This window comes from Poecilia mexicana, unplaced genomic scaffold (genome assembly GCF_051168715.1).
Source record: "Poecilia mexicana isolate PSO_F unplaced genomic scaffold, ASM5116871v1 scaffold_7, whole genome shotgun sequence".
In the NCBI taxonomy this organism is placed as follows: domain Eukaryota; kingdom Metazoa; phylum Chordata; class Actinopteri; order Cyprinodontiformes; family Poeciliidae; genus Poecilia; species Poecilia mexicana.
In genome coordinates this window covers 19,457,539-19,745,896 of record NW_028263376.1, presented here as the reverse complement: position 1 = coordinate 19,745,896, position 288,358 = coordinate 19,457,539, and the positions used below count along the sequence as shown (strand labels likewise).

General features: G+C 37.3%; 6 protein-coding genes across 7 annotated transcripts; 5 read left to right on the top strand and 1 right to left on the bottom strand.

Moving 5' to 3' along the window:
* Positions 1-61,891: 61,891 nt before the first annotated feature.
* On the top strand, positions 61,892-117,936 carry LOC148158417 (metabotropic glutamate receptor 4-like). The gene is made up of 2 exons (XM_088007525.1): positions 61,892-62,425; positions 117,477-117,936. The coding sequence occupies exons 1-2, from the start codon at positions 61,892-61,894 to the stop codon at positions 117,711-117,713; spliced, it is 771 nt and encodes a 256-aa protein (XP_087863651.1). The 3' UTR covers positions 117,714-117,936.
* Positions 117,937-124,279: 6,343 nt separating this feature from the next.
* Positions 124,280-197,769, top strand: LOC106904389 (metabotropic glutamate receptor 4-like). Its single transcript, XM_014968717.2, has 9 exons — positions 124,280-124,301; positions 143,223-143,358; positions 146,124-146,278; positions 146,697-146,837; positions 156,685-156,885; positions 162,758-162,894; positions 163,428-164,363; positions 168,302-168,548; positions 197,654-197,769. The coding sequence occupies exons 1-9, from the start codon at positions 124,280-124,282 to the stop codon at positions 197,767-197,769; spliced, it is 2,091 nt and encodes a 696-aa protein (XP_014824203.2).
* Positions 197,770-210,030: 12,261 nt separating this feature from the next.
* On the top strand, positions 210,031-220,659 carry LOC106904391 (immunoglobulin-like and fibronectin type III domain-containing protein 1; the record flags this gene model as incomplete). The annotated part of the gene is made up of 24 exons (XM_014968719.2): positions 210,031-210,184; positions 210,323-210,462; positions 210,590-210,689; positions 211,399-211,441; positions 211,527-211,698; positions 212,495-212,693; positions 212,850-213,122; positions 213,229-213,585; positions 213,761-213,880; positions 214,262-214,351; positions 214,494-214,619; positions 214,836-214,955; positions 215,204-215,320; positions 215,630-215,754; positions 215,889-216,030; positions 216,114-216,407; positions 217,039-217,335; positions 217,491-217,670; positions 217,769-217,897; positions 217,991-218,299; positions 218,406-218,491; positions 219,422-219,614; positions 219,688-219,984; positions 220,073-220,659. Coding segments are annotated over 24 exons (4,650 nt in total), but the record flags the coding sequence as incomplete, so codon positions are not given.
* Positions 220,660-225,808: 5,149 nt separating this feature from the next.
* LOC106918285 (uncharacterized) lies at positions 225,809-233,870 on the top strand. The gene is made up of 5 exons (XM_014987896.2): positions 225,809-226,649; positions 228,213-228,688; positions 229,031-229,088; positions 230,073-231,211; positions 232,059-233,870. The coding sequence occupies exons 1-4, from the start codon at positions 226,371-226,373 to the stop codon at positions 231,204-231,206; spliced, it is 1,947 nt and encodes a 648-aa protein (XP_014843382.2). The 5' UTR covers positions 225,809-226,370; the 3' UTR covers positions 231,207-231,211; positions 232,059-233,870.
* Positions 233,871-234,017: 147 nt separating this feature from the next.
* Positions 234,018-253,998, top strand: ppp1r12b (protein phosphatase 1, regulatory subunit 12B). 2 transcript variants are annotated; one of them, XM_014987905.2, is made up of 11 exons: positions 234,018-234,875; positions 236,186-236,276; positions 236,363-236,563; positions 236,670-236,778; positions 239,009-239,124; positions 247,294-247,310; positions 247,401-247,530; positions 248,467-248,571; positions 248,929-248,979; positions 249,100-249,150; positions 252,434-253,998. In XM_014987905.2, the coding sequence occupies exons 1-11, from the start codon at positions 234,856-234,858 to the stop codon at positions 252,566-252,568; spliced, it is 1,026 nt and encodes a 341-aa protein (XP_014843391.2). In that variant the 5' UTR covers positions 234,018-234,855; the 3' UTR covers positions 252,569-253,998. The 2 variants fall into 2 exon arrangements, with proteins under 2 accessions (XP_014843391.2, XP_014843395.1); XM_014987909.2 differs by lacking the exons at positions 234,018-234,875; positions 236,186-236,276; positions 236,363-236,563; positions 236,670-236,778; positions 239,009-239,124 and adding an exon at positions 242,900-243,579.
* A 3,448-nt stretch (positions 253,999-257,446) lies between these two features.
* LOC106918287 (synaptotagmin-2-like) lies at positions 257,447-274,436 on the bottom strand. Its single transcript, XM_014987903.2, has 8 exons — positions 274,231-274,436; positions 273,743-273,900; positions 268,164-268,301; positions 267,651-267,818; positions 266,768-266,935; positions 265,083-265,200; positions 264,618-264,751; positions 257,447-264,227 (listed from the first exon to the last, which is right to left on the bottom strand). The coding sequence occupies exons 1-8, from the start codon at positions 274,421-274,423 to the stop codon at positions 264,012-264,014; spliced, it is 1,293 nt and encodes a 430-aa protein (XP_014843389.1). The 5' UTR covers positions 274,424-274,436; the 3' UTR covers positions 257,447-264,011.
* Positions 274,437-288,358: the final 13,922 nt, after the last annotated feature.

The window sequence follows — 288,358 nt, the reverse complement described above, 5'->3', positions numbered from 1 at the left end:
TTGGATTTGGAGTTGTTTAATTTTTAATTGCATTATTTTTACTCAGTTTGTTGCTGGCTGATAATATTGGCTCTAAGCCTGATAGCTAATACTTTAGAGAGAAGACAGCAATAGTATTGTGACTTTAGTGATGCTTAAGCATTATTTTGAGAAATGATGCTTATATTTTTAAATAAAATTTAATAAATTAAAATAATAAGTTAAAAACATTTTACTTAATAAATACAAATGACTCAAATAGATGCATATTCTTGTTGACTCTCTCTCTCTCTTTTCTTTTTTTCCTGGAAAGAAATCAAAACGTAAAAGTGCATATTAAACATTAGAGTAATAGTTTCCCACTTTTTTAAATTGCATCCCTACATAAAAAATGGTAAACAGTACAGTTAATCTGGAAACAAGGAGAATGTTTTTGACACCACGCCCAATGTTTCCATTAGATAGGACTCATGTATTTTCATCATGATGAAAATACTCTGAGAAAAACAATTTTTAAAGGTTTTGTCCGGCTCATAGTCACCTTTATTTGCAGCATGCCCGACAGAAAAATGGGTAGAAACAGAAGGAATGAAGACATGGAGCAAAAATTTCAGAGTTGGAAATCGAATCTTGGATGGCTGCATCAAGAACTAATAGCCTCTGTGTATAAAAATAGATGCAAACTAATCTAAAATAAACAAAATAATTCAATACACAGTTGCTATACCATGGTCTTTAATAGACGTAACATGTAACAGAAGACTTACATTTCTCCAACTCCCTATAGGAAAAGTATTGATGTTGAAAAACTATTAACCTTATGCAGGGGAGGAGACTTAGCGGGACTATTTAATCACTTAATTGACCAGAGGTTGCAATGCACTAATAAAAACATAGCAGGCACTAAACTTAATCAGCTTTATTCGGGTAATCTGGGTAGATTTGTGAAGGTATAATTGCGTATACGTTCTTCATCGTACTTATGCAAAGTGAGGGTTGCCTAAAGTTTGAATATATTTATGCACCCTCCAAGGCAATTATTAACTGTTGCTAAAATTATCGCTCAGCTACCTGCTTAGGTCTGTGCATCAGCTGAAACTTCAGAAGGATGCTGGTGAAACTGTGATGAGCAGAAAACCCTCAGAGTATTTTTCATATTAAGGAGAGAGACAGAAAGAGAGAGAGAGAGAGAGAGAGAGAGAGAGAGAGAGAGAGAGAGACTACTGAAAGAGAAAGGCCAAAAATAAAACATGCAAAACAAGTATTAGTGACTTGAAATATATTTTAAAACATCACTTAATGTTGAAACCAGATTTTTCACGAAAAATAAAAAAAAACAACACATAATTCTACTCTGAGCTGAATTGCTGTCTGTGCAGATGGACTGTTTCCATTCCCACCTTTATTCGTTGCTACGGTTTATCTTGTATGAAAGTGGTGCCTTCCATACATTATGTGAATGTAATCCAATTCAGAGGAATGTTTGCCGTGGCAGCCGAGAGTCACGATTGAGTCATGCAGTGAGATGCTATCTGGGAAAAGCCACCAAACCTCCTTTTACAGTCACAGGCAGGCGGAATAAGTCATGTTTGGTTTTAATCTTCACAAACAGCCAGTCGGAGTTACGGTGTTTATACCGCTCCACACATGAACAGTCTGTGTGTCAAAGAGAACTGCTGAAGCTCAACACCAGAGGAAGCGAAAAGGAACCCTTAAAGTAATATTAGGAGATGTAAAAAAAATACTTTTGTATAAAGTAACTAATTTAACGTCCAAAATACATAACATTCCAGATTGATATAACAGTTTTTGCTGGTGTCTTAACAACTAACAAAAAATTTAGATAATCTTTACTGTTGCATATTTTGTTCACATCATGTTTTAATATCGATAAATTGACTTTCCAGAAAGTTTCAATGTATTCCTACATATAGATAAGTCTTCACAATCAAAATGACTGTTCAAAGGTGAAACTGTTGCTTTCACCTTTGAAGGTGAAACTTTTTTCTCCTTTTGTCATTTTGTAGATAATGACTCTCACTGTGGTTTGCTGGAGTCCCAAGCCAATTTATTGCTTTAAGACATGTCATTATATGCATGATCAGTCTTAATACATAAATAAATATGTTTTAAATGTTGCTGATCACAGTTAATTCAAATTTTAACAAGAGGCACAAACACCTTCTCCCAATGGGTCGGGTTGGTTTGGATGGCTTTATTTTCATTATTTGGATTGAAATACTTTGTAGGAAAATACTTACATTGTCTGTTTTGTTTACAAATATAGAATAAATGCCGGTTATTAGTGAGTCAGTTTGTAAAATGCTCTCAGATCAACATATGTTATTACATTTGGAAGACTGTTGTACATGTAATGTGATTTTGGCATGTGTTTATGTGATCGACCTCCCGTTAGCGCATCTGTTCTTTTGTGTCATACAAAAAGAAATGTTTTTATAGTCATTCGCTGAATTAAATTGCTGCTTTCTCAGGCTCGTGTTCATCACTGAGCACAAACGACAAAAATAAATTCAATGTCATCTGGACGTATTTATTCATGCCCCCCTCCCCATCATTTTAACAGTAATCTGTGGTAAAATGACTGCTTTTCGAGATAAGGCACAACATATAACATTAAGACTGGACTATTCAAGGTAAAGGTTTTGTCTTTTACTCATGCCAGTTATAAACATCTGCCTCCTGGGGCTGTATTCAGTCATTGCACGTTACATTTGTAATGATTTTGTAATGTTTTATTAAACTGTAGTCACATACTCTGAAAATATGAAACAGGATAGTCAACAGCAGTGGCACTTCATCCAAAATGAAAGGATATTACCTTAAAAGAAAAGGAAATAGCATCATAACTACTTACTTTTCTCTCTGCTGCATTGGTTTTGTTTACTGATAGATTTCAAGGACAATATCTTGTCCTTTGGTGACCTAATGCTTACCTGTGTTTATCAAATAGAGTTTTCGTAATCATTTGCATTTGTTGCAGCTGCAAGTCTTTTGAGACACCTTTCTATTAGCTATGTAGCACATTAATTGTTTGGTCATTGCTTAACTCAATTAAATTCAAAGGGAAAGTAATTGGTGTTGCAACTCTAACAATCACATTTTTTTCCAATATATTATAAAGTCATATTCAGTAAATTAGAATATGGGTCCCAGTGAAACTCATTTATTAAAGGTATGTTTTGAAAACAACAACCTCTAGCAAATATTAAACATATTTTTCATTAGACCCACATTTCTACGCTAAGAATGCATCCATATTGGTCTGGTGTTATGTTCTAATCTTAATATATCATGTTTTCATTAGCTATAAGCAAGAAATCATCACCATTAACAGAAATAAAAGCTTTAAAACATCAGTATGTGTGCAATAATCTATATAATCGGTTTTACTTGTGAGGTGAGTCCCTGAAATCCATGCACTTTCTGTTAATATTGTATTACATTCTGTACATGGGGATGATTTTATGCTGGACGGATCTCCTGTAAAGACCTAAAAAAAAGCCTCTGGTTGGAGATGCAGTTGTTAAATTAGATTCTCATTATGAAGATGAGCAGAAGTTTCAATTATGTATATTTTATGAAGTATCTTGGTTTGTAAAAGTGTTTTGCCAAAATGACCATTGTGGCATTTAGAAGAAAAGTAGAACCATCCAAATGTAAAGTTATCCTGAACGTACAGGCAAATAAGCTACAAATTGGCTTAATGTCAGTTAAGCCAATTTTCATGCTTACAACCTACTGTGATCACTTACAGCAAACTATTACAAGAAGATAAAATAAAAATACTACAGACATTTGCCGTAAGTCATGCCATTCAAAAGGCAATTTGGAAAAATACCAAGTAATTGTTTGTAATCTTCTGAATTTTAAAATAGTTGAAAAAATATCAGACATTCCTCTCATTGTTCTGGAATGTAGCAAGTATAACTCATTTTTGCTAAACCCTGACTGACCTAAAACAGAAAATTGTTCACCTGATTTAAGCTCATGTGCCTCTGTGTAAGGTGCACATAAACATCTGGTTTCAACCGTTAGCATTCGCCATCCTTTTAAACATGCAAATATTTGAAGATCATTTAAAAAAGTCTAAATGACTTCATATTTTCCACAACCTCACACGTTCTTTGAAGAAAGCATAATTATGCTCTGCTGAATTGTAGCTCGTTGTGTTTTCAGGAGAAGCCCTTTAAACACATTCGCAGAGGAAGAATGCTGACGTTTTTGCACAGAGCAGCAGGGTTACTACCCACTGTGAGCAACATTAACCCTCCCAGTAATTATCTGTTTTATACCGAGCACACCCAGTTTGTTTGATTTTTTTAAATTTTATTTTATTTTAAGCTGCAGCGCTTCTTTTCTTTGCAGAGACTTAACTCTCTCGTTTCCACTCTGTCACCACAGACAGTGGGAGAGCTAATCCAATCCTGCTGCCCACCCAATTGAGATGGATCACGGTTAGAAATGAGCAGAATAATTCATGGACCCCTGAGCTCATGAGACTGGCCAAGGTGAAAATAGAGAAGACTTTTATTACAACAGAGATTATTTATTAATCCTGACGTGGCCCTCATCAGTTCAATAATTAAGACTTTGGAGCGTTATGCCAGGTTTACATTTCGGAATATATAAAACCTCTTGTAATCACTGGTCTGTCCTGCAGGTCATGTGTCTCACTCTCACATTTGTGATTTCTCAAAGACAAACTGCTTCCAGAGAAATATGCCTTTAGTTTATACTTGTTTTGGTAACAATATGAAAAAAATATACATAACCAGAACAAACATAAACAGCCTACAAAAGCTAATTGAAGTTTTCCTTTGGCATTCTGTAAGCAGTGAGTTTATGCTTGCACCTCTGAAATTATACCAGTGGATCATTGAACATCTGATGACACTGTGCAACACTGAAAAATTGCAACAGTAAAATCTTATAGCACCAACACTCTCCGCTCTCTTGTTCCACTTTTATGGTCTGCTTATATTTTTATGATTTTGCTTACAAGTGGAGACAAAACAAACAGAAAGATGTGGAGTTGCACATAACGAAACTGTTTTGCTAAAAAATATTTTACACTCAGTACGACTTCTAGCAAAGACGCAGTCAACCAATCACATCTCAAAGAAATTCATTTGTCAATCTGTCTTAGTTTTAGGGTCAGTTTGTATGCCTGTGTTAAAGTCAAAGGATATTACTTTGAAGAAATCAACACAAAAAAAACAAACAAAACAACTCCAAACACTAACAACACCAACCAATGTCTAGATTGATGTAATTTAGACGGTATCTCATATCAAACAAAGATAACCAGATTAAGCAGAAGATTTAGTCTTCAAGTCATGACTTCATGTCTAGACAGCCCTGGTTAAAAAATAATGGGCCTCTAGACATGATACGTTTCCAACAACTGCCAGTGTTTGTTTTGTCAAGACTTTATACAACCGGTAAGAAATATTGACCAGCTCTTCTTTGCAGAAACGTTCTAACACACACACTGGACACTCATTGGAGGGTTTTTATGTGTGGCGCAGCACCTGTATTGGATTTAAGTACATAGCTCATCTAAGCCACAAAGGCTTTCATTTTTCTTGAGCCATTCAGATGTAAACTTGCTGGTATGCTTTGAACCACTGTTGTGGAAGACAGCCCATCTGAGCTCCACTTTAGGGTCAAATAATCCTGGTTCTACATTTCAACCCAGGATATTTTTTTTGTACAGAACAGAATTTCTGGTTCCACCAATTACTGCAAGCAATCCAGGTCCTGAAGAAGAAGAAGAAGAAGAAAAAAGCATCACCATAATACCAACGTCATGTTTGAATGTTGCTTTGATGTTTCTTTTTAATAGCTGTGGTTTAGCCAAATATAACAGGAAGCCAACAATCCAAAATGTTTCATTTCTCCCCATGGAATACTTTCACAAAAGGGCTAGAGGATCATATGTTTGTTTTGTAGCAAATGTTCATCAGTCTGAGTGCCAGAAATGTCTTTAAACAACTGACGTTTTCAGAGAGTTGGCTCCTGAGCTGAATGCTGCCTCAACTGTGTAGTTCTGAGATCATTGAGTAAACAAGTGTCTAAGCACCTGAGGGGCCCATATGGCTCATACTTGACAAGCAACTCTGAAATGTATTTTGGCTAAAGATCATTTTGTGTTTTATAGACCAATGGCATAATGTTTAACATCTGTATTTTGTGAGTATGCGTGTATGTGCGCGCGCGTGTGTGTGTGTGTGTGTGTTTAACGGGTATGCTTTTTAAAATTCTCTTGGAGTGTTTTTTTTTTTTTTTAAAGGGAGATAGTTGCAGTAATACACCCGCCTCGAATTAATCCACATATGTCATTTGTCCCGTTTTGACAGGAAACGCTTTAATCAGGCAACATTTTAAAGATGAAGAGTACAAGTCTTACTGGTTTGTCAGATGCACCAGTCTCTGTATAAGGCTCTAATGGTTCTGGGGCAGTGGGACGCAGACACACTACCACACAAGGGCCCTGAAGGATCCCTCAGATACTCTTCAGCATGGCATCAACAGTCTTTTTGTCTTCCAGCAATATTGAAACTACCACATCTATTGTTCTTTTGTTGTTGTTCTCTGAGCCTTTTCAAAATCTGTTAAGATGGTAAAATAATTCAGTTTGACTTCTTTGTTTTAGAACTAGAAGTGTAATATTACTTTATACATATCTGGATAGAAATTGCATCCATTTGGCTTGCAAAGCACAGGCTTTGAGATTTGTGAATCTGCACTACAAAAATAAATCTTGAACAGAAAATGCAATTATTTAAATATCCTCCCAAAATTCCCCAAGAGGATGTGGAGTCACGCTCACAAGCTAAATTCAAACATAAATAAAAGTTAAACAAAAAGCCCAACATTGCTCATTTTTAAAGCAAAAACATCCATTGGCAAAACCCCCACAATATTCTCCTGTGACACACATTTCAGCTTAGGGGGAACTTTGTGGTGCTTTGCTTGTTGTCGAGGATGTCCTGGGGGCCACATCGGAGAGCTCATTTTAAAGTGCAGCTTGAAATGAAACCAGCTGGTTCGGCTCGGTTCATTACTGGGAGAGCCACCGGTGCAACTGATTAGACTGGCGAATCAATAAGTGCAATCAGCGCAGTAATGATAAACATATAAAGAAAAGCGATTCCAGTGGAACAAGTGGGAATGACTCTCGGGAGGATCCTGGATAATCACTAATCGCCGAGCGCTACATGAAAGGGAGCGAAGCGTCTGTGCAGCACCTTGATGCGGTTTCAGAACTGGGAAAAAAAAGGAAGAAGAAAACTAAATTATCCATCCATCAATGAAATCCATTTTCTTTACACCCTTGTCCCTTAGTGAGGTCGGGAGGTGCTGGTGCCGATCTCCAGCTAACGTTCCGGGCGAGAGGCGGGGTGCACCCTGGACAGGTCGCCAGTCTGCCGCAGGGCAACACAGAGATTCAGATGTAAAGCATCGTGGAGGGGCGGCACTGGAGCTCAAGATGCGCTAGTCGGCGCCTTAAGAGTAAATTTCAGTACTTGTGTGTTGTAGTGTGCACTGAAGCCAAAACTCCTCGAACTTGAGGAGGAGCCCATCTCTGTAGGATCTATCGAGCCCATCGAGTCTCTACATCTCTGGTAATAGAACTGAAATGACGAAAGAGCGAGTTATAAGATACAACTACCGATAAGCTCGGAAGGCGAAGATGCGTTACTGATTTGTTTTCTTTGAGCAGCGCCTCTGTGTGTAAAATCCAAATGCGCACCGCACACGCAACAGCAGCTGAAATCCAGCTAAGACGGTGCGGGGCAGATTTACGAGATCGCGTGATCTGTTTTACACCTAAACCCCACCAACTTCTCTGATCTGTGCAAGATCTCACGGGAGGTGTGCATTCTGTAAGACCTGTGTGCGTCTTTATCCCCTTGGCTTTATGACCAAGCTTGGAATGACTTTTCATTTGCGTAAAACCAGTTTTATAGCCAGGCAACCCCTCCTCCCTCGCCCCATTTCTTTTTGTTTAAGCCCACTCAAATATTCATTAGACGAGCACTTATTGATCCGGCTTTAAAACCCAACTGATTTCAACGTAACTCATTCAGTCAGTTTTACATTTTGGTATTTTTTATTTATTTATTTACTGTACATCTGCATTAGTGTCAGCGTCCTGCAAAGTCTGTTGTTCGTAAGGAAGTAGAGCCACTGTTGCGCGGAGGGAGGGAAGGTCTGTGCAGTCAAACAGAAGAAGCTGGAGAGGAAGAAAAGTAGGAAACCACCGCAGTCAAGCCCCGGAGTCTCATTCAGCACCACTCGCTGGTGGACAGCGTCTGAGCGGCAGAGTTGACGGAGAATCAGAAGATCTTCTCAAACATCTAATCCGGAGAGATACTTGCAGGCATCAGATTGTGTGTGTGTGTGTAGAGAGAGAGAAAATAGCATTTCTCTTTCCACTTCCCACCTCTCTTTCTGTTGTTTTCCCTATCGTAATCTGTGGGGGTTCACGATGCAACATTCAAACAGCGGGGGAGTCCAGAGCTGCTGACTGGAACTGGCTGGCAAAGACTCGGGAGGAAGAGGGGGAACCAAGCGGGAAAGGAGCACAGATCGCAGAACTTCTTTCTTCTCTACTTTCAGCTCACTTCAACCAAGAGGGCTGAAAGGTAAGAGACTTCTCTTCTTTCTTCATCAGGAGGGTTCGGCAGTGGTATTGCAGTCAAACATTACTGAGCTACACAATTGTGTGGTGGCTCCTTGTCTGGGGAGAGTGCTGCCCTGGTTAGCTTTTATAAGCAGGATCACCTTAAACGAGTGAAACCTGCGAGTGAAGACATGCACACGGTCTTGTATGGGCTTCTTGTGACTAATCCAAGAATAAATGTTGGGACTTTAAAAAAAAGAGAGAAAAAAAAGCGCCTTTCAGTGTGAATAAATATTCAAGTGTGTGTGTTGCCTCTCTGATCACACTCAACAGATGAATCACCTTTGCTGAAAGGCTTATGAGGAATGACGTTTCTTGGGGGACCGATGGGGCTGTTGACTGCACAATGAACCCCTTCTTAAGCTTGAGCCCCCCCTGAGATCCCCCTCCCCTCCACTTTTTTTTTTTTTTTTTTTTTTTTTTTTAATTCCCGCTTCTTTTGGCTTTCTCCTGCTCCTCAGATGAGTGATTAAGGAGTCTGTGGATCTAATTCAGGTTCTTTCTTTTGCTGTCAAATATGTGTTTGTGTGTTTTCCAATTTTCGCATTGCTTTTACTTGCAAATATGGCAAGATGCCTGATGATGCCTCAGCTCACTATCTTTCTGAGAATGCATTAATTGCTGTTCACATTTTTGCAGCTCTTAGACTGTGAAACATGATGCCTTAAAGAAAACATCCCTCTCTGCAGGCATGTCCAGATGATGTGAGAACATGTTCTTGTTAACTCTGGATTTGCATAGGAATCTATAATCAAACACCTTTAATTCTAGGTGCATCTAAATGAAATAAGACGAGGTAATCTAATCTAAGTCAATGATTAAAACCACTACCACAGATACCCAATTGGCTTTCTGTCTGGAGTTTTACTGGACCATCTTAATACCTGAAAATGATTTGGTCTAAGCATTCCATTTTAGCTCAGGCTTTTCTTTTATAGGGTTGTCAGTCTTTTGTAGTTTTGAGCAGATCTATTTTTTTTTCATGATTGCTTTCTTTTTTAGCCTCATCTATCTTCCAATGGACTCTGCCGACCTTCTCTCCCTCTGCTCTTTGAAAACATCCCTATGGCATAATGCTGCCAAAATCAAGTTTCATTGTGGTGCTGGTGTGTTCACATAGTACTTTGTATGTAGATCAAAGATTTTCAGATTTGGACTCGTTTGACCACACCACCCGCCTACACTCCTGTGACAAACATCAAACTTGGGTTCTTACAGCACTTTTCCATAATGCCTTGATTTGTGGAGTTTGTCCTTTCAGCAGATTCTTCCTTAGGATATTGATTATAACTTGACCCTGTTTTAAATACCTGCACAACTTTATGCCTGACATGGTGTGTTGATTGATGGGGCTAAGTAAAAATGAATATAAATACCTTTTGACTTCAGACATACTTCTTTTTATTGGTCTATTGCATTAAATCTTGTTGATGGTTGTGGTACAACAAAATGTGTTGAACTGCAAATGGCATAAATAGTTTTGCAAGTCATTATAAGTTCATGACTTCCATCTAGTACTGAATAACTTGGCAGATGAACTCTCTTTAAAGATTACATCCAGATTTTGTAAGTGCCCTGTCTACACGGACTTCTGACCCCGTATTTGAAAAGGAGAACTTACAGCCATCAAAAGCCTTTTCTAATTTCCCAACAGGCATGATTTGCTTATTTGCAGACATGACCTTTTGTTGGCCTGTCTTTCGCTGCACTCCCTGTCTAAAGCTGTGCACCAAACACAAAGAAACAGCTCAGAATCAAAAGTCCATGTAGTGTTTCAGTTGGCAGAGTGTGGGCTGAGGTCATGAATAAAGTTGGTCTGTACGGATCTGCTGCGATCTGAGATCCAATTTGCAAAAGAACAATCAGTGATTCACAGACTGTTCTGAACCGAAGCTCGCCGAAGATCCAGCAGAGTTCAAAATGCAACTTGCTTTTGAAGACAGGAAGACAGACTTTTACCAGGTCTGTATTCTGTTCCAGACCTGATTATGCCCCCTTTACACCCAGAAAAATCATCCAGGATATATTTACTGTCACTTCCTCCATCTTTTATGATTTATTTTCCATGCCGCTGTGAGTTAGTGTGACATTATAGGAACGGGGCACGATAAATTATTCTCCTCGTCGGCATCTCTTCCCCTTCCCTTTCACGCCGCGCAGAAAGCCAGCACATACGTCAGTGTCGAAATTCACAGGCATCCAGCAGTGGAAATGAGAGCGACAGACGACCAGGGAGAGGCAGACAGCCGCTTTCTCAGTTTGTTGGAGGAGTTTTAGAAATCCATTCATCTGCTGTTCTTTATCACTGACTCACCATCATGGTGTGTGCACATTCTGGATCACCTCCTCTGCATTCCTCTCCTGCTGCCCATCTGTTCGTCAGTGGGATGCCTGTGTGGCTTTGCTGTGCTGACCGCGGCGCGATGATGTCCAAAAAGCCACAGCAGAGCCAATCCTCACCAATTCAACACATCATTTTCTAAAATTGCCAAATAATTCTCTCTGGGATACTTTTAAGCGGCTTTTTGTTGTTGTTGTTGTTGTTTAATACGTGATTCATTTCTAGCTTTTGAATGACTTATGTAAGCATTTGCACACAGAAACCCACCATTCTCATGTTTTATTTTTAATCAAGTCTAAATTCTCCTGAGTGAAACATCCATGCTGTTTGTAACCTCATCAAAGAGTCAGAGCTTCAACACGCCTACAGGTTGAGCGTCTTCATTAGAGGGCCAATTGACACTAATCAGAGATGACATCCATTGGCACTCTGGTTAATTTACAAGATTTATTGCACAATGAAAGAAACAAATAATTCATCCTACCCAGCGGGGCTTTTTTCATAAAGAAGACACACATGACAAGTTGTCAAATCAATCTGCGTTTGATCAACTGTTTTGCTTACGCATGCTCTCCTCGGCAAAACTGGATTCGATTCACATTTTAAGTGCAAGCTTATGTTTTCAGTTTTAACGTGGAGAATTTATTCCAGTGGGCCAAGAGCGTAGCGCATCCGTATCAAAAATAGATTTTTAAATAACCCTGCAAGCTTGCAAAGATAAAATATTCTCATTTTATGTTTCTAGAATCCAGAGATGCAAATAACCCAGCACAGTTTAAATGTCAGTTTATCATTGGCTGTCGGGGAAATGGATTCAATAGCTGATGTTGTCTTGGACAAAGATTTGTGTCTTTTGTGAAAAATGTAAGAATAAAGATGAGCCGGTGTTCACTAAATAAAGGCTGTTACTGATGTCCAGTCCAAACTATCTTTTTAAAATTATATATATATATGTATATTTTTTTTTTACCCAGTGAAAACCTTTCAGGTCTAAAGGGTAACATGTTAGTATCTGAACACCTGCGTACTAACAAACGCCTTGCAGAAGAATGGCATAAAAGTCATATATTATCACATTCAACTACTAACCTTGAAGCATTTTTATGTGATTCCACGTCATAAACCAATACAAAGTAGAACACCATTTTGAATTGTTAGGAAAATGATAATTTGTATACCATTTTTCTATTTTTTTATTTTATTTTAAAAATCAAAATTGTAAAAGAATGGTGTGGTTTGCAGAAATATCAAATAGTTTTTGTGGTATGAATACTCAAATCTTACTGACTTCTGTCATCAAAACAATTTCCACATCAACATAGATACCATTTTTCTACAGTTGGTTATTTGGTTATCAGCATGTTTTCCACCTGGAAATTAAAGCTACCCAAAGTGTCACATTCGCATAAAGTTCTGATTTCACTTTATTGTTTCTTACCCTTTTATATCAGTTCAGTGTTTATTTAACACAGAGTGTGAAACTCATTTTCATTTTGGGCCAAATCAGCAGCATGAATTTCCTCAAAGGGTCGGTTGTGGCAGAACGTTTTGCAAGAACTACCCATTAGCAAACTGTTAAAATTTGGATAAGTGGCTTTCTCTGCATTTGATTAGAACTTCTTTCCACATTGATTATTTAAAAAAACTGCTTTAATCTGAATGATTAACATACTATTTGTTTTAAGCTTTAATCGTTGCTCTGGCTGTAGAAAAGGCCCGGGTTGGTTACTAAGTATTTAAAAAGCTACAGTTTTACACAACTGTTGTCTTGAAAGCTCTATTTATGCGTCTCTCTAGAGTTTAGAGGTCCACGTAAATAGTCAGAGCGGGCCCCATGTGGTCCCCAGACCTTGAGAGTGACGCATGTGATGCAACACATTAGCCGACTGCTGTTGGATGTATAGCTGAATTGTGGAAGCCTGTGTTTTTCAACAGATTTTTCGAACAGCTATTTCAAAATGGCAGCAATGAAGGCCATCTGTATGTGTCTTGGATGTCAGCCAATGCAAACCAAACTGTGGTAAAAAGCATTTGCTTCAGAACGCAGTGATTATGCCTGAACGGATATTACTGATAGTGTATGCTAATAATAAAGTAATTAGGCATCTTGACTGTTAATAATTACAAAAATAAGTGCTTGGTCATGGCTTAAGGAGCTTAAATAAAGAATTTGGTAAATGCAAACCTCGTTTTCCATATGCAAACATTTAATGTCTGGTTCTCTAATCGATCCTGCCATTTTTAATAACGAAATTTATGTCCGACTTTGTCTTAGATAAAAGCCATGGCATCACTCTGGTGGAAGGACAGTTGCAGTCTTGGTTTGGCGTCAGCAGCATAGATAAATTCAATAGTTTTTTTTCCAGCCTGGATTCAACAGTCAGCATGAGTAAACTGTTAATTTAGTAACCCATTGTGCTGGGATGTGATGAAGCTACCCTGCTATTTTTCAATTCCAGCTTGTTAAAACTCCCCTGGTTTGAACATATTTGATGGTTATTTGATTTAGAATGTCTTTCAGTTATTTTCACACCTGGACCTCAGGGGTGATCAGTCATTATAAAAGCTAAAATCATGTGGCTCTTCCATGTGTGGCGTCTTTTTGTTGCCCTACATGAAGTAGTTTTGGCCCCCTTTGTTACACCATGAATCAACTGTGATTAACCACACTTATTTTTTTTGTTTCAATTTCATTTTTAGTCCCCACATGTAAACCTAATAATTATCATTACTATTAGAGTAAAGAAAGCATTTAAATATGAGGGCTATGTGAAACAAACACTGCTGTCCAAAAACACGTTTGCTAGAAAATACTGAAGAGACAGAATTAGAAGCTTTTGGAGAAAAACTTACACGTGCTACTGCTTTGACGTGTAATAATGTGAACTTAAACAGGCAAGTAAAGTTAAAACAAATATTAAATATAGCGGACATACAATTCTGCAAAAACGACCAGCTCTTTCAAATAAGCTTTTTCCTCTCAATGAAGGAACTCGTACTGTGAAAACTGCAGGTTTGTCTGATTTTCTATGTCAAATGGTAAATTTGTTTGATTTGAAAAACATAAACAAGTGGGGTTAAATTAAACGAAAACAGAAAAAGAAATCTGTACTGAATAACTGCTATGTTGAGACGTGCCAAAGGGGAAAACAATGAAGTTTCTAAAACGCTGGGAGAAATGACCTTTGTATGTGAGGAACTCGCTTTTTCCCATTCCTGCAGTTTGTGTTCTAAAAAAGGAACACAAGTCTTGTGTTTCATGAGGGAAGCCTCTCTTCTGCATTTTTCATTGATATTCCAAATGCATGAGTTGAGGCATTTTCCCACTTTCTTTGTCAATGTTAAGACCTGCCTGCTGCTCATTAAAATGGATGAGCCTATCTTTAGATTTAAAGGCATATAGCCCATAAACCTTCCACAACTGCCACAAAAAGACAGTATTTTTGTAATCAAGCGGATATTATCGCGTGTGACTGTAAATTTTTGACTTTATCATTTACAGTTATGGCTGCACGGAACAGTAGAGGTGATTAAAATGAAGCGCAAATGCTCTCTGTATTGTGGGCCCGTTGCAGAAAATTGCAGGAATGAGAGGGGGAGTAATCCAGACTTCCCACTGTAACGCATGACTTCAGGGCCAGTTCTTTTTAGCTGCAACAGACCACTCCAGATTAGTTCTTGTTCTGCACAGCCGCGCCTGGCAAAAATCTCTCACCAGCAGCAGTGGGAAGGCTCATTTAAGTTCCTAAATCCCGCAGTCAACAGCCACCCATCTCACTGTGCACTATTCCTGGCATTGATTACAATTTCAGATGAGCTCCAAAGGAAAAGCTACCAAAAAAAAAAAAGTATTAAATGTTTATCAGGATAAGGAAGAGGACTCCATTTTTTTTTTTTTCATTTTTAGTTGATATTTTTAGCATCTTTGGCAAGAAATCTTATACAAGTCTCCTTTACTTCATTCAAACTCTTGCAGGAATAATTGACAGCTAACTCTGCACATGATTAATTAGAACTGAATCCTCAGCTCACCAATTAAATAAAGTGAGACAGGAAGTATAAGAAAATGCGGCGACCTTATTCCAATGCAAAACAGACTGCTGTTGATTCTCTTGTGCAAATTAGCTCAAGTAGAACATCGGCGCTACGAAAGCAGCCCAGTGATTTATTCAGCATCTTGCACAGTGGCTGTCAATAGTTCAATCCAGCAGTCATATTACGCGTCTCAACAACATCCACAGAGCTGCGTTTAACAACATTAAATTGTAAAGGGAGCCTGCCATTAGAGGCTGTACTTGTCTAGCTTGCCAGTGTTTTGCTCCATAATGGGCCTGAAGGGCTACTATGTGCTTCACAGGTCCACTTAATGGTGTGCTGATCTTTTAGAGCCCATTACTCTGAGAATCCTTGTCATTGCCCCTGCCCTTCCTCAATACCACACTTTTCACTCACTCGTAATGAGATGTCTCTATTTACATCAGGTCCTGATTACTAATGCGCAGCCAACAATGAGGGATGACATGTCCAGCCCCTCTAGCTTTCTTGTCTGACACCTGTAAGTGGCAAATTATTCACAAGCAGACGTCTAACCAAACGGGATGCAGACAGCCGAGTGCGTTTGCGTATATACATATAAGAATAAAAGACCTGCAGAGCTCCCCAAAGGATCACTGTCAAAATAAAAAACTCGATTTCCCTCGTAGCTCACAGAGTGGTGTAAATGGTGTCTACACAAGCTGTTATGACCAAACACAATTGTTGCAGTGGTTGATTTCCACAAACTCTTTCTGCTTACTAATGTGGCAGGAAGGACAAGACATGGTAAAATTGCCAGATTAACTCTAGAAAGGGTGGGAGCAGCTCTTAATTTCATTAGACTTAACACAAACAAAACAAATTTACTCTTTGCAGAGGCCGACATGCAGGATTAAAGGGACAAACGTCTGATTCAACCAAAATGGGCGTGACTGTCAGCATTACTCATCACTGAGATGATCCAAAATACTGAGAAGAAGTTTATTGTATGCAGGACAACCAGTTTGTCGAATATGTTTGTCAGAGCAACGGCACCTTCATGCAGCTGTCAGAAATATGAGCCAATGAAAGACAAAAAGGCAACTTAAATTACAATAGATAACAAAAGAGCTTGTTTAATAGAAATCTTACTGCATAAAACGTCCCACAAACAATATGGAGAGCAGAATATATACAGTTGAAACTCGCACACTGAATAAAACAACACTTATCTGTCTGATGTTTAATCAGACCAAACTTCTCTTGTTTTAGGTTAGTTAGAATCACCAAAAATTATTGCTATTTGCTAAATGCCGAAATAATGAGAAATAGAAAATGTCAGTGATGTCTTCTAAGTCAGAAGTTTACGTTTCATCAGTTGTTGGTAGCGCTGCCCATGAACTGTATATTTTGGGTCAAATTCTTTGGGTTTTCTTTCACCAGCTTCTCACAATAGTCTGCTGGAGTTCTGAGCCATTCCTCCTGACACAACTGGTGTTTCTGAGTTAGGTTTGTAGACTCCTTTGTGCATCTTTATATCTGCCCACAAATTCTCTGTAGGCCTGAGGTCGTGGATTTATAATGGCCGCACCAAAACATCGACTTTGTTGCAGTTAGCCTATTTGTAACCACTGCTTTGGCTGTATGCTGAGGGTTATCGTCCATTTGGATGATCCATGTGGATGTCATGTATTTCATGAAGTGTATCAGTTCCTCCTGCAGTGAAACAGTCCCACAACATGATGCTGCCATCTCCATCGTTAGCAGTTGGAACTATGGAGCGTCCAAAGTTCCAACAGGAACGTCCAATTATGTCTATACTTGCATAATAGTTTGAACAGATGGACTAGAGGATGGACAGCAATTCTCTTCCTGATATCGTGGCTGATTTTATTATTTTTCTGAAACAGGAGAGGTTGGGTCTGATTCACACAACATATAGAGGGGGGTTGGGGGGGGACATGTCTTATTATTCCGCATATATATGATTCTGGTTTCAGCTATATGTGTAATCTTTTTTTGTTTTTTCATCCAAAGCCCCTTTGCTTTTAAATAATAGGCACACTAACTTCCTAATACCTCCTTTAGAATATAGGATCTGCTTTGCAGAGATACTCGGCTTTATGGAAGTTCCAGCATCATTTTAATCCGCCTCTGAAACACAGGATGTGGTCGCCAGCGAAGCCAGGCTACCGAGACATTATGGACTTGAAGTAAAGCTTCACGGCATGACTGTTCCAATGCAAGGACTTCACATAAACTACACATATCTGCTATTGCTATGGAATTTACACCGATATTAGGCAAACGTCACAGTAATCTCATTCTCCGGCGGCATGGAGCGACTTGGTCCTGTCCCCATAGAAATAGTCGGGGTGGGGAAACTAAAACGCCAGCGATCGTTGTTACTCCACAATCTGTCCCAGAGGTACGGTGCGTACCTCCAGCTCACTTATGCATGTGCTAAAAGGAATGCTACCAGGAGGGTATTTTTTATTCCTTTGTTCTTTTTGTATTTTATTGTAACTTTAAAACAGATTATGATTTAAAGATAACAAATGCAGGTAAAAACATTTCAGTAGCATTCTTCTAGATGGATTTGAATACTATTTTCTGAGAAACAATATAGCAAATTTATGTGCCTGCCTGTGTACATTAAATGAGAGGAAAGATGGAGTTAAGCATTTGTGCTTCCCATCAACATGTAGGATCTTGTACAGTTTGAAATGTTTATTATGAAAACAAACTTCTCCATGATGGGTCGACCGCAGGGCGCATTGACAGTGTAAATACTTTTAGATCGTGACAGATCTTGTGTGACAATAGATCCAACTAAGTTAAAACTGTTTTAAAACTACAGCAGGCAGGCCACACATGGCATGTCTCTGAAAAGGCTTACTACAGGTTCTGCCTGAGCAGATGGCCTAACTAATCAGGCATAGACATTTCCAAAAAAAAAAAAAAAAAAAAAATGCTAGCTAAAATTAGCTGTATCAAAACCAAAACAACAAATGAACGTAACGAACAATATTAATAAAAATGTAATAATCAAAATATTATTTTAGCAGCAGAATCATGACTTGTTGATTTTCTGTTTTAAGTAAAATTCGCTTATTCATTTTATACACTTTGGGTTAAAACTGCGAACTTTAATTAAACTGAGAATTTCATCCTGGCCTTGGATAACTGGCACATGCAAGTAATTATTACTGCGGCTCATTATTAAAATATTTCCCTTTTTAGATAGTGTTGGTTATCTACAAATTCTGGTTTTTGTTTTTCTACAGTGAAGAAAAACAATCTTGCTTAATTTACAGAGCGTCGTCCATAGTCATAAAAAACACATTGTTCTAAAGCCAGACTTCTATTGCCTACAGATTTGCTGTGGGAAGAAGAGGAGAAGCGGTCAGAATATGCAATCTGCTGCTGTGGACCGTATTTGTTGTTACCTCGCTTACAGACCATGTTCTTTCTTTGTTTACAACCTGGCTGTAATAGGGTCACTGTAGACTCTCCTCAGTCAATACAAACACTGTTCCAGACCCCAGCTGCTTCATAACTTGGCAGGATGACGCTGAGGCATGCACACAGCAAAACGCACACAGATGCAAACACACAGGCACACTCAGCGGTACTGTTACAAAGCCTGGAGCTGTTGCTGTGGATGTCATACTCGTGTAGAGAAATATTAATACATGGCACAGAGTGCATTTGATATATTAGGGCATTCCGCAAGATTAAGCTTTGCTGCTTCAGTTAACATATAAAGATATTTGCCTGTTTAAAGATGAAAACACACTTTTTTTTTTTTTTTTACAAAATTTATATCAAGATAACTGGTGCAGAGTGTTCTTATTTTAAATTGAAAGCGTTTCAGTTTGTATTGTGTGCGTTCTGTGTGCATGGTTTTTCAAATAACACTCTGAAGACCTATATGTATTTCTACGAAACCCTTCTGCATTTAGTAGGACGTCGTGAAACGGTCCCTGCCTCCCTCCCCCTCCTGCATATGGATATTTGCTCATTTGCATTTGTCCACCAGAAAGTGAAGTGAAGTGAAGGTGCACATAAGCCACAAATATTAGGGCACTAACTGAAACCTTATCCTATGCGGCGCAGACTCCAAAAACTTGTAATTAATGACTCTGCGTGAACAAAAGGCCATCTTCCAGGTGTACTGCGAGGGAACTCTTTACTGCCAGCCTTTCATCACTGAGCACTGCGCCAGCAACCACCCATTTAGACTCGATTCAGACCTTCTAATGAAATGCTCCATCTCTGTCATCAGACTGCTCTTTTCACGATCTATTACACTTTATACATTCATTCCTCGGTTGCATTATGTGCCGGTGACTTCTGCCATTGCCCCGCGCTCTTTCAATTACGAGGAGGAGGGAAGCCATTGCCGGAGTTCCATCAGGAAGTCATATAATAATTTTTGGTAATATTTTCTATTCAGCTCAAGATTACTTTTTGCGTAATTTCTCCATCTTGGGCTGTGGCCTTTCAGTCTGTACAAACGGAAGCAGTAATGATAATCAGTATGAAATGTTAATGCAAATGTATTGCTCTTTGAAGCCAGTGTGCTTCCAGGGTTTAAGCAAACATGCAGCCCGGGTTGGATTCCTCGTAAACGACCCCAGGGTTTAATTTTGGGATGATCTTCACCGGTTGAACTCTGGACAGCATGAGATGGCATTGCTTAGATGTTTGCTGGAAATTTTGGCATCTGCTTTTGCCCTTAAGGTGCAAAATAAATTACAGCTTTTCCAGCCACTAAACTGATCCAGTGTGACATATGAAAAAAAAAAAAAAACCCCAGAAAGTTTCTGTTTTCAGATACAACTTGGAAAAGTCTGGAGTTTTATTTTTAAAACTTAAACTTCAGCTGTACTACTATATTCTCTTTGTATACTTTCTGTACTATTTGTTTAAAATCTTATGCCCATAGTGAAGTGATCAGAAATTTAATGACAAATATTTTTTTTTAGCAGAAAAACAGCACAGAGGACTTTTAATACTGCTTTTAGTTGTTGTGGCAGGTGGAGGTAGAGATTTACCTTGAAACATCTTAGTCTAGCAGTTCCTTGGGGATCCAGTGGAGTTCAATGAGTTGAAAAGGTTTCTGAGCTGGATGAGGAGCTCAGTAAGAAGTACAAAGAAAGGGAAAGATTTCGACCACCAAAAGTTAAATAAATCCATTTTTACAGATGTTTAAAAGGGAAAGGTGACTTTGTGGAGCTCCTCCGAGTTTACAGGTGCCTTACAGAAATGTGACAGGAAGAAGCAGAACGACACAAAACTGTTTTTCAAAAAGGCACTGCAAACTAAAAAAAAAAATTTGGCCAAGGATCCATGTAATGTTTTTGTTTGAAAATCCTAAACATTAAAAGGTTATCATAGCAGTGGCATAGACACCTGTTTACCTTCTGCAGTGCAGATTTGTGTTAAAAAGTTCAAGGAATCATAATAGGAATAAAGTCATGTTATTACTTTTAAATTTTAATGGGTTTTATGAACTGGACAAAATTATCATACTAAAAACAATTTAAGTGATTTAAAAATATCATAAAATTATAAATATCTGTTGGAAAAAAAAACAAAAAACTTGATAAATATTTCAGTAATACGATAGCCTGGGGATTGGAAGTTTTACATTTACATGCAATGGATGAACTCACAGGGTCCTATATTCTGATATATAATACAATACATGGTAGGTTCTTCTGGAGTTTATATAGCTGTAAAGCTGAAAAAAGTGTTCATGTTTTCTGATATTCCTAGACAATAAGACTGGCGTGCGCGAAGCTAAACAAATGAGTGTTTCAATCAATGTCTAAATGAAGTTAAACACTCTCAATATCCGACTCCATAGTGATGGATCATTGGGCAATTTATTTAAGAGGGCTAAAGCCTCTTCTGTTAACTATTGGCTCAGTGTACTGTTACACACTCAGACAGCAATCAGGAGAGTTAAAGCCAAAGGTGGCTGAACTCTTTCTTAAGAGTTAAGTATTGATGTTCTTAGACGAGAGTCAGACAGCTACAGCTGCTGCTCATGTCCTTACTAAAACTAAAGCACATCACCTAAAGTCCTTACAGTGGCTCCCTCAGAGAATAGACTTTAAAATACTTCTGTTTGTTTTAAAACTAGAAGTATGCAAGTATACACTATTATACATTACAGATCTGTTGTTGTACCAACCATCCAGGTCACTCAAGTCTTTGCAAAGATGCTCAAATGATGAGTTCCTTTAAAGCAAAGCTAAAACCCCATTCTAGTCTTCTTTTCAATACTTCGATGATTTTATGATGACATTTGAATACTTGCTTGTTGTTGAAATTTGCTGCACAACTGAACTTGCCTTGCCTTTACGTTTTTATTGCATGGATGGAACATCCTGAACTGAATGGTTGATCAAGTGTTTAATACAGCAGAGGGAAGTTGCTCAAGAGGGAAATCGTTTGGATTTAAATGTCACTTTCCGACATTGTGCAGTGGATATTTTCTAGGTTCAATTTTTTTAAAGTGGAGATTTTCACCAAAGTCTGCACATCACCTAGTACAATATGCTCCAGTTTCTAAAAAATCCAGCACTCTATTCACACGCACACACACATAATAGCTTGGTATAGAGGCTGTGGTGAATTATTAATGATAATATTAGTTAACAAATCTCATTAATCAAACTCGCTGCTACTTGTTCCCTGGAGCCTACTGTGTGGGACACACAGGATTATTGGAGACTAATGGAAGCTGAAGGAGGTCAGATGCACAAAAATATACAATCTCCAGAGACAAGATGCCAAAATCACAGGAGATTCATATCAGATTTTACCTCCCTGTTAGTAGATGAAAAAAATATCAGACAGCTTCACAATTCAATACAATAAACCTCTCTGGTTGTTGATTTTAAGACATAGTAATGCTGGTTGGCCTGATGAGCTTCTTTTGCAATTAACCTCCTTATTTGACATACTTATGTCTCATACATTCAGTGAAGGCAACAACTGACTAGTTAATCGCTATAAAGGGCATGCACTGAAAGAAAACCTAAATTATATAAGAAAGGATGCAGGGAGGGATTTCTCTTTTAAAGTAAAGCATACCAGCTCAAGGACAGAACAAATACTTCACAATTTATATTAATTATGGCGGAAGAGGCAGGGCCACCCACAATAAGCAAATACACAGAGATTTTGGAGAAACTGGTCACCTGAGGGCATACGCAAAAAAATGACGACCGTTGGAGCGACGACCAGAGCTGCTGCATGCTCACGGCCCGCTAACGTCTCCACAGTTCAGAATAAGTAATTACTTGTTGCACAAACATAAAGCGTGAATGAAAAAGCTTGTGAAAAAGCAAGCGCACATTAATGATAGATTGTATTTAAAGTTGGATGAAAAATAATCCGATCTCCCACCATCAGCTCAGTCAGTATTCAAGACTAGCTTACAGTCAGTTCATCCTGTGCTGATGGTCTTCTCATATTTTTATTGACTATAGACAAATGACCTAGTTACAATGTAATGTTGTTTAAAAAAACTCTGTTTTGAAACTATTTTGACACCCTTTTCTGTCCTCTCCACACTTGTTGTGCAGAGGATGTCTAATCCCTTTAAGAGAAGTTGATGGGCTGGTAATATAAATGAGAGCGCTCTCCCATCTGAGGATCCGTCTTCATTAGGAGCAGATCTACAGAGAGTTTCTATTAGCTCACTATCAAGATGGGGCACTGCGAGGAGGAAATTACGCATGTCACAAGACAAAGAGCAGGCGTCCCAAAGCTAAGCCCAACGGAGGATGAAAAGCCCTAATCAACGATAAGGACTACCGGTGACAGGGCACAGTGATCGCCCCCATGCGTCACGTTGTAGAAGATTATATCCAGGGTTTGACAGATTGACACTTCCTCTCCGAGTTCCTGAGGAGAGGATATGATGGCACTCCTCTGCTTTGTTTTTCTACTTTTCTGTCATTGTTCGTAAGTATCTGCGGTCTGTCCCAGATGTGAATCATTATTGTTTTTCTCCCATCTACAAGGGCAATGACACATAGGGTTCTTTTAGAGATAACAGCAGCGCAGTCAGCCTCCAGAGGACCACGTGGAAACTCAGCCGGCTTTGTAAGACAATAAATTACAGCTGAAGACTTAAAAAAAAAAGAGATTTTTTTTTTAATGCAAATTAATAAAGTTAATTAAAATTCCAACTGTGAGGTTGTTCTGCCTTTTATACTCACCAACAATACTTAAAAGAAACTCATCTATGTATTCATTTGACTTTTGCTCAAACCCTTCATCAAAACCTTTTGATTGATTTGATGAAAAAACCTCTCAGCCAACAGACGTCTTCCTTAAAAACCATAAAATCATGCTATAATTACCTTTCTTTACATGCCAATGAATACATTTAGTAATTTTTTTAAGTGATATATATTTAATCACTTCTTAAGTTATATGTATTTTATTGCAGTCATATAATTTTAATGTATAAATGTAGGTGATCACTTATTCAGAATGGACTTTTTCTATCGTTTTATAGATATTGAACTCTTGTCGCATCGGGTCTTTCAGGTCAGAGAGTTAAGATTTAGTGACTCTTCCGGAGGCCAAGGCTCTCCTTTGGCAGTACTCTTGTCTCTGGAATCAGCTTTCACTAGGTGTTCGATCTATAAATGAACTTTTTAAATCAAAGCTCAAGACCTTTTAACACAAGCTTGTAATACTTAAAAATGTGGTGGCACTTTTGGATTTATATACCTTCTTTAATATGTTTTATCTCGATACTGTGAAGCATTTCGATCACCAATATTGTGGATGTGTAAAGTGTAAAGACAGATGTCAGCACTTCAGCCTTGCAGGATTGCCACCATGAAGGGATTTGTTTAATAAATAGAAGAAAACCAAATAATCTTCTTGTTACCATTCGCTTACATAAAACTTACTTTATAACAAGATTTCAGTGCTGTGAAAAAACACCAAATATAAGAAAAAAGGATAATGAAGTGAAATGTCTTGCAAGACTAACTGCAAGATATCTGTCTTTATTTGCCAAACTGCAAGGGTGAGAGAACAAAACTATGACCACATTGTAATTTTTAATAACTTGGCGTTGTAGACATTGATTGTGATTTAAAGGCACACAAGCTCCAGCGGTGTCATTACTCTCCTCTCAAGTGCTGAGACTGCAGAGAGCAAAGTTGTTCTTTAAAAAGAAAAGCAAATATATATTTTGACAGTTTTAAATTTGTCACTGCCAGAAGCTTAGAATCTAAAAAATATGCTGCTGTAAAACATAAGATTTCACATATATTTCCAAAAAATCTGAATGTTTTAAGTAAAAGAGGGAATAAGGGGATGAATGGGGTGGGAATGAACATGAGGACATGTTTTATAAGATCCATCTAACATGTACCCATGATTGCAGGAAATATATTTTCATCATTCAAAAAAAAAAAAAAAAAAAAATATATATATATATATATATATATGAATGAACTAATGTACCAATAGTGATAATTTACACTGCAGGTTAAACATTAGCAAGTGAGAGAGTATGAATGGAGTGCAACAGATTTCACATTTGTAGAACTGTAAGTTGTTTTAAACCAAATTTCTTTGAATATTTTACCTTCTTAAAACGTTTGTTCTTCCAATTGTGCAATTTTTAATTTTCATGTGTTTGCTGCTGCTACATTCTTAGAGTAACTCAATGTTTCTCTAAAAAGAAGCAAAGAATGAACATTTATTACAAAGGGTTTGTACTATATTGTGTCGTTGGGCATGAAGACAGCCTTTCCTACAAAAGGAAGGGTTGCCATAGCTGTTTAAATGATATTTGAACAGAACTATAGGGGCTGCTGCACACTGCACCACCGGTTTAAGAGGTGATATGGAGAGTCTTCATAATGTGTTCACTGCAGACATATCTGGGCTTCAGAATATCCCTACTGGGGGTCAGACTGTGGTTTCTGAGAGACACAACATGGCACAGTGAAACTTGTCATGTTGAAAGGCTGGCAGGAAACATGAACCCAGACCAGCGTGCTTGATCGTGATTGAAAATGACAAGACATTTAAACCCTAAACTGCAAGCGTTTGAGTCCTGTTGACGTTTAAGCAAATGCCTCATGTTGCATGAAAAAAACAAAGATAAAAGCAGTGCTGCTTCCTTTTTTTTTCTTCAATTAGTTTGTTTTGGAAATTAAAAGTGAGCGGTAGGACATTAATAAAGTGATCATGGCCATCCAGGGTATTTAGGTTCCTCTTCAGTGAGATTCTTTGTTGCTTTCACGGTTTTTACAGCCCTGCTAAATTAGTGCAGTGATCTCCTGCTTGAACTGCTCGTGCGCCTTGTATTACTTGTATCTGGGACATCTAGCGTCTTCAGCTTGAAGCCTTAAGTCTTGCAGAATTTGCAGCAGCTCCCCACTTTTGGCATCGGATCAGAGCCTAGAGGGAGCATCAGAATATATTCTTGCTTTGAAGCTTTAAGGGCTGCACCAATCTGCCAGTTTAACGGATTGAATCGAGTTTTTCAGAGGTGCCACAAACAGAACTTTTTGCTGTGCTTGTTAAAAGGCAAAAGATTTTTGCTTTTCTATCTCTTTCTCTCACTCTACTATAAGCTCCATTTTTTTCAGTTAGACGGAGACATTTTGCTGAGACGCAAACAGCAGTTTGGAAACGCCACGTCTGTCTCTGGGTTCTACATTTGGAAGTCGCGTTGGTGTGAAGTCAGAGCCGCATAGCTTAACACATACCATGTTAAAATTAGAATCAACTCTCAAAGTTATGGATATATTTTAATAAAAAACAAAAAAACACACTTTTAGTGCCATCAGCTTGAACTCAAGAGATCCACAATGATAAAAAGAAGAAATTTGTTACAAGAACAAACTTTAATCCATCTTCCTGGGATTTTATGTGATAGACAAGCACAAAGAAGTAAGCTATTTTGAAGGGGATTGAAAGTGATCATTTAAATAAAAACCTAAAACATTTGGCATCTACATTGGTATTCGACCCTATTGAGATAATCCTTTGTTAATCTACCTTGGAATGCTGTCTGCTATTCTTATGGTTCTGACTCGACCGGTTTCAAAAATCTAGAGCTCTCATCTCCTCTCCTTAGTTTGCACCTCCTACTTGTTTACTATATCCACTTTATGGCCTTTGGCAAACATTAAAAAATACCTCTTATACTGTTCTTTCAAACATTACTTCCATTTTTCTTGTATTTTTACAAGAGTTGTAGATTTTAAAACTACGAGCTATCCTTTCCACATTTTTTCCTCACTTGAGCAGCAGTTCTTCCAGAGTTGGCCCCATTAGCTGCTTCTGTTTTATACTCGCCTTGTCCAGTGTGTTGATTTAAATTTGCAGCTATGCCATCAATCTAACACCTTGGAGAAATAGCGATAATGGATATATTTGTAGTAAGATTAAGTTAAGCACAGATGGCTGTTACTTATTTATGAAGGAAAATTGATGCCTTGATTTTATTTAGCAAAAAAAAAAAAAAAACTGAATACAAAAGCACACCGCACTGTTTAGGTTTTTATCAGTGTAACTTTTGAAAAGTCAAAATTCCATTTCTGAAATACACCCTACCTTGATCATCAAAGTAAAATCACAATAGAATAATTTGAATCAGGGGTACATGAAAAAAAGTGTCAACACCATAATGAAGCACCAATAAAGTCACAGTTTTCATTTTAATGTAAATTGATCATAGCGCCATCAACCTGACTCTTTCCAAATGTCAGAAGAGAACAAATGGTTATGATAGCACACTGTGTACCAAACGATTTGAACTGGGCTTAAAGTCCCAGGTGCTTTACCGGTTCTGATCCAAACTATACAATATTTATGCTGACACCACAATTGTGTCTATTTGATTTATCTTCACAGAGAAATCTGAGACAGCAGCATTATCTCATGCATTCACCTGTCCATGGTCTGCCCCGCCTCCCTTCCAGTTATAGATGAGAAATGCTCTAGAGTAATCCCGGAGACAGTTTATTTTATCTTTTATTGTTTTTTTTAAACGCTTGAACTAGAGATATACTGTGATGTGGCGAAGAGAGTGTGGATAAAAGCAAAAAGTTTCCTCCAGACAAACACATGAAGGCTCTGCTGCAGACTCAACCGCCAGAACAATTGCTGACCCAAGGGAAAGCAGCACCAATTGATACTGAAGAGCGATCACAAAGCAAACAGATGCAAGTGTGTTTGCCTCATTTGGTCATCAACAGCTACGTTTTATGGGCTTTCTCCTGTTTCTCCAGATTTAACTGTGTGATGGCCATTCATAGGAACTCTTCAACACACGTTGCACTAAATGATGTGAATCAAAATTAAATTAAAATGACAATTAAAAAGCAAATAAGTAATTCTCTTCAACAATTTGCAGAATGCAGAAATATGCTACAAAGACTGCAAAGGCATTAAAGTCAAAGTATTATAAAGCATTTTTACAACAGCAAGAGGAGTAATGCTGGGAACATTCCCCTCCCCTAATGCCCCAATAATTTAAGATAATGCCCTGGAATGCACCGGAAAGCGAACTTCGCTGCGGTCTCATAAACACCAAAAAATATCCTCTGAACTCTGCACACATGCAAACACATGAAACCTTTATGAGATGTTCCTGAGAGCCGAATCCTGCCTACTTCATCCTGCAAACAGCTGGAGGCTTTCCTTCTGAAGGGAAGGTCAAACATTCCTCGCTGCACAGGGTACAAACAGTCCTGCAGCTGTAAAGCAACATTCAAAAAACTGAGGATGATCTTCCAAAAAAAATATAAAAATTCCAATGATTTCTTACTGGATACTCATTCTCTTTGAGTTTTCCATGTAATAAAAAAAGAATTTGATAAAAACTAACGATCAGTACGAACTAAAGAGGATCTAAGTAAATACACTACTGATCGAACAAAATAATAAATGTTCACTGCTTTGTAGTCCTCTTCAAACAGAAAAGTATTGGTAATCTAATTATTTTGTTCTTGGTTATGTATGCAGTTTTTTTCGCTCTTGTCTTACTGATTACTTGTTTTCTTGTTTTTTTTTTTTTTTTTAAAAACAGTCTGAAATAAATAAATACGGTAATGGACAATTTATGAAATAGGAATAAAATTAAGAAATCACCTCACAGCAAACTTATTTCAACTCCAGCACAAATGCAACAAATTACATCTAAAATAACCCCTCAAAACCCTTTTATATAAAATGCAAATAGTTTAAATGCATGCCTTAAAATCTCAGCAGAAGGCTGTCTGATTATGAGGACATCAAGTCCAAATTCTGCAGCCGCTTTGCGAGCTTAATCCATGTCATTACACCTACTTTCTTGTCTCACTCTGGTGACAGGATAAAAAACAGAGTAGGTGTAGTAACAAGTTCTACTTGATTCTCGCTAAAGTTTTACCATCCTTAATTACATTTAATCACATCTCGTTGGGATCCATATGTTGTTGGATCCATATGTTATTTATTTGCAGTCACAGACCTGCAGAGCAAAAAAAAAAACAAAAAAACGTTTTACAGCAAGCATAAAAGCAAAGAGAAACTATTTGCACGGTGAAGCATCTATTCTGTCCTCTATAAATTATGAAGCACTTTACAAAATCTATCCTGAATTTCTAGCAAACATCCCTAATACTTTCAATGGTAGCTTTAACACAGTATTTTAAAAGATAGTTTTCTTCTTCTGACCCCCACGAAGCAGCATTAGAGGAATTTTTATGGTCTGCATGGTGGGGCAATGATTAGCACTGTTGCTTTTCAGCAAGAAGAACCTGGTTTTGAATCTCACCCTGGGGTCTTTCTGCATAGCATTTGCATGGGTTCTCACCATGCATGAGCGGGTTCCTCCCCTCGTCCAAAGATATGACTGTTGGGTCAAAAATTACCCTCAGGAACGGCTGTGTGTGCATAAGTTGTAGTTTGTTGTGTGTCTCTGTGATGCCCTGTGATGAACTGGCAGCCTGTTCAGTGAGAATCCTGATTCCCCCCTATGTTTACTGGAGATAGGCACCAGGCACTCCTTCACCGTGTAAAGAAAAGTAGGTATATATAACAGATTATTATAACATTGATACGTTAACGTGAAAATATTGTACACTTGTGAAGTGGAAAAAAAAGGACACACCACTTTCAAAAGATTCTACAAAAAAAAACTGGTGAAAAGTGTGATGTGCATCCATAGTGCAACTCCCTATTTACTCTGATACACCAAAATAAAATTTTGCCCAACCAATTTCCCCAGATGTCGTCTAAAGAGTAAAACAATCCGTCTGTGCATAATTTCAATTAGATTATATCCAAATATTTTAACATCTCACAGCTTACTGTTCAGTCTGTCATCTGTAAAACGATAAAGTCTGGCACAGCTGCAAACTTACCAAGGCACCAACACCCACCAGCACTGAGAGGCTGGAAAATGACAGGATTAATCATAGAAGCAGCCAGCAGGCCCATGGCAACCCTGGAGGAGCTGCAAAGGCCCGAGATAAAATCTAATAACGAAGTTATTGCTCTTCTTTGAAAGTGCTTCTTGCATGATGTGTCACAGAAAAATCTGTAACATATTATTGTAGATCTAAACAATTTTGTAGGTAAAAAAAAAAAAATGTAATTTTAAACCTTTTCTCAGATGACACCTTGTCTAGGAACCGCTTTCAATAAAAACGCAGAAATAAACCGTCCATGTCAAAGATGTCTTGGTTATGGATGGTCTGCTGATTTTATTTGTCCTATTCAGTTATGGTGTAACCTTTATGCAGAATATATTGTTGAATTTATTTGTTAAAATAAAAGTGCCCTGGCCATGTTTCACACAAAGAAAGTATCACTAACCCTCAATGAAGTTCTGTCTTTGTACTTTTTGCTTTTTAGGGCATGAATGGAAGCCACACTCTGTCCCCATTATTGTGAATGGCATGCGGCTCAGTGAAGATAATTTGCTGTAGGTACGTTGACGAAGAAAGCGCAAAATAACCTTAATGTGACCATCAGAACACAGTGAACCTCCAATGCCGATAAACAATTAAATATCCAACGCTTATGGTTCACTTGGCTGAATTTTTTTCATCCTTTAGTGCTTTTTTTTTTCATGCTTGCTCTGCGATATAAACCCATTTGTTGAAGTGCTGCACTGCTGAATGAACATAATCGCTAATAACCTTGCAAACACTGGACATCCATGGACATCTTTTTAAGGCTTTTTGGGGTTCACGCTCCTTGCCTTCATCAAGCTCATAAAAATTTAGCGTTTTATTCCATAACTTATTTCCAATTTTAGCCTGAACAGTGATTATGAAAGTGCCACCTGATGAATCTGCCAACCTTTTAACCACATGTAGACATCAGTCGATGTCTTTTCACCTTGAACTTTTTAACCACAAGTTTACATTGCTTAAATAAAAAGGAGCATAGGTTTGTCTATTCAATCTAAATTAAGCTGTTGGTATTTTTAAGTTTTTACCAGCTGATATCAAGAAGAATTGGTTTTAAATCTTTTTTTTTATTATTATTTTTAGTTTGTCTTTAGTTCAGATGCTGGAGCCACAAAGGCAACGTTCACACAACAAATGAGACCCAAATCCGACTTTTTATTTTTCTGGAATAAAAACATTGTATCCGATTGTTTTCAAAGTGTCTTCAACCAGAAAAGTCATGTTGCATTTAATCTGTCTTTTACGACACTGTTGTGAGACATGCATCATAATTCTGCATCAGAAGAAACCAGGCTGAATGGCAATGTTAGACACTGTGCAGCAGTTCTTACCTGGGAACTGCATGGGATAATGATGCAACACACATAACACATAGAAGCCCAAAAATACAAGGCCGGTTACATAATTTAATGCTGAACAGGAATCACTAAGGGTAACAAATAAATAATGAACTCACAGAATAATTAAAATAGTGAAGTACAACCAATTTTAAATAAAGAAAAACAGTTTCACCTACCGTATTGACAATGTGAAACAGATTTGTGAAGTGTGTGTTGTTTGAAGCCATCATGCTCCGACATGCTGCAGGAATCAGAAATGATTAATAAAGGACTAACAGCTTTAATTAGCTGTCAGCGTGGAGTCTGAGGTTGTGCATCCCCCTCCCACTAATAGGACACCTCTCCTTTTTCTCCTGATCCTGCCCCTCCTCTCTTATGGCTCTAATGCCGTCTGTTTTTGCCGTGATCTCTTTTTTGCCCTCGTATTTTAGTCTCCTTTCTGTCTGTGATACCGTCAACGTGCAAAACTGAGGGAGGCATTTCAAGGTTGTTGCAAACTTTGATCATCACACTGTGCCCCCTCATAGGAAACATGAAATATTAAACCAACAGAGCTCGTTTGCAGTGCACACTTTGAGACCTCGTGTGTCGTGAGAATGCATGGCGTGATGAGGAAATGCAAAGCTGCAATGATACAAACTTCAACACGGCTCCCAGGAGATCCTCTTTCCATTCTTTGAACGATTTGGATGTTTGAGCTAGAGAACATTGCCTGACACTGGAGTCTAATCCAGTCAGAGAGAAAAAGGGAGTTTTCAGATTGGAGATTTCACCAAGAGGGTAAGAGGAGGAGCAAGTAATTAGTCGAGTCACTTCAGGTGGTATTCGAAGGCATTCAGCTTTTCAAGATAAAGAAAAAATTTTAAAAAAAAAGAAATTAAGGCCTGGGTTAATAGGTTGCTTTGAATCACTATGGCAATTCTGATTGATGAAACATGATTACATTAAACCAAAAATAAACATTTAAACTGAAGAATATTGTAATTATAACCAGGCTACACAGAATAAAAGAAAAAAACCCCACATTATTTTCAGTTTTCTTTTCAGTTTCCCTCAGATTTGTTCAAAATTAACCTGATTCTAATACTTTAAAAGAACTGATATCCAAATTCAAATCTGAGACAAAGCCAATTAAATAGACAAGTCCTTGGAACCATTCCTAACTAATTGCTTACTTTGTCCAGACAGTACAGATGATGTTTTTTTGACATCTGTCAGAGGGCTAATAGGCTAAAATTACCTATCAATCTTCCTGTCTTATTACAACATAAGGAAAGCAAATTGCATTTGCATTGCAAATCAACTTTTGACCACACAGAGAGCACCTGAGTCACTTGTGATGTTTGTCTAATCCGTAATTAGAAACGGAGTGTGGCTTATGTGTGTAGAAACACTTATTGTCTTATCAGAATTACCTGACATTTCAAGTCGTAAAGGAGGTTAGAGTTAGCCAACCTTGTAAAGCTATTAATTTTGAGCTTCATCAGGAACTTTTCCTAATTCGGGTTTGTCAAATAGAAGGCCAGAGCTACGCTTTGATGGTGTCAGATACATTTAGCATTTGACAATTCAGCTTAAAAAACTTACAACTTGCCCAAGTCTACAAAAAATGTGCTCCATTTGGAGGTGTGTATGATTCTCCCTATAGTATCCCACTGATAGTAATGCATGTGCTAACCTCTACGTTTAAATATGTGGCAAAGTGAAATTATGTCATATACATAGAAACTATGGTACAAAATCAATATGACCTGTTGGTTGAAAAAAAAAAGTAAATTTTGTAATTCACTTGATATTTGTCCAATTTGGAGATGTCCACACTTTTAATTAGCTGCAGGACGATTGGTTTGAAGTTTGAGGAAGCATGGTGAGTTTTTTGGATTCTTTGATAACCAAGTCATAAGGTTTTACACAGTACATGGGCCATACATCATGGATACCCTACCTCTGTGGGTTACAGGCTGTTTACATTGCACCTCAGACTGAGATATAATCCCACCACAATCTCAGAATGTAGGTTTTGTTCATATTAGGGGAACTCCTGTATCCCATCAAGTGTTCTGGAGCAAAGTATTCTTGATACACTTCAGAAGACGTCTCTATAATTCTGCAGAGACTATCCACGTTCTGGTTGATTTTTGCGGCTTTGGTGTAAAAGGGTTATGAGTCCTCAGCGTCGTTGGGAGAGTGGATTGGTAGAGTGGATCCCAGCATGTCTTTATGATTTTTCCTCAGTGTCTCACTGGGTGAAGCAGGGCACAAGAAAAAAGTTAAAAAAAAAAAAAAAAAAATGAAAACAAAAATATTAACTGGGAGTGACATTGGGAAATAAAAGTTCAAAGTCACTCATGGTAATGGGATGTGGCAACACTGTTGGGGGCAGTGGAGGTTGAAATACAGTCATTGCACATTTAACCTCTCAGAGGGTCGTCACCCCTGTAAAACTGTGATATCACCCGAAGACAGACACGTTGCGTATCATGGGGTTGTACACGTTTCGTCTTCTGGGTCAAGAGTTTGAGCCTCAATGACTCTTAGCAAAGCTCAAACATTTATTCAGCACTTTCAGCAATAGAAGAGATTTTTAGGTGGCACCTCACAGCTCACGAACAGACAGAGCTACCTCTTTCTCCATCTTATGTGACAAGCTCTTTGAAAGCTTTGCCCTAAAAGACTTGAAAAAGCACGAAGCTCAGTTCCAAACATTTTTGTCCTGCACGCTCTGAGAAAGGTGAGGAGAGATGTGACATGAACGCCTCTCAAAGAACACTTTCAGAGGTGAGAAAAGCTCGAGATGTAGTGCTACTTCATCCTCGCAGATCCACAGGGAAATGTAATCGTGGGCACATTAGCTCCCTGCTCATCTCGCTATTACTGCTGCCATATGTTAGCATGCTAATGACCAGAGATCCAGGTCAATAATGTTGTCCAACAGAAGCCTAGAAGAAGTGGGATTCTGTTACACTCGCAGCATTTTAAGCAAGCAGTAGTCCTATTCCTGTGAGGATATGGTTTCCCCGAGTAAATGCTAAAGCAGACATAGTAGGATGAAACATCGAAGTTTTTAAAAAGGTTTTTGGTCTCTGTGGACACGAGAGCAGATGCTGAATGCTTGTTCCATGATTTATATCAAGGAAGGGATCCCTCTGAGGATTAACAAAGTTCGTAATTTAAAACAGAAGCACAGGCAAGGTGCCGTTTCTCCAGAGATACCTCCAGCTTATGACAAACATCCCTTTTTCAAACATTTATTCACAACCATGTGTTTACTATGGATCCTTTTTTATTAAAACATTGTCCTTAAAACGATTTATTTCCACTCCATTTACAAATGTACTACGGTGTGCTTTAAATATGTTCTTTCTTTCTTTCTGGATATCTTTGATTCGACATGGTCTAATGAGTGACTATGTTACACGATGCCCTTTGTTTATTGAGGAAAAATGTTTTCACTGTTCAAAATATAAAATAAAAACACAACTCGAGTTGAAATAACTTTAATATGAACAAAAGTTTATTAGCAAATCTTTCTGTTTATCACAAATCTGACTTTCCCTTTGATTACCTATTCAAATAAAAATTTCTTATCAAACATTTTAAAATGAAAAGGATAAAAAGATGTCCTTACCATTATTAATTAATTTTCTTAACCGGAGTTTGCGTAGTAGCACCAATCATCAATCACTGCCAACAAGCAATCACTTCTGTGATTCATTTAAATATCCGCAATTTGTGAGCAGTTGGACCCTTTCTGAATGTCGAACTTATTTTTCGTAGTTCAGAATCTATTAAACAAGTTTTTCTTTCACTTCCTGCTAATTCTTTCTTGAAAGACTCATAAGCACGTTTGAAGATTTTCTTTCATTTTGCACTGAGGCTCATTCTGCTTTTGTTGTAATACAGTCATGCCGTATTCTTCACAAAAGAGTAACAGCCTTAATGTTTGGTATTTTATATTATGTTGCATTCACTCCTAAACAAAAAAGTACCAACAACAAAAATACAAATAAAATGCAACAGCAAAACATATAATCACAAAAAAAATTGGGCTTTTAAATTCAGGCCCAGATAATTCTAACAAAGGAAATTTTAGATTTTTGTTGTTGATTAAAGAGACTAAAAGCAGCGACCAAATAATGTGGTTGGTTTCAGCTACAATGTTGTGGTACATCAAAGTATAATTGCTTGTTTTCACCAGTGCCTGCCTGAAATTGTTCCGTGACAGAAGGTTAATTCAGAAATGGACCGGCTGTCACAGCCCTGCTAAACCTTAGGGATCCAATGGTAGTATAATTCACTGGCGGTTCTTTTCACATATTCTATTTGTTTTGTTAAAATATGTGGAAAACATACAGCATTTGGGGAGAGTTATTCACAAAAGTGCTTTGCATATTTTTCTTTCCATGTTGCTGTCAATTCAGCTTATGGAATCAATCCGAGTTCCAGATAGTCTATTTTATGCTGGTTGCTTTTACGGCGTCACGTCACAAATAAAATAACATTCAGAGCTGTGGTTTCAAAGTGAGGATTAGTCTTACCCACAAAAAAAAAGCACTTTTCTTTGCTTTAAGATCAATTCTGGACAGTCAGCAGCTCCATGTCAGTAGTTTTCTGACAGTGCAATCCTGTTGTGTTTCTCTTTCCTCTTCCATTCTGTTCATCAATCCTCTGCCAAGCTTTTCACAAGTGAACTTTCCTTCATGTAGACTTGAAAACTGGCTCAGAGGTTATCTGCTTAGCTGTGTTCCTCTCCAAAGAAGAGATGAAATGAAACACTGGTAGCAATAGCCATTTAGGGTTCTTTTCTCCAACATAAAAATACTCCTGTATCTGTTTCTTTTTTTTTTTTTTTTTTTTCTGATGTGTGTTGTGTCTTTTCAAAAGCCCAGTAGTTCTCTATTCACGCTGAGAGAAATTTTGCTGGATGTTTCTTCCTGTTATTAAAGGGTATTTTTCCTTTCTACTGTCGCTACATGCATGCTTAACATCTCATCATGTATGTTAGGACCAAACTATGAACGCACATAAAAAAATAATTGCCCCCAATTCAAATACTTACCCATAGAATCACCATGTGATCAAAGTACACACATAAAAAGAATTCACTTAAAACGCTTATCGACACATGCTAATCATAGGCAATGAACAGAACACATCAGATTTTACCTTTCAGATTCAAGAACTGCTTTCCTCCTAAAAGTCTTAGTGGACGGTATCATTAAACACAGCCATTCAGCAAATGAGAATATTAATGGGAAGGGAATCTTCTAGTTTGTTTAAATTTCCAATGAAGTTTGTTGAAAGGGAACGTAAAGAATCTGTCAAATTAGGTTGACAGAAGAGGAAACAGATTCTTTTTGATAGATTGATGAGGTAGACTGTAAGACTGGGAACGAAAAAAAATGTCCGACATTTCAACTTTTTATATTGTATTTTAAAACATGTTTATTGTTACATGATGAGAAAATCTAATTTTCAAAAATCACTTAAAAGCTACCCAATAACTCTAACCCCTCTACTTCTTTTATTTTAAAAGCAAGGTTTTCTCTTAAAGATTTTTTTCCATCAAAATCGCTGGTAATACTCAACTAAATGTTTCCATAGACGTAGGTGGCTGAAAAGCTTAAACCTGAATCTGTGCTAGCAACCATTTACTATCCATCGCTGCTTTAAGTGTAATTGATTTTTAACAATTAAAAATCAATGCAATTTCTTTTAGCATTCAGCAATTGACAGTAAACAAGAAAAAAAAAAACCTTTGGTTTCTTTTACTTTATGTTCTGGAGTAAAAATGTCTAATCCTTTGCTTGTCTATGTTAAATTGAAGCTGTGCTGAATCACAAAATATTGATTCAACAATCAAATCATTTTTATTTCAGCTTATGTAGTTTATCGATTGTCTGAGAGGGAAGGATGCAACCCGGACAAATGCCTGACACGTATAAAAAAAAGCATCGCTTTCCAAAGTGTTAGCTCCATGAGGCATCCTGCTTGACTGAGCAAATTTTTTATTTTTTTTTTTGTCTGCCACGAAACGGTTGATCAATGCAGTCGCTGAGATCCTAGACTTCAGTAAAAAGTGAGAAGTAAGGAACAAATAACAGCAGGCTGGATGCTTAAGGACAAAAAAAAGCCATTAGGAGTTCAGAATTACAAAGCGATCTTTCTTGAAAGAGACGAAGAACAATGCTTGCAGCATTTTCGCTTTTGTCACTGTGCCTGCCTCCACTCAAACGCTCTGCATTTCAGTAGGCCATTAATTAAGCTCCAAAGAACAACAAAGGACAAGTTCGGCGATGAAATTCAACACATTTGCAGCAGATCGCTGCTAAATTTGGATTTTCACCCATCTGATTATTCTGTATTTAATAACACACGGTTGCTTGACACAGGCAGGTGTCCTTTTTCTCCCCCTGCTGTGTTTTTTCAAAAACCAAACATCTCTGATTATGCCTATTATGTGAGGAAACCTACTATGATCACCGTGGTGTGGAAACCTTTCCAACCCTCGCAACAGCAACAGCGTGGTCCTTTATTGGGAACGCCACAGATGGAAAAGGTTTTTTTTCCCCCTTCTGTAGTAATTAGAGCTTTTCAGAAATGTAGCCCAGTCTTTAAAGAGAATGTTTCTTAATTGCTACCTTTTGTTGCGACATTGCTGCTGTTTGAAAGGATAATAACAGCTGGTCAAAGTAATTGTTGCTTTATGAATTCATTTGCACTGAAACGCTCCCTCTAGAAACTGGTTATTGTTGTGCACTCAAAAGATGTTGCATCTCATTACACAGATGCTGCAGAATTAGGTTGAATGACAAACAAATATGTTAATATCCTGTAGGAAGAACATCTGCAGGAATCATTTGCAAAAAAATAAATAAAAAAAATCGTATCTTAAATAATCCTGGTTATGTTGAAATTAATGCAGTGATCACCACAGCCTTGTTATAAGATTTCCCTTGTCTAAAATCAAGGGAAATACCTATTTCTTGCTTTCTCATTGTGATCACAGACATTGAATACATTAAACATTTTTTTAAATTTCTCCTGCCACTCCTGTCAGAGCCACAGAGATAATGAGTCTGAACGCCTTTGCTGGTCATGTTCTTCTCACCCAAAAGAGGGAAACATGACCTGAGTGTTTCATTTGATTTGCACCTTTAAAACTATAATGAACACAATGGTTTGCTATAGCCTTGGAATATGTAACTCCAGCGACATCTTCATAGGAAGACTTACTGACAGCAGGCACAAGAAGTCTTTCTGGTCCTACAGAAGATGAAGCTGCTGCTGCAGAAACAAGAAGCTCACATTAGCTTTTGGTTTCTGCGCATTTGTCGCAAATTTGTTTTTGAAAGGATTTATTTAACATTTAAAATAAATGTCATTCACGCTGCAGATCCTCATATAATTTTACTTTTTTCATGTAACATGTGCAATGTCCGTGTACAGCAGTTCAAGCTGTATGGAAAACACAAACCTTAGCGCTTTCTTTGAATATTAGGAAGCTCAAAATTAATGATTAGCTTTTCAGTGGTACTCAGTACAGATAGACAGAAAACTGCAGCATTCAATGCAATCTCTTAAGAAGGTATTGGAGGATGGTTTTAGTCAGAGACTCAAATAGCATCATTTAAAGACACAAGAGCCTTGATTTAACAGTGATTCTCCATTGCCCCATTTCTTTTTTTCTGATAAATGAAGACATCATAAAACCTCCCCATTTTAAGTCCATCATAACTATAGGACTCGATGGAACATGTCTGAGTTGTACTTGAGATCATCTTTTCGCTTAAGTTCTTGGTCTGAATGTGTCTAGAAATGATCATCTCCTGCTTTGTGCAAGACAAAGGTTCGTCTATTTTAGTCAGAGCGTCGCCGTGTGTTGCTGATTCTGATCGTTCCCAGTGAAAACCCTTCTCACTCCCCAATCCACCTCACACATACGCAGGCATAACGTCACACAAACATTTCTTTAAATGTAGATACATTCAGGGGGTGAGCTTTTACACTGACTCAGTGCCTAATCAACATCTAGGGAGAGAGTTCTGGCTCATTAAACAGGCTCTTTGTGCCGGCATTAATAATGCAGAGGCAATGTGAGAGTCATGATGTGCTCAAAGACCTGCCATCTTGTTAATTCACCGTTAATCATGCAGGGTAACACAACATCCTCGAGGGATGTTGACCTCGTCTGTTTAGGGTCACGGGTCAGAAAAACCACCACTGCTCGGCTCGGTCCCTCTTTTAATCCACCGATTTATAATATAGTGGGACCTCATGCCCTCTGGTAATGGAAGCACTCGCATGTAACATTTTATTTTTTGTGCAGTTAAGATTTTGCTAATGAAACCAGTCATGAATTCAATCACAATTCTAAATATAACAGTTTCATTATTTATATTTAACTTGTTTTTTTTTTGTTTCAAACAACTGCTGCCTACTCTGTAGTTACAAATGTGTGACTTAAAAAATAAACACAATTACAAAAGCTTTCTCTAATTTCCAAATGCATCGTGTGCAGACGAAAGAAAGGAAAGAAGAAATCGTGAGTGTTGAGAAAGCGACCTGAATTGAGCTTGCCTCAGTTTTCTCCTGCACCTACACAAGCATTAACACATTTTATCTGAGCACATTTCTCTCACTTGGGGATAGACAGCAAATTTGAAGGATTTTTGGACTTGCTTCAGTTCCTCTTTTCCTCCCACCTGCTTCTTAAACTGAAATCAATGTTCCAGTCTTTTCAGCCTCTCTGTAGATTACCTCAACCAGAGGAGAGTTTACTATATCAGGAGTCACCAGACTCGCATTTTGGTCTTGCAGCAGCAGCTACGGGATACTCCATTACTAACTCGACCTCCCTCAGGATGGATAATCCCGAGTAAACCCCCTAGATTCTGCGATTAATGATAAGGTATAGTGGTTGTGACCCTTGTTCCCTCACTGTGATGCCTTGTGTTGATTCCAGGGAGCTTTGAAAGGCTTTTCGTGGTGGGAACCTGTACAATTATACAAAAAAAACCCCACTGGCAAACAGACAGGGTGTGTGTTAGCACGGGGATTAGTGGGGAAAACATAGAGCAAGCAGGAGCAACAGTCTGACAGATTTCTGTTGCCTTTCAAATTCATTGAGTCGTTGTGTTAAAATTCAAAACTCTGGTTGAAATAATACACGTACCATTAAACAATTGGCATTCCATTTAACATCAGTTTAGTTCGTCATGATTCAGCACCAGGTTTCAGTTTTTAACAGTGCATTGTCTTTGCACTCAGAGGCCAGATTTTCTGAGTTCCCATTGGGGATAAAAATATCAAGAGGAGCATTTGAATGGGAATTTCTACTAGGAATGTTGAAGCTCCTTCGGTAGAGCAGAGCTTTGTATCCAATGTGGCTGCCACACTCATAGCATAAAGTAAAAGTTACAAGTATTAGCCATTCATTAGCATTCCCGATGGTTTGTATGTAAAATGATGGCCTTATTTGAGGACATATTGAACACACAAAAACATATTAGCTTGTTCTGCTCCCATGTGCTGTAAAAGAAGTAAAAGTAAATCTCACAGTTTTCTGATCTTCAATGAAAACATTTTTTGCTGTGATGCCATCTTTGCTCCGACTTCTGAGAGAAATCAAAAAACGAATCCGACCTGGAATTGTCAAAGTGTGGAACCTCTTAGGGATGACTCTCTTTTGTTGGTGTTCTTTATCCTTTTATGTTTTGACAGTGGAATAGTTTAATGCAAAAACTAACATTTAGTTTCAAGTCTTTTGTGTATCACACAATTGGAAACTTTTGTTTTGTTTCATGCAGCTATAGGTCCAGCTACCATGGGCGACTTTGCCCAAATCATGTTAAAGCTTCCTCAAAGATGACTGAACATATTACATGCAACACCATTTTACATTTCTATTGACACTAGAAAAAAAAGAAAGAAGAAGAAAATCGTAGAAATTAGGTACATTTGAAAGAACTTTTTGGGCCCCGGCTTTTTTAAATACCCTTTAATTTGACTCAAATTAAACTTTGTGTATCATTTTCTCTTGGTGAAAGAGTGAACTGAAATAAAAAAACACAAACAAACATTTGGTGTCAAAAGTTTGAGAACCACTAGCTGAGAGTAAGGTCCGACATTGATGGTTGCTTGCTATAAGTACCACTCCACAGTCAAAATCAAACATGTTGTGCTACTGTAAACAAGTAAGCAGACATTAATCATGTGGATCATGTTGTGGTTGAAAACTTCAAACTGATTTTTGTCTGTAATGTTTATTCCTTGTCAATACGGACATTTTTTTTAAATAAACTTGATTTGCTGTTTTTAGCCTCTCCATCTGCAAACTGCGTGTTTAAGTGAGAAAATATTAGCAAAATAAAAATATTTCAATGTTGACAAAGAATTCAAGAATGATGACTAAGAAATTACATCAACTTGACTACAAAGCAAATTAAAACCTAATCCATTTTTTTTTTACCAGGTTTTCTCAAGAGTAGATTGTTTGGCAGAAATAAATCTAACCCAGTTACAAATGCCGCAAGCACATTCCTTTTTTCAAGGTTTTACTGTCAGACTTGGTGAAAGCAGTGAGTCAAAGGCCAGTGGTCCGGTAAGGCTCCTCAGTGGATAAAGCACAAGGTCACGGTAGCCTCCAGCTGTTCTGGTGCGCAGCTCTGGGAATATGTGGCAAGACGTAGCTGAGAACCCACGTATTCAAAAAGTAGAAACAATTTATCTTTCGACATAAAATTAAGCTGTAACTGTAAAAAGAGAATAAGCACTATTAGACTTGACAATATTTTACTCTTTAAGTACATTTCTAATTGAGGATGCAGATCTAAAATTTATGCCAGATGCTAGTTACAAGTAATCCAAATGTTGCTTTATGAGATGTTTATACTTGGTAGCAAACCACTTTTCACTTTAGGGTCATTGTTTTGCTTATTCTTACAATATCCCTGCACATTTTTCCTTTCATCCTTCCATTATTGCATATCAAATTTGCCAGAACCAAATTTACAGCCCAGGACTAAAACAGTCTGAGCTCCAGACTTGACAGTGAGTATAGGGTTGATGTGCAAACTTTAAACGAGGCTCAGTGTGTTTTCAGCTCGGAGCCTTGTGCAGTGAGAAAATGTTGAGACCATGGAGGTTTGGTGCATTACTTACTAAGATCTATACTTGCTAATTCCAAGTCTTTCTAAAACTCTCTTTGACTTGTTCCTCAATCTGAGAAAGCTCTTCTGCTAATTCCTGGACTATTCGGTCAGACATCTTAAGAAGAACTCCTGGTCATAGATGAAATACTGCTTAGACTACTCTCTTTAGTGAATAAAATCCTTTTGTCATGTTTTTACTTTACATTATTACACGTAGCTTAATTGTCAACTTACTTGTTTTGATTTTTTTATTGGTGTGGTTTAACTTTCATAATATTGGCATATGGTGTGGATTTTATACCAATAATTCTGTCACTGAGAAAAAGAGGAACAGGTTTAATGCTTATTTTCCCTACTGTATCATGTCTTTCAGTGATTAGCAATCAAGCAAGTGATATCTGAATCAGATAAATGATGCATGTTGACGGTTTGACGTCACCTATTTAAAAGTTAGATTTTTAAATATTTAATTTGGAAAGACCCAAATGCCCTGAGGCGTTAAAATGTTCACCCAAGTCTCTTTAGTTTACACCAAAGTCTGGCATATTCTAAAAAAGCCTCTGTCATTTCAATGCCTCTTTGCTCTGAAATGGAGAAACGTTAACATGCTACTTGTTTCAAGTGTCATCATTTCACTCTTGAGCAGCTAATCTGCTAAATGTGTTGAGTTTGCTGCAGAGTTGGACCAGAAAGCGGTGGCGCACTGAATCTGTTTCAAACACACTGGGGATTAACACACAGACAGCACCTGATGGGCTTAGCAATCAGCTCCTGTCCTCGCATCCAGAACCACATGATAAGTTCATCACAAGAAGACAAAAGCACTGCAGGGCTGATCTTTAGCTCCGAACCAGTCAGTATACAGCTGTCTTACACTTTACAAAGTTAGACAAATCTTTTACATGCTTCTTTACACTCTGTCTTAAAATCCTCTCGGATAAATCCCAGCAGTCCAATCAGACACCTATTCCCACAGAGGAGCAGCAAGTTAATGACCCTGTTTCTCATCTGGACTCATTCCTGGTTTTTTTTCTCCGGTGTTGAGTGTGAATGCTTAATCTCCAGGGGAAGCTGTCAGCGGCATGATGAATGGTGCCGGTAGTCTGGCTCTCAAAACCTGCATTAATTTTTAAGCACAATTACTTGAACAAATTTTTTTTTAATTCAGCAATGGAAGATGACTGTTGTGGTGCACATAAATCCTGGCGACTCATGCAGGGGATAGCAGAAAAGGAATTGTTGAAATGTGGAAATTAAATTGGAATGAGAGCGGTGGACATAAGTTTTTTTTTTTTGTCAGATGTTTTGCCCGAAATTCCAAGCTACAGACAGAGCTGCGGCAGCGCTGCAATCCTGCACAACTGTGAGCTGTGGTTTGCAGTTAGTGTACTATTTATGGACTGTCTCATGTCCTTTGATCAGAGAATTAACAAGGCTCTTGAAAGGAACAATTATCGGGTCCCGCAGTTCACTTAAATGACTGCCTTCCGCAAAGTTTGCTTGGTTCTGTGCTAAACAGTGAGGTTGTAAGTATTTCACTGTCTGCTGTGGAGAATCCACTGAAAGAGACTGAGGGGAGAGATAAAGAAAGCCAAGGAGGCTATGATAGAGCAGCAATGGGTGAATAATTAATTAGGTTGTGTAATTGTACAAAGCCGAGATGCACATAACAAGCCTGTAAATATAGATCCTCCAAGCAGGGAGAGAGAAAGAGAGAGAAGAGAAAATCATTTCAACATTCAAGGCTGTCAAATGGCCTTGATTTTGAGGAGACCTTCCTTTTATCCCCGAGAAAATAATGTTGGGCAGCCAAAGACCTAGAAGTTTTGACACCATGTTTTAAGAGCACAGAGGCTCTTCCGGAAGAGCCCTGGAATCAAACATGCTTCCTGCTGAACGTCACAAAGGAGCCACAAGGCTAAGCCCAGGGAATCTTCTGGGGGAGCAGATCAACGGAGAAGACGTACTTTTTATCTTGCTGCAGTCGGAGTCGGAGAACAATGAGTCATCTCTGAGCTTTAGCGTTGTTTGCTCTCTTTGATTTCATTTATCAAGCTGACAATGTACAAAAAGACCCATTAAGAACATCTAGCTCTGCTTAATATATTCCATGTTGTTATAAAAAACGAGTTTTACAAACATTTGCAAAAATGGGGAGTTTCCCTTCTGGGACAAAACAAACAAAATATAAAATTTCACAAAACTGATATAACAGTAATTACACAATGTGTGCAATTTTTTTTACTCCAAACACTAAACGAATTAAACTTGAATTAAACTTTTCTCTGTCAATTCCACATTCCTAAGTTTGCATACACTTATTCAAATTTAAATTCAGAAATACTTTACTGATGCCAGAGGAAAATTAAATAATAATTATTGGCATGATCAACATTAACAATAGCTAACTGGACACATTGGGTGACCAAATATTGTTCAGCTTAAAATCCACAGCAAACCTAAACTTTTTGTTACTGTTTTCTTTTAATTAAAGAAACAGTTGTTGTATCATTATCCCATTATGGAAAAAACAGCTTCCATTTAAAAATTCGAATTTATCAATGTCCATGTATATAAAAAAAAGTCTGACTGGAGCTCTGGATTGCTGTCTACATTATTTGTACAAGAAATGTATAAGATTTTCCTGATGCATAGCCATTCGTGCTACTTCTAGTCTCTTGTGTGCTTGTGCAAAAGCAAGTTTTCTTTATGATCCTCGCCTCAGTAATATTTTTTGGCCAAGAAGCCTTGCAGTAGCAAGAGGAATAAGATCAGAGTCCATTCTGGCCTGACTTTCCTCAGTGGCTCAGGAGTCCTGCACAGGGTTTTGTTTGGGCTCTGATGGTTCCACACGATGCTTTTCAAAAGTTGTTCACGACATCTTTAAACAAATATGAAAAATTCAACAAAGGAATTATTTTCATTCATATGCTTTTGTGTCTTACTGGGAGTGGTGGTGAAAACAACGCTGGACCTTTTTTGAGTTTATCAAATTATGGCATAATAGCACCAGAATTTCATCATATAAATTTGTCAACTAAATATATATTTATTGCCCACACAGTTTTAATTATACCAATATTTCTATATATATATTTTTTTAGTTCTAATTGAGCACAATAATATGTCACTCTGGTATTGTGATTTTTTAAAAATAACCCTGCTATAATGAGCTAATGTTCAGCTGAGTGACTGAGCGTTCTCTGCCAGCGTAGTGCCTGCAGCTGCACAGCCACAAAACAGACATGTGTCAATTCAAAACAGTCAGGGGTGATGTTTTTACTTCCCAAAACACCACTGTGTTTTTTGTGACTAAAATCATAAATTGCCTGTACTTGTATAACACTTTATCAAGTCCCGAGGACTCCAAAGTGCTGTACTCTATATTCAGACATTTGTCCATTCATGCACAAATTCGGATTCTGATGGTGGTTAGCTACACTGAAATGTAAGAAATCGTATTAAAGCTTATTGGCTAACTGATTGCCCATCATTACATATCATTTGAAACTTTCAATATCTTTGGATCATTGCCATTGGTTCAAATCTGAACAGTCAGAGTGCTGATGCTTCTCTTTCTTCAAACGGCCTCTGCACCAGAGCAGAAACCTCCGAGGGACATCAGCAAAAAGGACCTGATGCGAAGGTTTCAACACATTCACTATCGACTTTAAACATTTGATGAACTGGTAACTTGTTCTTACTTGTTTTGGTCCGTTTGAACTCAATTTTATGATATAGTTACCAAGCCAGTGAAACAAAAACTTTAAAACAGAACAGCAGAATTGACCTGGAGGGGGGATCAAATCTACCTCTCTAATGGTTTATTGGAAGCGTTTGCCAAGAATCACAGAATACCACTTGGAGCAGGAAAAAAAAACAAAAAAAAACTGATTTAATAAATTGTGCTGGCAGTTCAATAGGCAATGATGCAAAGCTTACAATCCAATACCCTTTGATTCACAGCTTTTGTTCCAGTGTTTAACTCTCAGTTTGTCTCCTCTTGGCAGAAACATAATGTGTTTTTTCAGCCACATTGCAGCTGCCCGGCATGCACATTTTACAAGAAGGGTAAAAATATATATATTTAAAAAAAAAAAAATCTTTAGTCTAGGGATTAAATCCATGTCATCAGACCGAGGGCTGAGCAGATACCCTTTTGAAGCTGGATATAGCCCACTAAGAGGAGATGAATGGTAAAAAGAGGAGATTTCACTCTTGGCAGATAGCAGAAAGCTGGTGTCACCTCTCAAGTTCTTTAGAAATGATCTGGCTATGACACAGAAATGGTGGTGTAAGAGGGGCAATGTCCTTAAAAAGAAACCGGTTTTATGCCTAAGACTCTTTATGGAGGCACAGGAGTGACAACAAGGCTTTCAGACACATTTGTACTCCGCTCTGCCCTGCAGGAACTCTTTCAACTGCATTGTTAGAGGGCAGCAATTGTACTCAACACTGCATTACAAAATAATTCAATCCATGAGAAAATCAAGGCCAACAAAGCCTTAGCATAAGAAAAGTACTGTAGAAAGCAACCCAGCTCAAGTAAAGCTATAAAAATACACTTTAAGATTATTTCCATTAATTTTTAACTTGGTTTATCTTAGAGCGCCTTATAGTTAAGTTTAGGGTGGGAAACTGGCTTAGCTTAACAAATACTTTAACATTTTAAAAATACAGCTAAGACTCAGTTTTGTTTAATATGGTTGTTTCATTCAAATAGGGAGGAGAAAATCATTCTTCCAACAAAACAAAATCCTGCCTCCTACAGTTTGACTAGGTACCCATGTTCTACAGAGATCAATCCATCAATCCATTACAGATACTCCTGACATCAGCTGTTTATGTGGAGAATGCAAATATATCCAATTGTCGGTGCAGTTATGTTTTACAATTACAGTCGACTGATTTACTGATGGACTTTTTACGGATGTCAAATTTTTGGTGTAAGTTCATAGCAAGTAGTGGGTTTCTTGCATGCCACACTAATGTCTAGATTTGCAAAATATACATATTTTGGTTTAAATTCACCTGTAACAATAAGCCAACAAGTTAAATTTATGAAAAGGGGGCAGTTTTATGACAAAGAGTCAAACAATTTTTGCATTGTAGATGAACAAAGACACAGACGAGTCCAAATGTATTCATTGCCCTTAACTTGTTTTTTGACTGGATGTAATCTATAGATTTATATGCAATTTATTTCAGTAATGTCAAGAAAAGCTTTGCACTGATTCTTAAGAATGTGAATAATATCCAATATTAACTTTTTGTTAAATTACAAAAAAATAAAAAAATAAAATAGAAATTAAACACCGTCTCGTTTCCGCCTTACATTTGTAATCCATATGTCTTAGTTCAATACAACTTAAAATTTAAATCCACCAGAGGTATAAATAATTTGAGTTTCACTCCAGCTGCTTTATATTCATAACCAACGCTGATTAACATGCTAGCAGCACAAACACTCACTCGATATTTGAACCACATGTTTGAGGCTCTTATTGTGAAGGTTTGAAGTAGATCCTTGTGTCATTTGGTGAGGCATACTTTGCCTCTTTGACTGTCTTAATGGGGCATTAGTCTCGCCTCTCCAGGCGCAACCCACAGTTTCAGCTCATTTGTTGCATTGATCCAGCTGATAAAACGCAAACACTTCTCAGTCTGTTTCAGGCAAAGAACATTTTTATACTTATTTTAGTTTTGCCGAATGTAAGCAGACCATTGATTAAATGCCACTAGTCAAGTTACTCTGGCAAGCTGGTAAACACAGAAAGCAGGTAAATCTGCGAAGAGCAAATGTCTGGGTAAAAGTCAACTGATTTTGCATTGACTGCAGGAAGAGAGAGAGAGTAGAGGTGACCAGTAGAGGCTATAAATCATTGTTAGTGGTGTTTGAATGCCTCAAGGAGTTCTACGTTTCTCTTGAGCAAGCGAAGTTTGCTGAAGTTTGAGTTTTGACTGGTCTCGAAAAAAATCTAGACCGGTTTATCACATGTTGTACAAGACAGAGTAAAAATACGGACTCAAGACCAATACCCATCTCAAGAAAAACGACGCTGCTGAGAAACGACTACCAATAAGTGAAGTGCTGAAGAGTAAGGGTATTACAGTGGGGTGCAGGATGGATGATGGTTTCTCATGTGGTTTACACCAGATTGTGATCCCAAGATTTGACTGTTAGAAGTAAAATTGAAACTCATCAAAGCAGGCAATGGTTTCCAGTTTATTATCTAATTGCGGTGAGCCATGTGGAAAATGGAGTTTCAATTTGTTGTTTTTGCTGACAGGAGAGGCACTGAGTATGGTCTTCTTCTGCTGTGGCTCTTCTACTTCAAGGTTCAATGTGTGTTTACAAATAGGTTTTAATTTTAACTCCTAATGCATTTCCATAATCTCGAGCCAATCTTATTAGTCTCAAGGAGTATTTCCTTTTTTTTGGACTATTTAAACTAAATTATCTTCATCTTCTCTAGCTGCCTACATGCTTGAAAGGCCATGGGCTAAACACAATTTGAGGGAAATTCTCTTCCAATGTAATTACTTATTTTATCAAGGGGAATACTTGTATTTTCCGGACATCTCCCAGCATAGGTCCATTGTTTCACACACATGAAATAAATCACTCTGCAGAAGCCATTGTTTCAGGCCATAACATACACTTTGTGCCATTTTCTGAGCCAAATGTAATTGGTGTGGAAATGACACCCACTTGGTACAAGCTGCACTGTATCAGTAGCGTTTGGTGGCCATTCTATGCTCCCTGAATGAATCACCTATCAGGAAATGATGAATTGCTTTTCCTGTCCAAAATAACACCATGGGAAAAAAAGAACTTCCAGTGTTGAAGAGGAAAATTCGGATAGATGTTTAAATCCCTGCATCACATACACTTTATTAGGAAAGAAGTCATGTACATCATTCTGTCATCTAACACCATAGATCTGATTTCCAGCTCCTTTCAAACTGCTGCAACATGATTTTTTTGATATAAAGTAAATGTTTATTTTAAATCAGCACATTAGCAGCGAAAGCAATTATACATCACTTTATTACGCACTGATTCTCCAGGAAGGATTTTAGAGCACGTCACCCTTATTCTCCTTTTTTCCTCTACAAAAGTACACTTCACTTACGTTTCTACATCCATATGTATAGCAATGCACAGCAGAAGCGACTGGTGTTGTTCTTATGTTAAAAATTCCACTTTATCCATTCAAGCGTGCCTCAACACTGAAACCCTCTTTTGACAGGGTGGCAGCAACCAGAAGGATGCAGTATTCATAGCTTCTGTCTCCAAGAGAGCAGATAAGCTAGAGCTATACTTAGAAGCTCAATTTGTGATGTGAAATATGCGATTCCAACAGATTTGTCTTTGCCCCCATCCCTATTGTTACCACAGAGGGAGGTGCACTTGGCGAATTTGCTTTTTGTGACAAAACCATCTCCTCTGTTCAAGCTGAAATGTGCTCCGCTCTCATTCAGCCATTACTTGACTATTAGGGTGTCATTCTTGGAGAGTGATTTATTGGATTCAGAGAGGGCTTTCCATGGCAGCTGCCACACAGTCCTCCTTCATTTGTTAACTGTTGAGTGGATATATTTTCATTTGTGTCATTAGGTTAAATACGTATCCTATTTAATTTTGCTGGAATGTGAAGTGAATGACGCACGTAGCTCTTACAGTGGGAATAAATGTTTTGAAACTCCCATTCAGAATACTAGAGTACTACAGGGTAATAGTAATTGCTTTATATATCTATATGTTCACTCAGCTGGTTTTGAGACTCGGACCAATCAAGAGTAAAATAGCCAAAATACATACTGTTTTTAAAAATGAGTTTAAGCTTCTAAGCGGTTTTGCTCTATGTATGAACAAAATAAGTAATTTTAATGTGTTTCTTTCTAAAGTTGTGTTCAAACTTGACTCAAAGTTTGGTGGAGGGTGTGTGTGCCTCCGGATTAGATATCCTAGCACTCGTCCATTCACTTCACCTGGCTGAAAGAGCTTAGGGTGGGGTGAGCTTGGTAATGCACGTTTCTGTTGAATGTGTGAAATGGAATCACACAAACATGGGGAATTCAAATGGATCTGTAGTATCTATTATCAAACTCACATTTTCAGCCTTCAGCATCACTGTAATTAAAGATAGTCAAATATTGTCACAATGTAACTGATTATATATTTTTTTTGCTCAATACTCAGCTTTCCAAAAAGCTTGCTGCAGCTTTGAGAATGATGTCATTTTATCGATGCCCATATTCCAGCAGCTCAAGCACAAGTAAGTCACATAATAAAGCATAAATCAAAAGGCTTTAATCAGTTGCCTGTTTTTCATTTCGTCCAAATGCAGATTAGTGGAACCTGGAGGCTAAAGCTAAAGGTTTGAGAGGAGATTGGATCAACTTGGACTTCTGCTGTCTTAAAACTACTTAAATCCCAAGTTTCTGTCAACATTTTCTTTTTCTTTTCTTTTCTTTCTTTCTTTTTTTTTTGCTTATTACAATGATTTACTTTTATACCAGATTTGTACTTTCTCTGACTGGAAATGCTGTACCTCTTCTGAGTACCTATTTCCCTCAGGAAGCTCAGTCTACTTTTTTGTGTGAAAATAAATCTATGACTGAAGAATTCACAAAGTAGCATTCACATAAATTACAAAGCCTATTTGTTTTTTAGAGTATTTTTATTTTTTTATTTTTTAAGATTGTAGACACTGTCTTTGGCCTTGGTCCTCTCTGAGCTTTAGCTTCAGCCTATTTATCCAAACACTGGATTTATAGTAAAGGAAAACCTCCAAACATCTATCTATGGCAGGTAAGATATCACCTGTTTGAAGGTTTTAATAAAATCTCTGTTTAAGAATCCCAAACTATCCCTTTAAGTTATTTTATCAACTCCATTTTATCTTTTGAGGTTGATAACAGCATCCCTCTGAAAGCCGTTTTTTTGATAAGGCAGGACACAAACTTACACTGATGCATATTTACATCAGCTTATGTACTTTTAGCAATATTTGCACTTAACCTTCCATGCAGGTTACTTTGTGTTCGGTTTAAATTCTCCTTTACCAGTGTATATTTTTACATTAGCCAGTACAGAAGATTAGCTATTACATATAATTATTGTCAGATTTGTGATCTTCTGATTTCATGATAAAATTAAATACCAAGAAAACCTCCACAATAGTCTAGAGGGAATTCTTGTTTAATTTTATACTTTCACCTTCTTCCTCGCAGGACATATTTACGGACTGCACCAGTCCTGACATATAAGACAAAGTAATATTGTTATTTGGGACACAATTGACAATATTATATCTGTGTACAATATTGTATTGTACACAAATACAACATAATAGAGAACATGTTATTTGCAAAAGTCTACAGCCTAGTTTTCAGTAATAAAAAAAAAAGAAAAAAAAATGCTGCAGCCGAACCTGCATTCTGTCCACTTCCTGTGTCTGTCTCATTTGGCACATTTAGGACAGTCTGATTACAGCGTTTGCTGTGCTTGGCTGTCTACCAGCAAAGCTCAAATGGTTCTTTTTGTGTGCTGATGTTGTAAACTGTAGTGCAACATGAAAAATTAGTAGAGGCAAAGTGGGACACACACAAAGGCTCAGCTAGCATATTTTCTTGTTTAATGCTTTGGTGCTTCTTGTGCACACGTCTCTTTATCTCTCTGTTAAAAAAAAAACAAAAACAAAAAAAAAAAACGGGCTTGAATTAGAACAAAAGGAAGCACAAAGACAAACGTCACATCATTATTCTGTTTTTACGAGCCTTCCACCAATAATTGCACATGTGCTCGTTGAATGTCGAAGGCGTTGGCCATGAATAATTCACATTTTTGCATACATGCAGGAATTAAAACTGCATGCATTTTGCATTTTGTAACCAACAATCTGCTCCAATGATATTAAACTTTGCATCTGGCTAACTCTTTAGAAGTGGGGAATAACCTTTGAGGTTTGCTTGTTGCAACACATTTTATAGAATTTGCATCCATTCATTTGGACCTCAAAATGTATAATAATGTTTGGGATGCTGCTTCATAACATCAGTAGGATTAGAGATGTACAGTGCTCATACCCCTTTGAAATTTTATCATTTTTCCACTTTTCAAACACAAACCTTTGTGTATTTCAGGAGGATATCATGTGATTGACAAACAAAAAGTATAACTTAATTGTAAAATGTAAGGAAAAGCATATCTTTTCTAATAAAAAAGTAAATAAACATTTTTCTTATTTCCAAATAGAAGTTAGAATAGTGTTGGATTTGTGGTGAGTCCCCTGAGTCAACACTTTATATAACCACATCTTGCATTTACAGCTGAAAGTCTCTAAACCTCTGCGAGCTTTGACTGACAATTTACTCCAGTCCTCCTCTCTTGTAAAATGGCTCAAGCTGAGGTAAATATGAATGGAGAGCATCATCCACTTTCAAGTTTTGCTTCTGATTCACAGAATATAGAGTCAAACTTTCCCTTGGCCATTCAAACCCTAAAATATGCTTTGATCTAAACTCTCCCACTGTGCCTTTAATTGTGTCTTTAGGATTTAACTTTTTGTGGAAAGTCAACTTTTGCCACTGGTTCAAGTCTTTAGCAGCAGGTTTCCTTTTTAGATTTATTCTGCACTTGGCTCCGTACAATCTATTTTCAAGTCTGACAAGTTTTCCCACAGTATGTTGTTTCCACCACCATGTTTCACAGTGAGAGAACCAAAAAAGTTCAGTACTGATCTCATACCACCAACACACAAAAACAGAACTTCTAAAGGCAATCGTTTTTGAGGGACATAAGAATATGAGAAAATCACACAAAGCATTTTGACATACATTGTGCATAATAAAGATAATGTTGATGCGCTTGTCTATCTATAATCTTGAGACTAAGCAGATATGAGATGCTTAAATAGCTGGTATGTCCCATTTTGCAGTTTCAACCTCAGTGGTTTGGTTGTACCTCCCGTGTCAAAGCCGAGCTGTGACAGACTGTTAATGGAATCTGCTTTTTGCATGAAGAAACTGTTAATTAGTGAATAAGAATCTGATCCAATATGCACAGCTGGTGGAGCTGGCTAATAGACAGTGTCCTGGAGAGGCAGTGAACGGTAACATAGAAAAGGGGAGGTGGGTGCCTGATCTTTGTTACAGAGTTTGGACGAATACAGATTGCCTGGTTTATAGCTCTGCTATGCATATAATGAAACTTCCAGCACTCTCCGTTTCGTTCAAGCACACCATGTACCCGTGCATTTTTATTGTAACTCTGTTTTGCTTTTTCACTTCATCATAAATAGGAAGATTTCATGCAGAATTAGTAATACAGTGACTCGGATTATGATCACAACTGCTTTAATTTCCAGTTTCCTCAAAAGTGCATCGCAGAGGCTGGTTAGCTTCACGGTGAGGTAGAGTTACAGAGGCGGCACAGACGCCGCGTGAAATGAAAGTGCAATAAAGTACAAAACCGATGACAAACATACACTTCAAAACATTTTAAAACATTTGAGAAAAATGAGAGTTTGTTGTAAGGCGGAGTTGTCAGTAAAACAATAAAATGTTGATCTAGTTTTACACAGCCCTCCGTCTTACACCTCTGTGAAGTTGCTTTGTCTGTAATATGAAGCTTCGTTTTTATAAGTCTTCATGAGAGCCGTAAATCCACGATAGAGACGCGAGGATACTTAAGTGTACGTAAACTGTTTTCTTTCCAAATACAGTATGTGGTGAGTCAATGCTTTCAGCAGATCTGTCATTCCTTGGCATTGAGGAGAGTCTTTTTCAACAGGTCTTCATTGTGCAGAAACAATAGTCACACTCATCAGTTTGACGTCAGTAATAATTAAGCTCTTGCTCTTTTTGTATTGCAGCGGAGACTCACTCACAAAATATTAGTCACATAAAATAATGACACAGAGGAAAATGATCTTTTTTATTTATCTCTCTGAATTAAACCCTGAGACCCTTAAAGTAATACAAAAACACCATTAAACACCAGCACATTGTGTATTTCTCGCTACTCTTTTTTTCTGTCTTGAGCTATCCCCCCCCCCCCACCACCACTAATCTTTTGCAGAAATTGTGCTTATTTATAACTAATCTGCAAAAGCGAATGTGTTAAAGGAAACATAATGGTGGCTGGATTACATTTTCTGTCGGTATGAAGAGGAAATACACATACTGAAAATGGGAACTGGCACACATTCACCTAATGCAAAATATATCAGAAAATAATTCTTTGTTGCTTCAGAGAATTACTCATGATAGTGTGTCCTATCACCGATGGGCATTAATTAGGATGTGGGAGAGATAATCACCAAAAAACATCTGGACCAGCTGCAAAACGTTCACAAGGGCTGGTTTGAGATTCTTACGTGATAACTCAGTAAATATAGCTAGTATTATGGTGTTTAGATGTTAGCTAGATATGATTTATTTTTAATTAAATCTAAAAAGCCACAGATATACCGAGAGCTGCTAATCAACAAATTATATCATAAGAAATTATTTTCCATCCATTATCTATACTCGCTGATCCTTGCCAGGCAGAGGGTGCTGGTGCTTGTCTCCAGCGGTCACTAGTCCATCTCAGGGCGACAGACACACACAGGACAAGCAACCATGCACACACACGCACACGCACACACACACCCACACACGCACACACACACACACACACACACACCCCCACACACACACACACACACACACAAACTCATACCTACAGACAGTAGACAATGTAGAGAGACCAAACAGTCATGTTTTTGGACTATGACAGAGTCCATGCATGCAGAATGACCACAGGGTGGGATCTGAACCTACGCTTCCTTGCTGCAAACAGCTGCTCCACTGTGCAGATTAAAGATTATTATAATACTAATAATTTTGATTTGATACATAAATAACAAACATCCTCCAACATTTAGCAGTGGTTTTCATGTGCAAATTTGTCAAAAATATATGTTTTAGTTGTGTTTTGCATTGATCGGTCAGGCATTACATTATGACCGCTGACATATGCAATCACTGTTATTTCTTCATCATCTCTGCACCTTTTGGTGAGCAGGATGTGGTAGACTGCAGGTGCACCGTTTTACTTATAGACTAATGCTTTAGAAGAAAGAAAGCAAGAAATTTGAGTGAGTTGAGATGAGCAAAATGTTAATGACCAGACAAGTGAGTCAGAAAATCTTCAATACATCAGCTACATATGGATAGTTGTAAATCCCTTATACTCTTCAACAGAAAGATGTTTTCCAGTTTTCCATGTTTTGACAAGTCATGGGTGTTTCGCCAGCAAAAAGGAGACCAGTACATCATTAGACCTTATCAGTGGCTAAGCTGAAGGTGAGGTGATCTGTTGAGGTAGTCAGCCAAAAGTTGGCTGCTGAGCAGACGTGCTGTGGAGGAGGCGTCAATAAGCCTCTTTCTGCCACCTGGCAGGCAGTGTGCAGCAGCAGATGAATTACTCTGTGCTCCATAAAGCAACTGAAAACTACATTCTGACATCGGTAACAGGTCCATGACTGTTCGGCACACTTAATTGAAACTACATATTTACTTCGATCATAAGCTGTGTATCTTAGCCAGGGGCGTCATTGTTTATTTATTAGTAAACCTTTCCCTAAGGCACTGTTCTTTAAAGGCTTACATGGACTTGAAACAAGATGTATTGCACTGAAGGTATTTTTTTTTAGCTGTTCAACATCAGAGACTAGTACATTAAGTGAACATATTTGTTGCTGGTGAGGTGTGTAAGAAGCAGCTCCAGGAGACAGGATTGTTTTTCTCAGAATCTCCACAGCTTAAAAAAATCGCTTCCTTGCCATAAACATCATGCAGAAAAGAACTAAACGCCAAAGCTCTGGCTGGAAAAAAACACAAAAGCCTGCTTACATCCGACCAGAGCACAGGCATGTGGGCATTGAAATGCTCCATCAACCGAGGACTTTATCTCATTCTCTTCTGTGATCATATTGGCCTTTAGGGCCTAAGTATCTCCTCTGCTGAAGCATAGCGGCCAAAACAGCAGCTTCCCAACGGATTAGGACGTCACTGTCAGACAAAAGCCCTGCTCCGCTCTGATGGGCTTATTAGTGGAATGCATGTCATTGCAGGGCTTTGCAGTGATGGCACGAACTGAAGCTGACTTTGTGTGTCTCGCTGCATTTCTTTGCAGATTGAATAATACATGCCATCATCACATAATGAGGCTCAGGAACAAATTCAGCATATTTACGACAAAGTTATTTATTATTAACTTTGCTCAAGTGTAAGAGGATAATCTAGCAATCATGTGACGATTGCTAGATTTTCAGCTAATATCAAATTTATGGGGACAAAGTAAACTCAGAAATTTGAGGCATTTTCATTTCTTTGGTTACACTTCAAATAACATGATTCAGGAAGTGCAAGAACGGGATTTTATGCTTGCTTCATAGTCTATGATGTCGTTTCTTGTTTTTCAAACTGAGTGACGTGCAGCCCGTGCAATGGTAAAGCAGGACTTGGTTTGAAATTTAAAACAAACAAAATTCTTTTTATAGAAAGGCAGCTCTTGATTCTTGGCTGTGTTTTCACAGAAACAGTCTGGCATTGTGGGAGTTTGGTTGTCACTTTGGCTCAGTGGTTGTTGGCCGACTTGAAGCTGTCAAATGATTCAGAATAAACACTTCCTTCTTGGTGATCTTTGAATATTTGGCAGGAAATGTAACAGTGCGCAATTTTCTTTAGATCGCTAACATTTATTTTACCATGAGAAGCTTCTTCTTTTTGTTGGGGCTTCATTCAAATGAGAAACTCTTAAAAAATAACGAGAAAAAAAAATGTTTCAATCGATGATTTTAGAAAAAAAGAGGCTTTGGAAGAGAGGTCTCAGCACTCACTGACATTAAGTATGAGAGGAGTTTTTATCAGCATCCACTTAAAAAAATATTTATATGAATAAGAATCATTAATACCTTGCTTCCCCTACAGTTTACTTCAAACAAGTTATTTAAATTATATAGACACAAAGTCAGGGAACTCTAACGCTGTCATCCGTCTGTGTGGTAGTGCTCACAGCAGCAGGGGACTGAGTGAAGAGGAAACTGGAGCACCTCCTCACAGTAAGGGGAGCCAGTACAGTATCTGTGCTGATTTTGCTATTCCCCCACCTCCCCTTTTCTCCCCCCGTCCCTCCAACTCTCCACTCTCTGCAGACAGCTGATGTTTATCTGCTCTGCCCATCTGGGCCTTGTGACTGAACATCTGGTAAAGCTGCCACTCTGTATGCAGTGTTCTGCGACTAATGACAGTAAAGGGGCAACTCTGTCCACCCCTTCAAAATAGTCAGAGAGGCCGAAAGGACCTCATCCTAAGATGTCAATGCTTGTTATGTGGGACTACTTCCACACTTCCAGAATACAGTTCCTTCAGATGCAATGTCTATGGCTATTGATTAGGTTCCTTGCATGCATTTTGCAAACACTCATATCCCTGTATAAAATACTGCACAAAAACAAGGATATGCTCAAGTATCTCCTTTCTAATACTGTAGTTTTTGTAATATTATCTTCAGCCCAGCCATGTTTCCATGGATTTTTTGAGCAAGACAAAAAAACAATTGATAAGGTCATCACGACTCAGAGACGCCATATACAGTGGACAAAGGCACTATTGGGAAATTGGACAAAATAATGTGTCCAGTTTCTGTAAATGTTACAGCAATTGCCTAATAACAAAGTTGTGTGATCTTATGCTATATGTAAAGGCACTGTCTTCACTATTGAAGATTTATTCACCTTAGAGTACCAAATGCTTAAAGTTGCTCCCATTGATGGTAGGCCGACCCACTTTCAGATTAATTCAGCGTATAATTCATTACACCACTTAGACTTTGTATAGAAAATTGAACTTTGAGCCCGATTACCCACCAAGAACACTCTCTTTAAATATATTTTAGAAAAGACACATTCTCTCACTGCATGTTAAACCGCTGCCGCGAGACACCACGACTATTTTTTTCACTTCTTTAGTATCAATTAATAAAAAGCTTTATATAACCACCAATATCATGCAATTGAACCGTCTTGGAATGCTGAGGCTCCACCGTTACTTGTCGACATACACTCAACACACCAGTACACCTATTGCTTGTTAGCACAAATAGCGAATCAGTCAACAACACTGCAGCATTTCAAAAGCATTTCGTGAATGCAGAAGACTTGAAGTTCAAACAAAGCATCAGAACGGAGAAGAAAAAGGGATTTCAGTCATTTTGAATGTGGCAAGGTTGTTGGTGCCAGATGGGCTGGTTTGATTGCTTCAGAGAATGTTGACACTTGGATTTTCACACTATCTCTTAGGTTTACAAGAGAATATAATGTAATTGACATTATTGTGTGAATTTAAAAAAATGCCTTGTTGATGCAGAAAGTTAGATGAGAATGAGCAGAGTGATTTAACAGCAACAGTATCTCTGATAATAACAAAAGTAATTGGAATACCATCTATGTGTCAAGCCTAGAACAGGTTGAGCTGGAGTAGTAGAAAAATACTCCATGAATTACTAGTGTTACTAAGAATAGAAAAACAAAAGAGGATAATTTTTCACAAGATTACCAAAACTGGTTCAATGCGTCCTGATGTGAGATGCAATGTGTAGATGGTAGAATCTGCTGTAAACAGCATGAACAGATGAATGTTCAGACCGGAGGTTTCTAGGTTTATTTTATGCCCCTTGTTATCAGTCGAGCATCGTTTTAATACCTCACCCTATCTGCGTATTGTTGCTGCTCCACCTTCTTATAGATTACACTTGCAGGAAAATAGATGATGTCACACACCTCAAATCGTCCAAGACGGTTTTTGTCAACATGACAATGAGTTTACCATACTTCAGCGTCATCCACACCCACCAGATCTAAAATCAGCACAGCACTGATCTATCATCTCAATATGGACGAAACATCTCTGAGGAATGTCTCAGACACTGTTAGATTCATGGAATGAAGACTTGAGATGGTTCGCCCTTGTATTTACAGGGTGCAACTAATAAACTAGCAAGTGGGTGTAGTTCAAGATATGTAATGAACGAGGCCATTTTCATTCTTACTGCACCTGTCAAATGCATGCTTCTTTAAATTTTGATTAAAAACCCGAAGTTGCTCCATGATCATTATACTCAGTTTCTCTCATATTTCTCAGTTTACTTTTAGTCTTTTAATTTCCAACATGTGCGCGAATCTCTAGGTGATATGAATATCCTGTCCTTGTCTTCAATGCTTCTGATGGAATGAGATGCTTCGCAGGGACTGCTAGGCTTTCATCCATTATGAATGCTTTGTTTTAGGAGAGTGATTTCTGCAGGAGTGATATAAATATCTCCTTTTGGTTGTGAGCAGCAGCTCACGAAAGGATACTTTGTTGAGGAAAAGTCTGTGCCTTTTTTTCTTGAATTCAGTGTCCAAAGTTGAAGAAAGCAAAGACACATGTTCCATGAGTCGCCGCAAATAAAAAACAAACAAACTTGCAATTAGGAAGTCCTTACAGCCAGTCAGAGTCTTTCTATCTTTATTAAAATAATTGCAAAATATCACAACTCCAAAGTGATGCGTTTGACAGCTGGTGCAATCTAGTGCAACATCCTGAACGAAATTCTGCCCCTTGTGTCCTCTAGTACCGGTCACACCGCAGCAGGGGGATTGCATGTTAGCACACAGAGGTGAAGCCTGGTAGATGTGTGTTTGTGTCAATTAGGAAAGAAATGGATAGACACAGACTTTTCCTGTTATATCCAGATCTGTCATTGCCTTAGTGCTTTAGATACATGCATATTTAAGGTACTGTTTGCATATTTGAATGTGTATACGCCTTGCAAAAGTATTCTCACACTTCTTACAAACCACAGACATTAATGTATCATTGCAATTTTATATAATACATGAACTGAAGCAGCAGATTGCAAGAGCATTTAGTTGTAAACTATGGGGAGGGACTCCACAAGAAACATGTGACCTCCATTTGTTACAGAAATACAAGGATTGTTGTCTCAATCGTTACTATTTGAGAGCTCTGATTTCCAGACTGCTTTTAGTGTCACAGCTTTATACAACTGAAATGTTATTTACACTTAAATTATGTATATTATACTCATATAACATGGATAATGAAAGAAACAAAAATATCTGAGTCTGCTATTTAGACTCATATTTTGCAAGTTTCTGATCAGTTACAAACACAAAACAATGTTTTTTAAATAACTTTTTGCTTGCTTTTTCTGTTTCAACAACATTTTTGGATCTACGGGTGTCCAACAATGTTAATTTCTGAAAGAAACAAAAGATGTACTACAAACACACATTTAGGTTGCTGTAAACGTGTTTCTGGGTCACATGACAAGTTTGGATGACATTCTTCCTGTGGATATTCTGCCTGTGCTTTGCACCGAGGCCCCTTTCCATAAATGTGAAGTGTAAATAAAGCCATACATGGTTTTTCAATTAAAAAGAGTCAAGTAAACCTGGGACTTGTACTTAGACCCTGAAGTGAATGTTTTTTGAAACCAACATTTGCTGCTGTAACTTGAACAAGTCTTTCAGGACTCTATCGGTTTGCACATATAGAGACTTAATTTTTACCCATTTTTACTGGCAAAATAGCTCGAGCTCTCTCAGACAGTAGTGAGAGCATCTTTGAAGAATTTTCCTGATTAAATTTAAGCCTATATTTAGGCAGGATTTTCTTAAACAGAAGAAAATATTTTCATCTAAATGGATTGAAGTTTGGGGTTGTGATACAGCAACGTGTAAGGGGTTTGAAAATGCTTGCAAAATATTGTAATTATGAAGAACTTGGGACTCATCACCACAAGTCGTCACAAGTAGAAAATGTACTTGTGTCTAACAGAAGATTATGTACACAGAGGAATGAATGTTTTCTAAATTATCAGTGTTATGTGCTGTTAATTTTATGCTGTACTTCATAATCTTTCCGTAAAAGACTCTGGAGACAAACCAGTGTGCAGTTATGACGCTTGTGGATGTGTGCCAAGCAACAAATCATTTACGCTCAAGGAACACAGAAATAATTCAGTGTACTGCATTGAAAGGAGCCAAGGCATGGGTACAATATAGAGCAGATTTCCTGTGCAGCGCTCTGGGTATTATTTCTGCTTTAAATTAAAGATTCAGAAAAAAAAAAAGACTCAGGCATTTGCTGCCTCATGCCAGTGCACTGTGTAGTTCTGAATATGATGGCAATTGAAAAAGAGAGCATGACAGAGCAGCTTGTCTCACATCCACTTTGCAAGCAAACACATCTTAACAGAAACAATGTGGATGAGATTCCAGTTTCTCTCTCTCTCTTCTACCTATTCCCATAATTTTACTGTGTTTGCCGTTTTCTTCATCGTGTCCCCCCCTCTGTCTTTGCAGGAGCCCAAAGTGGACGCCACTGTGACGTTCTATCAGCTTGGCACACCAAGAGGAAAGCCAAACATAATTGTGTGCTCCGGGGAAAAAACCAGAGAAGAGAAGCAAGCTTCCCATCTTTGTTCTTGCCTTATGAGAGCAGTCTCTGCGGACTCCGCTTCAGCACACTCTGCACTGTTTAGTTGCTTGCGTGTATCCTCCACTCTCAGGTGCAAGCACAGACTAAAACACAAAGAGGGAAGAAAAGGAAGTAGATAAACAGAGCGAAGCGACATAATTAGAGCTACTGACTTTGTGTCAGAGCAAGAAACCATGAGGCGAGACTTTTGAAGACAACTGCACCCTGAAAAGCATTGCAGCTAACCTACAGGACATTTTTATGTGTGTGTGGGGTGTATGTATGAACGCCTCTGTCATTTTCAAAGGAATTGAATTTGTATTTGAATGCAGATTTAGCCTTTCATTATGACTCTACAAGGAGGCTTTGAGACACTGCGGAACGGTTGCCACAGAAAGGTTCTCCGCTGGCTCTTGCTTCTGTGTTGTTGCCGTTTGATCACCTCAGCAGCGAAGCCCAAAATGCCAGGCCACACACACCTCAACTCAATACGCATCGACGGAGACATATCTCTGGGTGGACTTTTCCCTGTCCATGCAAGAGGGAATGACGGCAAAGCCTGCGGAGAGCTAAAGAAGGAGAAAGGGATCCATAGGCTGGAGGCCATGTTGTTTGCCCTGGATCGTATTAATAACGACAACGAGCTGCTGCCTAATATCACTCTGGGGGCCCGCATCCTAGACACGTGCTCTCGGGACACCCATGCTCTGGAACAGTCGCTGACATTTGTCCAGGCATTGATTGAGAAGGACTCGACTGATGTCAAGTGTCTCAGCGGAGGGCCACCCATCATCACTAAGCCCGAGAGAGTGGTTGGAGTGATTGGTGCCTCCGCCAGCTCCGTGTCAATCATGGTAGCCAACATTTTGCGGCTGTTTAAGGTCAGTTTTCTGTCGTTTAAGCCTTTTGCTTTTCCTGCATTTTCTTGTGGTATTTTCAGTGCTGAATTGTTTCACAAATCTACATACGTAATTTACAGTGTGTTTTCACAACTTTATGAAAGCCTGGCTTTCATATAGGAATTAGCTGGTAGCTGGAATTAGGCGTTTTTTTTTATCTGATTGGTGACCACCCAGTTAGAAACTAAAAACATAAATAAGTGTGTCTATAAAGATCAGCAAGATCTTTTTTTTTTTTTTATGAAATCTGAGGAAGTATATTTAAAATTAATCCATAACATGTTTTTGAACAATACTCTTTCAATATATTGATACATTAAAATTATAACGGTATAATTTTTAAAGGTACATCTTTAGTTTAAGAAAAAAAACAATATGTTTTAATACTTTTAATGTCAATATGTAGGTTTGAAATTGAATTTTCTGACAAAAAAAACAATCTTTCAAGTCACACTCTAAGCAGATATGCTTCACCCTGTATCTCAGATGTAGCATGTGTTACTACATTATTTGGGAGCTTGTCATTGTCACAGACAGGAGGTGTTTTCATGGCAAAAATACATTTTTATTAGAAACGGGTGAATTCAATGGATGTCTGAGTGACACATTGTGAAGTAAGAACAATACAGTGAGTACTTTTACTACTAAAATAATTTTAGCAGGAAATATTGGTGAGGAAAAGAAATACCCTGAATCTTTTCATTAAGACAGATCAAAAGGGTGTCAAAGGTCAACACCAACACAAGTTTATCAGGTAAGAAAATGGGTCCTTTTACACTTTGATGTGTTTTATGTCAATGCAAAATGTCTGCTGATGTCTATAGATGTTTTATTCAACCCTACCACGGTCTTGGTGTGACATGCAGGGGGAGCATGTCACAATGAAGGAGTGAGGTGGGAGTCCTGTTTCCCAAAATCATGTGAGAAAAAATCACACTTGTAAAAGCTTCTTGGTATGTTTACTTCTTCTGGGTTTTTAGTTTTGGTTATTTGTTGTCTGTGTTTTTGCCTGATCTAAGGTTTGATTAAATCAGCCTTGTTTCTATTTTAGTTTAGTTAGACTTGTCCTAGTTATTTTGTTCAGATCACCACTATTATTTATTTCTTGTTTATTTATTCTTGCGGTTAGATTTATTTTTGTCTAGCCCCCTTGTTAGTGTTTTCTCCTCCTGCTCCCCTGTGGCATCTCTCTGTCCCTCAGCTTGCCTTCTGCTCTTCCCTCACACCTGAGTTCAGTTTGTAATTAGTCTGTCCATTGTTCCACCAACCATGCCACCTAGTATTTAACCTCCTCTCTTTTACTCATTTCATGCTGGTTCCTTCCACTTGCCTCATGTTTCCCATACTGTTTATTCCCTGGCGTCTGGTGTCGTCGTCCCCAGTTTTGGAAGTTGAGCTTTGAATTCCTTATTAAAACGTATTTCATCATTTACTTCTGGATTCCAGCTTGCATTTTGGTCCAACTTCTTACCCACAAATCATCACACTTCTGTTTAAATGTGCATCAGGATTTGTATTGCTCTTACATCACCACAGATTCAGCATTAACATGAAGTGACGTTTTAGAGTCAGCCACATGTAAGAAAACTGTGGACAGACTGAGTTTGAGAGTTGTGCAAATACTGGGTGTGCCTGTATTTGTTCTTGAAACAGTGCTTTGACAGTTAGTGTACTGCAGTTTAACCCTCATTAGAAAAACTTGGATTGATTATATGCAGGAAACTGTGACCCATTGCACTATAATATATGCTATTCTGATGGTACAGTTGGTGAAAAGCCATGCAGATGTGGGTAACAATGCTGGTTAGAATCAAAGCAGAAATTACAGATTTCTTGCACTTTAAATTACAGTTCTTGTCACAATAATCATCATTATAGTGAAATACAGGTAGAATGGGAAAGCTTTTACATTTGTGCATTGGATAGTAATTTGAATTTGAGGTAAAGGGCAATTTTCTGTCTGAGGTCTACCAAATGTGATATTGTTACTGTTTGGCTAATTTTTGATGTGTTTTTTGTGCTTGTTGTTTGACTCCCATGCTCCCCCCCTACCCCCCCACATTTATCCATTTTGGTCAATTAATCTAATGCAACTGTATATAAGCAAACTTAGCAAATGAAATAGTCAACTTTTTTGATTCATTTTCATCCGAAACTTAAAAAAACAACCCCCCCCAAAAAAACAAACAAACAAACAAACTGGTGAACATTGTTTATCCACAATGAATGTCTTTGAGTGCTCAAGATCAGTAAAAAGGATCACTTTTTGGTTGAGAATCTAGTGAAAAAGCCCAAACAAGAGAGAATACTCAAAGCTTCTACTGGTGAGCAACAACAAACAGCACAATGTGTAACCATTTGCTCTATTCATGCAAGCTTCTACTTCCCAAAGGGCCCTATAGAGGAAAGACTTGAATCACCTGCTGTGACATTGATTCAATTCTGTTGCCATTCAAGGGCCAACTTACAGCTCAAGAGAGAGCAGGGAGGTGAATTGCTACAGGTGCATTGCAGAAAAGCCCGACTGATATGTCACATGTAGGTGAGAATGAGTTCTGCGCCCTCACATCCTTATTGCTTATTCCGAAATCACAGGATGAACTATTTATGCTTGTCTTTTTTCTAGCAGCATGCTCAAACTCGTCACGCAATCCCTGCCATCATGGGAATGCACAGTCTAATTATCTTCAACAAGAAGCAAAAAAGAAGTTGGCGGTATATCACACATGGGAACTGTCACTTAGTGCAGAGCTGTGCGAGGAAAAATATCTGGCTGAAAACACGAGTTTGATAGTTCAGTCTGTGATACATGTCAAGTCTTCTCTTACATATACTCATACCCCACTGAAAGTTTCTTTTTACTCAGGCATCTAAAAATCTGCCTATAAGACTCTTTATACAAAAACACTGAAAAGCAACAACGCAGTTGCATCACCAGTGTTCTTTTTAAGGTGGTGACAAGGGGCAAGACTGACCACAAAAATAGCCCCGACACAGATTTCAGAAACTCTAAAACCCTGTGACAAGGTAGACACACAATCTCAGAATACACCTCAGGCCTTTAGAGTTAAATATTCTACATAATGGACAGCATATGGTGGCAAGGCTTTTTAAGCAGGAGGGTTGAGCTAACTCCTCTCCTCCAAAAAATAATCCCCAAATGAAAAACGAAACATATAAACTGCACAAAAATCCAATTCAAACAGCAATATATTATACTATTAAAATGGAAAGGCCAAGTTTTATTTAGTGAAGTTTAAAAATGTTAAATCCCTGTATTGCATTTGACAATGGACAAGAGTAACACGTCAAAGTACCATTTAATTCTTGCTGTAAGTTAGCTGAAAGGCTTGATCGGATGTGACAAATAAATCTGAAAATAAGCTGCTAATTCAGACACAGTCTGACAAAAGATTTGACAGAAGTGTCATAAATGTCCATCATCAGAGCTTTAGAGAACACAATTCACTTTACCCACCACCACAGACAAAAAAAGAAGAACTTTTGGTTATAAAAATGATGATGCTTTGGTTTTATGATACTTACATCATGTTTCTGGTATATTAAATACACACTACAGAGACCATGTAACCCTTAAAAGCCTCTACTCCTCATCTTATATGCTGCACTCGACAGGCAGAACAATTTCCTCTGAATCACACTGATAGGAAAACAAGAAGCCATGGAAATGTGATTTGTATGGACCCCAGAAAGTAGCCCCAAGTGAAAGGAATAACTCAGGGCTTATATTTTAAATAATCTCAACACTTGACTCCACCAACACAAGATGATGTTGGATATTCATGAAAATCTACTTTAAAAGAAATGTTAGAGCCTATTGTTGAATAAAATTCATTCAGTATTCACAGCATGGCTAATGTTGCTATCCATCATCCTGTTTTCCCTGCATTAAATTTGCATTTACTTGACTGCGTTATGTGAAATCTTATTTGGTATAATTACACTAATATTTTGTCAGATCAGGTAAATCTTGCTAAAAGCAAGGATCTAAGACCAATAGATAATTTGCTGATCTTTTTTTTCTTCCTTGAAACCCAAACAGTACTGCAAGTGTGTGGCAACGCTTCAGGGCAAAGCATCCATTTGCAAGACTAAATAATTACAAAAATAAGAAACGCCAAGATATTTTGCTATTGTACCATTGTTAAAATGCAAATTAGACAGATCTTATCATGATTTGGTCATTAAGTTGGCCAGGTTTTCATTTTCCCTGCTGATGGAAATACAGAAACTCCAGGGAGGAAAATTATACTCATTTTCTGGCACTTTTCCAGAGGCATAGGGAGAAATGGAGGTAATCACTGAAAAGGTTGACAAACAGATTATATACAGTCTTGTTTTAAAAAAAAAAAAAAAATTCACCCTGTAGAACAGTAGAGTGTTTAAGCCAGTAGGAAGGATAATAAACGCATTTGGGGGGTAGTGTGGGGGGCTGGGTGGGGGGTTCTGTGAAAACTCTGATCTTGTAAGTCAAAATGTTGTCTATAAACCACATAAACAACATTTTGTTGACTAAAGTGCTGAAAAAGTCCAAACAGAAACTTAATGGGATATATTTCTGTCAATCCCTAATTATAGGCTAAAGATGCTATGTATTTTTATGGCAGCATCGAAACAGAGGTACATCCCAATTCAGAAAGTTAGAAGATTACTTAAATAATTTTTAATGCAGAAATGTCTATCTATTGCTACCTATGTCCACGGAGAGAACATTATATGCTCTCAATCCTTTGTTGTGGCTCTTAATTACCTCACCACTGCAGCGTGGTTTCTAACACTGCCGAGGTGTTAAGGAAACCCAGGTTGCTAATAGCAGCTTCCAGGCTTAACTCCATTGTTGGGTCTGGTGTCTCTCATTGCCTTTTGACAATACTGAATTGATTTATTAATGTGATTTGGTAAGTTTAGCTCAGTGATAATATAGTAATTAACATCTGGTACTTCATATAGCGCGAGAAGGCGAAAAGTCCTGTATGAAAATGAAATCAGATAAAAAAATTCTCTGCTATTCCCTAATAGAAAGCTGCAGGGATGTAGGGCTTTAAAAAAAAAAAAGAACCAATAGAAGCAGATAACATGACTTTCCAAATCATTGGAAACTTCACAGAGGATCGCAAGCAATTTGGATCCCGATCCCTTTTCTAGTTAGCTGAAGAAAATATGCTACTAATATCATAACTGGTTCAGAATTGGCTTAACAAAAGGATTACAACCGTTGTAGGTCATGTCTTTCCAATCAAACTTTCTATTACTGAGCAGAGTACAGCACCCCGTTAACAGCCAGCTTCTTTAAAATGCTGACCTTTTGTGACATATCCTCCTGCCAACGACTCCACTAAACAACTCTTTTGGATTTCCTAGGCCAAGACATAAAATTATATTTCTATATTCAAAATCCCCTTTAATTGGTCTTATGTAATGTTTTAATCTTCCGAGCAACTGAATTTTGAGTTTCCATTGAATTTTGAGTTTCCATTAGCTGTAAGCCATAATTGTAAAAATGATTGGAAACGGTGGCTCCAAACATATCACTGTATGTAGTGAATCAATAATATCAACTTATGAATTGAATAACCTTGTTTTGTTATTCTGATCAATTAAGATGCGTCTCTGTGAGCTGGTTAGAAGCTGCTGCTGAATTTATATATATTTCAGCATATGTGTTGTTTCTGTTCTGTTCACTTACCTTATGTATTTTTTTCCATCATGTTTTTATATTTACCTGATTTACCATAACATATCGCCTGCATAATTTTGCCATCTTAACATTTGTAAAAGGTTTTCAGCTCCTTCCTCCTGGGTTTTACCTTATCTTCCACACTGCGTTTGTGTGGCTCAGGGAGAAATGTTTGCTCAGCAGTTCAGAGCAGCCAGGATTCCATCCCCATGGTGTGCCATGAATATTTTACTAGCCTATTATGTAATATATGCCAAGGGATTGGGGTTGAAAGCTTCTGCTCTGCGTTGCCTCGTCACTGCGTCTGGGTGATGGTCTGTCTTCATCAGCTGGACCCTAGCACTGCTTTGTAAGTGAAGACGAAGTGCATCAGCACTTTGAGGTAATGAGTGCTTGGTTGCTTATGATACTCGAGACAGAAAGCATAATTAAAGCCTTGGGCTTTTGATTGTATCGCTTATCCATCTCTGAAAACAACTACACATGACTGGCCTGAGCTGGGTTATTGCTGCTGCAGGGAGAAAACTGCAGAAGGTGTGCGCAATGTTACAGGTATCAAAGCCGACTTGCTGAGGCAATCACAAGCTTTCAGACAAAGAAAGGAGTAGCTTGGGTAACTACCACACAGCTGCTTTCTAAATTAGGTACAAGAAGGTCCGGTCAGTTGGCGAAACGGGGAAAAGAGACGTTGGAACTGCAGAAAGATTGAAGAAAGATAGGAAGAGTGAAAGAAAAAAAAGACAGTAACTGATTGTCTGGTGTGCTGTCTGTGAAGCAGAGACCTCGCAGCAGAGGAACAATCCCCTCAGGCAAAATGTCCATCTCCCCCTCAGCCTTTCACCATGTTGAGACAGATCTTTTATAGGATTATTGCAACAATCTACCGAGAAGACATATTGAAAGCCTCACAGGCACTCAAAATAGGCTCACATATGGTTTTTGTATTCAGTTGTTAATGATCCATCCACTCATCCAGCCATAAAGGCAATCCTGTGCATTAGTCACTTAGAATATTGCTCAAATTAGTTGTATTCTCTGGAAGAGTACCAGAAGACCGTTGCCCAGATAGAGCAGTTATAGAATTGAAGAAACATTCCGTTTTGCTCGGCTCAGTCTTTACAGGTGACCTGAAATTGTTCTTCTTTTGGCTTGCTTTTCCCCCCACCAACTCCCAAAGGAAATATTTTGTTCTGTTTCTACCAAAAGATTTATTGCACCAACCATTTAGTTACTAGATCTACTGTTTGTTGGGCAAGAAAAAAAAGTACACTGTCTTTGGACAGGGTTTTTTTTTTGTTTTTGTTTTATTTTTTGTATTTTACTCCAGCGTTTAGAAATCCTTTCTTTGATAGATTACTGCTGTGAGCTACAGTTTAAGACATGATGTACGACCCTAAATGGTTAAGAATAACTTACATGCTACTGATGGAATCAAAGGTTTATTTTTAAACCTTATTGAATGAACAGCATGCCGAAGACCAAGTAGTATGCAGCCCAGTCAGAACAGTAGCCAAAGAGGCTCCTGCTGGTAATTCTGGAGAATTTGTCTCTCAGCCATGCATTCACAAATGTTGCCTGAAACAAATTGAACTTTTTGGTCTGGGGAGAAAAATATTGTGTTGCAGAAAATTTAAAATAAACATCGCCTTTTACATACGTTCTACTGGGTGAAATATGGTGGTGGCAGCTTAAATCTTTGATGTTTTTGTTCAGCCTTGACAGGAACGCTGGTTGGTTTGATAGAAACATGGATGGAGCTAAATAAAGAATGACCTAATTAGAAAATCTGCTAGACGGGACAATAGCTGTTTAGTTCAGGCAATCTTCATCCAATCTGATTGAGAGTGAGCTATATTGCAAAAAAGTTAATCTGCAAAAAAAAGTAATTGTCTAGATAACCATATTTTCACTATTTTTGTTCATAAACATATTTGAACCCAATGTGTAATTTTTCTTCAACTTTACAAATATGCTCTGTCTATAACGTAAAAAATGTATGTAAGATGACACCGTGTGAAATAATTCAAATGGTGTGAATATTTTTGTAAGGACGTGTATAGTGACCTATGGTCAGATAACTTTTCACTGAAAATAACAGTATCACATGTATTGGCCACATGCGACTGTAACTCCTGCTTGTTAGTGCTCCATCACACATGGACAGTTCCCAAGGTGTGTGCCATCACCCGAACAGAGCCTTGTTCCCTCAGACCCGGGTGGTAATTGAAGAGAGGTGGGTTTGTAAGAAGGAACTGGGTCCAACTGAGCTCACTCCATTCCTGCCCCAAGTGTAATTTATTGCATACAGCTCATTCTAGCTGCACATTGGCCTTAAACTCATCCATGCCCAACAAATCGCATGGACTGAGTTCCCTGCTTCTGAATAGGCAAATGACTGGAGAAAAAGACAGAGACGCATCAAATGTCTAGATAACGAGCACTGAGCATTTGTTGTTGCCGTTTACAGACCAGTGACTACATGGTTGTATCGGTGTCCCTTGACGTGACTTCTACAAGCACAGAGAGGCTTAAGCTGTGTTTCTCGACCCCATATTGCCGGCGTCCCCTGCCTGCCGTGGTTCAGCAAAAGAGAAGCGGCTCCTTCACCTTAGGATTAGTTCTGACTCATCTCACTTCGCCCACCTGAAACCGTAGCCAATTCCCTGAACAGTTATGAGTTAAGGTTGTCCAGATCATTGCCTTTCATTTCTGAAAGTGTTTTACTCTTACCTTCCCCCATCCCCCCACCCTGCCAACGCTCCGCTCTGTGCATATTTCTCTTTGGACAATTTAAATGGCTGCTGGTGGTAATCACCAGGCGTGGTGACAAAAAGCCACTGTGCGGCTGTGAATCTTTTTTTTTATTTTTTTTTTTTATCAAGGTTAGGTTTTACTTGAATTAATTATTGCCATTTAATTAGTAAGTTCTAATAGGCCTGTTGAGGAACTGCTGTTAGGAGGAAGACAGGGACGCTTTTCCCATTTTGAAAGATGTGATTTCATTGCCTGCGATTGTTGGTGTTCCAAAAGCCGAGAGCAACAACAAAACGCAGAAAATAAACACCGACAGGGTTAGCTTATGTTATCTATGTTGGAGCTGTCACTTTCCCCCTATCTCCCAATTCCTTACAACTAGACGTGCCTCTGGGTCCCCTTCGCCGACTCCTCTATTAAAGTTTACAAAGCTCCCATCTTCACAAGAACAAACAGCAAAGAGCAAGCTATCAAATGGTTTTCCTGGAAAGTGCATTGGATAAAAGGCTTGGAGCTGTCTCACCTGCAAAATCTCTCCATCAACTCGGCAATCCATCAGTGTCCTGCCGTGTGAGGCTGTGCTGCTCAAAATCTACTTAGATGCTAACAAAGGTTTGAAGACTCAAAGATGAGGAGAGAGGAATCCCAGGGTGGCTCAAACAGTTTTAGGTTTACACTAATCAATGGTTTTTTATTGATTGCGGGGCAGTAATTTTTTTTTTTACTTTGGGCGGTCAAAGTGACGGTGTCAGCTACTGGGAAAAAATGAGCAAAGAAACAGCTCTGGTATTTTTTAATTTCACTCCAACAGCTTCTGTGCACTTTTCTTGACAAATAAACATAAAACATATGGGCGAGAAAAGGTCAATATAATAAAATTTTCATAGAGGCATCATAAAGTAGCGCAAGAACATAAAAGAGCCGTGCCGTCAGCTGAATACCAAGCAGCATCTTCTTCAGCCGGCACTACAGGAAGAGGGGATAGAGGGACTTTCGTCGCCCACAGGGCGAGCAGCTCGGACATTATCCAACCCTCCAGCACAAGACGACATGGAGCCTCTTGTGAGTCACTGCTGTGTCACACAGAGGCCTTTGAGATGTTCCACAAAAACAGGAACTCAATATGCAATTTTGAACTGAAGAGAACCGGGTCAAGAGTTAATTTTGTTTTTGCAGTGCTTTCAAGTAATAGTCCTAACAAGTGTCCCAGTTTTTGCACAAGAATGGCAGAAACATATTGTATATCTTCTTCCATTTCATGCACAAAGGGCAGTTGAAATATAACATAGCCATAGAAGAGGTAAAATTCAAAATACCACAGAAAACAGTTTTTATACAAGAACTGGGATTGTGAAAAGGACAAACAATGCAATTGTTTGCAGAATTGTATTTGATATTTTTATGACCTATTTTAAAATATAATATTTTTAAACAGGGAGAGCAATATTGCAATTTTTTTAGTTTAGAAGCAAATGCAGGAGCTTTTCTGAAAAAGTGCACTCACCCTTAAATTAGTAAGGAGTTCTTAAAGTACTCAGTACAGTGGTACATTGTTCTGCTTCCGTACACCAACTCCCTGAAGCCTTCTGAAGTGCACCAAAGAACAGTGACGGTACACTTAAACCATTAGGCGTGCTTCCCTTCACAAAGACAAGTGAATGTATCAAATTTTCTGAATTGAATAAATATTCAACTGTTATGCTTTTATGCTCATGATACTGTGATGTTACAGTCAGTGAGAAAGTCTCACGAGCTTTTTTATGTACAAAACTTTAAAGTTCCACTTACAAATGCTTATTTTTCACTGTACTGATCATTACCAGCAATTATTGCTGTACATTCAGAAATATTGCATTGTGGCTCCTAACACAAAGCAATGAAAGCGTCCCCCATTTTAAAATGGAGATCAACTGTAGGTGATGCATTCATCATCTGACTGTGTGTTGTTAAGGAAGAGTTTCTCTATTAATTCATTTTGGAAAAAGTCTGGCTCTCTCTTCCTCTTGGATCCCAGGTCCTCTCGGCGGGCCGCGTGTGGCCACAAGGAAAACAACAATGCGTGTTGACGTCACAGAATTATAGAGTTTAATCCAATAGAAGACAACGCATAAAATTACAACAGAAACTGCAGAACAACAGAGACATACATTCGTTTACCTGACATAAATGGAAAGAAGAAGAAGGAAAGAAAGAAAGCAAGAAAAGCAAAGGCGTCCAAAGACGTCTTTGGAGAATTGCAAGAGCAAATCTAATTTGTTACTTCTGTGTAGAAAGATTTATAGTGAAGGCGTAGTCTTATCTTTAATTTATTCAAATAAGGCGTATCTTTGCTCATCCAACCAGGAGCTATCTCTGACCCTCTGTCAAGCCAGGAACTCCTGCCATGTTTACGGCTTTTCACAGATGAGTGTGAAAAGCTAGAACTTCTACTGTATTGTTTTCCCACACAGACAAAAGGCAGTTCAAACTATCCTAGCAAACCATCTGCTGTAACTACAGGTAAAATAAAGGTCAAAAAGCCAGAATACGTTACTGATTTTAAAACTACAATTAGGCCATTTGAATCAAGACATGTTAAGTTTTAAAACTAGCTTATTTTAAATTTATTTTCTCAACAGTGTGCATGTGAGTGGCGTCCCTACTGTTTCCAATGTACCTAAATACTCGTACCATTTACCTGAGTAAAAATACCTGAGAGCATTGGAGGTGAAAGTTGATGAGGAGCTGATACAACCATGGAGATGTCAGCTGTTGCAGTTGAAGAGCCAAACTGTCTTAGGTATGCGTTGTGGGAGGGCCATCATGCAGCACAGCATTCTTATCAACAAGCTGTTTTCAGCCAGCTGATCAAATGACCCCAGCCTCTTCTTCCTAAGTAAACACCAGTGTGGCATTTAGGCACCTCTGTTCTCTCTAAATTACCCAAAGGAAACAGCAGCAGCCTAATGAGGATGTCTTTCTTTTTCTGCTGATAAGGCACGTTTGATGTGTGAACAGGCTGCTGCTTTCTTTACATTGTTTTTTCTTCAATAATGAGCCTGGTTTTTTGGAAAGTCTGGTATATTTATATAGACATACATAGATAAAATATAGCTCCATATATACTACATTGGACTTCTTCCAAACATATATACTGCTCAAAAAAATAAAGGGAACATTTCACTTTAATTTTGTGTGTGGCTCCAAATCCAGGCCTCCATTGGTTAATAAATTTGATTTCCATTGATGATTTTTGTGTGATTTTGTTGTCAGCACATTCAACTTTGTACAGAACAAAGTATTCAATGAGAATATTTCATTCATTCAGATCTAGGATGTGTTATTTGAGTGTTCCCTTTATTTTTTTGAGCAGTGTACATAACCAAATTTTGTTTTTTAAGAAAAAAAAATAAAAAATTTTTAATGCAATCATCACATATATTATATATATATAAAAAAACTGCCTTATAATTAGAACAGAATAGAACGGAATAGAATAGAAATATCACTTATTGTCCAGAAATGGGGGAAATTTTACAAAGTGACAAGTATCCTACTAATAATTAATTATGAGGGACATTTCACATATTAAGAATGAATTATTATTATTATTTATTGAAACAATAAACTCCGTTTAGATGAGTCCAAACCTCTACCAAAGGTGACCAAATGTCTTCTTTTCTTTGGACATGTCCACGTTTCATGTTCTGTCCAGGGCATCCAGGTGGCTTCCTCTGACTGAAGAAAATGTTTTTGTTGTCTTGAGGAGACAAGTAGGCTCACTTAAATTGCCCAATAAGATGCATGGGATACGGCAGCCTTTCTGTTCATAGACAGGACACACAGTGGAAAGTACTGCTGCTCATGTTTACAAAACGAAGAGTGTAGTTTTAAAGCGTCAAAGTGCCTTATATGGGGACTGCTGCTTTTTGCTTTTATTATAAAATTTAATACAACTTCAGATTGTTTAATTTTTGTTCAGGTTGGCTTAAAAAATGAGCAACTATTTTTACAGGTTTATTTTCTTTGCTACAAAAGAGTAGTTATTAAGGAAGCACTGATGTGAAACTAGAAATCAATAATCCGGTTATTAATCAAATGCAAGTCCAAACAGGTGGAAGTTTTAGCCTTGATTTATATTAACTGAGTGTTTTATGGAAGTCTGTTCCAGATTAGTGGAGCATAAAAATGAATGTAGAGAAGGAACAGTTTAAATATGTTAAGGTCAAAAGTCTTCTTTAAGTAACAAAGTATAACTGAAGTGCTTCAGAAATGTGAACAGTGTGCTCTTGTTTACAAATTAAAACATGGTCACCTACACTGTACTCCAGCTGCAACTGTGCTACATATGGGCAACATCAGTTCATAATACATTTTTTTTATTTATAGTTTTAATATACATATGTGTAAATACATATATAAAACGTACATAACACTTACTAGAATTTCTGGTTATTAGTAGTCAAAATTCATCATCATCTCTCCATGCAGAAACACTTCAATGACTTGTCATTATTGGGGATTTGTGTGTAGAATTTAGAGGAAAGTGATGCGTTTTTATACAATTTGGAATAAGGCTGTAACATAAAATGTGGAACAAATAAACTTTGTCAACGCCCTGTATGTTTAGCGTGATTCTCCAGTGCCTAATTTCAAGCTTTTTGTATTGCACTCATATAGTGTGATATAATCTCAAGGTGGGGATCTTCACCCTGCTGGGCTCTTACATAAAACCTGGGACATAAATCGAGATCTGGGCCACAGCGTCTGCTGTGTGCCTGTGATAGTTCCAGGTCACAAAACTGCAGTATTACCGAATAATACATGAGCTGTCCAGAGAAACAACTCAATTCAGTTGATTGTGTCTGTTTTCTCTCTCATATATATATATATATATATATATATATATATATATATATATATATATATATATATATATATAGTGAATCTGTAAGCTGATTTACTGTTCTCATTATGACAACATGTTGGTGCATCTATATCAGTGACAACCAATGAAAACCCACAGACCTGTGAAGGTGTAAAGTATTAACAGAAACAGAATAGTACGTGGGTAAAAAGTAAAACAGTTCATGGGTGTGGACTTGTTCCAAACACATTCAGATGACATGTAGGGCTTGTTTGTTATTGAACAATACGGGGGAATGAATGCTACAAATGAGACGTTCAACAAATTAATTCACGCTAAGAATAAAAACATTTGATCCATGCTGTGAAGTCTCCACTCTGTCAGAAATCTACAAAGCACTGTAGAAGAACAATAACCTGGTTTTGTGGTTTAATCCTTCTGACTGCATTGTATGAACAGATAACTGTCCTCCCAGGAATGCATTCGTTTTACTGTCTCCAAACAAGTCTAGTTGATGTTTATGTCACCTATTCATAATATCTTCAACCCAATGTGCCTAATGAAGTATTACATTTAATAGCTGGAGGGGAAAAAAAAACATCATGACATTTTTTTTTTCCTCCAGGGTATATTTGAGACAAAGAAGCTAAAATGTGACTTCTACAGTGAAAATGTACATATTTATCTGAAAAAAGTAGTGAGGGATAAGCTTGACTTTTCTGAAATGAAATTCTGTTGGTAAAATGGGTTTGTCTTTATTTATTTTCACACCACTGTACAAGAACGTAGGTGATGTTTAAAGTGTACCAGGTAAACTTATAGGACAGCTGAATCCTGTCAATGGTGTATTTTTTTATGTTCGTTTCTGCTTAAGTCAATAAATTCATACTAGTGAGGATTACTCAGTGTATAATCTTCAATATTTTAAAGCTTAAAAGCACAAATTCTTACAACAAAGTGAGTCTTAACCTCACCAAAGCATGCATCTAGCAACTCGCTTGTTCTCTAACAGCGTGCTCATTGTGTTAAACAGATTACCTGTGCTGCCAGTGACACACTTGTGTAAAAGCCATTACTATTGACTTGGTGAATGCATTACCTGCCAATGGGCTGTTCTCACAGTTAATCAACTAGTCAGTGTTAATGGAGACATTGGAGTCTGACATAAACACTTTTAGTGATTGTGCAGCTGCAGTTTTAAACCTTTATTTTACCTACTGATTTGTTAAATGCTTTAAAAACAACCCTTGCCATCCAAAAATAGTGTTACTGTGTAAATTTGCAGAGAATAAATCTGATAAATCTTTCCTAAGTAGTCCTATAGCAGCATTTTGAACTAATAGAATTTAAATGAATAAAAATGGCTCAGCAATGTATTACAGTGATGGGATGTTCAGCTCTTTTTCAGAGAGCTGGCTGTTGCTGCACAGCTCCCAAGCGGCTCTTAATTTATCATCTGTGGCCTCATATTTTAGCTTAACTTGGCAAAATGAATGTTTTGTATGTTAATAAACAATTTTTGCATTAAGTGTTATTAGGCTTATACTTGCCTAATTGCGTGTATTTGTTCTGTTACAAAAGCAGGCATTTAAGTATTAAAACACGTGCCCCAAGACAATCCAGAATGTGGCTTGTTTGCTAAATTTATGCTCATAAAGTTATCTTAACAATACAAAGATTAAGGTGAATGCAACAAAAAGGCAGCAAAAACTGGATCAGGCAAACTTTCAAGAAAAGTTTAGTTTTCTGCACATCTGAACTCCATTTATAAGGTCACTAGTTCAAAGGTATTATGAAACCTGAGATGCAGTATGATGAAATTAACCTAAATTGAAGGTGCATTACCAAATAATTCATGCTCCTTGAACATTTTGTCATGTTACAATTGCAAACCTGAATGTACCTCATTGGGACTTTATGTGAACACAGTGAATGTATTTGGCTAGTCAAGAATAAAAAAAATATATGTTCACAGACATTCTTCGTTCAAAATCAGCCTCTAAATTGTTGCAGCTAGTAGATAATGGTGGCTCTCAGCAGGCTTAATTGCATGTGCACAACACACTTTTAAGAATTTTATCCAACAACCTTTGTAAACTGTTGCCTTTTCTCACCCACTTAACAATTAACAACTACTGTGTGAAGTACGCAACCGCTGGTAGGATTCTGTATCCTGAGGTTTGCCGTTTTAAAGTGGCAAAAGGTGAAAAGCATATACTGTTATGAGTATGTTTGCCTGGCACTAGGTGGTTTTATGCATAGGAAGTTTGTTAGCCAGACAAAGGCTCTGATTCAAAAGCAGTCCTGCTGTGATGTGAAGCTGAGTGGAGGAGAGAAGAAAAAAGCATCATTGACAAGGTGGTATAGGCCCTGAGGAATCCTGTGGGTATTCTGGGACATCAAGGTGAGGCCAATTATCTGCACCTCTGAGGTCTGTGTAAATCATCAAGTATTCCTGACATTGCTGCCTTGTCAGACAAAGACGTTTCTACTTCCAAGTATAACCACTTTTCTTGACTATTACATTATTTCTCTGAATGCTGCAAACTAAAACAGATTTGGTACACCAATTAGTTGTAACCTCAAAACAGCGCCACAACAAATTTTGCACAGTTTGCACGCGCTTATTATTATAAAAGGCTTTCGCTGCTATCAGACTCTATCACAAGAATTAGATCCGTGTTTCTTTGCTTACCCTCTTCCAGGTTCCCAAACTTCAAAGGCCTGCCTAAGGTGAAAAGCCTGGTTTGCTTTCACTTGGAGAAGTTAGCCGTCTGCTGGCATCAGTGTCAAAGCACACAGAGGAATGACTAGATTGAAACACTCTGGCAATCAGCCTGCACCGCTCACAGGCATAAGCTGGGCACGGCTTGATTTTGAGCGGGAGAGACTGCAGGCTCACTCACTCAGCCCACTCTGTTGTCTCATAACTGCTGCACGCTGCATGAGCTATCAGTGCTTTTCCCTGCCCCACTTCTCTTTTCTGCAAGTTAAGCTGGAAAGAGGAGTGATAAAATATTTTAAAAAAATCTAGCTATTGGGGTTTGCAGAGAAGTGCATTTGTTTCCCTTCCTAAGCCCTGGAGAAGTCCTACATTTAGAGGCCGCTGCTGTGTTGCTTGTATGTTATGAGATCGCTGTGTGAGAACATTCGATTTTAGGCAAAGTATCGGTTCGGATTACGTGAGTCGAGCCAATAAGAGTGGGCTCTCAATTACTTGTTTACATCAGTGTTTTCAACTGTAGAGACAGGGTTGCCAGAAAATCCTCCTGAATCTGCCTCCATGGGAAGAGTTCTAATTTGATTAAGCAATCTATGCAAATGAAATGTGATTTGCATTGCCTTTTGTGCAGTTCAGCACAGCTAGTTGATGGCAATTAAAATGCTTTGGAGCGTGGAAGATAAGGCCACCCAAGACATGGCAGACAAACAGTGTTCATAATGCACAAAGCATTTGAGCGGCGATCCTGCCTTATTGAATGGGCCTTATGTCTCATGGTGATGCACTATGTAGGTGCTGCCTGACCTAAAATGTCTAGAAACTGATCTACATTAAGAATAATTCTTTGCCTTACTTCACATGACAGTGATTCAGGTTTGTCTTCATCTGACACAGAAAACTTTTTTTTATTTTTGGACACTCTCTTAATAGCTTTGTAATAGATAATTAAATGCTTCTAATCAGTTTCTTTAAAGGACTTGGGGGATGTTGGAATGGACTCAAAACCTATAATATAAAACAGATGGATAAAAATTACCCTAGATTCTGTTTGGCCTTAGTAACTCACGGGAGATGCTCTACTTTGTCCCTCCAAAAAAAGTTTCCTTCGCCGCATTGTTCAAATGCCTAAACATGTTTCCACAGCAATCTTCATTTGATTTTAGTCATTCAATACGCATTCAATTGGGTGCAGCCAAAGCACAGAAATCAATAGGGGAGTCAAAGGCTTTAAAAGCTGGCAGGATGAATGGACAGCAGAGTGCTTTGAATTATTCAATGGTGTTACGGATTTGTCCATCTCCTTTTACACCGGCAGGACTGTTTATACAGACACATTCAGCAGAGCAAGGGCCTGGATGTCAAATATTAGAACAGATGTCCCCCACTGATAACTTTTCATCTCTCTATGACAACAATCAGGGTATAATTTGCTTGTTATAAAAATGCTCATTACAATCAAAATGGGTTGTCCTGCCTGCTAATTCCTCTTTCTGGTTCATAAATATTAGACTTCTCAGGGGATTTTGTTAGGTGTCCACGCAGAGAAAGAGAGAATATCCATGCGAATTGTGCCTAAGGCTAAGCTGCATTCACATTTAATTAAAGCAGTTGGTTGACATATTTAATGACATGAATAAGCAAGACACAGAAGCAAGAAACAAGCCGGATGAAATACCTCAGGGGAAGCTGCTTGATATAATGTTCAAAATTGGGTTTAGCCTAAAGGGATAGTTTGGACTTTTTTGTGGAGGTTCTGTGAATTAAATACCAACAACACGTCCCTGTACCTGTAGTCGACAGACGTCATATTGCAGAGGCAGAGAAGTGAATTCCATTCATTTCATTGCTTACTCATGCTTATCCTCGGCGGGAATCCATGGGACAGATTTATATCAATCACCAGCCATCATTGGGAGAGAGCTGGGGCACCCTGGATACGTCACCAGCTCATCACAGGGCAACACAAACACTCGTAGGGCAAACAACCACACACACAAACACGCACACACACACACACACACACACACACACACACACCCCCACACACACACACACGCACACACGTGAACTCATACCCTAGGAAGATTTAGAAAGACGAGATACGCTGACAGTCCAAAAACCTTTCAGTTTTTGACAACTGATGAATGAAGAGCTATCAATCGATGGAAACCCAGTCAATTGCCAATTGAGTCACTGACTTTGTAGTAATCCCTCTTCCTGATCAAGCAACAGGCAGCAGTGGACAGTGACTCACTACAAATGTATAACAATGCTATCTGAAAATAGTAATATCCATGTGATACAGAGGGGCATATGTCAGCAAATAATAAAGTTTGTGACCGTTTTTTTTTTTTTTTATCGAAATGACTATGTGAGCATATGAAATTACTTGTGCTGGTGCTGATGGCAGTATAGATCTGCCTGTTACCCTACATTTTAAAAATATAGGTCTAGCAAGCATCAAGCAAACCTTTGGATTTTGCAGCAGAGTGTCACAACTCATTAGCTGTGTGTTTGACTATTGTAATTTGCAGGTTTCTGTTGTGGTTGTAGAATGCTGTCAGGAGTAGAAAGACTTCTCTGTACTCATTAATAATTACCAATCATAAAACATGAATGCAAAATCCTAACTCATCTGCTGTCTACTGTCCTATTTGAGGATATTTCTTCTATGGTGGACAGCTGTAGCCAACCATGGTGTAGAGTAAGTATTTTACTATATGACAGTTATACTTTTGTAACAATAATAGGGGCTAATACACACAAGCTTCTCCTGATTACAAGGATAATCCAATTTCACTTTAAGGCGGATCGCGAAAGGAACAAGTTAATCTTTATCTGATGAAAAGTTTAGCACATTTATATTCAGACATGTCAGACAGACATTATAGAAACAGGTGAAAAAGAAACTTAAACTGCAAATCATTCACTTCAAAAATACATGTCACTGAATGCAATTCAAGCACAATCATACAGAAGCACCAGGGATGAGGTGGATGAATTAGTTGAAAGACTATTGGATCCAAGACATTTATGAGGACTTTCTGCAGTGAATTGCATTCTAATGTTAAGTCATTCTTCACAAAATATGGTTTGACTAACCGTATTTCATGATAACCTGCAGTATGGTTCTCTCATGGAAAGTTCTCGCTAAAAAAACACCAATACGCTTTTATGCAAAACAGCAATTTAAATAAAACCAAACAATACAACAAGATATTTTAATGAGTTTGCTCCTATTATCAGTCCCCACACCTCATTTCATGTAAGGACGTCTGCACAGCCTAAGGCTTCACATGTCTGCATTAAAATGAGCTTGAAAGTGTTATTGAGGTCATGATTGGGCTGCATGCAACAGAAATTCTTTTTTGTCACGACACACTTTTGAAAGCAGCAGGAGGAGAAGCACGCTGCCGGTGTGATCTGCATTCCTAACAAATAAACATTAAGTGGAACATGAAATGAAATATGTAAATTATGGATTTATGTTAACCTGATCCCTGTGCATAGCGTGTTTGTAATAACACGTACGCCATGGAGCCAAAAATGACTGAGACAAGAACCTAGACTAAAGGTATGGTAGTAAGAAAACATATTTATAGGAGAATAAGCTGCAAGAACAAAGTAACAAAATACAAGGTTTTGCACACAAAACGCGCTCTGCTGAAAGGAGCGGTATTATGTATTTCCAAGGCACAAAGTGCCTTTTTATAGCACAATTAAGTAACTGTTACATTTATTTATAAAAATGTTGCACATATCAAACAACTTATAAGAAATTTGAACTAGAAATCTGATGAATCAAATTGGCCTCTGTCTATTTAAGAAACTCCTGCTTTTTCTGATACGCCGCCTTCACTACATTATAACAGTATTGCTTTTCCATTATGCCGTTTTTAACCGTTTTTAGAAGCATTGGACTAAGATGTATTTTGCATTATAAGACTTGCAGTACCACCAGGTGTTTGCTGCTAGTCTGGAGGAGCTGACTGGTGAAAGTGTGAGGTAGGGATGTAAGGCAGAAAGAAGCGGGAGCTTTGTGTAAATAGGGAGCTTTTTGTGAGAGCAAGCGTTTAGGCATCTCCAAATGGCTGCCACGGGAGATTCAAGGATTCCTCAAAAATGCATGAAAGTATCAGAGCAACATTTCAGGTACTGATGTGTGTTAATGGTGTATCAGGTGTTGATGAGGGAATAACAAAATAACATGATATAAAGCTCCAAAAAGTCTATTTTGCAAAATGCCTTCTCTTGGATCAATTTTAAATCTGTTTTAAATGTTAAAAAGGTTGAATGTGGTTGAAAACTGCAGGTCCGTTGTCTTGAATGGTGGTGCTTACTTACATTCTCCTGAGACACTTTAGGTTGGGAAACTGCACTGAAAAGTTCCCCCCAGCCATCCATCTGAGTGTGTACAAGTTTGTCGTAGGGAATAGAACCGTCAGTGTGCCAACGGGTGAATCTGACTTGTACTGTTAAACAACTTGATTGGTCAGCAAATCCAAAAAACAATTCAGTCCATTTACACAGGAGAGGACTGATGTAAGCTTACCAGTCACAATCAGCCACTTTCTGTGAACTGTTTGTACCAAAAAGCTTCTTGCAATAGTTTAAGTACACTATCGTTTTTTAGTATGAAGATTACTTTTTTTTTTTTTTCCAATTTGATAGGTCTTGTGCAATGTTGACTAGATTGTCCTAAATCCATTCCTCCTGAAAGCACTTAGGATTTCCTTATCCTTAGACAGGATTTGCTGTAAATTCAATTCAACTGTGCAATCTTGAAAAAGCAAAATGTCAAAATGAGGGTTCAAATAGTTGTGCTATTCCATTGTTAATAAAATGAATACACCATCACCTCAAACTGACTAAAATGTTTTGCATGTGACTTGCAGATGTTGCAGAAGAGTTGCTGGTTTGCAGAATAGAGTATTGTATTGTAAAATATGTCTATTACATTTGTTTCATCTAGAGTATCCTGCGTGTTTTAGTTTTGTACCTGGTTAAATGCCCTTGTAGTAACAACATCCTCAGCATAGCAATATTTTGCAGAGGCCTGCTAACAAGTTTCCCTGTTTTGAACCAGGGAAAGAAGAGAATGAAGTTCCTCACTCTTCACAGTGTTTCAAGCAAACAAATCAATCCCAGTTGCGTGTTAAGATTTTCAAGATCTGTGGTTGCGTACAACTTCAGATAACAGGTTTGTTTTTAGCACACAAGTTAATAACTATGTTTTTTTGTTAAATATTTCTTTGAAACTCATACTTTTTTCCTGCTTGACTTTTAAATAGTAATAGTCCAGTTATTGAAAAGAAAATCATCTTTAGTCATATACTTTAAAGTTCAACCATGAGGAGCAGATGATGAGATTAATAAATAATGTAGGTTTGTTGTTCCTGTACATTAGTTTATTTTTGTAGTAAAACATGATGAAAATGGAAGTAAGGCTGAAGAAAATAAGAGGAAACAGAAGTGTGAAGAAAAATAATGGGAAAGCTTTAACAGCCATATCCTGACATCAGTGAGAGAGTTGTTGTTTCATCTCGTGCTAATAAAGTGTACCAATAAATTTGATTTATTATAGAAAAGCCCTGATGGAAGATGAAGACTCCCGAACTACACAAAAATACTTTTCTTCTCCAGTTAACACCTGTTCCCGTTTACTCAAAATGACAGAAACACTGCAGCTTGTCAGCTGCACTCTGGCAAATCAGATCTAATTATTTTGCTTCCTAGCAGGGTTCCTCACCCTGCTTTCACCAGCTCCAAACCACAACTATCCTTCATTTCCAGACACCCAACAGCAGCACAGTAATTATCAGCTTCCTTTATTAGCTATCTGTAATGGCTCCTGACCAATTAAAGTGGTTGGATAATTAGTTGTCTCAGAGAAAAAGCAATAACTGTTTGCTGCTCAAGGCAAGAATAATTTTTCAAACAATAAACACATCACAATGAGTTTGAAGAGGTAGACATTCTGCAGAGATGTTAGGGGGAGGACGGCGGCAACACTGGTGAAACTACCTGTAAGTCCTGAAACTCGTGCTGCGGCTGTCCGTGAAATAGCTTCCTGGGGTGGTGTAACCTCAAATTATTGCAGCAAAAAGAAAGTGTAAAAAAGTACTGAACGGTAATAAAAAGAAAAAAAAAACATACAGTAAATGTGGGCAGAGTCTCTGGGCTTTTCTTTTGCTGTTTGTGTTTATCAGGCATCCGCAGATCCCTTCAAGTGTGGGCGTCTGGGGAAATGGATTAGAGTGCTGGTGTGGTGTGCCATTGATATCATGGTTGAGAAAGAAGTGTATATTTTAGTTTCTTTGTCTGCATGTGAAGCCTGTGTATTGCACAGAGTTGGCCTGTTACTGATATGCCCCCTGGCACAACAGTCCACTGTGAATATAATGTGGTGCAGCGATGTTGGCAGACCTGAGGGCATGAGAAACTCATAGCAATATGGAAGAATTTAACATTAGCTATAGTTAGTGAGTGTATGAATATGGAAGCAGTCAGCACTGATAACGCAGCCAGGTGTGTTTGCACTGATAATACGTGTTGCAAACAACGTATTACCCGACAACATTTCAGTTTTGGCACAAAACTATGCTAATAGTACATGTTTTGGTGGTTAAAAAGTAAGTGCTGCAATGCTTAATTTTGCTACCGACACCAGGCTGCAAGTGTGAATCTGAACTTTATGCAATTTTAATACAGTCCCTTCCAAAAGTAATGCTACAAACACAAAGTCTCATCACTCTGATACTGTTGTTCTAACAAATTTTGAAAATGTGAAAAGGGTGCCATGCACATGTTTTCGGTCACCTGACTTTAGTCTTTTGAGCTGTGTTTCTACAGATCAGAAGACTTGCATTTTACCTACTTTTTCCTAGCGCAAGCTCAGTCAGGTTTAGTAGAGATGAACATCACTTTTCAAGCATTTCCTAAAGTCTTCGTTATAGCTAGATTTATGCTTTCCTAATACAATATATAATTATTGACAATGCTGCGGTTTATTATTTGTAATAAACAGAACTTTGTTATCTGTACTTGTTCGTTTCTATGCTTTCTATTGTTCAATTTATTGTTCTGTTACAGTTCGCCGGCTGCTCTGATATAAACTTTGGTTTATTGTTATTGCTCTTTGTTGGTAATAGCAGAAACCTAAAAAAAAAAATAAAATACCTGCCTGCGTCTTCCCTCACCTCACCAAAACCCACAGATCATGACAGTAGGATCCGACCACGAAGGTGAGAGACGCATGATGCGGCTTCGACGTTGGAGCCCGTGGCGGTGCTTTGGAGCAGTCCCGCTGGAAGAGTTCTGCGCCGAGGCGGTGTCTGTCTCCGCCTCCAGAGTTACCCGTGCCCGCTGCTGGTGAGCAGCGTGAGTTCCCCGTGGCTTCGCCCCATGAGCTTGCGGACGAGCCTCAGCTTCCCATTGCTCCGTCCGAGCTTCCACCCGGCCCGTCCGAGCATCCGCCAACCAGTGCACCGTCCGAGCCTTCAGCCGGCCTTCCTGCCGGCCCTCCATAGCCTTCGAGGGTCCGCCTGTTGCGGTGGCGACGTCGCCCGCCGGACCCGCCTCCGGAACTCCGCTTCCTGCGCCGGATACGCCCGCCGGTTACGCCCGCCGGGACTCCGCTTCCTGCGCCGGCGTCGCCCGCCGGACTGTCCATGGCAGGTCCCGCCCTGACCGTGCTTTTTTTTTTTTTTTGGACTGATTGGAGTGATTCTGTTTTTGTTCCCCGTGGACTCTTCTCTTCCTTAATTCTACTACCCAGTTCATCCCTGCTACATCTAGATTTAAGCAGATCAATCATTACACACTTTACTAGACTTGAGATGTGTATATTCTTAATCACTTTTTATAACTCAAAGGGGAGTCTTTGTTTTTGAATGGCCACTGATAATGAATGATATCGATTATAAGCCTCCCTAAAACGTGTTAAAAACATTTTCACTCCTCACTTTAAGTATTTGTACATGTTAAGCAAATGAATAGCTCCCATAAATATTTAACAAATTAACAGGTCAGGGCAGCAGCACACTTTGCTGCACCAGATTCATTAATGAATGAAGTGAAGCAGGAAATCACCATCAGCAGAAACTGCAAGTTAAAATGCCTCTTTGTTGCCTACTGCAAAAAAGAAAAGAAAGAAAAGCTGAAGACTGAAGCTTCAGCTAATATCTGTCAGAAGGCCACACAAGTCACCAATCATCCAATTATAAGAAATCAGTAGGTAGACTGAAAAGTCTGAACTAATTTTGATGGCGGTATATGACAGATATGCATTTTCTAGCTTTGCTACTCACTGGTACATTGTGAAATGTCACTGTACCTAATTAAACAGCTGTCACCCTCTGTTGTAACACCCGTTAAGAAGCCAACAGTCCAAATACGGATTACTTTAAGCCAGTGGCCTTTCATTATATCAAGGCCTGGCTCAGTCATGAATTCCTGCTCCAGGCCTCAGAGACCCCTCATTATCCTGCTGCTTCTTTTGCCAGCTGCACACACATGGGTCTTAAACATTGGAGCTCACAGAGGAAACACTTCTCCTTCAACTCATTAAACACTGGGGAAGCTCATTTCCATAAAAATGTTGACACAAAGATGTCTCTTAACCAGACCATCCTGATGGTAAATGCACTCCCAGTGGCCCCATTTCATGACAGCATTCCATGTGAAAAATGCATGTCTAAACAATAATGCTGCATTGTATAATTCATTATATTTACATATTAGTGTTGCAATAAACTCCAAAACAATTAAGGATTGGAGAAAGATTTGCTTTGACTTATGGATGCGTGTTCGACTTGCATACCTGCAATGTTTCATTTGTGAATTTCTGATAAAAGCATTTTCAATAAAATGACTGCACAAGATTAACAGGGGATGAAATTACTGTTGATTTATTTCAAGATTTAGATCTACCCTGTTTAAATTGGAAAGGCTTATCCAGAGAGGAAGTAAATTCAAACTCCTTTATTACTCTGAAAATATTCTGTTCTTTTACATTTCTGGATATTTATTTTCCAAAAATGCTAATTTAGTTTGAAAGTTATTTGTTATATGCTCCTGCAGGAAATCCAAGGGGACACATAAATTAAGTGGCTTGCGTTAGCAGCTGGTGGTACTGTGAACCAGTTGACAAACCTCTCTAAGGCAAGTGTGCCATAAAAGGGCTGGTTGGCTGAACAGGAAGCTAACCTACAAACTATTTTAGTGTCACTAATGAGGAATGTATTTTTATAAAAGTAAGTACATGCAAAAATACGTATATGTTAGATGATCCAAAAGATGTTTTTAAATATTTGCTTAAAAAAAAGTATGAATCCTTGGATACTACCTTTTAGTGCTTGTACAAATAAATTTCACATGTTACTATGAAAATCAATTTTAAAAAAGATGCCTTTAATTCGAAAACTCTTAATATGCAACTTTTTGGTCATAGACCTTTAGCAGGCAACAATGATTGAACACATACTTGTGAAATGGTAACTTATGTAACAATTACCATGTTTTCCATCCGCATGTCAGTGAATCATTTTTGATTTACACTGTTATCAGTTGTTCATTCACAGTTGTGCTGTACATTACATGATTTGTTGCACTTGCTTGCAAACGTTGGGCTCACTCCAAGCAAACCTAAATGATAACTGAGCATAAAACCACAATTCATGGAAATTATTGGGATGTATACTTCAATGAGACTCATCATGTTTTCACATAGTGATTTTGTGCTATTCACCATGTAACTTGACAAGTTACTCAATAGACATACATTTATTATTATTATTTTTTTTTTTTTAGATTTATACCCTTCAAATTTTTGGCCACAAAGAGACTAAAATAGGATTTTTAAGTGTCTTTCTGGGGTTACAATCCACAAAGGCTCAACAAAATTGGGCAATAAAATATTTACAAAACTTTTGTCTGGTCCAATGAGTCAGAATTTGGTGTAAACAATCACAGCCATCACCTTTCGATGTGTACCAGTACCAGCCTAGTGTACCTAATAAAGTGGCCAGTGAGCATGTATGAGTATATACAGGATTCTTCAATGTTTCATTTTTTTTGGTGAAGTAAATCCTTTGTTTGATGTAATTCAACCGTAATCTAAACAAAAGGACCAAAGGGACACAGTAACAGCTGCTTTGCTACATTGCAGCTTTTTATCTAGCTTGAGAAATAATGATACTCCTCAGTGGATGTGAATTGGAGGTCATTTATCATGTTTTGATGCCTCTCATCATCCTCCTCATCTTTACTGTGGTTTCCATTTTAAGAGATACACAGTCGTGGCTCTGGACATCTGTTGCACACGGCCTCATTGGCAGCAGCGGACACTTGCCTCACACGAGCACAATAATCCGAGATGCATAGTGAGTGTTTGCAATGCTCTGGCAGCAGAAGAATCTCAAATAAAAACAGTGTCAATCATCCTCTGTTGTTTGTTTATGTTTGGTAAGTCTCTTTCACTTTGGGTCTCAGTAGGTTTTGTGATAAAAAAATATTCTTAATACTAATGAAATTCAGAATCTTTCTAAAATGTTAGGAGAGAAATGTGGGAATTCACTCTCAAAGGGAAACATGTCTGTATTCCATTTTTCCTTAAGATGTGTCATACTACATCTGGGGGAACATCATTTATTAACCAATGTCAATTCCTTTCTACTGGAGACAAAAACACCCAGAAAACTTTCAACAATGAGACTGATTAGCCAGAGTGGTACACCTGCAGGAACTGAAGAGACAGACTTGCCATGACGTTTGTTGGACTAGTTCATACCAATTTTCTGAAATTAGCTGCTGATGATGAACATCAGTACACTAAAATAGCTAACTGCTGTCTCCCGTAACAATAGGTCTAAAAGAGCAGAACTGTGTGAACCATTGTGCGAAAGAAATTCATTTGATCCCGTGGCACCTGCACTTACTCACCAAATCCAGCATTCAGCAAATGTCAGCACATGAAAAATCTATCTGCAAAGTTTGAAGAATATTTACCGCCGAATACACTAATGACTCGTTCCCACGAAGATAATCGGCTCATTTCCATAAATTAATGCTCAGCATTATTGATGAGTGTTTAGCAAAGTTAAGCTAATGTAAACACTGCTGAGTTATGATTTGGAATAAACACAGAGTCGTACATTCCTCCAGATTTATATTCCCTACCCTTCAGCAGAAATCTCAGCAGAGCTGTTGTTTGTTTGTTTTCTCCACTCCCCAGTGCGCCAGCTGGGAGAAACAAAAACTCTACAAAAATCATTTAATCAAACGGCACGTTTACGGAAGATAGTTCTTATGGTCTTACACATCAATTAAATGCAATAATGAAATAAAAAAATTGTCACAGTTAAATATACTTGTATGCCTGTCGTGTTCATATTTTTGGGCAAATTCACCTCAGACCCTTTCATATTACCGGCTGAAATATTAATCACAAACTACACAACAAATGACAGATTTAATCAAACGCTGTCAAATAAACAGTGATGAAGTGTTTGACTTCTGATACATAACACACGTCATCAAGTCAAACTTGCTGAAAATTCATTGTCAACTTCCAAACTTCAATAGAAAATGTGTACTTGTAAAGTCCAGATAATGCCAGCTCATTGCCCATGTTTAGTGCATGTAAAAGTGGTTGTGCCTTAGCTAATATTACACAGCTGAAATAGTCTAACACACCGTAAGATCCACTAAATAAACATTAAGGAAATGTGTCATTTACAAAATAAAAAGGGCATTTTGTTCAAACACTTGTTCCTCCTCATATTCATCTTATTTGGCCAAATATTATTTTATATTAGTGAAAACAACAAAGGTGAATCTTTTGGAAAATTAGGCTTTTGCGGATCATTGATAAATATTCCTGTGACATGAAAGTGTCTTCCTTTGCTCTAACCTAGCCAATTAAATCATTGACCTAATTAATAAAAAAAAAAACTACACTGAACAGTAACAAGTAAAATAAATTAAACAGATATAACAAATTTAACATTAAAGGCTTAAACTATTTGCTCCACTGGCACCTAAAGCCAAGGCAGCTTGTTTCACAGATTGGGTGCCACAGCTGTTAAAGATCTGCCACCCGTATTTTTGAGCCTGGATCCAGGAATGTCTAAAAGAAATTGATTTCGGAACTTTCAAGTTATAACTACAGAATAAAGGTGCAAAGGTTCAAACACATATAGCAGTGCTATACTATTAGGAATCCAAAACAGCCAATAAAAACTTGAACAAAGCAAAGACGTAAACAGGAAGCCAGAACAGAGAGCACTGCACTGGTGTGATGTGTTCACAGCTCTTAGTTCTTATCAGAAGCCATGAAGAAGCATAATGGAGAGCCTGAGCTCGAGCAAAACTAATGATTTATCCAGGCCGACTCACACATACTTAAGGCTCCCATATACATGGGTGTACTGTACGTATTTTTGTCAGCTGCATGGAGCAGTCTGCTGATCGTTGAAACTTCAAAGCGGAATTACTACATTTCTCATAACAAATTTCTTCATTTCCTACAATTCCTCTTAGCGTGACACCTCATCTTTACGCACATACTTATTGGTCTCTAAAAGTCCTTAAATTCCCTCATTGATATGTTGTACAAGTTTCTACATTTTCCAATATCGTGACCTTTAAAACTGACCTTTGTGTGAACGTGTCCAGTGGACGTCCACACTGAGTCCACACTGAGTCCACCTCCATTATATTCAGACTTGAAATATGCCTAAATATGTGGAAGCCTTTTGTCAGCACTTTCTCTCCTCCAGAAATGTGTTCAGTCTCCGTGGCAACCATCGGTCCAACTCCTGCTAAAAAGTGAATGTTTCAAGAACTTCCATTTCTGCTTCAGATTTTAACCTCGATTTTTCAAGACAGCATCTTCAGCAAATATATCTTGTGACAGATTTATCACCTGAATAGAAGGATACAAGATATTGATGTGCAGCAGCAAAAGACACGGCTCTAATGTGCTGCTTGCATACCGTAGCTATTCTATCTTGGAATAAATTGACGTAGGAGAAAGCAGAAGTAGTAGTTTCATGCAAGTCGGCCCTAATCCTGGCCTGGTTAACAGCTCTGCTCCCCAGCCACCATCTCCAATCACACCGCTTTCTCTTCGTCTTCTTTAGAGCCACTGTTAGTTGCCCACCTGGGCCCTGGTCATGCAGTTTCCCCTCCATAAGAAATACAAAACATATATCTTCCATACCCCATTAAATGTCTTGCTGTCAAACATTACTGTGGTCAGAAAACGAAGCATTCACAAGCCAAATTTAGGGAAACATTGTTGCCTTGTGTTCCATACCAAAGACAAAACGGCTCCTGCAGACTTTTATTAGCAACAAGTTTAGAAGTCATTAACTGGAACTGTATTGATTCATGTCAGAGCCTTTAGTAAAGGTAATTATGCCTTTGTGTTATTCAACACAATGTCTTTTACAGGAATACTACATGCATTTTTAAACAGGACAGAGTTGAACACCAGAAGAGGAGGACTGTATGGATGAGAGGAAGGACTGAAAGAAGTAGACTGAAAGAAAAAAGTGTTAGTTGCTTAGGAACCTCCAAGAAATATACGTCATTATTCTGGTCAGTGTTGAGATCTGTGATGTTATAAATCAAATTAATATACAGAACACCATCTACTGCCAACATCTACTTGTTTTATCTGATCCAGATGTTACAAATTGGAACAAAACTTGTTCTTTTTTACTCTGTTTTGAATTTTTTTGAGTACTTAAACTGTTTTAGAACTTAAGGAAAGATGCACACTCCGACAAAAATATCCACAGAAAGCAGAAAAGACTTAAACTTTTTTGGAGAAGTGCATTACATTGTTTCTTGAATGTGCTGCTTCGCCCTTACATGAATGATCTGTCCCAGATAGTCACACAGAAAAAGAAATAAGTCTTTGGGGCAGAGAAAGCTTTTTGCTTTCTCTGCCCCAAAGATATTCCTATCTAAAATATGCACCAGCTAGCTTAAAGATAGCCAGTATAATCAAAAAATGCTGAAAAAAAAAAAAAATCAGATAAAATTTAAGTCATGGTCGCAGGGATATTACCAATTTTCAGACAGCGATGACTGTTACTCAGCCAATACTTTGACTCAGCATGCTGCAGGAGTCAGAATTTGAATCTCTGTTGGAGATGAGATCTGAACCTTTCAGACAGCGCTGCTACTGAGATCATTTAGAAGTTTTCAGACTCAGATGATTCCTTCCGGGAAGTCCCATTAGCTCAGATACACTTGGGATCTGCGGCTTAGGGGATGGATATCTTGGAGCACAGGGTTACTTTGATCTAACAGCAGGTTTCTTGAGCCTCGGATGCTGCTGTGTGAAGTGCCAGTCTCTCACAAAATGACTGTCGGGCCACAGCTGCAGTGACGTGACCTTGTGCACCCTGCAGCTTAACTTTACATGAAGCAAGATAAGAAAGATATCCACAACTGCTGCCAAGCACAACTATTTTTTTTTCTGCTACTGATTTATTGCATCACCAATATTACAATCAGTACGAGTGCCAATTTTAATTAGATATCAGTCACCTCCTTAAATTCTTTCTTAAACTCAAACATGTATCTGCTACTTTCTGACATTCTTATTTTTGCTTAAGTGGGTGTTTTGAGTTGCTGTTCTATTTAATTAAACTTTTTACTGGTCCTTATTTTACCAAAAATGAGGTTGCGGTTGTATTGATGTGGGGTGTAGCTGGTTAGATGATTAGGTGTAATATTGATGTTGCATGATGAACTATATGAATTTAATGAAACCAGCCTTATAATAAGTCTAAGAAATCAATCTAAGGGATGGAGTCTCGCCACTGAAAAAATTACAAAGTAAATTTAAAGAAACGCTCTAAAAATAAGGGTTATAAATAAATGAAACTGAGAGCTGAAAATTGATCTATTCACATATTATATTTGCTATTTTATTACATTAAGAGCTTTTTGTTCATGATTTGATAAAAAGGAAACACACAGAAAGGGTTTAGCAAAAGTTGATTGTATGCTAATGTGGAAAGTCAATATCCAGGGAACTGAACAGTCTTAAAACTAATTATATTGGTTCAAAATCCAATTTTTATCAAACCTTATCTTCCTCTCAGGGCTATCCAATCAGGCTTTTACAATCCACACTTACAGTAGTAACACCTGACCTTCATCTGAGGGAAATAAAGGAGAGAAAACTGTAAAAAGTTTATGATGAAAACAAATGCATTAATTGCAACAGATTGAACTGATATAACTCTGACCCAGTAGAGCCTGAGTTTTAATGGATTCTCTGGTTCTTTCTCCTTTCTTTACAGTCCAAACATGAGCTTAAATCTGGACAGCTGTGGAGGAGACATGGTGATCAACATCATGTTAGACAGGCAATATGCATTTTAGTTTTCACCATATTATTTAGATCTCTAGGTGAAGGCCAAAAACAACATTGTTTCTAAAGTCAACCTTTCAAACATAAAATACTTCTGTTGACAGCTGTTTAATACATTGGTCATAATTTAAAGTTTTGATTTATTATGGATTACAATGAAAAAAATGGCAGATCAACTTATTCATTTAGGAGAAATTTTGACATGCAGTGAATTTTTTTTTTTAAGCACGACCCTTTGAGATCATAAAAAAGGTGGTCTAACTTAAAACTTTTCAGGAGGCCATTTGCATACATGTAACATTTTTATTAAGGTTGAGAAAGGAGCACAAAAACACCTGTAAGGGCTGAAAATGTGTCTGTTTTGTGTTCTTTGAACTACAAGATATGTCCATTTATTGGCATCTAAAGTAAAAAAACAAAATCTATTCTCATTATCTGCTTAATCACTATCAAAGCTGCAGTGAAGTCAGATTCCCCATCAGAGATGTTGTACACACAGGATCATAAGCAGCAAACTGTGGACACTTTATTAGTTTGTTGATGATTCATCTCCTGGCTTCACCGATTGACCTGCTATAATGTCTTTGTACAACTTGACTCAGACGCATTCATAAGCATGCAAGAGTCTCTGTGTAAAGCCCAGATTCAACTTGAGCAGTTTCGTGCGATTGTGTGCGCGATCATGGCAAAAAGGATTGCACAGGCCCTTTATAAATGCTCTCCATTTACCTTTCAGGAGCTGATTGCTTCATACCTCGGTTTTCTGAATCTTCTCTTCCTCCCATTTTCTGTCGTCTCTGCTCTCTTTTCATTTTAATGGGATAAAATGATGTTGGATTTTTCTTTGACATTTGTCTCCTTAGGAAAACTTGAAGAGGATTCCTGAAGCAGCTTTATAGAGATAGCTGAATACCAAAAGGAACGGAAATATGAGACTAACAATATAAACATGCTAAACACAACAATCAGCGATAATTTATTCAACACTAGTAAGCCATCAAAACAAATATTTATATTTTTCTCATGTTCCTTTCATTTATATCTGGCTTCTCGGCTAATTAAGGTCAAACCAGTATGTGTCAATAAAGAAATAATAATATTCTCTTCTTCTCAGTTTCAACAGAAAATAACAATCTAAAGATGAGAGAAAGGACTAAAAAGTCCACATAAAATATTCTAGTCCCACATTTTTTTTAAAATAAATTCAAAAACTAACTTAAAGCAACATCATAAGTATTACAACAAAGACAGCTTTCAGTATGTTTTAGTCTTTGAGCAGGAAATAACCTTTTCTATGCTACGGAGGATGATGAGCCTTGAATTAGTCATTGCAAATGTCTGGCTTATTATGAGGCATGCATTCTAAATTGGCATGCTAAAAAGAACAAGCTCTCAGTTTTTACAGCTTGATTTTATATTGCTGGACTAAACATCCGGTGAAATACGACAACTTGTGTTTGACCTTTGCTGTTGTGACTCTTTGGCAATATTAATTTCCTTCCTTTAACATGAACTGATGTGCAGCTGGTACCATGGATCATATGGAGTGTCACTGAAAATAAGCAAATATTTAAAATCAAGAAACTGCACAGAATGCTTTTACAGCTATTGCTGCTAACTGTACTGATGACAGTTATCATTTAAAAAAAAGGTATAAAATACTCAATAAATGTCACATCTGGTCATGAATAATTATAAGAGTTCATACCAAAAAGAGACTGAATAAAACCTTTGCAACCTAAAATTGTCGCATACACTGTTAGAGGAATTTGTTAACAAGACTATCTGGACAAACAACTTGCCTATCATGAAAGTGATGGCCATAAAAACTCTCTATTACATTTTAATGGGTGTTGTGTGCCATGTCTCTTTCACTTCAACAGTCTAATTCACATATAACAGCGATGCATTTAAAAGAATGTGAATATAATGAAACTGAAATGAACGTCATGTAATTACCAGTGCCTATCTGTAAATATTTAAATATAAATACAAGTGAATAACTTTGCAAATCTTTAACAGTGTGACTCACAGAGGTTATTCGCATTACGTTATCCAACACAATGACTAAAAATGAAACGATATGTTTAAGGGCATTTTGGACTGGAACATATCAGTGAAATGTTTCAGCCAAATCCCACGGGGTTTGCATCTCCAGCATTCATGCTTATTGTGTAACAGGGAAATTGCATTATGAGTCACTTCACACTAGTTTTAAGAAGTCCTGGCATGTGTCCTTGAGGCTGCACAACTTATTTGTCAATCAGTGTAATAAATTGAGAAGAAACCGGTGATGTACAAAAAGTGAGCACAATAATCAAATTAAATTGTGGCTGTCCCTTTTTTTCTTTTCCTTCTTCTGTAATGTGCTGAAACATCGTACTAAAATGATACCGTTAAATATGCTGAGCAGGAGAGGCATTTCTTAATGATTTGTAAAAACAAAAAAAAAAAAATCGGAAAGTTCTTTCTTGTTGTTAGGAATGATAATGAAGTGAAAAGCCCTCATGCAGTCTTTTTTTCCCCTCCGAGAACATAATAAGAGAGGTGCCCTACTTTAACAAAGATAAATTCTTTTGCACTTTGCACATAAAAATATAGACAAGACAAATATAGCATAATTAAATCAAACAGTGCGGAGAAAAATAGGAACTCACTTTGACGAGGAGCTGAAAACAGTGAACTGGGTAGTGAAAGGCGAAGCCCCGGAGACATTCAAGACACTTTCAGGATGATTTCTGGGTGAGGGTAGATTGCTATTCTTATATTCTGAGCGGGATGTGATTCTCTGAGGGAAGTTAAATGTGGATTTGATGTGACTAATTTTTAATTAATGCTCGTTTGATGAAGAATCCCCACGTTTCAGACCTCTGTTTTGTCTTTGAAATGTTCTGTTTTCAAATTAGACAAGTTCGAACGTAGCAGTGTCACCTATTTATGGTTGAATCTCTAATAAGAAGATTTTACATTCGTTAGTTTGAAAGATGGTAACAGTGTTATGCAAATGCTCACAGCTAAATGACCTTGTTGCATATGCACAGCTGCTTCTGCCGTTTTAGACACCATTATGCAAAAGCACAGCAATATACTTTAGGGTATCGAATAGACCACAGTGAAATATGCTCTTGGCTTTCTTGAGTTATTGCTAGTACTGATACTTGATGTTAGGACCACTTGTGCTATCGCCAAATAAATGAAATTACATTTAATCTTACCCATGATTGTGTTAATGATTGTGTCATTAAATTAAATTGATGGCATACAATATTAAATGTTTTTTCTGAAATTTAACAGAAAAAAAAAAAGTATTTGACATATTATCCCGGAAGTAGTAAATCTATATCTAGCATGTACATTTTGAATGGAATTTCTGAAATAAAGTAACATTCCAGTTATATTCAAACTTATATAAATGTGCCCGTTAAAAAGAAAAAAAAGTCAGTTACTGTAAAAACTGAGAAAAAATATCCTCAAAGTAACTGACAGCCATCGGCAAGTCTTTTGTTTTCGTCCGGGATGTTCCGGAGCCGAACCTTTAGGTTCCCGTTAGCTTCCATGTCATTCTACACTGACTGCACCTTCTCACTTGACCAGCTATAAAACATGAATTAATATGGACATATAATTTAGACAGACTAAAAAGCAGATTACTCCAAACACCTGTGAGTTCTTCAGTCTTGATTGTGTCTCTTTGTAGCAGGTGCCATCATATCAGTGGTTATTAATAGAACGGCTGCCAACTGCACTACAGCAGGCAGTCTGTGTTGGAGGCAGTCAAACGCTCTGATTGCTCCAAACTAATGACTTTCATTTGGATGTGACAGCTTGGTGTTTACAGGCTCCCCTCATATTGATAGATTGCATAATATAGAGTCATTTGTTTACCCTCTTGTATGTACCTTTCCATCTCTGTAGAGGTGTAGCAGAACAGGACAGAATCTAGTTGTGATTAATAGCGCAATAATTATATCTGAGCTGAGTCTGGGGAAAATAAGATATGCTTGAGTTTTGTTCTCCCTCAGAACTCATCTAAAGTTACTGAAAGGTTTCATCTTTTTCTAATTGCTCCTGTTTTAATGCTGCTCAAGGCTGCCGCTCAGGAAAACAATCTCAACATCATGTTTTGCAGATCAAACAGCCACACAGGTGATATCGCGCCAAATAATCAGTTTCAATAGTTCAGCGGGAGTTGCTGTGTGAGGGCAGGCCGTAGGCATCTCCAGCAGAGAGATGAGGAGTCTCAGCTGAGGCGTGATCAAAGGATCGACAGTGAGTTGGTCTGAACCAAGCACCTCATCACATTTACCAGTGAAAGACGGGGGAATGAAAATTTCTTGACTTAGCCTTCGTTAAATATATATTTATCCTTGAGATATTCTGGAAACATTACAAAAAGTTACATTTTGTTTTATACCTTTTTTTCAGTAAATTGAAAGAAAAAAAGTATTATATTCTTAACATTTGCACATTCTTGTGCTGTCATTATTTTGAGACATGAACATTAATTGTAACGAACAATGATGTGTGAAATGATGGCCAATGACTAATGTGACCTACTTGACATTCTGTAATAAAGTGATCTATGCATAAAAATAGGAGTGACTGGAAAAAAAGGGGTAAAAAGGAAAAGACATATCATGTTTCTCTCCAACTGTTTTTGCAAATACATGCAAATCTAAAAGTGTAAAAATCGCAAAGACGTCTTTTCATAATGATTAAATTAATACTTGCTTTCCTTATAAAAAATAAAGGATTAAAAAAGATCAGATAATTGCACAGTACTGTGCAGGTGAGATGTAAACACATTGGTAGATATTTATTGCAGATTGCAGAGCCCATTTCATGTACTTCATCTCTAAAACTGAGCATTGGTTTTACAAAAATAGATTATGTACATATGAATAACCAAAGGTTGTGTACTGGAGAAACGGGTAGCAGCTTCATTTTTATAAATAAATATTCAATTTACTTTTATAAACAGTCTTCAGTCTAGAAAATGTTTATGTAAATACATCCGAAACAAGAACAAATACATATAACTTAGTATTATTTATGCTTTTGGTGCAGATTTATTTAATTTGATAGAGAATCTGTGACAATTACTGTTCATATAAGTCAATCTAGCCTACTTTTTTAAAATAATAGTGAAAGATGTCAGTTTCTAAATGTCAAAACCTGGAGACAAATCCCAAATCTCACAGCTGTAACTGAAGCTAAATGTGTTACAAGCTATTTACTCCAGTATTGAATATAAACCCCCGCCACACTTTTCCAATTTTTCACTCAAATGAAAACTAGGTATGATTTTACTTCCACTGTAAAAATATGAACTGTCTTGGTCTACATCTGAAATATGTGACACTCCTGGTAAGGATGTGTGCAAAAGCCTTAAGCTAACTTGTTGTTATGATGGTGAATAAGTGTGGTATCAGCTTTTTAAACTCCTGGGGCCTTGATGACAATGGAGGAAAGCACATGTTCACGCAGTTTAAACGCTGCGTTTCAATGGGAACCTGGTACACACATCATGGTGCTCACATCTGATGAACATCAGTAAACAACTTTAACCAACACAATGAGCTTCATTTACATAACGAATTAGTGCAGGCATTTAGTCAAGGGCACAATAAAAGATAAAAACGTTGATTGTTTTCCCCTGTAAATGTAACAGTTTTACAGTTTAATCTTTATCCATCTGATGAAGGACAGATGGATGTCTACATTAAGACTGACATATTTGGAACACAAACATATATACTGATGCAATCAAATGCAATAAAAAGTATGATTTTTTTTGTTTTTCCATGCTCTCTTTCTATTAGAGTAGAGGGAAGAATAAAGCCAAAATGTACGTGTCAAAATTTAAAGAAATGATTTGTCTGCATTACTCTTTTGGATACTTTTTCTAAAAAGCATAATGTCACTTTGTAACTGATTTACACAATTCAGCTTTTCCTGTATGCATTGTAATGTATTGATGCAGCTGAGAAGCATTTGTATGTGTGCTTCTGTATGTGCAAACAGACTCTCGCTGCCAAATTTGTGTAAATAATTAAAGTACCGTGGTTGTTTTGCAGCCTGAAAAAAAATAAAAATAAAAAAAATAAAAGAAAATAGCAGCTACATTCTTCAAATATTTTACACACTTTCACATCTTGTAATTGCCACAAGATCTTGGTGGTTTATGTTGCTTGGACCAAAGTAATGTGGGGAGAGTAGGTCCGTCTTTGAAGTGCCTGATGGGATGTGTAAAATTGGCAAAGTGCTAAAGTGTAAAAGACGTTGATGGATGTCCGGGAAGAGGTTTTCAAGGTAATATTTGGGAAGAGAAAATCTCATTTTGCCCAAGCTAGCTTAAGGGAGCACTAAACTCAATCAAACATAAATGTAATCAAACATGTCATCACGCTTTGTAGCTGTAGAGGGATCTCTTTGACCATAGATATACTGCGCACCACTGCACACCCTCCTTATCCCCCGTCCCAACCACACACACACACACACACACGCACACACACACACACACACACACACACTATTTTTCCTCCGCGCTCCCCCTCAGCTCTCCATAAACAAAGACTGGACAGACACTTTACTAAGGTCACTGTGAGATTATTCTGGAAGTGAATGAGGAAAACCACTTTATTGCCTCTCTCTGATAGAACAGTTCACTTTTATCTTACTAACTAAAGCTTAAATTAAGTTGCAACAATGAACAGTCCAGATAGAAAGATGGGATAAAATGTGAGATATATTTTTAACCTGCATGGTTGAAACAAGTTGTTAAAAAAAACAGCACTGTCATCACCTTTTAACTTAAAAGGTGATGACATTGCGAGTCTTCTTGTCAAGCAGTTCCTCATTCACACATTTCGAAGTCGGTGAGGAACAATGTTCTTCGAGCCTCTCTGCTTGGTTTTCAGCACCACTTATGTTTTTCTTACAAAATCAAAAATCTTGCTACAGAGCTATATATAAACCTTAATAGTGTGAGAAATTTTCCAGGCACAGCTTGAACACCATGTACATATGTAGAATCAATCTAATCAATCGCCATATGCTGCCTAATGTAGAGGTTAAATTATGTTCAACACTCTACAGGTTTGTTTCTCTAACAATCAAACTGGCAACAACTGAACCAAGCATTGAACAGAGTATATCCATAATAAAAGCAACATACCTGGATACTAACTGAAAGAGGGCTTGGTTGGAGAAACCTCACCATCCTCTTTATGAGGCTGTCTCGGGAAAACAGGGTGTCTTCAGTCAGAGGCTTCTTCAAGCCACTGTGTTACAGACTGCTGCAAGAGATCTTTCCTGCCAACAACTATCTATAATAACTCCTAGAAGAATTTTAATTAACATGAGTTAATATTTATTTTCCCTCTGAGATCAATAAAGTATTTTTTGAATTTCAATTAAATTTGGTTCAATATAGATAAACTAAACTGAAATGAATTTAACTAAAAGGTCAAAACTTGAAGTCCAGTTTCACTTTAAATTTTTATGGTTCCACCTGTGCTTTTCAAATAAACATTACTAAGCTCCACAGAGTTAGCATAAAATTGAAATTAAATTATTTTAACATGAAGTTAGCTGATAGTGTGTGAACATCATGAGAAAGGTTATAAAAACACTGGAGACTGCTGCCTTGGCTTTCATGGCAAACCTTAGAGGAGTCAGTTTAATCTCTGTTCTCAGTTTCACAGCGACAGTAGCTGACATGTGACAGACTTTGCCTCTGCTTGTCAGATGCCATGTGTGGAAACATGTCTTGACATAGACAGAAGGGTTATCAAAACCCACCGGCTGGACAACGGGGAACGGTAGGACGTCGGGTCTTAATTAATTACACAAATGTATTTTTAGAAGTAGTTCCAAGGGGAGAAGCCTCCGCAGCTCTCTCTGAAATTCATTGCTCATTCAGTTATTCAGTCCTAACAGGTAATTGTGTCCGGTATGGAAAAATATGTTTTTGTAGATAGAATGATAAAAAAGGTCCAGTTTTTTTTTAATAAAACAGCCTGTTTAGATAGCACTTCATTTAGTTAAATACAGCAATTATTTTTGACATGAAAATGCACATAGAGAAAAGCATATTTTACCTCCTTTTTTCTCCAAGTAATTTTCACGTAGAGTCATTTTTCTTCAAATTTACTGTTCCTGAATAATTCATTTTAACCCTGATAGCCGAGTGCCCTGGTTTCTGTAAATGGTTCCTACATGGTAATCTATCAAGTATTTATTTTTGTGCTGTACAGTTGATTCAAAAGTGGTCGAGGTCTTTCCGGTGCTCGTTTAATTCTTGTTAGCCAAATAAAACAATCAGTTGTCAATAGAAGACTCAGGACTACTTCAAAACGACTTTTTCCAGTCTTACCTGAAGCTTCAAACAATTGCTCAACATGACGTAGAAATTGACAGGTGGTTAAAAGTGTGCTTTATAAATGCAATTCTTTAATCTTCCATCGAACCCTCAAGGGGATGTGGAGGATTTTTTTTTTCTTTTGCATTACCTAGCAAAAGGTTTTGCGTTACCTCATAATGATGTTCTGATTAGTTCATGTGGCATAATTGAATACTCTAAGCCTTTCTTATGGTGGCCGGCATACTTTCTGCTATAATATGAGGTTATCATAAGGTTTTTCCATGTATATTAATATCTTCTTGTGTAATATCTGTATCTTTTTCTTTAGGATAGAAATGCACCACAAACCTATGATATAAACAGAAACTTTCCATAAGAAGGGAAGAAAGAAAAATACATCCAAACTATTTAGACTATTTCTGAGCTATTTTCACGGGGTAATAAAATCATCTGACAGTTTTGATTGTGTCTTTTTTGTGTTGGTAGTCTGAATAGTTTAAAGCACTGCTTTCAGTGCCATTCCATCTCCACCCTATGCAAACACACATAAACATGGAGTGAATAAATACATTTTCAGATTTTTTTTTGCACTAAAGAGTTAAGAATAAACACTGAGGCTCTATTGGAAATTTTAAATTGACATTTGTGACTGTATACAAAACAAATATTGCACTAAGCATTTTGTGAGGTAACGCAAAATTTATTGTGAGGTAATGCAAAAGTTTCGTGGGGTAAAGCAAAAGAAAAAAATGTTCCCCATGTCCCTTAGGAGGCTTCATAATCTTCCATTAGTTATGAATAAAAACATACCATGAATTATACATTGTTTGTTTTGTTTCTTGTTTTTTTTTAAATCTTGTATATCTTGCTGTTGGCTCAGATTGTTTTTACACAAACTTTGGCAAGACTTTAGGAAGAAAGCAAAAATATTTATTTCTGCAGGTTTGGGAAGTAAACTGTAAAACATTCTTAGTGCTGTGGATGAGTTACCTAAAGAACAAATCATTACAAAAATAAAAACAGATTGCTTTGGAGATGGATTTCATCAAATTGCAATTTCCCAGAGCAGCTGTATAAGTAATGTTTACTGAGGCTCAATTACCATTTCAAGGGATATTACAAGGTGAATTATAGCTGTGTGGAATGAATAGTGATGGAAAATGTTCAGAGTTTCATGCAAAGGTCTCTTCCATTAAGAAGCGGCTTGCCATAAAAGGCCAGCTGGATTATAGGGGTCAATTTCCGGCTGAGGATTTCCTGTGTGCTGATGGAATGGTGTCAAAATCAGAGGTAATCCATATACAATGATTTCCGAGTCTTGATCAAAACACTCATGGCTTAATTACTCGGATTTTCAAACGTCACACCTACTGTGTTTCCTGTCCCCCATATTCAGTGGCAGTGATTATGAAGCCTTTGTCATAAACCCTTTAAATTATCTTTACCTCTACTCAAAATAATTAGACAACACAATGAAGCAATGTGAGTTTGCAAGGAATAATTCTTTTGTTCCATATTTAGGATTCCCACTCAGGCACCTAAAATAAGCCCTTATTTAACTTTATCATCTGCTTTTTTTTTTTTTTTTTCTTAGCTCTATCACAAATGGATTGTCTCTGATGTTTCTGTAACTTTTCTGCACCTATAAGCTGGTGCATGACAATAAAGGAGGCATTTGTTTAAATACTTCTTTGTGAAAGAGCAGGGAACCGTTGAAAGCTGCAGAGGCTCTGAATTGGACTGAACATTCCATCTGGTTTGTATATCAATAAGGTAGGTTCGTGACTTTGAAGTGATTGATTTGGTTTGAGGAAAAGGTCATGTTTAATGACTTGTGCTTCATGCCAACCTTGATCTGTTCCAATATTAGGCAAGTAAATATCTGACAGCGCCCAATGTAATGAAACCGAATGAAGAATTAATTAGGGAGGTTTTTATTCTTTTAATGCAGCTCACGGAAGACACTCTGCTTCCTCTTATTTCCTGGAATTTGTTGTCTTTGCAAGCATTTTTTCCCCACTGGCTTTATCAGAAAATATTATGAAGTGAAGCTAAATATAAACCAGAAACGTTGACGTTCACAAATGGAAGAAAAAAAAACAAAAAACACCAATTTCACACCAGTATTTTGTTCTTGCTCCAACATGACTCAAATATCCAGGGAGTCTGTTTTTCGAGAAGCTGAAGGAACTGCAACATAATGAATACATGAGATCAAGAACAAAGACAGCAAACTGGGTCAACATGTTCATCTGCACTTTGAGTAATACAAAGTGATATTAACTGCACTCAAAAGATGCATGGATATTAGTTTTCCAGTAAAATGTTTTATTACACTTCTTATTTTTTTTTAAATTGGCAAAATGACGAAATTATTAAGATATGTATGTGTATGGCCCAAGAATGATTATTGTGTAAATAAGTAATGAGACACAACACTTACTATATTCTACCCTAGTCTGTCTGCATTGGCACCTTGATTTAAGATAATATATTTTCAGTATGAAATTGAACAAGATCCAAAATAAGATTTTTTTTATATATATGCTAACATATGCTAACAACTGTAGTTCTGGCAACTCTCCTTTGGCTCTTTTTCTGAGCTTTTAACATTAGATTTTAATTTATTTCATTATGTCGTTAAAACAAAGTATAGTTAAGTCAGACATTTTGCAGCCAGTCAGTTATTTACATTAGTATAACATCAGCACATGCTTTCCTTCATTAATTTTCTGAAGAAGTCAGAAAAATACTAGTACATTTTTAGACATCTCTGCAAAAACGAGCCATCCCATTCGAGATATAATTTCTCACCTCTAAAACAACGTGTGATCATCAGTTTTCTTGTTTGTTGTGATATTTTGCTGTAAAACATTATTTAATCAACGACTTATCTTCTGGACAAAAAAACAAAAACAAAAAAAAAAAAAAAAACAAGCTATCAAATCACGAGGCATCCAAAAAAAACAGGTTTTACTTCAAAATAATTATATTCTGCAGTGGAACATTTCAGTCTTATTTGAGAAAACTACATAGATTTAGGACAAACAAAATAGAAGAAGTAGAGGGGAAACTAGAATACAACTGGAATGCTTCATAAACAAAAATTGTGAGCGGTCATAGAACTGGCTTTAAACCACCCCTAGGTATCCCCTATAGTGCTAATATTAAAGCCAACTGATTATTGTGCATCTTGTGGTATCATTTCTTTGAAATCATGAGTCGAGTTTCTTTTATTGCACATTTGTCAAGGAAAAAAAATACCATTGGTTGGGTGGTAGCGAGACAATTACTTCAGTTCTTAACCTGTTTCTGCTTGGTCATGCAGAAATCAGGTGCAGTCACACACACATATATGACAAACGATCACAAAGTATCCCCACAAAACCGTCTTGCTCTTGAGGGTGGTAATTAGTTTGGCCCTCTGACACCAGTACGGCTCTTGAAAACTCTATCAAACCTTATAGTAGTTATCTATATGGCTCCTGCCAGACTTAAAATTAGAGTCGTATGGAATGTAATTAGAAAGAGGTCGTTTAATTACACCGTCCCGACAAATGCTATAAGAGCCTTGTAAGACTGATGACTTTCTCATTTGTGTTTTATGTGTTTTAGTTCCGGACATAAATGAAATTACATCTTTGAGTGCTCAGAGTGAAATCAAATTTTAAATCTGACAGCGTTGCAAAATAGAGCCACCGGCATCCGATGTTAGTGGCAAAGCACCTCTATGTATTACCCCTCACAGAAATTCTACTGAAAGCTTTCCCTCCGCAATGTTCATTCTCTTGCTGCTTCCTTACTATCCCTCAATGTAAGTGTGCTGTACAGGGCTAGAAATTTGACAGAGTGAGTTAGTTGACCAGATGTTTCTCGGTGCAGATAAAGTAGTCTCGAGATAAATGTGATGCAGTCCGTGGCTGCGATAAGCTCAGTGTGCTGCTTGTGTGGCCGTTGCCTCCCTGCTCCTGTCTCAGCATTTATCAGCGGGTTCTATAACAGGCTGACCCCCTGACCTGCGTGTGCTTACATCATGCTTTTCATTCTAGGCACAGTGCCACGGTGGCGGTGAAAGGTGTTTAATGAACTGTCTTGTAAGGAGAGGGTTGCGGTCGCCCATCAGCTCTCATCTCTTCCTCCCTCCTCCCTATTTCTGCAACTCTTTATTTACAGCTGCTTTTTGCTGAGCTGGTGCTTTTACTAAGAAATATTATACCCTGGAGGTGTAAATAGTTCATCTGTAAACGTTATTTGCTTGGGATTTGCATGTTACGGGGTGAAGCGAAGATCACAGAGGTGTGATTCCTGGTGTTCTCTTTGAGATATACATCGGCAAGTATAAACCAGTGCATAAAATCACATTATTGACTTTAAAACCACACAAAAAAATGTAATAGTGTTGAATGTGGTATAATTAGAAATTTTTCAAATTCATTCTTTTTCATATAATTGCATTTATTGGTCTGTGACAGCAGCCACAGGTCGATGGTCCTTTGTTAGAAGGTGCTGGGAATGTGTTAGATCACTTTCACTGTTAATTTATTCTGTATTGACCAGTCTGGACATGAATAGAAATGATGGAATAAATAGAATAGTTTTCAAGTATATTGTGTGAATGTATGGATATTTCCAGCACTGTTTTTAACGATTTTTAGACCTTTGCAGAGACTTGTCCTTTGTATTAACAGAATCGGCTCTTACTCTGCATTTAAACTATTGTGCAGAGGCCACCTCTTATAGTGGGCCAGGTCAAAATGGAACATCACATAGATCTTCCAAAAGTATTCATAATTCATACTTTTTTTGAACAATTCCTGTAGTGCATGAACTGAGAATGCAACCCACCTGCTAGATTCAGGAATGGACAAGTTTTCCTGAAAAAGGAGCAAGTCGACTTGAATGGGAAAATAAGATTATGTTAAAAATATTGAGCAACGTGTCAAGGTACGAACAGGAAGTTAAAGCTTGGGTACAATGATCCAAAGAATTTATTCAAATTAACTTTAAGTTGACTTAATGGCAACAAAGTCACTATTCTGGAGTGGTAATCACACAGGCCTAGTCTCACTCTCACAGAAATTATGCGGACAGAGTGCAAAAGTTGTGCTAGGAGTCAATTTTCAGTTTTATTTGGAGGAAAAGGTATAAAATTCCAGCAAACAATTGTGTAAGGTACCTAAAACATTTAACCTTAATAACTCAGCTAAATGGTAATGCTGCCGAAACCTGAGAAAATTTATGTAAACATCTGAAATTAAGAAAGTAATTAAAAAAAACTAAAACATACTGTCACTTATTTTCTCTGGAATTTATCAAATAAAACATATTTTGGTAATCCCAACTATGATAAAACAGGAAATAGTCTGATTTAATGTCAGATTTTTTCCCCCCCACATCTGGTTTCAACTTATATTCCGCAAATACCATTGATCATCCTCACATTATACTTCTCGATTTTTAAATTGCAAACAGTTTACAAATATTCACAGTTAGCTTAAATGCTTCTTAGAAGAAGATTGCTCTGTCCCACAAATAATTCAACTTGCCCACTGTTTTTCCTAAACAAATTCCCAAATTGCACAAGGTCTGCGGTTACTGGAGTGTAAAGCAAACACAATTAATTTGATGCTTACAGGAGCAGGAAGTTGCCTGGAGTGAGTGTTCTCATATTTATGGAACAAACTAGGAATTAACACTGTCTTGTCTGTTCCCTTTGAGACACTTATATCTTTACTAATCTCAGATAAAATTAGATGTATTTTTGTGCTTTGTTCTTGTCGCTCCAATTTGATTCCTTTGGGAAGGGAAACGATGTCCTGTCCTGTTTTGGTTCCTTTGTGTTTTTCTGTGGAGAGTCCCATCACCTTACCGCCATTTTATTAGAAGATGCATGAGTTTCGTTGGTTTTGCATGCTTTTTAATAAAAAGTAAATTCACATTTCTTCTCTTCACGTTAAAATAAATAAATAAATAAAGGTTTATCGCGTTCATATCTTTCTGTTACATATTAGGATACATTTTGAATGTATGTGAGTGGATTTAAACAGGGAGAAAACCCATGGGACCTAAAGTCACAAATGTATACCATCTCCTGGGGATGTAGTGTCACAAGATGACAATGAAACAGAAATGCAACACATATTAAGAAAGTGGACTCTCAGTCATCTCATACCATTTTGTGATGACATTTCCAAACTTCATATTGCCATTTTGTCCCAACCTACCACCTGTAAGAATCATTTCAACATGATCTTCTCTAAGTATTTAAGGTTTTTAATGTCTAGTGGAGATAAGTAATGACAAAAATGCTCAAATCAAGGGCTAACTAATCAGAATCCAAAAATGTAGGTTTTCAGGACAGCCCTTTTGTTTATAAGTCACAAATGGTGAGTAAATTTCTATGTTGTAATCGATTGACTTTTCAAATTAACTTGAAGTAGTTGATAACTTTTTGGTCCTGTTTATTTAATTATTGATTTAATGTTAAACATTTAACATTGTTGAATGTTATGTTTTAAGCAGCGGCCTAAAAGTAGACGTCATACATTGGGAAAGGAACTTTCTTTTTCATTTGCAACTTGTCCTGTAGCCAAACAGTTGACCAGCACTGGAGAAAAATAACATGTGAACATCTTTGTTAAAAGCCTCTTCTGAACCTGAAAGTTCAAATAGGTATGAGAACAACAATTAAACAATCAAACCAGGAAGACTTTTCTGTGAGAACTAGCAATTTTGTCCGTTTCCAATTGTAGAATAAAAATCTTATGCTTAACAGAATTAGCAATTCTGGAAAGTACTGTGTGTATAAAGTTTTGCAATATCTCATCATTAGTCAGGTGTTGATAAAATTATCCTCTGTATTGTTGTGAATGTTGGTTAAATTAATTTAATTCAATATAATTAGACAGAGCTTTGGTCAAACTTCTGTAATGAACAACAGCACCATTATTTTTGTAATCAGTCACAAATGTCATTCAGCTCAAAATTCAAAGCATTATCAAACCTCATTTGGAATAATTTCCATGGTGAGTGCAGGTAATTTAATTTGTAATGAGTTAATTAATCACAGTTTCCAATGGTAAAATTAATTATTGCTTGTAAAAATACATATATATTGTTGGATCAGGAGAGAGTGGCTTTCTCAACAGGAGAGCCAACAAGAAGAGACTGTCAAATATTTAATCAGGCAATTTGTATTTTGGTTTGCAAAAAGTGAAAAATGAGCTAGTGACAACAGGAAGAAAATGAAATGCAACATCCCATATTAAAGGTGAACCGAAAACAATGTTTTGCATTAGCCTGCTACTTCCAGATTCAGAATACCTTTGGAAACTGTAACAATGCAAGGATTGCTTCTGGCTTCTAAGCTTCCTGGTTTTGCATGTGCAAACATTCATGATCATGAATACATACAAGTGATTAACAACAAATGAGGAAAACAGGAGCGACTTACAAACCCCGTTTAAGTACATTAAAGATAATGGAATCCAAAGGCACTGGTTGCTAAATTGTAAAACAACCAAAGCAAACATTGTGCATTACCAGAAATAAGGAAAGACAGCTAGATTAACACTGATTCACACAGACAGTTAAACTCCAATGAGTTCTTCACCATAATGCTCTAGTGTAAATCTCAAGGCAGCCAATGAGTTCTAGACCTAAACCTGCCTTAAAACGTAAATACATCATGGGTCAGATGCATGTCCTGCATAGTGTCTTGACGACAGCTAGATATCTGGACAGTTATTTTTTGTAACTGTACAAAGTTCTGCATACCTAAGATTTTGTTTTGTTTAGATTTCAATTCTTCCTAAAATTGTTTGAAAATCCATCAATTGACTTTCTGTTTCACATGCCTGGCTTATATAATTTATTTTATTTGACTCCCACATAAGAAAACATTTTCATACTTCAAATATATCAGTTAAAAACAACCACAACAAAAAACCCACTTTTTAAAAAAAAATTTGGACACATCAGTGAAGAAAGGAAACAGAAAGTCCAATGCAAAAAGGAGCAAAAGACACTACAAGATTATAAATGAGAATCTGGGCAATGGGATGACCTGCAATCATAGCTTTATTTGCAAGTAATGAATGCAGAATCTGTGTAATGGTTCAGATTGTTCCAGGGCCATGATGAGGAAGGAGAAACATATGGAAGCCTAAAGTGGTTGCTCAGGCAACTGTCATCCAATACAGAAAAACAAAATCCAATTCTTAGTCTCTTCCAATGCCCCATTATTATGCACTACAACCAAATATATTGTAGGGAATTTTAACCTGAATTAGTTACTAAATATGTTGACTTGGACCAAATGTTAATATAATGGAGAAGCTTTCTTAACCTGTAATTGAAAATGATTGCAAGAGATAAGGAAATAGGAAACAGTATTTTTCCTCTTGAAACAAGTAGAGCTGCAATTAAAATTGTGCTACATGTAATAAATCTGCCAGTTTGTGCACACATTCAGATTATAGCCAAAGCTTGGTTATTATGGACTTTATACGTAGTATAAAGTTCCCAATTGTCATGCAAAAAGCACTTACTCAAACTACCAAAATATAGTAACCCTGAAATACCTCTCCACAGAATTGTAATGAAGGACTATTGTACAACATTGATGGTTAAATATGGTAGACTTTCAGCTGAAGAGGGGATGACAGTAAACACAGCTTAACTCTGATATACAAAACCCACTTTGTATGCAAAACAGCCACATTTTTCATAAGTGCTCAGGGTTACAATAGACTTTCACTGTGATCTGACACCAGGACCATTGGCAAGCCTTTTTGTATGTTTTTGAAAAATACTCTCGATGCGTCTTTCATCCCTTACGGAACAATAAATGCATTTGTTGACAGAAAAGTTTGACACTGCCTGTCTGGGGCTTTTGCGTTTCCTGAATCTATAAAGACTTCCAAGCTGTAGTAAAAGCATAAACACCGAAGGATGAGCTCTGCTGATTTAAAGCTGCTGTGTAGCTGATGCGCTCTCTGCCTTAGTTTTCTTTGTGTTGATTGGAACTTGAATTTTATATTTTTAATGTCTGTCATGAATCCCCTGTGAATTAAGCAGAGAATGAAGAGGAAAATCGCATCGATGAGTTATGAACAGTACAATAAACAGCTTCATAAATGTTTAAGAAATAAATCCTGTATATTTTTATTCATTTTATTTTTGGTTTGTTAATTTTCTGAAACTAACTGCATTCCAGTGATTAGCACAGTTAGGTTCTGCCAGGTTTAATCATTCTAGTTTTATAACTCTATGCCCTTTTAAGTTGGACACTACATGACAAAAAAAAAATAAATCAGATTTGCTCAATAAATTAAATTCATACTTTATGTGATACATTTACCATCTATTCATATGTTAACTTACATTTGAAGCAAGCACATTAAAAACAAGAATGTTATGGCTCTCTGTGCTTGTGCAGTTTTATTGATCTGTTTTACTGTTAGCACTTTTACAAAGACACAGCTGTTAAAGTGCAATACAAATTCATCTAATCGGCTGTTGAGGACCAACGGGAACACTCGCTTTGAACTGTAAACAGCGAGTCCTGAAAAATCATTAAGTTAACACCTGTTGTATCCTACTGGACTTTGCTTCCTGGCAAAAGCATCTCTATGGAGATTGTGTTGTTCTCTGTATTCTCATTAGATTGATCCCAGGAACAATGGGTCTATAGATCTAAACAGCTTTGTGACTCAGCAGATTCACTCTGCTGTTACTATCCAGGTCAAAGCAAGCTGTAGAATAAGCTGCCTTTTTTTTTTTTTTTTTTTTTTTTGCATGGGGTCTGATGGCACTGGTATTGTTAAAACCACTGCTGGAGAGAAAGCACATAAACCTCATGGTCTGTCTGCAAAACAGGATGATCAGAGTTTACCTTGATGTCTCACCTTGGATATTGCAGAGTGTAATGAAGATGTGTTGTGACTGAGCAAAAAGACTTGCTATGTACCACAGGTCTGTCCTTTCTCTGTATTTGTAAATGGAATTAACATAAATTGCAATTTTCTAGTCAAATTGGCTACCATAGATGATGTGATTGGAGTGGAACATATCAATTATAACACATTAACACCAGACAAAAGTTATCTTGTAATATAATAATGGCATATTGTACTAACATGAAAAATATATGGCTAAAATGAGAAAGTTTTCACATTATATAGCTCTATTTGTCATTTGCTCATGTGGCAGCTCCAGGCTCCTGAATGAAATTGCTGTACACTTACAGTGATATTAAAGCAATATTATTTACAACCCTTGGATCAGCCAGTTTCTGCAAGATTTGTCCTTCAAGCTGTAATAAAGAAGAAGGTTCCTGGCATAGAAGGGGGCCACGGTATTTACCAGCTTCCTCACCTCACCTAAACACAACTGAGAACTTATGGACCAATCTCAAATTTGACATTTACCGTGGAGGAAGACAGGACTCATCTCTAAACAGCAGTTTGGAAGCTGAGGTTTCTGCTTCAGAGAACAGTGACTGTGTGGAGACCAGGATGCGGACAGACTCTTTGGCTGGAAGGCCCTTTTACTATAGAAAAAGGAGCAGTGATTATATTGGTCATATTGGACAATTCTGGAATGACTAAAATATGATAATTCAAGATAATTCACAGATATGTGGCATCCATCCTGCCAGTGGTACCAGTTGCTAGGCTTTGCCTGGACTGTCACTGTTTGGAGATGACTGCCAAAGGATGAAATGAGCCTATCGGAAACCACCTTTTGAAATGAAACAGCTTTCACTGAGTGGCACTGAAAATAGATATTATTCAACCACATATTGTAAAAGTAGTTTTCTCTCTCTTTCTCTCTCTCTCTACTGTAGTTTAGGTAGAACTTGTTTCATTTTCACATAATATTAACACCAAGCATTTTTTTTTTTCTGGAGACATTTACTGCAGTAAATCCAAAGACTCGTTGAAGCACTGATGTTTTTCTACAAATGGTGCAGATATATATTTTTTACACTCCTAATCAGCACCATTACTACTGCACTGATCCAATGCCAATTGGGCTCAGCAAATCTTTAAACAGGCACAATTATTTAAAGGATACTGTAAGAATATTTCAACTCCATCAAATATCTACTTGAAACTCACATTGCAGCTATTAAACTTATTTCCCAGAATAAATAGACAGTTCTAGAATGGGGTTTTGGAATGTGCATTAGAAAGAAATTCTGCATAGACTTGTGTGAAGTGACTGTGGAGAAGGGCGTGTATTATTGTATATTATGGTAGATCTACAAAGACTTATCATTTGAAAGTCCCACTACTTCAGCTCCAATTTAAACAATAAGAGTCATTTTGAAGATGACCATATTATCGCTGGTTTGCCTATAAACCAGTGAGCTGAGAATAAAGTAGTGCAATAAGTTTTCTTGGTTTTGTCAAGCAGTTGCCAATATTAACACTTGATAGGACTGTGTTTTATCTTTGGCAGCATTTCTTTTAAGACTAAGAGAGAAATGATTGACAGAGATACTGTCAATCAGGGGAGCTGTGATGCCACTTTTGGTCATATTTATTATGCTAGCCCAGTCAGTAAACATTTTGTCAATGCACGTTTATTTTGCTCTACAAAAACTGCTGCAGGTAGTACATTAAGAACAAAGTATATTTAGTCCAGCTCCCACATATGTTATCAAGAATAGCAAATAGTCCATCCATTTTCTTTACACCCTTGTCCCTCGGTGGGGTCGGGAGGGTTGCTGGTGCCTATCTCCGGCTATTGTTCCGGGCGAGTGGTGGGGTACACTCTGGACAGGTCGCCAGTCTGTTGCAGGGCAACACAGAGACAAACAACCATGCATACACACACACACACACTCACACCTAGGGGCAATTTGGAGAGGCCAATTAACCTAATAGTCATGTTTTTGGACTGTGGGAGGAAACCAGAGTACCCGGAGAAAACCCACGCATGCACAGGTAGAACATGCAAACTCCATGCAGAAAGACCAGGGCTGGGAATCGAACCCAGAACCTTCTTGCTGCAAGGCAACAGCTCTACCAACTGTTTTTTTATTAAGAAAAAAACATGAAGACACTGAACAATTTAACAATAATTACCTTTTTTATTCGTAATATACTGCTGAAGATTGTTCTTTACTATTAATGCTACTAAATGCTAGGTTCCACCCTGGGCAGAATTTGTAGACAACCACGGTCTAAAGTTTGTCTGGCTAGCCAAAGTCGGGACAATGTCTTGTGTAATTTGACACAGTCCACTTACCAGCCATTCACTTCTAGGTTAAAACAGGTCAGTTTGAAGCAAACTGTGAGCCAACAGGGATGAAAAGTAAGAAATCCAATTCTGGAATTTGTTCCTGCCAAATTCTAGTAAGGAGATTAGTTACTGCCTGAAGCAAGGGTGGTAAAGTATTTTAGGGAATAGAGTTTAATATTAACAGACAGATTATTGCTGGTGGAGGCAGGGCATGTCCAGTATATTTGGTGGGAGAGAAGAGCTCAAATGCAAAGGAGACATTATCCATTAATAACATAATTACTAGTCATGAGAAATGTGTAATGACTTGCAGGATCACAGACATGTCAAGTAGTCTATATGAACTTCTTCCAATTTCTGACCTAATGCATATGGCAAAAAAAAAAAAAATCTTTTGGCTCTACCACATAAAGTATATGGGACTCAGACATGTGTCTAAGGATACCTCTTGAATCCTTGTGTACTTAGATATTGCTAACATGTCCAATTTAGGAAAAGTCAAAACTGTAATGATGTGTGGATGAGGATGAGGATCAAAACGCAAGTGGAATCCAAAGGAGTATTATTAAATAAAGTCTTAATAAATGAAATTCAGGAAAACATTTTTCCAAACCTGGGATGAATGCACAGGAACCCAAGTGGCATAGAGCATGGATAACATGGAGGACACAAAAGAGAAAGGTGGAGTAAACCCAAACAGGGGAAATGGAAAATCAAATCTAAGGACACAAAACTAAGCAGACGAAATAAATAATAGCCCCAACTAAAATAACTGTAAACAGGCTGACAGTAGAACAGAAACAAGACTAATCTAAGACAAAATAACAGAGAACGTATAAGAAATCAATACTATGAACCCAAAACAACTCAAAATCCTGACAAAAACAAACCTGAAGCAGTGACATACTGATAACAATGTTTTCTGTGTTGGGATGGAATCACCTTAGTACTCACCTGGAATGTCTGAGAAATAAATGTCAGCAATGTCTCTCCATGTTTTCTTTAAAAAAGTGTTGAAAAAGTCACACATAAAAAAAATTACTTAATGCATAAAAATATATTTTATATTCTTAAAGGACATATTTTACTTATGGAATTAACAAATATGACGATATCACTTTGAGAAACAACTTGAAAAAGTGAAATATAGGTGCAAATGGCTAAAAGTCTCATTTTACTGTGTTATAGAGAACTGAAATAAAAGGAGACATCATTAACACCCTACAAACACCTTTCTGCAACACTTCACTTACATCCTGCTGGATTCAGCTTCATGACGTCAAGGCGCTGTTAGAAAAGTTAACACTTGCATTGCTTCCAGGAGTTAATGAAACACAATGTGTAGCGAGTGAAAGTTCTCCCAACTGTCAATCTAGATAACTTAGGGTCCAGATGCACCTCAGTATGAAGGTGCCATCAGCTTACCGCTGGTGGTCATCAGGATTTGGACCCTCAGCGCATAAGAGCAAGTACAATTTCAAGAAGAAAAAAACATGGCTGAAATGTGACCCTTTCTTCATCCATTAAAACACAGTATGTTTTTTTTCTGGCCACTGTTTTTTCAAGTTGATTAGGTAAGAAAGTCTCCTTTTGATAGGCCAGCTTATGAAACCAGCAAGCATGCACACATATTTTAATATGTCGTTTAAGTCTTAGAATATTTTGAACAGTTGCTCTTCTGTAAAGGGCTCCTGCAGTAAAATCAAAATGAGACTGGATTTACAGGAGCTGTACAGAGCAGAAGGTCACGGGCAAACATTGAACAGCTGTGCTCCCAACACAGGCTTTACCGGCGCATGCAGGATCAGTGCAGGGCAGCAGCTGATCGCATCAAAGGCCTCTGCTGTGTGAAGTGAGGGACAGTGGAGAGGATGTTATTATTCCCACAGCAGTCAGCCCACTGCTTGTGGAGAAAACTACTGGTGAAGCAAAATCTTCGGTTGGTAAAGTTTTCTTAGATGGATTAACCAACAGGGGCTGAGCAGCTAAAGTAAACAAACAAACAAAAAAAAGAACAATAAATTAAAGCAAACTACTCTTACTGTCAATCCATTCATCCATTTGTCTGTTGTCTTCTATTTATCATAACCAAAACTTCCAGCGCATTCTGGGTCTGTACTGAGGTCTGTTCCAAGTGGGACGTAACTGGAAGGGAGGTGGTCAGGAGATGCCCAAACCACTTTGAATGAACATTTTTCAGTACTGAGAAACGGTGACATCACTCATCTGCCATTCTTCCCTAGTTCAACAATCAGTCAAAGCCTCCTTTCCAACAACCTGAAGGCAGAAACATAAATGTTTTATGAATATCAGTTTGTGGAAAACTATCTATTTCTAAACTATCAAGAGATTGTAATAATATAGATCATAAATAGAGAAAGTAGCCACAAATAATCTAAAGCAATAAAGAGGGAAGACATTAAGTATGTTTGTGTACTTTTGTTCGATATAGTTTGTGTGTATAAAGATGAATCTAAAGAACTTGCTTGTAGAAGGAAAATCATAAACTGTCCTCAAACCAAGCTGTATAATATACTTTTTTAATCTTCACAAAGCAAAATAAGATTTCAGTGTTTTTTTTCTTTCTTGTAAAGATAATGTCTTGTTTTTACTGAGTGTTTTTCTTTCTTTTTTTTCATCTCAGGTTTGCAGCATTAACGTTTTTCAACACCAAATGCATTTCACATCATATTAGAGAAAACAGTGAATTTTGAGCAGATTAGTGTTGCTTGACTGGTGTGAAAAATACTCCTCAGGAAGAAGAACTAAACCTGTGATCATCAGGACTATTTAAAACGTGACAACTCCAGAGGGTGAACAACCACAGAGGAGTTTAGCCGAGAGATTTCAGCAGATGTTAGGTGTCATATTGTTAGCATGTTTGTGTAAGCAGAACCCTTTTGCTGTATATTTAATTAATTCACGGTACGTTTGTTGTTTATATATTTCTCCATGTGTAACCGTCTCTGTCTCTTTGCTCCTATCTATTTGTTCTACAGATCCCTCAAGTGAGTTATGCTTCTACAGCCCCGGAACTGAGTGATAACACACGCTACGACTTCTTCTCCCGTGTGGTGCCCCCAGACACCTACCAGGCTCAGGCTATGGTTGACATCGTCAAAGCCATGCGCTGGAATTATGTCTCCACTGTAGCTTCAGAGGGAAACTATGGAGAAAGTGGTGTTGACGCCTTTATTCAAAAATCCAGAGAGGATGGTAAGTATCCAGGCTTATGAGAGCTACACAGATTATTTTATTGTTTAATATGTTATTTAAATCCCATCTATATAGCTACTATGAAAGTTAACTTACCTAATCTTTTATGTATTTAATATGAGCTGAATATTTAGTATCATGATTAATGTAAATAAACAAAGCTCAATGCTTACAAAAACATAACAAATTGATATCTCAAGGAGCCTTATTGATCCAAAACTGCTTCACATAATACTATTTTGATTGACTCCCATTTGTTCCATATTGCTGTTTTAACTACATAATGTTTTAACTACTTAATTTATAGCATAACAAATAAGCAACAAAAAACTTCTTTTTTTATATTGTACAGGTCATTTCAATAGACTTTTAGCAGTTTGTCGGAGGTTACAGTGAATGAACATTTGTCAAGATAGGAGTGAAACGTCTCCATCGTGGGTTTAAACTGGATCTTTCATTTAAAAAATGTTAAACTAATAATTCAAAAATATTTACAATGAAACAATTAGCATTAAAAAACTATGAAATGTTTTACCATTACCAATTTTTTCACTTAACAGGATATTTAAAAAGCCAAGTGCTGGACCAATGTTTTTTACTTTTTCCCACATAACTGTCAGCAACTGTACCCCTGCTGTAGATAGGTTTTAGGCATGACACTATAATTTCAAAATCAAATTAAAATATTGCATAAGAAGGTCTCCCTTGCTGATCGCAAAATATAAATTAAAAATGATTTAAAACTTTTGCACACAGGTGAAACTCCATATCCTTCCCACACGTTGCTGCTCTGCTCAGTTATGAGCTATCCATTGCACATTTGTAGAGTCTGCAGAAGATGGAATGAGGGACATGAACTGGATTTCCAAACCCAGGGAAAAAAAGCCACAGGCTGAAAGGGAAATAAAGTTTGCTTGTGGCATCAAAACGATGCAGAATAGATGATCCAGCTTCTGAAATACATTCAGTTTGGCGCAGCAGACAGCCGACTTCTCACTTGCTCTGACCCCAGACCCTTGCTGTAGCTGAGAGTAATTACTAATGACACGTCCAGTACTCATTGTGCCACTGCAACTCCTCATGCCTGGCAGCCTGAAGCTGCTGCCCATCATCATTATCCTGGAGAAACACCAACATTACTCCTGGAGAGTCCTTTAATGCAATCAGCTCATTTACCTGTTGGCTAATCCTCACAGACAAACATAACGCAGAACATCACAGGACAGCTTCAAGGACACTCTTTTTAGATTCAATATCTTTCTATCCTCAAATCTTATTAACTTATTACTGCTAGTGTAAGATTATTTTTTCTAATGTAGAGATGCTTCTAAACTGAAATGCCTATCAGACATTTCATGAAAGAATCCTAAACATGTCGATATAAGCTGCTTGTTGCTGATAAAAACAATGTACTTAAACTTAAGCATTTATTGCAGAGAGATTGTGAAAAAAAATTAAAAAATCCCCCCCCACACACACACACACACACTGCTGAACTCTTACTTATTTACTCTCGCTTAACCTCTTCATCTCTAGGCCTCTTTTTGAGAAATATGGTTGAAAATACATGCCCAAAATGAATTGAATGTATCTCAAGAACTACAGAGTTTATTTTAATTGTTTTGGTATCAAAATAAAGACAAGACTCTAGAGAATATGTTACAGCTCTAAAACCCACCCTGCCTGTTACTGAGGAAAGTGAATTAATATGATACACAGCAGAAATTAAGCAAAATATCTATTTCCGCCTAAAAAAAACCAGTTCAATATATGAAGATTCCTTTCAAAGCATGTTTACTACATGTTTTGGATGTAGTAAACAACAGTACACAATCTGACCTTTTACTGTGCCAAGTTTCATGGAAAGAAAGTGCATCACATGAGTTTTAGAGAGGTACTACTTGATAAAAATCTAGGCGGACCTTCCAAATTAACCATTTTGGCACAATTTGTGCCATTTGAACTTTCTCAGTTTTTTTTCTGTAGGTTCTGTTTCAATTATTTATTCTTATAGAATAAATGATTACTTGTCATAGATAAGTAATTACATCTAATAATTGTTTTTGGGGGTTCCTTTGAAAAAAAAATTCCTCCTGGAGTCTCTAGTCTGCGCTCTGCGCGTAAAACCATGCAGTTCTCAATACAGATATTCAAACTTACGCGGGGCGGTTTCTCGGGATCCCATTGGCCAATTTTGATGATTGACACGTCTTTCGAACCGTCAGAGCCAATAGAATCCGAGGGCGTTGACATTAATACGGAAACTAAAGCCATTCACCAATTAGAGGACGGGAAACGCATGTGACGTGCATTGACGGAGTTCGCCTCTACATTTTTATATGGAAGCCCAGGAGGCGGAAGAGGCTCTGGGCAGAGCCGAAAACAGTATGAGATGGACTTAGGGAAAATGGATTATCGAACCAAGTGGAAATATTTAGTCTAATAAGGATTATGACCACGAAACAGCAAAGGTAGGACTGAATTTATGTTTTTCGCTTCGTGAAATTAGCTATTTCTTTTTTTCTTCTTCAGCTGCTGGTTCAGTGAGTTTTGCACGTAGCGTGGTGATTCTGGTATTGTTGGAAACGGCAGAGCTTCGGCTTTACTCTGATTGATAGTTTGTGGGCTTTGGGAATAGTCGCTCTTTCACTGTTGCATTTTTTACCGTGTATGCCTCGTTAGCCTCGTTAGCATCTAATTACGTTTCGTTTTATCAAGCTACTTCGTGTTCAGGCTGGGTGTTGTTGATGTAGAAAATATTGTTTGTATCATTTAGAAGAGCTTTTTCCCGATCTGTGGATATGCAATATGCCTATATTGATAAATGTATAGCATGTTTTTTCAATCGATCTTGTTGCGGCAAGCGCAGAGGACCCAAATTTGGGTCCTCTCGCGACAAACAGGTTTTAAGGCTAAACTCAGTTTTTCTGCAGCTACTGTTTTCCTGTTGGTCAGATATCGGAAGGGCATTTGAATTAAACAATAGTGAACACAGATATGATTTTACTCCAAGCTTCCACTGTCTACCTGCTTTAGGTCCTGACGACCTCAACATTTTTCTTGAAATCAAAAGTGTATATATTTTAGATTGTTTCAGAGTGTTTGTGTTACTCTGACAGGCCTTTTTGCCTTATTGGGGAAAAAAATACATAGTATATATTGCAGGTATATTCTATTAGAACATAAAGTAATTGTTCTGAAAAGTATTACCACAATTTGAACTTATTCCATATTTAGTCAAAGTAGAGACAACATTTTCATTCTATTTCACAGAGATTTCATTTGATAGGTTACCACGAAGAGAAACATGAAGAACATTTTTCAACAAATTGTTTGGCTAGATAGTCCTGCATTTTGCTCTGCATTTGCATGTGAAATACATGATTTCCACAATATTATGAAAACGCCACAAAGTTTCACTATGGGAAAGGTGCTATTGGGGTTGAGTGCAGTGTGAGTTTCCATCATTCATGTATGCTAAATTTCAGTTTCCAGAGCACCTTCAAATAAATTTAAGAGATACATTTTACTTGGGCTTTAATATCATGACCTAAAAAACTTATTTTGTGCCAATGTAGGCAAAAGAAGTTATCAAGGGAACAGACACAGATCTGATATTGGCAATGTGGAAGTACAGTAGAAAGCCTCTGGGTCCTGTTTGACTAGTGCTTCATCTTTAACATGTAAATCAGACAAGCTTCTCCCCAGCCAAGGGTGATGCACTAAATGTTAGGGAAGCGAAGGAGGGAGTTGTCAAGAAAAATATGCAGACACAAAGTGTCTCTAGTTTATAATCTTTAAACATATGAGGTTAAATCTGTCATCGCTGACATTTAATGTGGATTCTGATAGCCATTTTTGCTTCTGCATTTTGTCAAGAATCTGAGAAAGAGAGCTTAGTCAGCTGCCGTTTGATTAGACCACATAAACAACAGTTTTTAGAAAATGGAATAAAAGACAGCATGTCTTAGACTGACAACCACACATAGAAAATCATTGTTTTGGAGAAAACAATGAAGCTTTCACATCCTCTCAGTTTAAGGAAGAACATGTACTTATGTGTCAAATCAGCCTGTCCCCAGCTCTTCTTAATTTGACAACTAGAGGAAAAGAGTAAAACAAAAAAAAAAAAAGTACATTTTCTCAATTTTGCACTGGCTTTGATTGATAATGTGACAGGCACATGGGGGAAACATGCAGCTTTGTCATAATCAAAACCCCAGGTATTTGGCTGCTAAATGGGTTTTGCAGTTGTCTGCTCTCATAATGAAACAGCCAGTTCAGAAGTGGCCAAATGTTCCATCTCATTAGGCAGCCAAAGGCCATACCGAGCTGCAGTCTCCCCCACCGAATGTCACAGCCGCTGCATGCATTGCTGCTTTATGTGGGGAAAAGAGCAGGTTTTTGGTCAGGCTTAAACTGCCAACTTGGGATGTTGATTTGATTAACACTGCATCTGTGTGTGTAGCCATAAGATATTTACAGTGCTCTTTCAACCCCAGTGAACACAGAGATTTCTGACCAACTAGAGGATTGATGCCACGCTCTGGCCCATCCACAAAAAGCTGTGTCACTTTTGTTACAAATGAAAAAAATATTGATTTGCAAATCTACAATTACTGGATGAAGACTTGCAAAAAATAGTTGAAATAAAGCTGTATTTTATTGGACAAGCATCCTTTAAAATATCTGGGAACTTTCCATCCTTTAGTTTGAATACATTTGATGAATGGAGAAAATAATTGTTTTTTTTCATATCACTGTCACCAATATTTTAAAATATTTCATTAGGTTGAAGCAGACAGGTAGAGGAGCCTGACAACTACCATTTATTTTGGTCACTACAGAAATGACAATCATTTAAAAATTACCTGCTAAACAGGATGGAGAGGCAAAGTCATAAATATTTTTTGAGTTTGGAAAAGCAGTGTATATATTTCAAATAAAGAGCAGTGAACTGCCTTGAAACATATTTTCTTAATGCCATCTTATTAAACCTTGCCATAAAGTAAGATTACTTATTAGAACATGGGCTAGTATATTAAAAATGAACACAAACATAGTGCCCTACAACTATCTGTAAAAATAACTCTTAACTAAAAGTAAATTAAAATCCATAAATTACATTTCCATATAAATATATAAAGACAATGAATAATTGTCATAGCTAATGTTGAATGAGAAAAAAACCCCCAAATGTGTCAGTTTTTAGTGAAGATACAAAAATATTCTAAACAAAACACCACAGTTGAGCCCAAAGTTGTTCATCCTCTGGTAGATTTAAATTGAAATAAATATTTTTATTTTACCAACATGTTTCTTCAGCTTGAAAGAACTGTTAACATTTTGTTGCGACTTAACCAGAGTTCTGACTACTTAAATTAGTGGGTCGGGTTTTCAGATTTGTTTTCTTCTGTGTGAGATTCTCCACAAAAATAAGGTTATTTCAATGGTTCCTACACATAATTACCAAGAATGCCAGTAAGCATCAAAAATGCTATAGGAGAACTTTTCTCATGAGTTTGTACAACCATGTAACAATTTACATGAAAGAGCAGAAACTCTTAATTGGAACAAGCTACTTCACCAAATTCTGTACCTACTGCCAGCAGAGGTAATTTAGTAAAGCTGGTTTGATTTACAAACACAGGCACACTTTCAGGAATAGTAGTAATCTCTTTGAAAGTAAGCTGAAAGCAGCAGGCGTTGAGCTCAGGTTATCGTTTTCTTCATGATGGCATTTGAATCAGAGCGCTTGTACAGGGTACAGCACAAGGTCTCATTGACAAGATAATCTGGCATCTTACATTTATATTAGTAAACTATACATTTGCTCAGACTGCCTATTGGTGGAGTCACTGTGAAGTGTTTCATGAGGTAGTCAATTTCATTGAGGATGTTGCAAATAACCTCCTCTGGAGTCAAAGGGAAGGAAGAGCAATTAAGACAAGTAAGGGGGCTGATGTAAAATGTTTCCTTAAATAGAACTGCTTTGACAGCTGTGACTGACAAGTTTGTAACCCCTAAAAGCTGAAAATAGAAAGACCACTCTGTCTTCTGATTATTAAAATGTCTTTGACAAAAGGTCAACTGGTGTATTTGACTACACATGGGCATTTTTTATTGCGCTACCTAAAATTAAGAATATTGACATAATGTTGACAATATACTTTGAAACACAGTACCATTGAAGCTAGATGTCTGTGCTGTATTAAAAGACATAACCTTTTTCTAATTGTATGGTATGAAATGATACTAAACATTTAGAGTTTTAGATGATCTATGATTACCAAACATGTTTTTATTAATAATAAGAGAGAAAATGAATTAATTCAGAAGTTAATATATAGTAAGATTACGATACCTTCAGATATTTATGGAAAGAAAAACCGTAGTGATGTTATGGCTTTGTAAGCTTCTGGTAGGTTAATTCACAGTATTTGAGTTCAAAATGTAGGATTTTAAATGCCATGCAAAATCCACTTTCTTACCCTCTTCATCTTTGGAGTTTCTAGGAGTGCAGGAAAGTTTAATTCAGTCTGTCCTGGTGCCTGGTCTGTATATTCTGTTCAAGTCACATGGGACAATGGCGATGGTAGAGACTGGTGGTAGGAATGTGTCCTGTAATCTGAGGATTGCTGGTTTTAGCCCCTGCTCTATGTCCATGTCTCTGTCTTTACATGCTTGAGCAAGATACTTCAACTGCCTTGCCTGCTGCTGGTGGTCAAAGAGTCTGATGTGCTAATGCATGGCAGCCTTGCTTCTGTTAGACCACCCCAGGGCACCACTACAATGCAGTAGCCTGCCATCATCAGTGTGTGAAAGTGCATGAATGGGTGAATGACCGATTGTAGTTTGACACACCTTTGAAAAATCCTCTGGACTAGATAAAGTGTTAAATAGGTACAGGCCATTTATCATTTTCCATACGTTTCAATCTACTCAATTTTCTATATTCCTCATTACATTTTCTGAACAATAAAGTCTCAGCAATTGCTGAGTAAGGACATGGACTTCTGGCAAACCAATTTTGTGAATCCAGCGTTTTTCTTTCTCACAATTTTGTAAAAGCTAGTCAAAATGTTTGGTTAGAATTTCTGGACACAACTGGAAAAGTATATGCAAGCAAGGCGGCCTACAAACCTCAGTTACATCGGTTCTGTCAAGAGGAATGGATCAAAATTCCCGGAAACTATTGTGAGAAGATTCTGAAAAGATTGGGCCTAAGTATTACAGTTAAAAGGTAATTCTCTCTCCCAAATAACAAGGAAAGCTGTGTAAACTTCTTTGGTGAAAATGAAACCATTCTAAAAAAAAAAAAAAAAAAGTAATCTCCTTCATTATTTGCATGTAGTGTATGCAATTTTGATAGACTTAAATGACTTAAAACAGAAAACAAATCTATTTTTAAACTTGGATAATAATAATAATAATCATAAAAAACAGTAATATGTCTTTTCGTACCATATGTAAACATCTAATCTCAACAGTATACTATACTGTGGAGACTAGAATTAGAGCAAGCAGCGTCTGCCGTTTTAATAGCTTGTTTAAACCAAGAACAGATTTCTCAGAAGAGAGGCTGAAAGAGAGGGAGAACAGGCTTAGATGATTATTGCTTGGCCGTGTTCAAACACAAAACCTGTTTGCATGGGTGTCTCAAGTATGTCAGTCCCTGAATTTGTTTGTGCTGAAAAGGCATTAGCGTGTGGCCAATTTTTCAAAAAGCCATATATAATCTGCAACTGCTGCTATCACTGAAAGAAACAATCTTTGACACACCAAGCCGTTTCCAGAGACTTGTGTTTTCATTTAGGTCTTTTCCCTCTCTCAAATAGCCCCTTGGGATTACAACTGAAGTGCCATTATGGAGAATGATTACAAGAGGGTTAGAGCAGTCTTCCAGCATGATGTCTGCCTTTTTGTCACCTTTGAAATTTTAGAGTGTCTTTGACATGAAAGTCTCTGGTCCGGCAGAAGATTTCATGCTGTTTGTGTGTCTCTCTGAAATGCTGCTGAGCCCCCAGTGTCCTTATTAGAGCTTGAAGCCCTCTTCAATAATGGAGGCTGACACATTTATTTTAATATTCTGAAAAGTACTGTGATGTTTTTTTTTTTTCCCAGTTTCATGTTGGAATTCTTAACCCATTGAAGTTCAGTGGGTAATATTGCAAAATATATGAATTTCATATGTATACTTGAAGAAGCAAATATGAAAAAAAAGTGTCTACATATATATAAATCTGTGCTATTTTCTGTCTTATCAAGTTTAGAACAAGAAGCCTCCAGCCTGCAAATCGTTTTTCTACAGCATGTCTTCCATTTTCTAAGTTTAGACACCGACAGTAACATTGCCATCTAAAATTAATTGGATGGACAATTTCGAATTGTAATTAATCAGGTTCATATTTAAATGACAGTTGAGGCAGAGAAAGAAGTGGAAAGGGCAGAGACAGCACAAAACAGCACTGAGATGACAGAAAGATTATGCAAATTTTGGAAAAGAGGGTTGCTTACTGCACCCTTTGTCATGTGGGAAATGTCAAGAGGAAAAATTTGAATAATCACAAATCTGAAAAGGCTTAATAAACTAACTGAAGAGTTTCTGAGCAATATTTTGAACTTTTTTTCTTTGGATAATACAAGCAAGATTTGGAGATAAGTGCTTTTTTCTGGTTTCCGTCTATTAAAGCTTGCAATGCATTCCATGTAAATCAGGACATTTAAAAATGCCTACTTTGTTATTTTTACACATTGTTATTTTTACACATTTGTGTTACCTTATGCACTCGATCCATAAAACTGAGCACCAGTGAATAGAAGCAGCTAAAAGGCTTGCTTTTTTCACATGATCAGTCAGTGTTTAATTTGTGTGGGATTAACTGTCCTACAATGATGTAGCAATGAAAGTATCAAAAGTAAGAAAACCATGAATGCCTCTTGAATTATATGTCTATCCAGAATTGATTTATTGCATGTCTGTTTTCCTTCAATGTCAGTTAAAGCTGCTGCTACTTGTGTGTTAAATGAGAGGGAGGTTAAAATACTAATGCATAATCACGTACAAGCTAAACAATGTTCCGTTAGACCAGTGCAGGCTCTACAGCTAATTATTGTGGGTAAAATAATAGAAAATTTAGGAAAGAATTTTAAAATAATGGGATTCGTGGACGTCAAACATTTTACCATTAGAGGGCACATAAAATTACAACAACACATTCTTTCAAATCATACTTTCCTACGACAAACATGTAGGGTTTTCTCAAAGGTGTAGTTGAATTCTTTGTTGTCACTGTAGCATAAACTGTGGTTCCCCAAGCCTCGTCTGTTGTTCTTTCCATCTCTCCTACATCTGGTAGTACACAGTCTGTTTTATCAACACTTGCCCCCAGAGGTGATCATTGTCTCAGAAAACTACATTTTAAAATAATCTTCTTTGAAAAACAGATGAAATTGTGATTGTGAACTTATGTTAGTATTGCCAAGACTTATGGGTGATGTTGTACAAAAAATTTGGGAAAATATGTTTGTTTGCCAAATAATATACTGCTCAAAAAAATAAAGGGAACATTTCACTTTAATTTTGTGTGTGGCTCCAAATCCAGGCCTCCATTGGTTAATAAATTTGATTTCCATTGATGATTTTTGTGTGGTTTTGTTGTCAGCACATTCAACTTTGTACAGAACAAAGTATTCAATGAGAATATTTCATTCATTCAGATCTAGGACGTGTTATTTTAGTGTTCCCTTTATTTTTTTGAGCAGTGTATAAGAAAACAGCATAAAGGGCAGCAGAAAAAGAGTTACAGAGGAAGTGTGTGTTGATATGCAAATATAACACTTTCAACTTATTTGTGCGTAGTTGGCATAAACTTCAGAACAAATCTTAATATGTGCAAAGAAATACTGTTTATTTTTATGGTGTTGGAGTTCTACAAACTAACCCAAGTAAAACCTGAATAATACTTTTATATGTAGACAGATATAATCTTATATTGTGAGTTTTAATAAAATACCATAATAATAAGCAAAAAGCTAAGTAGTTTGAAAAATATAGTGATTTTATGCTTAATATCTTAATGTTTTATATCAAATGGTTTGAAAAAACAGTATTTTTTGCTGAATAACAAATTGGCATAATATTTAGGTTCTATTCTAAAATATCTACAGTATCACAGAGGTTCTGAAGACAATAGGAGAAATAAGAGATGCTTGGAAAAAAATACTTTGAGGCATTTTTATAACTCTCAGGAGATAAAAAGGTTTATTGATTTCAATGACAATGAATAAAGTGATTGCCTTGGGCTGGGTGGTGCTGGGAACATGGGCACTGTGAGGAAAAGAGCAAAAGAGGAAGAATATAGTAGTTGTAATAATAGGAAAATCTTACTAGTTGATTTAAATGGATAAATGCCAAGGAGGAATGAATGGAATCCAGAGTGTAGGTCTGCTTTGCAGGTTTGGAGTCGGTGGAGTAATTTGGCATGCTTGGAGCTGGTCGAGACAGTGACAGCAACAGAGGCTTGGGACAGGTCGAACGGTGAGAGCGTTGGAGGGTGGACAAGTCAGTTTGAAGGATGAAGGTGATAAGGAAGAGGCGCTTTTAGGTTGTCAGTTATGAAGACGAAGATCCAGAGATTTATTGTAGGTTTCTTCTTGAAGTGAAGGATCCAGAAATCAGCATGGAGGAATGACAGCAGGAAGCAGCACAGCGTTTACCTTGGGAGTAGCCTGGTAAAAAAACAAACTCCTGTCCTACGATGTTTGCTTCGTACAGAGTTTCTGGGCTCTTGGTTATAGAAAAATGATTGCTTCCTGGAGCCGTAGATGCTGTTGATGTTTTAACCTTTATCCAATCGCTAACGCTTTGATGTATGTAATGCAACTCTAAGAAGCTTACCAAAAATAGTCTGTGCTGTAAACAACCATCCTCCACTGCAAAGAGAGCGGTGGCTATCCGAACGAGGCGGCTTTTAATGTTAATTCAATATTTGAAAGCGTGGCTAATATGGACTGAATGGCTTCTTTCACTTCCTCGACATCATTGCACACAGCTTCTCTTTGTGTTCACTGATTAGCCCAATCAGAAAATCTACCCGATGAAGACTTGCTCACCTCAGCATGGTGAATGCTTGTTGTAGAAAAAGAAAAGGCCACTTAAAGACTTTTCAGATCATTGAAAGATCCCTAGTTGTTTCAGCGATCACAGTTTGGAAGATCAAAATAAAATTAGATAAACGAATACCCTCTAGATATTGATGCTACATCATAAGTGACAAACTGGATATATGTGCCTCATATATTTGTATTTAGTCCCACAAAAGACGTGTCTTGACCTTGTCTCTCTATATAATAGATTTTTAATCTCAATGAGACATACCGGGATAAATAAAAGTTGCATACATGCATACAACATACAAGGGCAATAGAACAACATGTGAAAACATAAAAGAGCAATCTAACATAAAATATACTGAAGTTTTTGTCAGTTTATAGTCTGATAACTTCAAATGTATTTATCAGTACATTGACATACCACCAGTCTGCAAAAGTGTTGCACATGAATATAAAAGAATGGTAATCAGCAGCAGCAGAAGAGCATAATTATGAAAACAAATAAAAATAAAATCCTGTAAACATTTTGTGACTGAGATAAATACAAACTAATTACACCTGCTGACATGACTTCAATCATGTCCAGGGGTTGCGCACAGTCAGAAGCTTAAAGAGTTAAAAAAAATAAGGTCTTAAAATTTATTCTGCAATGGAGAGGGAGCCCATCCAAAGAAGCTTAAGCAGGCATGATGTCATCACATTTGCATTTGTTTTGTGCTGTGGAGTTTTGGACCAGCTGCAGACAAGCACAAGCAAACAGTTTGTAATGTTACAGAGATTTGTACGACAGTTTGGACGACATGAATTCAAGGTTCTATTTCTCAGAGTCTGTAAATTAGAGAAAGGACTTGACCTTGGTATGAAAAAACTGGCTCTGACAACTTTGTTCTGATTGCTTTTTTGGGAAAAAAAAAGAAAAAGGCTCTTTTGAAAATGTAAGAACTAGGACCCATGCTGATGGACTTTAGGGGGTTTATAATATAACGTCTGGCATGATTGTTTTGTCAAATTATTTGGAAATATGATGAGATTACATTTTCTTACATTTTCTCTTAAATACAGATGAAGTAGACTTTGATGGCTAATTTGAAGTCCAGGAAACAGCAGATTTAAATTCATTTCTGTGCTGCTGTGCCCATTTAGCACTGCTGTTGTTTTAATTGTGCAGTGTCTTAAGATACTAAAGAAGACAGCTATCCATGTCTTTTGAGCTGTAAAAGCAACATTTCTAAAAACTTATTTGTTACTCTCAAACACTTGGGAAGTTAAGAAAAAAAACAAAAAAAAAAACAGTGAAGAGTTTTAAATTCAGGTGCAGATGGATCTGCTGTTAAGACTTGTCCACGGATCTGGTATTTGCATAATATGCTGTATAAATGTTGATATATTTACATAAAATGATGTATTAAATAGAAAAAGAAAACCTCACTTTGTTAAAGAGTCACAATTGTGAGTTTTTTTCGTCAGACTAAAGGGTCTCAGTTATGCTTTCTAATACTATGACATTTTCACTGAACAAAAAGTGGGCATATCGACCATATATGCTAGGCTGACATTTTAGGTCTAGCTTTAAACAAAAACTAAAAATTAAAGTACAGTCAGCAGATAACTATCCCTATTCAGGTAGTTTCAGGAAACTTTTTTTTTTTTTTTTAAGAAAATTAAGCTGCTTTTCGGGTGCAAATTTTTCTTCCTTAAAAAAGTAATCTCCGTGGCCTGGGGTTTATGAAATGGCATTTTTTCTTTAATTCTAAAAAAAAATCCTTGCATATTTTGTATATTCAGAATAGTATGTATACAAAAAACTAGACAACTCAGAAATCCTGGATAGGCGATTTGATACTGAAATATGAGATTCTGATTACATATTCTAGTTAAAGTTTAGTTACGCAAATGCTAACTGAGCCCACTGATGAGATTCCTTATCTGAAAGGGAATAATTAAAGAAAGGGACACTTTCCTATACAGAGTTTTATGATATAGGATAGGATAGGAATAATACAGCAACATGTTACCTTCTGGTTTATGAAAAAAGCCGTGTCAACAATTACTCTGAGTTCATCCATCAAGTGTGAGGCCAGAGGACGCACATGATGCTGCAATGTGTTGAGGTTTCATTTTTACTTTCTCAGACAGTTAGCAATGTAATCAATAGAAGTCTGGGTGTTTTATTTATTTATTTGTTGAGGACAATATTGAACCTCTGCTGTTCATAAAACCCAATCATGTCTAGAGGGTAGAATCAGTAGCTGCTCATTCTGTTTACAAATTAAATATGTTGTGGTATGAAGTAAACACTGATACCCCCCAGAAAGAAAACAGGGAAATCGTCACTCAAAGTTTTGCCAAAGTTTAAAGTGACCGAGACTTGTTTCTTCTGCAAAAAGATGAAAGCCAGATAATTGACATCTTTCCAAAAGTTTGGGAACTATCTTGCTTAAGGTTGCACGTGTAGAAGCATGTCATTGAATTAAAATGTGTTGTACAATGTGAGGATTTTTCTTGTAATCTGCCTTGAGATGAGATGAGATCTATGTAAATAAACTGAACTGAAATGGAAGGGATATTTTGTAGCAAATAGATAATCTTAATGAAGTGTATTAAATGTATGCGTCTCTATTTGTGGAGCAAATGTCAGACATTTCAGTTCACGAGAGTATGTTGCATATTTTATGACAACATAACATGACCTCAGACTGTCGTCCCTCTTGGTTGTGAATCATTTTCTACAACATTTTTTTTTCTACCCTCCATTAGTATGCTTGACCCAGCTACCCTTTTGTGGCTTACCACCCTTCTGGAATATATAAATGATCATCTGATATCAAATCGGCAATCTTCCCTATAACACCTTTGTGTCCAGTTTTCAAACTTTAAAAGAAACTGAATTTTAATTATATGTATATAATCCATCTCATGTTTACTACTGAAATGAAGTTACTAAAATAACTGAGAAAAACTTTTCTTTTCTGACAACATCCTGTTTTACTCAGATGCAACTAAAGTTGAATTTATGTTACTTACCAAGTGCTACAGGAGCATAGTCATTGAAATTAGGTGAAGTCAGTCAAAATGGCAGAACACTAGTCTTAAACTCCAATTATAAGTAAATGGTAAATTTATATCCAAACCTATTCACAATAGATTAATTGATTTCTCTCTAAATTAATGTCTACTATCCTCCTATAGCATTAGCTTTTTTATTTTTGACCTTTCCCTTAACTTGCTTATTTATGACGTGTGTTTTGTTGCAAAAGATTATCGAGGATGAGGATAGTATTTCAGGATCTCTAAATCCACAGAATTTGGACTCATGACAGACGGTATTCCACACACCCACACCAACTCTGAGCTTGCATCAGTGATGGTGAGTTCTTTAAATGGAGTCAGAGATGACTGACAGGGTTTGATGTTGTCAAAGATTTTGCTATACCGGAATGCTGACCAGGTTGTTTTTGCCACAGAATTTGGAGTTGTATCTGCAGTTGCTGTCTATATTCCTCGTGTTATAAATGCATTACAGGAATTTCATGAATTCCTGTAATGCAGCCATATACCCAGACAGTATCATACTGTAACTGGTAAATTTAACTGAATCGAACTGCCACTTACATGGATGTTTTTATTAGAAGGTGATCCTCAGCCGTGGTAGGGGCAGATCAGGTTTTGTCAGGTTGTAGAACAACTGGACAGAAGAGTAAAGTCTCCACATTTTAGTCACGGTCTCTCAGTTAGATAGCATACATCACCTGGTCTGAACTTGGGGAAGAACGGCTGGAGAAATTTAAGGTTATTAGGTTCTTACTCATAACTTTACTCGTAAACTTTTGTATAGCTGTGGCTGTTTGTTCATTCAGAAATCGTCTCCCTGTGTGTAGTGACCCGATCATGAACACAAGTCAGAGAGGTGAACTTCCCAAGTCTGGCCTTACCCTTTGGGAGAACGGAGAAGCTTAGTCATTCTGCAGAGGCAACACAGAGCCACAGCTTCTCTGCATGAAAAGAAGCAAATCCAGCTGTTCAGGCTTGTGTTAAATATGCCTTGTAGGTAGCCTTCTGGTGAGGTAGTCTTTGCACGTCTTGCTGTGGGGAGACTCCTGGTCAAAGTCAGAAAAACCTGAAGAGATCGTGTGTCTGGAGTGACTTATAGGCACCTCAGTGTCCCCTTGGAAAACCTGGAGTAGATATGAAGAAAGATGCAGCTCTGAGCTCTGCTTGTGCAGTTGGCTCTGAAAAACATCATGTTATAAAATAATGGCATCATTGGAAAAGTTTTTTTTTTTTTTTTTTGGTAGTAGCAGTAGTACTTTAAATCCTGCATAGCTGGGGTTACTTGCTTTATTTACAAAATGTTCTATAAATTCACATATGAGTTGCTGTTTGATTTTTTTTATCTGAAATGTACAAGTTATGTACAGATACAGCAATATAATGATGAATCAAATACATAAAAATATTTATATTACAAAATGACTTGAGATGTACTTTAGAACATATTTGTTAAACACAACAAAGACTATTATTACCTTCTTTAATTTACTCTAATTTCACACATCACCATGCAAACATCTTTCTCATTACCGCCAGGGCATCTCCCCATGACTATATTTGAAAGTCATCATAAAAAGACAACACAGCAAAGTGGGAAATTGCTTTCTAGTTTGTTACATGAAATAGTCCTTAGTAGTTAATTCAGCTTTCTTTTAGAATGAAAGAAAGCCACAAGGTTTAAAAAGAAGAAAAGGAAGTTAAAATAAAAAAGAAGATGGCATGCCTCACCGATAATATCTTATGGTCCTCCTTCAAATTTATCTCAGTAATAGGTAATCAAAGCAATCAAATACATGATCTTAATTAATGTCCTTATCCATGTGTATCAATGGTTTTATTCATTAATTATTTTAAGAATAATAAGATTGAACTGATAAACACATTAACAATATATTTAAAGATCGCTTTGAATTCTCAGATGTTATTTAAATACTTTTTAAGACAAATTATGTTAATCTATTTTACAAAAAAACAACTTAATCAAGCCTCTGAGATTACAACAACAAACTTTGATTGTAGCTGTTATGTAATTTCGTCACTAACATGTTTAGGGAATGGAGTGATTTTATTACACTGTGCATCTTAATTGATCTGAAATTTAGTCCGAGGCCATTTAATATGCTGTGTAACACAGAATGGTAGAAATAAATCAAATTAAAACACTGAAATGAAATCACACCATATATTTTATTGCTGCTACTGAGTCTGTTACAGAAATAAAATTTTTTAACAGAATAAATGGGGAAAAAGTTGCTTTCCATCTTCAGTATTAACTGGGTATTCAGAAAACAAATCTTCAGCCACATAACCATTTTCTTCTGTCACATCGTCTGCAATGAGATACAGCATCATATTTTATTTTATTACACAATGCAGGCTCTCTATTTTTCTGCTCTCTCGGTATAAAGAGTAATCTTCTCTCCAGAATAGATATTTACTCCAGCGGAGCAAAGCCAGACAGTGAGCATGTGTTTGTGTGCTGCTCAGTGATATCTGAGATGAGAAACTTGACTCTCACCAATCTCACACTAAACACAGTTCAGCCTCATTTTCCCAGCAGCACATGAACTCCAAGCTCAGCACACAAGCCAGCTCAAAGCAACTCCCCAATTTTAACCTGTGCACTCAGCAAGTCCTCGATAAGTTTTCTGGGGTGTGCGAGAAATGTGCTTAGACACATTCCTTGTGTCTGGAATGTATTTCGAATACACATCATGCACTGATGTTGAGCACATACACAACATTCCTTTGATCTAATGGACTGAATACACATGAAAAACGACAATGATGTTTGGTATAATAGAGATAAATTGAAGTGATATGGGGGTGGAATAGGAACTGTTCATCTTCTGTCCTTTAATTCGAAAACCACCCATGTGGTTCCGATATATGCTGATTTATAATGTACCTCCTTCATTGTATATAGCATTTATCGTTGCTTGGTGTGAGCAGGAGATGACAAAGTACTGATTTTCATTTCGCAGTATATTTTTGAAACGGTGTCTAATAATGATAATAGGATAGTACCGTATTAATGACAACCTAACGATTTTACTGTACAGGACTGATATTGCTGTCAGTCCTGTACAGTGTTAAGAGTTCACAGCATTATGAGAGTCATTTATAAAACACTTAAAGCTAAGGACTTAGACATCTTTTTGCCGTCTCTTTGATGGTGTGGGATGTTAAAGTTAACTCACCGCTGCATTAAAGCCACTGAGGGTATTCACAGCAACAGCTAGTTTATGTATGGGCTAGCTGGCTTGAGGTTGTGACAAACAAATTACAGATTGTGTATTGGTGTGACCTGCTGGTTGGTAGATCAAGGGGAAAAACACAACAAGACTATTTCATTGTACTAAGTCGTGCATATTGTTTACTGCCATTAACACACATGGCGTGTTGTGCAGCTCTTTAAAATTCAAATGAGACGGATTTCTTTGTAGCAGCTTTAAATAGAATAAAACTGATAGTCCCACTGCATGTCTCCTTTGGTTATCTGATGCTGTCTTGATTTTTGACAGCTCAAAAGTGTATAGGGGTGTGGGCGGCTTTACTGGCAAAGGCAGCTTCAAAAAGAACCACACCTCACACAGACGAGGTCTATTGCTCTTAGGGACTTTACTTGTGTGATGACAATAAAAATATGGGCTTTTCAGTTGGGCAATACCGTCTGCCTTGTGGAATTATGAAATAATTACATGTTTGGAAAAAAAAAATGCCATGCCTAAAACTTCTCTAAGTGTTATCAAAGTGCTGCTTTGAGTGCCACAGAAACATTACAGCAATGGGGGAATGTCATTACTTGATCTCATGGTACATTATGCAAACACTTTTTCTACGCTGGTCAAGATTCACTCATTTCTGCGTAGCAAATAGTTGCAGTGAGTATGAGAGCACAGTTCGACTCATTTTCTCATTAATTCAGCAACAATTATTTTACCCCTTCTATACACTCATAAATTGTGTATAGAGAACATAATTTGCATCTCCGTATAGAAAAAGGAGATGGTGATTGTTACTTGGAACTTTGCTCTGCCCTGATGTAGAGCATTGCTACATTGTTCTCACCATCTATGTGCACAAGCAGTATACTATATAGGGACATGTCATAAAGGATACACATTTCTCATAGATGTGACAGGACTACAAAGTTTCACAAAATGGATTTTACTTCTTCATGTGTTGACCACAAAATGTGTTTTTAGAAAGAAACTACTACAAACAGGGAACATAAAGCATGTTTTGTTTGGGTTTCTAATGATATTATTATGTCATAGTTTTATTTAGGAGAAGATAACACATAAACCCTGAACGCTATCTTAACCTTTAGTTCGCCGCTATTTAGTTCAAATATAGTCATTGCGGATCATTATTGCAGTTGTTTACCAACTGACTATAAAAATAATTGTGGTTCAATTAAGTATAATGGCCAATCTCATTAGTGTAAAATTACTAGAGTGATTTTAGGAGCTCAGTAGAAACTCTATGTTATGATGTTATTTATTGTATTAAATAAAATATGTTAAGTATTATATAGGCCCCCTCAAAACAGGCACTACAATCCAGCATAATGTGTTTTAAAATTCTCTCAAGTGTTTCTGTGGAAGCATCCACTGAGCTTAAGGCCTTATAACCAGGGAGATATTGTTCAACACCTAGAAAGGATGCTTTTTAGATGAAGTGCTTAAAATAGTCCGAGGATTAAAGTTTTAATCTTCTGCAGCTGTGGATTAAAGCGCATTTCTGTATCTATTGCTCTAATAGCATCTCAGTAAGCAGCCTACATACACAGTATAAACCTACACCTTCACCATATTGCCCAGTAGGTGTGCTCCTCTGCAGCACTACTAATACTCCTGAGCTATGCTGCAATTATCCTCAAAGCTACAGTATATTTAATGTTCTTGCAGTTCTCTTTTCCCCACGGTGTCAAATGAAAAGGAATATTATTGTTCCGAGCTACTAGAAGAGCAGAGACTGGTTGACAATGACGGACTCAGGAGAGCAGACTAGCAGTCTCCAAAGCAACTGATATTTTTAGAGGATTGCAGATACAGCTCAGACATTAAGAGCAGTTTAGGACAAAATACGTGTGTTTTCCACATTAGCAAGAAGTTCCAGGAAAGAGCCTACAAATGTTACTGCTTGTGCTCTGCTGAAGGAAATAAACTGGTCATCATCAGGTTAAAAAAAAAAAACACTACGTTATGTACTAAAATAGTGATTACAATTACATCTACGGAACAAACAACATCAACTGAACCAACATGTTTATGGTAGAACCGGGTCAGATTTCTTCACTGCTGTTTTAAAATAAATTGGATTTGTCAGCAATAGTTTCCAGAGTTACATAAAACTGAATTATGTTCATCAAAATAAAGCAAATTACTATCAAATACCATCATAAAACTATCCTGAAAAGGGACAGCGACTACTTTACAGAACCATTTTTTTCTTGTTATTTTTTATGAATTGGTTGTTGTTAAAGCTTGAAAAAAAAAAGATTTCTTTAATTCTCTAAAATATCTTTGCATCTAAAATAATGATGAAAAGGATACATCAGTTCCTGAAATTGAATATAATAGTTTTCTATGCATTCTTTTAATTATCACTTTTCTTCACCCAAAGATAAATTCTGAATCCATTCACACCTGCCACTAGAGAGTTAATCATATCTGAACAGCCCTGAAACACGTGTGACTTTACTCAAGACATTTTGAGGACAGTTTTCTTCTGACCTCCATCATCCTGGGCTGACTGTGACCTCAAGAATTTTGCAATCTGAATACACTTTGTCCTGGGACAATCCACTGACCTGACATGACTTCCCTCAAACAGTAGACCCTTGGAAGTGTTTCTGTTGAATATATATTTTAAAATTAAACTTATTCTGAGGGAATAATTACAAGGGTTTTTTATGAACTCACTTGGTTTCTCTTCAAAGAGAAAAACATGGTAAATCAAGGTTTAGTGGATTGATTTTATTGCTCTTTGAATTACCTAAGAGGGTACACATCTATTCTGATCTCTTTTGAGGACGATCGCTTCGTGTTGTGGCCATTTGTTTATTTGCATGTAAAGTGGGTTACTGTGATCTGATTACTGATGATGGATTTTAATGCCAGGTGTGAATGGGTGTGCTTAGCGAGGTCTACATTAGCCGAATCAGCCATGACACATGTTAATGTCAGGTCTGGGCAGGGGCTCCGTGCTGCTTTGTTGTCTGCTCTTCTTACAGCCCTGGTGGAACAATGCAATCCATCAGCCTTTTTAGCCTTTTTAGTGCTACTTCTTACAATTAGAAATTGAAAGTGTTAGCGAAACACATGTTCTTTGTAATTTTTCTGTCAACACTACGCCCTCAAAAAAAATAGTAACTGCTTCTTTGTATCATGCGAGTAAAATGTGGCCGTTCTGAATTTAAGCAGCTATCACATAGCCTTAACATTCCTCTGTAGTTGTAAATGCTAGTTACCATTCATATAACTCTTCCCTTCTTGTATGTTCCTCACTGAAGTGGGCATGGATATGGGCAGCATAGTAGGAACGTGTGCAGGCCATGGGAGTGCATGAGCTGTGCTCAATGTTCTGATGATGTCATTTGCAGCAACACTCAGCAATGAAGAACCTCCAAGTTGTGGTTTTGATGGACTCAAATAAACCCAGATTTTTTTTTCTTTTGTCTGGAAGACAGTTAAAAGCAGTTTCAGTGACTATAAAAAGTATTCATTCCTTTCAACAATTTACACTTTTATTGTTTTTTTGTTTTTTTTAGTTAAAATGTTGTAAAAAAAAAAAAAACACTTATTGATTAACGAAATGTGGCTCAAGGTGGTCAAAAAAGTTCAAAAAAACAATTTAATGTTAAAGTGAAAAATGAGTTCTACATAATGATGACAAATAATAATAAAAGACACACTTTTGTTTCATCTCAGTCATTACCTTTTTAGCAGATGTGAAGCTTTAATAAAGACAGAGCATTAAATGTGGAGAGTTGTGGAAGATGGTCTTATTTAAAGAAAGCAATTCAAGGAAAGACAAGGTAAAAAAAAGGCCTGAGTTTTTAATTATATTATGACAAATGTATTAATAAAATCAGAATGTTTTGTTGGTTAAAAAAGACATCTTCAGACAAACATTGTTGATGTTTTTGAAAGAAAATATTTAATGTAAAAGCTTGTCACTAGGCCAATTAAAACCCACTTAAACTGCTGGATAGTGACAATTTAGAATGGATTTGCATCACAAATTTCTACAAGTAAGGATCTAAAACATTAGACATTAAGGCAGCTTTCACCATTAACCGATAGATGGAAATAGTAATGAAAAACGGCAACTCAAAGTTGGTGAAGATAAAGTTTCATCTCAACAGTAATGTTGAGGTTGTGATGGACTCTGAAGTAGAGACTGACTTAAATAATGAATAAGCAGAACCTACAGGAGGAACTGGGAGAAGAGCAGGTCATGGAGCACAGGCAGTCTAACAGAAAAGTCCAGCAAGGACCAAAGAAAAACCAGGAGATAAATACTGAGGCAGGGAAGGAAATTGATTAGGGAATTAATCAGAGGAGTTGTGGTACAGCTGTGTGGGAAGAAAAGCAGGGAAAGTAATAGAGGGAAGCTGAACTAAGTGGCAAAAGAAATTAAAAACTAGGGGATAAAGACCAAGACAGATCCAATAGAAATAAATCAAGATGTACAAACGTAACACAATAATAAACATGAAGGAAATAACTAATATGGCAGAACCTTCCTAGCAATAATACACACAGAAATACAAACTGAGCAAGATAGATCAAATATAAATGAGCAACAGGGAAATTAACAAAAACAAAACCTTAAACCCAAACACCCCAAGGATCATGACAGGCTTTTGTTTAGGGTACTTTAAATCCCACATGCGGGTTTTACATTCCCTGGTCCTTCTGATTTTCTCACCAGAGGATAAACAATGCTGCTGCCAGTTTTGTGCTCTATGCGAGAAAAGAGAAAGAGGAAGGGATGAGTGCTCCACTTCCATGCAGCAGATGTTGAGGGAATGGGGGACTAAAATACCAGTGAGGCAAACACATTGAATCGAGTGATTGATAGAGTTTCTGGGAACAGAGTTGCTGATATGCTGCAGCTAAATTTCCCATGTGGTGTAATGACACAGAGAGGTAGACAGATAAACCTTTTTCCAGTTTTATCAAAGACTCCACAATCAACAGCACATCATGGAGTACAAACATTAACTTTACTTCTCTTCAGTTCCACAGCGTGCTTTTACAGATGCATGGACAATATCCTAAAGCTATTGACCAACCATTAGCAATTTAGTAACTTTGCAACCCCTGTCTTCTGAGCTATTTATGGCAGACATAGCAAAGAAACCAGATACTTCAACAGTTTTTCAGCACACAGCATATGTGATACTACAGCATCATTTGCTCAGTGTATCTTTAGCGGCTTTGAATTAAGAAAACTGAATAATTTTGAAATATAAACATTTTTGAAATGTAAATATTCTTCAAAAAGTCAGCTATATTGAAAATGAAAGATAAAACATTTTAAAATACATCAAACAAGGCACTTTACATGAAAAAAGATCCAGTTTATATTAAGCTATTCTGAATGTGTGTAGTGTAAATATATTTTCAAGAAATCATTTTATTAAAAAGGGTTTTTTCAGATACCTAATTCACTAAGTTAAACGCATTATTCATGAAGTAATTACACAGTCCTTATTTACACAGACCGATGCTTTAAAGTCTTTATCTCTGTTAATTAGATGGATTTTCCAGTACCAGCCAATGCAAACATGACATTTAAGATTGGAATATTACATCAGATAAATTAAAACAGCTTAATAGAGAAAAGTGGACTTGTTGAAAAATGCGTATTGTACCTGTTTAATGTAAACTGTTTCAATATTGACATAAGTAATTTCAATTAAAACAATAAGTAGTGCACACTCTTAAGAAGTAAACAGTCAATGGGAGCAATGGTTCATTCAATGATTGACAGTACAAACAGAAAACATACCCAGGAAGTAAACACAAACATAAGCCTGTACAGTCAGAAAAGACTGAATGCATTTCTTCATTGAAGGAACTGCTAATCCATTAGCCAGCCGACTGGACACACATAATCCAGAAATGTCACTTTCGACTTGTGACATGCATGACCACAAGAAAACTAAACACACTGCCTTTCTGAGAAACAAGTGGAACAGAGAAAGCAGACATTTGAGGAAAAACAGAAAACATGATTAAATTTATTCATTGTACAGTCAGAACAATAGTGCAGGTCACTGACTCAAGCAACTCACTGATGTAACTGGAAAGGGCTTTTTGTTCCTAGAAGCAAGGAAGCACAACACCACTGTTGATTTAATGGACTTCCTTATACTTTACTCATATTTCCCATTTTCCAACTTAGGCTCTGACCTTCTTTATACAATGAGGCTGGCTGCTTTGAACTGGACTAAAGCGTGTTATTCCTGCAACGATTCCTCATTGGGCTAACTTTCTGCAGAGCTGTGAGAGTGAAATTCATTATCATCCATATGTCTCTGTGGAATTTTGGCAGCGTGACAAAACAGCTCTGTTGAAATGTTCCATCAGGAATTAAACGGCCTTTGCCTGTTTGCAACTGTGGGATGTTTTATGTTACTGTGCATGCCAATGCCAAAAAAAGTATGCCATTGGACACAACATTCCTAGAAAGAAATAAACTGACTTGTTTTATCTGAAATGAAAGATTTTAAATACATTCTATGTATTATTTTCTGCCTTGCTTTCAAGATTCTGTGTAATCAATAGACAAGGAGCAGAACTTGAAAGGTCACTGTAAACTATAGTTGTTGACATGAACAAAACTCAATTATTTGTGCAACAAGAAAAATGACAAAACAGAAAAATAAAACCAGATTGCAGTTGGAAAATGTATATACTTCCAAATGTTACAATGCTATGGAAGATTTTTATCAGATTTTAGTAGTAACTCATGAAATCAAGACTCTCCCAGACCCTCTGACAAGTCTGTAATGGGAATTAATGGGATGCATAATAGCCTAATTGGACCATTTTGCCAGATGAAAGATTTTTAATACCTTACGTCACTCATGTTGAGAAATATTGCACCTGCAAGTATTTATCAATGCAACTATCTTAAACAACTCCAAAATGTCAGCTTCTTTATGCGGTACACCTGCCCAATTGATTATTAACACAAATGGTGAGTCATCCTATAACATGGCAGCAGTTAGTGCATTTGGGGATCTACAGTCATATTCAGTCAAGTAAAATTTGCATACTGATGAAGCTTTTTTTGTCAAATTAAATGCATCTTTTGAAAATTATTTTTAAGCAGGTATTTATATTAAAGTTTTTTGTAGTTTATATAAATGGTAAATAGCCTTTACTTGAACAGTCAGTGCTTTATCAAGTCCAGAGGATCCCAGCGCTTTGCACTAGATTCAGTCACTCACTCAATCACACACACATTCACACTCTGATGGTGGCAAGCTAACGGATAGTACCGTAATCACAGCTGCCCTGGGGCAGTCAGACGGAGGCAAGGCTGTTATGCAACGGGCCTCTGACCACCAACAGGCAAGGCAGGTGAGATCTGTTGCCCAAAGACACAATGACAGAGATGGATGGAGTGGAGATTCAAACCGGCAACCCACTGATTACAGGGTGAACATCTCAAGATATATGTGTGTTTTTCACACACAACCATTCAGGTTTCAAGAAAATGGTCAGAGAAAGACAGAATATTCTTTCGGTGGTGATTGTGTATATGGGAATGTTTTATTGGTGTCATATGTTAGGAGAGAATGGTATGACTGGCTGGTTTGAGATGACAGAAAGACAATAGTAGCTGCAATAGACATTTATCATAGTGATATATGCAAAATATTATCTCAGAATGCACAAGGCATCAAATTTAGCAGAAGACAACACCGGATGCCACACCTGTCAGCTAAGAACTGAAAGCTTAGGGAATAATTCACACAGGCTCAACTAAATTTGACAATAACAGATTGGAAAAAAATGTTGAGCATTGTTCAAACACCACAGGCTACCCGAGTGTTGTTGCTGACTATGTCCAACCATTTTGACCACGCTACGCTCATCTCCTGAATTTTTCTTCCAGCACGATGATGAACCATGTCACCCAATACAATAGCCAGTGGGCGCAGATTTATTTGTGCTGTTAAAAGACATAAAGGCAACACTTTGCTGCAAACGACAACCATAGGAGAAAATTTAGTACTGCCACAAAAAACTCATTACGTGAACTAATGGGGAATCAATTTTTCAATACCTGAGTCTTTTAAATGTCAAAAAATCTGTTTTCTTTCTTCCAATTAGGCGGATTGTGCATATCCCAGTCAGTGAAAATCCCACGTGAACCAAGAGTTGGAGAGTTTGACAAGATCATTCACCGGCTAAGTGAGAACCCCAACGCTCGAGTGGTTATTATCTTTGCCAACGAGGACGACATCAGGTGAGAAAAGTGAAGAGTGTAAAAGTGTTCTGTTGATTACTGTTGTACTGTTGATTAACATATTGATTATATCCTTACAAGTTTGCTATGGTTGGATACTTTCAAGATACTGTCAATTTAAAACCAGTACTTAAAACTAGTTGCTTTATCTTAAGTGCCATTTACATCGACACCATTCTCTGTCAAATGGCAATTAAGATTTTCAGAGGTTTTACTTGCAAAAGGTTTTACTTGAAACTCTTTTTAAAGTCAATACAGTAATATTAAGTACTCATTAGAGTGCAAATTCTATTTCTATCCTGTTTCTATTATAATTGCATGTCTTGTCTGTGTTAAATTTGAAAAAAATGCATGACTATAGTGCCAATTATTATCTAATCTTTAAAAAAAAATCTTAAGGAAATGATTGTTTTGTTCACATGCAGCACGATTTTCTTAGAGGAGAATATTTCTCAGCAAACAGTTAGTAGGTCAGCATATTTGCAATGGAAGTGGGCAGAGATCTTGATGTCTGGGTCAGAAGTCCCACTGCTCACTGACTTAAGCCAGTCCTGATAACAGGTAATAGGCTGGATATACAGTAATTACCAAAGGCCAGTGGGATCACAGTGCAGCATGACTGCACTATCCTTGAGATGACCATCCAACATCTTAATGATCTCAAAAATCTGCACAAGGAAAGACAAGACTGAGTCATAACAAGACATTGTTTCCAGTACAATCAAACAAATGCATGCATATATTGTTTTGTTTTGGTGTTAAGAGAAAACTAAACATGGCATCTGAAAATACTTTTTTCCCCTCACATTAAGTTATACAACATTTTCTTGTTGCAGGCAAGAGTTCAAAAATTATTCACATTTGCTAAATGCTAAATTAATTGGATGCAAAAAATATTTTTTTGTTATTTTTCATGTTCAGAGGTAAAATGAAGTTGCTATGACTTTAAATGACTTGACTTATGCCAGTTTAATTCACAATATTTAAATCAACTAGAGACACATTGAGACACGTGCATTGCTGCTTCCTACTGTGACATCGGCAAACAAAAATAAATCAAATCACGAGAAATATCAGGAACATAGTTTTATAAACCCACTAGACTGCTACATCCTTGAGTAAATTTTCTATATGGCCACAGGTGGCCACAGATGCTGTCCTTTCTATCCATAATAGAGAGGGAGAAGAGGGACTCTGTGTCTCGGAATAGCTGAACCAACTTTAAAACACAAACACAGAGAAGTTGCAGGTAGAATTTGTTAAAGAAAGTCACTTTGCACAGTAAAACAACTTCCCAACCAATATGGGCTAATCCACCATTACTCCTAAAGCAAAACATAAACAGATTACAGTTTAGATTTATTTCAGGTGTGTGTGAAGTAGAGGGTAGCAGCATTATGTTGTTTGGGTTTTCTGCTGTAGGAGGGATTGGTGCACTTGACAAAATATATGGTATCATGAAGAAAGAACATTATGAGGAAATACTGAAGCAGCATCTTATCAGCCAGGAAGGTGAATCATGGGCCTAAATTTCAGCAAGCTGTTGTAACAACACCAAAACCTTTCATCCAACTCATGCAAGTTAAAAGACAAATCCTCCAAATACAAAAAAATAAACTTATGACTTTGAGAAGACTTTGTAAATGTCCATGGATAGGTGACATTTGATTCAATTTTAAAGGGATTTTGTGTCTCACTTGCCTTTGAATAAAACAAAGAGGAGTGCCCTGACTAGGATTACACATTATGTTCTGCAGCCATAACATGTGGCTTCTTTAAAGTTTTTACATTCTGTGTTAGAAATCACTCTGAAGAGCTTGTATTGTAAGTTGTAATATTCACATATTTTTAATAATTAAATGGTGCCAGATTCCCCTTGTACAAGCACGCACAGCAGCAGCTGCCTCTTTTTTTATTATAAGATCTGCTCCTGATCCAGGATGTTTTCAGTAAAGTCTCAGAACATAAATATTGTAAAATATTCTAACATAACTTATTTAAACCCCTAAAAATATCACTTTGACTGTGGGATATACTGCCTTTTTCAAAAACAGATGGCTATAAGGATACATAAATTATCTAAAATCTATTACAATTATAGTTGAGAAAGTATGTATTGTGCACAAGTTAAAATTGAGATTATTGAATAAGATGCTGACAAATGTTAATTAAAACACTTCAACCATCCTGTAAACTCAAAAAGTTAAAACCCACTGTCAGATTTATTTTGTTTTTAGAAATTGGTTTTCATTTGTTTGTACTGGGCAAAAGACAGTGGGGATGGTAAGGGCAAAGACTAGAAACACATATTTGTTTTTCTTGCTTTTTAAAAGCAATATAAATACAATGTTTCACATGCCAAATCTTTTTGGTTTTGTTTAACATTTCTATCTGAAATATCCTTCAGTAAACATTTACAGCAGAGCCTGCTATCTGTTATTATTATTATTATTATTATTTACAATAAATTTAAAACTTAATCTAGTAAGGTTTGATTATGCTAAAACCGGCATAATGGATACTTTTAAATTTTAGTTCTTTGTCATCCAAATTCTACTTGAACTATCCATGTCAAGCAACAAGCTGCAATGGCTTTTTTTTTTTTACAGTTTTGCTGTATGTGGAGTCTGATATTAGACTCTATTCATCTGTCTGCCCAACCATTGTCTAAAATAAGCGTATTGTTGCAAGTTGCTCACACTTATACCTAGACACAATATATACAGTATATTAAAAATGTATTTGTTTTCTGTTCCATCCCACAGGCGCCTACTTCAAGCAGCTAAAAGAGCCAATCAAACAGGTCATTTCATCTGGGTAGGTTCCGACAGCTGGGGATCCAAAGGTGCTCCTATCCTGAACCAAGAGGAAATGGCAGAAGGTGCCGTCACCATCCTACCAAAACGACAGTCCATTAAAGGTATTCCCCTTATGACGGGCGCTGGAGCGGCATCATTATTTTGTGGTAGCTTCGAATCATATCTAAAATAAAATTGATGAGCCTTAGAGCAACTTCAAAGAATATGAATTTGTCTTCTACTCTAATTTGAAGTTCAGGGCTTCTGGGAAAACTTCTTCAAATTGTCCTTACTTCATGGTTTCCCCTTTGGGTGCATTTTGACGTTTTGTCAATGTTGCTTTCTGGCTCACAGACTGTAAGTCAAAGGAGAGAGTGGAGAAAATTAAATAAATGAAATATGCCAACATTAATACCTGACACAAAAGCGCTAAGAGGTTTTTAATGTATTTTATAATTAACTTGCACTAAATAATTTGTTTTTGCGCTCTGGGAAAAAAAAAAAAAATAACAAAAACTTTCTAATTCTTATGACTTTCAGGTTTTGATCGGTACTTCATCAGCCGAACATTAGAGAACAACAGACGGAATATCTGGTTTGCAGAGTTTTGGGAGAACAACTTCCAGTGCAAGCTTAGTCGACATGCTGTGAAGAAAGGATCTGGCATCAAAAAGTGCACAAGTGAGTTTTCAACGAATGGAAAAGAAGCCTCTTGGTCAATGTGGAGCACTCAATCAATAACCAAGTGTACAGCTTGGTTGTGTCATGAATACATTATGCTTATGTGGGTTTGTGTCAAAGTTTGTGCCTCCACTTTGGATGCATGGGTTTCTTTAATTATTACTGGGGGAATAGTTACGCTCTTCTAATATAGCAGAAAATGTAATTTATGTAAATAAGTGAATGGGAATGTCTAATTCTGTAAGAGAAATTAATTCTCTTATTATATGTGTTGACTGGCTGTATTTGACATTCACAAAAATAGGCCCCTGCTTGCAGTGAAAACAATCAATAGCATATCTAGTCAGCTCATTAGAAAGAAACTTTTTCATCATTAAAATCATTAGATTCTTCAGGCTTGTCTCTTATCTCTTAGTGCTTTGCAAGATTGCATTTCTAATATTTCAAGGCATATAAATCTTACATCTGTGCATTTTTTCTTAAAGTGTGTTATAAAGGAATATAGTGCAGAATCAGAACAAAAATTAACAGAAAAAAATAGACATTGTACATTTTTTAAGCTTTCCTCTGCTTTAGCTAAAACGAATCCCCATAACTTGGTCTGTATTTTGTGACTAGAAGAAAAGAACCGGAGATTGTTTGATTATTTTAAACTTTTCCAAGATCCCTCTCTGACATTTGTTGTGTTTACAACCAAGACCAACACTATGAATTCCCACCAGAAGATTAAGGTCGTGATCCCATTTAACCCTCCTGCCCCACTGCTTTGTCCTATCCCTCGATTTTGCACGTTCCTGCCAAATCTAGGGCTTTCTGGATTCTTTCTGGGGAAAAGAATGATCGAGCAAACTGACAGATCAACAGAAACACAAAACATCCATCTCTAATGCTTATGAAAAACATTGATGTTATTCATAAAGTGAACCACAATCGAAATTACACAGTCATGTATATTATCATACAAGCTGATCAAATGTATGCAAAACATGATTTTGCATACATTAAAGTAAGTTTGAGGATCTCACAACGAAAATTGATGTAGTGCAACAGCCCTACAGCCGCTGCTGCACATGGATTATAACATCCATTAGCTGCACAAAAAACAATAAAACATGGACACAGCTGCTTCTCAAAACCCATAAAATTATACTCCAGTTTCTTCACTGTGTCAACCCCAGTAGCACAGACCTCTACATGACACAAATTTATTGCTAACTCTAATTAGAGGCGTCTCTCATCTGGATGCCACTCATGGGCCTTCAGAATAATCCTTTACTTGAATTATGGCTGGAGGTGAATTTGACTTATTCTGGACCAAACTGGAAGCTGTGTATTTGGAAATGTATTGAATCTCTTGGTCTCGCAAAGTGGGCTGATATAAAATATCTCATAAACTTGTCGCTTTAAAAATGAAATGTGCGAATAGATTTTTACTGCGTGCCGAAACTTTTAACTACAATCATTTTTGTCTGAGTAAACTGTGTGGAAGCAAATAATGCATTCTTGTATTCTCTTCAAAGGAACCAGAATTTTCAACAAGGACAGAAAAAAATAAAAATAAAAATTGCCTACTGCTTTCTTGCACAAAGGTTTGGGATGATCAGTTTAGAATGAAAATATGACCTGCAAAAAAGTTGCCCTGCAAGAGTCTTCTCCTTCACTGCTAATGAAGCCTGTCAGTCAATTACAACAAACAATTTTATGCGGGTCAGAGTAGCTTTCTCCATATTTTTAAGGATTAACCAATCATTATTTCCACTAATTAGTAGCAAGTGAACAAAAGCTTAACCATTAAATATTGGATTGTCAACTTGCTTCACAACGTTGTGTCCAATGACCAACACAAGGTAATACCTTCAGCAATCCTTTACTATCAGGAGAACACTTAATTTGTGAATGATTTTTGTATTTATCAGTAGTCATGGTGGCTGCTCTTGAGCTAAATTGCTGCTGCCCTTTTCTTCCTCTGAAAAGCCTCCTGGGCATAATAAAATTTTAAGAGCAAAGGGTACAATGATTCCTCTCAGAGCTCTTTGCAAGTTCTCTTCCTCTACTCTGCTTTGTTCTGTTTGAAAGCACAGTAATTTCTTCTTTCCCCTCCGTCAGGGCACATAAATTCTGGTTGGTATATGATTCAAAACAATGCAAGAGAGGACAGCGTTGTACCTCAATTCCTAAAATTTACCATTCAGAATTTTTGCGTTTTGAACTTTTGGTGTTTGCTGAGCAAATTTCTGAAATTCTAAAGTACAAATTGTCTGGGTTTATATGTATATATTAATAGCAAAGTGAAATGGGTGAACAAACATTATTGCTTTTTCATTTTTATATTGGAGCTTTACAGTTACGGATTCACTTTACAGGTAACATTTATATCATACAGGTTGTTTCGTCTTCTAAGCCAAGGAATAAAGTGCATCATTGTGTGAAGAAAAAGCAGTGGAGATGTATAATTCACATCTTAATGTATCATCTCCCAGCGTTCCTTTTATCTATACAAGGACAAGACTTGTGCAATCAAGCTCCTCCTCCATTCTGCAGGTCACTGCGCTCATAGACTATAACTAGTACGTACGCCTCAACCTAATTTTTCCCAACTTTAAACCGTGTTATGTTGTCTTGTCACAGTGACTGTTGGAAAAACGTAGACCTTAAAATTCCTCTCATCACATTCAGTTGTCTTCATCTGTACACCTATTTCATTTAAATGATGTTACTGTTTATCTTCATCTTTTTCATTTTCAGATTTCTTTAGTTTTTTTCATGTCACTGCTCTTATTTTTAGGGTGCCTGTCTTATCACTGTAAAACTATTACAATTTAGCTTATCTTGTACATTGTATGGCCTGCAGAAAGCACTTTGAGCTGAGCAGCTTGAATAGTTCAAAAGTGATATGCAAATGTTGGTGAATTCAGTCAAGTAGGGCTCAATCAGGTAACACCTGCATAATATAATGTCATCCACTTCACAAGCTTTTGACTCAGTCAATAATTGTTCTCTCCTAAAAGTTGGAGATTTTCAAATCTTATTGAGTCTGTCTTTAGTTAATTTCATAAATCAACACATTTTTTAATTTTCCATTGCAGATGACAAAAGTAAGACGGTATTTTTCTTCTGCATGTCAAACTGACACATTTGTACTATCTTCTTGACTCAGCACTCGCATATATGCTCAGCTAATAATACAGGTCACGTGTGCATTAAGCTGACAATGCTCATGCTTTTTTTTTTTTCTATGCTTAATAGCATAGCCTCATCTTAGTATATTAATCACAGTGGAGTATGTTTACCAGCAGTATCTATGTGCAATGTCTTTTTCCTTTAAGACCAACTTTGGGTCAAATAATTTATTTTGAAGGGCCTAGAAAGTCTGCCAGAAAATTAAACATTCACCTTTGGGACATTTTGAATTAATAAATTAATTCATTTTTGTAAGATGCCTTTAGGTTAGAAGTTTTTAAATGATTTTTCTTAGAAAATTAGCAAGAGATGAACAGCACCTTTAAGACTTGCAGTGTTTGGTTAAATTTGCTGTGCAGTTTTAAAGTATGATGTTGAAGCTGGAAAGACTATTTTTTTTTATGATAAAAAAAAAACCCTGCAAATGCACCAAAACTAAAATTTGCTTATTATAACTAAAGACCTATAAGGCCGACACTCGAAACGGGCACAAACATGTGAGAGCAGACCAACAAATAATGATTCATACACTTATGGTGGTAATAAGATTGATACTACAAAGGGACTTTACTGGAACTTTTAATGACTGTTTTAACTACCCAGAATCTACCAGGTATGTTTTGGACCTTCAGGGTTAGCTGAAAGAGCAAATCAGGTATTTTCCTTGAACTTTCATATGAGTTCCATGTAATTTTTAGGTTAAGTTTAATGACTTTACCTGGAATTTGATGAGTGAGTAGTTGACCAAGCAAGCAGCAGTGAACAGTTAATTTCATTCAGTCGTCTTTATATTTTAACAGGAAGAAGCCTACAGTACAGCCTGGTAAAGTTTTATAAGCTAGAAGTATTGAAACACGTCTTCTTTTGTTTGTTCTTTCCTTTATTGTATCACTTTTAATTTAGTTTCTCATTTGTGTGTCCTTGTAAAATTTTCCCTGGTGTTCCTTTTGTTTGTAGATGTTTGACAATGTTTGACAATGTTTTCCGACACCCATCAAGATTCTATCGCTGATCCCTGATTGCCCCCACTAGGTTAAATTATGATGCAAACTTCCAATTTCACTTTATTAAATGACCGTTTATTGTAAAAACAAATGTAAATCATAGACTTCAGATTAAATGATAGCTTTGACCAATATCTTAAACAGTCAACTGTTTGATGCCTTTATTCTAAAAATATCAGAGGATTTTATCACGCTGAATATACAGATTGTTTGAAATAAATTTTTGCTTTTCTTTGGAAAAATCTAATTTTCTATATTTTAGAAGTCAGAAAACATCAGTGACACAAATGCATTACAAAGGAGCTTTTATCAGGAATGATCAGAACTGATATAAACAACATGTTCCTTAAAACTTTCAAAGAACTTATACAATTCTTCAAAACAGCATTACAGAAAATTTTCATTTGAAATAGTTTCTTGTAAGAATTTAATTTTTACATCCTAAATACAAACTACAGAATATATTTCTAAAAGAATGAGCACAGCACTGAGGATGCCAGTATTTTCTTGCAGCTTCTTCTTTAATTACATTTTTAATTTGCACCAGGCTGTGGTAAAAATGACAGTCTTGTGAAGGTCCACCAGCTTTTGTTGACACAGTTTGAGTGAAACAAACCTTGAGTCACTGTTGATTTGAATCCCTGCTAACATGAGTCATCAAGGCTAACAGAAGCAGATAACTGTCTGCCTGCACAGACCTCTTAATTCCACTGTGGAAAAATTAAACACTTTATCTGAGCAATGGCAGTTTCTCTTGAGATGCAAAATTATTTAGAAAAAAAAATACATTTTTTTTCTTTAGTTCCTTGTGGCTTCCAAAGAATATATTGATATACTTACGATGAATGTTTCATGTCAGTGATGTAAAAGTCGGACAAAATGCGACATGACTGTTCACACTGCAGATGCTTTCAATATTGGAAACGTATCCAGTTTTATATCACAAGTGGCACAAATTGGATTTTTTTTCATGGTTGAAAAGATCAGAACTGGCTAGTTAAGTTCAGATTGCCATGAAAATGTCAGATTTGGGAGGCATTTTGGTCTCCATATTAGCTCATTTGGATAGAGTTTCTTAGTTTTCCTCCCTTTGTGTTAATTAGTTTCTACGCAATCCTATTGTCTTATTCAGTCTATCCCTCAAAGCTAGTTTTTGTTAGATTTTTCCGTATTGTTCATTTGTGTATGGGTTCAGATACAGCTCTGCTCCTCTATTAATTATCCAGCCTTCCCCCAGTTCCCTGCGTAGGTTCTCCCCAGCTGTTCTGCATTCTGTTTATTGTACTCACCTGATTTCCATTCAACAATCACTTCTCCACAGTATTTTAGCTTTTTGATTTCATTGACTCACTACTGAACTCTTCCAATATTCTGTCGCTCCTACGCATTGGTGGCATTGGTATTTGTGATCAGTAAGTTCAGTTTCATCATTAAATCAATTTTTCCACTATACTCTGTCTGCCCTTATCTTTGCATTTGAGGCAACACCAAACCATAACACTGTGACACATCAGATGTCGTTAAATAAATGGTTTAAGCTTGCCTCTTCACAATTTTGCAAGTGAATATGTTCATTCCTGAAAAACAACACTACTTTAATGTGAGATGATGTCCCTGCACCAGCTTCCATAAGTTAAAAAACTGCCCGTGTCAAATTACTTGGAAAATTGGTTTCAATTTTCACAAATGAATTTGCTCTATGGCGTTCGAGACAAAAATAAGGCACCCGTTTCACCTAAAGTAATTCAGTCAAAATGCCTAAACATTCCTGCCAGCCATTATCACAGATTCCGCTTTCAAAATTTTCCTAACTGCAAATATACATTTCCATAAGATCTGGAGGCCGCAGCAGGACCCAGTAAGGTGCTCAGCATACCAAGGTAATATGTACTGACTTTGCTTGTCTGACCCCAGTGCATAAACATACTGTTCTTGACAACTGCCCAAGCTCCCAGGTGATCTTTTCAATATTCTGCAGTGTGAATGCTGTGGATTTATATGAACAGGAAGTGCGGAGGGCAGCCAGTCTGTAGAAAACCTTGTATCATCGCCTCACTCAAGTCAGGTATATAGATTTATACTGAAAGGTCGCGGCAGCAAACATTTACGGTGCAGCATTGATGAGGGAAATTACTGAAGAACCACTGCTTCACTTAGGCTGATTCTGAAGCCATTTTAATACATGGTGTTTGAATCTACAACATATATATATATATATATATATATATATATATATATATATATGTGTGTGTATGTATTAAGCTATTTCAAACAACATCACTGTTTACTTATTAGTTGAAAGGATGAATATTTGACTTTCCAGCAATACAGCCACTGTGATATGAAAAATGCATTAGATTTCTTTATATTTCTGAGCATTAGCATTATATTCACAGGATAGAATGGTAATATGTTTTGGTTCTTTGACTCTGCAAACACAGCACAGGTCTGTAGCATGGGAAAAGAGTGGCCATTTTGACTGCTCAGCCAATCAGAGGCTAACTTGAGGAACATGATAACTTTTTGTTAAACAGGAAATTGAAAACCACACTACAGTGCACTTTAGTTTGAAGAAGGTAAAATATTCTGTCAGATGTAAGAGTCAAATTATGTGACTAAAATTTGAGCCCTAAAATAGATTAAGATAATATTATTTTAGTCCAGGACAGCTAAAAATACATATTTGATTCTAGAGTTAATTGGTCAAATTAATATACTACAACTATGTTACATTGCTATTTCAAGCAGATTTTTATTTTAGCCTTAGCTTGCACGTTATTTGAATTTGTATGCTTGTAAATGCCAAATCGGTAAACTCCTGATCCTCTGTTTTATGCAGATAGCAACAAGGCCTGTGCATTATGTTCAGGCGAAACACGGATACCCAGCAGTTCAATTATATGCATGAGCGCATTACTCTGGATACATAAATACAAGACAGAAGTTGCTGCTTCTGCTGCTCTTTGAATACATTCTAGGTAGAAACAAGGGTCAGCTTAATTAGTAGAAAAACTTGATGTACTCCCTTGTTGTTGCTTTTTTGCAATGTCTTACAAAATATTTTATCTTGTAATAATGTAAACAGAAAAGTATTTTTGCTCAATAGCAAACTGTAATCAGTAACTGTGCCGTTACTCCTAAAAATAATATCATGCTTTATTTTATGCCTAGAAAAATAATTATAAAGAAATAAAATGTAGTGAAAAAAAAAAAAATTACAGTTTCATGTAGATACTGTACTCTAAACTCTTTGACCACACATATTTGGCAAACCTGATCCTTGGAACTCTTTAGCCTGCAAATGACCAACTGATCTAGTGGCCTGAGTTCTACACTTAGTCATGCTTCAGTGAAATATGCTTGCAGCATTTTCTCACTGGCCAAGAATTTTAATTTACTCAAACTGCTGGGGTTTTTGGCCTTTTCAAGAAACATACCATTGTTTCTAATTTACATTGTCACTTGTATTAACCAATACATATTTTACGATGGCCTAGTTTCACCTCCTGTGATAAATTATGTAATGGTGCAAATTTTCATCTTTTGGGAAAGCCCTGTTTCTTCGAATATGAATTTATTATCCGGATGATTTCTTACATTTATACAGTTATACTTATGTTATTATACATAAATCTTTAACAGTTGTGGAGCATTTCACTTTTTATTTTCCTCCCCTCTTGCTCAATGACCACTGGAGACCAGTTAAAAAGAAAAGTTGGTTTAGACAGTGGATGGATGGACTTTCTTCCTCTACCAAATGTTCCTTGACCATTTTGAGCATATAAAACTTTAGCTGTGGATTTTTGAGAAATATTGTAGTGCATTTCAGAATGTTAGATTAAGAAAGTAACAGTAGGCAGAAAAGTCACATATGCAAAATATGAGCCACATAAGCGATGCATCAGGTTTTTCCCTTTTTAATCTTGAAGCACTGAGCTTATCTATAATATTTTGAAGGTAATACTTTATTTATTAATAATTTAACACAAAATATCATTCAACTTTGAAGTGTAATGTAAAGCTGAAACCAGGTATTTACATATCTGTCATAAAAATACATAACCTATTTTCTTTTTATTTCACTGTCAGGGATTAATGCAGAATGAACATTTTCCTGTACAAGGTGTCCTGGTCTAACAAGAGCAAAAAATATATGTGATGAATTATTTACTGCAGTATAATCTGTATAATGTATTAATAGCTCCTGGACTGTTTTACAATATATTTATAAGAACTACTGTTTGAAATAAAACTTTAAACCTCTGATAAAATGTAACATCTTCAATAAGTATGAAAAGGTTTTACCTTTTCCTGCTTGGAAGATTTAAATTTTTCAAAAACTTGGACAAGCTTTAAAGCACAGACTTGCATACATAAAAGCAAACACGCTTAAGGGATATACATCTTCTGTCATGAACCTTGAATTGTTTACAAGTTTGCGCATCGCTTGCTTGTCTTTGCAGCACAAATCACATTTCTTGACAAATAGAGAGATTCTACGAGGAATTAGTTCTGATCAGATTAACACTGCTGCTGTTCTTCAACGAGAAAGATTTTCTCAAAACTGCTTTGAGCTTCCACAGTTAGCTGATATTGCATCATCAAAAGTTCAACAATGAACGAAAATAAGGTATTAGAATTAATTAAATACTAGAAGCAATGATGTTAAAGATTACCAGACCAAGAAACAGAAAAAAATATACATAACCAAAAACATTATTTTTCTTTTTCACATTTAACTTGATTAAGGAAGGGAAGGAAAGGTATTTAAATTAAACCTATTGAATAAACCCATGTGGTAGGGCAGCGGTTAATAGGAGAATTAAGACGATAATTGAAAACTTGCTTGACGAGTAATGCATTTCCAAAGCGTTAAAACAACTCAACCCATGATTAATATACACCTGTCATAACTAATTACATTAATAGTGAAGAATGATTAGGCCAGTCTGACTATGTCTTCCTCTCCACTCATGCCACTCTGTCAAGCTCTGCACTGATGATTAATAGATTCAAGGTGGCACATGGCCTGATGGAGATAAACAAAGAGAGATCATATACACAACAGAGGAACACATCTGTCATCTCACACTCCTGATTATACAGTATTTGTAGCTAGAGTTTATGACTTCATTTAAACCATAAATCAGTCTTTTACAAGCACGCTTACATGGTATCATAAAACATGGCCATGGGCTTTAACTGGACAGCACAAACATATTATAACATATACTGCATAAAAGTGTGTGGGCCCAAGTGACTGACAGCCCACACCAAGAAAGGCTCTAAAAGAAGATCAATTTGTACAGTGGTATTCCTGATTGATGTCTTGAAAAAAATAGCATCCAATTATTATAGCATTCAGTTCAATGTCAGTCTCAACATAAATTAAAATAGCAGGGAAAATGGTTTCGCAATCGAGTAATCAGACTTCTTGAAGGGTTATAATTTGCCTGATTTTTACACATCTAGTAACTATTGTTTAGTTCACAGAACATCCATTGATATTCAGGTCCAATTTTGATCTAAATGTTTTCCTTTTATTAAAAAAAGGAGTCCAGCTTTTTTTTTTCTTGGCTTAGCAAAGAAAACAGCATGAAAGACATCATTTATTTGTAATAAGTGTTTTTTTTTTTTTGTTTTTTTTATGTTTTTCTCTTAAGATCACGAGCGGATTGGAAAAGATTCATCCTACGAACAGGAGGGGAAGGTCCAGTTCGTTATAGATGCTGTATATGCCATGGCTCATGCTCTCCATAATATGCACAAAGACCTCTGTCCTGGAAAAGTTGGCCTCTGCCCCAAAATGGACACCATCAATGGCACGCTACTTCTCAAGTATATTCGCAATGTCAACTTTACAGGTATGTATGTCTGTTACCTCTAACAGGTTAAATTTAAAACTGCATGCACAACGTTTACTATAACGTTGTGTTGTGCTATATGTGTAAGCTAGACCAAAATATTATTAGACATAAGGTTTTTTAACAAAACCCATTTTTGTTTGTTGGCATCTGAGGCAACCCGCGGGTCCAATTTTTTAACTTTTCTGTGCACAAAAGATGCATACTCAGGGGTTTTATAAGGATCCACTGGTCTTCACTGATTGTAAATTATTCCCAACAAGGATAAAGGCAAAGATCTGTAAGAATCTTAACAATCACCAGAAGACGAGCATGTTTTATCATAGCTGATGATAAGCAGAAACTTTGCTTTGTGAGATTTTCCTGCCTTATCTTGTCACCATGGAATTGCCCACGCAAGTGATTTCTGACTTCAAGGGCGCTGGCAGCGGAGTTCAAATTGTACAGAAATGAGAATGGGAAGACACTTAACTGACAGCTATTCATCTATTAAGGCCGGAGCCGAATGCTACAAATGACAAAGAAGTTGAGGTTTCATACATATCAAAATATGCACTAAAAAGAACTCCCTTTTTGTAGGGTACGACACCTGCTACATACAGTATTTTGACGCATAAGCTGCAGGGGGATTTCTGTCTGATCTGCAGTAATTTTTGTCAGCCAGTCTGTATTCAGCCTTGGTGATAACCAACAATTGTACTAAGCTATAAGTGGTGCTAGTCTCAACTAGTTTCATTAACGCACTGGGCTTTAAAGCAGATATTATCAATGGCATCAGGATATTTTGGAGTAGACCCATAACTTTGTGAGTGGAAGATTGGTGCTGCATTTAGCTCGATTCAAGAACAAAGACATTGCAGTTTTTTTCTAGTGGGTGACTCTTACTTGCAAATAGCCCATCCTATTGTCCAAGGGGAGAATATTACTGGAAGCGATCAAGGGCGTAACAGCTCTGCCGCCTAGTTTCCATGCACATCATATTCTGTGCTTTTTCATTCAAGCAGCTGGGCAACCCCATCAGCAGTTGGCCAAAGAGCTTTGCCGTGATCAACAAGCCATTCTCCATCATTTCCAAAAAAGAGAAGCCCAAAATATGTGTATTCCAAGATAAAAAGAGGCCCTTGTGAATGTTCCCAGAGTCATTCTCATAGCTTCATGGATTAGTATTCAGCAAAAGAGACCAAAAGATGATATTTAAAGGGTGGCACTCGATTCAACAAAATTAGCAATGCAAGATTAGCAACAGGTCATGTGCAAAACATGGTAATGTTTACATCTGTGTTGGTATCTGCTGTCACGTGTTGAGCTAATTGCATGTCAGTTGAGCAAAGGGTCATGTGATCAAGCAGAAGGGAAAACAGATGCTTTGTCAATTCTTTAAATTTGCTCCACAGTCACTGATGATTACATAGTGATGGACACATTCATCTCTATAAACATTACAGAGGGGGACCTCTGGATGATGGGTAGAGATACATGACCTAAAATAAAAATACTGGAAATTATATTGGAAATGTACAGATACTGGGTCTGGTAAAACAATTCTAGTCCTGTTTAGTTTCAAGAACCATTGTCTGCCACCTGGTAAGGAACAAATTCCACAGTCTTTGTAGGTGGTAAGCTAAAAAAAAAAAAAAAAATATGTTTTGCATTAGAAATTCCAAATATAACTTTGACAAAACAAGCCTTGCTTCTTTTGACGACGTGCTGTTTTTGGCTTCATAAAAAAATTCTGCTTTCCATACAAACAAATGAGATATTTAAACATTATCATCTGATCTAGCTCTACATGGTAGCATTTCTTCAGCCACAGCAGCTCATTGCAGTTACACACAGCAGTCGTGTAGGAAATTGGACCAGCAATCTGTTCAATCAGCAAGACAGCTGACAATAGAGTTTGATAAGAGAGACGTCCAACTGGCTGTCCAACAGCCAGATTGTTGATTGTTCATGCAGTTAATCAAATGTTGCAGCTATTCTCAAACTGGAATTTCCATGATACTTATGAAATAAAAAAGTTTCCAGTCTAGCATTTTTCTCAACTTCTTTGTTTGACCTAACAAAATATTTACCAAACTGTTGTCATTTACTAGGAACAAGATCTGGTAGATTATTTTGGTTGTTTGCTAATACAACAAATTGGCTGAATTTTGTGCAACTAACTACCTATATTAAGGCATCCAAAGTTCCAAATGAGCATCAGAATAAAAAATAAATTGTATTTCCACCCTTTTAAAGGCTATATTGGTGTCACCAAACAGCCTGATGGGCTGGTTTGAGCATTTCAGAAAAAGCAGCTCCTGAAATGCTCAGAGACAATTATCTCTTTGAATTAAAGAGATAGAAGAAAACATAAGCAGTGCATGGCAGTTGTATGGATTAAAATTTCTTTTTGATGTCATAGATCAGACTAGACTATGCAGAGTGGTTTATGATTCTGTAACAAGTAACAGTAGGTAAAACAATACTTCATAAAACCAAGTAATGCAGAACATCATCTATGTTTGCATAAGGTGACAACCTTTGAAAAAAATTGACTTCGAGAAGAGAAGGCAAAAGCGGGTGCCTTTCCCGTTGGGAAGAACAGGAAATTGAGGCTGCAATATGCAGAGACTCTTTACAATTGGACAACAGTTGAAAAATAGTTGCCTTCTGTGATAAGTCTTACTTTTAGGTGCTACAGTCAGATGGTAGGGTCACAATTTAGTGTAAGCACAATTTAGTGTACAATTTAATGTAAAAAAAAATGGATCCATCCTGACTTTTAGTTTAGGCAGCTGCTGCTGACCATGCCATACTCTTTATGACAACCTTTATGTGTACCTTATCTTCTGATTGCTATTTCCATCAGGATAATGTACAATATCCCAAAGCTCAAATCATCTGAAACTTGTTCCCCTTGCATCTCACCTGGTGCTTTTGAGGTACCTTGTTTTACAAAGTTGGTACGGAGAAGAAAGGTAAGAATAGGTCTAAAAATAAAATTATTTTAACTTATATGGATGTTTCTTATGTTAATTTATTGTTAGGAATAGAATACAAAAGTGTAGCTGACAAGCCTGTTTGCTTTATATGTTTTGAACCCAAATGGAAATTGACAGGAAAGTTTAAAGCACTGAAAAAAAGGTTTACTGTTAAGAAAATATACCTTGTCTAATGGCTCCAGAGTGAGTTTATTAGTATAGAAGTAGGTCAGTTCTGTCTGTGCAAAATAAAATCATTGTTGAATTCATCCTGAATCCTAATCATATTTTCAATAAGACAAGTCAACTGTCAAAGCATGTGTAGGGCTTAAATCTATAACATTGTGTAGTAGCCAAGTGTCATATAATTGAAGGTTTAGATCTTTATGAATGACCAATTTTGTGATGGCATGGTAAATCACTGGAAGACTGGACGACAGCAATAAAACCAATGTGTTTTTACAACAGATAGGGTAAGAAAATCAATGCCTCACATTAGTGATGATCTGCCTCATGAACTTTGCTTTTTAAAGCCTTCTAGGACGTGAAGCAAGAATGTAGGATTCTTTGCAGAGTATGACTACATATCCACCAAACTGGTTCATCCAGCATCACAAGGATTTTAATTCAAGATGTTGAAAGATGCTGAAAGAGATTACTCAAAGATTTTAAGTGAGGTATTTTGCAGCACCAACATGAAAGAATGGGTTTTGAATATGCTGTTACTAAAATGATATTTCACTTTAAAGAAGTAAAAACACAATTTATATGTTTAGAACTGGAACTTTAGGAGTTACCTTGACTTTTTGTTCATTCTTATTTAGTTAGTTATTTTTGGTCGCTGTCTGCAAGTTCTGGAAAGGTTATTTCTTGACGACTGTAACCCCTCCCTGTGTCTTCAACCTGGCATCCATTTGGGTATCTCCCCAGATGACTCATCTCCTCCATCCCTTCCTCCCTCCATCCAATCATCCATCCCCTTGATTGTTTTCTTTATTAAATCTTTACATTCATATCTTTGTGGTGGAGTCGTTGCAAGTAAAGTTTCCAGTGCTAAAGTAGAAAGTTGCTTGATGTAAAAAGTTGCCAAATATTTAGTAATAAAGTCTCTTAGGTTGGAGACACTGGCCTTGGATGGGTTCACTTAAAGGAAAAAGAAAATATAATTTTTTCAGTTTCTGACTGGACAGTCAGTTCTGATCACCAGTTAACTTTATGGTGCACCTCTGCTATTTTCAATTTATCAGAAAGTCTTGGAGTCCAGCAGCTTTGCTGAGGTTGTAATTTGATCTGATATAGGGATTTCTTTTGTCCACTTGTCAAAATGGAAAAGACAGAAGACAGTGGCATTTGCATATGTCTGATGTATGTTGACGTTATTGAGTCAGGAAGATAACTCCCTATGAAACCTTACTCACTAGAGTCAAATAAATACAAAGTGTTAAACAACTGGAGCTGTAACATATAGGGCTGGACAATCTTCCAACCACACAAAGTGAAGAAGATTACAAGGAAGTAAATTCATCTTTAAAATTCACAATTAAAAGAGGCATATTGGAGTCACCACATCTCCGTAACAGACATTCATGTTAGGTAATCTTTAACAAGGGTGCTGTTTTTAACCTGCTGGGGTATTTCCCATCCCAACATTAATATGTTCTGATATTCGTCTCTACATATTGTTCTGCATAAACCTCCACTGGTACAACAACAGTCTAGCTAATCAAGATTTTCTGTTAAATCAAAGCTGTGACCTGATTATTAAACAAAGAATTGGTTTACATTTCCTCACTGAACGTTCAAACAGCAGTGTCTTCCTGCGAAGCTGCAAAGCAATCAATTAAGGCAATCAAGTCTAAAGAAACAAACATCAATTCCCTTTTATTGCTCAGATTGGTAAGACACTTCATAGAAATAGTGACTTCCTGCTGTTGGCTTAGACACGTCCAGACTGCAACAGGATGACACTAATGCAATTAAGAACCTGATGATTTTGATGGACGAGAGTGAATGCAACGGCTGCAGAGACTGGCTAGCATGTTTCAGACCTGAACTCTCAGCTACAAACAACAATCAAAAAGCTGTACTGTGGCCTTTACAAGGGAACAATGTACTCAAATTCTCTATTTTCAAACAAAAGGGAATCGCAGTCATGAATACTTATAAAATGTCATAAAGCTGTGCGTAAATATCATCAAATTAGTAAAGGTCCATATATAAATATTGTTTTCGTCGGTGTTGCTTTTGATCATCAAAAAGCAATATTAGAAAACTGAGTATTGGGAGACCAAAAATGTATTCCTGCAAGGTAACTGAGGACATGTGTTTAGCCTTTGTTACTTGTTTCAGTATTTTTGATAAGTTTTAATAGAGAATTGAAGGAAATGAAAAGAATAGGTAAATAAATGGACTGGAGATGCTGTTAATGGTGCGTTTATGATTGGATCTTTTCTCTAAATTCAGTGAATCCTTCGTCTCCCACAACACAATTTTATAACAAGTTGTGAAGCTCAAGAGGAGATTATCAATTGCCTTAGAAACCGAAAGCAGATACACGAGAGAGCTCTCAAAGCGGTAATAAAAATCAGTACTGTCATTCGTTAGTACTGTGTAGGGACCTTGTAAATAACATGCAATGGGGCAACAAGCAGAGCGAATAGAGGGAAGTGACATGGAAACCTAAAGAGATGAGCTCTGGCTCTTCTCAAAAGACCACAACATAATACCTGTCAACATGTTTTGTTCTCATCAGTAAAAGCATACTGGAAGCATTAGGAGGTCTTGTTGCAACTTCTTTTTTTATTTCAAGGCTGTTTGAGAAGAAAATTATGAGTTTTAAATGTGTTGTTCAACACTGAAGTTCACCACTTGTTTCAACAAAACATTTTCTTTGTTCTTTCATTGTTTAGGAATTGCTGGCACCCCTGTGGTCTTCAATGTGAATGGAGACGCTCCTGGTCGCTATGAAATCTACCAATACCAGATCAGCAGCAACAACACAGGATACAAGATCATTGGGCACTGGACAGATCAGCTCCACCTCAATGTATGGACTATTCTTTTGTATTTTACTGTATTGTGTAAACAACATTCTTGACTTTTACATAATCTTGTGGCAATACTTATTGCAGCTACACCAATAGTTGGTGAGATTCTAACATTGTTTTTTAGAAATAAAAATCTGAAATATGAACTTGAGGTTCCATTAGGCCTCCCCTTTATCAACCCTTAATACTCAAAAGATGTTTCAGTCCCTTGTAATATTTTCATGTTTAGAGAACAAACTTTTTTGTAAGTTTTCATAACTTTAAGCCATAGTCATCAAAATTAACAGGAATATAATCACTTTGTGTAAATTACCTCTGTAGTTCTGTTTTTGATAGCCCTTTGGAGTTGGTAAAATAAATATTTTCAGTACTATTCTGATTTATCAACTTATCCCTATAAGTATACTGAGGTTTAAAAATATGGCAAAGAAAGAGGTGGGGAAATGCAGGAGTGGTTTGTGAAATGAAATAAGTTGCTGAATCAAAAGTAAGGACCTTTCTTGTACCACAAATCCTCTCTCATTTTTTTCAGACTGATGAGATGCAATGGCCAGGTGCAACTCAAGAAGTCCCGTCCTCCATCTGCAGCCAGCCCTGCCGCCCTGGGCAGCGCAAGAAGACAGTGAAGGGGATCCCATGTTGTTGGCACTGCGAGAGTTGTGATGGTTATCAGTATCAGGCAGACACTTACACCTGCAAGATGTGCCGATTTGATTTGCGGCCCAATGATAACCACACCGGATGCGTTCCTATTCCCATTGTCAAGCTGGAGTGGAGCTCTCCTTGGGCAGTCATTCCTGTCCTGATCGCGGTGCTGGGCATCATAGCCACTTTGCTAGTGGTTGCTACGTTCGTTCGCTACAATGACACACCCATTGTGAAGGCATCAGGTCGAGAACTGAGCTATGTCCTGTTGACGGGCATCTTTTTGTGTTATGCCACGACTTTCCTCATGATCTCCACCCCGGATGTCTTTGTATGCTCACTGCGCAGGATTTTTCTTGGGCTGGGGATGAGTATAAGCTATGCAGCGCTGCTAACCAAGACAAATCGGATCTACAGGATTTTTGAGCAGGGCAAGATGTCTGTCAGTGCTCCTCGATTCATCTCTCCAGCCTCTCAGTTAGTCATCACGTTCAGCTTGATATCGGTGCAGCTTCTCGGGGTGTGCATCTGGTTCGGGGTCGATCCTTCACAAGCCATCATCGACTACGAGGACCAGCGTACAGCCAATCCTGAAATGTCCAGAGGTGTACTAAAGTGTGACATATCAGATCTGTCTCTTATCTGTCTGCTGGGCTATAGCATGCTTCTGATGGTCACCTGCACAGTTTATGCAATCAAAACGAGAGGAGTTCCCGAGACATTCAACGAGGCCAAGCCCATTGGCTTCACCATGTACACCACCTGCATTGTTTGGCTGGCCTTCATCCCCATCTTTTTTGGAACTTCACAGTCAACAGAAAAGGTAAAATGTCTAAATCAAATTCAGCAAAAACCCAAATAAATAGCAAAGTTTGCACAATTTATAGAGCAGTTTTGTCTGTACAAAATTGCACGTTTTTGAATTTAGAACAAATCAGTAAATGCGCGTGTACATGTTGTATGGAAGTTTTTCATTTGGACTCCTCTTATGTTTCTATTGCACCTGATTGTGATGAAAATGCCTGCTTAAATTATGTTTTTGTGTAAGATCAGCCTCTTGTGTTTGTGAATGTCGCCACCATTTATCACAAGCTGATAGGCTGTGAGCTCCGCTGAGGGGATTACAAGGCTTTTAGAGCCGGATTGTCAGGATGATTCATTCACCTCGAATTTCCTTGGATATGATTTCTTTACTTGTGTTTCCATAAATATTCACTGAGTGGGAAAACAAGAGTCAGCAATCAACTTATATTCTTGCAAACACCCGTAGATGTTGTGAAATTGGACAGAACCGCTGTAGCTGGTGATTGTTGTTGTCAGCTAAGTGAATCATAAATTATCTCTTAAAAGTCCTAATTCTGAGGTTGTGAAACACAGATGTACACTAGAAAGCACGGAGAAGAGAAGTAAAATTGCAGTAGTAGCAGAAGCTTTAGAATGAGCTGTGCAAAGCAACAAACCTAATAGCAACCATTAGATTGTCTATTGTTTAATAAATATGTGCGATTTACCAAAGAAAACACACACTGTACAAACAGTCCCTTTAAAACGTTTGCCACATCTTTTGAACTTTTACACATTTTGCAATGCTTCACCATAACCTGACATTTTAAAATACATCAACAAAAATAATGCATTATTGTGAAGTGCAAAAGAAACCGGATGCAATGTTTTACTTTTTTTATATTCTGCCTCTTGTACCCACTGCCTTGTGGACCAGATTTTTTTGTAATTACAGATAAAAGATTTTAACCTTTTGTACACATCTAACGACTGGGCTTGTAACCCATTTTTCTTTACAATATAGCTCAAGCTCAGTCCTCTTTTAATGTAGGTCATTGAACATGAAATCTTGCCAGAGATTCTCTGTTGGATTTAGGCCTGGGCTTTGACTCGGCTACTAAAACATGACTATTCTACTGCAGCTCTGGCTGTACTCTATATATTGTGCAGTTGTACAGACAGAAGGTATTGCTCACCCCCTGTTTCAAGTCTCTCACAGGCTTTCTTCTAGGTTTGCCTAGGAACAGTTTTGCTGACCTCCCACCGTGAAAGCATTCACACTGCATATTGCTGCCATTACCATATTTCAGTTTTCTGCTTAGTGCAATTTACAACTTTATTTATACACTACACATACCTAAAGATAGCTAGCAACAGCTTGGAGCTGTACAGCATCACTAAAACATGTAATTTAACATTTTGTTGAATATTATGATGCCAGAATACTTTGTGTGCTTATAGTTGTAATGAGACAAAATCAGTTCAGATAGGTATAAATGCTTGCAAGTCCAAGTTTTATGGCATGGCCAGTTCATGAGAATATGCTATTTGCTTTGAATAAATAACTGCATTCAACAAAATTTCCAACATTATAAGGTCTAGTCCAGCAATATGTTGTTTGTTCCTATAAGTAAGCAAAAGGTATTTTTTCCCCTAAATATTCAATTTATTGATTTTTTTTTACCCTTGAAAATATTTGTTTTCAAGAAATGTTAGGTATGATAAATACCTAAAAAGTTTGCAAGGTTCACTGAGTCCTATTTCCTGTCAATATGCTTTGCTCGTGGGGTATTCTTGGTGCAAATAGAACTGCTCTCTAAACCTGGAATGCCACAAAGAAGCCCTAGAATTTCATATTGGTTTCTGCTCTCAGCTCTTTACCTTCACTGTCCCAGTGGAGCAGATTGACCATCATTTGAGGGTGTCCAGAAAGATTTATGTCAGTAGGTCCTATGAAAGTGGACAAGGGTCTTGGCTCCCTTCAGAGAGTGACTTCACTCTGTACTCCAGAGGGCTGGCAATATTGTTCTGAATTCACCCTGGGGCAAGAGTAATCTTCTTGGGAGATTACAACACTCGCCCTCTATCACCAAAAAATGCTCATGTGCAGTTTGCAGTATGATGGAATACATGGATTTATCGCTTCCATCTCCATGTGTCATCTGAAGGATTTTTTTTTTTTTTTCCAAAGCGACATGAACTTTGGGGTCTTAATTTTTGTCGCGCTTCAGCCAAGATTAAAATTTTCTTCAAAGATATTATAAGCCACAGCTCACTATTTAGATTTGCTCTTGCACTTCATGGGAATGATTTTGCATATCTATTGTAATTAAATATGTTATTCCGATATTTTTGGTTGCTAAAGTAAAGCTACATCAATTGACTATCAAAACATCAAGACATCTGTGACACTCAGTATAGAATGATGTAATAAAATGTAAATAAACAATACAATTAAATAAACATTGTGCATAGCTAAATTATGCAATCAACTTAACTAAAGACAAATCCAATTTCTTGCTAAAATCCGATCCATAACCTTGTGGAAATGTTTTGCAAATGACTGAAATAAAAAGAAAAACATATAAGCTGATTAACACGCACACAAATTCTGTTCCACGTTTGACCTTTAGATTTCAAATCTAATGCTGGATTTGAATAAAAATCACGAGTCAAGGCATCCTCGTCAAACCCAGTCCATATAGAATAACATATGTTAGACTTGAATATGCAGATCATTACTAACTGTTGCCATGTAGTCTGAAATCCCTCTTAGCTATTTCTGTGTCAAATAATTTGTTTCTGATGTCTCTAATTGTAATGACAGGCAGAACCCTTGGCTTTTTTTTCTTTGGAAGATGTCTCTCAGCTGTGTTTCCATTGCCTTGTGTTCATTAACATTAGAGAGGAAGTAATGCAAGAGGAGGCAAGTCACTCGTCCATTTCTTCCTATTTTTCTAAGGAGATATACTAAAGGAACTGTAAGCCACCTCGGCATATTTCTGAGGAAATTATATAATTGTTCAAGAGTCAAAAATCAGCAGGCGATTTTTACAGTTTTAGGTCAAATAGGAAATCAAATTATTTGCTATTTGCTAAAATCCATACTTATAATAGAGACATTTTAAAATCTTTATTTATATTCAGAAGGGCACAAACGTGTAACAGTGTCAGTCTTACAGGTTGCCTTGATGATCCACACATCTTAGTTTTGTCCTCTAATTTTCTATCAGATTAAAATCAGGACTTTGTGATAGCCACTACAAAATATTTACTTTCTTGCCACTTTATGACTAAATTTCTGTGGTATTGTCAAGCTAATTTTGTGTTTTGGGAAATCTACTTGAAGCCCAACATTTTAACTCACTGCTGTTTAAGATGTTGCTTCATATTTTCACATCATTTTCATCCCATTTATTTTGTGTAGTGCAAAATAAATGCACTACAATATAATATTATTATATTAGACTCACATATAATAATATTTCAGTTTTGGTACTTAATAGCTTGGCTGGTATTCTCAGATTTAAAATCTTCACCTTTTATTCCCTTCAAATGTAATAATGGTTATTATGGCCAACCATTTTATTTTTGCTTTATTTTAAAGTTCTTCATCCCTATGTGCATTTGCAAATGATATTCTGGGTTTTTATCTTATTGGACGTAAAGTCTGCTTCTGGGAAAAGTCATAAAACACTGTCTAAAAAATTAGTAGAAGAAAAAGGTAATGCAACTTGACTTTATGTAATTTACATAAATATTGGCTTTTATCTGTACATACATATCATTTGTAGTATAGATGTGGAATGTCTGCACTAATAGAAACTACCGTAATTACTATAAAAATATGTTGTATTATTTCTCCCAAATGTGCAAGATTAGATTTTTCTCAAAACTCTGTGAATAGATTTGCCTCTAAAACTGCATTCTCATCTAATATATTTTTTTTCTCCTCTTTCTTTCACTTTCACAACACAGATGTATATCCAGACAACAACCCTGACAATCTCTGTCAGCCTCAGTGCATCGGTTTCCCTGGGAATGCTCTACATGCCGAAGGTCTATGTGGTTCTCTTTCATCCAGAGCAGAATGTGCCCAAGCGCAAGCGCAGCCTGAAGGCCGTGGTCACTGCAGCCACCATGTCGAACAAGTTCAACCCCAAAGGAGGCCTGAGGCCAAATGGAGAGGCCAAGTCTGAACTCTGTGAAAGTCTGGAAACACAAGGTTTGTAGAACACTCCATTGTTGGAATGAAGAGATGGGAAATGCAAATGTTTGTATAAAAACCTGATTCCAAGCTGAAACATGTCAGGCACAACTATAGCTGTTAAATTAGTCACACCCTTTGGACCTTTTCACATTTTTCTTCACCTACAGAACAGTACAGAACAGTGAAGTGGAAGTAAAGTGGTAAATACTGAAAGTAAAAATCTAAAAAGTGTGGCATGTATTTTTATTTAGCCCCCGTACTCCAGTAACCCTTCGTAAAATCCAGGGACACTAATTACTTTCACTCACACTTGATAACTTGTTAGAATGTGTTTATTCTAATCTCACTAAAAACACTCTGTTCTGTGAGGTAGAAAGTGGCTTGACTACTTTTAGTCATGCACTCCACAATCCTGTCTTGAATGAAAGAGTAGCAAGACAAAAGCAAAACACTGTGTGAAGGAAAACTAACAGTGCACATCCCCATGAACACTGTTATTATGGTAAAACATGGCAGTGGCTGCATAACACTGTAGGGTTTATCTCTAGCGGGGACAAGGAAGCTGGTTAATGGATGGAGCTAAATACAGACCAGTCATGAAGGAAACCCATTAGAGACTGTAAAACACTTGATACTGGAGCGGATGTTCATCCCCTTACAGTACAAAATTAAACACACAGTCAAAGTTGGCATTTAAAGCAAATGAATGGGTCATTGCAAGTCAGACTACATCTGTTACTAAATGCTCTTATTCCAGTGTGACTCAGCTTGGTCTATTTTTGCAAAGTGTCTTAACAGATATGCAAAGCTAGAGACATGTCAAAAAAGACACCCAGGTGTAATTGCAGTAAATGGTTGTTCAACAAAGTATTGACTTAGAGGGGCTGAATATAAAAGCAAGACACTTTTCAGATTTTCTTTTTTTATCCTTCCACAAACACTTGAGGATTATTTGTTTTTGGTCTTAAAATATTCTCTCTATTATTCTTGATTATTTACTTGATCAGCTTGAAATCCTGGCAACATTTTCCAGTAAAAGGTGGGCTCTTACTAGCTCAGAAATTACTTGAGAATTTGAAAGCGTGATATTTAACTAAAAGTATTTAACTTTTTTTTTTTTACAGAATTACAAATTCACGTTGTGAGAGAAGATCTTTTTAGTCACTAAGACGGTGTGTATGAGTAGGCAGTCTCGGTGTGGGGACAGGCTTAAATCCAATCAGGCTCCCACATTTGGTCTGACGACTGGGGGTTCTGATTTTATGCTTCGACAAGTTGAAATGTACATAGTTGATGTGTTTTAGGATGACCAAGCCTGCGCCCACACTTGCATGCCTAGTTTCTTGTGTGTCTGAGAACAGAGCTGTTCCATCTTATCCAATTATAGAGCCCATTTGCTGGCGAGGACTCTCACCCCCCACATCTGAACTGTGAATCTAACAACTGCTCTTTGTGCTTATGTGTCAGACTGTATTGAGGGAGGGGAGCCTGGTGAGGGACTTTAGACTCCCAGGTAATGAGATTAGTTAATGATTTTGCCCTTTTATTAATTTGTTACCACTTTTCTTCTGTTAATTTCTTCAAATGTTCAACACCTGTGAAACACTTGCTTGCTGCTGCACTGTGTTGAATGAGTGTTGGCTAATATGGAGCATCCTGGATGACTCAAGCCAGCAATCACACTCCGTAATACAGCAGTGAAAATAAATATTGAACACGCAAAAAATCTTTCTCATTTAATATCTTTCTAATGAGGTTATTGGCATGATGTGCTCACCAGATGTTGGTAACAACCTAAGTAGTTCACACATATGGAGAAATCAACCAAAATTGATCGGGGAATCTCTTCAAGGGCTTCTTTCTTATAGGAGTCTCCTTTGACCTTTTCAGTCTCTGTGGGAAATCGTGTGACGTGCTTTGCTTTGCAATACAAGGTTACTAAAGTCGTAAGAGGGCTCTTTGTTTTCACCTATGTTGAGATATTTCGTAAGTGTAACCTGGGCAATATGGCAAAGACTAAACTAGCTGATTGAGCAAAATTGCTTTCTAAATTTTGACAGATTCAAACTGTTTTCTTGGCTTTCTATTCATTTTTGCTCCTCTTTTGCCTCATGTTCTCAATACATGTTATTACTTGTATCATTTAAATCTGTTACATCAAATTCATGGAATATGTTTTCCATTTATCAATATATGTAGAGTACATGAGTTGTTACCAACATATGGTCTGAATTTAACTTCAATAGCCATGTTAGAAAATGTTCTACAGATTTTTTACAAAAAAAAAAGTGTTGATGTGCTTAAAACTTATTTTCTCCACTGTATGAGAGCAACACACATGAGCATGAAAGGAAAGTATCACCTCCTTCCTAAATTAATGACCTAAGTCATTATTTTGCCAAAAGTCTGTGTGTGTGTGTGTGTGTGTGGGGTGTGTGTGTGTGTGTGTGTGTGTGTGTGTGTGTGTTTTACATTTAAAATAAAAAACCTTTTGGAAAGAAAGAGGTGGTGATTTTTTTATTTATTTATTTATTTTTTTTTGCGAAATTTACTTTTGGCAAAAAATGACTCAGTCCATTGTTTTAGGAAGGTGACAATATGTGTATGATGTTTAAAAAGACCACTCAGCATGGTAAAGCCAGTGAATGCAGGAAGATGACACCACTTTCCCTGAAAGCACAAGACAAGCGACAGTCATGTGTCCCCCTGTAATTTGTTTCTCTGCTGACAAAAGAGGAATTTGTGGTAATGAGACAACAACAACAATAAGAGTGAACAAGAGAAGACAGATGGGTCTGCCAGGTTCAATTCTTTCTGGACCATCTATTCTTTATCTTGGCCTTGCAGCACATAAATATTCAAATAAGGTTCATTTATCAATGCTTCTCCAGAATGAGATGCTTTGGATGAAGTGGCGAGAATCCCGCCTTCCATTCCCACGCCAAACATGGCTCTGACAAAAATAGAGAAGTGTTTACTATTAAAAATCATTCCTTCTTTTTTTTTTTTTTTTTGTGCCCATCCTGTCTCTCAACTTTTCTCCGATTCTGATTTTCCCTTCTGACATATTCAATCAGCCAAGGCTGTTGTGGACAGATTGGTTGTATGATTACCACCACTGAACATGCTCACTGAGGGATGTTTATTTAAAAAAATAAAATAAAATAAAATAAATATGACACATCGACCAGATGCGGTTAAACATGACACGTGACGACGTTCAGGATCTATAGCAGATTTGTGTTTTGTAAAGTTTGGTAAATCAAGAGATTCATCATTTTCCATATAATTATTTTATTCTACAGCTGAAACAACACTCTGAGAAGTAAAACGTAGTAAGGGATTTTATCATCTTATAATGTTCAGTGTCCAATAAAACAATTCCTCTGATCTTGTAGTAATTTAACTTTCCAAACGACCAATTCACTGACTTTTGCATGCCTTGCTTGGTGCACACAGAACTCACAGGTCCTTTGCATGCAGTGAAAGACTGGCACTAGAATGACTCCTGCATTTAATGCAACTGCTGTGATATGCTGATTGCCCCCTTATAATGCATTTATGATACAGTTGGATAATTACAAAAACAGAAAGCTGATTTTGTGAATTATGCAAACTGTTGCATATATAATCACACTGAAATTGCTTTTGGCATATCTAACGGGTTTATTTTGTCTTTTTACAACATTTTAATATTTGTATAAGCAGGGAAGATGCATTGTGGGTTAAAATTGGACAAAACGTCTCTACAATAAAACACACAAAGCAAAAGTTAACACCCTCAAAACAAAACAAAATATTATTAGACAATATGCATAAATTAATCACGTTGGAATTTTTTTATTTCCTAATATTATAAAAGCTTATTAGCACAGATATATTGTTAAAATACATGTGGAAGTTTGCACCAAAAAAATTGACAGCAATTATAAGGTTGTGACTGTCTTTTTACTGTTTTTTGAGAAGGGCATAAATCAATTTTGACGTGCTATTTTCATTGAAATGTATATAAAACCACCTGGACAGTTAAGTTCAGTCCTGACATTTCCTACAAGGGACCAACTTCAAGGTTAAATGTAAACGTAAATCTGCTAGCAGCTTTGGTCTGGACTGCAGGTTTTCCTCATCATTGTTTGCAGATTATATCTGGATTTTGGTATCATTTAGGTAGCATGTGTAATGGTTCATTTCATTGCATTTTCCTCATTACAATTGTTATGATAAAAGTGTTTTTAAATTGTCTGGCATGTTGATCTTTCACACTTTCCCAAAGGCTTAAACTTTTGTCATCAGTTCACTTGACAGTTTTCTCATTTTCTGATGACAGAATTCTTTGCCAAGTGTCTGAATGTTACCTGCTGAAATCCAGCTTTAAAGGCACATATGGTTTCTGCTTTCTCTTAATGTTATACTGAAGTTTATCTGTGGGATTTGCAGGAAAATAGACGGCTAGACAAACAAAGCAATATTTTACTTTTTTTGTAAATTAATATTTTTGCACACAGCATAACAGAAACAGGATTTAAAAAAAGAATTACAAATAAGACACGTTTATCTGTTTCTAATATCAAAGCCTAATTATTGCAATATGCAGTTCATTTTGGTGCTTTGGACTCTAAGGTCTGTTTACATAACAAGCTGGAAAAAAAAACAAAATAAATCCTGAGCAGCACTACCAATTTAAAAATTTCCATCTTAATGCTCAGTGCTGATGGGAAGTTTTTACGAAAATGCAGTTTTACATCAACACCCGTGTTATCAGAATTAGTTCCACCTGTGCTTGGTTAATGAAGTCATCTATAAATAGAGCCTTGCATCAATCTGTATTCCCACGATGTGGATTTTTAAAGATTACACTCCCACGCCTATTTCAGGCTCGCCCATTTCATTTCAATTTTAACCCTCTGCTTTTTCTTCTCACCCTCGTTTGCAGTGCTTGCCTCAAAGCAGACATACATAAGTTACAGCAATCATGCCATCTAAGACGGAGACAAATCCTGAGAGAGGAGCAAAGGCCTGCAGGGGGAGGAATCACCTGTTTTAAGGGATCACTGGAATTTTGATGGAGAACTTTGATGTTGCTGCTGCAAAACAAAGGACTGGGAAAGAATCATGGAAATTACTCACTCAAAAAAGGATGCCATATTTTTCTAGAGAATAAGGCTCAAATGCCAGATTAATATTAAATCAGTATATTGCAGAAATGAGATGTAAGATGTAAGAGAGCTTAAATAGAGAGGGATTCTCCTTCTCCGGCTCTTTTTGAGACGTGAGAGAGCTGATTATTGACGTTTTTGAATCGTGCTGAGAAGAACACCTGGAGTTTGTAGTATGTTTTTTTTTCTTCTTTTTTTTCTGGAGTGTATAGCACAGAAAACATCAGTTCTCTATAACGCTGAACCATGTCATTTTTGCAAAATAAGAGTATTCTGTTGTTTGTTTTTCCCTCATTTTCTTTTTTTTTTACTCAAACGCGGTTGACAAGATGAACCATTATAGAAACGTAGTACTTTCCATTACAGTGAAGTTAAAAGCTGCAGTTCTCTTCATACTGTACATGCCTTACTACAGCACACTCAGTATTCCTTCATGAACTAACCACATGTGAAAGACATGAAAATAAAGCAGTGGGTCACAGTCCAGTTGTCTGGTAAAACGTTCATAATGACAATGATGACATCGTCACAATCATCTTGGGAAACCTCCCGTACAGTCCCAGAGCATGCTAATGGGAACATCCCGTGTACTGTGCTGTGTTTTCAGTGTCTTTGGAATGCAACGTTGTCACATTTGTCATTCACGGTAAAGATGTCATTTTGAGCCGTTGCCTGCCTGGCAACCCTCTGCTGGACAAGAGAGCAATCATACTCAAAAAGAGGCACAACTGCAATGCAATCTGATTTTTTTTTTTTTTAAACATCAGTTTCCGCTCCATACATGTCAGCAGACTTGATAATGCATATTTTCAGCATAAACGAAATGGTCCTTATTTATCTTGCACTGACAGAACCTGTAGGAAAGACAAGGAAAGTTATCTGATTGTTCAGATTTTACCTCAGCCAGCACTCATTGTTTTTGACAGAACCGGGTTATTAGGATGGAGTCTATTTCTCTTTGTGTTTCTTCCGGTGTTGAAGACGCAGTGCCGAATTTTGCCCTGCGTTTAGAAATATTAATTCACTCTTATCTCAGTGAAGCAGAAATAGTACATTATAGACAGCCAACAGTATTTGCACCTAAATGCAGGGTTTAACAAAATGGTTGGTTTGCTATGATAAGAAACCTCAACATATCAGTGTTTTGCACATGTTTTAAAATGTAAATCTAACGATGGGTAATAAGCAGGAGACTGAATACACAGGGCAGCATTAAATAGTTTGCAGTTTTTGTTTTGTCACATAGCATTTTGCCGTATTTCTCGTTTTTGATGTCATCTGTGATCAGTGAGGTCTTCATTAGCATTTCTAGAGGCAAGTATGGTTTACATAAGCTAGAGTAATTGAGATCTTTCATTCAGAAAAATGAAAATGTTAAAGTAGACTAGTAAAAAAATTGGTGTTGGACAATTTTCCTTTCAGCTGGTTCAGGTTGTTGGGACAGAAAACAAACTGGCTCAGTTTTTCATAGCCTCCTTATCTTAAACTAAAGATGAACCAGGATGAGGAAAACGTCCTTTCATCAAGCACAATCTCGCTCCTTGCAAAAGTTTACATACGCATAGAACTTTTCCAAATTTTATCATGTTATCATGAATTTTATGTGATAGTTTTAAACCAGCAGAAAAAAGTGCATATTTGTTAAAAGAATAAAAATTAAATGTGATTTTCTAAAGGCATCGACTATGATGCCTTTAGAACTGTTGGTCTTCTTCTGTCATGCGTCGCCACCAGCTGTGCACATCTTGTATGTAAAGACACTGATTATTTTGGGCAAAATGCAGAACTTCAAGTTTAGTTGTATTTCATGGAAAGTGTCTGTGAACATAAATATTCAATTATGAAGAATCTCTGTCCCAGTTCCAAGTCTTTTGCAGATTTTTTTTCTTCCAGGTTTTGTCTTGCATTGAGCTCCTTCCTCCTTCCCTTTCGTTGATCTCCGTAAGAAGGCATCCCCATAGCGTGATGCTCACGGTGGATATCGTGAGATATATAGATCATAAAGTTCACATCTGTGTGCTAAAACATATTAACACACAAGGGGAATCAATTTAATAATTAGATCACTGGTGATGACACTTGCTTCATAATATTCTATTTAAGGATGTCAGAAAAAAAGGCAGCTCATTGTAAATGTAAAAAATTAAGTAAAGGAAAAAGGCGGATTCCCCTAATTAAATGTTACTCTTAGTTGCCATCTGTGACATACACTCAAACAGGGATTCTTGTGAAAATGTGAACAGCCAGGAGACATATGTGATGAGCTTGGTGCCCTTTCAGTATGATCTGGTCTAACTAGACAGAGAGTGCCTATCTGGCTATGCGAGTCTTATCACTGACGTTTGTCACAGAAGGTCTGGAACCAGCATTCATTATAACTCTTAATTGGGATGACCTAACCTTCAGCGTAGAGAAACTGTCCATCTTTATCTCTAGACCCTCCCAAAGATCCAGCTGGGTGAAAATACAACAAATCTCCCAAAAGTCCAACCAACAACTGCAAGAGGAAAACTGGATACACTTTTGTTTCAGGTTATACAAACAATTAAAGAAAAAAAAGTCTCAATTTCATCTAACACTCGTCTGAATTTAACTGAGCAAATAGGTCTGAGCTTTTAGTTTGGATAGTTACTGCATGGACAACCGTCTTACAGTAACATGTTTCATTCTAGCTGATGTAATGAGAAGCTTCTCATTTCTAAAAACAACTATGTGGAAAGACATCCTGTGGAAAGTCTATACGATATCTAAGCAAATTACAGAAGCTAATAAGATTGGATTGAGTGTTGTCTAACACATTATACAAAAAAATACTGGAGGGATAGTGGGGAACTGTTGAGTTTGATAATGAAATGTGGTCAGAAAAAAAAAACCTGAATGTTTAAGTAATTGGTGATCACAAACACTTGGTAACATCCAATCGAAGAAGAATAGTTGAATTCAGGGGAATAGTAGTGAAAGTAAGAGCATTTCCACAACCGTAATGTGAAGGAAACCCAAGGAACAGAACAAATGCAGGGCAATAAAAAAAACCCACTAGTGACTAACTGAGAAAAATGCCACACTTTGCAAAGGATAATAAAAATGATCAGATTAATCCAGATTTGTCATTTTCCAGTAATGGGCAAATCAGGGTAAGACGAGAGGCAGATTTAGTGAAGCGCCTCTCATGCTTAGTGTTTACTATACAGGTTTGTGTTGTTTCAAATATGCATTTGAAACAACATCTGGGGTTGATGTTGGTTCAGGTTCAGTACCATAATGAGGTTGGACGATTATTTGAATATGCTGTATGATCAGGTCATTCCACCAATAGATTGTTTCTTCCCTGATGACACTGGAACATTCCAAGATGACGGTGCCAAGATTCATCAGGCTGAAACTGTAAATGAGTGGTTTAGTGAGCATCAGAGATGATTTTTACACACAGACCCGTCTCTACAAAGACCAAACCTCAACACCATTGAAAATCTCTATGGCGTTCTGGAGAAGGCTTTGCAAACACACATCACACCTTTTGAATTTTGTTTGGTATAAAAACATACATTGTTTTTTTTTTTTTTAAAGCTGGTGTTGATCCATCAGATAAAGCTCAATAAAAATATATTGGAATTTGTGGTTGTAACATAGCAAAATGTGGTAAAGTTAAAGTATGTAAATGTTTGCAAGACAAAGTAGATGCAATAATAGCAGCCCGCCTGTCTTGTTCTACAGAATCCACCGGAGTCCTGGTGTCTCTGTCTCTAATATGCATTTGAAAGCTATTTTTATGCCTTTCTGCCATCTGGCATTCACAAATAAATAAAACATACTAATAATAGTTTCAGGAAGTAAATGTTACTTCTGCTTGATAAATAAGGGCCAGTGCCTTCATCCTGTGCCTCCTGCCAACTACTTCTGCCATCCTATTTTTCACTGTCGTGTTCAGTGTGTTCTGTTCAAGCGTAATTCAGAACTGAACGTGTACAATTTATCGTTCTGTGCAAACTGCATTCCTGTCTTCAGTCTCAAGTATTGGCCATAAGTAGTAAATCTGGAATTTGTTTCATTAAATGTTATCCTCAGCAATGCAAAAGTCTGTATGTTGCATGTCAGAACTCATATGTCACAAGAACAGTTTGAGAGAAAAGCATAGTGTTCAACAGGAAAACTGCTGCAGGTGGTTATAAAAAAAAAAAACAAAAACAAAGAATTTCAATAACTGATTTACTCGGCTTCAACAAATCTACAATAATGCAGCGATGGTTTTCTCATTATTTGATTGAGTATTGTTTGTGGGATTGTTTGTGTTTGTGAATATCAATAATTTACTGTTTTTTGCCACAGATCCTTTTTTCTACAACACTGTGCGTGTTGCAAAAATAAAATATGTAAGTGCTGATGGTAAGTTAATGTATGTTATTAAAATGGATTGATCATGTCTGCTTTATGTACTGATATTAAAAAATATTAAAAAGTTACAGTGCCTGAATATTTATGAATTATCTATATGAAAGGAAAAATCTAAATGTGTGAAGCATGTTCATTTTTATACAATATGTTTCTAATAAAAGATTGTTTTGCTAATAATGTGTCACTGCTTCTTTATAAATGGTACATTAGCAAACTATGCCATATTTAGAGAGGTGCAATACTATTAAGCAGTACTATTAAGTTCTCAGTCCTACATAAACAGACATCCAAAAGAGAACAAGAACCAGAGAAGTAAAATAAAGTTTATACTTTTTTTTTTCTCCTATGTAGTACAAACTATCTCGCATAGGCAAATCAAGTTTATTTGTATGCCAAATTTCATCATCATGCAGTTCGGAGTACAGCAAAACATGCCCTGCTCATGCAGTTGGCATATGCTTAACAATTGTTGGTACATTGCTCTTCAGTTTGATAGCCTCTTCATAACTCCTCCAAATATATATCTTTTGGCTATATAGTTCAGTCCATAGACAGTTTAACAAAACATTTCCATTCAAAACCTGCACAGGCAAGTCAATCTCACCTTCTTGCTCTTCCTGTTTTGATCCGTGTTTATGGTCCCATAACCCAGAAAGTTAGCTTGAAATCGAACCGTATGGATCTGTGACTTCTTTGCTTGCAGAGAAGTCACAGTTTGGCTGAATTCCCCCCCTTTGCCATATTAGTCTTTTCTCAAAACACATAGACTTCTAAAAAAAATGCCCTATCTTGAAATGTTTTGTGAAAGGCTCTTTTATCTCCTTTGGCAATGCAACTTTCCTCTAAAAGACCTTTAATTGGTACAAGTGGGGAAACTGCACATTTCTTTTGGAAGTATCGATTTTTGGAGCTGGTGATTTTTAGTCTGTATCCCCTCAGTCTACGTTAGATGTCTTTGCTTTAACCCATTCAATCCCAAATTTTTCCCAGACATGAAAATATTAAACTCAGATGTCATTTATAGCCATTTGAACTAATCAAGGGGAAATCATTTTAAAAATTGTGGAAAAATATATGAAAAAGTGTGTTTTATGATCGGTCACAATTGTGACCAGTGGGATAATATGGTGTTCTTATACTAAGATGAGCTAAAATTGCTTTTTCCAAATAGACATGATCATAATATGTGAACATTGTTTCTTTATTGGAATATATCTTGCCACAGCATTACTTTAGTTTAACATTTTCTCTGTAAAGTACAAATTTGAGTATCGATATATTCTAAACCAAGGTAAATTTGAGTGCTTGAGTGTTTGTGCATAATTATATTGAACTTCAGTCATAGTGTCATCACAGTAGCATAGATCATAAATATAACAACTACAGTAGAGGCTTTAATTTATATTTCTGAAAATTATGAACATTTGTCACACAGTCATAAAGTAAGACTCAATAGACTTAGTCCAGGGGTCTCCAACTCCAGGATTTGAGGGCCAGTGTCATGCATCTTTTCCATCCATCTCTGCTTTAACACACCTGAATCCGGTGATTAGCATGACTCTGGAAAACTGGACTGCATACTAAGGAGATGATCCATTTAATTCAGGTGTGTTGGACCAGGAACACACCTGAACGTTGCAGGATACCAGACCCAGGCCTGGAATCAAAGACCAACTGTATGGCTCCTTCTCACCATTTGGTGACTTTGGTATTCTTCAGTTTTGGGTTATTTCATCCCCTCCTTACTTTCCATGTTCTTTCTTGAAGCACTCAATGTGCAATAAAGCCTTGAATTTCTCCAAGGCATGGGTGGTGCCAAAGCAACATCTCTGGAAATGATTTTTGCATTGACTGACCAGTAAGTGTCTTGGTCACATCTTGTCATAACTTGAAGAGAAGTGTCCATTTGAGATCCATTTCCATGACCTACTGGCCTTGTACCAAACCTTTGCATAAGATAATAAGACAGTTGTTCCTTCATCATAAACTTTTGCAGGTGGTAACAGAGTGCCACATGACTGCTGAAGGGGAAGATCATCCTCTTTTCCCATGAATTGATCATATGCATTCAAAATCAGGCATGGAAAACGGTCCATCTTCCCCATACGGTCCATGTCTAAGCCACCACTATCAAAATCAGTAAGGATGCCATTTTTCTCACAACTACATTGTTGTATACTTTGTCTGGCCATCACTAAGTCCAACAGATCAAGAACCACACTCAAATAATCTTAAAAAGGAAAAAGTTTGGAATTGGAAGAATGTGGTATGTATTTAAATAAGCGTATTCTCCCACCGGTCACTATTGTGACTGTCAACATGTTTACACATCCTGCTCACACACCAAACTAATTTTTGTAAATGTAAAGGTGTATATCATAACTATACACTTTAAAGATGATGTGCACCAAAACTCTTTGTTATATGTTTATTTAAACACACATCACTAGCCTCTTCTTTGGGAGGTTTGTAGCACTCTTCTTCTTGCCAAGGTGCAACCAAGACATAATCAGCTCTAGTCATGTGATAATTTACTCTAAACATGTGATACTGCATAAGTATTATCCAAACACTCTAAACGTTCAATGTTTGCTGAACATTAACTGAAAATTGAATCAGTAATCTTTTTAGAGTCCTTGAAGGTGAAAAAGATGTCTTGGTCACTATTGTGACTGGTTGGGTGAAATGAAATAAAATTGATTTTTCAGCATCTTGCTGTTAGTTCCTGAGTAATTCTTTCACATCCTGACACATTTTCCTTCATTTAAAGTAAACAGTTTGGCAAGATGGATGGCTTCGGACAAACATAGTTTGTTGTTTTGAAAGAATACTTAAAATATTTTCATAGAAAGGTTTTAGAGTCAGATTATATAATAATTGAGGTACAATGACAATGTGAATGTTGGAAGCTGTAAAGCGTGGTGCTGACAGACATCATAGTCAAGGTCTGGTGCCAGTGGTTACTGAAAAATTGGACAGGGAAGACCATCTTCCAAATTCTTCAACTTCTTTATTCAACAGCTAAATGGTTAAAACCCAGTATTTCAACTTGGCATTGACTTTGAACACATATCAAAACCGGTTTTGGAATGGATAAAGCAGACTAACAGTAAACATCTGGGGTACAAATGATTTCAATCCTATTAAAATGTATGTATGTTACAAAGCAGTAGGGCTGTAAAAAGATTTTGACTAATTTCAAAAGGTTTCACTATTTCTGATATTGAATTCACTCCTGAATTTTGACATGGTCATGTTTTCTTTTGTTTTCAGACAGATGAATTTTAGTGAACCAACAGCTGCACACAGTATGTAGCAAACATGTGTTGACCACATGCAAGGATTTCCAGATAAAATGGCAGATAATATGTCCACAACACATATCAGTGCTGTTGCACTATACACACAACATAGAAACACAAACCGCAACCTCAACTTTAAATCTTATAAATATATATTTTTTTTACCACTGAAGCAGAAAATCAGAGAATATTTTGCATAAAACACACTTCATCGTCAGTCACAGACACCAAATTATAAAGTTAAACAACTTTTCAAAACTGAGCATTGACCTTTTCTTATTATGTTTCTACTTGCAAACATTGCATGGAGCCATGCAAAAACTGTCAAAACCCTTGGCACGAGTTAAATACAGTGCGGAATTACAAAGCTGCGTGTGATTTGCACCGCTGGCTTCACCAGTCAGGCAAGCCACAGCCTTAACCTCAGTTTAATGGTAGATCAATACTGTCAGCTGCACCTGCAGCAGGAGCCTTCTGTAGGCTGAGAAAATATCAAGCCATCTATAAAAGCTGACAGAATTATGAGCCAGTCTAAATGAAAAGTAGATCTACTAAAGCTATCTTTATAGTGAATTTATAGTTGGTCTGGAAATGCCACCTGGGTGATAACTGATAAAAGGCCATCATTAGCCCTCTGTGTTCTACTTTAAGTAACTCTTCTCCACAATTAGCAAATCAGCAGTATGTGCAGAACAGTGTTGTTAACGTCTCTCACTGCAGCAAATAGCATACTGGAAAATTAGAAAATTCCCATCGTCTCATCCTTCATCTATGGAACCTCAAAACACATACAAAGACATGCTGAGCTTTAAAATAAACAACAGGTGTACATTCTGAAAACATAAATGTTAATTTTTGCTTATTCTACGCTTCACAATAAACCCTCAATGAAAAGCTAATGAGGTGATTAAAAGGGTGCTAAAAGGTCCTTAAGCCTTTTTTTAATCATAAGAGTCATTAAAACTGATAAACAACAATTATAACTCAGCAATTCAAGTTAGAAAGTTACTGAACATTTATGCACAATATTAATTTGTCTTTTCATAAAGTACTTGTTCGATTTGTTTTTACAAGAGCAACTGTCTTCATCTTTATCATTGTTTAAGCAGCTTGCATATCTTAGAGTGGCATGTTGTGTTAAGGCATACATAATGTATGGATCAGAATTTTGCTGTGATGATTCCCAGCTGAAAACTTTACGGACAAGCACTATCAAGCACTCAGATAAAATGTCTGTACTAGAATCTGATAATTGAAACTCAGTAAGTACACAGCTACGACAAACATTTAAATCACACTGGAGGAAACTCATTATGCATAATAGCTCTCCATTCTTTCTCCTCAAATAATCTCAACAAACCACATGACAGTGTAATGGAAGCCTGTTGAGGAAAGATAAATATTCTATCGCACACCCACTTAGTGCGGCTACTGTGCATAAGTTTGTGCAAGCAACAAATGGAAAATCCTCATTACTCTCTCAAATGTAAAAGACATCTGACCTTTGCTGCATTCTGATTGTTTTATTTGTGCACTGGAAGCTGCCCATTTCTTGAAGCTTTGCTTCTGTTTGCTTCAATTTCAGATTTGCCTATTTCATCTTTTATCTGAAACTTCTTTTTGTTAAAGAATTTTATTAAGTAGAGGTTCTGTGATTGTCAAAAGATGTTATGTCACTGTCAAATTGCTGAAAATGTACATACATTTCTGAAGTACTCAAAGATAGTCAGAAGTAAGCAGATTGTTTCTTCTGCTTTCAGCTATTGAAATACAACTCAAATTGAAAATGTTCATGTTCTTAGGGTAGAACATTAGCAGATATTAGCAAAATACAATTTCACACTGCTTACTTTTGCTAAAAACAAAACAAAACAAAAAAAAAAAAAAACCCTTAACACCAAATGAAAGAAGACTATTTTTAAGCCACATAGCCTTTGTCATACTGCTAAGGCATCACTCAAGAGGATTAGCAACTTTTTAAAGGTCATCACCTTTACAGAAGATTAAGTTTCAGTCCAAGCCTGAGCTATGACTTAAATATTACTTTACATTATCAAATACTTCCAGAAAATGGAGCAGAAGCAGTATTTTCCATGAGAACAGAATAAAAACCCTCTGCAGCATGATTTGGATAGGTTATCCACATATTCCCTCGGCAGAACTGAAGCTAAAATTGACGGATGAGCACTTTTTAGTTTTAAATGACTATAAAACTGCACTTTTATGCTCGGGAAAATGCCACAGTAAAAAGTATTTTTGTAGTTCTCGGTCTTACATGTCACTCAGTTGTCAGAGTAAGTGAGTTTGCCAGACATACAACCTAAAGCCACAAGCATGAATGTCCCTTGTTGACTGTTCAATAATTGTAATTTTGTCCATTTTAAAGCCCCAAACCAATAAAGTTTCCTAAAGTTGTTCCTTTTATTCTACTACATTTTTTTTATGTTTGTTATATGACCATCCCCAAATGGCCATCTTCTATCTTTTTCCAAATATGTGTGGTCATGCTAAAATGCAGGAAAGGTTGGTCGCATGGCATGTCAAACGCACCATATTTGTTGCTTAAACGTATCTGCCTTGTTGTGTGAGCCAATGTATATGGCTGCTGCTGCCCTGTTGACATTCCTATAGCTCATGATTTAGGAGTGTCATGACTACGTGCAATTCCTCTTCTTATGCATGCCAGATTCTCCGCTCTCTCTGACACTTCACCTGCCTCACAGCAGGTATTTATGTGTTCAGTTAGCTATGCTACTGAAGGGGGGGCAGCACATACGTCTTCCTGAACTCTCTGAATAATTTAGACTAACAGCCATTCCTATAAAAACCCCATCTATATTAATGAGGAGCTTCCAACCATTTGGATCATTGCTTGAAGGTTGTGGTTCTTCTATCATGTTTTTGGTGCCAAGGAAGTGCTGCTGTATCTTATGCATAGATTATAAAAATGTTTGTTCAGCATTTGAATCGGAAAAAAGCAACTGTTAAGCACAATACGCTGTTATTCATAGCTACAGAATCTTATACAGGACTTTGTGAGAGTTGTGAAATCTGCTCTGCATAGTCCATTGAAAATAAATTTAATGTCATTTCAACATAGGTTGATTTGTGATCAGTGATTAACTGATTACTGCGTATTCTCCTTTAGGATTGTACTTCATTTATGATGAATTGTCCAGGTTCTAAAGCAGCAAAGTAGCCCCAGACAATAACACGACCACCACCATGTTTGACTGTCAGTATGAAGCTCCATTTCTGAAATGTTTTGTCAGTTTTATGCGAGATGTGTAAATTACATTTTAGGCAGGTCGCTTCTTCTTTGTGAACACAACGCAAAGGTAGTAAAAATACGGGAATAAAAGTTTGCAAACATTGGACTTAACATGAACTTGAATCAGAATGATTTGGTCGTTGATCTAGGAAGACAGGGTCAGTTTATCGCACATGTTCACAGTCAAGCAGCCAGGCAGCACATGTGGGCATCTGTTAGACCTGATGTTCCAAACAGTGCAGCCGTCAAGGGGTGGTGATGAAAGGCTTTGTGATCCGAACAGGGAAGGTGGAAGGTCTGAGTGGAGCTCAATTTTATTCTTCTCTCAAAGGAGGCTCTTGAGTGCAGTGGAAGCAAGGAGGGAGAACAGCCAGTAGGAAGGAAGTACATTTCAAGCTGCAGGAAACACTTGTAAGGGGATCCGATATTTGCAGGGAAGGACTTGGTGGTATGGTATTCACAGGTCCTGCAGTTAAGATGTACATTTCTTAAACTGAATTTAATGTACTCTAGTTGAGAGGCTCATGCCTGAAAACTGTGCTAATGAAGTTTCTTTGTCGTTTACTACATTCAATTTGAAGCTATGATCTTTGACATCATGTTTAGCCAACACCATACAACAAAGTATACTAATTCAAGATTAAAAGACTTGTGTGAAATGCTGCTTAAATCTCATTGCCAGCTGTCCGAAGAGAGAGGGTCAAACAATGCTTTTGTGTGGAGTCGTTGTAGTGGGAAATCACCTATTGATCACCTCCATTTGGGGAACAGACTTGAAAAGAAGACTAAAGAGCTGTACAGTCCAGAACTGTTCAAAACTGGCCCACCCTCTCAATCTCTCTCCCTTTCTTGTTCCAATAAACACCCAATAACACAACGCCATTCCTCTGCAGAGCATCTGCTCACACAGCTGGCCATTTGTCTTTATGGTTAGTAACTCACTTGACAAACAGAAGCTGTGTATGACCCATACTTTCATCAGCCTGAGTGTGTTTCTTTTTTTATCTGTGGGGTATGTGAAAATGAACAGGAAATGTTTGATCCACAAAATAAAGATGGAATAAAATGAAAAATGAAAGGCTCTTATTGGCGAACAACAGATAAGTTGCCCTGGTGTGACTGTGTGCACCATAATAATTGAGTTATTCAGAGGCAGCTTGCAACAGCTTGCCATTAATGTGTGTAACTGGTGTCCAGCCCAACTATTTGCATCCTACCACCTGTTATGATAGTCCCATGCTGACAAATCTATTGGAAGAATACAAGCAAAAATAATTTGATCAATGTATTTTAAAATATCCAGTGAAACTGCTAAAGTCAGGAACAAAATGACATTTTTCCAGTTTAACAAGAACTCCTTGGTTTGAAAGGCACTATTTGTTTTTGCTAAAAATGAAAATTAAAAGTATATAATTTCACCGGCAGATTTTTTTCACTTATAACATATTTTTCTCATTTTATAAAGTTAAGAAAACTTACAAGAATTCCCAGAAAAAAAAAGCTTTTTCAAAAAAATAATGTCAGTCTTAAAAAAAAAAAAAAAAAAAAAAAAAAAAAGTAAATCTCAGCCTTTGTTTCAGTGAACACAAATGCAGTTACAACATTACACATTTAATTCCAAATTAAAATATTTACTGGATAAAGTGAAAAATAAAGTGGAAAATAAAGTGAATCATTGAACTCAAATTCAGTTGTATAACCACTGTTTCCGTGAAGTGCTTCAAATCATGACTTCTACCCAAACAAGTGATTGTTTTGTTTAGTTATGTTGAACTGCTGTTATTGAACCCAAATTTAACACTTATCCACGAAGCCAAAGGTTATTTGTTTGGCAAACGAATTACATTCTACTGTGCTTTCTTTAACAAAATTGCTTTCATTTGGAGTTGTTTGGGATCCAGGCATAAACAACCGAAAGGCTAAAGTTAGCAAAAAATATTTTGCCTTTAAAACATCATTATAAACTCTCTCTTGTTACAGGATTACATCCCTTTTATAAGCAAAAGACAAAATATGAGGACCATAAAAGAAAGCATTTTTCTTACATTCGAGATGCATTTGTACATGATTAAGGAAGAAAAAAAAAATTCCACATGACATGATGCAGCCTCACAGAATGATGTGGCCTTTAACACTGCCAGAGAATCAGAGAATGACACAAAAAACAGAATGCTCCCAGTTTATTTGTGTGAGGTGCATGTGGGATAGAAACAGAGAGAGAGAGAGAGAGACAGAGAGACAGAGAGAGAGAGAAAGAGAGATGTTCAACTCGGTTTCAAAAATGATTGTTTCTGGTCTCCCAAGATGCCAAATCCATGTGGATGCACAATCTAAACAAACAAACAAACAAAAAAATAAACCTTTGAGGATACATCTACAATCATCTCTGTGTGGACGTGGACTTAGATTGTGTGTAATTATATATAAAAATTAATTTTATTCTAACTGAATTTGGGTCAATTTTGTGCTATCCTCATAAATTTAAATGAACTGAATTGTATATGAAACAGAAATTGCTATCTCATAATAAACTGTTGTGAAATTACTTCATCTTTTAAAATGGGATGTTCATAAAACTCTAAGCTACTGCAGAATTTTCTTATTAGTTCACAGCATTTCTTAAGGCAATGCAATACTTTTTAAATATCCTTTTTATGCTGGGGCAGGTACAGAAAATATAAAAATAAAACCTACAGGTTGAGAAGAGCCATCTATTTTTAGAAGATCTGTTTGAGGTATTTCAGGATGGTAACCTTCTCTACGGGCTTTACCAGCAGGAAAGAGGAAACGACAATATTCCTATGCCTCTCAGCATGACATTATCTCCCACGGAGTTACAGTGTGTGTGGAAACTCTGTACATTGAAATTATACACGAGAACAAAAGCAGAGCAGCAGTACCATATCCAAAGTAATGTTTTTTGGCATATTTTGTAATATAATTATGACTAGTTCAGACCCATGTATATCATGTCATGTAAAATCAAATGAAACATTATAGTGTCTTCCAAAAAAAAAAGATTTCCTCTTTTAAAAGACTCTGGCAAGAATTTAAAATAAATCATTTATTCAAAGTGCTGCATGCCGTCTTTTTTTCTGCAGCCATCCAAAGACTTGATAATATTGTGGAAATATTTTCAACCTAGAGAACTGCATTGACAATGATTATTTTTCTGCTGTAATGTTCCTAAACAAAAATGCTAAAAAAAAAAATCAAGCTTATTTCTTCCAATTGATCAACCCTAGCAGCTTTTGAACCACATTTAGAGTTTTATAGATCTATTTAATTGGATGTCTTGTTACCTTTCACTGTTCATCCACATTTCAAAGCTGTTTATGTGGAAGTCAATGCTACAGCCATTTTAATGACTGCAGAATTCTGAAAAAAAAAGATAAAAGGATGAGTTTTTAATCTGTTTGGCGAAGTTCTTTTGATGTATGTTTTATTATAGTAAAAAACTGGTAGTGATCAAAGGTAATAGTTAATTTTTCAAGAGTTTTAAAGCTTTTCTACTTAAAGTAAAATAGAAATAGTTCATAAAACTTGATAGTTCAGATAAAGTGGCGTGACGGAGGAGTCGCCATGAGCTGACATTTAGTCCTACTATAATTAAATTCAAAGCTCAGAAACCATTTTTTAAAAATGTATTTAAAATATCACCAGCGAACAATGTGTTGCTGTTTACACATATTAGGTAATAGGTAAATATAAAAATATCTCAATGTTCCAAGCACATAGAGTTCAATGTATGACCAGTGAGAAGTCATCCTAAAAGCCATGAGCAGACGCAACCTGGCGAATATCGCCGCAAGAGAACCCTTATTTTTCCTGTCCTTCAAATTGTTACACTTGTTTTCTTTTCTATTACTAAAACAGTGCTGGACTGATTAGTAGACAGATTTAACAATGTTAGGATTTACAAAGAAACTGTCTAGGTGTGCACAGTGTATGCTTGAGCCAAAAGAGTCACTTGTGTTAATCATGTCAAGCAATTCATCGATTAGTCGTTGTTTAGCTAAAGCGAGAATAACATCCGTAATGGGTTTATGTTCTTCTGACCTAAGAAGTGCAATGCATTTTTGCTTGTTTTCATGGCAGGCTTCTTTTCCAGTGAATAATGGCCGTCTGCACTGGGAAGAAATCCAAGTTCTGCCAATAAAGTGACAGAGGTATATCATATCCCTCATTAAAGAGAGCTATTATGAACCTGCTGGTGCACAGTGGCACCAGACAGGATGAAAAACTGGCTGGCTGAACTTTAGTTCCTCTGGTCTGGATAAACAATGCAGCTCTCCTCTCTCGTTACATCATTTCAGTACCCCTCAAATAGTGGTTACTCATTCATGATGTTACATTTTGATGTGCTCGTCTGCTCCAGACCAATGTAAATATATTCATGGCTGCTAGGTAGCATTAACAATGTTACTGTTTGTTTTATGTCTTATCCTTGCGTTTCTCCCTCACTCTGTTTATCTGGTTTATCTTGCTTTCAGCTCTATCAACACGGCTGCTCCCAAATGTCCTTGATCACAACTTTTGTTCAGTTTGTAATTTCTTTTAAATTTAGTATAAGAATTGACTAGTTCTTAGGTCCTTTGTCCAGTTCACATTTTACAAACATTTGCTGTCCAAAAATTTGTATAATCTTCTTATAACCATTTTGGGGGGATTTCCTGGTTCCTACAATCAGTGACACCAGGTTTGAAGAACTGATTGTGTAAAAAAAACCAAAAAAAAAAACCCATTAACTGCAAGAAGTTCTGTTTCTTTTTAAACTAAACAATATGTATCCTTTTATTGTCCTTTATGAGATTCAGAATGCCCAGTTTAACCTTTCAACCCATAGCTGCTAACAGATCTGGTAGGAATGCAATTACCCAGTAAACAGCATTGAGAGAATGTCAACTACTCAGGTTCTTTCAATGAGGACGCTGGAATATTTGAATATTTGCTTAATAGGTTTGAAAGGAACCTATAAACAAATAGATAAAATGCAAATGCCACACAAAAACTTTCTGGCCGGAGCTCAAGTCCAATAACTTCTTGCTGCAAGGCAGTAGCTCCAGCAACTGAACCTCTATGTAACGTTTGTGAAGACCTTACTCAGCATTAACCTGCAATGACAGGGGTGGTTGTAGACCTTTAGAAGCTGGCTGATGAAGAAGAAACAAGCATTGTTATATGCTTGGCTCTTTTCAGTTTGGTTACTTTGTTCCCTCAAGATATCTTGTCAGGTTATCCCTCTTCATTTTTGTTCTTGTGTGGCACCCCTAGTCCGTTATCACCAAAGACTTTACTGCGATATGATCCTCTTCATATCTCAGTTTGGGTCTTCGTCAACTGTGAAAAGGTCCCTAGTGAAAAAATAATGCATTCATAAGATTCGGAGATAGATATTGCATAGGAACATGGTCAGTCAAGTATAAGATTGGTGACTGTGCAAGGAAGGCATACTTCATTCATCTCACAACTATACCAACACAGTCCTGTTCAAGGCTGCAGTGGGGACCTGATGCTTATTTCCTGCTGCAAATGAGTGAACGTAGAGCGCGCCATGGACTGGCTTTAATTCAGCGCAAATAAAAAAGAATTTGATTGAAAAATGCCCACCATTTTTATTCTAAATAGACAGAAATATCAGGGGGGTTTTGTTCACCAAATTCTCAAAAACATAAATAATCTCAACTGTTCCTAACTCCTAAATAATAAAAATCAATTTCACAGTCGGCTTAAGCGAAGCACTGAAAATTATGCTGCATAAAAAAGTACATCAAATCCCACTTCTCATTGCAGTTTTAACGGAATTGCGATGAACTGCTTAGATGCATAACTTGGCGTTCAGCACCATAGATAAGGCCAGTTAGATGGCCTTTCATGGATATCAGTTTTAGTTTGGTAAATGCTAAAGTTTACTTTAAAGTTTAAAGTTTACAAAATGTGGGTAACCTGCAGTATGATCACAATATTCACCAACAATATTGTAGTCACTGCTTTTCCTAATATTGCACAGCTGTAAATAATATTTGAAGCTACCAATAGTTTATTTTATATTCCCTATTCATATAAAGTTGATTATAACTTGGTAGCATTTCCAGAGAGAAGAGAATCATGAATCTACAAGAGCTCACTGTGGAATACCAAACATTTCCCATCACCTACTGGTGTGAAGAACTTAATGTACTGTAAGGAGGCATTAGTCTCGATGAAAAATAGAAAAGTCATTTATTTTTCATACCTATTGAATCGTGTGAAGGGGTAGTCCCTGCTACCGTTTCCAGCACGTCAGAAAAGGTCACCAGTTCATCACAGGCTTTCACTCTGTGTCTGTCTGTCTTATCTTTACCACTGTAGATTTGAAAACGTTACTTTCACAGTATGTTTGCTTTGCAAGGCCCTGCAGGCCTTCACAGTTCAGCTCCAGTTAATCACAGAAGGCGCACTCCCATGTCCCTGAGCATTGACTCTTTTCATTACTATGATTTCACAGGCAAGCTCTGCTCTGTCTGCAGCTAAAGAGGATGCATTTGTTATGATTCTAAGAAAAAAATCAATTAATATGATTTCTGTGGCTTATTTTCCCAATAAATATGAAATATTATTGTAAAATTATACCTGCCTTGTATGTTTGCCTTTCTGCTGAGTCAGTGAGATTTCAGACAGAGTTGTGTTAAAAAAGGAGTTATTAAAGGCTGTAGAAGCAAAAACTCAAGTGGTTTTTAATCACAAAATATATTAAGAGAAGGAGTGAGCCTATGGCAATGTCATTAGTCTTGTGCCTTAATCTAAAGGAACAAAAATTATTTAAAAAAAGAATATCAAAAGCAACGCCTTCCCGTACTTTAAATGGGACTCTCATTAATTGAGATCGATCTTACGTGTATTGTCTTAGAAAAAGAAAAAAAAGAAAACAGGCGATAATGAGTTTTAATCGTATTTCTATGTTACTTTTCTTAACCTGTGTAGAAGTGTTGTGTTAAAAATGTAATGAAATATTATTATTATTGACAGCTGTTTTTGACAATTGTAGCACACACCCAAGTCTATTTACTTATTTGTTGTGTCCAATTAATTGAAACTACCTAAAAGTTGGCAGCCGTGTTTACATCCTGGTGTGAGATTTCATTGGATATCACCGTTGCACAGCCTCTGGAATGTTTTGTCATTTCAAGTTATTTCTCTTTAATACCCGCTCTACAAATACAAGCTTCCCTCTTCAATGAATTGCCACTCAGAAGGCTGTCGATTCTGGTCTGCCGACAGACGGAGCCAAAGGGGGTTTCTCTTATTATTGGAGAAGCCACAAAACACACACGACGCAGTAGAAGTAAATTACGACCCGTCTTCAAAGGATTGGATGCACAATAAGCTGGTAGCCAGAAATATTTCTTAGATTACTGATGGGTAATTTGAAAAGAAAATAAATCTTGACAAATAAGTCACCTTAAAATCAATTTCATTTAGTAGTTCGAAAGTAAATATGTGACGGAATGCGTTGATGTGAATCCAAAAGAGTTTATTCAGTAAAAGTCTTAAATATTTGGGAATAGATCTGTTACATAAGAAGAGCAGCACAGGTTTCTGTTTTTCCTGGTTTTCCTTAATTGCTTAATAACCTCGTTTTGGTTACTAAACAACAGTTTGGCAAAAAAAAAAAAAAAAAAAAAAAAAACCTCTAACATCCTACCCTTTGAATCAGAATGAACAAAAGCTCACTTTTTTTCAGCAGAAAGATTTCAGAGAGAGGCTGCAAGAGCCATTTACCTGTCTCTTGCAGAAACAATTTTTGCTTCAATGTTGGTTTTTACAGATGCCAACAGATTTTCCTCCGGCCTCGCGCTAATGCATGGTAGGACTCATGGAATATTCTACAATGCTTAGCTGGCCAGATCCTGCTGCAGTTGTGACAAGTGCAGAATTCTTCATTTCAACATTATGCTTTGTTTACATTTAGCTCAGAACCCGTTGGAGTTGAGCGTGAAGTTGCTCAACGCTGCAACCGTAGATGGCAAATCAAACAAGGCAACATTGCGTGCGCGCTTATGGAAAACAGTCACGTGCTGCTCGCCCGGCATTCACTTTGACAACAAAAGTCTGCATCAACTTTTGAAACACGTACCCAAAGCAACTGAGGCTGAAGACACTAGCTCTACGTTCAAACCCATCATGAAGATGAGAGGTAAATGGGCTGTAGAGGAAGCATCCACTCTAAGTGACAGAGAGGCCACAAAACACATTCCCCTGGTGCCTCTGAAGTGCTCTTGCTGACTGACAGCAGCATATCATTTCTGTCGATTTATTCTGAAGTATTCCTTCCCCGAGACCACAGATGGGGGGCATTTGTATGCCAGTCTGTGGAGTGCAGTCACATTTCATTCAACCGCCACTTGAATTTTCCAATGGCAGAATTTACTTGTGAACTTTAACATCAGCAAGTGGATCACTCTTTCCATACAGCTCTATTATGAGCCATTTACACATCCATTCACTGAAATATACACAATTGAGAAACATATTTCCAAAGGCCTTCTCTATTTTGCATTTACAAACTACGCCACACAAGCCTGCCAACATATACAATCATGTGGAAAAAGACATTACAAAACTAAGGGAAAAACTAATTACGTGCCATCATTCTACATTTTGAACCAATATCACTGATCTGAAGTACTCGGGTTTGTATGACTTTTTTTTTGCAATGCTTTGCAAGCTGGTGGCAAGACATTGCTGACCACAGAATCACACAAGTTGCTTAGGAAAGAATCTCTGTTGATTGGGAGTCAACAGATCCAACCTGTGCTGCCCTCCTTTCTTCACAGCTTTGCTTAACTTAAATAAAATTTGCTGCCGCTTCATGAATTCACAGATTCCTTAAAATCCCATAACATAATTAATCTCAGGTCATTGTCTGGACCTCAACTGGTCCTTTTCAGTTTTGATTCTTGTTCTTTTTTTTTTTTCAGTCAGGTTGCTTATATCACTGAATCACTGAATTGTGCCACTTGGCATTGCTCAACATAATACAGCCATGCTTACATAAAATGCCATCCAGCTCCTGCTGCAGTCTATAATATTTATAATAATAATAATAATAATAATAATAATAATAATAATAATAATAATAATAATAATAATAATAATAATAATAATATTTCCTGACTTGCCTACTGCAATACCCTCACTGCTCTCCAGTGAGCAGTGAGGGTGCTTTTAAAAGGGATCCACAATTATTTGAACATGTTGACTTAAATATGTTGTAATTTTCCTATTCACTAAAAAAAATGCTGTTTGTGATTATGGCAAAATTCATAATTACTTCAAAAATGTATATCTTTTGCTGCAGAAGAATGTGGCAGCTCATATCTGGTCTTCAGTTAGCCTAAAAGAGCGTGTTGGTAGAATTTAACTAAAAAAAATAAATCATACAGTGAACTGAATAACTTGTAGTTTGGTTAAGGTTTTATGAAATAACATAAGTAAAAAAAAATGTGTATTTGACTTTATGGTTGCAGAATATGTATGTTGGCATTTTTGTCTGTTTGACAGACCGAGGGAAGAAAGATAATGATAAGGAGAGAACGACGCACTGAAGCAAAACATGTCATCACAATTTCTTGCTTCTCACTCGTTCTGTTTGCAGAAAATTGTCCCCTGGCCAGTCACTGGTGCTTTTTGGTCTTGAAAATCAATATACCTTTTATCGTGGAACATCAACATTTATAATTAAAGAAGAATAAAAGCGTTACTTAAATGTATGTTTGAACGTGTAGTTGTGAAAACTGACAAATGGGCTTTGCGTCTTTGTTTACAGCCTGTGGCTGATACCAAAGTCTTCATTTTATAGAAAATATAATCACAACTTTATGGTGGTAAGATTCAGGTCAAACATTAAATCTTTGTCTTTATGACTATTGAGTTTGAGACCTTGTTTCTGTCAAGTTCTAAGTACAGTTAGTATTTCTTTTTAGAGAAACACTAACAAGAAATAAACTAAGTCTCAGCTTAGTTTAGGTTTAAACTTAAAAGTATTTTCAAAGTATTTGCCCCATGCAATTTATATGAAGTCTTTAGTGAGTTTAACTACTTTCAGTATTATATAACACATTTTGATATTTTCAGCCTTAGTGCCTTAATTTCTGCTAAATATTATGTTGATGCACCATATTAGCAAAACTCATGTTTAGAGTTAGTGCAAATAACCACCACTGTCAAACACTGACTTGTTTGCTAAACACATGGAGCTTAATAGCTAACAACAAATTATTAATTTATGATAACTGCTTCTATGCTGTCATTAGCTAAAATGCTAATCATGGTTGTTAGTATTAGCATTAGCATTAACTAACATGGTAACAGGACCTTATTCCACCATAAGAAGAATATGTGAGATTTATTCTGAAAGAGCAACAGAATTACATGTTTCATGCCAAATTAAGTTTTAAGGAAGTGAAATCTGGGATATCTATTATATCTATTATCTATAAGCCTTTTATTTTGAAGAAGATCTGCAAAATGTATTTTGAAATACTCATATACATTATGCATAAGCTATACTTTAGTAAATCAAAATATGCAATCCGACAAGGCTCATTTGTCTGATTCAAAAGTACGTTTAGAAAATAAACTTTGCACAGATGATAAACATAGATTTCATTAATCCTATATTTAAATATGCTGTTTTTATTGGCCTGATGTAATGTTAGCTGTAAGTGGAAGATCATCATAATTAACAGAAAATGAAGGCATGAAAACATCAGTCTGGGTGTAATTAATCAATATAATGTCTTTAACTTAGTGAATTGAGTTACTGAAATAAATTAACTTTTCAATAATATTCTAATTTATTAAGTGAATAATTTAGACTCCACATGCTGAGCCATGCTGCCAACATTTCTTTTACTTCCTTTTTAATTTTAAGATTTTACGTTCTTTCCAAGGAAAATGGCAGCACAGCACCTATAACTTCCAGTCTTCTGTAACGCCACATAATGAGTAGCACCGATAATAAGCAATCCCATATTTAAGAAATACACCAAAATTTTGGTCTATTAAGCTGTGAGACAGACTTAGCTGTTCAGATCCATCAGCACACAAGAAATTATCATTTTCTACCCATTTCACAATTTACTGTACCATGTCACTGGGCTGGCACTGTGGCTCATTATCTTTTGAAAACAATTGGCCCCATTTGCTTGTCTAATAGGCCTGCAGGAATCCTCTCAATTTGCAAATATCAATGCAGGGGAAATATAGTTCTGAATCATAAAAATGTATCAAACTGTAAATGCCTTTCACATCTGGTAAGGATGTTTCATAATGACAGGGTGGAAGCTGACCATCATAAACACACATTATTAAATACAACATTTTAGTAGCTAGATTTTTTTCCCCACATGGAAACAAGATTAAATGCAAATGTTTCAGGAATAACATCCTTCTCACTACAATGATACGACTTATCTACCTCATTTACCTGAGTACAACTAAATATTAAAAGGAAAGAAATGCTGACAGTGGAAGCAAAAATGACATAAAATGCAATGTGTTATCAGCTAGGTATATATCATTTTTTTATTTATTTTTTTTCTGCAGGCTGGTAATGTAAGTCCCCACGCAGTCAATTTTGTGACAGGAGGAAGTGAAACGCTGCAGGTCAGAGCTATCATTAATTAAAAATCCAACTTAAGATAAAATTCTGTGATCATTATTAAAAACCAAAGGCTTTATTTTTCCCAATATATTTTAAGTAATAAACTATAAATAAGAGTTGTGGCATCTTTACAAGGAGAGCAACAGCAACCAAGGGCTTACACAATAAATGAGCACCAACCTATTTATGGCTACTTTAGGTTGTCAGGTGGAACTGAAGGGTGAGAATTTGACTGGAAAGTGCTAGATCGGACTAATCATTGTAGCCAATGAGGGGAACAGATGAGTAAAGGAAAAATAGTGTTGACAGTTATTTTATTTTACTTTTCTTGACAGATTAAGCCATTTAAGATTGTGACAGATGAGAAAAAGATGAGAAAAAAAAGAAGGATGCTTCTGACATGTTTTCTTAAATGGAGCCTCTTTCTGAACTAGATTTCTGTTGACTGAAATAAAAATACATTTATCTCTGTTGACTCTTGAAATATTAAATATAATAAATATTGTTTTTTTTCAATAAATGTGAGAGTGGAAGCCAGACTGGAAAACGTCGAAGCAGTTGGCCGCTGCTTTGTCTGGAAGACTGGAAGAATTAATAATGTTTCAACTATTTAACAGTTTCAATAATTGCGCTGATGAATGGAATCATCCCTCAGGGGCTCACGCATAAAAGAGTATGCACCTTTCAAACTGCAAGTTTGTGGCAGGCAGCAAATCTATAAGTTGACAAACAAAAAGATTCTGATGTCTAAAACCGTGCGTAGACATGTAGTCCTTTTTCAATCCATATTTACGGTGAACTGAGTAGAAATACCTGAAATGCTCCCACCATATGTCTGACTAACCATAACAACGGCCTCCACTTGAGTCTCTTTCCAACTACTGCTACTAATAATAATAATAATAATAATAATAATAATAATAGAGTTTATTCGAAAGGTGCCTTCAGGGCACACAAGGTCATCTTTATACAAAAAAGAAAGCAATAAAATTAAGAGCAAAGCATTCGAAATGAAAAGCAAAGAAGAAAATTTAGAATGTTACACGTTGATGAATGTAAAAATGCTTGTCTGAACAAATTAGTTTTCAGCAAAAAAAAAAAAGAAAAAAAAAGTTTGGAGTTAGTTTGAAAATCAAATACTCCACAGCTGAACCATGCCATCATGCTACTCTTTCTTAAGCATTTTATGCATCAGATATAAATTCTACATTTACAAAATGGAAATGTTCTCCATTGATAAAGGCACATTCCCCTCCAGACTGTGCCCTTACAGTAATATCTGCTCACCATTACATTAGGAGATTGGCTCATGTTTAAAAAGTGCAGTTTAATTTCTGCCTGTTCCACTGCAGTGTTGGGGAACCTTATGGATCTGGCCAACATACGGATCCTCCCGTCCCGTACAGCTGCCACGGCTCCACTGAGGGACGACTATGACACTCCCAATCTGCCAGCCACATCCTGCTAAAATGCTCCGTTTGCAAAGGAACTGCAGCATACTGATGCCTTCAATGGGCACCTGTGATGCACAAGCTTGTAGATGTGTCTCTTGCAGAAGTGAATAGTAACCATTTACTCAGTTACATTTATTTCAGCATCTTGTTGGAATAGTTTTACTGCACTTTTTACTTTTACTTGAGTAATATTTATATGCAGTATGGCTACTTTTGAGGAAAATTTCTGGATACTCTACACACCGGGTAACTTCGCTGAATGAAGAAAAACAAAAAAAAATGCATGACATACAGACACAAACACGGTTTGAACTAAAGTAGAACTACTTGTTTGTGAACATAGTTTGTTTTTCTAATATAGTTTTTTCAGCTACTAAGCCTGCCAAGTCACTTGGCACTGGAAATACTTCACCTTGTTGTGACATACAGTATATTCACATTAGTATAAGTATTATATAAGTATTATGTAAGTATTAGATTCCTAGTTTTTTTATTATTTGAAAAAGTGCTGTACTTAATGGAGTCACATCTTAAATTTTCTAATTTTTGGAACTTTTGACCTGCAGTAAAAAAGTGTTTACAGCAACGCAAACATCATTATTATTGCCTCCTAAAAATGCCTGCGCTGCTGTAAACACTTTTTCAGTGCTGGTCAAAAGTTTGTGTAGATAACCACACACTTTCATGCAAAATTAATTTTAGATTATGCCAACTTGGAGGCAAAATATTGCGCCGAACATTAATACATAAGGTCCAAGCCATTCTCTAAAAGTTAACACAATGGTGATAGCTCAATCTATGATTTTGACAAAGCTTTTAGGATGTTGGGTCATGTCTTCAGAAAGCCGAATATCTTACCTTCCATATTAAAATAATCTTCTGCTGCTGTGCCATTAAGTAGTGGTTGAAAGACTGGCAGTGTTTCCCTGTCCTTTTTTTTTGTTTACACCGCTGCTACTGTGACATCTTGTTAAGTTGATAGTTAAGTATCGCTGTCCCGCTAAAGCGTGATGTGACAGTTGATGGACGAGGACTTGCTGTGAGATAAAGAACCTCAGTCTCCACACATTAGCAGCTACAATCTGACAGTTCTTTAAACACTTACACAGAAACATTAAGATTTAAATATAAGTATAACAGAAATGTACACAGTGCTCTCAGAAAGTATTCACAAATACCCCATAGAGAAAGTGTGGAAAAAAGATTTTTAATCCTTGCAAATTTCTGAAAAAATAGAAAACCTCGAAATTACATTTGCACAAGAATCCACACCCTTTCTTATGAAGCTCAAGTGTGGATGTCCAATTCGACTCTGATGCGAACCAAAGCAACAAACTCTGGTCCACCTAAAAACCTAGTTCTTGGTTCAGTTGAAGTGAACTTTGGCATGAATCTAAAGCATATGTGGATACCAAGCAGACAGGAAACAACTCCAAAAGCAGGAAGTGGACGACACAAACACCTAGCATGAAATCAAAGGAATTGTCTGTAGACCCCCAAGACCTTCTTGATGCATAAATCTGGGGACAGATACAGACTATTTTGTAGCTCCAAATGAGCACATTGGCCTCCACTACTTGTAGATGCAATAAATTTGGAGTCACCAGGAGTCTCATTTATAAATTATTGCACAGGAACCATACTAAAAGTGTATGTATGGCAAAAAAAAAAAAAATCTGATTTGTAAAATCACTCTCACACACACACACTAAGTCCTGCTTCATGTTCTGCGCTCTCACATTCAACCACACATGGTAAAAAGCAAAGCACCTCATCACTCATCAAAGTGTATTTGATTGAGACAGCTGATCAACATTGTTTTATGATTATCAATGGTAACCACAGAGAAAAGAAAAAATGAAATATCACCAAGACCAATGTGAGATGTGGTCAAGAGTTGACTAAATTTCATTCTTGGTAGCCATGGTTACATCAAATAAAGTTCACACACCAATACCGCTATTTTAAATGCTCAAGACATGTTCGACTGTGGAGTGCTCATGCGTGTGAGCTGTATTGAAGCATGTTCCTCTGCGCTCTAGGGGTTAGGAAACAGGATTAGGAGCTGGTGGCTGATAGAAACCGTCTATCCTGCAGGTTGTAGCGGAAGAGTGCAATACATCAGGCCCTTTGAATTTTCTTCTTTATTCTCCCATTCGCAAGGTCCACCAGTAACCAATGTCTGTGCAATGGATGTTTCAATGCATCCATCACATAGAAATAGGCACAGGTATCACCACTGTATTTATACGTTTACAGAAACCACTCTGATTGCCTCACACTTTGTCATGTTTAATGTCTCAGTCTGTGGTACACATCATCCTGGTGATCCTCCAGGGAGAGGAATGTGTTGGTGAGAAAGCTATGATGAAACGCAGACTTTAAGATTTAAGTTGGCTTACAGGGCTCCTTGCCTTTATGTATAGATATGGTTCACCACTGGAATCATAAATGACCCTGCTGTTTGAAAGCTGATGATAAAGTCAAACTGTTTAAAGATTGATATGGAGTGAAATTAAATGTCTGAAAGGAATCATGATGTAGTGAGGCTTCAATTCCCCGCCTCACTCTCTGCTCTTCCAGGAAGACAACCATCTCTGCTATCCACCAATCAGGTAAAGTGGTCAAATGAAAATCGCTCCATAATAAAAGGCACATGGCAGCCTGTCTGTAGTCTGCCAAAAGGAACCTAAAGGACTCTTAGACCTAGCCTGACCATTACCTTTTTATGTAGAACAATTCTCATGTCTGTTCAGTACACGGTTAAAGATTTCTCCCATTGAGCTTGATTTCCAGCTCAATTTCAACTGGGCCAATCAGCGAACAGAAGGAGCTGTTGTGAATGATAACATTTCTTTTCTGCGCTGTTTTAGAACTCTAGTCTGTTTTTGGTTGTAGATTAGCAATAGCAGTGAGGAAACATTGCAGTGCATATTTTAATTAATTGAAGTTGACTGTAATTTGCCTTTGGTTTAGTAAGTAGCTCTATTAGGGTTTTTGTTGCATTGTGACTGAAAGAAAACAGTTTTATAATACCTATCATTAAGCTGTTTTTCTCTGGAGACTTCCTTCTTAGATGATTATCGAAAAACACAAGAAAATAATGGAACCTGGTTATATCTCACCATTCATTTTGTTGGTTATGCCATTTATGTAAGCCGTCTTTCCTGCCAGTCAACATGGATGATTTTCAATCTAGGCCATCTGTTTAAGTCAACAGTTTGGGAGTCATGAAATATTTAGTTTAGAATCATCACAGCCTAAAAATAATGTAGCTTGGGCAATGTACGGCTGGACAGTTTTGGCACCTGTAATGCATGTGCAAGCCAGACTTTGCACATGATTCACAAATCCCTCCTTGATGGTGATTTCCCACCCATAATTGTGCTGATAATGTCTCCCTGATTCACTTTGTTTAAAATTAAATAATGAGTCATCCATGCAAAATGGATAGATTTATGATATATCTATGTAAATTACAGTGAAAGAAACAGGCAACTAATTATCAAGGATCAGAGATCTTGGTAACATGCAGTAAACACAACAAATTTATCTTCTATATGAACTCAGCTCATGGGAAAAAAATATAAACTAAAATGCTGGATTTCTCATTAAAAGTCCATGCTTAACTACAGTCAGTTAGTTAGAAATGCTGCCCTCAACTTGTTTCAAAATTGAGAAATTCAGATCTGCTTTGTGTCGTTTTTCGGGTGGGCCAAGACGTGATCTTACAGAACAATGAAGCTAACTGTGAGAAAATCTTATTCTTTTTCCTCTCTTAATTGGGTGACTATTGTGTTTGTGGGATTGATTGCAAGGAGAATATACAAGGAACCTGATGCAAAGAAATAAAGTAAGATATATTAGAATGATTTTGTTTTTCTTTTTTTAATGTCAATGATAATATCAATATATGTTGTTAATGACTGCAGTTAATATTTGTTTACTTGTTTTTGAACCATCAGCCAGCACCGACAGACAGTTTATAACAACTCCAGTAACAACAAGATAACCACTTTTTTGTTTGGCCTGAAACCTTTTCAGAAATGTATTATTTGTACTAGAAGAAAATGTTATTTTGGAACATTTTGTACTGCAAGTTTAATTTAACCGATTTATCATTTCTAGTTTTTTTGTTCGTTCGTTTTTTTTTTTGTTTTTTTTTTCATAAAATAAAATAACACAACAAACACAGTTATCTCGTTTTTATGGAATAAGCATTTTTGATTAGCAAACTAAATGAACAGTCCCCATCCTAAATAAACATTGAATATTTTTGGGTTAAACCAGTTATATCTAATAGTCAGATAGGTGCAGAAGCCATGTAGAGCACTGGGAACAGAAAGCAGAGGGAGCTTTTCACAAGAGGCAAGCAACAAGGCCTTTTGCATGACAGCAAGTTACATACTGCTGGGAGTGGGTGACAGTGATTCAATATTTCAAGCTGTTTTGAGCTTCCTCTGAAAAACACAGACAATGAGACAGCAACAGGGACTCACCAACAATAGTTTGTTTTAGGGAGAAAATGGATGACTAAATGTAAAACAGTTTTGGGCAAATAAGTAAGTGCTTTACTAATAAAGCAAAACAGAACAGAGATAGGTGTCATTAAAATGTAACAATGTGACTTGAAGAAGTTGTTGATCATATGATAAATGTCAGAGGTGGGAGAGGTTTTGTTTTTAATCTGTCTCACCGAAATAGACTTGGCCTATGGTAATTATACCATGCCTCTTGAATCCACTTGAACTAATCTATTACACTGAAAATAGAAACCGATTGACCACTTTGCACAGAAAAGAAAAAAAAGACAAACAAGTGCTTTAATGACCACACAAAATGTTCATGAAAACCGAGGTCAAAATGTTACAAAGAAATCTTTTTGCATTACCATGACTGCAAACCAAGGAAATGTACTGCCATCTTGTGGAATTAATGAGAAAAAAGTTACTTGAATTTCAATATAAAGGGGTTCACTCAATTCAATTTTCAAAAAGGTACTTACTGAAAAAAAGTAATAGAAATTTCAATCATTTAAGTTAAATGATATGGAAAACCAAAAAGAGATCAAAATCCAAAGTGCAACATACCGAGATAGTTTATATTATTTTAAAAGCAATTTAATAGTGCTTCTGTATTCATATTTATGAAAAATATACATTTGTAAAGGCCATTCTCAACAATGTACTGTGCTCACATCATGCAGCACAAAAATGCAAGACTTGATTGAAATTTTAACATTGTTGAGAAATCTAAAATTAGCTTGTATGTTAATGGTGGCATAATCCATGGATTATCATGCCTACAAATAGTCAGTCTGGTGTCTGACAACTTTATCAGGATCAGTGGGTTTCAATCATTACACCATGCATCTGAAATACAATGCTTCCTCTTTAAGGGACATTTCAAAAGTTACACTTTGGATTTAAATCACCCAAACTTCTCAATACAGTAATCACATATTTTTCACCAAACATTTTCTTGCAGGTTATGTTAAATATTTTGTTTTAAATTAGAGATATTAAATTTGGCACATGTTTTTTGTCAACTGAAAGATTGTCAGATTGTCACCACAAACAATCTGAAGCTGATAAAGCCAGTTCATTTTTCTAAGCTGTTGTGACATCAGATGAAGAGAGAAGTACAACGTTGAAACATGTCAGGTATGTCCAAAGACATATAAAATAACTGCATATAATAACAAACGAATCTCTAAGACTGTATCGCATATAGACACAATTAGTTTCACTGAAAAAAACAAACTGTTCTTTGTAAGTGTTGTCTTACAAAAGTACAATAAATATATTCCTTGACTATCCAAAAAGAAAATGCTCTAAAACAAGCTAAACTGTGATTATAAAATGTGAGAGAAAAGTTTGTGCTAATTTACTTGCCAGGAAACAAGCAGAAAAACAGAAATCTCACTATTTGTAGTTCTGTTTTCAAATATGCAAAAGTTACTCATTGCATGCAATATCATTTAATGTACAATAACCTTGGTGTTGATCCCAGCTAAGACAAGAGCAAGGACACCTCTGCGACACATGTCTGTGCTCTACCTTATATTTCTGCAGGAGAACATTACTTGCATCCCAGAATAAAGCTCTCAAGTATGTAAAGCTTTGTTGTAATAGGTCAGCTCTCAAGTGAATTCATTCCGCTATTGCTCTGCGGAGAGAGTGTACAAGCACCAATCAGAGAGCCGGAGTCTGAGTGTTGAAAGCACGCAGATTATTTGTTAGTGAGGAGAATTAATAATGCTTGGAGCATTTGGAGCTGTGAGTAATGGGCATGGAGATGGGCCATCAGAAAGCTGTGATGAGGATTTAGAGAGGAATTCATTACAGGGAATCCCCCTATCACACAGATTTGATTTTTTCTTGTGAGTGGGGGAGCTTTTTACCATTTATGAAATCAAGAGGAAAATGTGGGGTTTTTTTCATAGCTTTTATAGCTTTAACATATTACAAGAAAAAAAAAAAAAACTTATGTGGTCTTTATAAAATCCTTAAATCAGTTAAATTGAGCTGCAGAGAATCATTATGCAATTAAGTATTACACTGTCATTATTTTAAAAAGAGGAATTTAGTGAAGACAGTTTTTTTTTTTTTTGGCTTAAAATGTCAGTATTCTTGATTTTAACGCCCCATTTTAATCCTACTGGCTAAAGAATTTGTCTTCTGGTTATTTGGTGAAATATTTACAGTACATCTGTTCACTTAAGTTTGTGTACATTAATTTATGGATAGGTCTTTTATTATCATATTTAACTAGAGGTGAATTTAGTACTTTGACTAGGCCAGTGCAATACAAAATCAACTTCCATTCTGCTATCCCATGCCCAGTTTAAGGCGGTACCAATTGCTTTTTTATTTTTTAAACAGTTTATTTGAGAGAGAGACACTAACTATATGACAGAAAAAGTCTCAGGAGCCGATAATTTTAAACTTTGTCCAGGATCTCACTTGAGCCATCCCAATATTTTTCACCAATACTACCTGTAGGCAGTTCTTTGTGTGTATTCCCTAAATAATCCACAAGATTGACCTAAATCTGAGTTTCCAAATGACTGCCAACATTTCCATATCCCACATGTTCCAAAACAGACATGTTGAAGTTCAATATGATAAAATAGAAAAACTTTTTTGCATTCCATTCAGCCTTTCTGTTATCTGCTGAAAGTCTTGTTCTCTCTAATTCCCCTGCAACCAAAAAGAGACCTTTTGACAGCTATCTTTTTAAATTGCTTCTTACACTTTTTGATTTTCTTTTAAAACACTTCAATCGCAGTGAAATAATTAACATTAAGTTGTCTGTGCTGCAGAAACACCCTATCCCATATAGAGCATTGGGAACAGAAAGCAGAGGGAGCTTTTCACAAAAGATAAGCAACGAGGCCTTTTGCATGACAGCAAGTTACATACTGCTGAGGGTGGGTGACAGTGATTCAATATATCAAGCTGTTTTGAGCTTCCTCTGAAAAACACAGAAAATGAGACAGCAACAGGGACTCACCATCAGTACATTGTTTTAGGAGGAAAGTAAATTGCTCTATGTGAAAGATTTTTTTGGCAAAATGTAAGTGCTTTGTTGAAAAATATTACTAATAAAGCAAAACAGAACAAAGTGTCATTAAAATGTAACAATGTGACTTGAAGAAGTTGTTGATCATATGATAAATGTCAGAGGTGGGAGAGGTTTTGTTTTTAATCTGTCTCACCGAAATAGACTTGGCCAATGGTAATTATACCATGCCTCTTGGATCCACTTGAACTAATCTATTAAATTGAAAGTGGAAACTACCCCCCAAGCACTTTGCACAGAAAAGAACAAAAGCATGTATTACACATTACACAGTGTTTTAATGACCACCAAAATCCTCATGAAAAAGGAGGAGAAATGTCACAAAGCAATCTTTCTGCGTTACTGTGACTGCAAACCAAGGAGTTATGCTGCCATCTCTGAGATTTCCAAAAGACTGCCAACCATTCCATATCAAACCTGTTCCAAAACAGACATGTTGAAGTTCAAAATGATAAAATACAGCAAATTCAGCCTTCTGTTATGTATCTGCTGAAAGTCTTCCTCTCTATCTGTTGTTAGTTACTGTCGTTTTAATTTATATGTCTAATGAATTTATATGAGTTTCTGAAACACAGTATGTGACACAAATTATAAATTTTTTTCTAAGACGTTACATCTTTTGTGGCTGTACTAGTAAACTCATGTACTCTCCAGCATCCATAGCAGAAACTATTCAGCAAAATCAAGTCAGTATTTAACATTTTGTAATATTTCCAAGAGTTAAAGCATGAAAAATCTGACAGATGTGGCTGTGTCAAGTGAACCATGCTAAACATGGCTATCAAACCTTTGAGGAACAAGGTCCTACAGTTGAGGTTTTGCCCACAGAGAAATCTGTAGTACAGAGAGATGAGTCGAGCTGTCTAGTTAGCACCTCAGCAGCAGCTCACTTTGGTTTGCCATGACTGGAATGAAAGCTATGCTGCGTGACATTTTGTCAATATAAGGAAAGTTGGCAGCGGGGGTTTAATAACTAATCCAGGTGGTTTATGTGAGCTCAGGCCATTTCAAAAGTCTTTTGAGCCAATTGAATTAGAGGTGCAGCATGTGGAAGGTCAAGCGTGACAGGATGCACACACTATTGGGATCTTGGATTTTTTTGGATTGTGCTCATAGATTTAATAGTTTAACACGGTGTATATTATTCAGGCCAGATAAAAGATTGATAGTATTTAGTTAGATTTTGAGTTCTATTTTTCACCGAGTCACTGTGAAAAATGGTTCTCTGTATTTTACACTGCCACAGGGACTATAACATCTTGGGAACTTTTTATATTAGAAACCAGAAAAAAATAAATAAATACGGTCATATGTTTATGGTCATTGTCTTGCTTTGATTTGGTGAAATACATAGAAGTTTTTGATTGTACTGTAACAAAATGTAAAAAAAAAATAAAATTACAAGATGAAATGATTGATGACTAACTGTTAATGCCGATGAACAACAATATATTTTAATTTGTCTATACCAGTCAAATTCTGGGGGCTGTGGACGTACATCTGTTAGCTGGAGCTTTCTCCAACCTGAGGTGATAAATTATGGTACCAGTCAGAAGCATTCCCATTTTGGATACATGATGCCTAATGTGTCCAAAGAAAAAGTTTCCATGGAGAGAACATAACAGGAGTTAAACATTGTTACATCACAAGAGGAACTTTGAAAAGCAACTGTCAAAACAAAGGCTGTTTAATTTAGACGCCAATGTATATCACCTGCTGTTGTGAAATATATTTGGGTCAACATATAAAGCCTTATAAGCTCTGGAATCGTAAAAGCGTTGTGCATAAATGAAAGCCTCAAATCATCAATGAATTAGATTAACGTTAATAAAATGGCTCAAAATGAATGTAGACGTTCATAATATAAAAATCAAACAAACTTCTACTCCAAGAACTTTTCTATAAGCTCGATATCTCATTAAGCGTCCACCTTAAATGATGTTCTGTAATTCCTATTGTTAAACACTGAAACTGAGAAAATTATTTCTGGTTAATCAAAAACTATTCATCTCACTTTAAGACACCGCTCCCCGATTGCTTCATTATGCTTTGATTGAAAATGCCTTACAATGGGTTACTTTTAGCATGACTTTTAGTTGTTCTCTGTTCACACTTCAAAGACAATGTTATACATGGTTTGAATCTTAATGTGACAAATATATTCAACGTTCTATTGACTGACCTTCGTCAGTAACTCCTTGCTCTTCATTTGACCGTCCCTTTCCAAGAACAAGTTGGCATCAAAGACTTTAGAGGAAGAGCCTGTACCACAGAAATGACACAACCTTGATTACATAATGTGTCTCAACGTTAGAAGTACACTGCATACCAACAGATTAGTGCCTTGTTAGCATCATGTGATTTCTCATGGTATCCAGGCAACTGTTAGGTTTAATAAAACAAGCGAGTGGATTAAAAAGGAAAAAGTCAGTTTCATAAAAATGTAGAGGTTCACTAGAAAGTAAGAGCTACTAACTAGCTTTGAAATCCAAATCTTTAGCAATAATATAAAGTGGGATCTTGCTCCTCTACAATTCTTTTTGCATAGTTCATGCTCTTTGTTTGAAATCACATTATGTGGACACAGAAATGACAAAAATGCATGTTTTTTGATGAATAACAAGCAATTTGCTATTATTTTCACAGATTAATGCTTTGCTTAGGTGACCTAAACTCTTTATGAAAGACTTAAGAGTGACTTTGTGACAACTGTGTTTAATTAAATCTAAAATAACCAGTAAAGCAAAGACAGCTGTCTTCTAAAGATTTGCATTTTGCCATCAGTAATTATTATGACAGACAAACCCAGCAGCAATCCCTCCCCACTCCTTATTTATCTTTCCACCCTAGACGCCTTAATCCCCCCGCTGTCCCTCTCACCCCCCCCCCCCCCCCGTCTTCCTTAACAATATAAGCCACCCGCATTCAGCATCAAACCGTCTCAGCAGAGGCAGCTCGAGGACTTTCAAACCAGAAACATCCACCCAAAGTCTGTAAAACCTAAGAGGCAGCAGATTTATACCACAACAATCAACCTGTGTGAGGCGGCGTGAGCACAGAGCTGAAAACAGGTGAGCCACTCATCTCTGTTTATGTGTGACTACGTGTAAAACTATCAGATTTCTATTTGAAAATAGACTTCCGCTATCTTATTCTGAGTATTTATATTTCCAAACACTGAAGTCATGAAAAAAAATAAAAATAAATAAATAAATAAAAAACGGACCATCATCTATTTTTTAAGTAATATTTATCACTGAATATATTAATGTTTCAGGGACGAGTATTTAAACTGATCTAGCACGTTTAGTCCTAGTCAGTTTAACTAGGTTCTTTTGTTTGGTTTGTAATTAGATGAGTAGTTTTTCTCTATCATAATACAGAGCAAAGACTATAATGAATGATAAAATCTGCATTGAGCTAAATTTTTATTGACATTGATGTCTTTTGATTTTCAGATCACATTTTGCTTTCTCAACTCTAGTCAAGATGTGGACAAGAGGCAAAAACCCGGGCCAGTTAGCAACCAGATCATCACGTACAGTAGTTCATTTCCTTATTATTCATATTAATTTCTTCAAGAGTCTATACGTAAACGTCTCACATGACATGTAACAATATGTTCAGATGAACCCAAAGAGTACAAAATAATGCATCACTGGTGTTATATCAGCCATAATATGCTGATATTATGTGATGTATATTCATTTATCTCTGTTTATTCAATTCAGGTTTCTCCCTGGTTCATCAGTACATTCTACGTTTTAATGAGGTGTCTGGCAACAAATCAGGTGAATGAGTTAGCTGTTTTCTGGGGGATGTGTGCTTTCTGTTTTGGTTTTAATAGACATTTTGTGACACAGTCATGACACGCACTGTGTTACTTAAATATACTGTCTGCTTATTGCTTGTCATTGCTTTAAATTTGTTGTGCATTTTAAAGTCTTGAAGTAGAGACGTGAACGAGTACCTCCACTGTTTTCGCTCTAATCCCCAGATTGTTGGATATCATGACAGAAATACACATCCATAGCCTGACTCTGATCTGTTCACTTGGGATTAAAATCTGAAATAAACTCACACAGTATATGCTTATTGTAACGCATACTAACTACACCTGTTAATTTTTATTCCTATTGTTTTGTTTCTCTGTCTTTAGCATGCTATACAAATTATGAAGTAGAAAATAAAAACAGCAAATAGGACAAAGTGACGATCAGATTATTTTTTAAAGTGATTTGGAAAATTAGCAGCTACTAACTTTAACTTTTCCTGTAGAATAAGGAATAGGTCAGTTGAGGTAAAATGATAGTGAGAGTAAATAATCTGTAGCTGTCAGCAAGAACTTTTTAAAAGAGATTATAGGTCAAATCCACTATGCTTATTACATGATTACATGCCTTTGGAAATCCAAAAAGTGTACATATTTATGAGTCAGGTTTGTAGCCTTTTATAACGTATAAATAATACATTCTGGCTTTTGCAAACAAATGTTAAAAATGGTTTATAAATGTACTTGAAAGAAATAAAAGATAAGCAGAAACCTAAAGTTGCAAATATACACAAGTAATTTCGGCAGTTAAAAATAACACTTTTTCTTACTTTTGAAATAAAAAACACTCTTTTTCCACATTCATTTAAGAAAGAGGTTGACCTGATTATTGATTTGTTAAAACCCTTTTCATTGAATAATTCTCTCAACATTCTTTTTACTTAATTTAGCTGCAATCCGGAGGAGATCTAAAACCCCTGGAGTGATGATCACACAGTATGCAGCAATTTTACCTGAGGGTAAAAGTACTCCAGACTTCCAATGCAAACCCATGCCAGTTACAGTCAAGGAAGGTACACATGAAATCAAAACAAAAAAATACATATGATTGACTCAATGTGTTTTTAACAATATGTTTTTCACCAAAACAAAGTTGAAATAAAAAAAAAAATGCAACAACAAATGAGAATCTTTTGAAAACGTCCTTTTAGGAAATTTAGCCATTTTCAAGGCGGTGGTGACAGGGGACCCAAAACCAGATGTTTCATGGAGAAGAGCGAAAGGGAATCTGGCAGACAAGGAAAAGTTCCAAAGGAAATATGATGAATCAACAGGGGAACACATATTAGAGGTAACCAACTGAATGTGTTATAACACAGTTTGGCAAAAAAAAAAAAAAAAAAAAACTGAGCAAAGCAGGAAGGTGTGACAACACTACAACATAGTATGTATGTATGTATGTATGTATGCATTTTCAGATTCATAAAGTGTCTGCAGAGGAGGCTGATACGTACAAATGCTACGCTGTGAATGAATGTGGCAAAGCTGTCTGCACCACAACATTAAGCATTGTTGACGGTAAGACTGACTTCTGAGTTAATGTTACTTTAAATTGTACACTGCCTACTGTGAACAATTAAGTAGAAATATAAATTCATATGAACTCAACTGTGATAGACTATGAGCAGTTGGCAGAACCTCTGCAATGTGAATGCAGAAGCTACTAATAGAGACTAAAAATAAAGAGCATCGTTAGATGCAAGTTTTAGGATGTAGTGTTTTAAATTTTACTAGTATAGAGAGTAATGACTAAAAAAGAAAAATATTATTATTAAGTCAATCACTTTTTATGTATTCTTGAACTTTTGTGTAAAATGTTTTTTAGCCTACTTATTCATCTGACAGGATTTTTTGTGTGCAGATAGTGAAATCAAACTCAAGATAAACTTGTAGCAAATCATTATTTGAAAACAGCATTTTGTATTTAAATAGTTGACCTTGTGTAATATTAACAATTATTTAATGATTTAAAACATTCAAATTCAACAAGAAAGTGAAAACAGAAACTTATTAGTGGGCAGATTCTTTTCGTACATCACTGTATTCAAAATGTTCAAAGTGACTTAAAATATCCACGTTGTGTTAGTGTCGTAGAAATGTTTGGTGCAGTAGTAGAACTTTAGATTAATAACAATAATAATAATAATAATAATAATAATAATAATAATAATAATAATAATAATAATAATAATAATAATAAGTTAGCAAATGTTTTGCTTCTGTCCAGGTTCAACAATTCCTGAAGATTTCAGAAAGCTGCTAAAGAAAAGGTAAGCATTTTAAGCAGCTCAATCCTAGCATTTCTGATGCAACATTGATTACAGTAACAGTGACATTCAATGTTAAATACTTTAGCAAAGCACAGACAGCAGGTGGAGATAACGATGAAACTTTCTGGGATGCGATGATGAATGCTGACAAAAGAGACTACGAGAGCATCTGTTCTGAGTATGGCGTAGCAGACTTGAACACGATTCTCAAGAAACTTGAGGAGAAGAGAAACCAGAAAGGAAAAAACAAGCAGAAGGTATGAAAATGTAACAAATATTATTGAATGGCAATACATTTTATGTGAATTTATTACAGCATGTTTTAATGATCACAATGCCAATAAAAAAAATAAAAAATACAATCTCAGAGCATTAGCTGTGAGCTACTTCACCCAGTCAACAAAATCCGTGCTGCTGCCACAGCTGCCAACTTTCAATTAAGCTTGTAGAGAGAAAAGTTTAGCACCCAGTTAAGGACCAGAAGTAATGGCCCGATTTGTGTGTAATTTGGTACTTCTGCGCGACCAGAGGTGAGAATGTAGCAGTGGTCGGCAGAGCAGCTCTCTGGAGTGTGGCTAACGCATAAAAGAAAATCACTTCTTTCCCCCTGAAAGGTGGGAAAAGATCTACAAGGCCTGCTGCAGCAGAGCGTGCAGGATTAGTAAAAGCAGGACAGACACACACTCTTCAACATCTGTTGATATTTATGCGATCTGGAAAATACTGTCCATCCCTGAAATGCTGTACCTCAAACTGCAAAACCGTTTCTAACAGCTTTTCATCAACTGAACTGAGATTCCGAAATCCTTCTCAATCTCCACTCATAACAATGGCATTTATTACCTTTGATAAGGGCTGATGAAATTAATATTTGTATTTTAATAATCTAACTCCAACAACAACCCAGTGTTCTGTTTTCTATCCCAATCCAGTGTCATGTTTTAAAGTGTTAATGCGTCCAATAAACATGTCTGTGCTGGGCTAAGGTGGGAATTTTAGATTAAACACTAACTACCAAATACTTTTAACTCCTGCGCTTCTTCACTTATGCAGGATGTTATAATATCCTTTGACAATGATGCTAAAAAACAGGACATTCAGAGTCTTGGGAAGAAAAACTACATCAGAAACGAAGGCACCGTGCAACATGACACGGGGATTTATATTGGGGATGTTGAAGAAGCTAATCGCCACAACAGGCATCTAACTCTGGTTAATGCTGAAAAAGACCTGCTCCTCACAGAGTTCAAAAGTAAGTTCAAAAACAAAACGAGCTTGACGCTGTTGAGAATTTAAAAAAATATGTAGTTGCTTTATTTCAACACAGACAATTAATGACTGTTGCTACATGTGACAGGTTGAACTGAATGAGTTCAATTTCTTAAAGTGTCATTTTCCCTCCCTCTAGTTTCCAATGTGGATTTTGTGATCAAAATTCAAGAGATTAAAGCTGAAGAAAGTGATGATGCTCTCTTTGAGTGTGTGCTAACACACCCTCTACCTAAGATTACATGGATGAGAAAAGGTGTCCTCCTGGAAGATGGGGAGAAGTGCAACATAACTGTGTCTGACAACAGACTCATCCACCGGCTGCTCATCAAGGACTGCACGAAACTGGACAAAGGAATCTATTCTGCTGTAGCAGGGATTATTTCCTGCAGTGCCTGGCTGGTGGTAGAAGGTAACATCCTTTTCTACAGAACAATCCATTAACAGATACCAATGTGATGTGGTCAGTGATTGGCTGAAAATGAGCAACGTATTCGTCGTTCTTAACGTGCTTGCAGATCAGCGCAACCCGACAGGTGATGCTAAGAAAGCTATCCGCAAAACTGCGAAGGCTGCCGGGGTTCAGGCTGACCTGGAAAAAGTGGCCAAAGAGCAGCAAATAAAAATCCAGGGAGAAATGGAGAAGATTTTAAAAGCTGTCAAAGAAAAATACTCAGAAGCAGAAAAACTGAAAGGAGAAATACTAACTAGGGGAGACGACTGCAGTGGAAGTGATAAGAGAAGTAAAACGCAGAGGAAAAACACAAAAGATGGCACTGTGACAACGTCTGAGGATAATGGGTGTATAACAGAAGACGGTGACCTAAAGAAGAAGAAACAAACCAAAGGTCAAGCTGGTTGTAACTTAACGTCAGGTAAAGTCAGTTCTTAACCTGAAAAATCCATTTCCACAACCTGCTAGAAACACTGTTGTAGAAAAAGCTTTATAGGAAAAGTACACAAAGTATTGTTGAGAACATTTACTTTACTGGATTTAATTCATGCTTACTGGTGGCTCAGTTAAGATTAACTGGTTTTCTGTGTTTAAAGAGAGGAAAATCATGAAAGATGGCGCTTTAACAACATTTGAGGATTGTGATGTGACAAGAGAAGGGGAGCAAATGAGAGCTGGGGGCCTAAAGAAGGAAAAACAAAGGACAACCCAAGCTGGTAAAGTCTGGTTTTTACCTGATGAATCCAGTCCCACAACCTACTACAACTGCTGCTAAGCGTTCTGATCAGAACAAAAACAAGTTATTCTCTATTTCATTCACCTTATTGGATTTAAATCAGGGATAAGTAGCTGTTAAATGACTGAAAAACAACTGAGTTTAAAGAGAGATCAGTCACATGTACTTCTGAAATACATTTGTTTAAATGACTGAACCAGAAAGGCTTAAAGAAAAAAAAAAAAAAAAAAGACCAGATCTGCCAATTACAACAAGGACATAGTGATGCATTTCATTTTTCATATTAGTAACTTTTACTTTACATACTGATTTCACAGCTAATTTGCCTCTCCCATTTACTGTTCATTTGATTCTATTAAAGGAGAGCCCTTTGAGGACAGTCAGGATCCTGGACATGGGAGTAATGTTTCAAACATACAGCAAGACCAAGAAGCAGAGCATGATGTAACCGGTGAGAAACATCTCATAAAAGTAGAACCGCTCCAGAACTAACAACCTAAGAATAGTTCACTTTTTATGGCATATTTTCTTCTTGAGTGTGCTTTGGGAAAAGTCCTTAAATATGCTTATATTATTGGTGTGTATCTGTGCAGAGTTCATAGATCAATGGGATGATGTTGTCCAACAGCTGAATCAGTTCAGAGGAAATACGAATTGCAATAAGTCAGCAAGAAACCAACAAAAAACAAATAATGCAGACTGGAAAGAACAGGCATCAGGTAAGAAAGGACATTAATACAAAGAAACTGACATATCTTTCGAATCACTATATTAAGATAAATTTAAATAAAACTGCTTTTTAGATTCCACTCTTGTAAGAACTGATTATCCCAGTCTTTTAAACCCAATTAAAATTGACAACATTTTGCAGCCAAATGGAACTGTAATATTTTTTTGCATGTGGATAACTTTTTGAAATAATATCTGACACACAGATTCAAATGGACAAGTAAGCGACGATGAACTAAACACTGAGGAGATCAAGGACTCCGCTGACCGAGGAAAGTACCAACAAAGTTTAAAGCAAAACAAAAAGTCTCAACATGCAGCCAACGGTAAGAAGTACAACATCACTGCATAAAATTATTGTTTTGATCAAAGGCGGCAGACCTTTGGAAATAATATGCTCTAAACACGAGTGCACACTTTGTTATTGTATGAGTAAAAAGTTAAATGTTTCATTAACATGAAGACAAAATGTCTAGGATTTGCCATGTTTACAGACGTAAGAGAGCTATATCTTACTCTGTCTGCCTAGTGGATTGAAAAGTAGGCAAATAAAATGTATTTGTGATTTTAAAAGGCAAGTGTGTGTTTCCGGGAGAGCACGGTGAGTGTGACGAGACTGAAAATGTGAACCACTCTGCCAACCACACAAGGCGTAAAAGACAAGGCCTTCTGGTTACAGATTCGTTGACTGGTGAGTAATCAATTAGATGCATGCTGTAGGTTTCTCTGTACATTTCTCTGTGTGTTTTGGTGAACACTCATCAGTCCACATTGCACATGTTCCGTTTTTCTGCTTTTGACATCAATTTTAAGTGAACCAAATTTACCATTTGGCTGATGTATCCAAACCACTAAGAGCTGTAATGTTCAGCAGGGTCATGATGCTAGGCACTGTCAGTATATGTGCTTGAAAGAAAATATATATATAGCAACAAATATCTCAGTAACTCCAATTTCTTATGACATGATGATTTAAAAATAAACTCGACTCTGTCTTTAGATCCAGGCGTTCAGTTTATCTGGGGTTTGTCAGATGTCGATGCAATCATCCATGAGAGTGCTGAGTTAATGTGTAAGCTCAGCAGGGAAGACTGTGAGGGAGTCTGGTTCAGAGATGGAAAACAGGTTTGTCATGAAGGTCAAATTCATCTTTTTTGCCTCAGAGTAGTTGTCATTTTATACTGTGTTGTTTCTTAGCTTAAATACTGTCCGTCACTGTGCTTGAGATATTTCATGTGTTAAATATTAAACCCCAACAGATTTACCCAGATGATAATGTCTCCATCACTATGAATGGACCCATCCATAAATTAGTGATAATGAAATGCAGCGAGGACAACTCTGGAAAGTACCGCTTTGAAGCAGATGGTCGTAAGACAGAGGCAATGCTCAGCATCCGAGGTTTGTGTATTCATCAAGGAATTAAATAAATGATTAATAATGTCAAAGAACTAAAATTATCTCAACTGGATCGATATGTTTAGATCCTCCAAGGTTTGACCCAGAAGACCTCAGTGCTTTCACCAGGCCTCTGGCAGTTAAAGTGGGACACAACGCCACCTATAAACTCCAATTCATTGGCCACAAACCTATAAAAGTTCAGTGGTACAAAGATGGTGATGAGCTGAAAGACGACAACAGCACAATGATAGAAAGATCTGCGAGTCACACCCGCTTACTCCTGAGCAGATGCCAGAGAAGAGACACTGGAGAGATCAAGATAAAGATTAAAAATGACCATGGCTTCACTGAGGCAGTATCACAGCTTGTTGTGCTTGGTAAGTGACTTGTAGCAGTTTAGACATCAACGAGTGGGTTTGCTTTTTTAATATGAAGCAGATTCTAGATGTCGGGTAATCTAGGTTAAGATGATATGAGCAGAATGTTAACATGGTATTTGTGTTAGGTCAAAGTGACGTTTCTAAAACTTGAACTAGACTTTATCAAAGATCTTGTCACACAAACAAATGGCAGGTCACCCAGGAGTAAATTTCACTGCTGTGTCTTAATTGTTTCTAAGACTAAAAAATCAGAAGCCAGTTTGTCGAGAGTCAAGCAATGTTTTCTTACCAGTAATCCAGCAGAACGCTAAGTGATGTTTGACTGATTGCTGCTTATAAATATAATATTTCTGGAAAATATGGCTTATATTTATCACAACTGTCTTTTCTACACCAAAATGCATCAATTGAATGTTAGGCCATCTGTTCTGTCACAGATCTGAATGTACGTTCAAATGGTAGCTCTTTGACTAATACATTGTTTTCTTACAGTGTGGTCCCTTGTTTTGATAAAAAATGTGTCCCAGAACTAACTCTGGATATTTGCCTTTACAAAATGCAGTTTTAATCCCTTATTCACAAGCTGTGAAGAGACTTCACAAAGCTTTTTTTTTTTTTGATGTTTCAGACAAGCCATCTCCCCCCCTGGGACCTGCAGAGGTTACTGAGAGTTCAGCCTTATGCATTGAATTCAAGTGGCGTCCCCCAAAGGATGATGGCGGCTCACCAGTGACTAACTACATATTGGAGCGTCAGCAAGTGGGACGAAACACCTGGAAGAAAATGGGTGAAATACCAGGTGTGCCCATCTACCGGGACACAGATGTGGACCGTGGGAGAAAGTACTGCTACCGCATCTGGGCAGTAACTTCAGAGGGAATGAGCGAAGTGATGGAGACGGATGAAATGCAAGCTGGAAAATTTGGTAAGTCGAAACAATGTTAGTGATGTTTGTGAAATGTGCTGAAAATCTGAAAAGAATTCCAGCAGTAATTTGGAAAAAAAAAAAAAAAAACCTTAGTTGCAACTAAGTAAAGCTTCAGCTTCACGCGATTTCTGTTTTGTTTCTGAACTCTTCAGCTTTTCCAGGCCCTCCAGCACCTCCCAAGGTAGTCAGTGCATTCAATGACTGCATCAACATCTCATGGTCTTCCCCATCTAGCACTGGAGGGTCACGTCTCCTGGGCTATATTTTAGAGAAGCGCAAGCAGGGAAGTAATCTTTGGACTTGCGTTAATGCACCAGATGAAATAATAAAAGGTATTTACTTACAGTATCTGGAAGTGGTATGAGTGTGTCTGCAAATGAGTATGGCTGTTTTATTGTTTTATTTTTGTTTGCTTTAAAATGGCTTCTAGAGAAAAAGTATGCCGTGAAAGATGTTGTGGAAGGTATAGAATATGAGTTCAGAGTTTGTGCCGTAAACCTCTCAGGAGCTGGTGAATTTAGCAACGCATCAGAGTTTGTTTTTGCAAGGGATCCTAAAAGTAAGTATTATAAAATAGTATTAAAGAACCAAATATGATAAATAAAGTGCACGTATTGAAAATACTAATCATATCAATCCTATATTTGTCTAGAGCCTCCAGGTAAAGTAACAGGCCTGAAGGTGACAGAAACATCGTACAGCAACATGGTTGTGACTTGGACAAAACCTGAAGACAAATCAGGCATACAGGATGAAGCTAAGGGATATTTTGTGGAGATCCGCCGGGCGGATTGCATAGAGTGGTGCCGCTGTAACAGCAGCCCCGTTATCATGACTTCCTTTAACGTGAAAGGCCTCAAGTCTATGGATATGTACTGGGTGAGAGTCATTGCTATAAATGATGGGGGAGAAGGCACACCAGAGGAGCTGCCAAACTATATCCTTGCAATGCCTTTGCCTGGTATGTCAACACTGCATGATTTCTACTGTTCTGATGCTTTTAGTATTTGCTTTTTCTGTTTTAGTCTAAATATAAACTAAAACTGATTTTGTTGTTCTCAATAAAGTGAGACCAAGGTTCACAAACAACAAGATGAAGAGTTTCATAGTTGTGAGGGCAGGAAACTCTGTCAGGATAACTGTTAACTTTGAGGTAAGATTTACTCAAGTCACTGATCTGACTCTGAGTAAAAATATTTTTTTTATAATTAGCATGTTCGCTTATAACATATTGTACCTTGTAAAAGTATTCACATCCCTCAATCGTTTTCACATTTTGTTCTGTTACAACCCTAAACTTCAATGCATTTAATGAAGATTGTGTGCAACAGATCAAGAAAAAGTATAATTGTTCTCGATTTTGACAAAGAAGAAATTGTGTAAAGTTTTAAATATTTGTGAAGAAAACACTTTGTAGCAACGTCTTACTTCATTTGTAGCTGTGTTCTGGGGTATACTTCTGATAGCTTTGCTCACTCTTCATCACAAAGTACCTCAAGCTGAGACAGATTGAAGAGCTTTTCTCAAGATCAGTTTTTAAGTCTTGACTTAAAGACTTAATTTTGCTCTGAACTTTGGCTTAGCCATTGTTGTACATGAACATGACTTCATGTTAACCATGCTATTGTAGCTTTGGGTTTATGTTTATTAGTGTTGTCCTGCTGGTAGGTGAATATCTGCCTCAGTGTTAAGTCATCCAAAATGTTTTTCTCGAAGACTATCCTGAATATAACTACATCCATCTTTGGATAAACTATTTTCTGTCACTAAAGAAAATATGTACCACCATACAGATTATGTTGTCAGGGTGATAGATTGAGAATGCTGAAAACAGGTTTCAGTCTCATTTGATCAGACATTTGGACCTCAGCATTTCCTCTAGTTATCATTAGCCTTTTAGCTACATCACTGATGATTACTCTCTTTTCCTGGCTAGTCAGTTTAAGTCTCATGGCCATATCTTGGTAGGTTTTGCACTTGTGCAATACTATTCATTGAATGGCAAATTGAAAAGTTATCCAACTTTTGTTTTAACCTAATTCTATTCAAGCTACACCACTACTTTTTTTTTTTTTATAAACAGGCTTCCCCATGGCCAGAAATTACATGGTTAAAAGACAACGTCCCAGTGATGAAGCGTGTTACAATCAGTAACTCTGACGGCTCATCTCAGCTGCTGATTCCCACCTCTGAGCGCTTGGATTCGGGCATCTACTCTGTCTTGGTGAAAAACATTGTTGGACAGGAAACTTTCAGTACGGAGGTTAGGGTAACAGGTAAAACTATATCTTCTGTGAGTTTTGGCTTATGTGCGTGACTTCAGTTATATAAGGAAAACTCTGTTCCCAGATGATCCAAAGCCTCCTGGACCAGTGGAACTGGAAGAAAGTGTTCCTGGGACTGTGACTGTGATCTGGCAACCTTCTCCTGATGAGAAGCGTGATGATCGTCTCCACTATACAGTGTCCAAACTGGAATCCACCAAGCACACGTGGACCACAGTGGCCGACAGGCTCTTCAATAACAGGTTCACAGTTTGCAACATCATGGAAGGGAGGGAGTACCATTTCCGAGTGTACGCCAAAAATGACATGGGTGTATCAGCACCCTCAGAATCCCCAATCTGGGGGATGGAAAAGAAGAAAGGTGTGTTTTTTTTTTTTTTTTTTGTCTTCTGGTTCAAATCAGTTAACTTTAAGAAAAACACACTAACTCTATCTGTAATCTCCTGCAGAAAAGATGGTGATAACCGAACCATCTAAAAAGGACTGCGATCTGCGATGTGCTCCAACTTTCATTGTACCTTTGAAGCCTCAAACTGCCACAGTAGGCTATGAGTGTTATATGAGCTGTGCAGTGAAGGGAGACCCCGCAGCTCGTATCACGTGGTATCGAAACCACGTCAGCATAAACACAGATACCAACTACTACGTCTCCAATACATGTGGTGTCTGCTCCTTGCTGATACTTCGTGTAGGCCCCAAAGACGTAGGAGAGTATAAAGTTGTTGCTGAAAACAGCTTAGGACGAGCTGAATGCTCCACAGTGCTCAGTGTCAGAGGTAAGACTGAAACATGGCTGCACTTCTGTTTCACGAAAAAAGTATACACACCCCTGTTAGCATGCCAGGTGATACTGATTTCCATACGAAATGTTTCCCTTTTTTGGAGCTATAACCTGCATAACCAAATTGACACACAGGCTGAAATATTTCCAGTGAGGGGTTGCAAAAATGCTCCAAAACTAAAGACATTTTTTTCCTATGCACAGCTCTCTTCAGTTTGCCCCATAGACCTACAGTTAGATTCAGGTAAAGACTGACAACTTTCTATCAGAAGGTGTTAGCACATTGTCCCCATGTATGTGAGAATATACAAATTTGTTTCAGCAAAATGCATTTTTTTTGGGGGGGTTTTTTTAAGAAAACACTTCTGTCTTGCCATCGTTTCTCATAGCATGTAAATATGGAGAATAGGGGATAATGCCACATCTCCCATACGGGCAAAAATTGCCTGGTACTCATTTTGCTTCACTGCAGTCATTTCAGACAATAGGAACCTCCTTGACTAGTTTTCATCTCATCTTTTCAGCAATTTTGGATGAATCTACAATTCTTGGTGAGATCCCTGTTGTGCAGTATTTTTCCCAGCTTGATGAAGATCATCTTTGGAGTGTTCCCAACATACTGAATGCCTTGGAAATTGTTTCGTAGTCTTTTCATGATCAATACCTTTTGACAAAGAGATCCTGCCAATGATAGCAGGTTTTTTTTACTCACTCCTACCTAGCATAAGCTTAAATGTGGTGGTTACGTTTTAACACAATCTTATAAGAAGGTGGGTGCAACCATTTTAATTAAAGTTTCTATTTTTCCCTTTAAACAATTTTAGATTATTTTTTAAATGGGTTGTACAGGTTATATGTCACATTGAGGGTAGAAAGGTTCTAAAATTTATTTTGGTTTAAATTTTTCATGTCACTAAAATCTAGTATTTTAACAGGATTATGTAAACTTTTAATAACAGATTGAAAGTAGTAAATGTGAGTTAATTATGGTGTTATCTGTGTCTTTATACAGAGTGAAGAAGTTGAAGACACCGACATTCGAAGGTCATCTGTCCATCATGAGAAGATGAGGATGGTGGTGACACACTGAAATAATATGGATTCAATTTTAGCTTTGGAAATAAAGCCATTTCAATAGTAAAGCTCTCGATTTGTGACATTCTGTGGATGAATATTTCCAATCATAATTTATTCTCTTGCCTGTTGTCTTTTATATTTAATTTTTTAAATACAGTGACTCATTGCCTCAGAGATATTTTAAATAAGATTTGTACCTTTAACAGTACAGTAATGAAACCTCTCCTTGGTTTTTGTGTATCCTAGAGAGATTTGTTTTTAGTCCAAAGAAAAACTTTGTAAAACATTCAGAAAGCCTGAACTTTACTTTAAGAGCTTCTGACCTTCTAACACAGGGGTGTCAAATTCAATTTCACCAAGGGCCACTTCAGCATATTGGCCACCCTCAACGGGCCACATCGACGTACAAATCAGGAGTGCATACCTGCTAAAACAGCCCAGACAAAAGGTTGACTTCCCTCATTCAGTTCTGTAGAGGCTTATAATGAGTCAATGGTCCAGGTGTGTTAGAGAAGGAATCCATCTAAAGTTGCAGATGGAAGCTCTGGAAAACTAGACTTGGGCACCTCTAGCATAAATGTATAAAAATACAATGTTAAAAATAAATTAAACACCACCTCATATTGTTAAATAACTGATTTTATGTATTGAAGTTTTAAATATTAAATTTGAGTTTCCATGGATGTAAAATTACTGCTCAGTTTAAAAATTACAATATTTAAATCAGTGTTTAACGGTAAGCAAACAAATAATAAAAAACAAGTCACATGGGCATTATAGACTTTATGCAAAGATTTAGTCTCAGAGGCAACTGAAATCAGTTAATTAAAAAAATCCTTTCTGAATATCATCTCATGGTCTCTGAACTAAATGCGTCTTTCTGACAGCGTGTTGAAGAGTTATGAACAGGACGCTTTGGAGCGTCTGGTTAGGAAGCGCATTACAAACCTTTGGTTGAAATGTAGTTTGTAGTCAATTCGTGCTCAAAACCTATTTTAAGTCAATCATTGGCCTATAAAATGCTGGGGGGCCACATGTGGCCGGCGGGCCTTTAGTTTGACACGTGCATTACGCCATAGAACTGCCAGTTGGTAATTGAAGTAAAGTAGCTTCGATTTCAAAGAAGCCTACATTGAAGTCGATTGGCAAATGAACCATCACAAAAGAGGAAGGCTCTTGTTGTCTCACTGCACCCCAAGAGATGCATAACCTACAAAAAATGTTTCTGTCTGGTTTCAAACCAGAGACCTTTAGCGTGTTAAACAAACGTGATAACCACTACACTACAGGAACTGAACTTCTCTGCTTTGTTTCAGTTTGAGGTTCCAAAGTTGATGATGTGAGATGCAACGCATGAAAATGTCAGCTGAGGCTTGCACTCAGATGCCTGGATTCAGAGTACAGACCATGACACCACAGAACCCTTGTTGACCTTTAGTAAACACCTGTGATGAATAGAACATGCAAAATCTGTTTTTGAACCAGAGACCTTTTGCGTGTAAAGCAAACGTGATAACCACTACACTACAGGAACTGAACTTCTCTGCTTTGTTTCAGTTTGAGGTTCCAAAGTTGATGATGTGAGATGCAACTTGAAAATTTCAACTGAGGTTTGCACTCAGATGCCTGGATTCAGAGTACAGCCCATGACACCACAGAACCCTTGTTGACGTTTAGTAAACACCTGTGATGAATAGAACATGCAAAATCTGTTTCTGTCTGGTTTTGAACCAGAAACCTTTAGCATGTTAAACAAACGTGATAACCACTACACTACAGGAACTGAACTTCTCTGCTTTGTTTCAGTTTGAGGTTCCAAAGTTGATGATGTGAGGTGCAACTTGAAAATTTCAACTGAGGTTTGCACTCAGATGCCTGGATTCAGAGTACAGACCATGACACCACAGAACCCTTGTTGACGTTTAGTAAACACCTGTGATGAATAGAACATGCAAAATCTGTTTCTGTCTGGTTTTGAACCAGAAACCTTTAGCATGTAAAGCCAACAATACTTACAAATAAAAAATGGTTCAAAAATAAAATTAAGACATTAAATAAAAAAATATCTGAAATACAATCACTTGAAAATTAAAAATGGTTCAAAAATAATATCAACACTTCAAAATACAAAATCTCTGGAAAATAAAATATTATGTTGTTTTTTAAAAACATTGGAATATAAGCACTTTTATCAAATCTCCATTGTGGTAAGATCATGTAAGTTCTTCTTAAATCCATGGAAACTCAACAGTTTGTAAGGTAGGTGAGTTAGCTCAACAGGTTAGAGCACTGTGCTGGTAATGCTGAGGTCATCGGTTCAAACCCCGTATGGGGTAATTCACGTGCAAGGTCTTTCAGATAATCAACACTTCAAAATAAATAAGGGTTCAAAAATAAAATCAACACTTCAAAATAAATAAGGGTTCAAAAATAAAATCAACACTTTACAATAAATAAGGGTTCAAAATAAAATCAAGGTTTCAAAAATAACATCAACACTTTAAAATTAAAAAATGGTTCAAAAATAAATTCAACACTTTACAATCAAAAAAATGGTTCAAAAATGAAATCAACACTTAAAAATAAAAAAACGGTTCAAAAATAAAATCACCATTTTACAATAAAAAAAATGGTTCAAAAATAAAATCAACAGTTCAAAATGTATAATGGTAACTTTCTGTCTGTTCAGTCCATAAACTAAGCCTGGGATCAAAAAATGTATTGAAGATGTCATTAGCAGAGACAGAGGCTTGGCTAAAAAATAAAATCAATACTTACAAATAAAAAATGGTTAGGAAGCGCATTACAAACCTTTGGTTGAAATGGCATGTTAAATTCAAGTCTCCATTACAGACCAGAGAAAACTAAAGAGAATGCAAAGTTGTGTTAATCCATTTGAGGAGCCGGTAGTTTATCTGGAGGAAATAAATGACGATGCAAAAGTTAATTAGACTGTAACATGCGCAGTCCGCTGCTCAACCACTGCGGACGTGGCTCCGCCGCTGCGAAGAATTAGAAACCGCTGGAAGTAACTCATCCAGCGGATTTAACAAATGGAGCCTTCTTGGTGCACGTTACCCAGGAGAGCGGCGTTCTGGAGGAGCTGCAGACGTAACATCTGTCCGTTTTGGAGAAGCGAAACCACGCAAAATAAATAAATAAATAAATAATCCTGGTAAAAGCGCAGACCGGACCACGCAGGGTAAAACACTCACAGAGTTCAGTTGATCTGTTTGGATCAGACAGATCCAACTTACTGATGAATTAGGCAGATTTTTCTGCAGATGGGAACCAGGAGGAAGTGCGTTCAGACCCCAGCGGGTGAAGTGATGCTAATTTAAGTGACGTCGCTTAATTTAATTTATTAAAAGTTATTGGGGTGGTTTTTGTCACTACGAGAAAAATGTAGATGCATTTATCTGCTTAATTTGTGATGGGATCTGGATTCACTGTGAATATTAACTAAACCGCATAAAATGTGACTAAATAGCCGATGTTAATATGATTGTAATTTCACGGATAAAATAGTACAGGACCGATTTTTTTTTTTTTTTTATGTTGTCGGTCAAGATAACGTCTAGCGCGACCTGCCGCCCTGACACCAACTCACATCTTCATTCACAGTCTTACTTGTAAATCGATTTTTCTTTTCTTGGACGTTTTTATGTTAGCTTGTCGATGTCTCAGTTTTATTCGCTGGGAAAATCAATAAGCAGCTTGAGGTGACTCTGCTGCTCTCTAGTGGCGAGAAGCCGTAATGTTAGCTGGTAACAATCGGAATGCATTGTGGGAGATGTAGTCTGTAGTCAATTTGTGCTCAAAACCTATTGTAAGTCAATGTCGGCCTATAAAATGCTGCGGGGGCCACATAAAATGACATGGCGGGCCACATGTGGCCCGCGGGCCTTGAGTTTGACACATGTGTTCTAACAGATCAAATTCCACACCTAAATTTAAACAAAATTCTGACTTGAAAATAAAAGTCCACACACTGTCTTCCTAATCTGACTGAACATCAGGTAGTTGCACGAGGTTGGGCAAAAATGTCAGCCACTCGATTTAAAAGGCAGATGTATGACATATCAAAAGAGGTAATATTTGTGTGTTGCAATTTTGCATACAGCAAATTAAAAATTTAGCTCCTTTCAATTAGTCACAGTTTTTAGGAACACAGGTGTTACCCTGTGTTAACCTTTCTCCGATCTGTGATCCACGCTGCATAGGGCTCTTCAGCCTGTATGGCTCAGATTCCCATAGATCAGATGGCAGTAACACCTGCAGCTAATTTGTATCAGACATTTTAAGCCTGTAAGAGGCCTTCATATTTTAATTGACTAAATTTATATCGAAAATTTAAAAAAAAACTTGGAATTTAGGACTAAAATCAAATACTGTGGCTTACACTAAATTTTAAAAACTCCCTCAAAATAAAATATGACAAACAAATGGGGAGCTAATCTGTTCACAGTTATCACTAATAAAGATTTTTTTTTTCTTTTCCAGCGGTGCAGTAATTTTTTTTTAGCATACTGAATAGAATAAATGTCTACTTTCAAAGGTCATAGAGCTGTCATGGTTGTGCTCATAAATAGCGCCATACTCACCGTGAGCAGTGCACATGGCGGGCTACCATGGCGGGGGGTCAGCCACTCCCAGTGCCAGCCAGGCCTCACGCCCCCCTGACAAAAATCACACCGCTCTGTCACGCCTCCTTTTCTTCATCCGACTCCTCTGTGTAGCTTATCGGTTCCGCGGCCCCGGTCCGTTTTCACAGCGTCAGAAGTTAGTCAGGGCTCTCGCCGCGGCTCGTCTCTGTTTGACCCGCAGGCTGTTTGGATATCACCTCTGTGCCTGACTGGAACATCGTGTCCTTGACATAAAGGGGGAGAATGACAGCAAAGCACCGAAAAGGGAAAAGTAATCACAAACAGGAGGATAACTTTTTTAAAAGTGAGCTCTTGGAAACAGAAGTTCGCCCCGGTGGGAACAACCACACTCATCTGCTGCTTTTAGTTTCTGTCGTTGTGATCGGATGGGTCGCCGGTGCATGGTTTTTTTTCCAGCAGCACCTAACTTTAACTGACCTAACAGACAACGTCATGGGCATTCAGGTGAAAATAGCCAAACTGCAGTCTTCTCACGAGGAGCTGAGGCTGTCAAATACAAAGGTAAAAACTTAACATAGTTAAAGCTGGAGTCCTGCTTGCGGACCTGATCCGACTTGCCTTTAATGATGACCTATTTAATGAATGAACTGCTGTTTAAAATACATGTTTCTGAAAATAGAAGAACAGCCCTTGGGCCACATAGAAGCTTTAAGCTGCAGTGAAGAAAACTAAAATATGTAGGACTCTATCAAGTTTCAAAATGCCAGGAGTTTCCTGCTATTTCCAACATACACGCAGCTGTTGATGTTTGTTTCAGACCAATAAGAAGGTCATTTTAGCCAGACTCTGTATCAGATCTTTATTTTGTCAATGGAAATAATTCTACTACATTAATTAAGCAGAACAACAAACCTAAAGCAGGGCAGAAGATGCACAAACTTCATAAACAAGACAGCAATGTGCCAAGACTATATTTAGATTGAGATTTCTGATGCCAAACAACACTCTTTGAAAACTTGTGTGCAGAATGTGAGTAACAACTAATCAGACAGTTGGGAAATAAAATTATTTAAATAATGTACAATGTCGGAATATGCATATATAAGGTAGTAAGAACCTAGCAGCTCTGTTGTGTCATGGCTGCCGCGGGCTATATTTCTCTGTACTATGAGAAGTCCAAAGGGAAGACCTCTCTGTGGAAACTTTGCATGCATGAGGCTTGGTCTTTTTCAGCGAGTCTTCTCCGTATGAACAGACTTAGGAATATGCACATTTTGAGTTCATGTTCATCCATGTTTTCAAAAATTGCAAAGTTTGTTTTACCATGACCCAGATGGTCTCTGAACCAGTTTTTAGATTTTGGTTTTGTAACTAGTAGACTCAATTTAGGAATAGCTCATCTAATCATCTAATCTAGCCAGGCTGCTCTTTTGTAATCCTTTTGAAAAGCCAAATTTTTCATACGGCATTCTGGATTAGAAAATTTGGGGGACTTTTTGGAAAACTTGGAGAAATACACCTGGTAAATCTAATTGTGCAGATCATGCTAGATGGCAACATAAGATGCCAAAGGCAGATTTTAAAATGTCTTCTTTTAATTTTATTTTTGTTTCAGGAGTTCTTGTGAAATCAGGTTTACCTGTAGAGTTGTCATTGTGACATCACCTCTAGTCCCAATGAAACAAATTATTGATCAAGGTTTAAAGTTCCTTTATAGTTAAAGTAAATGACTTAACAATTTAACATGTATGAACAGTAAATATGAACTTTCTTTGCTCTGATCTATTAAGTTGGAGACAGCTGAAACTTATTTTGAATTGATCTAGTAGAGTAAATTTGTGATCTGGCACAAATCTGCATTTCAAAGTCTGCAAACAAAAGTGGCACATCTATCTTCTGAAGAAGTTAATTAGAATGGTTGGGTTTACAATATCTCAGTTCATAACCTAGAAAATCTTGCTGGATTTGAAGACTTTTTTTTACAATTCGCTAAAACCTTCAACTGCTTTCTACCCTCTTCTCTTCTTCAGTGCAAACATTTCCTTAGTATTCCATTTATCTATGGTGGTTGATGAAACTTTTAATGCTTTAGGTCTTTAAGACTATGCGTCTCCTTCATTGCAGCAACATGTTTCAGAGAACGTGAACACACGACTGGCTTCCTTGGAGGAGTCTTATGCACTGACTCAGAAACAGGTGGGCATGGCTTTGGCTATGGCCGAGCAGCTGAAGACGTCCGACCTCCCTGCTCAGGTGCTGTCTGTGCACACCGAGATGAAAACCCGTCTGGCAGAGGTGCAGCAAGCCACCGTGTCTCTGGAGCAACTGAGCCAGTTGCAGAGCATGCTGACGGGGAAGAGCGTGGAGTTTGAGGACATCAGGATGCAGATGGAGGATTTGGCTGCTCTGGGCAGGGAGCTGTCCCACAAGGTTGAGGACTTGTCTTTGAACTTTGCTGAAGCTGAATCAAAGATGGAAGAAAAGATTGCCCAGGTTACTGCAATGACCGCTACCTTGGATGGACAGACCAGTGAGATGTTGAAACTGAAAAATCAACTGGACACTTACCAGGCACAGCTGGTGGAAACTGCTAAACTCAGGTAAGTTCTGGGGGGGAAAAATGCAGCTTTTTGAGAAGTTGAGAAATCTGCTTCCTTCCTCTCACCCAGAACTTTGTCGACTTAGTCAAAGCCTTATTTTCTATCACAGTGCATGGTTTGCTTATTTGTCTAGTCCATTGTTGGTAGGTCTTGTATTCATGTTGTGAGGCTGCCCCGATCTGTCTAAGCACTTCTGTGATTTGCTCGCCTTACTTTATCGTGTTTGTTAAATGAGCACATTTGGAAAATGACATTTTGACGATTCACACAGTTTTAGAAAGTGTAGTCTATCACCACCATCACTGACAACAAGTCTGATGATGGCATTCTTGGATCTTTCAGAGCGTTCCTTGAACGTAAAGGGTCCCAGCTGTTCCTGAAGGCCAGTGAAGAGCAGCAGGTAAGCACAGTATATTCCAGTGTGAATAAATATAGCCTACACTTCATTCACAAGATACACAAGTAACCATTAGACAAGCCAATGTACGCGTGTGCTTCTGTGGTTCTCCTTTTTATTCTTATTTGGCACTGATGGAGTCCCCTGAAAAAAATATTGATACTCCCTAAACTTTTACTATCTGTCGCATCACAATCACAAACTTCAATGCACTATTGAGATTTCTCTTATAGACCAACACAAAGTGCTGCATAATGGCCAGAAATAAACAGGGTTTCCAAACATTTTTCTCATGCTCTTCATTAATCTGACCTTCATGGAAAAATGGAAAGATTTGCTGAACAAAAGCCAGAAATGTTTCCATTTGTAGTTTGCAACAAGGTAAAGACACAGCACATCTTTGAAGTAACCTGTGAACTTAAGTTGTAATTGAAGAAAAAAAATATTGTTCTGCACACAATAGACTCGAGGGATACATAGAAATACACACCGCACTTCATTTGTAAAGACGAAAAAAAAAAAAACAAGACAAAATGGATATTCTCAAGGGGTCTAATTACATTTTATAAGTACCTTTTGTCTGTACAAGCAAACACATTGTTGTTTTAAATTGGAGATGAATCAGATTCCTGCTCATATAAACATGCGTAGCTTACCAGTTTAGCAAATGTTACAGTTCCAGTAACGGTTGGCTTTTAGCAGATTAACCTTGAGAATTATGCCAGAACAGGCTCGACTCACACAGAGACATCTTCCACGGTCTCCTTACTATTTCTGTACTCTGCCTGTAGGGAGACGTTAATGAGATTTTTCTGCCATTAATTTGAGTAAAGTAATTGCTTGGTACGGCTTCACATTCAAACTGCAGTCAAACATCATTTCTGAGTCACTGCAATCACATAGCATTGACTGAAACAGCCACATGTTTAGGTGCTTCTGCGCTGCAGACTTTTCATCTGAAGTAACACTGCTCTTGTCTTGTCTTAGGTGGAAGACCAGATACAGCCTCCTGCTGAGCATCTTGAAAGGAAAGAGGCAGATGACGCTGAGGAAAAAGCAGTGGCCGAGGATGAAGAGGTAACTGACGATGAAGAAGAATTGGCTGCAGTTGATGATGAAAAAGACAAAGAGGCGGCTAAAGCCGCCGCGGAGGAAACGGCAGCTGCAGAAACTGAGGAGGAAGAAGACCTTATGGCAGCTGAACAGAACCAGGTAGCTGAAACAAATGAGGAACAAGTAGACGATGCCGGCACGAGTGAAGAAGAAAAAGAGCCTGCAGAACTTGATGAGAAGCAAATAGAGGAGGAAACAGAACCTGATGAAGAAAAGGAAGTTGCAGAACGTGATGAGGAAGAGGAAGCGGCTGCAGAACGTGATGAGGAAGAAGAGGAAGCTGCCAAACTTGAGGATCAAGAGGAGGCTACCAAAATCGAGGAGCAATTAGAGGATGTTGTCAAATCTGAGAAGCAAGTAGAAGAGGCTGCTGAACCTGAAACTGAAGACCAGGCACCTGCTGAGGAAGAGGAAGCTCCCACAACTGAGGAAATAGAAGAGGTAGCCGCAGCACCTGGAGAGGAGGACACAGAAAAAACTCCAGAAGACGCACTTCCAGCTGCTGAAGATGGACAGGAACCGTCTTCAGAGAAAGAAGCAGGAGCATCTTTGCAACAGGAAGAATATGCAGCAGCAGATGAACAACATTCATCTCCTGTTGAGCAGAAAGATGGAGAGATGGAAGAAACCGCTCCTGAAGAGGAGGGAAATGACACGGAGCGCGAAGAGTTGGAAGAGGAGGATAATGACACGGAGCGCGAAGAGTTGGAAGAGGAGGATAATGACACGGAGCGCGAAGAGTTGGAAGAGGAGGATAATGACACGGAGCGCGAAGAGTTGGAAGAGGAGGATAATGACATGGAGCTCAAAGAGTTGATTGCTGGGTCAGAAAGCAAGACAGATTATGAAGAAAAAGTTCAGGAGGAATCGACAGCCCTAGAGGAGAAACAAGAGGCAGAGACAGAGGAGGATAAAAATGGTAAAGTAAAAGAGATGACTGAAGAGGAGCCACAGGAGGCAGAAGAAGAAGAGTTATCGGAAGAATTTGCTTTTCTAGAAAATAAATGAAGCAAGTAAGAAAATCACTTTTGTGTTCCATAAATTAATTTATTGGACTCAGTAAATTGAAAATCCAATGTTTTGTGATATTATTCACTCCTTGAACATATTTGTCATGTTAGGTTTTATGTGACAGACCAACACAGAGTACTATTTAATGTAAATTGGAAGGGAATAAATATGAGGCTTTCAAACTAAAATTTTGACAAGTATGCTATTATTTTATTACATTTAAAAATCTTTGTAAGTTGTAAGTTTTGTACTAGCTCTTTAGAAAGATTGCTCAAGCACATTCAGAGTTTCAGCTTTTTTCGGAAACCTGAGATCTCGCCTTATCTCTTTTTGCATTTGGCTCCGTCCATCTTCCCATGAACTCTGACCAGCTTCCCTGAACCTGCTGAAACACGCCATGAAACCATGAAACACGGCTTTTAGTGACTTTCCTTCAAAAACGTCGTGTTTTACTTTTGTCTTCATGATGCTTTTTATTCACCGGAGTTCTCTTACAGACCTCTGATACCTTCACAGAGCAGCTGTAATATTATTGAGATTAAATTAGATAAAAGTGACGATTTATTTATTAGATGACCCCTGGAAGCAATTACTTTAATTGGATGTTCTTTGGCTATATTGGAGTAAAGAGGATATAAATGCAAGGTCGCCCTTTCCATTTTTATTTTTTTTTGTACAATATGAAAACCTTGTTTTGTTTTTGTTGGTCTGTCACTTAAAATTGACTAAAATGACATACGATGAAAAAGTTTGGGTGTGAATATTTTTGTTGTAAGACAGAGACTGAGACTACTTTTGAGAAGATGGCCCTTCTGTTACATTTCTTATGTCCTCTGATCTTTGTTACAGGTCTGGATGATGACTTTTTTTTTTTTTTCTTTTGTTAGTATGCTGAAGAAATCCACCAAGAAGAACGTGAACTTTTTCAGACTGTCTACACAATGACAAAATGCCGTTTTTGTTTAGTTTTGTTTGAAGGCAGATGACGTTTGGAAGGCAAATCAGAGTGCACTGGGCTGGAGTTTAAGTGCAACTAAAAACATCAAAATGATGAAATTTAGTTTTTTTTTTCTTTATGTTTACCTCTCAATGTCAAAAGCCTTAATTCATAACAGAGTTACCGTTTTAAAGAAAATGATCCACTCTTCATAAGTCCCACTTTTCCCATCATGTCTCTGCACAACCTGAAAGGTTTAACCAAGTAACATAAAGAAGTCACTGCATAAGCTTTTTTGGTTCAATAAAATCCCATGCGGCTTTCTCTCGGTAATTCAGCTGACAAAGTGGGAGTCATCTATTATATGGATTCATTACACACAGCGTTATGTTTTGCAAGCATTTATTTCTGCTCCTTTTTATAATTACGGCTTACAGCTAATGAGAAGCGGAAATCAAATCCCATGTCCTGGTTACGTTTGTTGGAAGCTCTGCCAAACTCTTTATTGGGTTTGCATCACTGTCCTCTCAAGACTGCGTCCCATGTTGTTTGTGCATCTTTTTTTTTAACCACACTTCTTTCCTTTTATTCAGTTTTTCTTTAATAACCATTAATATATGAACACAGAGTTGATTTTTCTGCTGCTTTAATACATTGCATTCTGTGAACAGTCAGCTTTATTATCATTTTTGGATGCTTTCTTGTGGAGAGAGGTAATGGCTTTCTGCTGAGCACCAATCAGACAGCAGTCTTCACTTCATGACTGCGTACATCAAACGGTGCCCTGAGCACAACGTTACTGTGCTAAAACCTTTTTTTTTGTCTTAGCTCATTTGTCATATGTATGTATATTTTTTTTTCTTTCTGAAATTGAATTTGGGTTTCCAACCATCAAACTTAACAGAAATAAATACTTGAAAAATATCAGTAAAATGAATCTAATAAAATAGTGGAATTAATTGTAAAGTATTGACTTTGAAATATGACATAATATATTTTACTAAGATGTACATGCATAGTTCAAGTTAGATTTATATCCTCAAGATGGTCAAAGAAATGGATCGACTTATTTCTTCGGCGGTATTTTATAACTTTAGTTTACTGTACAATGGGTAGATTTACTCAGAGTGAATACTGTTTCATGCAGCCTATAAATGGCACAGTGAAGAAGCTCAGGGACAAATCATTCTTTACATAAATAGCTGTACGGTCACCGCTGAACTATAGCAACGTTATGATGCCAAACATACTTGAACAAAAAAAAGAGCCCAAGGTTTTGAACAAATTTTGGTGTGGAAATGAGCTGGTATGAGGCCAGTGCAGGAAAAAAAAAAGGTGACGATGTATCAAGTAGATTAACCACTTCAATTTGCTGTGTCATATCTTTATAGTGTCAGACATTAATTAAAAATATGTCCTGGGTAGTAATATTTAAAGGAATATGAAACGATGGTTTTCATGGTTCCTTTGATTGCAGTCACAAATCTCATCTGCTGTGTTGGAAGTAAAGCCACATCAGGCTTTTTCAGAACTCATCAGGAAAAACCTATTGATACTGTGAATCCTCACATGACAGTTATTATTTGCTGCACAACAATAATAAGGGCAAAATATGTTACTTTGTGAATTTTTACTGAATCTGTCTGTTTTGGTTTTCTTTGGTATGGTTTCTGTTAATGTGTGTCGGTACCCTCTGTTGTTAAAATAAACCCTCTTTCCTTTTATATACTCGATGTAGTGCTGTTCTATCACATTCATATGCTGAACAGATTGACCTCAGCTTCTCAGTACACAGTTAAAAGTGTCTCATCTGAACATTCACGGTTGGACTTGGGTTTTGGAGGCCCATTTTCCCAAGCTAGTAAGTTCTGGGGTTCCTCCAAACATTGTTCTCTTAATTATGAAAAAGGTGGAACTATTTATTTTAGACCTCTGAAAGCTGGTAACACTTATTCAACACAGATTTGGGAATTATTTGTTTTTGAAGTCCAGAGTTGTTTGAAAAAAGTCATAAATACCGTTTATGTCTTGAGCAAGGCCACCATGTTCCTCTTCGGATCTATACTAAGCTTATATTGTTAATAACTGGCCAAATAAATGCTTTCAAACAATCCTCCGTACAGGAAATAAGACGTAGTCAGCTATAGCTACGAGACGTTGACGGCATTTGAAGAGACGCCGTTGTTACTGGAGCTTAAACTGTTCTAACCCAGGTACTGGTAATTTTGGAAGTAGGGATGTGAGTATGTATATGATATACATGTCTACTGCTAAATATGGTTCATTATCCATCCATAGATATATAATTGAGTATGCCACCCCAGTTTGATATATTGTAAACCATATTTAGCATCTTTATTTATTTATTTATTTATTTTATAAAACTATGCAATGTTTTTATTTTTCTCAAAGTCAAGAATATTTTATATTATTTTATTTTTTGCTTTTAGCTTTCCTTAGCTAATTCCCTGCAGGCTCTCTGTACAGATCTGTCCTGCCGCTTGCCTTTTGAAGTAGACTTGCTTGTATCAGCTGCTCTTAGACAGAAAGTATAAATTGATTGTGTATGCATCATCCAGACAGGAAGCCGCTCTCCCCTGCTCCCTCCCCGTTGTGTAGCCTGCTGCAGAGAGTCATTTTCTCCAGCCTCTCCCTCTCATCACTGCTGCACTATCTCCGTGCCTTAGTCTCTGACCTTCCACAGGAACCATGCAAGCTTTTGTTTCCAGGTACGTTTCAAAAAGTCTGAGTCATTCTGTTTTATTCTTGGGTTATTATGTAAACTATTTCACTTTCAGACTTTTAAAAGGCCTGAAGCTCTTTGTCATCAGGCTCATTATCTTAATGTAGTAATTACACTCTTTACTGGTACTGATGGGCTTTTCTTGTAAATAACAATTGTTGGCTTGAGGCTGCACATCCTTAATTAGTTCTAAATACGGAGCTTAAGGGAAGCAGTTTTCCATAGTATGAGCAGTATTTCCTCCAAAATCTGATATATAGTTTTTAGTCTTTCAAATAATAATATCTTTGACTTCTCTCTTCTTTTGCTTCGTCATTGTTGATGTCAGCCACAGAACCTGTGTTAGTCTATCCATACTCAAAGCTCTTTTTTTTTTCACTTTACAATAGAATCTGCTGCTGAACAGCTTTGTGAAATCTCGTGGTGACTCTGGAACCGAACGATCAATAACTGTAAAAGTGAAGCAGAGGAGTGGCCAAAACACAACCGCAGCTTGTGCTTTTTCAGCTCTTTTCTAGTGTCTGTGAAGGCAGTGGTGCATGATGTGCTTGTCTCTCAGTAGCTGCTGCCAATGCTAAGCTCCCAGTTTATGTAGAAATTTCAAAGACAACAGCAAATCTATTTCTAAATGAAGAGAAAAATAAGAGTTATTTGTTCAGCACAAATATACATTTCAATAGTTACTCTGCCAACTTTCTCCTTGATATTTTTCTCATTTTTTTCCACTTTAAACTTCAATAATAGACCAAGACTTTGTATTCTAATACGTACAGTTTAGAATACAAGTACTTACGGTTTTCTTTCAACTGTAGCTTTCATCTTTTGGGGGATGCAGTCGTTTGCAAGACTGCAAAACCGGTAATGCTGCAAGTACAAGCAAAGATAATTTGGTTTTTATTCCTATTTGATTTGGTTTCTTATATTTGTTTTAAAATTTGTATGGCAGGATTAAGATATAGAGATAGTGTGTATGTGTTTTTGCAGATATTTCTGATGTTTTAATGCTTAAATGTGGTGTCAGATATGAGACAACTTCTGTAATGTGTATAACACTAAGCAATTTTTTATTAAAAAAAAACATTTACAAAGCTTTAAAAAAGGTGCATTACATGGATGAGAAATGTAACAATTACACATTGAAAAGCCTTTGCTGGCATATTTCAACTGGAGTTATAGTTTTCTTGCTTTTTAATTACATATGTCGGGGTTACTTTCAGAAACGCAGCCTGCATCTGCAAAAAGGTCTCTTCTACAGTTGTACTTTCTCTTAAACATCTATCTGCTTGTTATTGTCAGGTCATATCTGGCTCCTGTGAAGGATGAAGACGCAGAATCTCAGAGGAAAGCAAAGTCCCGCCATGCCAGGCAAACTCGCAGGTCAACACAGGTATAAACTAAGTGCTTCACAAGCTCTGGCTTTAATAGATTGTGTTTGACTGCTGACAGACACGAAGCTGTGTGGATATCCCGCAGGGTGTGACTCTCACAGACCTGAAAGAGGCTCAGATGAGCTACAGCCTGTCTCATCAAGACAGAGAGAAGGAGGAAGAAAGCACTCAAGGAAACAGGCTGTGTCTGAGAAGAGGCTTTGCAGATGACACAGGAGATCAGGCTGGCCTGCCTGAGTCCAAAGAAACGTCTGCGTTTACTCTGAAGTGGACCCAAGTAGACAAGGTAGCCAGAAATCACACCTGAGCTTTTTGCTGCAGTACTTTATTTGTACATTTTATGAAATTTGGAGTTTCTTAATGCATTTTATGTTACTTTCTTACTTATTTAGGAGGGGAACATTGAGAACAGGTTGGAGACTGTTCCAGAATCTCCAAACCTGTCAAATCTGTCTGCATCTGGATACCATGGTTCCCCTCAAAGCAGTAGCTTCTTCAGAGGTAGGATTGAAGTCATTTTATGTTTTTTTTACTGCTGTTCTTTCATGATAAATGGGGTCACGGATATTTATGGGAAATGAAATGATATGATTATATTACCAATATTAGGGATCAGTTGAAAATAATGAATCAACATTTAAACCTGTTTAACATCTTGTGACGAAGTGGTAACCTGTCCAGTCATGAAGGTCTTAAATCCTTCACAGCATTTGATATCATGGAAAAAGGATGGAGAGATAATTTATAGTCAAATCACAGCAGTCACATACATTTTTACTGCAAACAACTTTTGATATGTATTTATAGCTAATTTTAGATATTCAAATTTGGATTTGTGACATTGTAATTTAATTAAATTAAAGGAATTCATCTACTTAATGTTCATGTTCCTTTCAACTATAGGTTTAATATATATTTTTTTAATCTATAATGTATTTATGGAGGAATTCCACCTCTCTGATATCACATTCTCCTTTTTCAGCGGTTAAAATCTAAGGCAAGCTTATCTGTATAGCACATTTCAGCAACAACGCAATTCAAAGTGGTTTACATGATGGAAACATGTAAATAAATTAGCTAACCATAACTTTACCTTGGATGTTTGGTTTTGGTTTGCTTTAGTAGGATTATTCTCCAGGTGTCTAAAGTAATTGAGACAGTTCATCTGTCTCAACTGGAAAATTCAAGGTTTTACATTCAAAAACTAAATCAATGTATTTCAGTGATGGGAGATAAAATGCATTTATATAGTGCTCTTCCAGTTTTACTGGACACTTGCAGTGCTTTTTTTTTTTTACACTTCTCACACATACAAAGACACACAAGGTTTCAGATTGGTAGACAATGTGAAGTTTAGTGTATTCCCTAAGGAGACTTTGACATGCAGTCAGGGGAAGCTGAGAATCAACTCACCAACTTCCAATTGCCAGGCGATTTCTCTCCCATGCTGTTCCACAGACGCCTCAATAAAAAGAGAATTGTCTTAGTCTGTAGTCTATCTGTGCTCTAAATAACTTCCTCAACTTCAGCCGCTGGTGTTGCATCAGCAAGCCGCATTGCTCCTGTTTTAGAATTATGGAATCGTGGTCTATTTTTGTGGCTCAATACATTTTGCAGTTAATCTAATTTGCATTAGATGTTGAGCCTGTTTGTGCACAGTACTTTTATTTTTCACATTTTATGAAACAGGTTTAACTGAGTTAACTGTCTGTTCATAGAATGCTCTTCATGCTTTCTTGTTAAGATGCATTTTCTAGGGGTTTAATCTTGTCTATTGTTGCCAGGTAGTGAATGTTCTGTGTTGTGCTTTTGTCTTCAAAATAGACTTTGATAATGACGGGGCTAATTCAATTAGCTGTGAGCAGGAAAGGGAAAGCTGCCTTTGATAAAGACACGAGATTCTAATATGCTTCTAAACTGTCCCTCCAATTTACATGTGAAATCTCACGGTCACTAAGATCTGCATAATGCAGCAGTATATGGATAGGGAGCTCCCTTGTGTCATGGTGGTGAAGAATGAGGTCAGCCAAAAGGCTAACTTCTTGATTTACTGGACTGTCTACATTCTGACCCTCACCTATGGCCATGAGATATGGATCAGGAATGAAAGCACAAGATCTTGGATACAAAACACCGAAATGAGCCTCATCGTTTGGCCAACTGTACTTGGGATCCCGAATGATGAATGTCAGCGATAAGACAATGAACTTCATCATCGGGGGCAAAGAGGTCAACTACTTCTCCTCACCGAAAAATGGTTTCCTGTGTTGAGTGGGGCATCAGATAAGGATGCTTCCCAGGTGGATTTATTTTGAAGATTCTTCAAGTCCTGGGAGAGCGGAATATCTGGGTTTCCTTCCTACCCTTGTTACCACAGCGACGCAATGCTGAATTAGGACGGATGCATTTTTACCTTAAGCTTACATTCTTGTTAAATTGTGACTTCCATGTCTTATGGATACTTAAAATAGCAAAATTTCAACTGCCCAAACAGGCATGCCCTACATGTTAATGTTACTACACATCCACAGCATGCAAGACAAACAACGAAATTTACAAGATACATCCTGATGTCATTTTTTGGTTTGGGGTGTTCTCAAGTCATTAACTGATTCTGTTTGGAGAAAAACAGAATCAGTTAATTCTGTTTTATTTCATAAAATGGGCCAAAGAACTCCAGCAGCCCAACATTTTGTTGAAGAAAACGCTGTGAATACATTTTTGTGTGCAGTTGGTGAAACGACGTGGAGAGATGAAAACCAGAATCCAGTTGAAGTTGCAGCACAGCTCACATTTTCTACGGAGCTCCAGCAAAGATATATCCGCTGTGATGCTGAGGGCACAGAGGTGTGTGAAAATCCTTCATCAGATTTCACTCTTATACCAACCAGGAGAAAGATGAGTCGAGTGTTGGTTTACCACTAGATGGAGCCAAAAGTACATTTGTTTTTCTTCAGAATTTTTCCAGAATTTTTAGCAGCCGTTCTGTCTATATGCAAAAGTACTTCAATTCTTAAAGATTGTCATTAAATGATCAAAATATTGTAATATGTAATATTTATAATAATCTCTAGAGGATATGTTTCTTTTTTTTCCCCCACAGACACACAAAATCTATTCTGAACAAAATCAAACTTCACCATCATTGTTCTAACATTCTGTTTCATCCTCCTTCAAAGCTACAATTTTCTTAGATCTGTGACGCAACATTTTCGTAATTTTAGACAACGTGTGTTCTGAGATTTATTCAACTAGAAAAGCTGGTTATTATCTTGTTGGCAGACATAGCAGGAGAACCAGCCTCCCACTCCCTCTAAGTCACTTTGCTTCTTCACATCACATGGCCGAGGTATCTCAGCATTCCATACCTTATTGGGCAAAACTGAGATGCTCTCTGCTTGGTCTTAGCTTTGGATTCAGAAGGATTTACTTTATTTCAATCTTTCACTTTTTGACTGATACTCTTTTCTCTCCACCTGCCTACTTTACTTGAAACAACCTTCAGGGGAAGCGGGGGAAGACACGCGGCAAAGGTCATCAGGTCAGGCCTGGGATTCGAACCTGTGACGTGGGTGGTGCTTTACAACAGCACACACTCATCGGTATTTTCTTTAACAAAGAAACCGATCGTGGGTTTCTTGCATGCAATGTATCATGAATGTGATGCATTGCATGCAAAAACAGAAATGTTGTTTGAGCTGAGTCCAGCTCAGAACTTCAGCTGTCCCCCCGCTTCTGGAATCTGAAACAGAGATCTATTGGTAACATGAGAGCATTACCAAGTGAACTATATCTGTCTGTGATAATCATCCAGAGCGGTGAGGTTCCATGACAGGCTGCCTATTACCGGAGCCAACCTCTACGTGACTCTTTGATGATATGAACAGATTTTCCACTGATTTAACGACTCTGAAAGAGTCAAGTACAGAGCAGGGCATCTAGGAGATTTCTGCTGCTCGATAGTGACGCCCAGGGCCAGCGGTAATATGCCTATCGCCGCAGTGCAGGAGCATTTACAACAGGACAGAAATTTGATCTTGCTGGTAGTGGCACAACCTTCACTATGACATTTGCTCCAGTGCTCCGTTTATTTTTGGTAATCACTAAGTTTCAAACGCTGTATAATGTGAAGGTAATGCACTAAAGCTGTGTTTCAGACAAGGGACAATTCAATATAATTTCAATGTGAGATTCCAGCGCAGGTTCCAGTGGAGTTCAATGCCTCACAGTCAATTTAGATATTGCAGTTTATCCTTGATTAATGTTGACTAAATATTCTATATTTTATAGAATATTTTATGACATATTAAATATTTTAATCTGTAAAAAATTAAATAGTTTACTGCACGTACTAAAGGTGCCCGAACATTTTAAAGGGGCCTCTGATAAAACAAACAACTTTTTGTTGCAGTTATGTTGTTTGTCATAAAATAAGAGCAGCTACATATTTAAATGACTAAAGACAAAGTTCATCATGTACTTTTTTTTTATCTCTCACCAACATGAAAAATATTAAATGAACTTCACCTATGTAGGCTATTTCATATTCATCTGACAATTGAGCCACTGTTTCCCCCTGACTGTTTTCTTTACGTTTTGTATGACTTCTTTATTTTCAGGTTATAATTGCACAGTAAAAAAAGACCAATGAAAATATTGAGATTTTTTGCTATTTTATTTGTTAAAACTCAAACTTGGAATTTTAAATCACATGTAAAATGACACTGTGTCATACCGGATCAATGAAAAGTTAAATTAGTTATATCTCTTAATATTCACTAAAGGTGAATTAACTCATTTTTAATTCACCCTCTAGAGGAACCCACTGCTAGTGCAACATCCCGAAGCTGAAAGTCACATTACATGTTCTTTGTTAAATTATGAACTTGCATGAATCTGTTGTCTCTCATTTCTCGCCCATCTTTTTTCTGTTTTCTTGTTCTTAGCTTGTGCTTTTGTTCAGATGGTTTCTTTCATGTCAGACTTTCTGTTTAATTCCCCTGAGCAAATATGAGAGACTTTAGGAAGAGCAAGGAGCTGTGAACCTCTCTATAAGAGGAGGAGTGATATGGATTCAACTAAAATAGGGGAAGAGTGAGAAAGCATTGCAGACTTTTTTATTTTATGAAACATTCAGTTGGCACAAAGATAGCTACCTGCCTCTCTTTCATTCTTTACAAACTCTTTTTGCTAATTAAAGCGCAGAGGAGCACTCTTTCCAACTAACCTGAACTGCAAGAGTGAGTGAATCTTATCTGTTAGGATGACTAATTGCTTTTTCTTGGCCTAGAAAAATGTTGTGCTTGCACATGAGAATCTAAAGAAATTGTGGAAAGAGAGTACGTAATGCCATGGTTCTCATCTTATCTAGTGGTTACAGAGGTATTAATAGCATTAGTGATACTCCGAAGAAATCTTGATATCAGTGCTGTTTCCAACAGATTCTTCAAGCACCTGAATCAAATCAAAATAGACGGCTATGTAGAGATCTCGCAGTGTAAACTAAAACCAAATAGTAGTGGCTACTTGTTTGTATGAAACAGATGAAACTGGATTAGTCCAAGTTTTAGTGTAGTACAGGTTTAATCTTTCTGTCAGAAAAAAATGGATTGGAAACTGTAGTTTTTACTACGATGCTTTTAGTCTTTATACTAAGCTAGGCTATAAACAAGCTCCTGACTGAAGGTCTGTTAGATCATGAGAACGCCACATGTTGCCCCCCACTACTCCTGAAAACACTGCAAATTATGTGCAAAACATGGACAGAAAACTGTATTTGTACAGCAGCAGAATTCAAACATTTTACAGGAAAATATAGGAACAGAGGCAAAGCTAGTGACACTAACATGTCCCCAGAGCTAAATGAGAGCATCTGACATGAATAAAAGTGGGCACAGCCTGAAGCCTTGAGGAACCACACATGTGATTGATTAGATTTTTAATTTCCAAATGACACAGAGTAGTCGTGGTCTGCTAAATCTAATCTAGAGGGGTATCAAATAGTTTTGTCCACTTTTTTCCAGTATACCAGGATTAAAAGCTAAGAGAAAAGCACTAAAAATACAGCTTTTCTAATGAAAGATAAGTAATTTGTTTGATACTCTGCTTTTTAAATAATTCTTGAGAAAACATCAGGTTAGAAGTTGCCCCATAATTACTTATTATTTATGCATTGAAGTTATCGTTCCCAAGATGGAACAGTGTTTACGTTTCATCCAAGCTGAATTTAAAACCGAACTGTGAAAATAAAGTCAGCACTGGGGTTTTTCTTCACAGTTTTCGGCCTCAGATCAGGCATATTTTATGAGGAGGAGACATGTCATGAGTGCTTTGTGTTAACATCGTGGAGCACCAACAACCACTTTCCGTCCGTGTGTGCAGAGCAGGCATGCACTCAGCACCTCCAGGCTGCTGATGGCTCCTCAGGTAGTGGTTGCCCTTTCTAGAGGAACATAAGCTGCCACAGCCCCCTCCTGCATCTGGCCTTGTGCTCCACCTACCCTCTTATCCCCATTCACATCAGTGGACAATTTTTAGCCCCCACTGCCGAGTTTGTCCGCAGCAGCCAGAACCTCTCTGGCCGACTGCCACAGAGAGCTGCCAAAGCTGAAAAGAGCCGGGAGAAGCAGGGGGCTGGGGTTAGACGAGGGGGTGGCCAAACAGAGAGAGAGAGAGAGAGAGAAGGGAGAAGAGAAAGAAAAAGCATGAGAGGGAGGGAGATGGGTATAACTTTGGGAAACCCAGGAAGAGGCAGCATTGCACAGTTGTTTACTTTAAGCTTCTTTTTTTTTTGGCGAATTTTCTAAAAGTCTTCAACAAGACAAGAAAGCATTTTTGTGCTTGATGTCCTGACTAAATTGTTATTTTCCTTTTCTTTTTTTTTTTTCCCTCTGGAGAGATTACTTGTTTGATTCATCTGATCACCAGTAAACAAAAAAAAAAAGGAAAATAAAAACCCACAAATCTGAAAATTTCTCCTAACGTAGCTGTCGTTCAGGCTCGTATCGGAGCTTTAAACTGGACTGGGACACCACGTGTAGCCACACTCCAACACCTGTTGCAAAGGATTCCCCTGGAATGGTGTCATGGACTCCTGTTGCTCTGTTGCCTGAGGGAATCTGCGTGTCTGTTATCTACTGAGCGGCCTTCAGCGAGTGTTAAAGTTGAAGTGTACCTGCCTGTTAAGAGTAGAAGCGGAAGATGTCATCCTATTACCCCCGGACCAAAGACCTGACCCGCACCAGGAAGTCGGTGACAGATTCACCGCCGTCTTCTCCATCCTATACAGATAAAAACTACAGAGTAAGCTTCTCTTCCTAAGATGTTCTTTATTTAAAACATATTAGACTAAATCTGGTTTCTTTTCTGTTTTTTTTTTTATTTTATTTTCATCTTAATTATTTTTGCTCTTGAAAATATCGAGATATTTGCAACAATTCTACCTCAAATATATTTAAAAACTTAACTTCAGTGTATTATCAAATATTATTTCTCTCAATAGTGCACTTTAAATTTCATCTGTCACTAAAAGTTAACTGGATTAGTGTTACATTGGCGTGATTCAGCACTTAACATGGCATGTCATAATCAGCTACTATTCACAGCTTACGTACTAAACCTGTGAAAGGGAGGCGAATGTTTTTTTCTGAAGCGGTCTGATCCTGTTTTCTGGAAAAGGCTGTAGGACTGAAGCATTCCTTCTGTAATTTCCTGTTGCTTTTTTTTTTTTTTTTTTTTTCCTGCTTTAAGTGGCCTATTCTCCTGGGCGTAGTTTGACTGTTGTGTTTATGTCAGCTGGAGTCTGTGTGACACAGACATTTCAAGAAAATAGGAAGGAGGAAAAAGGGACACAATGTGATTCTGTCTATCTAGAAATGTATACAGGAACATCATGCAACGCTGCAGACGTTCTTGTTGTTGCGCGGTTGCCAAAAGTACATGTTGTCACTCCCTAGAGAGGATTCTGCTCTCTTTTATGGAAGTGTCATTCCTCCTTAGCTTTGTCCCTGGTAAAACGCAGACACTAGTTTTCCATGATGTCAGCCTTGTCTGAAATGGCAGAATTTTTTTTGCTGGAAGGGAAAACGCTGAGGGAAAGTGATAGATGGGTGATTAGAGCGCTTGCTGTACATTGCAAAGATTTTTGATAGGTTCAGTAAAATTTGAGGCTTTACAGCTATGGATCAACATGAACACAAGCAAACAAGTGTTAGCACTGCTGCCTGCTGCTGTCATCCACAAACAGCAACGATAATATCTTAATCAAATACTTGAAGCATGAATAAAAATGAGTTTGAGCTTATCCTTAATTTTAAGAAATCCGCTGAATATGAATGGAAGATAAGATCTTTATCGCTATATGAAAAAAAAAGAAAAAACTACTCAATTTAAAATTACTTTTTAGACATAATCCTTGACAGACTTTGCTGGAGATAAAGTGAAGAATGCTACAGTGTAAGATGAATAAAAAGATGATGCTGGAGTATTATTTGTAGAAGTGCTTATTAATCTATGCAAATGAACTACAATGCAAATGAGCAATAGTGTGACAGGGAGTATCACCTGTGTAACTATGAAGATTTTTCTTTTAAATTGCACGAAACTGTAAATAAAAATAAAAAATAGATAAAAGATAAATAAAAAAAATCTGTTTTGAAATAATTTGAAAAGATGAAATGTAAATCTAATTTTCTCTGGTCTAAGCTGTTCTTTAGTTCTGAACTTTCTTGACTGAACCTGTCTCTAAATAATGCCCTGTTAGTTATGGAAGTTGTTTGGATTTGTTTTTTTATAATAAATAGCAACCTTGAAGTTTCAAAGTTCCACCACACTTAAAGATTTTTTTTTATATAATTCTGCAATAAAATGTTGAATCCTGTGTTTTATTTCCACATGTTATAAAAGAAGAGGGAAATCACTGTTCTTATTCATGTATTTTCTTCATTCAATAATTCAGCTTCATGCATTCCACTGAGAGAACAAAATTTTTAAGCTCCAAGTTGAAAACCCTTGTAAGGTATTCTCTTGAAATCTTAATTCTAGTTGTGGAAAATAAGCTGCCTGGTGAGTCGTATTCACTTCTCAATTTTAAGAAATCAGTCATTCCTAGAAGTTTGTTTAGGCGATAAGTGATTTAACCAATTACAGATCATTTAATGTGAAATACACATTAAATTGCCCTCAGGAACGAAGTTTGGTTCATAACCCTACATGAAGATTTTGTGATGATTTATTCTGACTACGAGGGATCCAGTCACCCCTGTTGATTAATGCATGAATGCCAAGTCCGATCGAGCAATCCTCCTGTTCCTAAACAGACAAGAGAGAAAAGGAAAGTAGAATTTTGTTCCCAGTTTCTTCCTTGGCTCTTTGTCATCTGAGGCCTTTTAAGTCTGCCTTTTCCTGGATAACTGTGCAAAAGCACATGACCACATAAGGACAGGCAGCGGCTGCGAGGCTTAGTTATGTAAACACTTGCTGCAGAACAGCTCCTGTGACTCCTTGTGAAGGATCTTCATGCTTCAGCAAATGTGAAAACTGGGATAACAGGTACTTCGACATAGATAGGAGCCATATTTCTTTAGCAAAGTAACCATCTGAAACATGAGTTAAACATCTCTGACCGACGTGTAAAATAGTTGTTAAAAGAAATATCTAAACAAAACTATTAGTCAAACAATTTCACAATAGTTTTTTTTTTTTTTTTTTGCTAGTATTGTGATTGCTGATACACAGAGGATAAATTAAAGCCAGCTGTATTCAGGTGTTTTCTAAAGTGTTTGTATTTATGCACTTTTTCTTTACAATGCAGCCATATTACTGAATTTTATGTGATACAGGAACACAAACCTGTGAAGTGAAAAGAAAATGACATATGACACAAATAAAACTCTAACATTTGTGGCATACCCAACCCCATCTACTCTAATATCCCTAAATAAAATCCAGGGTAACAACACCACTATTAGCTTTGCATTCAGCAAAAACTGGCTTTAATGGAAATGGCCAAAACAAAACCAGAATTAAAGCAAAGTCATGAAAGCTCCCTTTCACATGCATATGGGACAATGGCAAAATGTAAAAGAGTCAGAGATCAAAATTTAAAGTTATAGCCTATATCCAAAATGTGCATGGAGGAAACCAACAGTAACTATGAACTTCACCTGCATTGGCAGCATCATTCTGTGGTTTTGTTCAGTAAGGACTGTAACGATGGTCAGACTACACCCAAGTAGAAGCAAAGTTGTGTGTTGGAATGTTCAAGTCAAAGTGCAGACCTAAATCTAATTCACAGCCTGTGGTGGAACATCACATTTGCTGCTCACAAACTCTCCTTCACATCTAATTGAGCTCGAGCTGTTTTGCAAAAGTGAGGAAAAAATAAAAATCCCAACTCTGTGCTGCTACACATAGATTATTGACATAAAATTCTATAAGAAAACGTCAAATTCAAAGTTAAAGAGTCATGAGTTTTTGCCAGGTGCTGTACGTATCTGCCACTTTACACAGATTGCCCCCCAATGCTCAAGCAAATACAAAATGTGGTCACAATAGTGAACTTGGCAGCCATGACAGGACTCCTGACAGCACAACCCTTCCAGGCCAGTTTGATATCTGCCAGTTGTTTGGGGTCAGTCGGTGGCCTGTCATACTTCACTCCTGATGTCATGATGTCATCTGTGTGCCGCTGTCACTGTGGAGGCAGCAGTTACCTAATTTAGAAAGCTCAACCAGGCTCAGGCGGCATGACATTTGTGAAACATTTTTTGGGATTATATCTCCCTTCTGCACATTTCCTCCTGGTCCCATGGGCTCCTGAGCATGGAGTCATAATTTGACTCTCAAACTTCCTTATTGTTCTCCTTTTCTCTCAAATGGAAAATATTTCTCTGCTGAGCCTTTGTTGAGTCCTATCAAACAAACAAATCTGGATCCACTTCAGAAATGTTTACACTGTGTTGTTCTCATGATGCGATTCTGACTGATCAAACTAACATGTCTTTTTTTTTTTCCCAGCATGAAAGACTGTCGAGGTAAGGAAGAAAAAAAAAAAACTTTTATTTTTGTTCTTTTAATAACATATAGCTCCATTGTGTACTGAGATGGAGCTGTGTTGATTTCAGATACGATTCCACCGGAGAAAGCGCCACAGACAAACCTATGGGCCGCACCAGTTCGTACACGAGGAGAGAGACGAGGCTGGCGGCTCTGAATAAACAGGAGCAAGACTCCACTGCCAAAGACTATAAGAAGGTAGCAAGTAACCCAGGCCTCGGTTACAAACACACTTCTTCCCTTCAACAGGCTCAGAGCTGCTGCTGTGAACACAGCCTGACTGCCCACACCTTCATTTTTATAACCTTGTGAAATTTAATTGGACCTAAAAGGAATATGAAGAACAAGCATGCAATTATTGTGTGTTTTCTAAAATATTTTGCACATGTAAGGTACATAGAATATGACATATATGTTTAATGGGGCCATAAAGTGGCCTGGACCTCAAGCTGAGAGTACATTACAGATGAGTTTTGGTATTTTGTCATGCTACAGCAATAAACCTTGAATTACAAGTAATGTAATTTTTGCCTCCCTTATAAAATGGCAGAGATATTCACTCTGAGCAATTTCATCTGGATCTGAATTTCCATTTCCTTACTTCCTTTCATCCTGTACATTTTATGGTCACTTTTGTTAAAACTGAGTGTTGAGGAACTTTTGATCCAGTAATCCAGTACTTCTTGTTTTATTGATTTTATCACGCGTCGGAATGTGAAAGACAAAGCAAACAAGCCAATGCATGGAAGTCAGACCTAGAAATTGCTAATAGAAATTGATATATTACAAATTCCACTTGTATAAACAAGGTTAGAACAATTTTTAATTAGTTATAAAATCCTGTAACTGCAACGAACAAGGTTGAACAAGAACCCCAGTTTATATTGCCGCTACGCAGACAGAGGAGGTTGGTAAGGGAAGTAAATATACTTGTAAACTTCACTGTTTGAAAACTGCAGCATTTTTTTTCTGCTTGAGATTATTTGAAAATGTCTATTTTTTTTTCTAATCTGTCTTTTGTTATGTTTATCACCCCACCCACCCCCTTTTTTTTTGTCTGTTCAGCTGAATTTGTGTTTCAATACAAAAGTGATTAAAGTTTAATAGCATGTAATCTGTTTCTTTTTGTTTTAGATGTACACAGAAGCTTTGCAAGAAAATGAAAGGCTCAAGTCCAGACTTCACGACAGCAAACAAGAGCTGGTGAAGATTCGCTCTCAACTGGAGAAAGTTGCTCAGGTGCCAATCTTTCAATATTTTTTTAAAAGAATTTGAGAAGACACGTCAGGAAATGGGAACAAAATTGAAATGGAAAATGGAAATGGAAAAAAAAAATGGTCCCATCACATATTTCCCAATAATGCCAAAGTCATGACTGTGAGACTAACTGGTCACTCTCTTCATGGTTATCTGTCCTGTGGTGAACTGGCATCGTGTCCAGGGTCTGTCATGCTTCTCACTCAATGACTTTTAGAAATAGGCGTCCTGCAGCTCTGCAAGGACACGCCGGTGTAGACAATACCGACGGATGGAACTTTCTTACCACTCTGATTGATTAAGCCAAAATTCTTTAACATCCACTTTTCAAACTTACAGAGGCAGGACAGAATGTCCGAGCGATCCACCGTTCTTGAAACAGAGAAAAGGGTGAGTAACTCATGCCATTTAAATTCATTATGCTATATCACTAAGTGAGTGAACATCCTGATGTTTTTATGGCTTCCCAGCCTTCAACATCCCTGTATTTAATTTCTTTATGACATCCAGGAAAAACAAGCGCTGGAGAAAAGAGTCACAGACATGGAGGAGGAAATAAAGGTCAGTCCTTGCATCAGTAAATGTTGTGCACCCACCCTGGGATTATATGGCAATCATTTTGTCTCAGACACATGCTGGGCTTCATTTCTCTTATTGATGTTTTCTCCGAAAGCCTTAACTAACTAACAGTCCTTGACAGTACACAGCTCAAGCAAAGCTGCTTCCACTGCTGCTAAAGACTGCCTGTGAATAGTTTTCCCAGAGCGGCCCCCTGTAGACTCTGTGGTCGGCCAGGTGGGTTCGAAGTCAAGGGGAGGAGAAGGTTAATGCTCCAGGCTCATTAGCCACACTGTTATGCTGGGCTACTTTCTGCCTTGTGTTGCAGCTCCCCTGCTCCAATTCTCCCACTGTCGGGGTGAACATTGTGACCTAGTTCCATCCGAATACCAAAATCCGTCCAATTGCAAAAGGCCTTCTTTTGTGAGACATTCCAGAGTGCATTCTGCCTGACACAGAAACGCAGGCGACGGCAGCAGGCAACTTTCAAGCCTGAGTGTACGCAGACAAAGGATTTGAATTTGTACTTAAAATCAAATACATTTTACGTGTTATTAAACTTTGAATCGATTTTTCTGTTAAGCTGTAAATATTTAAAGGCATGGCTGAGATGTGAGAAAAATCAAATGTGAGCAAAGAATGGTAGAAATGTAGCAAAGAGCAGCAGTCTGAGATGGAATGATGTTTTATCCACGTGTCATCCTGGTTCCCCTCAGCAGACTCCCCCACTGCGCTTCCGCTGTGGGTACCAGCCCTGAGAAGGGGCTTTCTCAGGGAGGGGGGATGGTGAGTGCTCGCCCTGATGTTGATGAGTGATCAAAACCCACCCTTCACCTCACACGTTCTGCTTTTGCCAGGGGTTGGGGCATGCACACACACATACACACACGCACACACACTTGGACGAGTTGTCTTACTTCCTGTATAAGAACTTCACTGTTTGAGCGTCACAACTTTTGCTCCGAAGCACCTCAGTCAAGCCACTCTAGTTTGCACCTCTGCCACAGCTATTTGTTCATACTGAGCGAGCTGCAAGTCTTCCAACACAAGGGGGAACTGTTGAGCTTCAGTAAGCAGCACTTAAAAAGTAACATCTCCAACTTGTTCGTAGAGGTGCAACTTAACAAGTCAGAATATACTTTAAGCATGTATTTCTGTGCATTTTGATGATCGTGGCAGTTTGTGCAGAAGTGTTAAGGAAGCCTGGGTTGCTTTAATAGTGTCTTCCAACTCATCTGCATTCTTGGCTCTGGTGCCTCTCATCCTTCTCTTGGTACTTTTTAGCTTCTCTACGATGTTAAAGTCAGGCGAGTTTGCTGGCCAGTCACCTACAGTTTTATAATGCTCATTTAACCAGGTGTTGCTACTTTTGGCAGTGTGGATAGAAGCAGTTCCCTGCGTTTTGACTTGATGGAACCCAGTAGACCTGCAACAGCGCATAACATAGCTCCCCGAATGATCATTGGCTGTGGATACTATACACCGAGCCTGAAGCAGCTTGGAATCATTTCCTTTCTTCCCTCAGAGCCTGCTGGGACCATGATTTCCAAATAAAATGCAGAATTTATTTCCATCTGAAAAGAGGTTAACTACTGAGGTGTCTGGTTCAAAAGAGATTTAAATAAAGAAATGAAACAGCTATAACCCAAGCTGTGGTTCGGGCACCATTACGACCACAGTTTTATCTTTTACTGAACTTCGTATCACTGTGCTTGGATAAAATGCTCCATAGACAGCCAGATTATTTTGCAATAATGATTTGTTACTTAACCTCTTGGACAGCCGCTTGGAGGACTGTGATCAGAAGTCTATCCCATGACGGTGAAGGTCATAAAAGCACATTTTTGTAGTAAAAAAGATTTTTATTTGGTTTTATGTTACATTTTTATTACTAATCTTAAAAATTGTGTTTTAATTTTTAAAACACAATTTTTAAAAATTAATTAGCTTTTTGTTTATTGAAGTAAACAAAAATAAATGTGAAATACAAACAAACTTGCAGAGTTTTAGCTTCTGTATGGGAGAACTGCCTACCAGCTTTAATGGTGGATATTTTTACTGATATTATGCCTGTGCAGCTTAAAACTTAAACAAATCAACATTCATTGGCATTAGTTGCCAGTCAAGTGTCCAAATTCATGAGGCTCCTACGCTCCTTGCCAATACTGACCAACACATTTATCTTCTTTATTTTTTGTTCTTTAGAATAGGGATACACTATTGGTCGTTCTAAGCTCTAAAAGTGAAAGAGTTTCAACTCTGGTTATTCCTACTTTACAAAGCAAAACCTTTCCTGTGTCTTTAACCTCTTGCAGAAAACCTAAATTGTTTTTGACATAATCAGAAGAATCTGTGGAACCTGAGAGTCTTGTTCTTGCTTACTCAGAATCAAAGGTCTGAATTTTAACAGGATGAATAAGGGATGCTGGTCATTACATATTCTCACCTCATTCTGACTTTTTCCTCCTGTTTTGCCAAGGACTTGGAAAGCTGGCCAAAGGCTGAAATGGTTTGTTCTAATGCCAGGGGAACATTATATGCTTGAGCTGTTAAGCTTTAAAACCAGACTGTTTTGAATTAGGTTTATGAGTCTGTTTGGGTGTTATTTGAAGTAGTTGGGGCTTTAATGTAAACACATAAAAAATGTCTTTTGTATTCACAACAAATGTGTTTCTGGGTGGCCTGGGATTTTTTTTTTTTTTTTTGTTTTTTTTGTTTTTTTTGTAACTTGTCTGGGGATCACATGATGAAATCGATATCAATTTGTCAGAGTGAGTGTTGTAGATTTCCAATGACTCCATCTGTCTCACTTGCGTGGTTTGCCCACGGGCGCAGCGTCAAACCGTAGACATTTCTTTCAAACCGCATTGAGGTTAACCTCAAGAAACCAGGCCAACAATAAAGAGGGAGATGATTCATTTCACTGCTGATTAGTTTTATTCACTGAACTCTTGTATAAAGGCGTAGAGAGTGTGTTTTCTGAATTTCACTGAGCAATGATTTAAGGTCAGTTTTAAACAGCACATGTCTCATCGTTTCTCTTGCATGTTTTAGCTTTTCTACACTTTTTTCAAATGATCCCTCGTGTGTAAATATTTGTTCTTGTCAGTTTTTTTTGTTTTTTTTAAGTAAGTTTCTGCAGCTGAGCTGACCTCATTTCCTCTGTGTATCCATGCTTGTATGAGTGGACATGGACCCTGTCACTGTCCGTGTTTCTTTCTGCTTTTTGCTTCCTGCCTGCTTTCTCTGCCTGCTCCTCTCTATATCTCTCTCCCCATGTATGCAGGCTTTCCCTGCCCTGGCCCAGGTCCAGGCTTTGCGGAGAGTCAACGAGTGTCTCCTGGCTGAGAACAGAGCCATGCTGCGCGTCCTCACCCGCCTCTCTGAAACGGCCTCCATGCCGGAGACAGAGGACCTCTGATCCTTGGGATTGTCTGGCCTTAATTTCCTCCCTGCTGTCCCCCTTCCTGCGCCATTTAACTTTTACACTTCTCTTTCCTTCTGGAGCTGTCACAGCTTCCGCCTCTCCTCTTCCGCTGTCCTCCCCTCAGGCAGGTCCCGTCCCCTTTGGATGATTGCTGTTTTGCATGCTTGCTTTTTCACCCGGTCTTCTTTATAGTATTAAAAGGGCAACTTTCTGCCACATTTGTTATTAACATGGGTATATTTACATTCATGCTAATTTAAAATGACTAAAACAAAATTTGCTCCCTGTTGCTTGTGTAAAGGGCTGACCAGTTGTATACAAATGCAAGCTTGAAGAGCATTTGTTGATGTTTGCAGGATATGTATGATGGGAAGTCTAATCAATACAAGCATTGCATTGTATTTGGCTTTCCTTAATTTTGCGCATCACTGTAGTGGACATACACTTTTTAAATGTAAATTACAACTTAGGTTAAAAGGCTGTAATTTATAGGAAAACTTCATATCACACACTCATTCATTATCATTAAATCATCAGTGGGTTGCTGGATTGATAATGATTGCCTTTAAACACCGATACACTTACTTGAAGCTGTAATCTTCTCCTCAGGGCGCGTCTGCTTGACAAGAAGGAACAACCCATGAACAGCCTTGAGCAAAGACAGACTTAACATTTACGAACTCGGATCAGGCTGTAGCATTTTTGTGCCCAGAGCTTAGATCCTGAACAAGGAAGTTCACAAAAGGCTTTTATCTAACAAAAGAACAAATGGCACATACAGTTGGCAAAAGGCCATCATTTCATTGGTGTTGAGGTGGGCACATACCTTGCTGATAATTTTATATTCTTCAGTTATAAACCTATATATATATAGATATATGTTTATATCTATATATAATTGGAACAACATGGAAATTTAACTGGATGTTATATTTACATTCTTACCTTTCTACCTGATAGTTTCTTTGATTATGTGCAGTTGACATTTTGCTGTATGAACCTGCAGTCTATTATGGGACAAAGCTATCCAAATTAACCTGACTTTATATGAAAATATAATTGCCCCCTTGTTTGATCATAAAAAAAAATATTTAGGAAAGGTGAGTTTTGCTTCTCTGGGCACATCCAGGAAGTTGATGCCAGACCTGTATAATCAATAAATGATTTAACTAGAAGCTGTCAAATAACATGTCTTTGACACTCCAGCAAACCACAGTGAAAACCAAAACAAGTAGAGAAACATGGAGCAGCGTTGAACTGTCACAGGAGGGGCTTGTTGTTCCAAGACAAAACTAGTGACTCATTCAGCAAGTCCCTAAAAAACCCTGAACAAAATCTAAAGCACCGCAGGCCTCACTTACCTCGTTTGAGGTCAGTGTTCATGAGTCGACAATAAAAAAGAGACTGAGCAAAAAAAAGAAAAATACATCCATGGGAGAGTTCCAGGCCCAAAACCACTGTGTTTACCCAAAAACAACACTACGGTTCACCTCGCATTTGCCAAAAATCAGTGTGCCGGACGATTCTAAAAGTAGAATATTTCCCCAAAGGTTATGGGGCAAGTATTCTGTATTGTGCATATTAAGACAAAAGTATCAAGAGAAACATAGTGATGGTATCAGATAGCTTTCTTTTGGAACAATCAATTCTTCTCCCCACTAAAATAATCCGAAAGAAAACTTCTGTCCTTCAGTCTGTGTGAACTAATGGTCAGTTGCTCTTCAGTTACAGGACCTGACACTGATGCAAACCACACCGGCAGGTAAAACTCAGGAAAAACTGGAAAAAATGATGGTTGCGAGGTACTCTTGTCAAATTCTGTACTTAAGTCTAATTGATATTTTGCAGTATATGAAACTGAACCACAGAATTCTGCAAAGATTTCAAGACAGCGATGTTGAAAACTCATTCACAGTTAATACAGTTACTTAATTGTCTCACAGGGTGGCACAACCAGTTACTAGGTTTTGGGGGGAAATTACTTTATCACAAAGCATCTGGCTGAAATGAAATTATTTAAAAGTTCAATTTTGTAGTTATTCAAGGTTTAAGTATTTAAGTATTAAAAGAACTGAATCCAGCTTTAAGGGGGCAAATACTTTTCCATGGCACTCCACAGGTGTGTCCAGTGGTAGTGTTGCCCTCGGGGTGGACAGATCAGCTCAATATATATATTTATAAATATATGTGTATATGCACATATATAAATGTAGAATGTCTTTAATTCGGGGGATTTTGCCTTTATGTCTCGATTGGAGATGACTTAACATGCATTTGTATGAATTGAACGTGATTCTCTGGGGTGGACAGAGGGGTAGCCACCTCGACCCCTCGCTGTTTTCAGATGTGTGTCGTGTTGCATGATCAAAGGTTTCAAAGGATTATTTGTCTCCTTTAAGGGGAATATATTCTGAAGTCAAAGTTCCTCATCAGACTAAGATTTAGAAACTTGAGCTTTTCTCTCTTTTGTTAACGAGTATCTCATACCTCGTCTCTGCATACTGTACACTTCTCACTGCATGATCATCTTCTAAGCATGCTCTCATTACCTATTCTCAGATTTTGATGAAACCTTTGGCCCACTTGTTAATACTGCTAGAGCGTTTCTTATTGCACTTGAAACAGTGGGCGAATTGGCCATTGCAATACTTGATGCTTTGTATCGCAAACGTCTTCAGTAGCTACTAATATTAGCTTCCAAATATGCACAAGGTAAACTGGGCATTTTCTAATTTTGTGTCTTTCCTTTTCCCTCCTCCAGGTCCTAACCGAACTCAAGTCAGACAACCAGAGGCTAAAGGATGAGAACGGAGCTCTCATTCGCGTAATCAGCAAACTGTCAAAGTGAAAAGATGTCTGAAGCTTTTGTTCTCGTGCTCCAACCTTGATTCAGCAGTTTAATTATTCACAAGGTTCCATGTTTTACCTCCTCTATGAGTTATTGATAGGCCACCTTTGAAGCTCTTGTAGACATAGATCTTGAGCAGACTCACTTCAGTTTTTCTCACCTTATAATTATTTTCTTATATTACATAGTATATATTATTTATAGTAGATAGTACTTTTCACATCCACAAACAAGGGAACAGGTGTACTATTTGGACTGCAGTGTCTCTGAAAACTTAGAAATACATTTGAACTTTTCCCATACTGTGTGATATGACACTGATGCTTCACTTTTGTTTATACTCTTTGCAGCACACGGTTTTAATATTACTTAAATAGTCTATAAGATTTGATCATTTTACTGGAACATGGACTTGAGAATACATTCTTAATATTTTCTCCCCGATTGTGTTTTTATTCTCTCTCTCTCACACAAATAAGAGCGACGCCTGAAAGATGAAACGTTGTGGTTATAGGTTCTGGTTGATATTGTTTGATGCATCAACCAGATGAAGGACAGTTCAGTGGCCTACAAATGTTGAATTTACATTTATATCTTCAGCACACACACACACAAAAATCATCTTATGAGTCACAAAAATATTTTGTTTTCACCAGAATACATAAACACCCCTGAATCAGATGTTTTTTTATAATCCATATATGTTATATTGAACAAAAACTAAAGCCTAAGGAGGTATTTCTGTAAATAAAGAAAAAAGACTGATTATAATGTATTTATTAATAAAAATATATATATTTTATTTGTACTGCAGGAGACGGGGTTGATGTGATGGCTGTCCTTGTTTGAAATAATAAAAAATGAATTGTAAAAGCAAAAACAAAGTCCTTGCCCAATAAAATGTTTCTGAATTGCCAAAGCAACTGTTTAATTTTGTAATCTAAAGCTTCATCCCAATTTCATTAAAATGTATTTTTTTTTTTTATCAGAATTCTCACATCTTTAACTGTAAGTCACCAGATTGTCTACAGCAGTGGTTTCAAGTTTGCAAGAGAAATTCACAACATCTAGACTCGGGGGGGGGGGGGGGGTAAATTGGATTGCTATGTAACCGACCCTCACAGGAAATTAAAAACATTGCAAAGCTATTTGCTTGTGTAATATCTCTGAAGGCCATATTGACTGAAGTTGTGTTTTTCAAAGTTTATTCAGACATACTAGTTTGTATTATTGACTTCCATTCATTTTACTAACTGCATTTATAAACAACCCAGACAATTTTCCTAACCCTAACCCATACTAGTATCTTTCTAACCCCAGCTTTAAACAAAACCTACTTTACACATTATCACTAAACTTAACTCCTAACCCTAAACAAAGGGTCCACCGTATTTAGACTGGGCTTTGGTCTGCCATATTTACTAAAGACCTTCAGGTTAGTAAATATGGTAGAAATGGTCTGAATATTATATCTGAACAACTACACACATTATAGACTGTTTCATGTATCGTCTGAATAACATTAAAGGGTTTTTCTTCCTTGTTTAATGCTAGGCTAATGTGCTTTTTGTAAAAGTGCATTCTCCCTAAGAACAGAAGATATTGTTCTTTTATTCTAGGCTAAGAACAAAGTTCTTTCTTGCTGGGACTTTTCACTTGATTAGAACTACTGGAAAGAACCAACTGGGTTGTAGCATGTCTGTATAGGAACCACGCCCACTTCCAGTTTCGGACCGCACAAGATCTGTCGCACACCACACAAGAAAAAATGTTCTGCCATGAATACGTAATAAGAACAGATGGGATAGGCTGTATAGTTTTCTTCAACATTGATGGGGGAGATGGTCAGAGTTAATGGTAACATAGATGGAGCTGTGTTGCTCCTGCCTGTGCTAAATCCACTACTTTAAATGGGTTAAAAGCGACTGATGGCTTGGTATGGAATAGCGTAACCAAAGGAAACATCAAAAAATCAAGTGCCTTTGTGAGATAAAACATACTGCATAGTAAACACATACAACTCATGGTTATTAAAAGGCCTTTATTTCCTATTTGTTTTTACAGAACTGGCAACACATAAGATAAATTTGTAATAAGTTATTTGGTTCCCTTGATAACTTCAGAAGGATCCCCAACGTATGTCCACATAAGGGTCGAGAGGAGTTTGTGAGCAACGTTTGTGTCCAGTCAAAGGCTAAAGCATGCGATCCACAGTAGGCACAAGTACTGACATGAACACGCGCACCACAACACTAGACACGAAGAAACACAGCTAGGGGACGTAACCTGACTGTCCTCCGATGCTTTAAAAGAGGATGAAGAGAAGAAGGTGAAGCTGGGAAGACAAATGAGTCTCGAGAAAACAGCTGCATGATGGAACAGAGGTGGAGAACTGAGTGCTCAAGGGGGGAGGTCGGTACGGCCCTGCATGTTTGGCAGTATACAGTATGTCCATGTTGTTAACATGAAGGCCGGTGGTTCCTTATGCTCTGCAAAAGCAGATTCAGGCTCCTATTCACCTCGATGACAGTGACGGAATCGGCTACACAGAAACCAGACAAGGACACAAACGGAAAGCAAATGAGGAGAGAGCATGGAGACACGTCTGTGCCGTCGCTTCAAACACAGCTCCACATTCTACATCGGGGATACACAGAATAAAAGAAAAATAAACAACAAAAGTGATTACGCCTATGCACAAAGAGAGCAAGAAGAAATACAGCAACTGACAAGAGAACCAGCATGTTTCAAAGCAGCGCCTTTACCCGCTGCAGGTCTCGACATCACGTTTCGACTGTCAAATGGACTGAAGTTTCCCTTTTTAAATTCCAGTGTTTGTTTAAAAAAACAAAACAAAAAAACAAGACAGAAACAAATCACACGTGTGTGAACGGTGTTCTAAAACTGTCTTTGCACAGCTGAAGCAGGGCGACCGCAGATGCATTTGTGCATAAGTACATACACTCGGCAATCAGGGAAACAGATCACTAGCCATTTTTAAACCATAAAGCTTTTATTTTTACCGTGTTACTCATACATAAAAAAATAACAATATGCATGCAGACTTGTACCGAGAGTAGCATAATCTAACTCTGTGATTTTAAGCAATGTTTTGGACATTTTATTATTCCACATACACAAGAACACAATCACAGCTCACCAGTCTCAGTCCACCGTATCGTCTGAGGATCTTGTGTATGTGTGATGACCCAGGCTTTAAGAGGAAGCAAAGACTTTTGTAAATGCACCATGAATGTACCTTTGAAATTTTTTTTTTAATATTTGGTGCTTTCCTATTGTAGTTCTCCTGCTATATTGGCTGTGCAGAGTTAAACTGTGGAGATAAATGCTGGCAGGTGTAATCAGGTGGTGGCAGTATTTCTAAAACACACTGAAACCTGCTCTCAGTGCATCATTTGGTCACAGTCATTGGTATTGATGGGACAGTGATTGTTGCTGTATTGCGTTAAGAGAATGTGGAGCAGCAGTTTTATGCAACACATTGAAGATTGTTGTCATGACGGACGTGGCAGTTTAATTTAGGAAACTTCAGCAACTTACATCAAACAAAATATTAAAAAAATGCTTCAACATTTTGGAAAATATGGGCTTGTTTGCTTTCTTGCCAAAAGTTAAAGGACAGTTGAAGCCAATTTCTCACGTAATCTAGATGAAATGTTAAAATGTTTGGTGCCAAACCCCTGCTTAGGAGAGAAGTCAGCAACATTCAGTCCAAAGAGCAACATTTTTCTCTCTCTGTAAAATGAAATTAGCCTAGAGCTGTAAAATTTTGTTGACCGTTAAAAATATGAAGTTTTTGTAAAGTTTCCTATGTAAAACGAGGAATAATTCTATATAATTCAAAAATAAATTAAGACATGTTTAAAACTGGCTTTACTTTTCTATTGATTTTCTTTAGTTATTGTGAAAGGGGAAAAAAAACCTTAAATGTTCCAGATTACGTTTCAGTTAAAGTGTAAAACATTTTTATTACATTTTTACTTTCTTCTCCTTCTTCTTTTTTAACTTTCTCTGAAAAAAAGTATGAGGTAAGACTATTGTTTTAAATCTATTTGGCTTTACTGCAAAAGACTGAACATAATTTGTATCCTGTAATGTTAAAATTCCTGAAATAAGCATGTTTAATGTCTCAGGTTAAAAAAAAAAAGGTTTATTGCTAATTGTTTTGTGGACATGGTTTTACATTTTATAAACCTGTAAGCTTTTCTGACTGAGCAACATCAGCATATGCAGATGTGTGAGGTTGTCATTTATATAACTCAGGGCAAGAAAGCAAGTTGTAGAGTTGTAGACACAAGTCTGAAAAATAAACATATGCATTGTTCTGTGGGAGGGATACTGCCTTAAATTTTAGGTTTTATTTTTTTTCTTTCAATTTATTCATTCTTGCTGAGCAGTTGATTAAAAAAGAGCAAAAACTGTTGCTAATAGCCTCTAAAATAATGCAAAGGTTCACTATTATTATTATTATTATTATTTGATTGTGTGAGTTCTTTTTCTCAAACTGGGAGAACAGAAACTAGCAGCTTGACCCAGTTTGCGTCACAAATTGCACTCAGCCCTAAAATAGAACACACTCTCACACATATAGTTTTACCCTTATTACTCAGAATTCAGTGTCATAATAAATTGTAAATATTATCTATTTGTGCTAATCAAATATGACCAAACACAATCCTGTAACGATGACACCAACCACTCAAAACAAAACAAAACAAAAAAAAACAAAAAAAAAACACTTGCTCTCCTGAATTGGCAGCTGTTCTCCACGCTCACACAGACAGTAGAATGGTTTTCTCCCTCTGGTTGAACAAAGACTTTAGAAAAAGGAATGCGAGAAGGAACATTATTCATGGAAAAATGAAGACGTCAGATTTTTTGTTCCCTCACAAATAAACTCTAGCTGTTCAGCAGAGCTCTAAAGAGTTAGTGCTTGAGTTTTATGGCTTTTAGTTGTTTTCATCTTATTAATTTATTTTGTTTACAAGTACACCCATTGTATAGTAACAGAGTAAAAGAGACACAATCTGCAACATGTATCAGGTCAGTCAAACAGAAAGAGGGAAAATAATCTTCTGATTAAAAATGATAGTAATAAAGAGAGACAGAAAGAGAGAGAGAGAAAGAGAGAGAGAGAGAGAGAGAGAGAGAGAGAGAGAGAGAGAGGATTCCAAGTCATTTGTGTTCAGTGGAAAAGGGCATTTTCACAGTTTGGCCCTGGAAATGCCGCCTAAGGTAGGATATGGTCCGTATGACTTTAGTCTTGGCTAGTGCTGGCATAAATCACTCCTAGAATCAATTTAATACATTGTTTTTCCAAATGAGCTATTCCAGAATAGCATCAAGTTTAATCTGCATTACTTACTTAAAAATAAGAGAGAAAGAAACAGTCCTGCAGACTTGGAGATCCCCTGGTTGAAATAAAATAGAACAATTTTCTAATAAAAAAAAAATAGAACCTGTAGCATAATTAACAATCGCTAATATTTTCAAAAGGTACAGTAATGAAATAAATGGCAAATAAATAGTGCAAAAAAAAAAAAAAAAAAAAAAACAGCACAAGGAATTTACATAGCAAGCATGCGGCTACATTTTTCTTCCTACATGAACTCACACACAGCACTGGACGACACACTTGCTTAAGAGTTTTCAGGCGTGGAAAGATTCCTATTTGTAATAGTACTCTAATATTTGCATGACATTCTCTCCAATGACCCTCATGGAAAATAAATACACACTTTGTTCTATTTAGAAAATATACAGTGCATTTTTTGTTTCAGTTTGCTGTGTTATTAAAATGGCAAATGACACCCATTTAACGTACACAAGTTATTTTTGCGTCGTCTCTAAAACATGCTCTTATGTACAGTAGTTCTTATAAACATGCAGTATCAACGTGTATGAACTATGTATATAGGCAAAACTACACACCAATGAGTTGCTTGATTGCTTCCATGTTGCCTTTTTCTTTAGTGTTGCTTTAAAAACATAGAATTGTGCAAGATGACAAACAGAAATTTGGTTTTGATTGTTATCTATATAAATATCTAAAAAAAAACAATTAAAAAGAATGAAAAAAACATAAATTTCACCCCCCCAAAAAAATACAATCAAATGTTTGTACCTGCATTTGCTATACAGAAAGCTAACTGGAAGTTTTCTTGTGAAAAAGCATAGTGGGCTCCAAATGCTCACAAAACCTAATAAACTTTTAACTGACTTTATTCACGGGTGATGAGCTCTAGTAGTGTGTTGTCTGTTGCAAGCCCAAGTTTTCACTCAAAAAATGTCTGTCAGAATCTAAACGTACAAATATAAAGAGCCAAATGATCCCAGTGATATTTGTAACTGCTAACAATTGTAAATATGTTTCTTTATCAATAAGATCATGAATGATGCAATTTTCCTTTTTTGTTACGGTGAATATTTTTGTTGTTTTTGCAGAAACACATTTTTAAATTGGAAGAGGAAATAGATGCGTGATAGGTGAATGTGTAGAGAGCGTTTCCTGAAGTGTCATTTCAGTGTCACTGGCTGGAAGATGTCAGTCGAAAATGTGGCCATAAAAGCTCAATAGCAGCTTTTTAAAACATTTATAGTTCATATATAAAGTTAATAATTTGACATCACATTGATTAGTCAGTCTAAGTGAAGTTGTCCACCTGAGCAGACTAGCTGAAATCACATTTTGAGAGATGTTATCATTATGTGTGAAAAGGTCGAAATTAGTCAGAAAAATCAGTTCCAGTTACCTGGACCCGACTTTGGCTCTCTATGCTGCACTGTTTCATTCTGGGAAGAGACCACAAAGCAGCATTGAACTCAATGTGTTTCTTTTCCCTTCCATTCACAAGACAAGACTCGTCTGTGTGTGCCACAGAAATGATGAATTTCATCACGCTATATCACTCAGGAAAAGAAAAAACACACGCCTAAGAACAGCGTCAGGACAGAACAATACTTGCTAGTGCAATTCACAATCGACAGTTTGGTAAGCTGTGCATAAAATACACATGGATCAGTGCGATTTCTTCCAGACTTTTTGCAATTAAGTGAAATAATCGTAGTCCAAACAATTCAAAACACACACACACACACACATACACACACAGACACACACACATACATAAGCTGAGGCCAAAGTAAGCAGAAGCAAAAGCAACAAAATGAAACTCCCTAAATTGTTAAAGCTCTGACTTCTGAGCGTATGTACAAAAAACGTTAGGAATTAAAGTGCTTAAGGAATAAAAGTGTTTGAAGTTAAAATCAATTCTTAAGTAGAAGGGAAAAAAAAGTAGAACAAAAAGAAAAAGAGGAAAGGAAGAGAACAACACCTCTAACTGGAAGGCGTCCCTGGTAGTTGAAAATTGCTTATTTTGTTACTTGGAAGGCTTGTCTCCTTTATGACTGTAAGACGGTTATAGGGATTCCTTTGAAGTAAAAACCCTCGTGTCAAGTCCATGACTAATGGCAGGAACACTGAACAAGTGATATACAGAATCAGAGATGTCGGGAGGGGAACGTCGAGGGCTGTAGGCAGTAATCGACACCTTGTAAATATAATGTCAGCTGTGGTTGGGATCAGTCTCTCTTTCTGGTATTTCCAAACTTTTTTGTAGTACGGATGACAGACGTTGCTTTTTTTTTTTTTAAACACAATTTAAAATACACAAGCACACTTTTTTTTTTTTTTTGCAAATTATCTGTCATACCCTCCATATAACTCAATAAATGGTGGTTTAACTAACTTCAGTCATAAGCCTAAAGACAGCAGAATTCTTACAATTTTAGTGTAACATATTTTTTTTCTCATCACGCTGTATAACTGCTAACAATAAGAACCCGTTTAGAAAAAAAAGGCATGGAGTTTTTCCTCTCAGTTCTCCTGAGACGATGGGCAGAAGGGTAACTAATCCAAAAAAGGCAGTGTCTGTGGGCAACCGGATCTAATCCCTACTTTGCTACCCAACTCTAGGAATGTACTTCCAACTAACAGAATCATCTAGGATGATAACTGGCAGGTGTGGGATATGGTGCACAAAACACCTACGGAATGGACCTGCTTGTGTTGTTTCTCTATCATATGGCAGTATAAAGCATTTTATTGTTAAGCACTATCCTAAGCAAACTTTGTCACTAAAGGGAAAAAGGGTGAGAAGTAGAATATGAACGAATGTACGTGTCATCCCTCTAAATTCCCAAATAACACTCCTCTTATAGTATACTCTGTAAGCTTAATAATGGAACCACAACTCCGATATAAAAATAGATCTAAAACAAAAATGACTGAGTATCTGTCCATCCTGCAACTTGTCTTCTTTTCTTAGTGACATGATTTTATATAATATGATTTTTTTTTAAACTACATTTCCCATCATGTCAAATAGTTTCTATGGATCTTTTTAAATGACGGCTGTGGGACAGAATGTGCTGGAGGGAGCAGATTTGGGTGTTCTTCTGGAATATACATTGATATGTGGGACTTGAGTGAAACAACTGGATATGCAAAGGTAGGAAAGTGTAGGGGCGGGTGGTGGGAGTTTTTTTTTCTTCTTCTCTCTCTTAATTTTACTTCTTGGCAGTCAGCGCTGCTAGGGCGGCATCCACCTCTTCTTCGGGCTGCAGCGGATGCCACTGGGCAATCGGGCGGCGGGGGTTGGCCAGCATGTCGGACCAGTGTTTCAGCCCAGCCCCCGTGGACTTGCTTCCCACCCAAATCTTCCCGATGGCATCGTTCTTGCCGATCTTGTCATAATCTAGCACTGTGATGACGGCTTGGATTTTCTGAGGAAACAGGGGGAGAGCATTACAACCTGGTTCAGAGTACAGAGAAGGTTAAAGGATCGTCAGGACTGGAAATGTGGCGCTGGTTTAATTTTTCGTGGTGCTATCCCAGAGTTTTGTGTTTCTCTCGTCATAATTTTTACGGCATCACCACAAACAGCGTCATGAAGACGAGGGAGCACACCACACAGGTCCGAAAAAAAAGTTATGGAGAAACTGTTAAGTTATGAAACAACATCTATGTATTTCAACTTTAAAGTAGCTTCCTTGAACAACATTTTTTTTCCTTCATACTGGAACGTCTCTATAATATTAAATGAAGCACTATTTACATTTCTGAAAAGAACTAAAAATAATAATAATTAATTAAAACATGCTCCATATCCATACCTGCATTTGCTCAAGAGGAATCTCAAAGCTGAAGGACTCGTTGTAGTAAGGATTCAAAGTATTCTTCTTTACTGTCGTCTTCTTCTTCTTCAGCCTCTTCCCATTTTGCAGCAGGTTAATTTTTACGTAGGGATCTGACAAAACAGACACAGGACTGAATCACGACACGAGGACGAGGAACCTCTGTGCTCAATGCAAATCTGGGTTGCAGTATTCTATTATGCCAACAGATGGAGCCACTTCTAATGCAAGACAGAGTGAAGAATGGGTGAGCACTGCAGCGGCAGCACGTGAGCAGAGCGGCACAAAATTGATGGCTGGGCTTGAAGTCACATTCTTTAGCATTCTGCAGTCTCAGAGCAAGGAAAAGGTCCTTTTTACTCAGGACTATGCCGTGATATGGGGTCAAGTGTGAAGCAAAACTGAACATGTACGGCACAGCTGTGTTTATATAAACTAGCCCACCTGACAGTCCTCCCACATCCATTTTCTTTAGGTTCTTAGCCTCCAAGATGCAGATGGTGAGTTTGCCAGCAGTCGGGACGTAACGTAAAGAGATGCAAATATCACCAAGCTTCTCTGGCTGTGAGAAGGAGCAAAGAAAGCAGAACATTGAGGAAGATAAAATGATAAATTAGACAAAGAGGTTCACCTATAACATATAAAGACCTAACGTTTTGTTTGTTTGTTTGTTTTCTTTCAAAGACATGCAGTTTGGTTTTGCTTCTTTAGACTGAAATTGCTGTAGAGAAAATGTTTCATTTTAAGATGTTTCTGGGGGAACAGTTTCTTGGATTAAAGTGGTTTCCTCATATTTCCATAGAGTGCAGCATCACAGTGACAGCTCCACGTAACAAGCTGCACAGTTACTCAGTGAGCAGTGTAGCATAACAGACTTTTTGCCTCAATTACAGAAGAGAATCTGTGTTGTGCTTTTTTTTAAGTCTAAACAGCAAATCACAGTTTATAAACAATGTAAAAAATGGCAAGTAATATTTCTAAGAAATCCCATCTACTTCATAGAACCTCATCAGAAGCTTACAGACATTCATAATTAGCATGATTGTCATAAAGCTTGACCATAAGTTGTTCATTTTGAGTGCAATATTGTGTCACCATTCCACCCAGGAAAAAAAATAATTAAATTTTAAAGTCTAAATTTCATGCACAAGTTTGAATTGTGTTCACATCTTTTCTAATGAAGACCAATTCAAAACTAAAAGTTCAAATATTGGAAAAATATCACACTCAGATTTAATTAAACTGACCCAAACTGTCAGTTCTAATAGCCAGATATTAGTCGGGATGTTTAGGAATAACTTAAGATCCACCAAGACTTAAGCCTGTCATAGACTAGAACAGAGTCAAGGTCCGACAGGGAAGTGAGTTCTATATCAGCATGAAATTAGAGGCTGTCACCCAATAAAAATGTGCCTTGTCCTTTGAAAACACCTTCAAGAAATATGTTACAGCTTCCTATTTGGTTAAACCAAATAAGAAGAGTTGAGAAACAGATTTAGCCAGAATGAAAAGGATCATTTTTGGAGGAGTTAAAATGAGGTTTTTGAACCTAAGAACTTTGCACATGGTTAAGTAACCATGTAAGCTTCATGTTGCTGCCAGTGATACTGGCACACAGCTCACAATAGGGGGGAAAATAATGGAAAGGAACAATCCCCAAGTAGTTTAACTTCACCACAAAAGTAAAAACTGGATGGTTGAAATTTGGGCATAGTTGCATGTTCCTGCAGGTCAGTGACTCCAAGTACAAGTATTTCACTAATGTTGATGTTATACAGTATTAGTCTATAAGTTTGTGGATTGCATGAAATCTACAATAAATTTGAACTTATGCAGCTCATCGTGTACTGTATAATAATTCCACCCTGAAAATAAAAATCAGAATGTCCTAGAAAAGAAATTCTGAAATTGCAATGTTTTTGTCACTTATTTCAGAACGTAAAGGTCATATGTTATTTAGATTTAATGCATAATTTGCTTGACAGTCTTCTCAAGGAAGTTGCTGGTGTTACACAATATGTAACATTTTTATAATACTCTCATTTTGTGAGCAGTACTTGTGTATTCAAAATTGGGAGTAAAAAAATTACAGTAAGTTCATTATAGAGTACGGACAGAGCAGACCTTACCTCTTCTTGATCAGCGCTGTCGAGGTCTCTCCACTCTTCGATTGGTTTTGCAAGGTCCAGAGTATTCATGGGTATCTTAATCTCTCCAATGATGTCGTGTTTGGAGAAGCGGTCAAAGTCGTAGACGGCCATCACCAGAGTCTTCCCTCCCATTTCAGTGAATGGTATCTGAAAATGACCAGCAAGTCTAACTTTAGTCATCGAAATAGCTGAGGACATCTGTCAGAACGGCATGTTCCTCCCTCTACGTTTCATGGGATGCATTTTTAATAACACTTCCTCCTCTAACGCCCTTATTAAGTCCAGCTCATGTTCACTCTGCAAAACTCTACACCAATAAGCCAATAGTTTGTATATTTGTTTTCTCTTCACTATTCACACTTTCAGTTATGTCGATTAGATGAAAGCATCAACTTAATGCAGTTCATTTTTACGTAGCTAAGTGTAGCTTTTTCGGTACACAATAAATAATACATGAATCTGACCTTTTGACTGATTAAATGTATTTAGCTTTATGCAAGCTGCCTCAGTAGGACTGTCTGACTTTGACAAGCTACTAAAACAGTTGAATTATTTTGTATGGAGCTGTCACCAGACAAGGTGCACCAGAGGTGGGCCCCTCCTTTATTCCCCTTCAGACGCTCCTTTGTAAGACACATTCAATATGTCTGCTTCTTTTTATCACTGCGGGGGGGAAAAAAGTCAAAGTGTAGGAGAAGACAGAATCCAAATATCTTGCTCCAGGACAAGGAAGAAAGGGAAGTTAACTTCATCTATTTTCAACTAGACAGGTTTACCAATCACGTAAGCAGAGGTGCTTGGTTCATGAGCAGGAAATGAGTGATGATGAATGACGGGCGACCACCAGTCGCTTTAAGCTTACCTTAAAAATGAATGTCTCATTGAAGACTGGGTTGAGTGTTTTCTTATGTACTTTTGTGTCAAACTTTTTCTTCTTATCAGGCAGGACGAAGACTCTGACATAGGGGTCTGAAGTGCCTCCACTGTCCATAGAGATGAGGTCAGCTGCTTGTAGAATTCCTATTGTTAGCTGAGGAGAGTAACATAATGTCATTAAAACAGTGGAAAGAATATTTTTTTGATCAACCAAAAGCGAAATATATAGTGTAGGTTTTGGGTTGTCCTTCTGGAAGATGGTCTCAAGTCATACATCAGGTTTTTATTTGTAAAAATATTATTAAAAATCTATTATTTCCTTCAACTTCACAATAATGCAATAAATAGAGTTGTATGTTGATGTGTCACATGGAAAGCAAAAATTAATACAGCTATGTAGTTGTAATAAAACAAAATGTAGAAAGGTTCAAAGGTTATTAGTACTTTTGCAATGTAGTGTGGGTAATCTGTAAAAAAAAAAAATCAGTAGTATTCTTGCCTTGTTTTCCTGGAAATCATAATCAATGGAGTACTGCAGCTTCCCGAGCTTTTCCTTCTCCTTCACCTCTTCCTCCTTCTCATCTCCAGTTAGGCCTGGCTCAACATCATCTTCTTCATCGTCGTCATCCTGGGGTTTCTGCAATGATAGAAGTTGGACAGGCGACAAAGGAGAGTGTGAGAGGATGGCAGTGAAAGGGTGGCTGAGCAGAACATTAAACCTTACATGTCAGCACAGCAGTCAGGTTAGTCACAGCACCTACCTTCGACTTACCCCAGTGTTACAAGTGCAAACTGTTCATCAATGACCACGGTTGCAACCTGACTTGATTTCACTATTTCCTGGGTGACACCATTTGCTGTTTTTGGTTTTCCATGTGTGTTGGAAGAATGTTAAATATGAAATAGAAACTTTTCCTCATCTACACAATGATTTTGACATAAGACTACTCATTACAACCCATGGCTGATGTTTCACAGATCTATAACACATCTTAGAAGGGGAGGACCAAAAGTGAATAATACAGCGATTTAACACTGTACAATAGTTTTGAGACTCTTATAAAAAATTGATCATGTTGCATCAAATTTACTTAACCTTCTATAGTAGCAGTGAGTACTAATGCTGGTTTGGATATACTGAAACCCATACCATAACACATTCATACACTGTGTTGATATATATGGATAAATATGCCATAAGTCATTTAATAAGCACCTATCGGTGCTAAATACACATAATCAGGCACCCAACAAGCACAAACTAGCATCCAAACAGAGTCAAGCTAAAGGTGAGACATTTACTTTATATTTCCAAACTGATAAAAGTTATTTCCTTCTGTATCCGCTTTTTTGTGAGATCAAATGACATGTATTAAACAGTTGTCAATGATGTATTTTGTACCGATTTCAAACCAGTGATTTGCGTTCACTTTTGGACTTAACATTTTGCTTAATCTCTGGTCTATAGACAGAAAACTAATCCTATCCTTTCACACATGTGCGTCGTTTCCACTGGGCAGTACAGCACGGGTCAGTGCGGCTCAATATCCTATTTTACGGTCCGGCGGATTCAGAAGAGTATTTCCACCACCAGTTGGATTCTTATTGGGCAGGTGGGGCTAAACCCAAATTGCATCATACTAGGGTAACAACAAACGTGATGCACTAGCATGTCTCAAGCTTGTTGTCACAAACAGTGATGTTTTTATGTCTTCCGATCAATGGACTGTGTTGTGTGATGCCAGTAGCTTCACCTTTACTGTCCCATGTTGTACAGTAAATGAACTATACTGTACAACTGGGCCCAAGAATGGTTTTATGGGGTACAATGGAAAGAGACAAAATAATGTACCGAACCAGACAAACCTGTGCTCTACCACTCCGTCAAAATGGGACTATGCCATGTTAGCAACTAATAAATAGAATTTTGACATATTTTACTTTCTGTTTTTGTTAAAACATTTTCCAATCCATGAGCTCAACACTCAGATACATACCAAGCTGTGAATTGAGCATACTGTTTCACTAATCACAATTGAGCAAACTTAAATGTTAATTTATTATGGGCTTATAAAAATAAACTTATTTTAGAAAGTGACTCTTTTAATTAAACTTGTAAAATCAAGTGGCTTTAGTGAGTATTCAACATATTTTTTACCTATCCCTATTTTCATGGACACATATACATATATATATATATATATATATATATATATATATATATATATATATATATATATATATATATATATATATATATATATATTTCCTTTTGTTCTGAAATAAAGGTGTTTGGTTTTCACTTTAATTGTACAGTACATAATTGTGCCAATTTTATGAGGAAATAGTTTTGAAATGATTTATCAGACTTTTACTTTTATATATATCACACGTCATTTTAACAGACTATGCCGTATGCTACAATTTTGAGAGTTGCTGAATATAATAAATTGCAAAACAAAGAGCAAGGTGTAACATAGTGACCAGTGATCTGACACAAAGAGGTACTGAGGATATAAACTTTCATCTTTTAGTTGGAAAACAAATGCTTCATCCCCAGAGCCTCAAACATGCTATGATAATATACACAAAGTGATCTCTGGCCTAATTGGTTTTTACAAGAATAAATTGAAAAAGACTGAAAATTGTGTTTTCCTTTTTTTTATATCAACAGTGTCAAATAATGTGATTTCTAAAGTAACATAAAGCTTTCTTGCATCTTTATGATGGGGGAATTTTCAGTTGTCAGACTCTGGTTGTAAAAATGTCCCACTTCATGAGGTTTATGTAAGGACAATAACTTTTGACAATGGGAAAAAATTAAACCAGCAGGCTTTTGTCAAATTAAGAGTTATGATAGGCAAGTATTGAATATCTTTGCTACAATAATGTTACACTCTTATGGCTTTGGCAGGAATCTCCATCACTCAGGTGGAAAAATCTCACTATATTTTAAAGAAATAAACTTATTCAGCACACATGATACAATAGTGTCATGACAAATTGATGTATGACTCTTTTTGACAAAGTCTTCATGAAACTAGAGGCTCCACTACTCACTGATAAGCTAGAAGAACATAACACACACTCACAAATAAACAATAAACACATTCAATGCAGAACTTATCACAAGTCAAGTCAAGTCAAGTCAAGTTTATTTATAGAGCATATTTCAGCAACAGGGCAGTTCAAAGTGCTTTACACCATAAAAACACAGTACAGTAACCAATTATGAAACAAGCAAGAAAAGTTACATTTTTCCACACGCCACCATCAAAATCAAGAAACAAATACATATATTTATTTATATATAAATGTATAAAAATATATTGATCAGTGTTCCCCAGGTGGGTCTAACATGGTGGGGTTTTAGTCGTGATTTAAAGGCACTCAGTGTTTCGGCAGTTTTGCAGTTTTACTGGAAGTCTGTTCCAGATTAGAGGAGCATAAAAACATAACGCTACTTCTCCATGTCAGCTTCTGATTCGGGGAATTCAGAGCAGACCAGAGCCAAAAGACCTGAGTGGTCCGGAAGGTTGATACAACAACAACAGCTGTATGTTGTTGTTGTATTTAGGTGCTAAGCCATTCAATGAATGATAAATTAACAAAATTATTTAAAAGTCTCTTCTCTGAGCTACAGGGAGCCAGCAGAAGGACTGCTGCAGTAATTAGTGTGACTGAAGATAAACGCATGGGTGAGTTTCTTTAGATCTTGCTTAGATAGTAGCCCTTTAATCCTACATATGTAATAACTGAAGATGTGTGCCGATTCTTGATCGTTCCTCTTTACGTCCAAAGTTGGTAACTTCAGCTCTGTTTCTGCTCAGCTGGAGAAAATCAGCTGAACACACAGGACACATTTTGCTTACATGCAGACTCTCAAGCATGCTTAGCACTCTCTCTCATACACACACACACACACACACACACACACGCACACACACGCACACACACACGCACACCCTTTCTCACCCTGCGTCCGTTTATGTTGGATTCTGTGGCTGTGTTGTGCTAATGTCTTTCATTCAAGCATGCCAGGCCACACAATGCAGGATTCAAGTTTATTTCTGATGGTAAGTGTAGATGTTCTATAAAAATCTGAGAGGCAATAAGTATATAAAAAAAAAAAGTCACAAATTTTTGTAAGGTCCAAAAATTTATCCACCTATATGTCCTAAATATAATGTACAAATCCATGAAGGTATCATGCTATATGCATAAGATTTGGTTCTTGTCATACTTCCTGTAGGAGCTCAGAGATGCAGATACTGTGCCTGGATGAATGCCTTTTGCTGAGTAACATCGGAGCTCAGTTTTAGGTTTAGTAAGTAAATTGTCCACAGAAACAGACAAGTTGATTTTGGACTGAGTTGTTTCAGGCCTCTATTTATTGCTAATCTAGGCATCCATTCAGGGCCACCATATCTCTTCAGTGAGACCCAAGGGCTTTAGGGAAGAGGGGGCATCAATGACTTTCACCTAGTATGTCAGCAGCATGGGTCATCCAGGAAAGTTACTCTCAAGTCAAGTTGTGGCCATTCAATGGTAACCTACTGCAAGGGCGTATGCTGGTCTTTGTCAAGAGATGCAGACTATTCATCTGTCGTAAAACGAGGAGCTTATTTGTACAACCAGGTAACGGAATGAATTTTATACCCGAGTCAAGATACAGAGGAATAGTTGGTGAGACACCAGTTGTGATTGTGCTCGGCAATTGACTTCTGTCCTAGCAGAAGCTTGCTTTGTGCTTTTAGGTAAATAAAGTTACAGCCGATATTTGACAAATACCCAGCTTAACCCTTGCACATGCATGTTAGTGATCTCTAGTGAGTTGCTCAGTGCGCTCAACATTCAAAGGCTTAACCATAGGATGAGTTTCATGTTCACTTCAAACCATATAGAGATTTTTTTTCACTTATTTTTGCAAAAATAAAAAAAAGCAAAACAAAACTGCAATCTCTGGATTGTCAAGACATGGCAGTTGGTGCAGCATAACAGTTTAGTGGATTCTGCAAAGCAGCTTAATTGTTCCCATCGAGTCCTCAAGCACCTGCAGCACCAAAACTTGCAAAAAACTAGGGAAGCCATAGCAATCATTGTCATCATCACTGCAATCCAACCCCTCCAAGCCCAGCCCAGCCCAGCACAACCCTTCCACCCCCCCCACCCTCCAGCACCGCCGCCGCCCTGCCCTGGTCTGTGCTTACACAGAGCAGCCAGAGAGGGGTGCCGTGTGCTGTCAGACCTACCGTAGACAGAGAAGTCCACCACAGTCAAGATACACGGAGCACATATAAGACACAAAGCAGGAAGGAGGAGAGCAGAGACAAAGGAAGAGATTGAACTCACAGCAGACACCAAAGAAGGGTAATCACAGCAAATGCAGTAAGCTGCTCTGCAGGGAGTGAGAAAAATGACAGATAGAAAAGCCTCCTTATTGGCTCAGTTGTGTGCTTTTATGTTTTATAATACCTGCTTTTTTTTACCGTGTTCAATTCGCATCAGCACACAATTGAATTTTTACGTCCTGAGGCAACTTTTAGTGCAAGCTAGTAATTTTTGATAATGACTCTTTATTGAATGTAAGAGAGGCAGTCATAAAGGAGGCTGTGCAGGCAAGGACCCTGTCATTTTTTTACTCAAACCCCAAAGCCCACATGAAAGAAAGAGCAACAATAACATTTATGACAAATACATTGAATAACAGAGAAAGAAAGAGAGAATGAAACAAATAATTATGGTTGACAAACAGTGCAATCAAAATCTGTGAAAAATTCTTGACCGGGTTAGAGAGACATCAACACAGTATGCAACTTTGTTCATTTCTAATCAGTAATCTAAATAACTTTAAGAAGAAAAATAATATGTTCGTGCTGCTGCACTAAAGTGTAATAAATTAGCTGAGTCGTGCGTATGACTCATCTTTTTTTTATCTTTATTCCACCACAGCGCCTCACATTAAACCCAACAGACATTAGCTAATAGGGTCATGAATGGGTCAGTTATTTGTGGTTCATATGCAGTAACAATATAGATTTTCCTAGCTGTGACGCAACCTGTATCAGTGAAACATACCTCGCCTTTTAAGTTCTTCATTCCCATGTCACCCTTCCCCTTCTTGCCCTTCTTGTTCTTCTTCTTCTTGCAACAGCATTTCTTGATGATGCAGAAGCAACACGTTAGAATCAGTAAAGCAGCGACCACGGCAATGGCAATGATGGCCCAGGATGGCACTGAGGAGGACACACAGACCAGTTCAAAGACGGAACAGCCCCATTCAGAAACAAAAGATGAGAAGCACATAATCTGAAGTCTGACCAAGTGATCATTTAGGCTGCTTCATGTCATGCCCCAGGCCACACAGATTTAGTAAGAGGTGGAAGGTTAGCAATTAGATTGGATGAAAATTAGATTTCCCTGCCATTAGGAAGAGCAGCCAGTGATCAATATCAAATAAAGACATTATAGGACTGATGATGCCTGCAGCAAAAGAGAAAATCTAATTCCAAAATAATTGTTGAGAGCCACGTCAATAAGAGTTTTGGGTTTTGCCTGGCACTCACGTGGGATCTTGTCGATTTCATTCAGGAACTTGTTTTTGATCTCATCAAAGGCATCGTTCTTGTTGACTGGCTCCGTGGCGTTTCCAGCGGAGACTAACCCTACGGGGGCTGGAGTAACAGTCGAGTCACTGGCCCCCGTTGGTTTTGCTGCGACCATAGGCGTTGTTTCTTGCTTGAACAAGTTAAACTTCATCACTAAGGCTGCTCAGTCCCTGAAAAACAGCATGAAAAGACACAATCATCAGCATTAAACTTTCAAAGACTTGACATTTGGCGACACAGGTACAGTTATATCAAATAAATTAGGATATGCGTTACATAAACAAACAGCTGGTGTTCTGCCTGTTATTGTTGTAACTTCAGCAGATTCTTCAACATGCAAACTCATCTTCTTAAGCCAGACAGGACCTCAAAAAAGATGTACCTGGATAAAAGAATACCCACACCCAAATCCTAGAGTAATGGTTTAGCTCACAGTTTTTCTTCTAAATGAGGTAAGTGCAATGTGGATGGTGTAGCTTGCATTCCTGCATTGCACTGTGATTAGTAATGCAACTGGTTACTGCTTTGTGCATATTCTTTCACCGGTTAGCTAAGTGACTTTTTTGAATAGATGGTAAATTTCCCTAATGAGATGGGGGGCATTACAATATATCATACTGTATTGTAGTGTACTCACAAATACACCTGAAAACTTTCCTAACTGCATTATCTGGTGGTTGCATGCAATTTAAATAGTTTTTTTTTTTTCATTATAGACACGAGGCACCTCAGTGCTCAGGAGGGAAAGTGAAACCTGCATGGCACTAACATGAACATCTGTGTGAAAGAAAGGGAATTTACAAGTTCCCAAAACTTGTCATTTTGGCTCTTTTACCTGAAAACTTTCACAAGGGACAGGGCATACAATGATGAACATTTTTGTTCCCATTTTTTATGATAGAAAATTACTAGGGATAAATTACTAGAATCTCGAGAAAAGGAACTGTTTGTAACTGAAACCTAATTTGGTTTTCTGTAATACTGTTTCCGATATTAAGCCGTGAGTACCTGACCTGCTTGGCTGTTTGGCCAAGCAAGAAATAGGTTAAGTATCTGCACAGACCTAAACGACAGTTGTAACAGGGCACTTTGTGGTTCCCGATATCTCCGAACATGAAGTGCAGTTGAAAGCAGCCTACCTTCAGAGTGCTGAGTGAATGATTGCAAGGGAAGCAAAGACAAATGACAGGCACAGCACAAAATGACTGGGGCTCCTCATTTTATTTTTTAACATGTTGCTTTGCGAAAAAGATGAATCTCCCATTTCTCAAGTGCCAATTTTCAAGTTGCTGCCAGAGATGCCGTTTCTATTTATTGCTGCATATCAATTATTCAAACTGAGGCTAACAGCAGGAAGGATAAGCTTATATTATTCAGGGCCATGGACTGGGTTATACATCTTCAAAAAAAATGTGAGATGGAGGAAAAACTTTTTTTCTGCTGATGAAACTACTTGGTAAATATATTGAAATGGGAACTCTGCTACAGAGAAGTTATAAAACTTTGTGTGGGCGAAGAAAATTACTCAAAACAATCTATCATATTCAAAATGAGATTATCTTAAAAAACATAAATCTCTACCGTTGTGCCTGAATTATATTTCATGCTTTGCTATGACAGTGTTTAAAGGTCACAAAAGAAGAAATGTCTATTTTATTCTGTTTGTCCCCCCCCACCCCCCCAATCAGATTAAAGTGTATCAATTTAATTAACAGCTGTGGGTCTGTCCTCTACAGCCTCCATAGAGGACAAAAAGAACATAGACCAAAAACCATTTTATGATCTCCATCAGTCCTGTTTTAACGTCAGCACTTACTCACAGAGGAAGAGAAAGCTGTATAAGCCAGTCAGATTTTGAAACGCTACTCCTAAATTAATCTTTTAACCAAGGTTAAAATAGATAAAGTCCTGTAAACTGAGGCTGCTGACGCATGTGCAACAAAATTAACGTACATTCAGATGACAAACAAGACTATCCAGGTTTGTATGGTCTTCTGCACTGAGAACCTACACATCCGCTTATGTCATGTCATATGTTATACAAACCAAGGATGCTGAAGTGTAAGCTAAGGTAGGCCATGTCATCAACCCAGAACAGCTTTAAATCACATTCAGACCTCTCTTTGTACGAGTGGGCATCTTTTCACTTTTCAGTTTTCAGACAATTTGTTTGGGGCTGAAGAAGCTTTGGAAAAATCTTATTTAAAGATTAAGATTTAGGTGTCATTGCCTGGACTCAGAATGGGGTTTTTACAACAAGATTGCATTGTTTACAGTAAAGAACAAGTTAACTGGCTTTAATGTTTATCTAAAGTTTTAATGGCTTCTTTACATTGTGCTTCGTCTTAGAGCAAAGGGACCTTCTGTTTTCACAGGGGCCCGGTAACAGCACAGAGCAAATCTTTGGTCTCTTGATGATAGACATAGTCAAAATTGTTTTCTGTGTAAAGATTTTGGAAAGCATCATAAAATCCATCCTTCTCTTTTAAGTGTACTTTTTCAGGTGGGACTTTTTAATTTTTTTGAGAAACATCATGTCTCTTGTATTGTTTCTAGTAAAATCACTTTTCGAGTGTGTTTACCACATCTGGCTTGCTCGAAGATAAAACTGCTTAATCTCCATCCAACTCTGAGCAGTGGATTTTGTGATAAGGGCCAGCTCATGCTTGAGGCTCCTTTAGAATGTGCAGCCAAGCAATTTTATATTAACTAATTATAATGACTCAGACTCTAACAATGTGAGGCCCACTCTAAGAAACTGAGATCAAGATTTCCGTACGTCTCCGTGGCCAAAGTATTATCTGAAATCTATAGGAGATAATCTGCATACTGTAATTGGGGCATGCCATTAGCAATGCATAAGGAGAGCAATGACTGACCTGCGAAGCAGGTCAGTCATTGCCTCCATGCATTGCATGGCAGGCACCTATTGTTCTACACCCAATAGAATGTCTCTTTATTATTTATTTATTATTATTCCGTCACCGTTAATGCGGCTCGTACCGCTGCGTGCCCACCCACAAAAGTGGTATCAAAACGTGCGGCTCGATGCCGAGATTGGAGCTATTACTTTTAGTGGAATTCTGTGATAAAATGACGACATAAATTGAGAAAAAGCGACAAAAAATTGAGTCTGAGGACCTCACAGCATCACAAAGATTTCTCTCTGAAACACACACACAGGACAGTGGAGGTCTGACTCCAAAACTCTCTTTAACTCCCCCTCACAGGCACAAATAGCGGCCTATTGATCTCAAAGTTGGTCATGACATAGATACACATGCCTGCTCCCGTAAAATGTTTTCAAAATTTTCCTAGGGCTTATGGTTTTTTGGAAGGGCCCTGAGAACGACGCTGGGTGTCTCACAAGTGTAGAAACCTGCATCTTGTCTGCCCAGGTGCTGATCATTAATTACCATAGCAACGGGCCCCAGACAGAGGCAGTGAGTATTCCCACAGCTGCTGAATCAGATCTCACAATGTATTGTGGGAAGAATACATATTTCCTGTCACTATTCATGTTTTGCTTACATAAAATTATTACTTGTCTGAATTTTAGAGTGTAAATTAAAATATTTACTATGAAAATTCAAATTGCTTTTAGAAATTAACTATTAACAACTTTCTTCATGTTCTGAGCTCAGCGCACACCATTTTTCTCTCATAACTGCAATTACTGTGAATGAGCTACAGATATGAATCGCCAGACTAAATGAGACGACAAATAGCCCTCTCATATGCTTCAAACGGTTTTTGGATCGGACTTACGGATCCTGAACGGGAAGCAGTCGTTCGGACTGCTTTTTCCATTAAAACTGAGTGGGTGTCTCATAACGTTAGATAAAGTCTCTGACACACACTGCAGTTTCATCGCTATAGCAACAGAACATAGAGATAGGGAGAGCAGCTGGTTTGTACTAAAAAGACTGTAGTTCTAAAGATGGCGGGACACTTTAATACAGAGGGCAGAGAAGAAGGTCAGAACTACAACATGGCGGAACACTCAATTATTACAGAGGAGGGCTGAGCTGGCAGTTAGAACTACTTCCTGTTTTGGGCTTTATACAGGTGGATTAACAAAACCACTGTTACACATTGGATTAGTGTTGCCATTTAAAATGAAGTTTACTGAAAGTTTCAAAATAAAAGCCTGCATACTTCCCTCATGTAATATTAAGCTTTTTTCTGTTTTTTTCCCTCTGGATTGACATTAGCATTACCATTCTATGGGTGTCTCAAAGATAGAAATCCTTCCCCAGCTTTCTTTCTCACACACGCAGCAGTTGGATGAGGGCCAATCGCTATAGCAACAGAATCCAGACAAACCAGCAGCCATAACTGCCATAACTGTAGTTCTATCTATGGCCAAGACTCAGTTAAAACAGAAGCCTGAGCAGCATGTCAGAACTACAACATGGCGGAACACTCAGTTATTACAGAGGAGGAGTTGGCTGGTATTATAAACTACTTGTGCTTTGAGCATTATATAACTGATTTAACCCGATCACTATTACACATGAAATTAGTGTGACCATTTCAAATGAAGCTTATTGAAAATTTTCAAAATAAAAGCCTTGACAATTTTTACATCATGTAATTGCTCTTTTTGGTGTTAGATAACTGGTTTAACAAAACCACTGTTACACATGGGATTAGTGTTGCCATTTCAAATGAAGCTTACTGAAAGTTTCAAAATAAAAGCCTGCATACTCCCCTCACATCAGTGCACCGCTGCAGGTGGTGCAAAAATATTATTCTTCTTATGTCTTTTCTCTCAGCACAAACATTAGCATTCCACTGCCACATACTAGTGCACTTCTTTGCACGCATTAGCATTTTCCCTCAAATAAGCTTTTAGCCAATTTATTTACTTATTAGCCATGTTTAGAATACTGATTGGACTGAGTCAATGGGTGACAAAATGGTAGTGATACCCCACATTCTACTGATACCATTCATGCTATTATTAGCATTTTGGCTAATTTTACCGTATGCAACATACTGAATGGTACAAGTACAGCTTAGTCCACATGCTTCTGACTCTCCACAGGTTATTGACTACATTGAAGCTTTCTTTACCATTAAGGCTAATTTTTAGCATCGGAACGCTGGGTCCAAACCGACGGGCACACTTTGGCAGGCCCCTCAAAATTTCTGCAGGAATTTTCTAGTTTCAACTATGATTCACCTGGAAAGGGATTTGTTAAGCAGGATATATGAGAGTGAGATCACACCACCAATATCTAGCCATAATGTAGCACTGATACATATTTCTGCTTTGATTTCTTGGTCACACTTCTGATAGAGCACATTGAAAGAAGGAGTGATGCTCAAATGAATTTCAGTTGTTATTATCCTGATGTTTAATTTATCAGCTAAGTCCAGTGACAAAACAATGCAAAATGTGAGCCTCGTCAGACTGACATAGAGGGCTTTTTTGTTTGTCCTTTTGTTTGTTTTTGATGAAGCCATTATAAACCTTACATGAGAGTAATTCTCTTCAAATATAGAAACTGTTGTATTTCTGCATGGTGATAAACTGCTGTGTTTATGGTGATTTAGTTTGGCTGATGCAACACAACAGGATTGGGTTGTGAGTTAGAATAGTGTTAAAAATAAACGTATGTGATCATTTGTCATTAATTTGATTTATGGGAAAGAAATCACACATCTGAGTGACATGTAAAATCTTTTTCAGGTTCTATAAATGAAATATGGAATCACATGATAGGATTGATGATAAGAGAAACTGACTGAAAAATGGTTACATGTTATAGTTTAACAAAGCATCTAAATCTGTTACAATAAAAACATGTGTGATATAGGATCAGTGAACCAAACTTTCCACTCATAGGAAAACCCAAGCGGCACGTAAGTCAGTTTGTTAAGAGTGTGGTTGTGTGGGGGAGGAGGGGTAGTGGGTGTTTATCAGGAGCTTATTAGCATCCACGTCAGCTCCAAGACAAAACAACCTAAAGATGGGGAGCTAAAGCCATGCAGCTGTTTTACAGGATGACAACAAGTACCACAAACAGCAATTAATTAACTATCTAAAACCAGTCAGCCACATTTGCTTCCCTCCAGCACAGACAGTTGCGTCTGCAGCAGCTGTCGGCCGGTGGCCGATCTGTGCAAGTAGAAATCACAACCCATATTTTCATTCAAACTTCATATGTGGTTCAAAGCCTAAAAACATTTTGCCATTCACTTTCAAAATGGCCTCTCAAAGAGTAAATTGGGACCAGAGTCACACGACTGTTCCTCGGGGCAACGGTTAGGAGCATTGGGGCGACAAATTAAGTATCGAATATTAGGGACTGTGAATATGCTGTTGTGTTCGAAGACGAACAACAGAAATAGCTACTAGGATGCCATTAGTCACTGGGTGGTATGGGTTCTAAAAAATGCAAAGAAAACTAAATAATATGTCCCCAGTGACATAATTCAAGTCCCCACAGAGGCCCCCGCCATCTGTGACATTACGGGTTATGTGTGGGTGGGCTGAGTGGTTGGCCTCCAGCTGAACTAGCGGTGCATCCTGTGCAGCTTCATTTCCTCCAAGTCTAACTGATGTGATGGTTGCATTAACATGGGTTGGTTTCCTTAGAAAATTTGCATTAATTCAGATATTTGCAAAGTTCTACGCATTAGGAAATCCCTTTACTTCATATTCTTTGATTCAGGTTGAAGCAGTTAGAGATAATTCTCATTGAGCATGTGATATGATTAATACTTGGATTTTTCATACTATGTGATTTCATCATCTGAATCCCAATGAGCTATTTAAAGCATAACCTATACATTTCAGAATTATGAGAAACACCCATTAAGGTTTGCTACAAGATAAAAATATTGGCTCTATTAGCACTGAGTCACAGCTGACCTCTGATCTCTCGGGAACTTGATTTAAGAAGAAAACGTGTACTGAACCAGCTACAGAACAAAGAAGGAAATATTTTAGAGAATCTCTTAGTGAAAAAAATTCCTGCTTTGGAAGAGCTGAACTGAAAAACTGGACTTGGTTCAATTAGAGATAATGTGCGGCTTTGATTCTGAATGCTTGCTACTTCATGGCAATTCTCCTCAACTGAAATGGACTTGGGGCTCCCGCAGTCATAATGGTGTCATTTTAGTCAATTTTAATAAGATTACAGGGTGGATACTGATGGTTGCAGTGCTTGCTATTTACCACAGAAATATGAGAGAGTCCACTGAAGTAAGTCTGAATATATTCTCAGACTATTTTCAGTTGGATGTGCTCTGAACTGTGAACATCCGAATCTATTGTAATCACAGCAAAGCTCTCTTGAACTTACCCAAATTTACAACTGCTTAATGTGGAAAAGCAAAATATTCACTTGAGCGCTTGTCTTCCAAATGACTTGAGAAGAAATAGAACAATGAAAATCCTTTGTTGTTTTCAGTAAAAAATAAATATTAAGTGCATGACAGAGACATATTTCTTCAAGGTTGTCTACTGTGGTTACATAGCACTAGCTCTTTTATCATTTCATGACAGAGAGCCAAAACATGACAAGGCTTTGGCAAAAGCTGAAGTCGCAGCTCATGTTCCAAAACGGTGTGCCAGAACCAGACATTGTTAACCAAAAAGTCTTCAGCTCAAATACATCAATGAAAGCAGCCCAGACTGCATAGTTCCTCTTTGCGAAGATTAAAACACAACAATTAACTAACACATTTCAATGTTTTCACAATTTGGAACTCTTTAGTACTTATGCATATATGAGAATGGGTGATTTCTGTGGTGTGCAATAACGACATTGTATAGTCTTTTAGTGAATAGTTTTCCTCTGATTTTACATTATATGTGTGTAAACAGAGAAAGAGAGTGACAAGGGGAGAAGGTTAAGAAAATTTAACCAGACTGTTTGACGCCACACATCAGCTGATCAGTTGTCAGGAGAAAGCACTCTCCTGCCATAAGTTAACATCCCTGCTGGGATGTTAACTGGAACTATTTAGTCAGTCAGATGACATTAAGATTTAGCTTTTCAACAACATAGATTATGATGAATAAGAAGAAATTCACCTCAGGCCCACCGTTAATTACTGTGGAAAATAATTGATATGGGGGGAACTTCTCTTGAACCTGAAGTACCAACAGAGTCTTAGTAAATATTATGGACTCTAGCAGGAAATCAGAAGTGGTTCATCAATGGGTCTTTCAACAAAAAAATGAACCCAAATATGGACAAATCTACACATTTAATTCACCATACACAATCATAAAAAAATAAAAAACTAATAAAGAGTGAACAAAGAAACGACCTAGGCCTTTGGTCAATCTACACTGATTATATACTGTAATGGTTAAATAGCCTCATATTTCTCTGCTTCAGCCTCGTGAAAAGTTATAGGAGAACACTACATGGTCACGTTTTCTTTCATAAAGCTTAGTGGCATTTTGACGTGAATCACTTCCTTTAACTCTCACTCAGCATCTGAACTTTAACTCTGTCAGCTAAACAGCTCATGCTTCCATCCACGCCTGGACATTTTAAATAGCACACTGTGTTCAGCCTGGGGGGGAGCACAAATGCTTTTCAGATAAACATAAACGTTATAAAGATCCTTGAGGGAAAAACTGACCATCAATCAGTGATACTATCAGGGCAATTACACCTCCATGTCCACAAATGCAAGAGCATCGCGATGTCCTACTGATGGGAAGGCAGCAGCCGAGATAAGGATGTCAGAAAGTTATTTTATGCTTCATCTCGCTAAAGACAATTAGAGAAAAAGGCCTCACATTCGTACACCTCTGCTGGTCTTGACCCAAAGGGCGGTGCAGACAGGCTCATTTACAAACCTGCTTGCATAGATAAAACAATGCTCATTCTCACCCGCGGCTGTGACTCAGCTATTATCAGGAGGGATACTTGGAAAGGAGGAGTGAGGCGCCAGGATTTGAATCCTGAGCCGAGGCACTTCGGGCATCATTTACAGCCAGTTGCCATACATCCTCCCTGTTCCCCCTCAGCACGGCCCCTTCCCCTGTCTCCCGATAGGCCGATTAATCATTCTGTCACGCAGACAGTGACCCAATCTGCATGTAAAACTGCGTAGAGGAAATGTGACACGAGCAGAGGGTCTCCTGCACCACGGCAGATAAGCAACGTCTAATAACATTCAGAGGGGAAAATTCTTAGCAAAGGAGGCCATAAGTGAAAAATGGTTTTCAGGCGACGGAAATAATTCAAGGAATAGGTGTATTAAAGAAGCAGCCTGTCATATTGAGCTATTTGCTTCCATCCTTTCAGGTGGAGAATGAGATGAGGAGAAAGATTTACTACTCTCACGTCTATTCACTAGATTTTGAGGTGAAACACTGAAACAATACAATGCAGGAAAAGCAGACCAAACGAATGAAGAGATGGTGGTTTGAAATTTAACAAGCTGTCATTGTAATGGCCAAATTTATAATTTACTCTCAAATTAGTTTAGAAGCTAAAATATGAAGGAATAGACCTTATTTATACTAGCACCACACGTTACATGGAATCCCAATAATTATTGTGCAGTGCTGCACAATTAATGCTCGGATGCATTATTATTTTGTAGGTTTCATTATTCCAGGTGTTCTGCATTCACCTGCTTGTGCATAATACGATGTCTCAACGGAGGCTTGTTGCAGATGCTTTTGTCACGCAATTTTGTCTTTTGCCTCAGAAAGATGACTTCTTACAGGCATTTCAATGTAGATCTGGAGGCTGAAGCTGCCACACTGGGTCTGGAATTACAACTCCCACAAGAGGAGCTACAAAATTTTGAAATATGAAAATATTTCTCCAGTAGATGTAATCACAAGTTGGCGAGACTCTCTGAATGAGAGGTTTCCTGATTTCTCAGTGGGAGGGGAATCTAACAGCATGCACTTCTCATTTTTATTTATGTTAGATCTCTGCTGGCTCTCATGAAAAGTGAATCGCAAATTCTTAATTTCTCCGCCAATACCAAATCTCAAAACACAGAACTTTCTTTGAGGATTTGATGGCAAGGAAATAATCTGCAGGTCATCAGATTATCTACTAAAATGCTGAAATACATCTACCTGTACGCAAACAAAACAAATACACCAACTATGCGACTTGACCACCTGTCAAGTTGCATTCATCCAAAAATATAATTAATTCAAAAATGTCTCTGAAAAGTCAATGTCGTTAACCTCTAGTGTTGCCTGTTCTAATTTGTACTCTATTTAACTGTCACAAACCTCTATTTCCACCATAAAGCAACACAGACAGAAAATGCAAGAAGGTAAAAATCTCACAACACCCCACAATGACAGCTGGCTCCACAGTTTAAAGGAAGCCAAACTGCTCTGTCAGCACAGCAGGATGTGTGTGATTTGTGACAGCATCTGACCGTTTAACACCGAGGCGCCCTGCTGTTGTCTGCCAGAGACACATCAGCAAATGGGCCAGGGCCCAAGCCTGGGAAGGCTCAGCCCTCAGTGTAGGGTGAAGAGCTGGTGGCGTTCAATGAGATATCCAAGTAAGATCCTTTTCAGCAATAATTTGCATTTAGAAAGCATACAAATATAAGCTTAGAGAGAATGTTTCAATAAAGTTGCAAGAGTTTGGACAACAGCAGCGACGTAGCCCCAGGAGGGCACACCCACTCTACCAGAATATTGCTTGAATCATTTGAAGCCTACACTATTACAGTAAGCCTCTTTCCTTTCTCTCTTCCTCTTTGAGCACTTTCAGCATTTGGGCGCCAGCTGCCTTCTTGGAAGGGAGCAAACAAGAAAAAGGAAAGGAGACTGGTGAACTTCAAAGCCTCGTCTCATTTTTCTGATTATGTATGAGAGACTCTGAGAGTATTTCTTAGTGTGAGAGCCATTGGGAGCGGCTGCCTGAGGTACAGACTTAATGAGCCTGTCTAAATGTTTTAAAGCCTGACAAAAAAAAAAGAACGATCAGAGCATGCTCAGTATCACATACTCCTCTGCGCTATTGGCATTAGAGAAGTAAACATGCAGCAGTAGCGCACAACATAAACATTGTTTGGTGGAGTTAAAATAAATAATAACTGGTACACACCAATCAGGCATAGCATTGTAATGACTGACAGATGACGTGAATCTCACAGTATAAGCCAGTTAGTGAGCTTCGTATTTGTACTGACTTAGATCATGTACAAAACTGCAGCTCTTGATGGCCCAAGCTGCAGTGAACATCAGCTACAAAAAGTGGACCACGGACATAACAGAGATAAATTGGGGACAGAGAAATGGGTGGTCAAACCTCACTGACACACAAAGAGAGCAAATGCTGACCTGTGGTCAGATCCAAAAGAGCAGCTAAATGTAGTTTCCTTCATGTTTGGCTGAGTAGCCACACACGGGTCAAGGTGCCAGTATTGACCCCGAGGCCTTCAACAATGGGCAAGTAAGAACAATCAGAGCATGCTCATTATCACAGTATTATTGGCCTTATCAAAGTAGACATGCAGCAATAGCACTCAACTATTGGTGGAGTTAAGATAAATAATAACTGGTATAAACCAATCAGGAAATAAATTATAATACCACAGCTATCTCTTCATCAGTTAATTGGCGCAATATAAGAGCTTCATAGATGACATGTCAGGAGCTGGAAAATGGACATATGTAAGGTCTTGGTGTTAGGAAGTTTGCTAAAACCTAAACTACAATGGCAAGACAACTGACTCAGATCATGGCCAAAACTGAAGCTGCAGTTAAAACTTAGCTATAAAAAGTGATCCAAGAAAATAATTGAGAACACAGCCATGCAAGGTTAAGTCTCACTGATACACATGGAGGACAACACCTAGACTGTGGTTCGGTCCAACAGTGGAGCTTTGTAGCCACAGACCAGTCAAGGTGCCAGTATTTATGGTCACCGCATTCAACAATGGGCAGGTGAGCAATGGACCACAGAATTTTTTATGTATATTTTGAAGGTTCTGCATAGTGGTGCAATAGTTGCCACTGGTGCCTTGCAGCAAGGTTTTGGATTCAGATCCAATCCAACCAGCTTTCATTGTGTATTTTGCATGTTCTCCTGGAACATGCATATGTGTTCTCTGGATATTCTGGTTTCTGGCCCAGTCCAGAAATATGAGAGTGAAAGTAACTTAAAATTCTACTTTGCCCCAAGTATGAATGTGTGGGAATGGCTGTTTGCCTTTTATGCCTCTCCGATGCGTTGTAAACCTGTGGGTGTAACTTGCCTTTTAGCTATTTGCCTCTGGGAGGACACGCTGACCACTCTCAACCCTGTGTGAGGACACACAGGTACAGACAATGCATGCATGGGTGGATGTTTTGACCCACCTGAACACTCACCATTGCTGTAGCACTCCCCCCCCACACACACAAACAGCAGAATACACTTAGCAACAGCTCAAAAGCTCCCTGGTTTCCTATCCTGTTTCTGCTGAATATAGTTTGACACTGGAGCCTGATGTAGAGGAAATAGGCAATCAGAAGTATTGTCTTTTGATACTCCAATGAGTCAGAGTGGTTTCGTGAGATATTATTGACTTGCACAATATCAGGCAGCTACTTTTTACATTCCGACTGAATTTTATACCAGAATACCAGTTTTTGTGTGTATTTAATATAGTAGTGTTTATTGTTAACTGCATTTCTAAAACCTCAGAAATCATTTGCTCAAGACATAAAACACTGACTGCTGTGAAAAACCCAGATAGTAAACGTGGATCATATTTCAATGTTTCACTTCACGTCATATGAGGACATGTGGTGTCAGAGAAATATGTGCATAGTAAAGAACTCCACCTAAAGAGATATACTTTTTAAGAATGATAGTATTCAAAGCACAATTTCCATCGCACTTTGTTGTGGTCGATTTGTTATGAGGAATTTGGATGAAATGACCCTCTTACACATAACGATGCTAATGACAGGTACCAGCCAGAAGCATAAGAGTCAGCAGCCACCAGTATGAAGTGCAAGCAGCCCAAAGATAGGTTTTTGTCCTTGGTACAGTCACCTCAGTGCTGCCTGAGCTAAATGTCCCATGAGAGACAGCAGGGAAAAAAAAGAGCATCCTGCAGCACTTTATAAAATCCCCACCCATCTCTCTATACTCCTCAGCACAACTGTCAGCCTCTTTTTACGTTGGATTACTCAGCCTTTAAAGGTAAAGACCAGTGGGGGGCTGGCTCCTGTTTTGTTACGATATACAGATACAACACATCTGTCCTGGGAATTCATAAGAGTAGCATGCCCTGTTCTGGCTCTTCCCGGCTCCTTGTCAGTGTTCGAGATGCTGGTGAGACTAAAAAGGTAAGCAGGGTATCTGTCAGCAAGGCAGCCTCCAGGAGACTCTCCGAGAGAGGGGTGCACCTAGCAGCAGAGGCTAACCAAGGCATGATCAATGAAAATAATTGAGTACCACTGTTAAAAACCACAACTCATCCAAAATTCATACAAAAGCTCTGTACTAAGGAGGACATGACTTATGACTTCATTTTATAGGACAGACTAGGATGCAAGTAACTGAGTATTTAATAGGGAGACATTAATGTAGCTTGGAGTAAAGTTGCAACAGCACAAAACAGAGACTAATACACAGTTTCACCGTGATGTAATCAGGAAAACACAATGATATAAATACTAACTTTCTTGTTGCGGGTGAAAATACAACACTACTATAGCCAATAAGCTATTACAGATTCCTCATACGTAGTGTTCCTGCAATCCCAAGAACAGAGTTGAAATACACCCTTACCAGCGCTACCGTAATTGCGTAATCCTGTTCTCCACAACGGGCAAACCCCCTCACCAAACAGGCACTTGGGGTTAAAATGACAGTGCCTGGATGATGTGCCTCGACCGCTCTCCCATCAGCACCAGAAACTGCAGTCCTCTTCGCACTGTTTCCACTGCAGCAATACTTGTTCTCCTGCATACACACTCACACACACACACACGAATGCATACCCACACACACGCACGCATTCACTCGCTCTGTAACTACCCCCACCGCTGTATCTCTCCATCCCCTCATACTCTTCCTCTCTCCACTCTGTCTCTTAGCCTGAAAGGATCCCCCTCCCCTCCTTTTCACCT

Excerpts from the sequence above, each read along its gene's own strand:
- LOC148158417 (XM_088007525.1), top strand. The coding sequence starts at position 61,892 with ATGACTCTACAAGGAGGCTTTGAGACACTGCGGAACGGTTGCCACAGA. Across the intron at positions 62,426-117,476 it reads ACATTTTGCGGCTGTTTAAG|ATCCCTCAAGTGAGTTATGC; the intron begins GTCAGTTTTCTG and ends TTTGTTCTACAG.
- LOC106904389 (XM_014968717.2), top strand. The coding sequence starts at position 124,280 with ATGGCGATGGTAGAGACTGGTG. Across the intron at positions 146,838-156,684 it reads TGGCATCAAAAAGTGCACAA|ATCACGAGCGGATTGGAAAA; the intron begins GTGAGTTTTCAA and ends TTTTCTCTTAAG. Across the intron at positions 168,549-197,653 it reads TGAAAGTCTGGAAACACAAG|TGTTGGGGAACCTTATGGAT; the intron begins GTTTGTAGAACA and ends GTTCCACTGCAG.
- ppp1r12b (XM_014987905.2), top strand. The coding sequence starts at position 234,856 with ATGCAAGCTTTTGTTTCCAG. Across the intron at positions 247,531-248,466 it reads CTGCCAAAGACTATAAGAAG|ATGTACACAGAAGCTTTGCA; the intron begins GTAGCAAGTAAC and ends TTTTTGTTTTAG. Across the intron at positions 248,572-248,928 it reads AACTGGAGAAAGTTGCTCAG|AGGCAGGACAGAATGTCCGA; the intron begins GTGCCAATCTTT and ends TCAAACTTACAG.
- LOC106918285 (XM_014987896.2), top strand. The coding sequence starts at position 226,371 with ATGACAGCAAAGCACCGAAAAGGGAAAAGTAATCACAAACAGGAGGAT. Across the intron at positions 228,689-229,030 it reads GTGGAAACTGCTAAACTCAG|AGCGTTCCTTGAACGTAAAG; the intron begins GTAAGTTCTGGG and ends TGGATCTTTCAG. Across the intron at positions 229,089-230,072 it reads AGGCCAGTGAAGAGCAGCAG|GTGGAAGACCAGATACAGCC; the intron begins GTAAGCACAGTA and ends GTCTTGTCTTAG.
- LOC106918287 (XM_014987903.2), bottom strand. The coding sequence starts at position 274,423 with ATGAAGTTTAACTTGTTCAAGCAAGAAACAACGCCTATGGTCGCAGCA. Across the intron at positions 267,819-268,163 it reads ATGATTTCCAGGAAAACAAG|CTAACAATAGGAATTCTACA; the intron begins GCAAGAATACTA and ends TACTCTCCTCAG. Across the intron at positions 264,228-264,617 it reads TTCCTCTTGAGCAAATGCAG|AAAATCCAAGCCGTCATCAC; the intron begins GTATGGATATGG and ends CTGTTTCCTCAG.